General features: G+C 39.7%; 1 protein-coding gene and 2 pseudogenes across 10 annotated transcripts; 1 reads left to right on the forward strand and 2 right to left on the reverse strand.

Moving 5' to 3' along the window:
* Positions 1 to 6,871: 6,871 nt before the first annotated feature.
* On the forward strand, positions 6,872 to 141,036 carry adgrb1a (adhesion G protein-coupled receptor B1a). Of its 10 annotated transcripts, XM_051076078.1 has the most exons (33): positions 6,872 to 7,140; positions 7,276 to 7,406; positions 43,198 to 44,137; positions 71,168 to 71,326; positions 72,033 to 72,137; positions 75,238 to 75,405; positions 75,829 to 76,008; positions 76,706 to 76,870; positions 79,427 to 79,591; positions 79,739 to 79,840; positions 79,969 to 80,075; positions 80,706 to 80,900; positions 82,373 to 82,441; positions 84,201 to 84,309; positions 87,385 to 87,528; positions 93,068 to 93,143; positions 95,933 to 96,035; positions 96,163 to 96,206; positions 106,864 to 106,990; positions 115,964 to 116,067; positions 118,241 to 118,343; positions 118,441 to 118,591; positions 118,689 to 118,758; positions 119,065 to 119,131; positions 121,236 to 121,321; positions 128,654 to 128,752; positions 131,923 to 132,094; positions 132,957 to 133,052; positions 133,156 to 133,195; positions 134,488 to 135,149; positions 136,850 to 136,885; positions 137,097 to 137,255; positions 139,171 to 141,036. In XM_051076078.1, the coding sequence occupies exons 3-33, from the start codon at positions 43,378 to 43,380 to the stop codon at positions 139,363 to 139,365; spliced, it is 4,818 nt and encodes a 1,605-aa protein (XP_050932035.1). In that variant the 5' UTR covers positions 6,872 to 7,140; positions 7,276 to 7,406; positions 43,198 to 43,377; the 3' UTR covers positions 139,366 to 141,036. The 10 variants fall into 10 exon arrangements, with proteins under 10 accessions (XP_050932035.1, XP_018521222.1, XP_018521219.1 ...); XM_018665706.1 differs by lacking the exon at positions 128,654 to 128,752 and adding an exon at positions 123,307 to 123,366 and having other exon boundaries at positions 6,872 to 7,406; XM_018665703.1 differs by having other exon boundaries at positions 6,872 to 7,406.
* An 18,991-nt stretch (positions 141,037 to 160,027) lies between these two features.
* LOC108876253 (uncharacterized) lies at positions 160,028 to 167,475 on the reverse strand (annotated as a pseudogene).
* A 10,112-nt stretch (positions 167,476 to 177,587) lies between these two features.
* LOC127143292 (uncharacterized) lies at positions 177,588 to 180,125 on the reverse strand (annotated as a pseudogene).
* Positions 180,126 to 288,358: the final 108,233 nt, after the last annotated feature.

Genomic DNA, 288,358 nt, shown 5'->3' on the forward strand with positions numbered 1-288,358 from the left:
TGCTCTTAGACTCTAGCTGAACATAATTCCAACACAAAAGGCCTCAGAAACTGCACTCTCAGCCTCCTGTAAATGCAATTCATGACAAGGCTGCATGAAACTTTGATTGTGCCAAGAATTTGATTGCTTCATGGGTGCAGCAAAAAGAGGAGATGTTGGCAAGCATTTCAGGATGCACAATAGTATATTCTGCAGCTTGAAGAGAAAATTACCTAAAATATATTTGCAAACATAATCAGCCATCATAATACTAAAGAAAAAGAAAAGGTTTGGAGACATCAATGCTTCAGTCATCCAACATGAAATATTCATATGTGAACGTACCCCTGACAACACTGTTTGCTAAGTGATCCTGAGATGGATTTGTGTGTGTGTGTGTGTGTGTGTGTGTCTGTCACGCATGTGTTTGTGTGTGTGTGTCCTTACGTGCACTTGGACATGCCTGTTTGTATTTGATTGAAGTGGAGACAATGATAGTGAAGGAGGGAAGATGCATTTGTTTGTGCTCTCGCCTCTTTGAGCCTTTCAGATCTCTCTGGGTTTCACATCAGAAGGGTTTCCCAGCTGTGTGGCCGTGCCCAGTGGCAAAGCTAAAAGTGTGCATGTGCATGTGTGTGTGTGTGTGTGTGTGTGTGTTTGTAAAGGAAGGGCAGTGCCTGAATGCATATATCATTTGCAGCTTGAAGAGAGAAAGAGCATGAGACTGACGATGCAGATGCAGATTTAGATGCAGACTGAATATCATTGCTGTTTGTCCATGAGGATTCTGGGTCAGGGTGCTGCAGTGGGCACTGATTACTGCTACACTAACCCCTGACATAACCCACTTGGGCTTAAAGCCATAGCTGAATATTGACTGCATCCCCACACTGCTAAAACTCTGTTCATTGCTTCATATTGTAGGATAAGACTAATGCTCTGTAGCCTAGCCGTGCATTGAGGCTGAATGCAAACATCATCATACTAACATGCTCACAATGATAAAGCTTTCATGATCATGTTTAACTGATGTTTCCCATGTTCACCATAGTTCACAACCTTAGTTCAGCATGATAGAGTACTAGCATTTGCTAATTTGCCCTATAAACACAAAGCACAGCCATGACTGATGGGAATGTCAGATGTTTTCCAGGTATTTGTGGTGAATGAAGTCAATTTATCCTCTGGGGAACATGAATATCTGTAGCAAATTTCCTGACAATCTATCCATTTCCATGGGGTAACTATAGTTACTATAACTGCTGATTGGGTTAACAAAATTCAAGAGTGTGTGTTTAGTTTCAGGGGGCAGGGAGTGATTGTGTGGTTAATTTACCAACTCTACAGTTTTGGATGCTTTTTTTTTAGATCTAGATAACATTGTATTTGCATCTCTAAGAGACTTTACTTGCGTGCTTTACTGTCACATCTGCGTTTTGTGTTAAATTCTAATGTCTCTTTATGAAAACTGCAAATAAAAATATGACCAGAAAGCAACACTGGTAATACCTTTTTTCAGCTCTGAATAGTATCTACAGGCATCCACTGGTGAGGTAAGGCAGCCTGTAAATAACCTGAGAGGAGAAAGGGCAAAAACAATGAGATGAAAACAGGATTTTGAAGGGAGGTGAACATGTCATCTGCCTCCCCACTGCCATTAACCAAGGTCATTTAAATTCTTTCTCAGGGGACTATGACTGTCTGTTCAAAATTACAAATGACCTAACAACTGCCGAGCCAATATGGTTTCCCTATAGCCCCACCACTAATGTGGCTAAAAGTGAGGGCCACATTTAATTAAATGAGCAATTGATGTTCATTTCCCCCAGAAGATGCACCCTTATGTTGGTAAATGTGTTACATCACCTAGTTAATTTTAAATCAGCTATTCATTTCACAACCTCTAGGCTGTCACTGGTTTCAGTTCATTTTCAAATGTTATTATTTAAAAAAAATCCAACTTACTTTAAATTTAGTATAATATTACTTAGCAAAGTTGTTCTATCTGCAACCATACTTTTACAGTGCTGGCCACCACAAAACTATTTAGGGAGTGATAGGATACTGATAAATAATGATGGGACTTGACTTGGAAAACTAAGACCCTGTACACTCCTGTAGGTGTTTTCATTTTGTCTGTTTAGACATCTACTCAGGGTAGAATTATGTTAGGTTACCAAGTTACATGTGCTAATGAGAGTGCTAAAGGTGTAAGTTGTCCCATCATAAAAGCTGATATGAAATGTCAATCGGGACACACTGCCAGTCATTCCTGAGAAGGGGCCTAACCATGCAACATAAGTGAAAATACCTGTGTGGGTATGACATGGATTTGAAAGGCCTCATGTGAGGAGTAAGGTATTAAAGAAAGTCAAGTGCGGTTTATCCTTCAGTTGTTCCAACAAAACAGTCTTTTATTTTATTCAAAGATTTACAATAAATATTTACAGTAAATACATAGAAAGCAGAGGGGGTATTCTGCACTTCTATACATAATAGTGGTGTTCTGTTTAAAATCAAACCATCTCTGCTGCACTCTGCTGTTAGTTTCATAACTTTCATAACAAACTTTCAGCCACTGATTCAGTCTGTTCTCCTGTGAGCTTTTTCTTGAGCTTTCCATTGGAGTTTGAACATCTGTCATGACATGGATCACATATGAGTTTAGTTCTTGTCTGCTGTATGTTGTAAAGGTTCAGCTCAGGTTTGAACCCAAAAGCACAGCTGACAGGCAGAGCAGTAAGTTCAAAGCTGAAGTTTACCTGAGGTCAAAGGCAGGCAGATGAGCAGATGTCTAGTAGGCAAGCTGATGTCTATAACAGGCACAAACTGGCAGACGGGTGGGAAAATACTGAGAAATACAGGGATAAGGATGAGGAGAAATGGCCAGTAATAATGCTGAGCTGATGAGAGAGAGTAGGGGAACAGGTGTGCAAGTGGGTATAAGAGTCCTTGTGAGGAATGGTGGAAACAGTGGAGCTACAGCAGGACAGGTGGGAGTGGCCATGTTTGAACTGACAGGAGAGTTAGACAAGAAACAGCAGACATGGAAAAAGAACAAAGAACTGGCTGACATTGTGTGGCATGTCATCTAAAATGTCAACAAACAACATCTGTGGAAATAGTAAAGGAACAATGAAAACCAATAAGACAATGAGAATATAGACAGTGATAACAAAGCAGACTCAGTGAAGGTGAGATTGATTTGTCAAACATTCTATCAAACTTTCTTCTATTTCTAACATGGGTTAGTTTGATGGTTAGTTCAGATGAAAGCAACTGAGAAACTTGACTTTTGATAAATGGTGTGTTGGTGATGGTGTATTATTTTAGCCATATTTCAAAACCATGGCTGAAAAAAAAGGGGAAAAAATTGAAAACCTTGTACTGTGCACTGTGGAGCTATCCATGGTCCTGATCCTGTCATCATCATCAGCCATGGAGTTGTCCTGACTTTTCTCTTCTGTCCACACCAGCAGGATAGTGACCACAAGTGGAGGTTCTAGCCACTCCATGCCTAATCATTCAGTTACTGCCTAGGATATATGTATATTCCTGGTTGCTGTTTTTATACTGTAGAGTGGTGTTTGGGTTGGATGGGTCATAGTGTATTTTTATTTTCTTTTATGTTTTTTTGCTAAGTGTATCAGCAGTCTCATGTATCCAGCTGTAGCTGGGCCCTCACGTTGATTTCCATAAGGTAATGAAATGACCTGAAAAAAGAGGGAGCATGAAAGGTCACTCTAAACTCTTATGGTATGCTTTCAAAGAGTTATGTAAACTATACACAATTTAATGTGTAGGATTAAAACATACAAAGTGACCAGAATAGTTGATTACATGACAGCTGAAAGCGCAACAGTAATGACCACATAGTGCCAATAGCACTGATAAAATCATGAAAAACCATCATCTTGTGGAAGTAATTTGAAAAAATCTGTCAAAAAACTGCCTGGACTTCATCCTGGCTGTCCTCAATACAGATAAGACCTTTACAGAAAAACAAACCATCAGAAAAGAGGACAATGAAGTGAGTTACTGCTAAATAAATAAGGAGTAAATGTTTGGTTTGGGTTAAAACAGTGAAATGCAATTTAATGGCAGTAAAATGTCTGATGTATTGTAATGGTTAAAATGTGCACTCCTGCTACTGTTGGCCAATGAAATTCAAAATATCTAGCCATCCTAACAAGTCATAGATCACCTCATAAAATGGAAAGAAGGTCATATGTCATACACAACACATGTGGGAAGAATTTCTGTATTATCAGCACACACCACTGGACTTTGGTGTATGCACTGCATGAAAGTGTAGAGTTGTGTTATTTGTACGCAGACTGAGGAGTAAAAACTTTGAAGTAAGCGATGTAATGCTACAGAAATCTGGCAAGTATTGCAATTTTACATAAAGAAGAGAATATTTCCTTTTAAACCACTAAAATGTGTGGTAAGAAAATCTTCTTTTTACACATACTGGGGAATACCACTACATATGTTAAAAAAAAAAAGTGATATAAAAGTCTTTACGTCTCCAGAGCACTCATGGGGAGTCTGATAAAAATCTCTCTTCTGCAGCAAACAAGCACAGGTGAAACATATTTTGTTAATCTGTCCATTACAGCCCAACACCAGAACAATGGAACTAGCACACCAGAATGCATTGCAGACATTTTTAGTGTAATCATTTACACCTGTGTTTTTCCTGCTATGACAAGCTAAAATAAGCTCTGTTGAAATGAGTCAGGCCTGTGCTGAGATTGCCACACATTGCATACCAGTTAGACTTGATCCTGACTTGCTCTGTTTTGATTCCCTAAACCATGCTATCACTAGTCCACGTATCTACTTTTATTCAACATATATGTACACTAAAGAAACTTATGCTAATTAAGCAGCTGTTTAGGGCATGGTAATGACACCATTACTGGGGGCCTTAATGAACATCATAGACATGGAAATGTGCGTTCACTTCTTTTGTTATACCCTGAACAGATGAACAAAGTAGAACAATGGATGGATATAATATCAGAAACACAAATGAACAATATATGCATATTTACATTTGTCAGGTTAGAATTTCTTTCTTTTAGTGTTTTTAATTGTATTGCATAAATACCCCATGACAATAACAGTTTATACATGGGTGACTTAATGTTGTCAGTGGGCATTTGATTGGGCCCTAGGTTCAGGGCCTTAAAGCAATTCTCTGCAGCCAAAACTCAGAAATGATCTGACCTGGGTTAACACAGTGTCTGTGTTTGTGTTCCCTCTGCATTTTGTTTTTGTGAGGTGCCTGTTGGTTTTTACTGTTTGTGGGTGGTTTAAGGCACAATTAGTGATGTCATGTCAGTAAATCATCTGGTGGTTGAGTTCCTCTTAAAAAAAAAAGTGGTCTTCTATTAGTCAGGTTGGGAGTGGTGTGTGCTCAGGGAGTCACACTGCGAGTGGCCAGTCATCGTCTCCACTACTGAGTCTGCCCGTGAGAATGGAGGGAAACAGGTTTCTCATGGAATCTGTGTTGCCTAACTTCATTCAAAAATCTGAATTTTAATGAGGTTTTGCTCATTTTCAAAGGTTATATACCAACTCAATATATATTCACCTTTTTCATTTGTTCCCCACACTCAGTTGTCATTTCAGCAGTGGGCTTAATATATAGACGCTCCCATGTAACAGCTGTGTGCTCTTGATAGACAACTGGATGCGTTCACACACACAGAAAGTTGGAGGAATCATGGAATCAATATGAACCCAAACTTAGTTTTGCCCAGGAGCCACCTTTGCTGGTGCTCCTGAGCACTGAGGTCATAAATGTGATTTCTGTATCTAAAAACAATCAGATCTTAAGACATTTAGTCTGAGAATAAGCCTTCAAAACCAACCATGTGTAATTTCTATGTAATTTAGGGTTGTTCATAACCCCCAAATTCACTGACACAACACTGAGGACATGACTTCATGTGTCCTTGCACATACCTATTTGACTGAATCCTATTGTTGAGATGGTTTAAAGGTTTGACATGTTGAAGAATCTGACTGAAGTTCTCTCTCCTACATAAGCTGATGCATCGCTTAATTAGCTACATTCCCTGGTTGCTCTCTACAGCCTGTGTTGTACTTATTTAGTATAACATTTTTTCTTAAAACAATTTCTCTTTGTGTGACAAATGTAGGTGGTGACACGACATCCAATTGACAGTGCTTGACTCCAGAAGAGGGGGCTGATGGGTAAATTTTCTATCGAGAGGAAACCCCCCCAGCTTTGAACACAAAGGCACATTCTGACAGGAAATTGGACGAATTTGCCTTCAAAATAAAAGTATTCCCAAGGGGGAATCCTCTTATTGTATGATGGGTTATTGTTGGTCTTAGAATGTGGTACCAAAGAAAATAACGTGTATCTTTCATAAGATCCCAACTGAATTTTTAGTAGAAGAGCACATGTGGCATTTTAAATTTGAGTCCATCATAGTTAATAGTATGGCCTCGATACAGCATGTCTATTTATCTTATGCACATTGCAGTGGTTGTAAATACATACATGTAGTAGGTCTCCTTTAAAAACATACACACATATGACATTTTGTTTGCATTCTTATCTTCACTCACACTCATCTACTTTTTAAATTTGTAGAGAATAACTGATTAAAAAAAAAAAAACCAAGTATAGAACAAAAACAGAAGAGTAAATTCAATGGGAAATATATTTTTAATTTAAAAGCATTTCTCTCTACAGCGCTGCTTTAATAAAGAAGTCCTAGGCACGAGCCCCAGTCAGGGTTTTTATTTTGAAAGACTTGGCTGGAAGTCATTTTGTTATAATTTGACTCTCTTGACAGAAGCTCGAGCCCCGGGCTTCCAAATAAGGAATTCGGCTGTTGCTGCGCGCGGACACACAGACAGACAAGGACGCACCAGAGCCGCGAGCTGGAGACGACGGTTCCGGAGACTCGCGCGAGCTCTCTTTGATTTGCCGCTCCGTTAAATCCTCACATTCACCTGGAAGACTGTGTAACCTGAACGCGGGAGGGATTTTAGATTTGGAGAATAACTTTTTGAGACATATCGCAACATCTCTGGATAACACGGACAACAACCGCTCAAAAAGGATTTGCCTTCACAAATTAACAAGGAGCTGAGACCGTTTAATTTTGGAACAATGTAAGAAAATAACAGTGAATACATTCGGGATTTTCTGAAGCTAGTTTACGCACTGGAAGCACAGTTGGAACTAACGGACATTCAGAACTACTCTCTGAGTTCTCCCCTCTTCTTTATCCCGTTTATTTTGTTTAGTATAAGACGAAGTTTTGTGGACTTATCCGAGGACTTATCCCCCAGGCTTTTGGACTTGGTGAATGCCCTGTGAACGCACCGAGTCTTGACCACTGACAGTATGCATCAAAGGGACTGGTAACTCACTCAAGGTAATTTCTCTCTCTCTCCCTCCCTTGTTTTAATGAATGAGCTTCTTCTTGTTTAACCTTTACTGACACCTGCTCACCTTCAGATCTGCTGTGCTCACATGTCATACGCACAGCCTGTTTCGTGTTTCCCCTGCGTTTTGTTTTGGTCAGACGCCTGTCGATTCTGTTGCTGTTTTTGGGTGGTTTGGGGCACAATTAGAAAAAAGAGCGACCTCAAGACAGTAACTGATCTATATTTTCAGACTGTTGTATCCCCCGTTATGATAAAGTGGTTTTAGTCAGGCTGATGGTACCGTTTTCAAGTCTCACACACCCAACTGATGTGTGCTCAGGGAGTCGCACCGTTGGTGGACAGTCACCGTCTGGAGAACTGACTCAGCCCGTGAGGATGGAGCGAGGCACGTTTCTCTGGGGGATACAGTGTCGCCTAATCTCATTAATTAATCGTGTAATTAAACGACTTTTTGCTCATTCGCAAACCTTAAACACCAACTACAACTCCGAAGAGGATATTTTAAAAATGAGAAAACAAAACTCTTTAGATCGGCGTACATTTTACACACCACAGGAGAATCTGTTTCAGTAAAAACAGCTCATACACAGTAACTTTTTAAAGCGTTCCACACACACCCATTGCTGAAGCTGTCATTTCAGTATAAATGCTATATATTCTTAGCCTCCATAGGTGATGCGATTTTAGAAAATCCCAGCTGATAAGCAACTCGTAGAACTATCTTTTCAAAGCGGTGAGTAGCTTTGCCAGTAAGCAAGGCTCAGTTTAAATGCACGGTTTTTAGTAGAGTTTGGCGTTTTGGCATTTAAGAAAAAGCGGCGCACTAAAGAGCAGATATTTTTCTTAGACTTCTTGAGGTAAGGACGACAAATATAGAGTTGAATTAAATGTATCCCTCAGCCTCTTTTACTGTCCCTCCTTTGATGCGACATAGCCTCTAATTGTTAGACATTAAGCAAACTTTAAAGCTCAATATAATGATTAGTCTTTAAAGAAATTCGGAATGCTTTTTGTACCTGCTGAGATGCACGAAGAATGTGCTCATGTCATGTCTTGGTAATGCATGGTGAAAAGGCAGGGTGAAATCATGCCCAGTGACTCCTAAGAGAGAGACCAGAGGCGCGTAGCTGATTTCTTTGCAGTGGAGTAGGCAGATGAACGCTCTGAGCCTATTGCTGTGGCGCACTTTCAGCCTGGTATCACTCATTGATGGCCAACAGTCGCCACAAAATGGGTTGTCGTTCACTGTCCCCTTCTGGCGCAAGGAGCCTCCCTTAGCCTCCCTTGTGCTGCAGGAAGACTCAGTCATGTCCAGTCCGTGGTATGCTGTATATGCATACACAAAATGATGGGAAAGATGCTGTTTTTGAAAAAAACAAACAAAAAAAAAAAACAACAACTATATATATATATATATATATATATATTTTTTTTTTATTTTTTATTTTATTTATTTATTTTTTTTTTTCATAAAATTTCCACTTCTGTTTTCTTCCATGGTGTGGTTGCCCACTGCCAAATCATTTAGTCCAAGCTCAGACAATTTGAAGTTCCCAGATCATACTATTGGGGGCGCTATAAAAACACACAACCTCATCCCTTGGATAAGACATGTTAAAATTCTTAATTTATGCGCTAAAATGAACAGTGTTGATTTAAAATGTTTGGCTTTCTTGCTGGAGGATGGAACTAAAAAAGCACTGTCATATGTTAAATATTTTCATGAACAAGAATAAATCTCAACAGGTTAGAAAATAACAGTTGTAGGCTAAGAGGGGCTCTTGACATCTGAAAGTCTTACAGAAGCTTGTATGATGGTTATTATTGTCCTGATGTGTTTAAACTTGAATATAGGACAGTTCACCTACTTGTTTACCATCCGTGAAATCTGATGAGATATAATTTTGAAAGACATTACCAATATTTCTAGAGGTTAATCAATATCAATATTGTTTAAAATCCCTCGAAACAAAAATGATCACAGTGCAATAAAACTCTCTACTTGAAGTGAGATTGGTGAAATTCTTTTGGGTTTGCAGCACTCTAAAGCAATCAAACACAACATATTTATGCAGAGGTACAGCCATCGTATAAAATCCTGCTGGACTACCTCTGACCCATGTCACTGCGGCTTGTGTTGCTGGTTAAAAAAAAAAAAAAAAAGATTGTTTACATTCCCCAAAGAATGGCTGTTGTCCTGTGGTTTAACTCATTTTTGACCTCTCATTAACATGAAAATGTTCAAATCAAGGCTGCGTAGATGATTAGTCCCATATCAACGTCCCGTCCATTACACTAAACACATGAACAAAAGAAATGACCTTTCTGCCTAAGCATACCACAGATATCTACAGTGTTTGTTGAGAGTCTGAAAAACAGCACATGCATTCCTGGGCCAGTGCCGGGTTCAGGGTCTGAGAGACCCCACTCGCCCTCAGGTATGGATATTAGCAGTCAACTGTTTTCTCCACACGAAAGACAGCAGATAACAGAAATAGACTCAACAGTAGTTCCCTGACAGGCACGGCTGGCTCAGAGTCACAGGGATGAGACAAGCCAGCAACACAACACAGGCCTTTTCAGAGGCATTCATGCATGTTTTTTTTAACCTAGATGTCCTCCTTTGTTTCTGCATCTTACATCGTCCCACTGCTTTGGAAAATACCCGCGCCGTCGACTCACTCCCCTTCCTTCCATCCTCTCATCCTCTGATCACCCTCCTCCAAACAAGGCCGCAGTGTCCAAGGCTGTGCGCTATCAGAGAACCTCATATCTGAATTTGTGACATCAGAGGGAAGAAGAGGAGACAGTGAGGGGGGAAACAGAGGCAGTCATTGAAAGAGGGGAGATGAATAGATGGGTGACGAGGAGACAGTTGGCGGTACGATAGAAGATGGATTAAAGGCTAGATAGAGAGGGACTGTAGACACAGGGTTGTGTGACATAGACAGACAGTGCTATTCTGCTGCCTCTGAGCTGCACGGATCACTTTATGTGAGACACCCACCATGCTTTGGAGTAGATACACAGCAATCAGTCAGCACAGACAGGCCAGTCACACGCGCACACGCACACACACACACTTTTGAAACACAGGCACTTTAAAGGTGAACATGCCAATATCCCATGTCCTGAAAGGTCCTAATGGCTTCTCAACAGTACTGTGGGGAGAATATCTTTGCTTGGAGCAACTTGGAGGTTGACCAGATCCTGCAAAACCATTGGCTCCACTAATTAGAGACTAAACGAGGAGCTTGGGAAGGGTGCTTAATGAGGCTTGGCCAATGTGCGGAGTTAGACAGGAACTTAGGCTGACAATCATGTAAGCTTTACCACAAAGAGCCTCAGTGGCTGCATTCACACCTCAGCCCTCATGCTCAATTCTGAATCGCTGTTTAGCTGTGATTGCTTTGAATTACTGCTTATGCCAAAGACGTAGCTCATGTCTGATGCCAGTATGAACAGTTGAAGGTGATGAAGCATATTGGAAAATGTGTTACCAAATTGTTAGGTTTCTCAGCTAGCAGAGGTGATGTTAACTTTGAGTGATAAATTTAAATCAGTAATGACTTCCCCATCAAATACTCCATCCACCAATCAAGTCGGCAGTGTGTCCTCTTGTTACCTTCCTACCTACCATTTAAACTTTTGACTGTAAAGATAAATGCAAATGTAGCACAATGTATATTTCCTCAAAACAATGTTATCAACAGCTGTTAGCTCAAAAGTCAAACGTTTGCCTATTTTTCAGCTGACATGACTGAACCTGACCTGAACCCTAACATCATTTGATGATTTTTATGTATTTTTTGTCTGACCTGGGTCGGGTATCCACCCTCTAGCTGACACACCAGGTGACCTTAATCATTTTCAACAACACTGAGCTGTGCTGCACGACATGGTTTCCTAACCACATAATTAATTTTATCTCTCGACAGCTTTAAATATGTGGTAATTGTACTACACTGTTTTCCTCCTGCTATAAGTTCACTCACTGGGTCTCCACATTTTGGCCAGCACAAGTAGTTTAATAATGGGCCATTAATTGTTTAAGGGAATGGCTCCATTCTTGTATGTTTGTGCAAGATCATAGTTTTTTTCATAGTGGATTTATTGCCTTAAAAAACACACTCACAAGCATGGGGAAACTAACACAGTTGTGATTTGGAAAGAAAAAGTTGGGTACCTGCACAGTGTTACTGATGGATTGGTGGTAAAGTCCAGTCTAGAGTATTCATCGACACGGGATTCCTGTTTTGATGCTCATAAATACCTTTGTCATCCAGCCAGCGTTAAACTCAGTTTCTGCTTTGCTGCTCTCTCGACAGTTGTCTCCAGACAAAACGCACCATGCAGCATCTTGCCCTGCCTTTATAGCTTAGCAACAGGAATGATTAAGTGATCAGACAGTTCCTTCCACACTGTTGGCTCTCACAAGACTGCTGTCATTTCATTCATGACAGAGCAGCGAAGTAAACAGAAGTCAAATATATAATTTTTATCTTTTGGAATTAATGTTGTTTCACTTCCTGGCAACTGGCAGTTTTCACTCTGGCAACAGATTATCCAATCACACTGCATGACAGTCCTTGATGTCACCGGCAACATTACCAAATTTGACAACTGCAACAGCAACAGTTGTGTCCGGTGACAGAGTTTTCTAAGAAAAAATATTTCTGGGGTTTCTTGGGATGTCTTGGTGGCAAATGGTCTACGCCGCACAGTACATGGCCCAATCTTTCATGGGTCGAGTGTGACACAATGTTTCTGTCATTCTGTTGTTATCGGTCCAGTAAACACTAATGCATAGTGCTTATAAAGAGACCAAGCATACATTCAACTGGTCATGGAAAATAAATGACAAAATATGTTCATTCTAACAGTAGTTAAAAATGACTTGTATGAGCAATTTTTGACATGATGTTGTTATGGTGTTGTTCATCAGAGCCATTACAAATAACTGTTATATTTATATGGCCATTTGCTGATCTGCAGCTGCTATGGTTAATGTTTGGTTACATGGTAACTGGGATATGTGGTTCAGGTTAAAGTACTAGTTTCTTTAAACTAGTACTTGCCTATATTTTTGCGAAACAGTAATTCAAATGATAGTGTTGGCTGCTTATGTGATGAACCGAGAATTATAACCTCATATTGCTGATTATCACTTTAGTTTCTTTAACTAAAACAGCCTCCAATGTGGTTCACTCTCATCGCTCACAGCAACCTTTTTTTCCTGCAGCAGCAGCAGCTGTTTACAGTGAATAAGCTCTATAAACCCACTGTACACCACCTGCTCTCCACCAAACACAGGAGCTGGTAGAGACCAAAACCAGAGCTAAGAGTGTAAATAGTAGACTTGCATTGATCAGGCGCAAACAAACACAACATCAAATGAATGATGATGTCGCTCTTCTGGTGTTGGATGTTCACAGTAAATAGGCAATTTTTTTTAGTACAACTACTAATGTTTTTGCTTGTTCTGCTAACACTAACTGGCCAAATACATCAATTCAGTGTTGTGTCAAGGTTAGAGAAAGATTGTGCTTTTGTTTTGGTTGTTCAAAAAAAACTACTTTGTTAAGTTCAGGGAAAATTTGCCATCTTGAATAGAAGAAGAATAACTGCTTGGTTAAAGTTAGAGAAAGATCATGTTACAATTAATAAAAAGGTAAATCTTGATTGCAAATCTCAACCTCTCTGCTTAAAGAACTTCCTACACTGGCACAGAATATTAGCTTGTAAATTGTTGTTAATTGTGATGCAGAGAGTCATCCATTATGGATGTAATGTCTAGGGACACTGTGCTGGAGGTGTATCATAGTGATTTGTACTTGGTCCATCCATCCATCCATTTTCTTATCCTTAAAGGGTTGTGGGGGCTGGAGCCTATCCCAGCTGAAATGTATTTATTTAATATATTTTAAGATTTATTTGGTATATTTTAAGACAACTATTTATTTTTTGATATGCTGCTGTATGGAAATGTTGCTGAACTAAGTTTCGTTGTATTGTTTCTCAGTGGAATGACAATAAAGTACCTACCTACCTTTCTACTTACCGACCGAACAACCTGCCAACCAATCCCACCCACCCTTGACAGAACACCAGTCTATCACAGAGCCAAAATTTATGGACAAACAACCATTCACATTCTCATGAGCAGTTTAGAGTCACCAGTCGACTTGAATGTCTCTGGACTGTGGGAGGACGCTGGAACCTTCTTGCTTTGGGGCTGACAGTGCTGACCACTGCATCACCATGTCGCCCTTCCGTATTTGGTCCACTTTGTTTTTTGGATATTAATGACATTGATCTTGATACAGATGACATCATCACGCGCTGCTCAGCCTCCATAATTAGAGGCACTTACTCAGCAGTATGATTACAATTAGATTTTGAAAGTTCAGGCTGAGCTGGGTAAACTAAAGCTGTCCCTGAATCCAGACAAAAGAAAGCAAATGCTGCTCTCAGGAAAGATGAACAGGCTCCTGCAGCTTGTAACATCTCCAGGCAAATCAAGCGAGGTTACTTCCTTTGTTAATTACTTGAACATGTAATTAATAATGATCTATTTTCAATTGTATGTGGATTTTCCTAATACATTCTATTTCAGGTACAGATTCTGCTTTTAATTTCCTCACTGTTTACTTTACTGTTTTTTCGGCCTTACGCTCTTTAAACATTTAACCAATTCTAAAAATAAAATCACTCTTAGGCAGAAATACAGGTTGCTCCTTTGATAAAATGGTAATTCTTTTCATAAGCCTAGAAAGATTTTCCTTTGTAATGAGGTGGCAGGTTCAGACCAGTTATAGTCTTTTAGTCTTTAATTAAAGGCTTTATGTGCTGTATCTCTCTCTCTCTCTCTATATATATATATATATATGTGTGTGTGTGTGTGTGTGTGTGTGTACACACATATGGTGTTTGTGTGTGTTTGTTACCTGGCTTTGGAAGCCCATTCTGGTGGAACCCTTGAGTAGTAGCAGTTCCAGTATGTTAGGATCTGAGCTGCATCGTTATGAGTCAAGGTCTTCAATTAGCAGGATTCTCTTCTCTGTTTGCTATTTTTATCTTTATGTTAACAAGTGTGTGAGAGAAGCAGAGGAAACACCTTCACACCCCAGTCTGCTCCTCTGGAAGCCTCTAATGACAAAAGACCCAGCAGCCAGTAGATTAAACCATGTGAGCAGTGTGTATTTATACATACAGTACATACATTCAGTAGACTGTAAAATATGACAGAGCAAAAATCAAAGAATATGTAACACCTTCACTCACAGATTTGTCCTAGGTCAGTTTTCACAAGTGGAGCTTTACACACACTGTGTTGGCTCTACCCTTTATAGTAACATGTATATTTTTTTATTTATTCTTATGTGTCAAAATGTGTGGAACTTATATAACCTAAAACCTGACTCAGGCTAAAAATCACCATACTCTCACACTCACTACTTTTATATGATCTTTATTTGCTAATAGTTTGATTTCAAAAATATAAATGCTGTGAGTGCTGAAACATAACCATAAAAACTGTTTAATAATGCTGTAGTCACTACAAGAGGATATTATACAGCAAGACCAGATTTCTTTGGTGGAAAACAAATATGCTGTCTGTGAATGTTTTACTGATAAATTTAATATCACAGTAATTGCATCTTGCAAAACATGTAGATTAACATGTCCCCATTACATTGACAGAGAATGTAATCCAGTTCCCAACATCACATATTTGCTGTTGCAGTTCGGTTGTATATGAAGTCATTTCTGGAGACAGGGTTATATATTCACAAGCTTCTGCTTGCACTGAGGAACTGTGAGACACAGTGGGATCAGATGATACCAACAAAATCATCTCATCACACCAGTCGTGAGTTACAGTAGATGTGGCATTTCTCAGCATTTGTCATGTGGCTAATTATACAATGAAACATCTCTATACTGCTAGGGATCAAAAATGATGACAGACCTTCAGCCTTGAAAATTGTTCAGTTCATCTTATTCTTTTTATGGCCATTTGTATTTTCAAAACTCTGTTAATCTTAGTTATTTCTTCAGTTTAACACCCTTAGTGTTGAATTCAGATGTATCTAACACAGTCTTAAAGTGTCTGGTGACTTTTTTTCCTTTCTTTTTTTTTCTTTACCATGGCGAGACCCTAAACAAAGTCTGCTTTGATCAGGCAGGTGGAAATACAATTTTAGACACTTCTGTTGGCAAAGAACTACAGGTATTTTCTCATAGGAGAGGTAAATAGTGTGTTCCAAGGCAAAGGCTAACATCTCAAATGAAGCCCAACTTCTCTTCACAACCACACCAGCTCTTTCACTCATGCTGTGAGTTGAAGAAATGCCACAGAAATTAGTCACGTGCACGTAGGCATTTTCATGGCATTTCCCCCCCACGCACATACTGTACTTAGACACCTTGCCTGAGAAATCACAGATGGTTCCCTCTGCTTCCTCCACAGCTTTCTCAGTGGTGTCGTGACCCTACTTTTGGCTGAAAATATGAATTCTTATTAGCACATTATGCTGTAATTTTTTGCACTTTTTAAACTCCTGGCGCTTCATTAATTATTTCATTAAATAATCATAGCTCCATGCATAGTCTAATGATTATTTTCAGAAGCATTTTGTTTTATAAATCATCGTTGATCTGAGTTTGAGTAGCCACGTATAAGATGATAGCCATATGTGCATCACTCTGCTCATATGCAGATGCATGCTGCCTCTGTCTGAAGCCTGTTTGTTTAAATGCAGACGACTCTGCTGCTCCTCTCAGAATATCTCAATAAAACAGACACAGGTAGTTTCAGAGTGCAGGTTGAAATGATCTTTCCTTTATCCTCTGTGATGAGACCGAGGGAAATCTTTGATCTGGAGTGGCTAGATAATCATCCGTAGCTGAGCCCTGATTTCCATCTCTATTCAGCTCACCCCTGGAAGCTCCATAAGCTGCCATCAACACTGGAACTAATCAGGGTTATTACCACTCTCCCTACTGAATGGCACACTTCTCCAGATGTGGGATCAGCTTCACCTCTGCATTTGTTTTTCATGTTGATGTTGCACACTATATTGATATATATTTGTTTGTTGATGCGTGGGGCTGATACAGGGACTGTTTGTGCAGTTTTTTATCTCTTTGTTTTAACATCAGATGCTTGATAAGAGAACTTGTTATTTTAATTATAAAAAAGAGTTTACCTGCAGTAAAGCCTGTCTCATCCTGCCTTTAGGAGCTGTTTAAGAGAACAAGCTGCTTTTTTGCAGGTGTGTTTGCTTCAAAGTATGACTCAAATTGGGTTCAGGTTATGGGATGTCCAATTGAAGCTAAGTGAGTCAAGTCTTATCTGCTAGAGGATATTTTAAGTTAGGTCCTAAGTCCCAAGTCAGAGCAAAATTCAAGTCAAGTCTGTTTCAGGTTATGTCTCAGGTCTGTCAGTTTGTTTTAAGTGAGGTCTCTTGTTAGTGAAGTTACGGAGCAGTCAAGTCAAACTTCAAGTCCTCATTTTACACAAGCCCAAGACGATTCACAGCTCAAGACTCATGGTTGAGTGATAAGATTCAGAATTTACGATGCTTGAGGTACTGCTGATCTACTGTAATATCTAATGTCGGCCATGTTCATTGTCCTCCTCTCACAAAACAGATGTTTACCAGGACCTAGCTGTCACTGTCACTGTCATAAAAAGCTCAGAATTTCTCCCCAGCAGAGGTCCATATATCCAGAACACACCTGCTGGCTATTTGTCTCCCATTAGATAAACATCTTCGTAAACTTTTTGACTCCCAAAAAGAAAACATGTGGCCCTAAAGCGCTGACTTTCCAATCTGCCGTTGTCAGCTGCGTTGTACAACAGCTCTGCTGAAGTGAAGCATTTATTTGTGACCCCCTCCATGTTCCACCTCATTACATCTACAATGTTGTTCTCTACACTTAGAGGACATTGCAGCTGGATACTGAGCTCGGCATATTTTGTCTACTTGAGCACTTGTTAATTTGCTGTTATGCTCTTTCATGCAGAGCTAATGGTGGATAAAGAAAGAAAATTAAGAAAACAAGAAAGCTATTTGAGAGATCTCCATTTCTCCTCTCCTCTATCAAACACTGACCGCTCATATTTCATTTTTTCATTTACTTTTGGATATTTTTCAAATATTTATACACTATTCAAATACCTTTTCCTCTTTTTTTCTCCCACATCAACTTCCACCTCCTTTTTAAAACCTCTCCTAAAAATATTTCATCTTCCTTCCTCTCTCCTCCTCTGTTGTCCTCTCCTGTCTTCCCAAATCTATGTTTTCCTCTGTCTCTTCAACTATCTTTTATATTCTTTCCTGTTTTCCACTCAGATCTTTTCTATTCAGCCCAGCTCTCCCTCACTTTCATCATCCCTCCCCTCATCTTCTCGTGTTCTCTTCTTAAATTTCATCGTCTGTGCTCTCTTCCTCTAAGCTCCAACATTTTAACTCTACCATTCCATCCTGTCCTGCCCTTTCATCATCTTCCGATAATTCTCCTCTCCTCTCCTCTCCTCTCTTCTCCTCTCCTCTCCTCTCCTCTATGTGATGGATGGTGTGGGTCAGTGTGCAGCCTCTGACAGTGATAGCCTCTGTCACTGTTCAGAGTCTGTGCCTGTTAGCGTTATCTCTCTCCCCCTCCCCAACTTTATCGGCAGTTTTCTCAGGTCATTGACTCAAGTCTGTAGGAGAAGTGGGAGAGGAGGTTTTTTTTTCTTTCCCTTTTTTTTTTTTTTTTTTGTCACTGGCACCATCCAGAAGCAACAGGAGGCTTGATACCGATGAAGGGTACAGCCAGTGGTTATGGAGTTGGGCTCTCTTAAAAGCTGCTTGTTGCAGTACTTTTTCACAGCACTTTTTCTGAAAGGATTCATCATTTTCTCAGAATTGCTGACATGAAATCATAAACCCGAAAGTATCCAAAAGTGGCAATATGAGCTTAGTAAAATATATATTTTTAAGAAGCACATGATAAGGATTAAAATGAATGTTAAAATGTATGGTGATGCAGCAGTTGCAGGGCCGTAGCAAGTATTTCAGAAATACTTAGGTATCTTCAGTGTCATTATTATTATTATTATTATTATTATTATGTATTTTATTTTATTTTATTGCTAGACAGATTTGAACAACACACAGATCTTTTATTTTTTTTCCTTTTTCGCATGAGCAGTAAGGATAACATACCTTTGGTTGACCCAAAATCCATTATTGTGAAGGATTAAAAAGCTGTAGCTTCAGCCCTCACCTTTGGTTTGTTGAAACTTTTTTTTTATCATTTCAGTTTTCAACCTTTACTGTTTTACCTATTTTAAGAGTTGGGTACAGTGACATGAACATTAGGTGGTACTAATTCTCCAGTTGGTGCCATTAAACCATTCTAGAAGAGGAGGACACACCAAGATGACACAATTACAACAGCTCAAACCTTAAATGGTAGAAAATAATGTTGAACGTACGTCATCTCTTACAGTCTCCTCATCACGCCACACAGATCCTCAGTGGAGTGGAAGCTTCAGTACACATTCAAGTCATGATTTATTCACTGAGTCTGTTTCCATTATACTTTGTTGCATTTTGCTTTTAACAGGATACTTTTACACCTCAGACAAGTGTAAAATTGTTCATATTTTGAACAGACACATTAAACCAGGTGGATGGAATTGCACTTATTGCTCAGGTTACAAAGTAATTGCCCCAAAATGTAGTTTGCATGGATTGTATTGGCCAGTATGTTGTGTTGGGGGACATGGCATTGCATTGTGGTTAAAGTTGAGCCAGTTTCAACTTTTTTTCCCAGACAACACTGTATGTATTTCCTGCATCTGTGATAGCACCCCCAAACCTAATCTCACTGAGACAAATACAGATGATATGTTTTATAACCCAGAGGTTAATGAAATGATAACTACTTGTCTACATTTGTCTTTTTATAAACACAGTGATGTAATGCACATAAACTACAGTATGTACAATTTTAAAGTACTGTCACTGTCAGTAATGGAGCGAAAAGGTCATACTGACTTTGCCTCAGCTTCTTGCCTCTGGCTGGGGTGAGGCCAGATGTTTACCAGTCAGCAGGGTATGTGGGGTGACACTGAAAAATGATGAAATATTTTACAAAATTCTGAAAATATAATTTATATAATTGCTGACATTTTGATAAAATATGCTGTATATGATTCACTGAAGAAAAATAAATAAATAATCTAAACCCTGGCCTGTTTTCATTTCCAGCAGACATAGAGGAGCATTAGCATTTATTTGGAGCCTTGTTCATGTCTACCTGATGACTGTGAGTTCAGTATTCACTCCTCTTCTAGGTATTTTTAGTCTCCACCAACATATTATCTGGCTCTTAAAAACAGAGTAAGGCATCCAGAGGCTTGTACTACAAAGCAAGTTCAACATACCAAGTATATATTTTTGGTATCTGCTTCACTAAACCTAACAATCACAGTCTGGCTAAGTGGTGTTTATGAACTGATTAAGTTAACCCAGGATTTCCTGAGCATGTTCATGTGAAATAGGCAGAGTTGTTAATTAAAAGCAACGTTGTCAGAACCATGATTAAAGTACCTAATATGATATGAGAAGTAAGCCTGATAGCTGCATGTCGGGTCAGTTATGGTCATGATCACATAACTAGAATAGAAACACTAGAAATAATTTCCAGTTGATAAAGTCAAGCTGAGGATTTATTATAAATTAGTATGTGAATGATTGTTTCTTACTGAGTGAGTGTTTTTGCTTTTTAGTTTAATGGTGATTTATTCTTATTGTGAATATATGATGCAGATAAAAAGCTACAGTAACGTCTGACTGTTTCTGCTGCCAAAGCAGAGAGGAGAGGAAAGAGTTAATGTCTGAGGTTGATCTGACTGAAATGCTCATTTACAGTTATGGGAGATATTCAGCAGTGTGCATAAAAAGCATCTTTCTTTAATCAAAATGAAGAAATATGTATGTATATGTATGTGATCATTTAATGTGATAAACTCTCCCTCCGTTTGTTAGAAGCTCTGTTGTGGACATATGGAAAGACTGTTCATTTGCTTGTATTTTGTGTATTTACATTTGTTTTCTGAAGCTGCAATGCATTGAGCTCTCTTGGCCACTGTATATTTTGGCTTTTCTCTGAAAACAGCTTGCTGCTGCTCACATAAACCATGTCCCCTAGTACTCACTGCAGAGTTCTGATTTCCATTAACACATGTTGTAATATTGCTTGTATTGTTAGTATGACCATTGATTGGCTAATAAGTCTGTTTCAGTAACCACATTGCAGCTATGTGGACAGAAAAATCAGCATATTGTGTTCATAGGTGAAAAGTGCAAATGGGTCTGTTGACAGAATCCTCCTTTTTTTTCCTTTCCCTTCTCCCTTTTCTGAATAGCACAGTAAAGGTTTAGAAGATTATGTTGACACAGACAGTGTCAGTAAGCTGTTAACCTCAGCTAATGTCAGGTCTGTCAGCTTCCTAGGCAGCAGAGAAACAGAGGTTTAGATACTCTCACTTTCTGTCGGGCAGAAGATCAAGCTGCCAATCGAGAGTCTGTTTGATACAGAGCCATTGTTTTGCTTTGGCTCTGGGTCAAAGAGAGAGCAGTGGGCAAAATTGACATCAGGCAAATACCAAATCAAGTGTCTCTTGTCCCATCTCCCCCTATCCCTGGTGTGTAATGAAGGAGCTAAACATGTTGGAAGTGATTTTTGTTGTTGGCCTTTCAGTTCACTCTCTCCACCATCTGCCCTCTCTGGAAGCTCTGAACGCTTTAGCTCTGTCTGTGCTGGAAGAACAGACTAGATTTTTGTGTTGTTGATAAAGTTTGAATTTCTGCAGCTGGCACTGTTTTCAATTTCTGTTCAGCCCCTGTTCATGCTAACTACCCAAGTCTTCTATTTCTGCCAAAGAAATGGGAAACACAACATGCCTCACTTGCTGTGCACCCAAAGCTTTTTCTTAGTAAAGACCTCACAAGACACCAAATGTTAAAACTTTTATGTACAAACAAAACTTTTATTTCAATCAGCATGAGATCAGCAAAACAGACATTAATTTAAATGAAAATGCCACAGCCCATTACTTTAATGTAGAGATAGACAGTGGAAATAGAATGTGGATGAAAATATCTGTTTTGTTTGAATGCAGAACAGAGAGTTTGGCAGAGGCAATAGAGATGAAGCTTAGTGCAGCAACATTTTCTGTGACTACAGGAGGGGAGCAGGTAGCTGCCATAGGCACAGTGTACAGTGATGAAGCAGTCCTGTCAATGTGTGTAATCAGCCATATACACTGTGGTCAGCCACCAGGGACACACACACTCATTCTGTCTCTCAATATAACACTCACAAACCCCTTCATTTCTCACTCATGATCCAGTAATTCACTAAAGATAGTCAGCTCTGTAATGTGCGTGCTGCTTTACGTGTGTGTGTACAGGTATTAGCACACTGTCATCGACCAAAACACAAACAATAGGACCAGGACCACAGCCAGAGGCTTAGAAATACTGAGGTATACTAAGTCTCACCCACAGCTCCCCTCCCCAGCCACTAAAGTCACAGAAAACCACACAGCACAAGTAAAGTTTTTTATTTTTATTTGGCAGTTTGTTGAGTGCATGATGTCAGTGTTGTAAGTGGTAGCCTCAGATTTGTATAGTCCAAATAATGCTGATACAATTAGTCAGGTGGTTGGTTGATGGAATATTAATTGATGACACTCATAATTATAGATCAGTGGTGCTCATGATGCACAGCTAAATAAAAGTGCTTATACTGTGTCAATACTTGCCTCCCCAGAAATGGAGCAGCCACATATTGACAGCACATACATGTGTGTTGGTTAAAAATCTCTGAACTTTTCTAAAGGTGCTGCAGCTTTCATCACTGTAGCTCCAATCAGAAAATAAAATAGGCTCTGCCTAACAATAGCTCTTGGACGATCCTTCATGCTCTATGGCTGTCAGATCAAGTGGAGACAAACTCATCCATACTGAGAGTGAGGGCAAGGATCCTCACGGTGCTCCTGGTGAAAAAACAACATCCAGCAATTAGTCATGAAAAGCAAAGGGGCGTCGCTAATCTATCATGCAACTGTGGCGGGGATAGGTTGGTAAGTTATTGTTGTCATAGAAACAAAAACCGTGCACAGCGTTTTTCTGATAAAGCACTGCCAGCACTTTTCTGCCAGAGAAAAAACATTGTATTGACATAGGCCCTTAGCTGTCATCACATAAACTAAGTATGGAACATATATTAAGTGACGCTGTGACATCTGAACTTAAATTCCCACAAAATAGCCAGGGGAGTTCTGCTACAAATGCTACACGGGGACTGTAGGTGACTATAAGGTGACAAAGAAAGTTATTGGTACATTGGAAAATAAATCCCAGGATGCATCAAATCTCATACACTGATGTATACCAATGTGAAAACCCAGGGATGGATTTTTTTTCTCTTATAGATGATTGTCTCTTTGTCAGTCATAATCCATATGCTGAGTTGTAAAAGCTGTGTTTATGCCCACATACTGTATAGAAAAATGCATATATTCTTTAGCAGAGATTTGGTTGAATGAGTCAGGGAGACTTATGGGCATATGGCTGCAGTGAAGTGAAATGCTCACAGGGTATGTGTGAGTTGTTTATGTATGTGGCCGATGGCTCCATATGGAGAGTGGGATATCATAAATCCATTACTCAGGGGGGTAGGGAGGTGCTGTGTGGGCTCTGCGGCCCCTTCCCTCAGGGGATGATTGTAGAGGAACCACAGTAATAGTGGCTGGCATTGGGTAATTGTGCCCTAAAGGCACGTCATGTTTTTTTCACTTTTTTCAATGAGGAATCACAGCAACACCCTGCAGGCATTTAAAATAAGTGCAGCATAAACTGCAACTGCAGGGAGATAGATAGAGGGATTAGAGACAGAGATAACAAATACAGAAAAGAAGGAGATATTGAGAATCTTGTGTCATGTCAGATTTACAGTGAAAGTGAACTGCAAAGTGAAAAGAAGAATTCCCTTCAGCCTCCTAGCAGTGATTACAAGTAGCACATGTGGGGATTTTTGAGCTCTGTTTTCTGCTTTTGGACATTTGGACATTCACAGTGATGTACTAGTGGCAGAGTTAGTAACATGGCTACCTCTCAGTCTGGCTACCATTCTAAGGAAGAAACAGAAGCTCAGGACTCTGGGGACAGCCATGTCACTCCAGATGATTTGAATGTTACACTAGGAATCTGCCGGTAAAAGTTTTCCAGTCCGATGTTCAGAAATATACTGAACAATATTTAGCTTTAGATCCTGACTGATCCTGTTACTATAATATAATAATTGAAGTCATGCTTCTGTACCATTTATGTGTAAAATTACACACAGCCCCTCTCTCAGATCGGACTGTAGATGAAACACAGATTTCTGCTGCTGTGTGATGAATACAAGTTTTTAATGAACTACACAGAAAAGATTTGAACTTCTAGAAGTTGTTGTAGGCAGCTCGCTCATCACATAGAGCAGCAGTATTGACGTTTCTGCAGAACTCCAGGTCACCAGGTCACACTCATGTGGATGATATTGTTGGTAATCTTTCTCAATTTCTGCAGTGGATGGAAAAAGCAAACAGAAGGAGGCCGCACTTGACTTGAAATGAAGAGAGAGGTCTGTGTGTATGCGCCAAGCAAAGCCACCAAACTGGTCTGCGTCAGTGATAAGAGGTGGTCTGAGCAGGTTTTTAACTCAAATGCAATTTTGTGCCAAAATGAGCAAGAGAATTGCACTGTGCTGCCTAATCACCATAAACACAGCTTCAGCAACGCCTCTCGTCCTATATCAGCACAAACATGCCAGGAAGTTACCAAACTGAGCACAGGCAGGCACAGCCAAAGAATAGAATTGCGCCCAAAGAAAACTGCATAAAAACTGTGTTTGTCCCAGCACTGGCAGTGCAGCTGCAGGAAACAGAATCAGTAGGATACATGTATTGTCGAGTCTGGTCTTTTCATGGAATTTGTAGATCATAAAGCTTGTCCTTTAAAGATAGAAATATAGTATCAACTATTTTTTAAATGTATTTTTCTGTACAATAATAATTTGAAAGTTTTGTTTGTTTTTTGGACATTTTGTGACCTATGGAATGAAAAGGAGTAAGTGTACTACACTATGGTGTTTGTCAAAGTAATATAAATGTATAGAAATAAATTGCATATTGCAAGTTTTTGAAAAACTAGACATATGCCACACATACAGCCTTAACTAACACGACACTGAGGCAACAAATTGAGTAAGAACACAACTAAAAATGCTACGTCAACATACAGAGAGAGCTTTGTTTGCTCCACTTTTTCTCAGCTAATCACCTGACATCCTTGTCCTCCTCGTCAGCACATATGACAAAGGTAGAATGAAGAGGAAAGTGCACACACGTACACAGGCACACAAAACATCAAATCCATCGAAGTCATTTATTCTTTTGTGCGTATGCGAGCCATTCGCAATCTTGAGTCCACAGGTGCCAGCCATAAATTTCCCCCCATTGATTTGTAGTATATATGGATTTTTTTCCCCGCCCTAAAGCCCCAGACTAAAATAAGCTTTGTTTGGCAGCTCATGCACTTGTAAATCTGCCTGTGACATTTTGATAGCGGGTGACACACTGGGGGGAGAGCAAATATCATTAGAATGGGACAGGATTAAAATCTGTCACTCAAAGAGTCTATTATCGACAAAACCAGTGTAAGACGCTCAGAGCCAGCGCTGATAGGAAGCTCAGACAGAGGAAAGATGGGAGGAGGAGAAAGGGAGAGATGAAGTTTTAGGGAAAGAGAAGGAGGTGCTCGCAGGGGGAGGGGATGGGCGGGGGGCTGTCAGTTAGGACGTCCCTGGTAAACAGAGTGGTAAATATTTCAGCCGTCATGGCCGAGTGTAGGCAGCTGGTCCCCTTTGCATGGCAATGAGAGGAAAGGAGGAGAGCCTGTCTCAATGGAGCCCTTCAACCCTGGGAAACCTCCACGCACACGCACACACACAGACACACACACACAGCTGAGTGATGACCACAGGACAGTGCAGGTCTGTACTGCCTCACTGGCTTCTCTCTTTATTCCCAGAGTCAGGCTCCACCGCAGCTCCTTATCAAACCTCCTAATCGAAAAATGTATTTTCAACTTTTATTATTTTTCAAACTGAAATACACACAGCCCCATAGACAGAAGAAACTGCTTGGATGGGCATCTGACTTCCTCAGGTGGGCCTCCCCCTCCTTTTTTTTTCTTTTTTGTTCATAATTGGAATTAATGGAAATAATTGTTGATATTTCTGTGTAATTTCAGCACTGATGTTGGACAAAATTCAGGTGGTGATTTTTTTATTGCATCTGCTGTGTCATGATGGTTCACAGTTGTTTTTCATTATTTAGTTTTTTTTCCTTGCTAATGCAAAGCATGCAGTGTGTTTTAACATTTAGATACATTTTTATCCAAAAGATGGCAGAACAGTATGCTATAAAGACGGCATAGATGAGAGGTGGTCAAGGTAACTATGCTGACAGCTGAGTCTGAATACCAGAACCACCAGTGCTGCTATAGGTTAAAAGCTGGATTTGATCTTTATTTTGTTAAAGCAGGAGATGCCATCTGAATCTGATCCAAACGCTCTGATACAACAGTGTAGCAAAATCTTATGTGTACGTTATTACCTCCCTCTGATGTGGAGTGCAGAAAAGCCTGATAAAGATCTTCACTGTAACTAGTAGCTGTCAGCAGATGATGAACATACTGTAGTTGGTGCAGCTATATAAACAGGGATTTGTACAGCAGATTGCTTGTATTCCAAACTCCTACTGCTGAAGACAATGCTGTTTCAGCTAAACTGACAGCCACAAACAAAACAGGTAAATGTTCAAACAATTAATTTCCATATGTCTTCCCTCGTGTCCTTTTTTCTCCAGCTTTGTTCCTTTAGTGTTTTCCCACAGTATAGAAGTCTGGTTTGAACCTCAGCAGCTTTGCCAGGCTGCAAGTCTCACGACCATGTCATTGATGATCAATGGAGTTCTTTTCTAAAGCTCCACTACACAGACTCCTTGTTTGTTTGGGTTTTTGTGTTTGGCCCTAAAGTAATAGCCTGAATTCAGAGTACTTTTTACTGTGCTTGAGCAAACAGGTTAGTGGTGTTCCTCTCTGAACTTACACACACACACGCACACACAGATGCTTTCTATGGTGCATAGGAATAGATCCACCTCATAAAGGAAACAGCGAAGAGTGTGTGTGTGTGTGTGTTTCTTTGTGCCATTACACTGGGTTTATCATTGAGTACGAGGTTTCCCTCCACACCTGAAACTTCAGCTGTTTTAATTAAATGAGGGTTAGAGGTAGAACCTGAAAATTCATGTAAAATTGAAGAATATTTAAGAATATGATAGGCTTTATGATTACTACATTTAATTTTACTAAATTAATTTATCAGCTAAATAGGGACTTTCTTATCTATCTCTTTCAAGTCTCCCAGCTTTAAAAACAAAACAAAAACAAACCCTATAAAACTGTACATTTTTCAACACTTGTATCAGCTTGTATGTCAACCAGTAATGCTTGTCCTCCAGCTTTAATTTTCTTACTATATATATATATATATATATACACACACACACACACACACACACACACCACATAGGCCTTTTTTGCTCTGAGTAATAATAATTAAATAGCTGAACACATGTTTAGCATCCTCTTCAGTTTTGTTTGTGTGTGTGTGTGTGTGTGTGTGTTTTATTTAAAAAATGCCTGACCTGTCTTACCTAATGGACTCCATGAGAGTCATCACATTCCCAGTCTTAATGAATTCTGTGAACGACATTTTTCTGATAGAAATGACAGACAAAGCTACAACTAAAAGTGCAATGCAAAAGTTAAGGGGAGGGATTATGAAATATATTTATAAAGAGTAAGACAAATGTGTTTCTGAATGTGTGTGTGTGTGTGTGTGTTCATGGCCTCTGAACAAGTGCAGTCACCAAACCTGATTCTCAGCCTGTTTACGAGCTGATTGTGTGTGACAGGCTTCCTCCATCGTCTGTCTGTGAATTACAGTGATTCATCCCCAGCCTAAAATAGACAGGAGTGTTCGAAAAACCCAGGAACACAACCTGTGAAATCTGATTTCAGTGCCTGAAATAGTTTAAGGAGGAATTTAGCCAGAGTGTCTGCTCGCTCAACACACAGTTTTGTTCTCACGAGCTCTTTCATACTGCTATGAGCATTTTTATGCATAATGGTGTGAAGGCACAATCTCACACTCTCACAAAGACACACACTCAGTCTGCGGATTCCACTCTTCATTTTTTCTCACACTCTGTCTGACTTTTTCTTTAGCCTTTTCATACACAGACTTGGTAAATAGGCTTCAGAAGACCCATGCTAATACAAATGCCTATTGGATGAAGTTTTTACAGTCATTCAGATTATTTCAAGAAAACTTTTTTTTTTCCCACATTTTTCACAGAACACTACACACATTCATTGTGTCTCACATGATCTGGTTGGTGAATATTCTAATACATAGGACCATGTAAACATTATTTCATTCATTAATTTTCTAACCTGCATATTCCTTTTAGCAGATGATGAAAAACTGAAAACCCAAACACATAAAATTGTTTTATTTTCTTGCAAGTTTGGATTCTTATAGACTTTGACATTTCATTGGTCTGGGATCCCAGGTGTCATTTAGTGCTGAAGCCTTATTTACTTTGTCAGACTAGTCACATTAACTCTCCCTGCCTCATCTGCTCCTGTCAACTCACCCTCTAATTGTTAGTTAGTGGATTTTTTTCTCTGTTTTTTTCTCTGTTGATTTTTTTGTCTGTTGTGTTGTCAGCTTGATCTTGTTCCAACTCAACCAGACAGAACACCAGTATGAAATGATTCAACATTTTTTAAAATGCTTTCTTTGTACAATATTTAACTTATGGTTAGAGGAAGATTGTGGTTGTGGGGAGTAAGTTATTACATTTGGTTAATGTTAGGAAAAGTTCATTGTTATGGCCTGATCAGAGCCTACAGACATGTCAGCAGGGGAAGCTGAGATACAGCTTTGCACCAGTGAATACATATGTTTTGGGATGTGATGTAACATCTCATTGCTTTGAGATTATACAGTACACATCAGCACCATCTAGTAACCTACACTTTTCTAAAACAGGTAATCACAGAAAAAGCCTCTCGGTCACTCAAGACCGCGACTGAAGGTTGCATTTTAAACATCCTAATAATATGCGGTAATATATGCTTATTCAAAAGTGAAAGCTATATTTGACATCATTTGGGAGACTGAATGCAGATCAGTACTATCAGAGAAAAAGAGATGTACATTCACATGTAGCCTGTCTTTGTCTTTATTTAACAATTTTCACAGTGGAGACGCAGCTTTCTTCTGATATGAGCTTATGATTCATCATGACACAAACTCATAAATTCTCTGTGAGTTTTTCTGCATCACACAGTACATCTGTTGTCATTAACCATAGTTTAATTGTTCTTTATTTTGTCAGAGGACTTCATTATTATAAAAGAGCTTTGATGGATGCCTCAGTCAACAGTTAAGATCTTTAGAAAAACAACCTGAAAACATCATTGTGACATTTATTTATTTTTTTTCAAAACTGACCCTTCAAATGGTAAGATGTTGTTCCAGATGCTGAAATTGAAATGTAATAATTGATTTATTTTTAAATATAATGTATGATTATAAAGACAGTGATTAATTTTGTGATAAAATGTACCAGCTCACTTCAATATTGAATGCAGTTTGATAACAATGGAAATATGAAAAAACACCAACATATGGCTGATGTGTTCATGCTCATATAAGTTCTTGTTAAAGATAAGGCATAGTAAAAAAACAGGATTTTCTACATCCACTCTCTTCCACAAGCTTGTTTTTGTGGCTGACATAAAGGAGAAACCTGCTTTGCAAATGTGTGTGATCAGAAAGGGCAGTTAAGTCCTCAGTGTATGCTGATGGAGGGAATACTCCACTTTAATGCACAGATCGGCTGCTGAACTGAATTTGCTGGCAGGAGGTCCACTACAGAATCAGCAGTTCTGCAGCACTGGAGATGCTAATGGTTATTTATCGTTTTTTTTTTTTTTTTTTTGAGACCCTCCCCCAAAACTGAAATGTTGTTGCTTCCTGTATAAATCTACCTCTGGTTCAGAACATCAGTGGATCATGCAGTGCTTTATTAAACTGATCATTTTAACATTACAAACTGTGAGCTAGACAGTACAGACAATTTGTGATGCTTAACTTTAATCGTAAGCTACCACAGGCTAACTTAATTTATGGCATCTTAGATTTTGCTGCAATCCCATTTTCTGTAAAGATGGGAAATGAAGGTTGAGCTGCTATAGGTGAGAGAAAAATGATTTGCTCTGTGCAGATATGATGTTCAACCATTAGTAACATTGACTGCAACAACACTGCTCTGTCCCTCTCTCTACTGTGTTTTCAATACAGGCAAAGTCATGATATAGTTTATCTCCTTTACATTTTTTTTTTCCTCAGACAACAGAAGATGGGAAAAATAGCTATATAGAAATCTATATGATTACAATATCATCTGACTAAGTCAATAGAAATACAGGTTTATGGCAGCAGCTGTGTGATACAATGAGCCTTCACAGAGAAGTTTTCCTCTTAACTGTAGCCTACATGCTTAATATTTCTGTGCACTTGATATCTTATCTTAATTTAGCTTATCTATCTTAATCTTAGTATATCAATCAATGGACTGAATATCTGAAATCTTGTGTAACAGTTGATGTTTATTAAACCAGTACACCTCCAGTATGATATGAAATATACTGAGACATCTCAAAAGCTGCTTGGTCACTCCTTAATGCCTCCAAATCCTGTAGAGATGAAGGAGGGCTTGTGTAAAACCCTGTGGCAGAAAGGAGAACAGCATGTTAGGCTTTCTGAGGTTGGTGCGGAGTTGGAGGATGCTGCATGTGTACCATGGCAAACAAACCGCAGTGGAAAAATATGACATTTTGAACCGTACTTTGGCGATGCTTTGAGCTAAATGCAACAGCAAATTTCCTATTCTTACAACAAATAACTGCCAGGATAGTTTAATTGAACTGCCTTGGACTGCCCAGCAGACTGACTGACTGACCATCCCTGATGCCATGCCACTAGCATGGCTAAACGTGTAGGATGTGAACTGTATTCTCCCACATAAAGCCTGTCTCCTAGAAACTGTCTCTGTACAACTTAACTGCAACAATAAATACATCTTGTATGAAGCCTAATTGCTGGCTGGATTGTATTAAGAGGCAATGATGTATTTTTGATACATTTATTAACAGCAGTGGCATCCCCAGGAGGAGGGAGACTAGGGTGAATGGCAGCCTTACAGAACAAACAACTAACATATCAGAGACTGGGGTTAGCATCCAGGGTCCTGGTTTAGGCAACAAAAGCACTTTGGTGAAGATTAGAGAAAGATTTTGGTTAAATGTAAATAAACAGGTGGTGTGACATCTTCAAATTTTCAGTGTACACTAAAAAAAAAAAAAACTAAAAAAAAAACATCAATTCACATTGATTACACTCCAACCAGAAAATTTGTTAATGATCAATTAATCAACAAAATGTTTCAGCACTTCAATAAAATTCAATTTGATTAAAAGAAAATAGAGTATAACATTAAGAGGTTTCCATCATGAAATCATAATTAACACAGAAAATACCCTGAGTGTTGACGTGTTGTCGTGCTGTTGTTTTTGTTGTGTGTTGATTATTGAGGCATCTGCACAAGTCATTCTAAGACTACGAGGTCATGTGTGGATGATGTGTGGCCACGTCATCCCCTGAGGTCGTTCTCACAAATGGCTTTTATACTGAGTCATCGATGCCCTTTGCATGTATGCATGTGTGTGTGTGTGTGTGTTATGTACACCTACAGAAAAATAACATGGGTTTGAAAATTTGCATCTTTGTGTGTGTGTGTGTGTGTGTGTGTGTGTGTGTGTGTGTGCACGATGTGTATAATTGTGCATATGTTTGCATCGGGAAGTGATTAATAATATGCATTTGGCACAAACATCGACTCATCGTGTAATTCTAGTCCCATACATCATTAATGATGGTGTAATGGATAGAATCATTTTCATGCTGCTCCTTCACTCGGCAGCACTTAACCTGCAGCTGATCAGGGATCTGCTGTCTATTGATGTGGAAGCAGCCATGAAACGGACACATTACCTGTGACAATGTAGCAAGATGGCTTTTCAGCTGAATCAGAAAAGCTGAATAGAAGCAGCAAATGTTGATAAAAATGTTTTTAGCACTGAAGGGGTTTCAGCTGAAGTAGAGAATCATTATTTATTTTGTTTATTAAAGATATTATAGAATTAAAATAGTGATATTGTAGCTGACATGGTTGTAACAGGCAGCCGGAGCTGATCCTGCTGACTGAATCATCAGTTCAAAACGACAAAGGTTGAAGTGTGGTTCATGGAAATAAAATTGTTGGTATACAACTATGAATTGCATTATTTCTGTTGCTGATTATATTAACAAAGGAATGAAGTTGGATCATATCTAACTGCTGTAACTGTGTAATCATGGCATGTCAGCCTGAAAACCAGAATGACATGACATTTTATTTGGTGTAAAACTGATATTGTGTTTATTGAAGACAAAGGGACGAGGGTGATTTTGTTTTGTCTTGTCCTGACCAGTCAGTCCCTTCATGTGCTGCAGTAGTGATTGCTGCAGCAGTTAATGTAATGTTTTCTAGGGGATCAAAGAAATATGCAGGTTTAAAAGCTGACGAAGACAAAAAAAAATCAAAAAAAGATGAACATAGTACAGATTTGCAACAGTGAATAGATTTCAGATGAAACATGATGCCACCTGGATCACATCTTTTTATTAGAATAATGAGAACATATTGAATGAATGAATGAACAAATGAATGCTTCTGCAAAATCACAAAATACCACTGGACATATAGCCACATAAAATTTGGTTAAGGTTAAGGAAAGGAAAGATGATGGTCGAGGTTAAATACTGGAAAAAAAAAAACTATAAAAAAAAAAACTCTCCACTTACTTGAAACACAAGACAGGATGTTTTCGCTTTTTCGATATTTGACCAAAACCACAGTCTTTCCCCACCAACGTTTTTTTGTTGCCTAAGCCTCCCCACACAAGGGCCAAACCTTGGCCTCTACTGTCCTGCTCCTGGCACACCCACCATCATATGAATATTTTAACTGGGGAATAAAAAATGTTGCCAGTATTATTCAACATTGAGCAGACTGTGGGACTCTATTGGAGGGATGAGAGATTCACTGGTTTGATGTTTTAATGATGTTGAATGTGTCACTGCAAAAGCCACAGCCTTATAGGTGTGATGTTAGGTTCAGATCTGGTGACTGTGAAAGCCACAGCGCATGACTCACACCACATTCATACTCATCAAACCATTCAGTGAGCCCTCGTGCCCTTTAAGGAAGCATTTACATATATTATGTTTCTTCACACATTCATTCAGGCTTCTCCTTAAATTTATCAGGTGCATGTATGTATCTCCTTACAGTATGTGGTTTAATCATCCAGAAAAGTCTCCTGTGTGTCTAAAATAACTGCAGTGGGTCGTCACTATATTGGAAGATTCAGATGTACCAATAACTGGAGCATCTTTCATGAAAATGTAATTTACACTAATACATCCTTTGGTGAACTATGATGAGAACTGGCACTAAATGTAAATTGCAGACTTAATATAATGGACTGTGGGAGCAGCCTGGTTAGAAAAACAGATCTATGCTGAGCCCTATCAGCATCACATGTGGATGCGTATTTTAACATTAGAAGAAGAATGAGGAATAAAGAAAGAAACTGTCTTTATTCCAGCTGAGGCAAGCACATTTAACTCACATTTTGTAGACTTTCAAAGGTTTGTGTAAAATGTATTTTACACTTGGATGGAACAGAGCTGAAATGACATTTTAAAGCAGTCAGTTGCATATGATGTCCTCTTTCAGTCTTAATCCCCTTCCCTTTGTGCAAACACATAGCTTTTCTGATTAACTCATTTTCATCTGAATGTGATCTGGCTTGATTTGATTTGCTATCCAGAGCAATTGCCTTTCATATTAATGCGATTACGTCATAGAACAAAGCAGCCATTATTCAGAGACTTATGGTGCTAGTGGAAAAAAGGACCATCACATCGCCATCACTAACATCCCTACAGAGAGATATGGGTATTAAGAAGGAGAGACACTGCACACACACACACACACACACTGAGGCGCATGCATCATGACTCTAATCTTGCTTTGCCTTTTCTCCTGGCAGTGGGCAGAGCACCGCTGTGACTGCAGCCATGAGTGTTAGAAGTGAGAATCCAACAAAGCTGAGGATCTGTTTGTCATTATCAGCTCATTAATGTGTTTGTAAAACCACTTGTGCTGTTTGCTTTGTATGTGGCAGGACTGTAATCTGGGGTTACACATGTCATAAATTCTCATCTCAGTGAAATCCAATTAAGGTTGTATTTAACTCTGGAATAATTACTCTCTGTGCCTCCATGTCTTCTTTGTTCATTTCACTCTCAAGGACAGAGCAGTGTACAGCTACAGTTGCTCAGCTCCTAGAGAATGCACGCCCTGTACAGTAAACCTAATAATAGACATGTTCAATTACACTCATGGTGCTTTAGTGGCTCAAGTGTTACAGTGGTGTAAACAATGCTGATGTCAGTTTGTCTGCACCCCACACTGTGGGCATTGATGGATACAGACTGACAGCAGTGCAATTTTTTGCTCCACTAGCAGCCCAGCATGAGGATGACAGTGTCAGTCTGTTGGTTGCTGCCTGTCCAACACTTAAGTCTGGATCAAGATATCTTGACAACAGACTAATGAACGGGTTGCTGTGAGATTTACTGTGGACATTCAGGCTCCGCAGGTGAAGAATGACATTGGTGACCTCTTGACCATCTGTGCTGCACCTTCCTCAGGTCAACACAAAGACATTAACAGCATTTTCTTCTTTACTAAATATTTTCAGAGCCATCATATATATGGGTGAGGTGAGGGAAGGATTGTGATTTGACTTTAATTTATCTGATATCAGTATCAGCCCTATACCAATACATAGGATCAACTCAGGACATCTAATTTTGAAACCTGTTTTGTTTTCATTCATGAGTCTTGCTGGTTCATTGCCACACTTCTTGACATTTTAACTACCAATTGTCAGTTAGAGGAACAGGGTCTTCTTAACAGCAGTGTAGCACGATGCCAAAGAGCTGTTTGGACAACATGATGTCACACTCTTCTAGGTTCTGAGAAACTTTTACACATATTAACTATATACTTGCTGTTATATACTTACTGCTGTTGTTGCAGTATGACAGTTAGCCCTTTTCATTTTACTGACGGTCCAGTGTTTGAGAGCAGTGTTGTCATACGTGTCTTTTTATGCTGTCTCATCCTCTGCATCTTGTTTCAACTGGTCATCCCTGTGTTATTGCTTGTATGTTTTACAGATATGCTTTACCATCCTTTGTAGATTTTTTTTTTTGTACTAAAACAAACTTATCACTTTCTGCTGGTGCTTTTAACACTCTAACCTAATAACCTGTATTTGTCTGCTTGAATATTTTAGGTAGGTTAGGTAGGAGACACAGGTTGCATTGCAGATTTTTGGACTGTAAAATAAATTCCACCCACACAGCTCCAGAATGATATCTGTATTGAAACACACACACACAAATCCACGCGTCTGTAAAGTCCACTGGCTCTGTTTCCAGAGATATAAGACTGAGGAGAAGATGTATGGGGACAAACTTATCCTTTGACATAAAACAGAACACTTACTTTGAGTTGTGCATGTCTGCAATGTTTTTGTTTTTTTAACAGTCCACTACAATTTATTATTGCAGCCTAAGTTAGTTCTCATCAATTACACGTCCCCCACTTTTGCTGTAAGACTTCCCATTGAGCTCTGTGGGAGCTGTAATGAAATGTGTATCCAAGTAATACTGAGGAAGAGCGTGTGTTTGTATGTGTGTGTGAGAGAGAGATGCCTTCCCTCTGCTTATTAGAAAGGCTTTGACATTTACCATGGTAAACACATTCATCAGCAGAGACAGATGATTATCTGTTTAATTTTAGAGCCTTGCAAGATGTTGCAGGTTTTGTTGTTGCAGTCATCAGGGTGCAGGTGTACAGAAACAGAAGCACTTTGTCGTGAAACGAGCCCACCATATTTTCTCCTGCTTGTGTCTCCATTAACCTTCCTAACGTCCTGTTAAAAGGGTGGCACTTGGTGGAACTGAAGACGATTGTCATGCAAAAGAAATTCTTACGCAGGACGCAGAGAAGAAAGATAGAAAGAAGAAAGAAATAACTTTGACATAATTCCTAACCGCTGGACCTATATGTTTTCAGTAACAGTATTTAACACAGTGGGGAAGTGTATTATGGTGAAGAACTGTTTGAGAAATGTTGATACATTTTGACTTGTTTTTTTACATGACTCTGGGTTGGTATTAGAATCCACTCTACTGAATTCAAGTTGAATAACTGTGATGGGTAAGCTACAAACTACTCAGAGCCACCTTTCAATCCCTCAGGTGGTGAGTAGTTGATAGTAACATAGTACAGTTCTTTCTTTAATATTATATTAAAACTCTATTTACTTTTTTCTAACATTATCTCCCAAATTTCATTTTTGTTCAGTTTAAAATATCAAAACTTCCAAAACTGTTCAAAATGTAAAATTCCATAAACAATAATGATGTTGTTTTAACATGCGCTGCATGCAGCACAGTCAGTGGTTGCTGTCACCTGGTTATGTAGCTTCTGCCACATTCTTATGTTAGTAATGCTTGTAGAAGAGTTTGTAACACTGGCCATGTGATGATTGTGGAGACAAGTGAGTTAATGGAACATAAATCATTGTAAACAAAAAGATAATCTCACCCTCATATATCAGTCTAGCCTTATAGAATGGATTATTTTCATCTCCTTTCTTTTCCCATTTCTCCTCCTGTGTTTCTGATTGCTCACCTGAGTCAGGTACACGTGGACAGAATAGCCTCTATGATCAGTATCCACTGGTACAAACTGTTGTAACTGATGCCCCTGCCAAATTATTTTGCATGTGAAAGAATTTGATGATACTGAGGAACAATTTGACACAATTTGTACTTCAGAGACGAGGGAATCCGCCTGCGTCTCACAGTCCCATGGCTTTTTGGCTTGTAGTTTATACGGTAGAGTGTGGCAGCAGGTCTCCGTGTTACTTTGCTAATCAGCCTGTAATCCCCGTGCTGCTGATGTGAGAAGTGATGCTCCACACGACTCTATCATTTTCTCATCAGTGCTCTCTTTGTCTCTGTCTCTATCTCTCTCTCCCTCTACATATCTGTCTGAGGGACTGTTGCTTCTCTGTGATTGGGCCATTGTTCTGACTCGCTCACAGAGCCAGCCTGTTGGGCATGTTTACATGGATTCATGCTTCTGGGCTGCTGGCTAATGCAACACCTTTGTTCTTTTAATTGCTTGCTGTTCCAGCCGCAGGCTGAAAGGAATGAATAATTCCACAGCTACAGAATACTAAAATTTCCATCCAGTGAAGAACTTCTCACTCTGAATATGAAACATGCCCAGGCAGCTTTATATATATATATATATATATATATGTGTGGCATGTGAACATGCCATCATGTTCATGACTGCAGTTCCATATTCTGGAATGTAAATATGTGAATATCTCTTGACTCCTCTTTAAATTCTATCTGTATAATCCTAAAATCGATAAAACATAAACACAGTCATTTGTTAAAAATAAAAGACCATCACTAAGAGAATTGGTAGCTTCCATACTGATTTAGATTATTTATTATTAAGTCAGATTTGGTTGAATTTAATCAGTAACAGACTGATGAAAAAAATCACCTCAAAGAGCCAAAGAGTTAAAAAACTTCAAACTCCCTTAAAGATGCCACTTGGGAGCAGTAGAAGCAGCTGAAACATATAATTTCACATTATAACACCATATCAAGTTGTTATGCCAAACACTTTTCTCTTGGAGTCATGTCTCTAGAGACCTGATGTAATATAAACCATTACTGACTCCAGCTCAACCAAGTCCTGAGAAAAAGATCTGGCTCTTCAGCTACTAAATGTTCTACTATGTGCATCAAAAAGCAAATTGCATTTATTTACTCCGCTTCTTGTGGTCCTTATCAGCTGATACATGAGTTACTTGATATTTGAGGTATTTGTACTTTACTTACTTTATTTGAGTCTTTTCATTTTATGCTCCTTTATACTTCCTCCATTACATTTTAGGGGGAAATGGACAATCTATAAATTACAACATATTGTAAAACCAGTGATTTCCAACCTTTTTGCCTTCTGATGTCTTACAAAAACCAGTGTATAGTCAGGGTCACATGTCAAGTGTCTATGAGTTGCTAACAGTTTCACCAAATGATCCAATATCTGACAAAAAATCCAAAAGAGTCCAAAGAAGTGTTTTTTTTGTCTTTTCCTCTCTTGTTAATCATTTCATGACCTCTCAGATTTATCTGCTGTCCCTGTCTACAACTGTATATAAAGTAGTTAAAACTAGCTCCACCTCCAGCAGCTACAACAGTAACATGCTGCTTACACTAATGCTTCAGTATTAATCATCTAATGATGATTAATGATACGATTATTGATACATTATCTACATTTTACTGCTGATACTTATGTACTTTTCCTTAAACAGGAATTTCCGTGCAGGACTTTTACTTGTAATGGAGTATTTATATCTACATAGTTGTAAAGGTACTTTTACTTAAGTAAAGGATCTGAATACTTCTTCCACTACTGCTTAACCACATTTATCATTGTAATCATCATGACAATAAAGGTCCTCTAACCTTATGGAAATACTTACTTTGACCCAAACCACAAACTTTTCCTGAACCTAACCAAGTAGTTTTTGTACCTAAACCTAACCAAACTGTGACCATTCCACAACCTTAACCACATGTTTCTTATTGTTATCCTGATGATGAAGGTCCATTACACTACTGCTGCTGGTAAGTTCCTATGGGATAGGGACAAATGACCTATATGATTTTTTAGGTTGGAAGACTTGTTGGATGGACACAAAACCACAGGTATTTCAGTGACACATCAATACAAATGAAATTAACTGTGAGATTATATATTGGCTCTGTGACATTATTAAAAGGAGCAATCCACTGACAGTCCTTTTTGACAGGTGTGAGAAAATAACCCCAATGATCATCGGGGTAATATTGAGTTTGTCGTGTTGACTACAAATGACTATGAACTTGACCCATTCTAGGGACTAAAAGTGAGGAAACCTCAGCCAGTGCTGCAACAAAATTGAAGTTTTATATTTCTTCAGTCTAACACTAAATCAATAAAGTACTTTAATTATCAGCCTATACAGGGAAATAAAGCTGAGGCTGCACATAGACCCCCATTCATTGAAATACCAAATTTTTCCATAATCAAAAAAACAAACAAAAAAAAAAAAAAACAAAATACATACATACAAATTCTACATACAAGTCTTTTATATGTGTATTTCCCTTTATATATGCTATCCTCGTGCCAAGATCAATAACTGAATTCAAACAGTGAATTCAATGCTCCATTTAGGAAAGCTTAGAAATTTAAATCCTGTAGCCCTTGACTCCTGATAGCCTTTCAAACACCATAATACAGCATGTTACAGCAGAGATTCAGAGACTTGCATTGATTAATTGACAGGGAACACTGAGTTTAATTTTCAGGTCAGATTTTACACTGCCGCTGTGCAGCTGTGGCTCAAATCTCCTCTGTCACAGCCATATCCTGTTCTCCTCTGCTGCAAAGTAGATGAAAGTGTGTTAATAGCTGCTCCCTATCTGTTAGCTTCTCAAACACAAAGATCGATAGAGGACTGTGGGTGTGTGTTTCAAGGTTGGAGGTAGGGAGGTGGGGGCCAGTGCTTCGTGTTAATAATGAGGGGAGGCTTGACATGAACAGGAAGCTCTAACAGAGCGCTGCATGTTGGGTGATCAGACTCCCTCGCGGCAGGTTAGGAGGAGGAGGATGGTGTGGGGTGTGGGCTGAGATAGATGAGGCGGGGCTGTCAATAAAGAGCGGCTCTTTATCCTCTGTTAAAGCTCTATTCATTTCATTACTGTCAGGCTTGTCTGGTGAAAGAGGCCGAGGTAGTTTTCCCTGGACGCTTTCTTGTACGAGGTGAAGTTAGAGAGCTGCCAGGCCAAGGCAGGATGAGGCAGAATGTGGTAGGCTGAGACAGGATGAGGTAGAATGAGACGTGGTCCAGGCTGAGATAAAATGAGACTGAATGAATCACTGTTCAAGAAGAAGAGCCGTTTTTTGGTAAATGTTATCAGATACAAGGACTTTAGTGTTTTGAGAACTGACACCCCTGCATTAAACCAGGAAGTATTCCATTGTTCTAAAGCAATGCCTTTATTTATTTATTTATTTCCAGAAATGCACAGATTAAGGTAATTATGACACAACTGATGTTTTCTACTTTATCTGTGGCCTTTAGAATTTATGAATGCTCATGTGATGTCATTTTCATCATTTGTCATGTCTATGAGGATCCATGTGGAACATCTGTATAAAATGATCATTACATTTAACTATATTATTATTAATTATTAACTATTACTACTTCTGCTTTTACAAATAATAATAATTATTATTATTGTTATTATCATATTATGGTTGCTGATTCATATAAAATCATAGTGTATTATAATATAATATAATATAATATTATGTTATATGTGTGTTTAAAGACTTGAATCTTTTGAATTTTGATCAAGTCACTGTCCATCATTCTCATTAAAATAATTTACAAGATATTGTAATGTTAGGACTGGAATCTCTTTCATAAAAACAACTCACAAGTACTGCATACATGCAGATCATAAACAGTGTCATGTTTCACAAGTGACTTGTCATTGCTTAAAGATGCAAGTCTAATCATCGTCACTGTTGTTCAGTGTGTTGTCTTCAGTCGTTTAATTCTCTTGGACTGTCAGGACTAAAGCATTCTTTACACTTTAGCTTTCAGTAATATTCAGTGTGTCTCCAGCTGTAAAAGAAGAAAACTGTCATGTTATTGACATAAAATAATTCATGATTTGTTAGGTACACATTCCAATATGAAGAAATAACTAATAGAATAAAGACCAAAAGCCATATAACAACCATTCAGTTTCCCCAAGTACAAAACATAACAATTATTTATTTCCTTGTCTGATCTGCGATATGTAATGTTCTTTAGCTGTCTGATGTGCCTCTTTCATGTACTTGTTATCATTGAAGTCCAGAGGAACAGCTTGATTAAAGTTTTCTGTGGAGATGATACAGTATACCTTCCTTTGAGGGCCTGCTTTTGAAGGGTTTTCTGTTTGGATTGTGTTTTATTGGTTCTGAGGACTTATCTCTATTGATTTCTGGCAATTTGTCTTTTAGACCCTTTTCACCCCCATGGCTCCGCGCAGACACACACACAGACACACACAAACATAATTCTTCCACACTCTCTTTTTGTCAGGCTTACAGATCATTGTGATTGATCAGAACAACACTTCACTATACCGGTGTCTTTAGCTACACTACACACTGTGGCCGTCAGGTTCTCTCCATCTGAAATCTATATTGTTGTTCTGGACATGGATCCAGTGGTGCCAGTTGTTTCTTCCACATTTTCCTTGTTGTCATTTGAATTTGTGACCAGGTGGAACTAATTTTGAGATTTTTTTCAGTCTGGAGGACCGGCTCAAAGATTGTCTGTCAGATTTAAGTCCCCTGCTATATATGAACATATATATTCTGAATATTAAAAACAGTAGTAATTAACTAACCCTAACTCTTATTAAGTAATTCATTCAGCCATTAAAGACAATACTGACATGTTACAGATTTTATAAGTGGATTTGGCAAATATATTAACAAAGTGTTTTGAGTTATGTCTCGATGTATGGAAATCCAAGATCAACCTCTGCTTGGGTTCCACTTGGGATGCACTGGTCTAACTTTTTCTCACCTGATACAGTTTCTGTATCTTAACTTTTTAAATGTTCCTGCATGTACTAAGCCAATACCAGTCATTAGTAGTACTGGTTTCGTCACTATGACAACTTTGTCATTCATCATTAATTTGACTTTAAACAATTCACTTTGAAACAAAAATCAGTCTGCCTACATTTGTTCTGTAATCCACCAGCATGTTTCCCTGCTGTTATTGTCACTGTTGCTTCCTTCCTACAAATAACAAAATATTTCATTTTAGAGGCATTTTTCTTCTCAATCTAACCCAGAAAATGCTCCGTTTACTGAAAGGCAGCACCAATGGTCAATAACTGATTTACTTAATGAGGTGTGTATCGGTACCAGTACCAATCAGATGTACTGAATCAATGCATCTGTTGCCCTAACAACCGACATGTCCACCAGCTCACTGATGACTTTGTCTGTCTGTTGAGCAGGTTGCATAAATGACTGTTTACCAGGGCTTATTGGCCAAAAACAGCAACCTGTCACAGCTAGGGAAAAGATGATGAGAGTTCTGAGACTTAACCAAAAGAGTTACGTTTGTAAATGATTGCAAAACTTAAAATGACCTGTAGAACAGAGGGAATTAGCAGAATTGGTGTTAAATCTCTTTGGGTGCATCATTGTAAGCAAGGTTGTTTTTTGTTTATTTATTTATTTATTTTTATTTTGATGATAAATATACAAAATATTGACCAGTCCAACTTGAAATGATTAGTTATCTTAGTCATTTGTATCACTTTCCCAAAGCTTCTATCAGTTTAGCTTGTTTCTATAGTGTACTGAAAGTTATTAGACAACCTGCTTCATATTCTTCAGTGCTGCACACTGAGCACCTTTTGTTTTTCACTCATTAACTGTAACAATGGACAACGGCAATCTCCCTAAAAATCATTTCAAATCAGTCATTACCCTCAGATGAAACGATACGAATCACTAAAAGAGTAAAACAGGGAGGAACCCTGTGTATTTGAATGGTTTTGTTTGCCATCCTAAAAATTTATTTTCACGTCACTGCTTTTCAATGAAGAAAAATCGACTATAACACCTTAAGAATCAAAGCCACCAAATGAGGCAGATGTGTAACAGAAGTGATTGGCCCAAAAAGTAAAACATACTGCTATTATCTTTTGAATGTCCATTTTAAGGCTAAACATCAGCTAATTGTTTAGGCTGTAAAAGCAAAGAGGGCTACAGATCCTGGCATCACTGTCTGTGGCTCATCCCTGATAAAGTGGAGTAATGAATGACTGCAGGTGTTGCCTTTTTTGTAATTAATAGTCTTATAATTGGACAAATTAATGAACTGGCAGATGAAATATGCGAGCAGACATGTGAGGAAAGCAGTTGTCTCTCAGGAAGAGACCAATCTGAACTTGTGTAATGAAGAAAAACTTGACTAAATCACTGGCTCCTTCCCTCCATCTGCTTCTATTTGACTCGCTGTTTTTCTCCAGGGCCTGAGTCACTGCAGTTGCTCTCAGTTTACAGCACAAACAATAACTGATTTCTCATTGTGGAGATAAATAGAATCAGTGTAATCCCATTTCATTGTCTGATCAGATACAAAGTATAATTCATATCTTGTCTCTTCCATTTCACAGGTTGTCATGAATCTTGGGGTCGACTGATGCAGCCATGGGCCAATCGCTGGATCTTTAAGAGCAACTTTTGCGTCCCTCCTCCTTCACCACATCCTTTTCCTCATCCCCTCCCCCTCCTTTTCTTGGGCCTTTGTCTCACATAGCTTTAAGTTGAGTCCTCCGGAAACTAGCCATCAATCTATGATACTGTCTCCTTCCATTGACCTGCAAACCATGGCAAGCATTGTTTCTGGCCAGACAAGGTGGCCTTTCCCAGTGCTACTCTTGTATTTTTCTCCTCTGTTTCTGATGGAGGGTTGGTGTCATGCAGCCCCCTCAGGCCCAGAGTCTGACTCCTGTTCCACCCTAGTCCAGAGCCGCTTCTTTGGCTTCTTCTTATCGTCCTCAGTGTTCCCCACCATGCCGTGCTCCTGGACCTTGCAGAACCCGGATCCTCGACGCTACACCATCTTCATCAAGGTGACCAAACCTACAGAGGACTGCATGCCATCACAGTTACGCACCTTCCAGTATGACTCCTTCTTGGAAACCACACGCACCTACCTGGGCATGGAGAGCTTTGATGAGGTGGTGAGGCTGTGTGATACCTCTGCCCCAGTGGCCTTCCTGGAGGCTGGAAAGCAGTTCCTCCAAATGAGGAAGGGACCTCCTCGGGTGGGCTCAGCCATCACGGATGGCGATGGGGATTTCAAAACTGAGTACCTGGTGGTGGGGAAGCGCAACCCCAGCATGGCGGCCTGTCAGATGCTGTGTCAGTGGCTAGAGGACTGCCTTGCCTCCAGCACATCTAACAGGCCCTGTGGTATCATGCAGACTCCATGTTTGTGTTGGGAGCCACCACCACAGCTCAGTGAAGGGCACAGCTGTTATCACAATGGAGTTTACCTGGAGAACTGTTTACCCAGCGTGAAAGAGAGTGGAAAAGATGCTGAGATAAATGGTGAGTTGAAAAGCTTTTACAGTTATTTAACTCAAAGTTGACTGATTAAATTATTATTACTTTATATAATATATAATATAACATAATAACTTTTCAACAGTAGAAATATAAGACATGGTTGCTCCAAACGTAGATTGAACTCGTCCATGTTTTGACAGACAACAAGAAAAGCTAATGATAATAAAAACAGCGTCACACTGAACCAGTCATGTGGCTGAAATAGAGTTACAACCAGGCCAGGTTAGGTTGATGTACACAATACAGAGTGTAGGAGTAGCAGCCAGCAGCAGCACACGTGCAAATGTTTAGGCTACTGCAGCCATACACACCAGTGCAACAGAAAATGTTAACAAAAACTTGGGCAACAGCTTTACTGTAGAAGACACCCCAACAGACACAGCAAAAGGGTCAAAAGAGATTGTTGAAAAGAGGGGTCAGAGGAAATTGGTAGCATGGAGCTATTTTGGCTACAAGAAGCAGAATAGCGTACACTGTAAATTGTGTTGAAAGCATGTTCCCAAAGAGACAGATGATACCACTATCATCATCATTTTTACCATCTGAAGTAGTATGATACTTCAAGTGTTGGTGGTCCCCATAACCCAACCCAACCAGTGCGATACCTGCGCAGCAACAACAGAGCATAGTGTCCACTTTCTCTAGCTCCATGCCTTGCGAAAAAAAAAAAACAACAAAAAACAAAAAAACCTTATGATATCTTTACATTTCACTTAGGGTTAAAAAGGAACCTTTAAGTTTGAAGAAATGGTGATTTGATGTATATTGTGATATATTGATATCAACTGATATGAAAAAAAAATATTGTTTTCCATATCACTCAGCCCTGCTTTTAAAACATTATTTGTTAAGGGAAGTTACATCAGCATTCATATGTCAAGTGCAAAGTTAAACAATTATGTTTGCTTCTCTGTAAAGCATAGAGAAAGACAAGTTTCGCTTTCAATGTGTAAAATAGATTTAGTTTTGTCTGACCTCAAGCTCACCCTTGGAGTTAAGTATGCTCTCAGGAAAATGAAACAGAGATGGCATCTTCAGTAGCAATCAAGCTGGTGAAAATGTGTATGATTTGTGAAAAGTGAGGATAATTCTGTGACATTGGTGAAAAGGGAAGTGGAGTACTTTGGCTGAAGTAGAGGGTAAAAAGAGGGACAGAAAGAAAAGAAATGGAAGGTTTAGGGTTTCATCGGATGAAAGCGAGCTCTGTGACCTTGCGAGGTTGGCACCATATTCCGGCCCTCTGCGGTCCAGGGAGGGACACTTGATCAGCTTCCGGGAAGCCTGTGGGAACAGAGGAGAATCAAGTGCTGATATTGGATAGCTTTGGGGATGCTCAGAGCAGGGGGGTGGGGGTGCTGATGTAAAGAGAGACAAAAGAATAAGGTAGAGGGAGCGAGGCGAAAATAAGATGGGATAAGGGCCTGTGGCTTGAAGTCTAATTGTCTGCTGCTTGATCCCAGTTCTCCTTCCCTTCCCTCGGCAGACAGGATGTGGCCTGACATCTCTATCCTGGCTCCGTCAGGACTATGGCCAGAGGGATGGAACATTTCTCAGCTCCCTTTCTCCCCCTAACCTTTCCACCATCTATCTCTCCCTCGTTCCTCTGCTTCTCTCAGTCGCTTCCCCTAATCAGCCTGTGGTCTTATTCTCTCTGTCGTCCTCCTCCTCCTCTTCTGAGCCACCATTGCTGCCTCCCCATCTTTCCCTCCCCAGGCTGATAGTGGGCTGATACTGAGCCAGTCGTGGGAAGCCAACCAAGCAGAGATGTTGCGGTGGGTATCTCCTGCCTTATCCTCCTCCAGTCTCCAATGCAGCTAATATCCCCTCGCTGCCCCAGCCTCCTCTCCTCTAGTTATCGCACTTATGTAACTCAACAGCAGGGTGTGGGCCGTTTCTGCCTCAAGGTGTGAAAAATAAAAAAGAAATATACCATCCATCCACAGAGATAGAAAGAGAAGGATGCATTATAGCTTTTCTTCTCCCTCAGTGTGCTTCAACTCACCACGGCATAGCATCTCCTAGATGATAATCCCAGGTACAGAGTGAGCGAGTGGAACCCTGTGATGAGCTCAAATGGAAGAGGCAAGCAGCCTGTGAATATTTGGCTGGATGGATATGGGTGACTAGATGGATTGAATTTGTGGATGAAGATAAAGAGAGGCTGAGGAGATGTAATGGATTCTGTGTGGAAATAGGTTGGGGAGCTGGATGGTTATGGCCTACTGTGCAGTGAAGAGGGGAATAGACAGGTGATAGTTGTGAGTGATGAATGAAGGAAAGACAATAGATACAGAGACAAGACAGATAGATTGGCAGAGGAGAATAAAGGAGAGGGAAGAGGCTGACAAAAACTCAGTGGGGTGGGGTGGGGGGGGGTCTGATATGGACTGGCTTGATGAAGATAGATAGTTGTTGCTTGGGTCAGGCAATACACAGCTGGACCTGTTGGTCTCAGCACCTTCAGTAACTGAGGAGTTCATAGATTACAGTCTGTCTCCCAGCCTTCTTCACCCGCTCTCTTGCAGAGGGACTGAAGGTCCCGTCCAGCAGCAGATGGAGGGTAAGACATACTGTCAGCGCTCCAGCATGTCCAGCTGAAGGCGGCCAGAGGAGTTTAGCACCTTGTGGTGGTGTGGGGGAGCTGCCTCGTACTCTACCTCTACCCGGGGCCCTGTGTACCCAAAGTATAAAACTTAACTACTTAACTAAAATACAACTTAGAAAAGAGATCCCTGTGAGAAAGTTTTACTCTATTTAATGGGAACTTTTTATGAATGTGACAGCTTTTATCTGGTGCCCCCTAGAGGTATCTTGATAATCACAGTGAATTTCATTTCGCTTCATTCAGCCAGACATCATGTTCATTTTAGCCAGTTTCTCAGCCAAGTGTCTCTAGTTATAGGTCCATAGTGAATGATCTGAACATTACAATTTACCTCCAGTGCTAATGTCCAGTGCCGCTGCAGAAAATAGTGTGCTAATTATGTAGCAAGGCAGAAGGTTGAGGATGTAGAAGCCTGGGTGATGGAGCAGCATCAAGTACATCTGACTTCCATTGAGAAAAGTTTGTATCCTTTCACAGACCTAAAATTAACCTTCGCTTAACCAACCAACCAGATATTACTGAAAATAATAACTGGCATTTAAATGGAAAAATGTTGTGGTGAAAACCCAGGGTCTTGCAGTACTGATACTTTTCTCTGGGGGCTGGGTTGGGTTTTTGCCAGAAGCTGCAGTAGTTTTCGGCAGGAGCAATTCATTTAAGTTTACTCACTATGAAGCCCTGTCATAGACTGTCGATCTGTCCAGGGTGTACCCCACCCAGTGTTAGCTGGGACTGGTTCCCCTGTGACCCTTAAGGATAAGTGGTATAGATAATGGATGGATAGATGGATTATTCACAATGATAAAACAAAAATGGCAGCTTTCTCATCATTTCTCCTTCTTATTGATGTTTGTTGGCAATTTTGAGGCTGATTTTATTCATGGATGGTGCCAGGTAGCTAGCTAGGAAGATGGTGTCTCAACTATTAATCCCGCCTATAAAGCTCTGATTGGTTGACTATTGGTTGACAGTTTCTTCGAGTTGGAAAGATGTTAGAATCACAAAGGTTACAAATTTCACAGAGTGACTGTTGATATTGTCAGCTCTCTCAGTTCCTGGTAGGCTTGGTAATGATTAATTGATCTGTTAATCACAGTACTTCTGGATCTGCTTTATCAATAGATTCCACCACCCATGTGTATACAGGGTGCATAGATAAATAAGCTGATATATTGATCTGGGTCAATATTATCCTTTTTATAATAATACAAAATCAGACATTGGCCAGTCAGTCTCTGGCATGACAGATGTCTGCTTTACTATGTCAGTAGTATCCATAGGAAGCTCTTAACCTATATTCATTCTGATGTAACCTTTTGATCATATTTAAAGGACAAAAGGATGCATCACACATTTTTAAAGTATTTTTATCAATATCACTGGTTTCAATTAAGATTCTCAGTGTTCCTGAATAGCAGGGATTTTCATAAAAACAAATATCCCTGAAATATTAGCAAATATTAGCTGCTTGAGGTTTTTAAATTAATCATGCCTTAATACAGTAATTACAGCTAATGAGCAAGAGTCTGTGTTTAACATGTCTACAGCTGACAGTGTGAACACAGCTCCTATGCTGTGTGAGAAATCTTTAACCTTTAAGTTGAGAGGACTGGTGATTCCTGGGCTATTTTTGGAATGTTCTGACATTCAAATGGCCACAGTCAAATATTGGCTGTTGCCAGCTTCAGGTCAGAAATACTATCCACGTAAATTCATTTTTGATAGACCTACAATGTGTGCTTGTGCATGTGTGTGAATGTGCGGTAATTTGTGTCACGACATGTGGCACAGAGCAGGAGAGGATTCATTTGTCACCCCTCAGTGGACAGCAGGGGAGGCAGTGAGTGATTAAAGGGTGGATCAGAGTGATGTGAGGAGATGAGAAGGCTCATGACTCAATCTGAACAAAATAGACACAATTGTGATAGCTTTGAGAAAGCACAAGAAATTACCAGCAAAGTAAACTAAAGGCGAAGGAGGACAGATAAACTTACCCGCAATACCGTAGAAATCTTCTGGGTCATGACCTTGGTTCCACATCATGCACTCTCGCTTTCAGCTTTGCAGTCATTTTCAAGTGTGAAATACTTAATAAAGTAGAAAAGCTTGGAAAATAACCAAACAAGGACACAGTGTCGCAGACTGAAAGCACTCTGCACCAAAACACAGAGAGGAGCCTCAGTCTGTAGCAGCATCGCCTCAGAGCAAAAAACTGCCCTGGGTATAAAATTGATTTTGCTGGTATGTGGTCTTTCTATGTGGAATGTGTATGTTCTTTACACATTGGTGCGCAACATACAGATTAGATGAATTGAAAACCACAAATTAGCCATAGATGCGAGTGTGCACATCTAACACTTTAGTGGCAGAATCTTTCAAAGTTTGCATTCATTGACCAGCAACATCATCAAATACCAACAAGGCCATTTCAAAAGCTTGTATATAAAGTTACTCAAGAGATGTTACACAGTAAATAATATCATATAATAATACTGATGTATTTTGTAACAGCTATTATTATTATTTCACTTACTTCTATTTGAGGGATAATCATGTTCTGCATTTTGGAACAACAGTTCTTTGGTTAGATTTGAGTGTAGGGGTTTAACAGGAAGTATAATATTAGATATGGACTACAACTTGAGCCCAACTCATTAGTCTATATTTGTTTACGTTTTGGCAAACTGAAAATTTCATCTGTTAGAAATATGCTGAATTAGCTGTCAGCAGGTTGCAGTGCAAACAGCAATGACTTAAAAAAAGATACTGAAGAAAACTTAAAAACATGGTGATCCTCAGGCAAGATCTGCATCTTTTTCCTATGATTTATTACTATTAAGAGGATTTATGAATGTTTTTCTGTGCATCATGTATGCATGTATATAGTCTGAGTTTTGATGCAGATTGTGGTACACATCTCACATGTCTCCTTCTGCCTTCAACTCTCACAGTTCTGAAACCTCTGCTCTTAGTGAACCAACCATGCGATGCATCCTGTAGGATCCAGCCTTTAATGTATTTGTCAAAGCACACTGCCCCAGGGTGGACCCAGCCTCTGGCCCAGTGCAGGCTAGGACAGGATACAGGTGGAGAGTGGATATAGAAAATGGAGGGTTGGTAGGGAGCTGATCATGTCTCTCATAAAGACATGTTTGTCATAGTTATTGGAGCTTGAAGAAACAAACATGATCCCATCAGATCTTGACAAGAACTGCCAACTCACCACATCACACTGTATACATATTTCTTTTTCTATAATGGTGCTGGACCCTGGGGAATATGTAGTACTGAATATGCCCCCCCCCCCCGGGGCTTTCTTCTCCAGTTTTCTCAGATCTGTGAATGAAAGTGTCAGACTCATAGGAGTAATGCAGCTGTCAGCAACTAATGTATATATTGTTTGTTTGTATTTTTCACTACTGACACCATCAGTGAACTTCAGTGACTACTGTCCCAACATGCGTGTGTGACCACTACATCACAGATTTAATGAAATGATCAAAGCTGAACTCATTCGCTACTGTATTATGTTCACCCAGCGGGCTTGCATTAAGTCCTACTTCATGAGGGGCACAATGCTTTTCATTTTCATTTTTTCATTAATATAACTGGGTCATACAAAATATTACACCTCTCACTATAACACAGAACAGTCAACAGCACCACAGCCTTAAAGACACAGTGAAATAATAATGTGTTGATGCACAATGACATCTCCCTCGCTCTTCTTATAGTTATGTTAGATAGGTTGTTATGTGTATTAAACTGACAGAATTCGAAACTTTTTACTTTTTCCTTTTTAGCTTTAACTGTACTTCTTCCACTGGTTGTCTGGGAATGCCAGAAAGTTGTTGGGATACATCATTTCACTACACTTTATAATCGGTGCTGTCTCATGTATTGATTGAGATGGAAAGGTAAAGAAATAGTAAAGGAGCAGATGGATCCATGGTCCAAAAAAGTGACAGCATGTGGAGAGAAGAAATACTCATAAACCCTCCTGACTTGCAGTTTTTTCTTGCTGCTGGCAGCGGGCTGCAGCTGAGGAAGATGAATGTGAGTGTGGTGTCTCTCCCTGCCTGCGTCTGCGCTGCTGGACTACATTGTTGCTAAACTAAGGGATTTCCATCCCGCCTCCATAAGAAGCGCTGAGGAATCCTAAAGCAAGGCTAATGCATTAGCTCCTCTTCACACTTGTGTGTGGACGTGCAAACTTGTGTGCACACAGGCATGCACTGTATACAACACTCGTGCACACGTGGTGAAATGTCACACCAGAAAATGGCACATGCACTGGTGCAACCACGCACTGGTCCCTCGTGACTGAGTGTGGGTGGCTGACTGAGGGAGAAAATAAAGCAGATTTTGTGTGTGTATGTGTGCGTGTGTGTGAGGATGTGTAGAGACCGAGGTGTGGTAGTCACCACAGGGGGCGCCGTGTGGGCAGGAATAAACTGAAGAGAGACAGCAGTGAGATGCTCCGTGCTGGTGTAGAGGTCGCTCCGCCTGCAGGGAGCCTCACAGCCTGTTTGGGAAGTTTCCATGGAGCTCTTTCTTTTAGGGAGAGGCAGGGAAAACAATTAGTACACACGTGTGGACTTATTTGTGGTCACGACATGTTCACCTCATTCATAATCAGTGTAATTATAGATAATTGTGGCTGTGCTATTACAAGCAACATAGTTATTTCTTCCCAAGTCAAATCAACTCAACTGAAAGGTCTCTTTGATAAATTTAAAAAAATGTCAAATAAATAATGGGACAAAGGGGAGGGGTCCAGCACTGCACCACTACTGTGCTTTCTGTTAAATCAACTGCTTGATATACATACAGTCCCTTCAGAAAGTATTTACAGACCCCCTCACTGATTGGTACAAGCTTAGCTTATAGTTGTTTTTTTGTTTAGTGACATCTTGCAGTCATGTGACACAGCATGACCAAAGAAGGACATCAAATAATGTTTTTATAATGTATAGGGAAGAGGTAAGAGTGGATGGATGGATTGTACCACTGAAGACTGCTGTATATTTTCTGTTTCAAACCCATCAACATCAGTGTTGTTTCTTTAAATCATTGACGATCATTCTGTAACCTTAAACACATGTTGATTATTGGAACCAATGACGACAAAGGTCCTCTAATCTTAACAAAGTACTTATGTCAATGCAAACCATAATCTTTTCAAACCTAACCAAACCTTTACCATAGCATTTTCACATCATAAAAGCGTTATTTATTTTTTCAGCAGTGACTTATACAGTTGTTTATGTTGGTGGACCTGCTGGAAACATCATAATTCAGAAATTTAGAAATTACAGAAACCCTCATTTGACCTGGTCTCATTTTTTTTATGTAACATTGATTTAACCCACAATGGAACTCTGGTGTTTCCAGCACTTCTTGTGCATAGTAGCACAATAGCTACAATTCCAGATTACAGATACAGTGGAAATCATATGTAATCTTGCAAGTCTTTTTCTGTCATACTCAGTGTTTTCACAAAATATTTGAACATCTATGCGGTGACCTGTCATGAAATCACATTAATGGTGACTTGACAATGAACCCTACTGACTTTGGTGATCTTATGACGTTTTCTATGGCCACCATCATGTTTACATTTGTGGTTTTGAGTGAAATGTCTCAACTGTAATTGATTCATGTCCCCATCAGGATGAATTCAAATAACTTAACTGATCCTTTTCATCTATTGCCATCATTAGGTCAAAATCTGAATTCATCAGTTTGGTTTACGGCCAAATAGCTAGTTAGTAAATGCTAGCATGCTAAACTAAGACAGTGAACGTAGTAAGATAAGATAGACAACTCTTGTGTTACAGCAGCAGAGACAGCAATAGCAATAGGTAACAACAGTAAATACTAAGAAAAATGTCAAAACATACACAGGAAAATAATTTAAGTTGCAATAAAGGGCAGGATTGTGGATGAGAGAAGCTGCTGACTGCAGAATAAATATATGAGCATGTTAGCATTGTAATCCTGTGCATGTTAGTATGCTGACCTTAGCATTTAGCTCAAAGCACTACTGTGCTTAAGTGTAGCCTCCATAGACTGTAGTGTGGTAGCCTCACAGAACCAGCATGGCTGTAGACTCTAACATATAAAGTACCAATGATATGGCAATTTGAAGGCATTTTTTCATTGCCAACAGTAACTTGTTCTGAAAATGCTCACATATGGTCAGCCCAGCTAAGACATGTAGTGACTAAACCTGTATATAAAGGCAATGAAAACCAAGCAAAACTAGCCTGGGGTTAAGGTTACAAGATTAGCTCAGAAGCTGACACTCACAGCCACTACAGAAATGAACAACTTTGCATTTTAACAAAGTTCAAGGCTGTGACCTCACTACTCATGAAGTCTGTGGCCTTTATCAGCTCCACCTGTTCTCTGTCAAAGGACTCACTTGAACTTGAAGTCAGTATGAAGCGAGTTGAGGAATTGTCTCTCTCCTTCCCAGAGGCTGCCCATAAATGGAAGGCCTATCTCAGGTTCCTCCTCATGCAGCCAGAGGGTTTATTAAACATTCATGCTTTAATTAAGCAATTTTACCGCTGCTACTTACCAGGTGATGATAAAAGCACTGCTCCAGGATGAGCATGACAAGCAGACAAATGTATATATGTGTGTGTGTGTGTGCGTGTAAAAGTGTCCTACACGAGAAGCCATTAATTTCCTGCCATAAAGAAAAGTGTGAGGATTAGAGAAAAGACAAGTTGAACTTTTTTTACCTTCCTCATCAGTCATGTGTGACTGCAGGAGAATGGTCGGTGGATGATGGTAAGATGTGATAGGGATCCTTTTGTTTTCTGACAGGCAGCTTGTCACTGTTCACCCGTTCACTGCTGCTCTTTCCCTCTTTTCTTTCTCTTCGTTTTACACTTCATCACACCATTAGTTACTTTTTGGAAGAATCCAGTAGAGTCTTGGAGATCTGAAACCCTATCCCCCACCCCCAGCCCCCATTTACTGAGAGACTGTGTTGTATCTTTGAAGGGTGAAATTGTGTGAGTGAGAGAGAAAATAGAGAATTAGAGTGTGTGTTCATGTTGCCAGTCTCCTTGGCTGCGAGGACATTTAATGCTAGTCCGACTGTCTCACTGTCGTTTCTCAGATTTGATGACTTGGACAATGAAGATGAATTACCCCAGATCACACTGCAATGTACGAGTTTAGTGCTGCTGTGTGCCAGAGCTGGATGAAACCCTCTGTATGTGTGTGTGCGTGTTGTTGCATCTGCGTGCCTCTGTGTCCTTGTTAAGAGCAGGAGGTAGCTCTGCGGGACGGCTGTAAAGGCTGCTCTCCTTGGCGGTATCACCTGGAATGACACCCAGAGGTGACACACTGTCAGAACACACACCCACACAAGACACAGGACACACACACGCACACACACTAATACACACCCACAATAAGCTGAGCGGATCTTGGCCAAAGCCTGCCAGGTCCAAGAAAAGAACTCATTAGTGCAGACATGTTCCGTGTGCTCTTCGAACACACACACAAACACACACACACACACAATCAGAAAATGTGCAGACCCACGCCAACACACCCCCTCCAGACCTTTTTCCTGAAGTTTGTACACAAATAGATCACTATTTAAAGCTAAAGAACAGCTTAAATCACACTGTTAGATACTGTTAGATTAAGCTGTTAAGTATGCTGCTTTTGGAGTTATATAGATAAATGGCCAATCATAGATGGTGAGGCATCTCACTGAGATATTTTTTACACAGCTGCAATGGAGTTAGATTAGATTTTCTTCCACCTAAAACGTCAGCAGTTGTCAGTTTGAGGTGTCAGTTTGTGTAAACTGAAGATTCTTTTGAGGATCACCTCTTAAGGTGTTCAGATTTATCAGACTGATTTTAGATGAGACCATGCGTGTTTCATTATGATCTGTTGGTGTAATTACCACAATTTAATTTTCATAATGAGGAGTTAGCTATATTCATGCATGATAAAACATAAAACAAAAGGTTTGTACACTGAAAAAGAACCATTTAAATGTAGGTTGAGATATCATGAGAAAAAGATTCAGATGGTTAATAGACCAACTGAGCAAGAATTCATGGTTTTGATTTGACGTTAATGTAGAAATTTTACATTTGCAAACTTACTGAACACATCTGCCCACCAATGTTTCCTTCCAGGATTTAACATATCTAGCATTTGTTTTCTTCCTATAATGTTTCCCATATGTTGATTTACTCACAGCTGCTACAACATCAACATCGACCAGAACATATTAATTTCCTTTTTTTTTTTTACTAGTTCGACTGGGTGAAATCTTATTTCATTGGAGAGCTGCATCCAGAGCTTTGATCTGTCTCTTTCACCATCTTTTGTACACCCCCCCCCCCCCCCCCCCCCTCTCTCTCACACACACACACACACACACACACACACACACAGACACACTCACAAAAACAATGGACCCTTCTGTCAAAGGGCTCATCCGGAGAATGCACAAGGTAGCAGAGCACAGTGCCTACATCCTGAACAGTCCAAACAGTGTGATTAGTTATCCAATTATCCAATTAGTTTATTTCAAGTATTTCCAGGCTTCAAACAATGCCAGTGTGGCAGGTGAAGCAGAGGAATACTAATTTCAGCACCAGTTTAAGTTGATTGATATTTTCTGTCAGTCAGGACTGCATTTGTCAGTGACGTTTCCAGAATTACATTACATCATTTACTCATCACTCTTCAGTGAACAGCCTCCTGGATTGAGGGCTAGTTAGGCCTAATGTCTAGTTATCATGGCATTCCCATGTTTTTCCCATGAGTCTGCTCACTCTGATGTAGGCAAATAAATAATAAAAAATAAAGTTGTTCTTACACATTTTGTAAGAAAGTAAAAATGTTAAACAAGAAGGGTTTAAATAAATGTCACTCTTTTTATATGAAAGTCCAGCCCCCACAGTGTCTGCTTTGTAAAATTCGGGCCCTTGGACAAATGACCCCTGACTGGCCACAATCAAACCTGGACTGGTACACGTCTGAATCACTTGGCCACTGGTCACCCTGTAATTCTTATTTTTACATTAAACCCAGCCCTGCTTCTGTAATACTAATCAAACTTAATTACAAATAACAGGAAAACATAATCATTATTAAAAATGTTATGCTGCCTGTATCTCAACTCTCTGTGTAATGCATTGGGTTTATAATCAACTTCTAGGAGCTGCTCCTCATTTCTTCTCAGTTTAGATTGATTTATTTACTCTCATTTATTTCTCATCAAAGCATCACAACATGATTAGAGTGTGCCTTTTCACAGTTTCTCATTTACGTGCTTGATAGACTTCTTATCTTTTCATTACTTTCATATTCACCAAAGATTGTATTGCCCAATCTAATCTCAAACAAAAATTACAATTAATTATTTTTGGGCATTCCGAAAAACACATTCTATTATTGCAGCTCAGCTGCCCAGAGGCTCGACTGTAAGTAAATCTTTTCAGTCTGCTTCAGCTATGTCAAATTCTCACGCCCCTCTAGAGTTTAGTACTTCTCCTCTCTCTGTGTAGCGTGGTAGAAAGATAACTGATGAATTATCTTTATCTGCGGTGTTGTATTTTTTTTATTTTTTGTTGTTGTGTTTATGCTTCTGTTGTCAGTTCAGGGGATAAATTAGGTTTTAATGTTTTGGCATTTGATTGTTCAAGGTTAAAAATTATCCTTGGATGCAGCTCTGACATCAGCCACCATCCTGTCACATTTCATTCATCCATTCATCCATTCATTCATTCAGACCTTGTCACTCCCACCTGCCCCACTGTAACTTTGGCTCCTCTCGCCTTTCCAGTCACCTTATTCCTCCCGCTCACCAGTTCCTCAGTCCCTCATTAGCTCCTTAGTATACCGCTCTACCCACACTTGCACTCTGCCAGATTGTCTTTTTAGATTTTCCTGTCCTGGCTGGCCTGTTTTTGACCCCCGTCATGTTTTTTGGACTTAGCCTAGCCTTTTTGCCTGGTGTTCCTGCCTGCCTGTTACCGACCACTGCTAGCCTACTGACTTCACCCCTCGACTAAGCCTTTACCTGCTCTTGCCTGGGCTACCTTTAAATAAAGGTGAATGTTTTTAAACTTTTACATGGTGTCTCTGAGTCTTGCAGTTGAGTCCGTGTTTTTCTAAACCATGATACATCCATCATCTGTGCTCAGTTCAGTTCAGTGTTGGACTTGACAAATGCTCTTGTGGCTGAATGGTGCCAAATGGTTGGTGGCAAATGTAGTGTCAATGGAGTGACATAGTCAACAGTAAGGTTTAGGTTTTCTTTCAACCCTGCATATTTTCATGTATACTGCACAACAGATGATTGACTATTTTTCACTAAGACATCAATGTGAAAATTCCTTACAATCTGAAAAACACAGCACTTAGAGAGCCATTACCGGTCTGGTTCTTCCTATTTTCAGTCCGCAAAAACATTTTAATCATTCTGGAAACATTTTCAGATTTCTCCTAAATCCACCAAAATCAGTTTTACAATGTTGCTGCAGAGCCATACTTAATTTGGTGTGTATTCGTTTAACTTTTATGTACCATACTTAATTTATACAGTGTAGGTTTGCTGATGATCATTTACAGCAACACTGTGTTAACAGTTACACAGAGCAATGAAGTAACAGGAACAGGCAGAGTCATTAATAGAACAGAACAAGACTGTCCTCACATAAAAAAACAACCCCATAGGTCGTTTGTGCAAGCAGCTTGTTATAGCCCATAAGTCTTTAGAGCAAATGCACATGGATGTGTGAAGAGAGTTTACAGAGGTCCCATAATACATCCACACAAATGTCCCACAACGACATGTTTATGTTCAAATGGCAAAATCCTCTAATGGCCACAGAAATTATAAAGGAAGCAAAGGACGAAGTCCAGTAATGCCATTATATAGAAACAAAGCTAGAATTGAATGTTGTTTCTTTTAACCATGACCGTTCCATAAGCTTGACCGCATGTTTATCACTGTAACCATAAGGATGAAGTTGTTTCCTGCTGCTGTAGGGGCACTAATTCAGGTAGAAAGGTCTTCAGGGAAATATATGAAATGTCCAGTCTCCTCACAGTGGCTGAGGGGCGTGTCAGTGTCTGTATTTTATAGAGAGCAGCTAAGGCAGGCTAGGCAGCAGGAGAATGAGACTAAATAAAAAAGGAGTTAGTAGTAGTGTGACATGTTAATATAAAAATAGAAGGTGATACCTTACAGCCAAAAAAAATGTTGAGAAATCTCCTTGTCCTGGTGTCGGATTTTTTTGATCAAAGGAAAACATGGGACACGTTATTTACAGAGCAGATAAATATGCTGTAGCAGAAAAAAACAAAAAACAAAAAAAACATTTCATTTCAGTTGCACTACTCTTAGCATTTCTGTTATGGCAGTAATTAGACTCAGACATAAAGGTTTGCAAGGGTGAGGACAGATATTAAACTGGCTCGCAGAACCAGGGGCAAAAATTAACTGGATCCCTCTTGACGACTGTGTGTTTTTGTATGTGGCAGGCACAATTTAATCATTAAATGTAGCCATTTAAGCTCAGTATAAACTGGAAAAAGGCTTTGACAAGATGAAGCCTCAATATAGGGTTTTAATACAAATGTCGCCTTAAGGCTCCCTGCATCTATGTTTGATCAACATCAAACACATCTGCCACTTATCAAATTACCAAAACCTAATTTTTGCACAGATAATGACAGGTATCAATACTCATGTGGCTCTGGGGCCTCACAGTGATAAGATACTGTGCTGATCAATGTGAGTACATACAATCCCATAACTTGCTGGTTAAAAAATGTGTATGATGGGCAACCCGTTAGCTGAATGGTTAGGGCGCAGACCACATGGGCCTTAGTGCTCTGATCAGCCTCCTCCTGGTCCAGCTGGATCTTTGCTGTATGTCACTCCCCTACTCTCTCTTTCCATTTCCTGTTTTTCCTCTCGATGTCCTATCAAATAAAGGCAAAAAAAACACAAAAATAACTTAGGTTATAAGGTTTATCATGCAGTTACAGTTTTTTTTTACCCATTTTTTCAAAATTGACCATCTTAAAGTCTTTTGGATTTGATTTCTAAATGTAACTTTAAGACCTTTGTCAAAAAAAGCAGGACAATACACAATACACACGTCTTGTTGACTTGTACTGCCTGATGCCAAAATCTGAAGTGGGTCTCTGGCATAAAAGTGGCAGAGAGGATTCTGTGCTTGCTTTTCATTTCCTATTTTGTAGCAATATACTTCAGCAACTGAAAAAGATAATGGTTTATTCGAAGAATGAAAACTGAAATCAAATATACACACTCAAAAGTCTAGCTTATATGTTTTCAGGCTTCTCAACTATTGTTTTGTATTTTCTTTTTTTGACTCTCCACTTTTCATGCAGAAATTCTATTGTTGCTGATCTACTTCATTTTGTTTCCATCAAACAGAAGTTAAACTCTGAAGCTCTTTTTGTCAGATTGCACCCTGCTAAAGTGTAGAAATTAATTTCCATCTTTTTATTCTACCAGCTGAAATTCAGTGGCTCCCTTTATCCCACTAAAGCATAAAGTACCAGAAGCCAGCATAGCAGTTAATATGTTTTTAAAAAATCTTTAATAATAGGAAAAGACCTGACTGCTCCTGCTGCTGTTAGCAGACTAATAGTAAGATGCACTGCAACACACAGAATACTGTTGAGCTCACAGTTTCCATCTGTTACTGCACACAGAGAAACAAGGATTCAATCAGGTGCTTCTGCATAGAACCATAATGACTCCAGACACCGCTGATTTAAAACAGGTCTATCAGCATTAAGAACCCAGTGCTGCTGTAGTATAATCTGGCAGGAGACATGTTAGAGGTATTAAATTCCTCACAAATTAAAGAGAATGTTGCACATTCAGAGGATACAGATCTTTTGTATTGCATGTTTTTTTGTTTTTTTTTTTTCAGTTTCTGAGGTGTGAAGTCCAGCCAAATTTTTCACACACCAACCTCCAATTATAAATAAAAAGATTCATATAAACATAGATGAAATGTTTCCAGCTTCCTGTTTGTGCCACTTTGGTGTAGAGTAGGCTGTTATTTTGCTATTTTTATTGCACACTGGCAGAAATTTTAGAAATGGCTTCAAGCCCATTCATTGTGAATGCAGATGGAAAAACAGCTTTTAGAATCTGACAGCAGGAATTTTAGTCACATGAGCATTAGGCAGGTCAAAACACTGTCATCACCTGCAGATGCTTGGTGAGGACCCCTTGGCGTCACTTTTTAATGCACTTGGAACCCCTATTGTCATTTCCCAATGTGCAGGTTTGTCTGGTAGGAGAGCTATCTCCTAAAAGTGATGTTTTAGTACAACTGCAGTACAAACTGTAACAGCAAATGCCTTTAATATTAAGTACAATCACATTTTTTAATGAACATTGTGAGGAAATGTTGATAATGTATGTACTTGGTAATTCACAACACATTTGTTTTCCACCAAAATATCAGACCATGCAATATATAATATCCATCTGTAGTGACTTCAGCATTATTATATTAAACCTTTTAATGCTTGTGTTAGGCACTCGCTGCATTTTGTGAAGGTTGGGAGAAGATCGTGGTAGTAAGAGTAAGACCATGATGCTGTTGTTGGGTTAAGGTATGGCTAACAGCTGGTGTTCTACTTCCTCCCAAAGGTATTGGATGGGGTTGAGGTCAGGGCTCTGTGCAGGCAGGGGTCAAGGAGGTTACTAAAACAACATTTATGTGCACAGTATTTTGATATGATGTGAAAATAATTACAAATTCAATTCAATAGGTTTTTCTCCATGATGACTCCAAACTTGATTTAGAAGAGAAGGAATCTATATTCATGAATTTGGATTGGTTTGTGCTCTGTTGTTTCTACATGTATGTGAGTCTGCTGCAGTGAAACTACAATGGTAGATTGCTTTCATTAAGGAAAGTCCTTTACCCCATGGTAAAGGAGATAAGATAGGAGGTAACGTAGCTCCTTTCCTAAGTGCTTAGAGAATTGGACCAGCTCTTATCATGGCTGCCTCTTAGATCCTTCCAGGTCATTTCACCCACTCAGGAACCTTCCTAAGCAGAAAAGACTGTTCAACCACAGCCCATTTCTTTATGGAGCTGGCTTTGTACATTGAGGTATGTCATGTTGAAACAGGAAAGGACCTTCAACAATTCTCTTATGTATCAATGAGCACTGCAAGGACCAGTGTGAACAGGTGGCATTCATCAAATTTAAACCAGAAATTTACATGATGTTAGGTTAAGAGAGTTTGCTGAATATGACATGGAACACTTGTGTGAGCAAACCAATGGAAGACAAAGAGGTCTTAAAAGGGCCTGCCCCAAACTGCTGTGTGGACATCATTGGCCATATGGATACTAGCATGTGTGACGGCCCCTCTGCTTGGTTCACTTTGCTGCTGCTGTGGACCAAGTGGGGTACTGATTAGTGGCATGGGGTACACCTGGGCCTGGTGTGTCTCATGTATATGAGCCAGTACAGCAGTCAGTCCTGACCTCCTTGCACCTTAGTCCTCTGCTTTGTGGTTTTTCCTTCTTCTTGTTTTTGTTTTCCATCCAACACCCACACAGCACATTTTTCCCTCAGCCACTCCCTACACTACTGACTCTACAGATCTCTCCCTTCTACACTATTTTGTTGTTATAAATAAATTGTTTTGTTACTTAGTATATCCAAGTGGTCTCCCGTTGTTGTTGCAGTCTAAAAGCCGGGCTTTAACACGTGTAAATAACATATGTAACTATATAAAACTACTGTCGTCAAGAGGGAAGTTCATAGATGTGCCCACCTGAGTGGAGGTGGGAGAACTTCCATCTCCACACATCTACAGCTGTATGTACATCATCCACAGTGACCTGTGAGGCTCTGCCTTCATGGCCCACCAGGATGAACCCCCAGCAGCCCCCCCTGCCACCTCCTCATCCTTCTCTCTCTCTCTGTTTCTCTCACTGTGTATCTCTGTCTCTGAGTCACAATGCAGTCACCATCCCACACTGTGTGGGGAGACAAGGGCTTCTGATGTATGAGAGTGTTATAAAGCGTGGGAAGAGTAAACCGCATTGCTCAGAGATCCGTGTGAGCGCGCGCTTGCATCTGTTTGTATGTGTGCCAGTGGATCCGAGGCTTACAGGTTAGTGATCCCTTGATGCCCCTGAATATATTTCATATACGTAGCACGCAGTATGGGTTTTAAATGAAGCAGTTAAATGCACTCCCAAAGTAACTTAGAGAAACACTGAGAAGAAAAACAATGACGCATTCATCAGCTGTAGAGTGAATGAAGAAGAGAGAGAGCTAAGGACACACCAGAGCACAGCGGGGGCGATTTTCAGTCTTAATAGCCATGTGGGGGAAGGTTGAGGGGGTGGGGAATCCACTCAAGTCCATGGAGGAAATAGACACGGAGGCTCTAGCAGTTCCCATAGGAACACTTTAGCCTGATGCCCAGCACATCGGGGGTACTGGGGGGGGGAGACAACCTGTAAACAGCATCCAGCTGAAGTCAAGGTACTTCTCAGCAACTCCCAGAAGCTCTTTAACTGCTGTGGAAATCAACAGATGCACAAAAAACAAGTCTGAATTTGCAGCCTGCCTGGGGAGGCTTTCAAAATAACTGCACTGAGTTGTTTGACGATAAAACAAGCACGTGGAGTTGTTCGGACTCACATGCGATTGCTCTCTGAGCACGCAGGCTTTATCAACAGTTGTCTCTGCCAAAGATGGATGTGTGTCAAGAAGGACAAAAAGCAGGAGAAAGCCTTATTTCTGTGAGCTGTCAGTCAGGCTGGAGAAAAAGTAAGAAAAGCATCTGATTCCTGTGGTGAAAGACCTTTTGAGCCTTTTCTTATCGTTCCCTCTGAAATGGGGCATCCATCTTCGGAATTGAAATGTCTGGTTGGCTGACCTGCACCTGAAACCAAAGAGCTGCCCACATGATATGTATTTATAGACAATGGGTTTGGGCAGAGAGTTTCAGAGACGGCGTTGCTGCGGAAGGCATGGGGTATAATGCTTTGTGCTCTGTGGCTGATGGGTTGAAGAGATGGCAAAGCATTACGCTGATTCAAGGATTAATAGTTAGATTGATCTGCGTGTGTGCTTTTTAAAAATATTTTCACTACATGAATTTCACTGATACATGAGTTTTATATAGCTCCCTTTCTGACACACAGATGTCACTATGCTGGCCGTTTGACATTTTCGCCTCATATTTGAAAAGACATCTGAGTCACGTTTCTGTTTAAAAAAAAAAACTCTCAACTGCAATCTCACTGGACTGGACATTTCCACAACACTCACTCACTCAACACTTACTGCACTGAATGCTTTCATGTTATTGGAATGATCACAGCAACATGCACTTGTTTTACACAGAGACATATATTTGTGCTTATTGTTTCTAAGATCACTGCAACACTATACATTTGTCATTTAGGTATCATATGCACAAAGAAATAAAACCAGTTTTCATTTAAAAATCTCTGTAAATCAGAACATTTTGAATTTTGAGGACATCAACTGAAACCACTATGTTCAACTGTTTAGAGTGTAAATATGCATCAGCTCCCTTTTCTGGACAGGAGACAGTAACAGCATGCTCCCTAGTTCCAACATGCAGTTTAGTGTTCATGGCCATTTAATGTACTTTGAAGTAAACTCACGTTTCCAATCTTGTTTTGGAGGGAACACACATTGGGCCATTCGAGGGTGTGCAATGTGCCCCATCCACAGGGAGTCATATACCCTCTTCATCATCCTTAGTACCAATGTGCAACAATTAGAAAAATATCAGCCTTTACCACAAGAAAAATGTCCCACGCAGTGACCACTCTGCAGCACTGGACTCCCTCCCTGTTCCTTAATTACAAGCCCTGGTAATTAAAACTCTCATTATCAGGGCTGTACTAAAGTCATTTTTATTGAGCACAGAGAATATCTAGAATTACAAGCACCTGGCTAACTAGGACATAATATTACACATTTATTTGTAAAGCTTCTTAAAATAGCTTAAGGCACCAGCAGCCCTTTTACACAGATCTTTGCAAATTTTGTTATTGTGGAGGTGAATGCACCCAGAGCCCTGAGGACTGCTGGACAGCATATAGATTTTTTTTCTTAAAATAATATAAACGAATAGAGGACTGAAATATACAGTTTGAAATAGGCAGCAGAGCTCTATATCCTGTCTTCAGCTGTAACAATTCATTAAGCAACTGACACACAATTAATCATTATAATTATAATTTTATTTTATTTTCAACTTCGGCTCTAGGAAACTGTGATGGGTGTTTATTTTGTTTTCCAATGTTACAAGAAGCAAATGATTGACAAAGAAAATCGTTAGTCAATATTCCTTCTTGATTCCAGGTAGTCACTGTGTTTTGATATCATTTAAATATGTCTGACCAGAGAGATGATTCCAGTGTGGTGGGAAGACACTTACAATAAAAAGCTGCCTCATCTGGCCTGAAGTAACAGTTAACCCGCCTAAAAGAATTTCAGCTTTCACTGGAGAGATTTAGTGTCCCATGATGTTCTGTTTCACAAGCTTTCCTTCCTGACAAGAATAAAAGAGTAGAGGAAACACTGCAGTTTTCTTGAGCATTTTCATTTATTGTTAGACAGGAGAAGGAGAGGAAATGTAACAAGGGCTCTGGACTGGATTTGAGTCAAGGCACAGCATTTTGTTCAGGTAAAAATTAGGTTTTGCACAGGTCATATTTTCATAACTCTGGCCATCCTTCCTCCTGGGAATAAAAACCTTGTGCTCAAGTCCATCAACAAGTTAATTTCACAGAGTAAGAGAAGTCAAGCAGGGCAAGACACACTGCAAATATAATAATTCAGACCATCAGACATGGGACTGACAACCAGAGACAAGGTAGGCATGTTGGACAGTTTTGAGAGACCAACTAACATGAAGTTGGTTTTGGTCTTTTACAAGATTTGTTGAGTGAAAGAAAATACAGAATAAAGCCACCAGGATAGCACTTGTCATTTGCTATTCTTTTATATACATTTTATTGGCTTGGAAATATCTTGGCATCTTCAATAATAATAATAATAATAATAAAAAATCTATATTGGTAGTGGTTTAAGAAAGAGCAGCATGAAATAAACTTCTCTAGTGAACCGAGGGTGAAACAGAAGATCAGGTGTATCAGAGGACACATCCAGAGACAGAATGGTGGTGTGTTAGGTTGGTGACTGCTTGCTTAATGTCACAAATGACCTGGCAGGGAAGCTGATTGGGTGCTGGGTGCTCTGTGGCGGGTTCACCCACAGGTTAAGCTTCCCACTCTACAGGAAGAGATTGATCGATGGGACGCAGTTGTGTCGAGGAGCTTCTTTTTTTTATTTTTTTATTTATTTATGTATTTATTTTATTGTTATCCAGGAAACAGGTTAGAGCCTGCAGGGAACACATTAGACCTGTTGGAGACAGCTAACATGCAGTAAAAAGACTACAGATATTTTACTGATGTACATTAATTGGTATAATTCACATCAAATTTATTTGCATCATAATATGTAAATTCACAAAGCATTTCTCACTGTAGCCAGACAATGTGCAATTGTCTCTTTCATAAGGAATCTGCAAGCATTTTCACTGATGTGAAATACTAACATAATGTTCACTTTGGCACAAGCCTACATTTTTTTCTCTCTTTTCATTCCCCCTCTCTTCTTATCTGACCTAACATTTTTTCCCTCTTTCTGTTCCTGTCTCCCTTCATCTCCCTCTGTCCTCCCCCCCGCTCGCTCCTTTCACCGCCTGTTATCTCCCCCATGCAGTTGACTGCTTCTGTCCTCTGGGTGTCAGCACTTGCCTTATCCTTCATTCAGCCACACCGCTTTGTGTGAACCAGTCGCCCCATTTCTGCCTGCATTTCATGTTTTCATGATGATTTTCTTCTTCCCTCGTCTCTTGTCTTTCTCAACATTTTCCTCGCCCTGTCTCCTCCCTCTCCAGCTGCCTGCTTGTTGCCACAATAGTTGTCAACTTCAACATCGTATTTCACCTTTCTTTTCTTTCCATTACACACACACACACACACACACACACACACACACAGACATCAGTCAATAATTCTGCAGTAACCCTATCTATGAGAGCACGTGTTTGTGGCTGTGAGTGTGTGTGTGTGTGTGTGTGTGTGTGTGATCAGGGTGGGGGTGGAGGGGTATTGATGATTTCAAAGCTCCATAAACTGGAGCTGTAATAGGAGCTGCCCATCCACTCATCCCAGCGCTCCAAATAGGAGGCAAAGGTGACTTTCAGGAAGTTCATTATAGACACACACACACACATCTACACACACTCACTCAAACACACCAAAATTGCATGATACTCATGCATGCACCGAGTGAACTGCAAACACACAGAGTAATTGAAGGGGACTGTGTGTGTGTGTGTTTTGGAAAAAAAAGCTGAAGGTCAATGTGAAGCAGGGATTTTTGGAAGGTAAAGGAGGGAGGATGAGTTTAAGGATTACTGAGGTGACTTGGACTCTGCAGCCGCTCCTGCTTACCATGGGTGTTCTGACAAAAGACCCCCTCTGAATTATTGAGAACATAATGAAATGTCCTTGCAGAGGGAGAAAGACAACACTGTGTTACACTCCTCCCATTCTTCTCCTCCCTGACTCTGATTATTGGACAGGAAATAAAAAAAAAAAAACTTCCTAGTCTTGTCATTTCTTCCCTTTTTCCCCCTGTAGAGGAATGAATCTTATCTGTAAATGCACCCTCCCCCCTTTTTTTCTCTCGCTTTGCCAAAGCCTTCATTTGACAGAAGGAGCTTCTGTCCTTTGCTCCAAACTGCAGTTAATCTTCCTCTGTATTTATAAAGCATATTTGTTCACAATAAACCCTGAATGATTCAGGATAGTGGCTGAAGGTTATTCTGCAGCATCAGGTTCAGTCTAGTCCCCAAAACAGAGGATCTGCTGAAAAAGATGCATTTGGTTCACACTGGAATAACTGCTCCGTAATATGCTCCAACCGAAAAGAAAATACAAGGCTAATCACTCAACTCAACTCAGCTTTATTTATAAAGCACAACAGAGTTGACCAAAGTGCTGTACACAAACATAAAACAAAGCAAATAAAAACAATAAAAGCCAATAAGATAAAACAAAAGACAAAACAATGAAAGCCAACATCTCAAACTGTGTTAAAAGCCAAAGAGAAAAAATGTGTTTTAAGAGAGGATTCAGAAACAGGAAATGAGTCGCCCTGCCTGACGTGCAAAGGCAACTCATTCCACAGCTTCAGGGCAGCGACTGAAAAAGCACGGTCACCTCTCGATTTCCTCTTTGTCTTTGGGATGACTAACAGTGACTGATCAGTCGAGGGTGAGGGAGCGTACAGCTGGAGCAGGTCGGACAGATACTGTGGGGCCAGGCCATGGAGACATTTAAAAACAAAGAGAAGAATTTTAAAATCAATCCAAAAACAAACTGGGAGCGAGATCAAACAGTGGTCAGCAGGGTTAAAAAAATGTCAAAACCCAAGACACAGAGAAGAATTTCACTGTTCTGAAATAGGACTATATAAAGTCAATGTATTCTATTCAGGTCTGTGTAAGAATTGTACATAAAGTCAGAGGTGTGGAACAATTTGAGTTCAACACAATGATAAACTAATATGTCATCCAAAATAACAAAAACTTCAAGAGTCATTATATAACACAAAGAACAAGCCTTTCTTGTAGTGAACACATCCAATGAAAAGAACGACAGTACCTCTAAATACTCTCTGACATCCCCACCCTGTCTGTGGTACGTATCTTCAAGCTCAGTGGTTTCAACAGAAGATGTAAATCTTTAAAAGCACTTCTCAGACATGCAAACCTTCAGTATGTGTGTTCATGGTAAAGAAACAGTGTAGCTCATTTACAAGTTTTTAATAGTTTTGGACAAATTATTGTTGGTTTTGTTCTTTCAATTAGATTTTATTAAGAAAATGTAGGATATTACCAGACAACTAAATCTACACACATCCACTACACAACGAGGCAGCAGGCAGGTCATATAGGTTGAGTCTGTGCATTCCTCTGAACCTCTTTTCTCTTCATTAAGTCTCTTTTTCCTTTAAAAACGATGCCTTGCTTGAGGAGTTGGAAATAAAGGAAATAAAGTTTGCACGTCACTGAATGACGGCGACAACTTGTTGTCATGGTAATGCCATTATGCCTCCGCTGACTGGACTGGCATGAAAGAACACAAAGGCAGCCCTCTGTCTGCTACGTGTGTCACCCACTTTACACAACGGTGTATGTGTTTATAATGCATCCTCCAGTCTGCACTGCTCAACAATATGAATATATCTCAACATATGAGGGTGTTCAACAAAACAATCAATTAACAGTCAACAATGAACTAGCTATTCCTACAGCCCTAACCCATACAGAACTGACGTAGGAGGTCATTAAAACTGACTGTCCTGCCAGACACTGCTTAGTACATGTTATACCAATCTGACTGTTGGACTATAAGATATCAAAGTTAAGGTTACTTTTACTCTTTCCTGTAAGCCAAAATTAGAGAATAGAGGAATTGTTGCAGAAAAATATAGACATATCACTGAAACAGACTAAATAAAAACCCAGTGAAAGCACACTAACAAACACTAACCTGAACTGAGATAAACTAATCAAACTCCTGACAAAAATATCTCCTACTTTGCATACTTAAAACTGAGTACACAGTTGGTTAAAAGCAGTTTCCAAGTTTAACTCATGAAAGACTTGGTTGAAAGATTTTGGATGGACTGAGCCACTGACCAGCAGACTTAGCAAACTGCATAAGAGACCAGTATAATCATCCTTATGCCACTCTCTGTGGCAGGTGAAAAAAAATGTTTTTATTAATAATATGCCTGTTTTTGTATTTTATTTTACAATATGATCAGGTTCAGTGTGGCTAATGATCAGGACCACAGCTTTTTGTATTTACTGTAGCAAGCAATAGTGACCAGACAAGGTACAATAAGGGATTGTGCAGTGAGAACAGAATGTATGGTGTGTCTGTGTGTGTGTGTGTGTGTGTGTGTGTGTGTGCTTGTTTTTATCCATTTTATTTATTGTTTCTGTTTTATTTATTTTAGGAATATTCCATTTTAGAATGATGCATTGATTTGTTGTACATGTGACAATGACAATAAAGATATTCTATTCTATTCAAACCTTGAGATTGGAAATTCTAACAAATAACCATACCTGATTGATCACATGCACATTGGAATTACCATATTACTGCTATATGCACGATATACTGTCCAATGAGTTGCAGTTTGTTTGTGTTGTTTTGTTGGTGATTGGTTGTCCACTGGATAACATGGTCAGTTTCTGCAAGTACTGGACAGGTTATGCACTGATTGAGTGTGTTCACAGCAACATGAGCAAATCCAATTTCACACTCATAAGTTAACACTTGTCTGCTGACAACAAACAGATATTGACTGTGATCACTGGTGCCTGCTAATTTCATTTCTGAAGGGAAAGGAAATCGTTTACAGATTTTGACTTTTTTCACTGGAATCTGTCTCTTTCAATCCATAACCTTTGACTCATCATGCTGACATGGTGAGATTGCACTCAGCTGTAAATAAATTGTTTGTGTGTGTGTGTGTGTGTGTGTGTGCGCGTGCGTGTCTGACTTTTGACTAACTCAAGTGCTCTCCACAGTGCCCTCCCTCCTCTCGGCCCTCACCCCAAAGGAAATAGATTTGCGAGTAATTAAAAATGTGTGTGTCTGGATGTTGGCCAACTTCATGTTCTATTCATGCAAATTAATACATATTTGTCGTCGCCTGTGGGGGCTGAAAGGCATCTGTCTGTTCCATTAAACATTCATGAGCGTGCAGGACACACAGAGAAAGAGCCATTCGGCAGCTCTTTACCCGCTCCTCCTCATATCAGCACACATCTTAATGGAGTGCATTAAATCAGAATGGCCAAACAGGGAATTTTACAATGACAGTGACATTCATCACATCTGTTTTTAGGGAAGAATCTCCTCTCAGATCCTCTCTCTCTGTTAGATACTACCAGCCTGTTGTTCACTGCAGGAGTTGAGTTGCTGGTTATTTTTTGGTTTACTCTCTTTACATCTGCAAATAGTGACTTTGTGTGTTTGTGCCTTTTTTGACAGAGCAGAGCCGTCATGTGTGTGTGGGTGTTTACCATGAAGAAAGCTTTCTAACTGGTAGTTTAATGTCAGGACATATACACATAGATGGCAGCTATCTGCTCTGCATGGTGGTCACTACGCTACAGCAATGTGTATCTCTTCCTCCTCTGCTCGAGCTTTCTCCCTGCACTACTGATGTCAGTGTATAGAAATGTAGCAGAGGACACCCACAGGTGCTGTACTCACATCAAAAATAATAAGATTGCACATGGTTTTCATTAGGAGTGACACATAAAGCTAGATCTGTTTCATCTATTGATGTCACAAATTACTGTCTAGTCTGCTTCATTTTTGTTTTCAACAGTCATATATACTCGGCACACATACAGGTACATTTAGCTGCAGACAAAATATAGAAAATAACTTTTTCCTTTAACTTTTAACTATTTTATTAAAATAGTAAATCTAAATTAAATCAGTTAATTACAGAGCCCCAGAGGAGACATGGAGGACAAAAAAAAAAGAGAGATGTACTTTTGTATTTTGTACTTTCTCCCTTTCTCTTCTTTCTCTCAAAAAAGATTGTGAGATCTTGAGATCTCGTGAAAGTTTCTCAGCATCTCGAGAAAGTACATCTTTTTTTTTTTTTTTTTCAACCTTCATTTTTTTCCCCATGTCCCCTCCTGGGCTAGGGTTAGCTGACTTAGCTACATCATTATTAGTCTTAATAATATAAATGGTAATAATAATGTTGTTGTTCCAGCTCTTCATCATGTTAACACATATTGTGTGCCTTTGTTGTTTTATCTGGTTCCTGGTGCATGTGCACTCTGCTTGGGGCAACATGACACATGTGATGGAACAATTTTGCTCAGTTACAACCTGAAGTGTTACTGTATTCAACTGTAAAGTGGAAAGATGATTTTAGTTCATGCTATAGAAATGTGTTTTCACAGAGCTGTCCTGAAGGAAAAAAACAAACAAACAAACAAAAAAAAAAACATGTCAAACTTTGGAACATAAAGCTAGTTTTTCTTAGTTGCTGAAAAACAAAGTTAAAATGAGCTAATGTGAGTCTTTGACCTGACTTTGATAAACCTCTGTGATCTCAGGTGGCCTGACCCGGTGAGACATGTTTTATCCACAACCCGGCACTCTGATCAAAGGTCGACAAGAATGCAGTGCTTTATAAATGACCACTACTGTGTGTGTCTGTAGGTGGTTGGAGTGTGTGGGGCCAGTGGGCACAGTGTAGCAGCGAGTGCGGAGGAGGGATTCAGACTCGGACTAGGACCTGCCAGTCACCACCAGAGGAGTCGTACCTGTGTGAAGGTGTGGTGGAGGAGGGCCGGCCGTGCAACTCGCAGCCCTGCACTGGTGAGATGATCATTCTGTGTGTGTGTGTGTGTGTGTGTGTGTGTGTGTGTTTGTCATTTTTGTATACATCTGTTTGTGTCAGTGAGTGGCCTTATACTAATCTTTACTTTCTCGCATCTCATTCATCTGCTTGTGTAACTGTCATCTATAAGTCAGTGTTTTGACTTAAGGAGTGCATGTTGGAACGGGGACTTTGATCGATGAAAAATAACAATGACATGGTCGGCCGTTTTCAAGACCATGCATGCACAGTATGTCAAAATCATTACACCCACAAATGGCTAAAGGGACACAGCAAATCAACATCTGAACAACAAGAAGTTCTGGCACTGTCAATGAAATATTTGACAGGATAAAGCTTTATTAAGAAGTACTTTTCTGCCTGACAAACAGCTCAAACAGCAGGTTTTCATTATGTATGTACATGTTTATGTTTTGTTTTAGGTTTTTTATTTCTCTGTTCTTTTCTCAGCTAGTCATGCCACCAGATAAAAAAAAACCCCTCATATAAACATTATCATTAGCACAACATTTACAACACATTAACACTGACAGCACAACAGAAGTCCCAAGTTTGGCTGATGCTGTTTTGGGTGACCAATCACGTCACGGTTGTGTCCCAAATATAAGCCATTAATGAAGGAGCTCTGGTTGCTAACCCCACCCCCCATCCCTCCTGGCCTTGCCTCACCTCCCCCCCCTTTAGGCAAAGGTCGCCATCTCTCTCGCAGCCAATCGCTTCGCTCGGTGGACAGCCGCAAGCGTGATGACGTAGACAAGCCCCGCAGCGGACAGCAGAGCCCTCAGACAGGTAAGACAACAGGACGCAGAGGGATCCCATGCATCAGTCACAGTAGCAGCTTGGGTGACCACCAGACACATACAAGACAACAACCACAAACTAGAGAGTTGCACTCACTTTTAACATACACATCTATCAAAATCTCCCAAAGTAGTGCCTTGTCTGCAATGGACTAATTCCAACATGGACCCTGACTGATCATAGTGAAACTGAGGTCATAACAGGACACTGTGCCCTGTCTGTAAAACACTATATCAAATGGAGTCCTCCCTCTCTGTTAAACTGATACTCCACCCAAAATCAGGAGTAGCAAACACTCAACCCTCTGTAGGCTGAAAGAGGTAGTTCAACAAATCGAGACAGTGTTTATTTACTACTTTATTTTTCCAAGAGTTAGATACCAGTCTCAGGTCTGTGTGGTAAGTATGGAGCAAGAGTCAAGATGTGTTTAGCCTCGCTAGCAGGGAGATCCACAGCTGACCTGGCTATGTCCAAAGTTCAGAACTACACCTGATGCTAAAGCTCACTGATGAACACATTATATCTAAAACAATAAACCCAGGATGTATGATAACTGGTGAACTTAAGCCATGCTGGTAGGTGCATTTAAAGAAAAGGCAAACTTTATGCTATGTTAGCTAGGCTAATCACCACCTGGCTCCAACTCCATACTAAATGCACAAACAGAAGATTGATAATGATCTGCTCACCTCACTCCTGGAAAGAAAGTAAATAAGTGTATTCCCAAAAATGTTGAACTATTACCTCATAAGGTGGCTGTGAAACAATTGTGATCAGTCTCTTGACAGAGATATATGGGCATAGACTTGATATTATTTGTGTGAACAGATTGACATCTGTGTATAAAGATGTATATATATACGTATATATATATATGAAAATCTGCAAATACACCTGTGACACCGCCTCTCTACCTAACTCTCCTCCTCTGTCTGAGCTACACAGTCAGTTTGCTTCTGTCATCTGATCATATAACACACTGATGCAGCTGTGAGGAAAAGCACGTGTGGTTTACTTGAGTATTATTATTACCATTATTGCTGACTCTACACTTTATAAATTGAGATTTTTTTTTTTCTTTAAGTGACTTACACTTTGGTTGCTGTAAAATAGTTCATAATGTCCACCTTTCTTTTTGGTTATCATCCTGACTAACCATATCATCAGATTAGCCTAACGGCAGAACACAGAAACACATATGATGTTTAGGTTTGCCACCTGTCGTGATCATCCCATGTTGAAAAATAATCACTGAAATACTGAGATGCATTTTCTCCTGTATTTTCCCTCCTCCCCGATTTCCCATCTACAATGTCAGAAAAACTCACTCTTAGCTTTCATGATAAAGGATTGATCTCTGTTTATACTCTCAAGTGTCTCATGTCTTTAGGAGATAAAAACCTTAACAGAATTAAAACTCAGTCGGAGGACAAACTTGGTATGGATCTGACTAAAGAGTCCTGGACAAAAGCACAGAAAATGGTTCATTCTTAATCATCATGTGCTAGAATTCAAAGTTTTGCATAGGGTTCATTTAAGCAAAGCCAGGCTTGTAGTCATTTATTCCAGGACAGTTGCTGGTTGTGACAGGCTCCTCCTCTCTCCAGCCAATCTAACACATGTATTCTGAGGCTTGACAACTTCTGGGCAGTGGTTTGTAAAACCATCAGTGAAATTCTTGGGATGGCATTCAGACCTTGCCAGCTTGTAGCTACATTTGGTAGAGCAGATGAAACTCTGGGTTTTTCAGATGAGTTGATTATCTCACAGGATGGCTGATGCATTCTGTATATTCTCAACCATCTAGTGTGTTATAGTTGTGTGTTTCAAAGATCGTAACCAGGGTGCTGTTACTTGTTGTATCTTGCAACAATTAATGCAGTGTAACTGAAACAATGCAACCTAACTAAATATGGTGCAGTGCTACACAGACACTACATTAGTAAGCTGTGATGTGCTTTGTGAGTTTTAGCTATCTGACAGAATGAATGAAAAATATAAAGGATGGGTTTTCTAGCCCTCAGTGGCAAGATAACTGCCAACTGAAGAATACTTTAGGGACCTGAAAGAACATACAAACATAAAAACATGCTTTGTCTGTTTGTGGAGGTGTTTTAAGTTTACAGTTTACACATTTACACTCACTGTCACTCTGCTCACAAAAATAACAAGTCAGTGCCCATATAGAAAAGAGGCTGTGGTCAACTTGGATTCTTGTCAGTATTTTGCTATGTACAATGTTGGACAGAGGAGAAGCAGATTGTGTTGCAGGAGTAGTTTCTATGCACATTTTGATATCTGTCCACCACAAAAACATATAACTGATCTGAATTTAAGATGACAAAAGCCATTGCCTCTTTTCAGTCCTACAGGGGATGAAGGTTTGATACAACAAGATAGACTTTGGGTTAAGTATTAATTTAATTTGCTAATCTATTCCTCACATCCTGTTTAGTTTTCTTCCTTCTTCTTCTTTGCTCCCTTACTGGTTAACTGACTTGGCAGTCATGACTGCTGAAACGATGACTGACATATCCTAAGCCAGTGGCATTGTCTTCCCCTGGAAGTCAATGCAGAGGATATGACGTCAGAGCCCCACAGATGTAGAACAGAAGCTGGGGTCCATTTCAGAGGCCGCCTCCTTTGAATGACACAGTGTGTGATGTTGGACGGACCATTAGAGAGCTGGACATGTGTCTCCTTTCCAAAAGAAATGGTCCACAGAGGATTTAGGCCTTTTTGCAAGTTCCTGCCATTGTCTCTTCAAGTGACCAGAGTGCAATGGTTTGGAATACTGGGAGCCACCAATGACCATGAGTTATATCTGCAAAGGAAGGCTTCATTAATCAATCACATTTGGAGGAACCTTTGGAATGGGACAGCATCATCTACCTGTTCAGAAAACATTAGGCCTCAAAAGAAGGCAACCCCTTAAATGTGGCACAGCTAAAATCTACCCTTTATCACTCCACTACCCTTCCTCTTTTGGCTGCATCCTGCATGATAATTAGTTATGGCCCTCTCCTTTCCTTTTCCTCCTTTTTCTCCCTCTGTCCACCTATCCTTTCCCCCACCCCTTCCTCCTCAGTAGACTCAGCTTCAGGTGAGGAGTGGTCAGCATGGAGTGTGTGTTCTGCCACGTGTGGGGAGGGCTGGCAGAGTCGCACTCGTTTCTGCGTGTCCTCCTCCTACAGCACCCAGTGTAGTGGGCCACTGCGAGAGCAGAGACCTTGCAACAACTCTGCTGTTTGTCCAGGTAAGCCCCCTGATTTCCCCTCTAATGCCACCATCCTGCGCTCGCCCAGCCCTCTCCTGGACCCTGCCTCACCCATACAAGACCCACCTGACTCCCTTCCTCAGGCACTTGGCAAACCTGTGGCCCCTGGGATGATTTCTACCCTCACCTTACAGGAAGGGATTTGCCTGCAGTTTAGAATGATTCCCACTATCATAACAGAGGTTTTATGGTGTTCTAAGGCTGTCCTATATCCAGACAGGAAGGGAGACTCCGCAAACTAAAAAACAATATTACCACAAGACAATGGATCAGCATAGATGATGCTAGTAAAATCAGTCAGCAAAATAACTGATAATTGTCAACTGTGTCAGTGAAGTTCTCTGCTGTTGTTTTGGTGTGTTAAGGTGGCCTGTGTTTGTCTGTCTATAAATCATACCCTAGCTGCTCTGATTGCAGTGCACGGTGCTTGGGATGAGTGGTCACCGTGGAGTTTGTGTTCATCGACATGTGGCCGAGGTTACAGGTCCCGAACACGAACCTGCACTCCTCCTCAGTTTGGGGGAGATCCCTGTGAGGGCCCAGAGAAACAGACCAAATTCTGCAACATAGCTGTCTGTCCAGGTGAGGAACACAGTAACAATCCAACAATCAAGCTCATTTCATGCAGCAATAAGTCTACTTTGGGGAGGTGAGAGAGGAGGGAAGTGTATCTGAGTCTCACTCAGAATCTCACAAGCTCTGTTTTAATATTCTTTAGGCCAAAAGTATACTTACAGCGTCTGTGTGGCCACCAGGGTGTGCATGATGTCAATTTCATTACCAACCCCCCCCTCCATGTCCAGAAATGGTCCACACTGAGTTTTCTTGGGCAGCCCAAAATTTATCACTATGGGGGCTGAACGTGAAGGACCATACATGCTCACAAATCACATCTATTTCATCTGGAATGCTTTTGAGAGGATTCATTACATCTTGTGGATATTTAGAACCACGATAAACACTCGTTTGAAGCATACTGAACCTTTAAATCTTAACAGTATGTTAGCATTAAAAAAACACAGTAGTGTTTAATATATCATCATGTGTATTTGGTAAGGACATAGTTACTTTGTCACCCAGTATTACACAAACACAAGGCATACAAGAAGATGTGATATGTACAAGTGAAAATATTCAGCAGTAAACACTATCTGGAATCATATTCATTTTTAACATCTATGAATTTGTATATAACTCAAAATACACCAAATAATTAACATCTTTCTTACTGTACTGGGCTGTTTTTCTCTTTGTTGATGGGGACCTTGGTTGTGTTCAGTGGATGGAGTGTGGAATGAGTGGTCCAGCTGGAGCTCCTGCTCTGCCTCCTGCTCCAACGGGACCATGCAGAGAACCAGAGAGTGTAACGGCCCTTCGTATGGAGGCTCAGAGTGCAGAGGAGAGTGGCTGGAGACTGTCGACTGCTTCCTTGGGGAGTGCCCGGGTATGAGAGAGAAAGGGCCACAGTTACATCAAAAATATTTAATATGATCCAAATTCTTTTATTTATTTATTCTGGTATTACTTACTAAGTAGATGATACAGGAATACAACAAACAGATTAAAAAAATCAAAAAAGAATGACAGCATGAAAAAAAGTTACAGTATGTACAGTATTGCAAAGCTTTTTCCCCACTCAGATATAAGGTGGTCCTCAGATTAATACAACCAAACCCCACCACATTCATTCAGGTAACATTTAAAACATTCAAATCAGTATATGCTGTGACCACCCTTTGCCTTTAAAACTGTTTTCCTTGGTGTACCTGCACACAGTTTTTCAAGGTACTTGGCAGGCAGTGTGGGGGCTCTGTTAGGGCCAGACCATCTGTTGTTGTACTCTTTGCTCTTCTTGTCATTGAAGGTAGTTCTTTACGACTCTGGCTGCATGTTAAGTGACATGAATGTGGGACATGTCAGCTATCTCCCTAATGGTACTGTGTGATGGATTAAAATCTGATCATCTATTCAGTTCAATTCAGTTTTATTTCTATAGCGCCATATCATAACAAAAGTCATCTCAAGGCACTTTTCATATAGAGCAGGTCTAGACCGTACTCTTTAAAATAGGTATTTACAGAGAGAGACCCAACAGATCCACCATGAGCAGCACTAGACGACCTTCCTCTGCTGGCTATGAGACCTTTGAGGTATGATGGAGCCTGACCATTAAGGGCTTTGTAAGTGAGGAGGAGGATTTTGAATTCTATTCTGGATTTGACTGGGAGCCAATGTAGAGAGGCTAACACAGGAGAAATATGGTCTCTTTTCCTAGTTCCTGTCAGTAATCGTGCTGCAGCATTTTGGATCAGCTGCAGAGTCTTTAGAGACTTGTTGGGGCAGCCTGATAATAGTGAATTACAATAGTCCAGCCCAGAAGTAACAAATGCATGGACTAGTTTTTCTGCATCCTTTTGGGACAGAAAATGTCTCATCTAAAGTGCTTAAAATTTTTACACAGTGCTATGTATGACATTAATCAAAGCCCTTGTGGGTGATGTTCATGGTGCCGATTGTTGGTGTGTATTAATGAACTTCACTAGCCAACTGTGATATTTCTATTTAATACTCAGGCCTATTGCCAGCAGACCTGTTTTTTAAACAGGTAGCCATTATCCTTCGTAGTGGCAAAGTGTTCAATAGCCATGTCCATGTGGTAACTGTGGTTTTGAAGATCCCATTAACATTTTGGTTGCTGTATAGATCCTTTTACTGTGAGTAACATTTTTTTTTGTGTGTGTGTGTGCGTGGGGCTTAGGTGGATGCCCTACACATGTTAGCTAACACTAGCGAGCAAGTTTTATCGGCTTGTTTTTCAGTAATGGCTTAAGATAGCTAATGCTCCACAGGAACTGGTTATTTGTTTACAAGTGAAGTCACTTAGTAATAGCCTAGTACTTTTAAGTGATCAGTGTTTGCCTCCACTTTTAACTCTGTTTTGCCTCCAGCTAATGTAATGATGATGTAATTGTGATGTAGGCTCTAAAAGGGTCTATCTACTTGTTAAGTCACGAAGAAACTGTTTCCAGGTCCAACTTCACTGAGGCTCTCTTGTTTTCAAGGTGCTGCAATGCTGGTGTTTTTTTTAATAGATCTGTCCAAAAAAAAAAAGTATTCAGTTGTCACTCTACTGCTTTCCTTGTGACAAGAAATAAAAGAGGAAATGGTTGCAGCTGATAAGTCACAATTTTTAAATGAATGAAGAAAAACAAAGGTTGACGCCAGCTGGTGCTGACATTAGCTGGGTTAGTCAGCTAACGTTAACACCAGTTAGCACCTGTTAGTAAAAGCAGGTACCCCTCATATAATCTATGGGCTTTATGGGGTGTTTCTTGCTATAAGCCCACATCTTCGTGTTTCAGTTGTCAGTCATTTTCTGTACTGCCCAGCTAAGGCAAATAAAGCTAGCCATCTTCGCCCAGCTTCGGTGTTAGGTGTTTTGCTGACATCATGCGACTGTGGTGTAGTTCATTTATAGCCTAACATTAGCTTTTTACTTCTGCCGAGTGTATTTAGGCTTCTAAGATCATAACAGTGGTGTTTCTTAGTGATGATTATCTTCCTGAGCAAAACGTGTAAGCATCACAGACGTTTTTAAGTCACTCAACTTATTTTCTGGAATAATTCAAAAGGCAATGAAAAAATCCCATCTCTGCACCACTCTGGAAAAGGAACCAGGATAGACATTGCAGGTCACCAAAATTCCTTATTTACACCAAACCACAGATACAGTATTACATTACTAGTAGATTGTTTTTTCTACTCTCCAGACTGCCACCAGTTTCCATTAATTTTAGAATGCTATAAATTATCAGTGCACTGCATTAAGCGGATTTCAGGTAGTTGCTATTATTTTAACGCTCTAGGGAAATGAAACCATACAAAACCTGCATCAGTTTATGTTGGACCTAGCCTAAAAAGACAGATGTTTTGTGTTTCATTGTGCCTGATCAAGACTTATCTAATATTGTTATTGTCATTGTTGCTTTCATTATGTCAGTGGATGGCAAGTGGCAGCCGTGGTCTTTGTGGTCGGGCTGTTCTAAAACCTGTGGAGGGGGGAGCCAGCAGAGAAACAGGATTTGTTATGGGCCCTTTTTTGGGGGGCAGCCTTGCCCTGGGGAACGAGAGGAGGTCCGACGCTGCAATGAAAAGAGATGCCCAGGTCAGTGCGTGGAGACAGATTGTTTTTTCAGCAAAACTGCATCAGGGACAGAAAACTGTGCTACGTAGAAATGATTCTGTCCCCTACTTTAACAAATATTTACATGCTACAAGTTTATGAAACTCATTTATGGTTTTCTGTGAATAGAACCTCATGAAATATGCAGCGAGGACAACTTTTCCAATGTCGTATGGAAGATGACTCCAGCTGGTGAAACAGCAGCAGTACGCTGTCCTCCCAATGCCATGGGTGAGCTCATACCATTTATACATATACATTTTGCCATGTATAAGATTAAAATGTCCACTGGTCATTTACAAGTTAGATTAGAAACACACTTTGCTATAGAACCCTTATTTCATGTGTCCCCCATACAGGGCTTATCCTGCGCCGCTGTACCCTGGATGAAGAGGGCATCGCCTACTGGGAGAATCCCACCTATATGAAATGCATTTCCAATGACTATCGCAGCATACAAACTTTGGTGAGAATCATTTCTGTTAAACTCCTGGTATGACCCCAAACTCCTTAAAAATGACATTTCCATACAACAAATACATTTTGCAGGAATCGCTGGCTTATGTTTAGAAGCAACATATTTTTTGAATGAATGAAGCATTACTTCTATTAACAGCAGCAGAGTCACCAGGAGGTGGGTGGAGTGGGATGGTGGGCATTCAAAGCATCATCTGTGGTTAACCAGGTGCTGTGAGTGCCTCAGCATACAGTACAATACAATATCCACAAGTGGATATTGTGACGTAGGAGAAGATTATATGGGAAAAATCATATATGTCTGTAAATATTTCACTGATATGTTCACTATCAACTACCACTATTTTTTCATTTACCAAATACATAATTAGGAACATATCTTAAATATGTTAATAGAGACTGTAATCTCAATTTTCATTCACATTTTTGGATGGAGTTTAGTTAGAAGATAGGGTTGCAATGCAAAATAATTGATTGTGTATACTCAAATTTCAACCAATTTTAATATTAGTCTTAATGATACTGTGTTCAACCCTGCTCACTCTGTTGCCATAAACAGAGATGTTGTGTTGACCTGTGAAAACTAAGAGAGGCCATCTTTCTGCCGCTTCTCTGTTAGACTCGGGAACATTTGTCCAAAGCACAACGTGGCCTTGTGGGAGATGGTGTTTCGGAGGTAATGACCAAGCTGAGAGTGACGTCCAGTGATGGGACCAGTTACAGCGGTGATCTGCTGGCCATTGTGGATGTGCTGAAGAATATGACTGAGATCTTCAGGAGGGCATACTACAGTCCCAGCAGTGCAGATATGAGGGTGAATTGATATATGGATTTACTAATAGTGTACTGTTGCTTTTAACTCTGTTTAAAGGGGTTTTCTGGCCTAAAAATATTATAGTTAAAGGTTCTGTATGGAGAATTCTGAAAACCCTTGTTGTTACACCTGTTGTTGTTCTTGCACTCCATGAGCAGGTGGGCATGAGCATCCATAAAGTTCTTACCAACCCTGTCATTCTCTTTACCAGCCCTCACTGTGTGCTTACTGGGGGTGCACAAGTCACAGTCCAATGTTACCAAGAAATCAAGCAAAGGTTAGCCAGGTAGCTGTAACTTAACTACACTGCAGGGATCTAGGGTTGGTTTGTTAGCCAATAAAGTAATTGCCAGATAGCAAGCTTGTCAATTTACCAGCCAGATCAGCCTCAGGAGTTTGGATGAACTATATTATCCACTCAGCACAATAATAATAATTTGCTGCTGATTTGTCCACATTAGCAGGCGAGCTAATGTTAGAGAGCATTAGCCAGCTAAAACCACAGCATCACAATACATTTTTACTTTGCAGTAATGTTGCTCACCTGTCCAATGGGAGAGCCAGCTTGGGGTCAGTTTTTATTCCCAAAGCTGAACGAAGGTCCCTCTATGCTGATGTTGATCCTAGTTTTCAGTCTACAGTTTGTTACAGGCAACATAGATAGTTGGGGAATGGCAAATTCTTTTATGGTATGTAACAATCTTTTCACACATTGACAATAAAAAAAGCAGTTATTACATTTAAATTGTTTCAAATTCTTTCATACAGTACTTTAAAGGTAAAGATGCATTGATATTATTTTCTAGCAAGAATTGGTAAAATTAAGGGCAAAGCACAAACTACTGAAATTTCAAGTATTACATATATATAATGGACAAAAAACATATTCTATATTTTTCTTATTGTTAAATGTAACCCTAAGAGGGCTTTGGAGCAATGTCATGATTTTCGCACATGAATCCTACACTTCCCATAATACATGTTCACTGTTGATAATAATTAACCATTGCATTAATAATGCTGAATAAACTTGCAGAGAGATGCTATTACTGTGGCCGGGACAAGCCTCCCTGCCCTTCCCTGTTAGCTTCCTCACCACTGTCATTATATTGTGCATTTAAAAAAACGCTGATATTTTGGCCTGACTTTCAGCCATTCGGGACCTTTCCATATTTATAAGACTCTTATAGAGCTTTTATTTTACTTAACATAACAAATTGTCAACCTGTCTGCCCTGCTCTGTGTGTGTGTGTGTGTACGCGGAGGAGCTAAGACACACACACACGTGCGCAGACCAGGACAAGTGACAACATAATGCAGTAAAGACTCAAACTGAGCTTAAATGAAACAGGAATTCATAAAAGAAGAAAAAGACCACCTCCAGCCTCATCATGTAAATACATACAGCCTGACTTCAGAATGTAAAGCTGTGAATAAGACATCATGCGAAACATTTTCTCTTTGTTTTCCAGAACTTTGTGCAGTCACTCAGCAATCTGTTAATGGAAGAAAACAGGGAGAGATGGGAGGAAGCACAACTGGTTAGTATCACGCTGTTTTTCTTAAATGGAACTCACACCGCCACCTCAACTGTAATTACATCTTTTGTTAAACTTAGTATACAATAATGATAACAACTCTGTAGCTGTAGAATAGATTGACAAAAACACAGGTGGACAAACAGCCCACCTGTATCTTTTCAGGCTGACAGAGGTAGACAGAGAAGAGTGCTGCTGGAAAACAGAAATAACTACAGCTAATGAGCAACCAAGTCAACGCAACACACACCCACTCATCCATCTGCTGCACTCATCCACTCATGCAGTTCTATCTTTGCCTCCAACCAGCCGTCCAGCCCTCAGGAGTGTCATCGTACAGGCATCAGAATAATGTTAGATAACTCAGCCTGGTCTCATCAGAATGAACACAGTGTCTTAAAATGCAGATATCATACACAAAAAGTAAGATGTTTACTCCCCAAACATGAAAGTATCAGCTACAATTAACAGTTACTATTGTTACCTTAAACAGTGGCATCTCAGCTCATGCCAAGAGCTCTTTATTGCCAGGATTTTTTTTTCTTAATTACCCATGATACCCATGATTTACATCACTGTTCACCATTCCCAGTGTGGCTGTAATATCGTATTTCATTGAATATGTAAGTCAGCTTTCCAAACAGCCAGATGTGTCCCTTTATTTCTTGATGGTAAAATCAATACTAGCTTGCAGTGACTTGAAAGTTGGGTTAGGCAATTTATCACAATGGACACCGTGTCTGCTTGTAATGTTAAGTTTGAAAAAGAAAAGTATTTTATCAAACTGCCAAACTTCCAGTCTCTAGAACTATCAGAGCCAAAGATGGATTACCAACCAGGTACTAGGACACTGGGGCCCCAGCACCATTGGTGGGTGGGGGCAATGACTCCAGCTTCACCATGAAGAATTACAGCAGTCTGTGGTAATCTAATCACTTCAGATTTGCACATATAAACTGAAATGATAAAGGTCTATAGGGAACACTTCAGTTATTACTCAAATTTGAGGTCCCATCTTGTAGATGAGCCCTAATTTAACACAGTTAGTTTTATTTATTTATTTATTGTTTTAGTTTCAGGTCAGTGTGTGTAGTGCTTGTACAGGGCATTTTACTAAATAAACCTGTGCCTGATGCCCACAGTGCAGAGAGACTAGAAGAAAGGGGGCCCTGAGCCTCCCTAATGGGTAACCCAGCCCTGATTAGAACAATGTGTAATCTCAAAGCTTAGAATGGTATCAAATAGAGAATAATGTTGTCACAGTTATAACTTCATTATTATTATGGTGGCAGTAATAATAAAGGAAACTAAAAAGCAGACATGATGCTTCACCTTGATTATTTACCTATCATTTATATTTTCTGGACTGAACTGCTGGTAAAATTATAGACTGAACTTTACAAACTTTACTGAGTATTTTGTCTGCTTAACTGAACTTAGACTTTAATGTGTTTTACTTGCTCAATTTAACTGTAGCTCATGAATTTGGGGACTTCTCACTTTCTCACAATCCTGTCATGATGGGAAGGATTACAGGCTTCACATTATTCATTTCCTCAGCTTCCATTATGAGTTGTTCATGCTTATATTTCTGAGTCCGTCGCCATTTAAAACAACTGCCAGTTTATTGCATACAGTTTTGCAAAAAAATTGAAAAACACACAGGTTTTTTTTGTGTGTGTGTGTGTGTGTGTGTGTGTGTTTCAAGTGTGCTTCTACAGCTGTTCAGAATATATATATATATGTGTCTCTGTTTTCTCAGCTGGGGCCAAACATCAAAGAGCTGTTCCGTCTGGTGGAGGACTTTGTGGATGTCATCGGCCTGAGAATGAAAGACTTTCAAGACATGTATGAAGTCACTGATAACCTAGGTCAGTCTTATCTCCATCCAGGAGATCTCCACAGCTATCTCTGCTTATCAAAAAGCAATTCTATTATCACAGCTTTTTCTGAAGACTGATCTTCATAAGATGCAATAGCAATACAGAAAAGGGAGAATAACCTGATGGTTAAACAGATATTTCATGTATCTTCAGTCTCAAGTTGCAATAAGCAATGTTAAGTGTCCATTTCAAGTCTGATTCATATTATTAGCAGATTTTAGGTTTTCACAGTTATATCAATAGTGATGTGTCAGCCAAGTTAGAAAGTTAAAAGTGACAAGCAATAGTTTGATCCCACATTATATGTCATATCAAGTAAAACTGGAGTTGGCTTGGAGTCAGTGGAAGCTGTGGTTTAGCATAAATCTGGATCCTGGACCTGGATTAGCTCATATTGGGACCTCTTTTTCCCTTTTTTTTTTCTTTTTTTTTTGGAGATTAGAATTTTTTTAACCATTTTCTTTTAAATTAATTGTTGATATTACTGTGTCGCAGCACAGCATAATCTCTCTTACTGTTGAATTCTGTTTCTGTTCTCCAGTATTTACATCAGGAGAACAACCCATGGTAAATATTAGCACTCTCCATGGCAGCAGGTCTTTAGATGTGTCTCGTGGGATTCTAAACTCACCTTCACAACCACCTGATGCCTCTCTCCATTGCCCAGCAACTGTAAACACTCTATTTTTCTCAAACAGGGGAAAAATAATGTAGTGTAGTCATCACAGAGGCTCTGCTGCTGTCTGTGACCTCCAGATAAAAATGAATCAGAGTTTGAGTTGAGTCAAGGGAAGTATGTAGGAACTGAGGCCAGATGAGAGGTCCTGTTTATAGCGGTGCCACCTCGCTGTCTGGAGCCAAATAGCCGCCCACACCAGCAGTGTACCTCCCCTGAGGTGGCTGACCTCTTCTCTCCTCCCACACCTCAAACATAAGTAAAGCCATGCACAGGAATGTTCCTTCTTCTGATAGCATATAGTTATCAGATCAGAGTTTCTTCCTCCAAACTCATCAAAGTAGTTATGTTATAGAGGATGTGGGAATTCAGCAGGCTTGTTTTTTCTGTTATTCTTATATTTGAATGTATTATTCATTCAGTTTCCAAGGAGAGAGATCTTTTCAAATGTCCTTAAAAGTCCCATGTTGTAGAAATTGAGATTTGCATACCTTTTTTGATTATAAAGCACATTTAGATGTTATTTAAATACTGAGAAAGTATGAAAATGCTCAACCCACAGAGAAATGCACACTGCCTGTAATCAGAAACTGTGCCTCCTAACAGGCCGTCAGGACTTCAGTAACTTTGTAGTGTCACAACAATACAGTCATCGCCTTCAGCTATGCTGTGCATAGCTACGAATGTCCCACCCCTGCTAGGAGTATAGGGTTTTAACTTTATTAACAACACAACACTGAGCGGTCATTCCATCAGAGGCCAATTTATCATTGCAGAGCCCTCCCAAGGATAGCAACATTTGAGTCCAGTGGCTGACGTTTATTTTTATATGAAATACCAGAGCATTTTAGTCCAAACCTGACCTTCTGTTCAACTTTGAGCCACCGCTAAGGATTAACGTTTTCCTCAGTGGTACACACAAAGAAAGAAAGAAAGATCATTCCAAGCTGGATTACCCACTAGGTAAACTGGACAACTGTCCCAGGGCCCCAGAACGTCCACAAAGTTCCAGGCTTACTAGCTGGGTTGTGCAAATTGAAATTTTGTCTGGGAGTATGCACTCTTAAAACAATATCAACAAACATGATAAAGGCTGCAAGGTTGGTCCTGCTTTATTCCCTGACTTTGAGGCCTTGTGTTAAAGAGGGTCCTTATGTCAAAATCTACCCTTTACACCTTTATTATTTCAGTTTTGGGATTTTGCATATAAAGTGTTTAGTCCCTCTACCACATGGTTTATCTTGGGTTAGATAGTCTTTCTGTATAGGAAAATGGAACAAACTGTATAGATAGTGGAAGGAATGGGAGGTTAATAGGGGCCCAGCAGCTAATCTTTGCAGTCTGGCCTCCTAGCAGGCTAATTCAACCATGCAGGCATTATAACACACATTTTCCTGCTGCTTTTATTTCTAATTTCTTTTGTAGCTGTTCTGCAGTACTTGGAGAAACTGTTTTCCACATAATGTATAAAGGAAGTTAAGTCAAGTATAGTTAGATCGGTAACATTACTGATACATAAAATTGAATAAACTCCATTACCTTCCTTTGATCTCAAAACAGCCTCAGTTCTAAGTGGCATGGAAAATGCTGGAAACATTCCTTTGAGATTCTTGTCCATGTTGACAAGATTGCATTACATGATTTATCCTTTTCTACCACATCCCAAAGGTGTTCTACTGGATTCAGACCTGGAGACTGAGGAGGTCACTGAAGTTCACTGAACTCACTGTCATGTTCATGAAACCAGTTTGAGACTTTAGCTTTGTGACATGGAGCATTATCCTGCTGGAAGTATCCATTAGAAGATGGTAACCTGTGGCCATAAAGGGATGAACATGGTCAGCAACAACACTCAGACTGTGACATTCAAACCATGACTGATTGGTATTAAGGGCCCAAAGTATGCCAAGAAAATATTTTACACACCATTACACCAGCAGCAGCAGCCTGGACTGTTGACACAAGACAGGTTGGTTCCATTGATTCATGCTGTTAATGCCAAATTCAGACCCTACCATCTGCTTCCTCGGCAGAAATCGTTTTCAACTGTCCAGTTTTGGTGAGCCTGTGCCCACTGCAGCCTCCGATTTCTCAGAAAAACTCAAACAAGCCCGTCTACCAACAATCATAGCATTCAGTCAAGGTCACAGATCACCAAAGAGCACCCTCTCAATCTGATCACATCCTTTCAGATATTTGATGTGAACATTAACTGAAGCTCCTGACCTGTATTTGCACAACTTTATGCATTGCACTGCTGCCACATGATTGTCTGATTGCATAAATCCATGACTGGGCAGATGTACAGGTGCTCCTTATAAAACGCTCAGTGAGAGGTAATATTATGTGTAATCACTTAATGAGCTTCATTTATTTTTCTATTACAGTTTTGAGCATCCACAAGCGTCCAGTGGTGGGTCACGCAGACATCAGCTTCCCTATGAAGGGCTGGAGGGGCATGGTGGACTGGGCCCGCAGCTCTGAGGATAGAGTCACCATCCCCAAAAACATCCTGTCTACTGGCAAGCCAGGTGAGACCTGTAACACGCCTTACAAGCACACCTCATATCTGCATCCCAGCCCCAACCCACTGAGACATAACATATACAGTATAAGTGTTGTAGCAAGGAAGTGCATGTAGACTTATACTATTTGGTAAGTAACTGTAACCATGAAAATGTGACGACTGGATATTTTGTACATCAGACTATCTTGGTTGGTTTATAAGTGTATCTTTTGGCAGCTACATATGTCCAGCAGGTTTGTCCGCCTTCTCTCTCTCTCTCTCCCTCTCTCTCTCTCTCTCTCTCTGTGTGTGTGTGTGTGTGTGTATCTATATATATGCCATTAATCTGCAAAGCAAGGCACCCCACTTAGACAAACACAGGCAGAGATAGTTGTTTTTAATGTTGCAAATAAAACATTTTGAAGAATAACAAAATCACTTCATGTCACCTGCTGTTCAGCAGCTGAGCAACAAAAAGACATTTTGTCTTTGATAACAGCAGAATAAGTTTCATAAAAAATTAATACACAGCCCATCTGCCTTAACAATTTAATGGCCCTGAATTGCAAACATCAGTATTTACATTCGTATGTGTTGTTTACAGACAAAGGGAATTATACAACTCTGTGGTCTTAAAGCGGTGATGAAGCAATGATACAAGCACCATAATGTGTATGTAAAGATTTAAATGCGTCTGGTGTGTGTTTGCTGCCCCTACATTTCACCTTATTGCTAAATGAATATCTTTGGTTTGGTCATTACCTTTGTCTCGTGTGACAGGCATTTGTCTTTATTTTCAAGTAAAATGGTAAATGGGCTGCACTTACATCGACCACTCAACACATCACCCATTTACACACACGCACTTTCAGAGAGCACTTGTTCTATACATACACAGTGTTCTAACTCATACACACAACAGTGTTAAATTGGGGACAATTTGGGGTTCAGTATCTTGCCCAAAGATACTTCAGCATGCAAACTGACGGAGCCGGGGATCAAACCACCGGGGATCAGACTTGGGTGGCTGCAGCTGGACTGAGCTGCAGCCACCCAAGTCAATGATTGATTAATTAATCAATAAAATGTCTGAGACTTAATTCATTAATATTGAACACTGGTGTCAGTTCATTTTCACTGCTTTGAGCACTGCGATCAAATTTCATTGATATTTATTCGTATTGGAGTGATGGTAAAACATCTCAGAGACAATATTAAAACCTATGCAAATAAACCCAAACTTTGACTTGGCTACATACCACTAGAGTTGACTAAATAGATACTGTGATCTGGCTGAGTCACTTTAGGAAAGCTGATAATATTGGGCAGTGACACAGCAGTGTGATTGAGTGAAGGCTGGAGTGTGAGGAGACTGGTGGGCAGATATACTGTCTTCAGCTTTAATGTCAGAGAGAGACTTCATGTACCACATCATTCTAACACTTAGTACTCAAGTAAGCCTATATTTGACCATACTTTGGTTGCCATCCATCAGTATCACAGTAAAAAATTGAAATGGTAAATAAATAGTAGACATTGTTATTAAGTGCAGTCCAGAGGTTTTGAGAATCATCCACTATCAGTATTCATTTTAATGGCTTGGGAGGCAAAAATGTGTTTGCGTTATTCAAGTTGTGAACATTAACAGCAGCAGGGCTTCACTCCTGTCTGCAGGCAGGTGCTAGATACACAGTTTTCAGTAGCAGTGGGGTTATTTGTCAGCCGGGATGTTTTCCACCATTAAAGACAGCCCTGTACTGCTAGCATGCTAATGAGGCCGTCACTCCTAATCAGGAGTCAACAGGAGCCAATCAGGAGCAATTAGAAACAATTTCCTCCCCAGCTGGGAGATGTGTCTCCACGGTGGTTATGTCACACCAGCAGCCAGCCCTCTTTATGCAGACAGCCTGGACCTGCTTACATGGATTAAAACAGCTCTCTAATGTCTTGTTTACATTGATTGATTGGTCCCCTCTCACAATCTGGAAATGTTATGAATGTGAGCCTTTTTTTCTAAAAATGAAAAATACAAATGCCAGTCTCTGTCAAAAAAAAAAAACATTTTCTGAACATGAAAAGAAATAGTGTTGGGGGCTACCGACAGAATTCAATTTGCCCCCAGTTTGCAGTGTGCAAACCAACAACAATCACCTACAATTAAAGTGCAGCATTGCAGCTTTGTTAATATGATAATGATCAAAACCTATACGCCAACTGTAACCATATTTTAACCATACGTTTGTTAACTCCTAATCTACATATCAAACAAACTTAAGATGATTGCTCATCCTGTGACATTTTAGATTTTAGAATTCAAAGCTGACCAGTGCTTTCCTTTATTTTCCATTAGATATGAAGCTCTATAATTTTCTTGATCATTGTGTGGCCACACAGTGAGCCTGCAAATAGATTTTCACATATGAATATAAATGGGAAGCAGTGGATGGCTTGACTAATAGAAAATATGTATTCACATTTCTAAAATATAGTAACATGGTTTGCAAAATGGTTACCTGGGATGTGAAGAAATTCCAGATTTGAAGATTTTAGACTTGCAGAAGGTTTTTTTGTTTTTTGTTTCTTTTTTTAAGCGGGACTGTGTAACTGAAGCTGATTTTGCTGAGGTTTAATTTCCTTTTATTTCCCCAAATTCTTCGAAGACTTTTGCTTTAAAGACAGGCATTGAGCTATGTTACACAGTGTAGCAGTGTAAAGTTGTGCTCGCTCAATAATTTACTCAATTATCAGTTTTTGAAGTCAGTGTTTATTCATCCATGTACCCTCTGTACTACTGACAATATTACTGGCAGAGTAGCCCAGAGAAGTGTGTGTTGAGTTTGTCTGTGTGTGTGTTTCTGTGTTAGATCTGACTGACTGATCTCAGAACACTTCAATTCTTATTTTCCTCTATAATCTTTCCATTTTATCATTGTTTTCTTTTTCTTTTACATTCAGAAAATTCATTTTTTTACTTGAGTTTGAAACATTTAAAACTTTTTAATTCAGGCTGCCCCAGGCCAACTCTAAATGTCACTGCATTCCAGTGGCATCTTTCTAGTGAATGTATAAAATATAATGTAAAATGTAACTAAGATTAGCCACCGTACAGTAAACCACTGGTCATGCCAACCGCCAAGCCAATTGATTGAGGGTGCCTTCCATTGCTTGTGAATCTTGGTTTATGCAAATGTTGTGTTATATCATGTTCAAATTCATAACAAAGAATACCCCGTAAAATGAAATCATTATGATTTTGCATGCATATGTAATGATACAAGCCAAATGAATTTTACCTTCACCTCATATTCTGTTGTTGTTTAAAGCCTCAATTAAAAGGCAGTGTGAGAAAAATGTAGCAAAGGTTGTGTTTGATCTAAATAATATCTGACAAAGCAGCAAAAACAGAAGTTAAATTTTTATGATGTTTACTTCGTTCTTAATGTGTGTTCCTGTTAATGGAATAACATTAAGTAAGCACAAGTACACATTCACTGTTCACTGTTGACTGAGCCATAATCTATGTTCATGCTTTGTCTTATCAGTTCATAACTGAGGCAATGTGAGTAAACAAGCTTCTGCATGACTACAAGAATATTCACCCTCCAACATATACAAACAAATATTCAGCACATACATTATACTAACAAATGCATATTCAGTTACTTGGCTATGAACTTTTTCAGTTCTCGCACACAGACACATAACTTATTGAATCACTGGTTAAAGTCCCTCCAGGCTACCTCTTGTTGGGTAAATCTGGCTGAGCATATTGGATGGGCCAGCCAAAGAGTGGATGAACAGGATACATAATACTTCATCCCTCTCTCTCTCTCTCTCACACACACACACACGCACATGTCTTCCTTGGTTCCCCCCTGATGCCCACGGGAGCTCAGCTGTTGCCTGGGAGCTACAGCCTCTGTCTGCTGCCTGGCACACTGCTGCAAACTCTCAGGCGGCCATGTAGTGAGCTGGAGCAGAAGAGCTGGATGTCTTCAGATGGCCCAGCAGATGGAGTTGTGTTTTTTTTTTTTCTTTCTTTCTTTTTTTTTTTTCCTTTTTTTTCGCCTTTGACACTTCAGCCAGAAAGAGAAGGCTTCTCCTCGCCCCAGGCCTGTTTGTGCCTTAATGTGGTCCAGCAGTCAAGTTTTGACAAATTTCTTCCTATGCTGGCACCACTCTGTTGTCAGGCAGAATGAACTCACCTGCAGAGAACTGCAGCATGGTGTATAGATGCATATAGATGCATCTTTTCTGATTATGTCTTATCACCACTCCAATTAGCCAGGTACTTCTCTTCTGTCTAAAAGCTTGTATGGTGATCAGCCCTGTGTTAAAACAGCCATGTGGAACACATTCATGGACTCATCTCTTTTGTTAAGCCATGATGTCTAAATAAATGTCCAACTAGTTTTGAGTTTAATTAACCAACAGTGTTGTCACTGCATAGTTTGTCCACCACAGAGCACTGGCAAGTTGCTTTTTCTACTGTAAAATGTCTGAAACAGATCCATTGTGGTCACAATTACACAGATTGTTTATTGACACTTTCTCTCAGCCAGTGTATGGTAACCAAATTCTTTTAACTCAGAAAACAGTTGAATGGTGTCACCATTTCACACAACAGTGATTTTTAACATATGAACCAGTAATCTTTTAACCTGTAATTTAGTTTCTTGTGTAAATTTTGATGTTTTATTCCTTTTAACTGTTTTTAATTCATTTTGATTACTTTTGTAGCACTTTGAGATTTTCTTGCTAAAATATAAAGTGCAGTATAAATAAAATGTATTATTATCATTATTATTAAAGACACTGACTGTCTGATACAGCTGCACAATTGTAGTTGTAGTTGTTGTCGTTGAAAATGTAAAATATATCTTTTATGACACTGGATGCTTTTAAAGAAGTGGAACCATAGTTTGACATGCACCTCTGTCTAGATGCTTAGACACTTTTCAGCCAAGTCAGTGTTTCTTTACTCCTCCAAATTTTGTCAACTTTGCTAATTTGTGAGTGAGGACAGTGTCAGGCTCTGTTACCTCTATCTGATACTGTGGAAATTAGCAGTGTCATATCAGATAAAGAAGATGCTGTGTTTATGTGCTGATGGTAAATGTGTGTGTGTATGTGTGTGTGTGTGTGTGTGTATAGTGTGTTCAAAAACAAGTTAGGTTTGCTTTTAACTTTTTTTCTGTTACTGTCAGTGCGTGAATGAAGCTGTGAGTGTGCAGTTGTGCATGTGTTTATCTGTGTATGTGTGAGTATATTCATGTGTGCATGTGTGTTTGCGTGTGAGAGAGAGAGACAGAGACTATAAAGCAGTGTAAGAGACAGTCTTTATAGCTGACTAGTCATGTAGGCCAGCTTCAGTGTAAAGAGCTCTGGAGCTCTGGGGGCGGGAGGAGTGGAGGTAGCATGGCTGACCTGCATTCTCCTCTATGGCAGGCCACTGTACTAACAGAGACTGAAGCATTCAGTCTCTATGAACACTCCAGTCTTATTTGACTTTGACCTCCATGCTCAGTGTGTGTGTGTGTGTACCTGTTTCTTCCCCACTGCAGATTCAGACGACACCTCGACGTTTGTAACCGGCATCGTTCTATACAGAAACCTGGGCAGTATTCTGACTCTGCAGAGGTAAGGCTGCTGACTTCTTTGCAACTGCAACTGAAAGATTAGAGGCTTTGATGATTGTTATACCAGTTTCCCTCTGGTCATGAAACTCCATCAATATCAGAGTAGTGTACTCCAGACAGGGAAGCCAGGGGATTTTAATAATTGAGCTAATATGAATGTAACCAAATGTATTTTACAGTTTGATCCAGGGGACCTGAATGGTATGGGTATGGGTGTGGTACAAGGGATACTTTAGAGGAATGATACAGAGTGGATAGTAGCAGTGGTGGTTCTTTTACCTGACCAGACAACACTTGCAATAACTCTAAAGAGCAAAAACCACATTCATTTTTACTAGCCAAATCCACCCCCACAATCTTTGTTGCCCTTTCATCCCTTTGTTTGCATCCCTGTGAGAATATATTCAATATGTCCTAATGGTTTTACGGATGGTAATGTTGATCAGTCAACCACTTGTCCAGCCTGAAATATTTCGACAGATTATGATGAAATTCATTTGGGTTAGCAGCATGCATCTCACTCCTTATTGCATATGCACTAGGAGGAGGCATAAACAAGGCACACACTGGATTTACAAGAGCTATTAGTAAGGTTGCAGTGGCAGAGATACATGTGCAAAGCCACAGTGCAAATTTTCACAGCACCACTTTCTAAGTATATCCCAGAGTTTAATATATGCGAAGAGATTTGTTCCTATGCTGCATCTCATTATTTAAGAACAAGTAGGGACTGAAAGGCTTGAAAGGCTGAAAGGTAGAGAGACAGACAGACTGATGGATGAATAGACTCTCCACACTAAACAACAAAACAACCCGTTAAAGCGGTTTCTCATCCAACACGTTTATAGGCAGGACAACTCTGTCTGTCAGTGCAGTGTCAGTACATTCATTTGTGTAAGTGTTTTTTTCAGTCTGCGTGAAAGAAGCACCATTCTCCCTACAAGTCAGTGGACCGTCAGAAAGACTTTGAAGCTGCTATTTTGAGGTCAGATAGTTTTATAATGTTGCTTTAACTGAAGGGCAGTGTTATCAAAGCAGGATGGATGAGAATTCTTAAAGTATGAAATTACTTTAGCTAATCCAGTGAGAACAGTTTTGGTGATCTTCTTAATGGAAAAAACAAACACACATCCATTTGTTTTAAAAGTGAAACACAGATCACATACCAATCGACAGCAACCATTATACAGTATTGTAATGTTTACAGTGCCCTTTACTAAACCAGCTACACGCTGATGTTGCTGAAATGGTTGAACCCTGTGGATCTACTACAAGATTGTGTTGGGTTTTATGGATCGTCACAGTACAGTCAGGGCATTTTACATGAGTAGTGGAATGAATGTTTCCAGCTAAATGAAAACAAGGATTAGATGCAGAAACAGCAGCACACTAGCAGTGGGTGGCTCCATGTATGTCTTTTATCTCCATGAGTAAAGGGATTTCTTGGAGGAACTTGCTGTTACTGCTTGCATGATGATTAACATACATTTTAACATTTCAACACAGCAGTGTATGTGTTCTGTGTAATTATATATGCGAATGCAAATGTGTGTGTGTGAATGCATGAAAGCTTCTGTGAGAAACAGCCTCTTATCTATGGCTGTGGTTATGGCCGTAAGGAGCTCTCCATTATGAAAATGTTGTAAAGGCACATAATGAACTGGTAACATGGAAAAGGGGAAATGAAGCAGACCCTGACTCTCTAAAGTTCTCCCACGTTTGTTTGGAGTCTCTGGATTACTGCCGCTCTCTTTCTCAGCTCCTCTTCACTCCTCTTGCATCCTTGTCTCATCTCCTTTTCTGCATTTGGTTCTCCTCTCAAGGAAAATGAGATGAGTTTGAGGCAAGAGACTAGATGACATGAAAGTTTAAGTTGACTGATTGTGTTTTGGAATGGTGAGAGTGCGATTGTGCATAGAGAATACAGTGATGATATGAGGAACTGGAAAACTGAACATGGGCTGTTGAACATGTTTGGCTGACTGGAAGCGTTCAATGTCAGTACTTCCAGCAGCAATTCACTTTTTCCTGATTGTCTCATTCCACATGATTGATAGTACCTATGAAAAGCAGAAATTGCAATGCATACTAAGTAGGCAAGAGGAATGTAAAATAAAATGCCCCAAAAATGGTTTAAGATAAGCTATTGAAAAACAATATGGATAGCTTCAGATGCTAGAAATCCCTTAGAATCTTTATGGTTTACTTAGCAGGTAGGATTATACTGTGTGCTTGCTCTGATTCTGGTAATCAGACAGCTGAGTCAGTAACCTGTTACATTTTTTGCTGTTGACTGAACAATCATGGTTCGTGTGGTTTTGAGCAGACAGGACACACCCTGTCACTCTCTCAGTAGCTTTAATGAAATGCTTTAGCATTTTGTGGCAACTGTGTGACCTTTTCTAAACGAGTAACAATGTTGAAAATGTCAATGTGTCCTTTAAAATTGTACTTTTGGGACATGTTGCCTTTTATAGAATCTGCTATGGATGCCAGTGTTTTTACCCAAGGTATTCCTCAATCTAACATTCAGAATTTTTTGCCATGTTGATCTGATAAAAGTAGTGAATGTGCCTTGCCATAACTGTCACAACATCTAACACACCCACATGTAATGTATTCTTACTCATCCCATCCTGTTTTCCAACTGTGCCACAGATGCACCAGGTGTGGCTGGCCATGAAAATGCCAAAGTGTGTTTGGCACACCCCTGGTGCATCTGGCAGGGCACAGTTTCATGAAAATGGGGCTCATGTTACAGCGCTGAGGTTTTCCCTTTTTTATCTGTAGGAACAGCACAGTCCTCAACTCCAAGATTTTGTCAGTGGCTATCAAGCCCACCCCTGCTTCTCTCTCTGCTCCGGTTGTGGTTGAATTCTCTCACTTGTACAACGTGAGTGACAAATGAACCTTTATATTGAAGTAATTACAGACATCAAGCTATTGTGATATGCTGCTCTATTACTGGTACTGTACTCTTCTATGGTGATCATATGATGTCTCTGTTCTCCATCCATTAGGGTACCACCAACCAGACGTGTATATCCTGGGACGAGAGTGACAGGTAAGATCCACTATATTGTTGATTAGTTGACATGTGACCATGCACACACTTGCTAATATGCACTACCAGTTGTCTAATGGGAAATGTACAATCCAGCATTTTTGGACCTTCCCTCATATTAAGAACTCAGTGTCAGGATATTGCAGCCTCTGCTCCTCTTTATGGAAGTGTAATACACTGGAATAGCCCTTTAATGGTGTCAGTAGCTAATACGTAGCTACATTACTACCCATCCATCTATCTGTCCAATGCTTTGGTCAAAACCAAGATACTGTGAGAAACTAATGGACAGATTTTTATGAAAAGGGAAACATCCTGCTCTGAGTATGAGCCTTGATAAATTTGGTAGCCATATGATTATTCTTTTAATGCCACTACTCAACCAAAGATTACACAGAGAGTATCACAGAATTATGACATTTTTTTATTTATTATTATGAATTATGTTCAAGTCAACCCATATATTTATGTGATCGCATGAACATTGCAACCTTTAAGGGCCACTAACCAGGCTTCAGACATGTTTTAAAAATTTTCATGGCAAAAAACTTAGCAGTGTACAGCTTTTTTATGTCTCCTACCTGGAAATAGAATTTACAACCACATTACATCTGTTTTAACCTCTTTGCATTTGCATCAAATGGCATCAGGCTGGTGGCTGGTTTCAATGTCTCACCAGGGAAGAGGCAGTTGCTCTAACTCACCTATATATTCCAATCTACATCAAACTCCACATATATGATAAGAGGCCCAGCCTGGAGACATCTACATTCCAGTTTTCTGTCATACCGCCACCTAGTGGCAACTATTGTGATTTGTTATGTTTTAACAGGGAGATGCACACACGTGTGTGTGTGTGGGGGGGGCATGATGAGAAAGTGAACAAGGGGCTAAATGATATGTAAGCGCAGTGTCCAATGGTTGCAAAGATGCACGGCTACTTTGTGGGCTGTTTGCAGCTTTAATTTAAATCTTGTAATCCCATATGAACCCTTGCATAGCTTGAGATCCTCAGGCAGAGGTCTTCTGACTGTTCCAGAGAAAATGTTGAAAACTGAAGGGGATAGAGCCTTTGCATTTAGGGCCCCAAAGCTCTGGAACAACCTGCCCAAGGAAATAAGGCTGTCTGAGTCAGTGTCATCTTTTATGTCACTACATCATTCTAGCAAGCTTAGCTGACACTGAGTGGTCCAGATCCTATTGGTAATTATTCCAGGATCGATGACATAAACACTGGAAATCCCACATGTACAGTAGTCTATAACACATTAGGGAGTTCCCTGTACCCTTAGTTTTCATTTTAGAGACATCATGTTCCCTCTGAAAGTTCCATGGCAGGCTGCAGTGTTTTTAATCTTGACAAAGTCAGTGCGCTGCTCCCCAGTGAAAGGGTGCTGAGTGTGTTGGACAGCTCGGCAGCTCTTGTCTGAGACAACGCTAACCCCACGCTATCACTGCGACGACACTGATGCAGCATGTGGAAAATTAAAAGTGTCGTTCACAGCTTTCCTCCTTCTCCCGGCCCACGCACACACATCAACATGTACGATAGGGAGCAGTTCGGAGTTTTCAGAGAGAGAGGGAGAGAGAGAAAGAATGAGCAGTGAGCATGGAGGCTAAAGAAAGAGTGAAAGATACATGTTCAATTTTACTGCTTCTGTGGCCACATTCAAAGCACTTCTCATTTGCTCCTTGGTCTTAAGTGCCCTATTTGTTTAAGACGAGAAATAGTGTTAGAGCGTGAACAGTGAGTGAGGGAAAGAGAGAGGCAAAGAGAGGCAAACATTTTGCAGTCTTATTGCATTGTGGTTTCGGACATTTGCATTTAGATGGGTGCATACACTTGTGTTCCACAGACGAAGAGCAGAACATTCACTGTCTCAGTCGAGGGATTAAAAGAAGTTTGGCTGGGCACATATACACCTGTAGCAAGACAACAAGTGAAACACAGACAGAAATGATTTGGGAATGATTATGAATATAACTTAAAATGACAGTTGAGACAATGTCCATAGTGATATTTAATTACTGACAGTGTTCTGTAAAATTTTAAACCACTAGAAACTAAACTGGAGCCTTCATTTACTTCAACTGCAGAGAACCAGACTTTATATCAAGGTTTATATCAAAGACAAACTGAATTGCTGTATTACACATTTCTATTGACATAGTTTGTCAAATTTTAGTGAGGCACCTTGTTCTCTCTCTCTCTCTCTCTCTCTCTCTCTCTCCCTCTCTTTCTTGTAGAAAATAATGATGATAAATATAATAACAATAATAATAATAATGATGATAAATTCAAAGTCATTGCTAGTGATCTCCCTCATACAATTGCAGGCTTGTTCCCAAAACTCTCTGAGTTCTGATATTTCCAACAGTTTTCTGTATCTTTAAGGCCTAATTAATATACTCTATATAGTGTCAGGTTATTGAGGACTTTAAACTGAATGAGTCTTACATGTCTTGACAGCTTTCTTTTTTAGCTTTTTGGCATACCTTATTCCATTCTAACTCTTTAGATAAAAGGTTTAATCTCTCCCTCTAGTACTCCTTGCTGCTGTTGGAAGTTTAGTAGCCTCACTAAATATTTTTCAGTAGTATTGAGAGGCTTCATGGCCCAGTGCAGATCTGCTGCACTTTTAAATTTGTTGTTGTAACCTCACATCTTTCTCAATTCTTACCTGACGTGTTGATAAGGTCAGGGTAATGTGCATTTTACAGCATCAATTTATCTAATTTCTGTAATTACAAGAATAATCACTAAATAATCTGAGGTGGTTTTACTGTTTCCATCCATTAAACTTAACACTAGTGACTCAAAAGGTATAATCCCTTCTATTGCTGGCAGGCTTTTGTCATGAAACAGTGGCCTGTATTTGTTTGTGCCATGTTATGCTTTTATCTGATATCTCAGCTCAGTGAATAGTGTCTAAAGCAGCTTTAATCAAAATGTTACAAGGATATTTGATGAAGGTTTTATATGTTTTTGACAGTGGTCATCTCTCAGACATCACCAACATCTGCAAACATGAGAGACAACACAGTAGGAGAGACCATGACAGAAACATGGCAAGGACAAAGAATCTAATCTTGGTGTTTAGGTGTGGGGGTGGGGTTGGAGGAAGACATGTTCCATGCAAAATTAAAATCCATCTTGGACAGCAGCTATGATTAATGAGTTAATATTTGGGAAAGAAATTGGTATCTGGGGAGGCGTCCCTGTCATGTTGATAAGAGCCGTGAAGCAGCCTAGGCCTTCACTTGCCCTACGCTTCAATCTCCTGAAATCAATAACAAGACCATCAGCAACTTCTCTCTGCCTGTCTCACTCTCACTCACAGTGACATTATTACTTAGTTTTGTTTACAGTATGTCTTACCTGATGTACTAGAAATACTTGAGGTAGATGCGATTTGGCATCAGTATGCTTTGACAATTCCAGCACTCTAATAGGAATACAAAGTGTTTGGTAGATTGTCCTGTTGGGTGATTTTCCCATTAGGCTTCATGGTAATTCATTATAATGAGTTTTCATGATAATTCTTGGGAAATGTTATGCCTTTATTAGAGACTTGACAGGAAATGAAGGGAGAGACAGATGGGGAACAACATGCAAATGTAGGTACCCTGCCACACTAAAGATTTAAATTTGTTGCTATGGTAATGTTACCATAACTCTTATCCACCTTTATCCATAATTTTCCAACTATTTTACCAAAATGCTTCCACTCATTACCTCTCAGATGGTTGAGTGGTGTAATTATCCGTTTAGCACGGCTTGCTAGTTTTTCACTATTTTCTTTCACACAAGGTGCACAACAGCTCAGTTTACTGATAATAGAGCATAATAATTTCACTAACACTCCACACAGTCTGTTGCACTGTGAATTTTTAAGATGATTACAAACCCAGTATTTAATTGTTCCCCATTTTGCACAATACTTTAAGCTCTGAATATAAAGTGACAGCCTTACTGCAAAAGAATTCCAGAATGTACTTGGCATCGTGATCTACAATAATTTCACTTTTTGTTTTTATGTTAATGAATATTCAGGCACATGATAAAATCACAACCAACATCTTATCATGAAAATATGTCTTCTTACTCACTTTTTGTTGTTGGAGTATTATCTTTCAGCATAACATCTGCTCAGATTATACTGTATACTCAGACACTCCCTTACTCTCTTACAGTATAGTGTAGATAACAGTAGGTGGGTAAGCAAGGCTATCAAAAAGTGTCCTGTGGATGTCTTTGGGTATCTTTGTCTGTAATTGTCTTGTAAGTTGTAATGCTCACTACACTAATCATATTTTTAGTGGGATCCAATCACAGAACATACAGAGTCAAGTCAACAAAAGTACTTATTAACAGCAGGTGTAAACGCAAAGCTAGAACAGAGAGCCTTTTTGCTGTGTTTATGCTTGTCATCATTTCAGAACTTTTACCAATCAGACAGTCTCCAAAAAACCTGCCCAATCCCATCAACATTCTTGTCATCCCTATTAGTGTTGACATCTTTACACAAGCCCATTAGCTGTTTGTTACATTGAGTTCTTTGTTGCATTCTACTATCACAAATCTACTCTTCTAACCAAACCAAGCTAGTGATGCAGACATGGTTGTGTACCAAAGGGAGGAAAAGGTCACTCTCATCACTTTATGTAATGGTTGAAGATAAGTCCTGAATGTTTTTGACCAAATGATTCAAGTCTGTGCAATATTAACATGTTTTTCCTGTTCCCACCATCCTCTGTGGGTGCTATGTGCAGAGAGCGGCCCTGCAGTGTCGCATAAATTCTGTCAGTGGTCAAAACAGACCAGTTACTGGAAAAACTTTGATTTGAGTGGTTTTATGTTAATAACAGAAAACAAACAGGACTTCCATGACTTCAAACATTCACTACAGGGTGATTTCCGAAGAGAGAGGTATTTTTGTCCCTATGTATCAAAAGAGATGGATTGCAGGGAACAGACTGTACACAGTCCAGTTTGTTTATATTCAGAGCATGCTAATCCATTCTAATTAATATGCCAGTCAATTCACTAGCTGTTTGAGGATGAATACCCTGAATATGAGGGGTGGGGAAATGGTCCACAACACTGTTGACATCATCATCATCATGCTGACCCCTGAGCTCCTTCTTCATCTTGGAAAAAAGTAGTAGTCAAAAGTTATGAACATCAAGCTTTCTGAATAATGACTTAAAGAGTTGATTAGCTCTTTAAATAATTTGGTGCACAAACCTGGATTAATTTGCCACTTTGGTACAGTGCCATCATCAGTTAAATAGATGTTATGGCATGCATAATGAATGACAAATGCCTGCAAACACAGGGCAACATTAGCACTCATTTGGAGTTGTGTTGGTATTTAGCTGCTAAATGCTCCACTGTGTTCACCAGCTAGTTGCTGAAATGAAAAAATTGATTTTTTAGCAGCCTTAAAAATGTATGCTTCAAAGTCATTTTACTTTTAATTAAGTGATACAAATATTGTAGACTGTAACACTGAGTCAGTGTATTGACTGGGGATTTTAATTTTATGTTCATATCTTATGTTGAAATATCCATCCATCCATTATCTTGTCCTTTCAGGGTTGTGAGGATTTTGAAATAGGAAAATTTATATTTAAAAGGATACTCCCACATTGTGGTATCATACTTCTATAAAGTTGGGGGATTTGCAAGACACATGAAAGAAAGAAAAGAACAGTTAAAAATGAAGCAGCGGAGGCTGACATAAGGTGGGTTTTCATCCACCTTTTTTGTGCAAAAAAAAAATGCTGGAATGCCCAAAATTTGAGAGAAAAAAAACAAACTTTTATGTTTGGTTTTGGTGGAAATTGATGGAAACAGGCTTTAGTGGATTAGTTTAGTGAACATGAAGCTTAAGACCTAAACATTCACTGAAGATTCAGCTTCAATGAAGAGACAGAGAATACCCACAGACGAAAGCATCATATCTGTGTGGAATGATAATGAGATATCATGATAATGTTTATTTATTATATATTATGTTTATCCCCATATTTTTTCACCATTTGAGGTGCTCTGGTGCTCTTTTAATTGCATCATCTTCTGGCACCCTCTTCTTCTGCAATGGTTTAATAGCAACCAAATAGAGAATTAGTGCCACCAGCTGTTTATCTTGATGAACTCCTAATGCTTAACAATTCATGCTACATTTGAAAGGCAACTCACTTACATACTGATTTGAAGTCCCTGGTATATGGGACAAGTTTTAAAAATGTTCCCATAATGTAACTTGACATGTCCCCATTTTAAATGCAGGGTTTCTGTTATAAATTTGTTGTCTCCGAGTCCAAGTTAAGATCATTTTGATGACATCATGCACAGACTGCCTCATGCTCCCCATCACAGATACATGTAAAACCGAGTGAGAGAGTGAACCCTTAAATTAAATGTAAAATTTGATCCACTGTTAGGATGCCAATGAAAGGCTCCATACTAACACTGAAATGTAAATGTGTGCAATGTGTGAAAAGTCTAATTTATTCTTAAAACATCATTTCTCAAATAATCGTTTTTGGAGCACCTGTATTGGCTGAACTGTCCAAAATCTTTGATTTTTCTTGTATCATAGATAATCCCTATTAGCATACATGATGTGTAATGATGTGTAACATGACCAGTGAACATCATGCAATAATCTTCCTCATCAAAGCTCTCTGCATAGTCTGTGAGTCCATGATTATATATTTCCTCTTTGCTAGCAGACTGCTTTTCATCCACGTGGCCTGTTCTTGGCAAAGGACATTCTTCCATGCAGGGCTGCTGCACCAGCACCTAAATTATCCAATTAGACTGTGGGGCAAGACTGTCTGCAGGCTACTGTGTGGCTCACAGAGAGGCCTAATCACGTCAGCCATACAGAGAAACTGCACTGAGTCCTAATATATTGGATTTCTGTTAAAGGTGATGTGCTAACGTCAACACTGAGTCACCTCCCGGGCTAATGCACGCACACACACACACACACACACACACACACACTGTGTATGAACCTATAAGACCTGTGAGTGTGTGAGGATGTGACTGTTAAATATTCTGAGTAATCTGCAGCCTCCATCATCTTTATGTTGTTAAGGTTTTGCAGTTCTTAGGATTTTGTACAGACTGGTGACAAATTAATAGAAAAATCTGAATAAATAGAAACATAATCATATAACATAATCAAATCAATAATCAAATAACATAATCCAGCCTTCCACACAGGTCTTTCTGGCTTGTTGAGTGTGATAATGATGTGAATCATAGTCCATGGCGTTCACAGTCACATCTCAACCCTAAAGAACGCTCAAATGAAGGGATGTGTTTATCCAGTCCTGTAGAGTTACATACACTTGAAGTTGTTCTGAAGGATCTCTGTCTGTTTACTGGACTTCCTTGGGTCCTCAGCCAAATATGTGCAAAGTTTGAGGTCAATCAGAAGAGTGGTTGTCAAGAAAAACAGATATGTCCATATATAGTTAGATTTTGAACCAGCTATGGAACAGAGGTTATCCTGCATGTTCACTGCAGGTGGTTGCATTGTGTCTCAGTTGTGCCATGGCACTGTCACATTTTGGTCTTGGTTGTCCATGGAAAGCCTTTCAGAAATGCAAAGTTTTCAAGCAGCCAGGCTTTTGTATTATAATATATTGAATCTTTATTTCCAGAATAATAAATATTATCAGAAGGTGTTCTGCTAATAGATAGATAGATAGATAGATAGATAGATAGATAGATAGATAGATAGATAGATAGACTTTATTAATCTCAATTTGGGAAAGTCTTGTGTTACAGCCACTTAGAAAAATAAACACAACAACAAAATAAAAGTCTAATAAATTATCAATATGAAAGCCTAATGTAAAGTTAACCATATAGCTTTCAACTTGCTGCCATTTATAGTTTATGTTTCTTTGATTAATTAAGTTTTACCATTCCAAAGTTACCCTTACCCTCCTATAGTGGGTGCATTCATTAGTCTATAATCATCTCTGAGAGTGTCTTCTGTTAAGAAACACCTCTTAAGCTTTAGAAATCATTATGATCATCTTAGCTGTACAATGCTTTTAGGAAACAGGGACCTCAAGTGTAAAGATAGAGGAGCAAATAAAAAAGCCTCAATTAAGACGCTCTGATCATGCCTCTGGTAGACATTGGCACACTGACTGGAATGGCACAGCGTCTCTGGCAGTCGCAGTGGAGCTGGAACATTAAGCAGCTGTGTCTGGTGGACTTTGGGGGTCAAATTGGACTTGATGATGTATAATATGAGGTCTGTGGGAGCTGAAAAAAAAAACGAAAGAGGAAAATGTTCCTTCAGGTCATGCTTTGACAATCAACATGTAGTGGCACCACACCTCCCATATCAATACGGCATTACACCTGTCAAAATGTCACTTGTAATTCCGTAAACCACATCTTTAGTTGTCAGCAGTCTATTCACTGTCCCATTAGGACAAAATTAGAAAATGCTGATCACACACCAGCAAGTCCTGTAGATGTATTAACATCATGTTGATTATATGATATAATCAATGCAGAACACTCCCAGAATCTTTTTCAGTATTTGACCTGACATACTAACATGAAGCTAGTTACTTTCTATGAAATAGAATTCTATGGTTCAGACTCATACAACTACAAGATTTACATAAATAATTGGCTCATTGCTTGTCCTGTATTTGATTAGTCTGTGTGAGGCCTGAATTCAGTCTATAGATTATTCTGAGCTTCTTTCAGACAAGCTGCATGATGACTGACATTTCAAATGCTTGCTATTGTCAGTGCCTGACAAATTCATTTGGATTCCATGGCTGGAGTACAAGTTTGAGTCAAAACCCGCATGCTCCTCAATCAAGTCCATGTAAATTCAAGTCAATCAAGTCAATGTAAATTTATGTGAGGAGAATTGGAGTCTGCTGCCTGTTGTTAATTGATAACACTTGGCTGCTTTTTAATCAATTTGACTTATTTGCTTAATTTCTCTGTGCACTGAAGCAGACTAATGTATGGCCAGTCTGTGTCAGCAGCAGAGTCAAATGGAGTTTTGCTGTCTAATTGGCAGAGGTGTCAAGTTACCAAACCCTACAGTGACACTATGTCAGACTGCTTTGATTCACCAGCTAAACACTTTTAAACTGCTGACTTTCTGTGTACAGAGTGGAGCATTACTGATGACTGACTGCACGTCACTGGAATTTAGTCAGTGTCAAAGACATGTTGGTATCTTACTGTCTTGTATGTATTGCTTTTATTTTTTATCTGGCCTTCGACAAGATTTTGGCATTTCTTGCTCGATTGGTTATTTGATCATTTGTCCTATACAATCTACTAATAGTGTAAAGTAAACACTATGTAGGAACTGTGATAGCTTATTATAGAATTAATTGATCCACTTTATTATTTTATTTAAGAAATAATATGAGTGTCACTTTAAAATCAAATCATTTGTAACTTCAAAACTCTGTTACCCATTTCTAAAATATATTTTTAAAAATATTGCATGCCCACCTATACGTTACATGTGGGAACAAGATCTTGTTCCAATTCAACGACTCTCTTAATGCGTGGGAACAAGATCATTGAGTCATGGCCACAATAAAATTATTATCGGTCAGTTGTTTATTGACTCACTGCGAGGGCTATCATCAGTAAGCAAACATGGACAATTTTAACTTGATTTCACCTTAGTTTAACCTTGGAATAAATTACAGTGACATACTTTAGTCACTTGCCGTTAGTCATGGAGTAATTATCAGCAAGAGATTAGGATAGGATCTGATTCCCATACGTTATTAAGTCGTGGTCACATAATATATTATAGATACACAGTTTTTTCTTTCAAATGTCACTAGAGGAGCTCGGTACACTTCCACCAGGAAAAGAAAAAAAAATGAAATGACAAAAAAAAAAATCAAGTCGTAACTATGAGACACTAGTCAAAATATTATTTTTTGTTTGTAATTTAAGTAAGTCAGAAATTTAACTGTGAACACATTGAATTGAGATTAACAAAGTCATATTATACTATCATATAATTTTGACTGTAAAAGCCAGAATCCAACAGTACCACACCATATCATGTAGTGTAGCAGCAGCCCTTCACTTTTTTCTTTCTCTTTTTTTTTTTTTCTAAATAGGAGTATTTTAAAACACACCCATAATAATTATGGGTGTAGTTATTTATAGATGGGGTGTGGTAGGCTAATTATGTTTTGTATCTTACCATATTGCCAACTTATGAATATAGTACTACTATATAATAATAATAATAATAATAATAATAATAACAAAATATACGAATAGTAATGATAATAATAATACATGGGCTGTTTGGGGATGTTGTTGTAATGTGTCCAGGCAGACATCTGCAGCACGCCGCCACACAGTCTCCTCATCACCCTTTCACTTCGCTCTCTGCGCCTTCGCCTGCAACCGGCGGAGATGTAAAGTGGATTAAATAGCCGCTGTAACGCGGTGGGATTTGAACCGCTTTCTTATTTCTTTTGCCGGGACTGTCTCTATTCACCGCATCGCTTGTGTGTGTGTGTGTGTGTGTGTTTGTGTGCGTGTGTGTGCGTGTGCGTGTCTGTGTGTGTCTGTGTGCGCGCGTGTGTATGTGTGTGTTTTTCTCCCGTTCAGCTCCTCTCTGCTGGGATCCTGGTCTGCCAGGGGCTGCAAAACCGTGCTAGTCGACTCATTCAGAACCAAATGCGTGTGTGACAGACTGTCCACCTTCGCCATTTTAGCACGGCTAAATCCCGAAATGGTAAGTGCGACAACCTCCCTTGACTTCGTTGGCGTTTAAGGTATCGGAGACGGTGTGTTTTTGTGGGGTTTTGTGTGAATCCATCTGCTTTTTTTTTTTTTTTTCAAAAAAGGGCGTCATTGTCATTACATATCAACAGATCCTCCCTCTCTCCCTCCCTCCCCCTCTCCTTCTCTCTGTCTCGACATGCCAAAGTCATGCTGCAAAAGGTTATTATAAGCTTTATAGATCTTTTTTTTGGGGGGTGGGGGTCAGTTAGCACCTAGAAGAAGATACGCTGTTCATGCGTTCTCAGAGGAAATCCACACAGGAAGGGCAGCGCTGTGCATTAAGCTGACAGACGTAAAATACAGATATCCATACATGACATGGTGAGTGGGCTTTAAGATGATGTTATAGCTGATGATCACCTGCATGTACCCCCACACCTTCACTCTTCTCATTTCATGTGAGCACCAACTACTGATGTTCATATTAGCATTTTTAACATATTATACTGTCACCGGTGTCTCCATGGTTACCAGGCCCCATAGAGATCATGCTGCATGGCAATTCAATAGCACGTACGAAAAAGAAAGACACATTTTAATTAGACTTGGAGCTGCAGTGGGCTGTAGAACACACTTCCTTTGCATCATGGCTGCAACTGGACACAGCAAGCTAGCAATCAGTGTGATAATGGAATGGAATAATGGAATATTTCATTTTATTTATTTATTTATTTTTAAATCACAACAGACTCCCAGTGACTCAAACATGCCCTAGTTTCCTTAGGGAAAGGGCAGTGTCTTTGTGGGGAATCTTCATTGAGTGCGATTAGTTATTATTAGACTGGAAATTGCCTCGGAAGCAATTTGTTCTCTAGTTGCCCTGGTAACAGCATGGGCACTGAGGTTCTCTTAAAGACATAGGAGGCAGTGTGCTGTTCATCCTGCTGCCTGCATGGCCTAGAAGGAAGGCTAGGCCAGGGGAAGCTGTGGATTACACTGATAAAACACTTTGGCTTTACCACCTTGAGTCAAGCACATATGATACTGTGTCTGATTCTGCTGTTCAAGATAGTTGTGGTTGTAAATTCAAACAGAACCAGGTAAGTGAAGGTACTGCATGGTTTGATGGCTTCAGCAATGGCAGTCTTCATGCTGAGAGGCTGCAGTGGTGTGTTCCATTTGTGCTCTGTGCTCTCAGTGCTGAAGTATTAGCTCGTCAGCTTAGATGGCTGATAAGAATTGTTCCATGACAGTTTTAAGGATTAGTTCAGCATTTTTGGAAATAGTCTTATGCATTAAGTAGCTGGAGTAAGGACATGGCTAGTTTATGTCTATCATCACCTCTAAACTTCACTGATTAGCTTTGTTTAATATGTGCACAAACAGAAAAGTAAACATGCTGGTCTGAGGTTTTGGCTAGAGTTAAGTGCTGGAACTATTCTTGTAGCACAGTTTACTCATCAGCTTTAGTAATCAAATGTTTTCATATAGGTTTCTGTACATGCCTGATGAAAATGGGACCATACCTAGCTTCACTGTGTTAGGCTGCTGTTTTCCAAGAAGTAGTCCCATAATGCAACATGTCCTGAAACCACAAGTAACACATTTACGTCTCTGTATCAGCCTTAGGTCTTAAGCTTCAGTTTGGTTCTGTCTGAGCTGCAGAGGTGTTGGCTGGAGTTTCAGTTTGTTAATCAATTCACCATCTTAACCATTTGTCAGGGGAGAACATTCCATGTGTCCCGCTTCTCCAAAGTGTTCTACTGATCTCTGTGTGTTCTAACATGATATATTGAATGTGTTTGGGTTTTAGACTGCTAATCAGAGAATACGAGGGATGTGATGGCTTCACTTTGGACGCCATGAAATTGAGTTGGACACCTTTGACTCCTCTTACATTTTATAGACCAAATAACCATTGGGTTAATTGAGAAAGTACGTCTATTACATATTGTAAATAATTGCTTGTTGCTGTTTTTGAAACTTTGAGTTAGACACAAATTTATTAAGGGGATCCAATTTAATTTTGCTATAGGCAGACAGCGTCAATGCTCGGGTCATCCCATTTGACGCTGTGCTTAAGGATGCAACTAAAGATTATTTTCATTATTTATTAAACTTCCATTCACTTTTTCATTTGATTGTTTAATTAATAAAAATGTCAGTGGACAGTGAAAAATGTCATTTCCTAACGTCCAGGGTGATGTCCTCAGATTTCTTGCTTTGTCCCACCAACAGTTCAGAACAATATCCAATATCTGATCACAAAGACAAAGAGCAGCAAATTCTGACATTTGAAAGGCGGGGAACACTGAATGTTTGGCATTTTATTATAATAATTTATAAATTGTATTTTGATCAGATAATTAATTAATGGATTAAATGTTTCAGCTTTATCTTTATCGTTGTCTTTAGTCAGGGGTGATAAAGGGCCCTTTAAGGGTTAGTCTGGCTCTGTGTTTGTCTTTCTGGAACTAGAAAAGACTCCAGACATTGAAAGGACAGCTATTATTTGTGCAAAATTTGGCACAGATTAGTAGTTGTCTCTCAACTTTTCACTAGGGCCACCTGTTGGTCAAAGTTGTCACTTACCTTGAGAAATATCCCAACATCTACCAGATGGATTGACTAATGGTTATCAGAGGATGAAGCCTACTAACATTGTTGATCTGATGATATTTATGGTTTTGAGTGAAATGTTTTGACACCTTGCCATAAAATTTAGCACAAATATTTCTGATCCTCTGCGGAGGAATTGTAATAACTTTGGTGATGTCTTAACCACCAGTTATTTAGTTAGCCAAGGTTAGCATGCTAAGATGGTAAACTAAGATGATGAACATGGGAAAAACATTGTTGTTGCTTGCTTGCATTATCATTGTGAGCAGGTTGCCACGCTAACATTAGCATAAACCTTAAAGCATTGTTGTGCCTACAATAAGTAGAGCCTCACAGAGCGGCTAGCATGGTTGTTGATTAAGCTTATTCAGGTACAAGTGCATCTTTGAAATATGAACATCAGCTCATCATAGGTGAACCAGTAATGGGGCTCCCTCAGTTTGCTGTCCTCCTTGCAGCCTGCCTCCACCTGTGCAGACGGCAGCAGACTGGAGGCTCCTCGCACCCTGAGGGAAGCAAAAGTGTGATAGCTTCTTCTGCCAGAAATGGAGGAAAAGGCAATTCCCCCCTCCTCATGCTGCCATCCCTTCCCCCACATTCTATTATTTTGTGAGACAGCCATGGCCACCATGCTAATTACGCCTACTGCAACAAACAGTAGCTTTTAAATGGCCCAGCCGCTCTGTCTGCAGCTAGCTTCCTACAGCCTCAGCATGACAAACACCCCAACCTCTTTTTTCCTCTCCATCTTCCCCCTTTGCTCCTCTCCTCCTCCTATCTCTCCATTCTCTATTCCTCAGTCATTTCATCACACCATTTTTCATGGTCTGAGGCTGCATTATGTTTTAGCTCCCCCTCTTTCCCTGTGCTTACTACATCATTTACTCTCTTGCTGCCACCTCTCGTGCCCATTTTGCTCAGTCCAACTTCGCTGCAGGCTTTTAGAAGGAAAAAACAGAGAAAAATGCACTACAGTCAGAAACACTGCCCACCCCAAAGGAAAACAAAATTAAAAATAAAAATAATGTGTGTGTTGAACAAAAAGAGAATGAATGAACATGCTTTTGCTTTTATCATTTGCAGTGGTGTGAGTCTGTGCAAACCTTCCTTAGTTACAATGTGCTGTCAGGAGCCTAGATGCTGTGACAAGCCTTTTTGGCCAATTAGCTCACTTTGTTAGAGAAACAAATAAGAAAGGACTGCTGGGTTTCAGGTCACCAGAGTGTCAGATTCTCAGCATGCACTATACATTTGTGTTTCATCTTTGAAGGGGCTTCAAAAATATCTATGGCATATAGATATACTGTAGCTGTCCTGTTTAGCTGGACTGAAATGTACAAAAATGTTCAATGGAATTAAAAATGTGTGTACATGAAAAATTACAACACTGCTGTTTCAAATGCAAAGCCTGATGCTGTATAGAAGATAAGTGATGTCAATGAGGTATGTCACCTGAATGCTAGTTTCATTACACATAACGTTTCATTTCATTATCCCTCTCTTAAAAAGATTGATCAGTACACATACTGGGCCACGTTCAGAGTTGCAAATATAACCAACAAAACATTTTGTACTTAATTGCTGTCTTGTCTGCTCACTCTTCATTTTTGTGGCTGTACAGGGGGATAATCGCCTGCCAGCACCTTTTAAGCTCACTAATACATCTCCTTTGTCCAAAGTTGTGGTGTTCTCAGGGGTCAAGTACAGGTCTCTCAGCCAAGAGCAGTGACAGACATTTTATTGCACTCAGCTGGAGGTGTTAGTAGATATATGTAGGACCTTTTTACAGAACCAGGCTAGCTGTTTCCTCCTGTTTCCAGTCTGCATGCTGAGCTAGGCTAACCACAGCCAGACTTCATGGGAGTCATGAGAGTGACCCAGAAGTATAAAGTATAATATGCCCTTTAATTGGGAAAGTTTGTTATGAATGCTGATATGTGAAATTTATGTAATAACTGCTCCACATGCGTGTTTATCTCAGCTCCTAATGTGGGTCATTCTAGGACAGTTACATTTGTTAACTTGTTGAAAAAATATGTTATTATGTTATTTGCACTTACAATCTTTATTAACATGTTTTGTTTTATTTGCTGATTATTTTCTCTGATTAACTGTTTTGTCTGCAAAAAAAAGTGATGTGAAATGCCCATAACAATTCTTCAGTGATGTCTGCAAATTATATTCAGCATACATGATATGTAACAGTGAAAAGCAGCAAAGTTCACATCTGAGAAAGATTTCTGCATGATAAATACCAATCAATTAGCCAATGTAGTTGTTAGTTTACCAATAAACTGTTTGACCCAGATTATAATTTTCTATTTTTATTAACATTTATGATTCTTACTTTATTTGACTGATTAGATTTACAAGACATCCCACTGAGGGCGCTTCAATGACTTTTCTTTGATAGTATTTGGATCAGTAGCTTTATCATCCAATTTATCCATTCTCTTGTATAGCTGATAGCAGTGCAACTTGCAGTCATATTTGTTTACTGTTAATATTGGCAACAGCTTCATGTGATAGATTTCTGGAGGAGATGACATCCCGTGCTGCTCCTCAGCAGTGGTGGTAGCTAGAACGTCTCTGTCTCTACTGATGTGGAATAATGCAGTCTGGTCACTTTATTTTGGATGGTACTGCTCTCATTTGGACACTGCGTGAGACTTCCAGTTGAGCTTTGTCATTGGCTGAGGAGGAAGTAAAAGTTTGTCTGTCTCAGCAGACGCCTTGCCATTCCACTGCACTCCTAATATTTTCTCTCCCCCCTTTGCTTTTAGAGAAGGAACTTGCTGCAGTGCAGATTAATCAGGGGGATTTAATTAACTTGGCCCCAGCACACACATCAAACCTGGAGACAAGACAGGCTGTAAACTCAGCCAATTATCTCCCATTGAGGGTGGGGGGTGGGGTGGGGGGGGTGAGGTGAGGTGAGGTTTCTTTAAACTGGCCCCCCATGTAACCTAAACTTTCTTTATCTGGTCATGACACACACTAGCATTAGCATTAGGAATAGATTGTTGTGTGCAGAGACACTGGGCTTTGATTATTACCTCTGCAAATAACGTGGTTATCTTTTGCTTTCTTTTGGAGAATACTGTCATTGTTACTGGCTGTAGGGATAGAAATGTTGGTGTGCTGCTTTGGTCCAGACTGAAATATGTCAATAAGTATCAGATGGATTGCCATGAAATTTTCCTTCATTGTTGTCAGATAATACATGCACCTGCCTTCGGTGGTCCCGTGACTTTTCTCCTTGCACCATTATGATTTTGACATTTGTGATTTAGAGTGACATTTTTGGGCATGTCGGATCAAAAAAGTGACAAAGCAGCAACAGAGTTATAAATAACTCACAGAAACATTGCATGCAATAGCCTGCGATTACAATCCACCTTCTCTTCCCCTCTCGCTGTCACTCTCTCTCTCACTCTCTCAAACATACACACACACACACACTCACCAGAGGGTGCAGGTCCAGGTACTTTACCAAATTATAAAGTAACCTACATCCATCACACATCTCTCTGCACCCAGGCTATAGAGCTACACCTACACATAGCCTACTATTTTGTCAAAGCTTACCTTTATGAGGTGAAGGATGCTGCATTTGTGTGTGTGTGTGTGTGTGAGAGAGAGAGAGAGAGAGAGAGAGAGAGAGAGAGAGAACTCACCACTTGTTGGCTGACCAGTGTGCTTAAAAAAAAAGAAGCTGCCATTTTAATCTGGAAGTACCTTGATAAAAATCAAATCAAAAACAGTAAGCTAGGCTGAAATTGAAAGCTCATTAACCTGTTATGTCATCTGGAGCTGGTTGTCCCCCAGCTTCAAGACTCACTCCAGCACAGCTGGGCCATAGCATCGGACGCCTTGTCACTGAAGATAGTTCTTTATGAATGTGGCTGCATGTTTGCGGTCATTGTCATGCTGCGTAATGCATTTGGGACTGATTGTATTGTGTGATTGCACAGTACTATCTATGCAGTTGAATGATTTTCCATATACTAGGTAATGTAGAATAAGGATCAAGTTTTTTGACATGTTATATTATATTTGACCACATTACTGGAGGCTTCTGTGGCAGGGGCTCTATTGTGCCAAGCAGAATGAAGAGCTTGTATCTTCTGATGCAGTGAAAGAATGCTTTGTATCAAGGGGCTCGAAGGTTAGTGATGTGAGAGGCTCTGTGAGTACTTTGTACTTTTCCTTGTATATTTTTGTATACTACATTACTTTCTGTGATTAACTGTTTATTAATTAGATCTGAGGAAGTTTTCGTTTTTGTTTGCAAAGGTTAAAGATAAAGGAACTTGATTTTTTAAAATGTGCATCTAGAGAGAAAATAAGCTGAAGAAAAATCTTTTTTAATTATCATGCCTATATTTAATGAGTATTGACAAACTGAAATACAACAAGCAGCACAGGGATAAACACACAGCCTTACACAACATCCACGCACACTGCTGCAGCTGCTGATGCCACGGTGCTGCGTTGCCATGGCAACCAATACAATGTCTGCTGTAGCAAGGGGATGGTGTTTAGCTGTCAGTTGTCAGGATACGAAAGCAAGTCAGTCCTGTGTGCATGTTCATTTTGTAAAGCTGACTTGGCACACATCACTAGGGGGGTGTGTGTGTGTGTGTGTGTGTGTATGTGTATGTATGCGTGTGTGTGTGTGTTACTATTGATTTGAGGTTTTGTGGTTTATTCATGAATCACCTTGAAGTCACCTTGCTCTGTAACTGGGGCCTAAAAAGCAGCTAGCCTGTCAATGTCAACGTCCCAGTGCTAGTCCAGATACCTGCATGTACACTGCGTGTACACTGCGTGCCTGTGCTTTTATATATCTATCTTTTCTCTCTCTCACTCTCTACACCACACACACACACACACACACACACACATATATATATATATATATATATATATATATATATATATATATATATATATATATATATATGTAAATTTGCCTCTCTCATGGACATGCATGAATGGGTAAAAACACTATACACTATACGTCAACACTAAATGAGGAAAAGATTCTTTTAGACCTGAGGAGAAAAACTGCACTCAATGTTGGATGGTTTCAGCAAACAGTTTAAAACACAAACCACAAAGAATTATTTTACCTGTTTATAAAGAGTATGTGACCATGTCCCCCCTGTACAACAGCTCTATCTGAATCACCAGGTTCTCTATAGTTTACCTTTTAAATGTTCCACATGTGTTCCATAAAAATACCAGCAAGGTTGCCTTCTGTTTTTACATCTCTAAACTGTGGCACACACTGCCTCTGGATATCAGAATGGCAAAACCTACATTTTTTATCTGGCTTTTAATTTGGTGAAATGTTATACCCTTAGCCTTTGAGTTTTAATCATCGGTTTTCATATTCATTTATTTTCTAGTCCTGGTGGGTTTTTCTGTTTGTTTTGAAAGAGCACTATTCATACTGTTTATGATGGGTTGCTGCTATTTTTTATTAACCTCCAGTAGTTCTCCAGTAAACTGAACTTGAAGAAGTATCAGTACACCATGACATCCCTCCTGGGTTTGGTTTGCAACAGATCACACCTCTGAGCAAATCCAACCTCACATCCTCAGTGATGCTGGCTGAGGTCAGATGTGCAACACATTTGAAACAGAGCAGCTAGGACAGTGAAACAGAGCATCAAAGTGCAATTAAAAACTGCAAGTTAAGAATGTTGCACATGAGTAAAAGAAACATTCATTTTGTGTATTTAAGTCTGTTCAGAGTGTGTACTGCTGTAGGAATGAAGCTGTGATTGGGTCTATTAGTCCGGGTTTTATCAGATATGTAGGTACAGACTGCATGTTGATACAGTCTGTATCCTCATAATGAAGACCACAATAAGAGGAGCTCACTGACATAATTCTGTCTGACCAGTCTGATAAAAAAATAAACCAGTGTTTTGCAGTTTGATGAGACATTTGAGCTGCAGTGTGAACCTTTGCCCACTGAAAAGCAGCAGAGAGACTGAAGTGATGTTAAAGAAAATGTAGTCCACTGCATTTGAACCATGAATGACCCAGTTAGGAGGTGAGCTCTTAGAAGATCAAGCCAACTGGGAGTTTTTCCACTTTTGCATTCATCTGCTGACAGCTCCTGTCAAAGTCTGTACACACTACAGATCTACAAGACCCTGCCAAAGTTTCTCATCAGCTTTGTTGGTAGTGATGGTTTTCAAGTTTTTCTCATACAGAATTTTTGTGTGTAATTAATTAGAGAGCAGACACGATCTGCTAATTTGATCAACCAATGAATCTTGATTGTGTCATAACGTTTGAAGATGTAACCACCAACATTCTTCCTCTGTATTCTCTTCCTTTTTTTCAGAACATGGATAAGACACAGCTCCCGTCTGTGACACTGATTGTGGGTTGTGGAGTGTCTTCACTGACATTATTGCTACTTATCATCATCTATGTGTCCGTCTGGAGGTGAGATAATACGGCTTGTACCGGAAACATTAGCACTGGGCTATGTGTAATGCCAGGGGGAACATTTAACAGCATTAACAAACAGAAAGTTTTAATGGACAAGAGAAAATTAGTCTTTTAGCATGTTCTTGATAAGAAGTTTCAATAGAAAACATATCTGCTGCTGTTTGAGCAGTAAAACTCTTGAGAACATACTTGAATCAGTAGAATCCTCTTTGTTCTCTAATCAGAAACAACAGTTAATGATTTAGTTTACTTCTCCTCCAACTGAACAAAAAAACATTAATAAACTTCATGAAAACTGTGAACGAGTCATTCATATGAATTTTTCATATAAAAACATTCCATCTGAAGGCAAAGTTCTCTTAATGTTGGAGTCCAGCTGGGCTGCTGAGACTGCATGCAGCAGTCGGTCAATATGTCCAGAATCACACCTTAGACGAGGTTCTGACATTCAAGCCTTCTCCATTTTAAACTAGCTTTTGTCGAGAGAAGGCAGCTCACTGCACTTCAGCGTCAGCACTGATCTCCTCATTCAATTGGATTTCAATTCTCAAAGTCCAGATTCCACTCACTTCAATTCAATTTGATTCAATTCAGTTTGATTCTTGAGGATACAGTTAACATCAGATGAGTACCAATGTTGCTTAAAGCATTTCTCAGAATGTAAATTTCTCCTACATTCAACAAGTGACTGTTGTTTCCTTGAATTTGCAAATACAAACTAACACATTGACACACCTAGATTTTATAGGTCTACATGTGCAAAAACCAACAACATTATGTATGTTTTTTTAAATGCTATCCGATACTGCTATGCATGGACTGTCAGTAGCAGATGCTCCAACTAAGTAGGCCTGCAGACATCCACTTTAATTACCACTGTGAGCACAGACAGGGCAGAAACTGAAAGTCTGCTCACTAATTCATCTGCACTGTTTGTGTTGACATCAGCCTGATATCTGCAGACAGCTGTTAGCTAATGTTAGCTACCCGCCAGCGACAGACTGAGTAAAGTACCATCCACAAACTGTACAGTCGACTTCCATGGCCTCACACCTCAAGATAAGATCTCTTCAACATAAACAGAGCTCACATCAGTTTTCTATCCCTTTCATACATACAGTCTCTATATAGGCAGAGTCATCTAACCATCCCAAGGACAGCCCTGTAAACTGCAGCAGGTCTGCATAGACTTTATAAGACTGGCTGAGTGTGCATAATGTAACTAGCCATCAGCTATGCTACTTTTGAACTTACAATAACTCCTTTGTGCATGTTGTAATGACTTGATTTCCCCAAAGTAGACATTTTAAACATCACGCAGTCCTAACCACTTACAACATGTAACTGATACATACATAGAATACTAAATGCAAATATACATATTTACTGAGCAAATGCACAAATTGAAAGGGTATTTTCAGGACTCTGGTGCGTTAGTCTAGGAGAGGAGAAAAGTGTAAAGTCCCACCAATTAAGCAAAGTACTTCAGTACTTCAGGGAAAAAAACCCTAAACCACCTTATCCTTTATGTTTAAAATCAGTGTATTGTCTTCAGTGATTTCTAAGGACCTTTCATATTCAAATCTGAAATGACATGATTAAAAAGTATTGTGTGCTGGTTTAAGCTTAGGACTGGTGTCCTGACTGTTGATGGCTAAGTTTGTCTCGGGTCATTGTGCTCTTGATTAGGACATGTCTGGGTTCACCCTCAGACTGGTGTAGTTTTGAAGCTCTGTCAGTATTAATGTGTATTAGAGGTGGTTTACCAAATTTCTGTTGTCCAAATTAATGCTTTCAAGGTAATTAAAATCAAAAATTCCATGTTAATATTGTAATAGATTTTAAAGATTTTTGAAGATTCACAAATATATTGCCCAGGCCTAATGTTCATTTGATCAGCTGAGGGAAAGGTCTTAAATTGTGTTTATTGAGGTGGTAAAAAGTATTAAATCTGATGTTGTGCAGATACACATAACAGCAGTTCAGTCTGATTATCAGTCTACTCATGTCCAAGGTGAATGATGCCTGGTAAAATGCATGGTTTACAATAATCAAATCATTGTTGGAATATGGACGAGAAGCTTATAACTGAAACCCCGGTCTTGGTTATAGATCGGTTAGAAGAGTCGTAGTGAGAGCTTCTTTCATCTCTTTCATTCTCCTGCAGGTACATTCGATCCGAGCGCTCAGTTATCCTCATCAACTTCTGCCTCTCCATCATATCCTCCAATGCCCTCATTCTCATTGGACAGACACAGACACGGAATAAAGTAAGAATCATGATCACAGTGATGCACTTTTCCAGATTACATATTCATTAAAACTGTTCCCTTACATGTTTGTCTCTGTCTTCTCCTTTCTTTTCAGGTCTTATGCACCCTGATCGCTGCATTCCTTCATTTCTTCTTCCTGTCCTCATTCTGCTGGGTTCTGACAGAGGCATGGCAGTCATACATGGCAGTGACGGGCCGCCTCAGGAATCGCATCATACGCAAGCGTTTCCTATGTCTCGGCTGGGGTGGGCCTTCTGTCTGCTGCTTATTATGTTGTTCATATTGTTTATTATTTATGGTTTATTTATCCTGCGTTAATGTCCATTTTTATTTTCCTCCCAGGTCTCCCTGCACTTGTAGTGGCAATCTCAGTTGGATTCACCAAGGCAAAGGGATACGGAACACCAAGCTAGTAAGCATGTTATAGATGTACCATTGTATTCTCCCCCTCCTGCTCTTTAAGTATTAATTCAGGGATATTACACATGGTTGGGGTTTTATATTTGCAGCATAATTAACCTCTCTCTGTCTTGTCTATCCTTTACCATCCTCATTCTTGCCATGCTCACATTCTTCTACCTTTCATCTCATTCTGGTCCTCCTCTTTACAACCCTGTTCCTCTTGTTATGACCCCCCCCCCTCCGCCTCTTCCCTCCATCATCTTCATTTCCTCTAATCATACCTATCTACATCTGTTTTCCTGCTCCTCTCTTGTAGCTGCTGGCTGTCTCTGGAAGGAGGTCTTCTTTATGCATTTGTTGGACCTGCTGCAGCTGTTGTCTTGGTATTTCCTTTTTCATCTTTAGTCTATTTGTCATGGTTTGCTTTTAAATGATAAATGGACTGCATTTATGTAGAGCTTTTCTAATTTTATCGACCACTTAAAATGTTTTACAGTACAAGCCACATTCACCCATTCACACACATATTCAAGCAGGGTTTTTATTTACATGCAGATATCACACACACACACACACACACAATTTGGGGACACTTTGACATGCAGACTGGAAGAGTCAGTGATCAAACCCACTCGTCACAGCCACCACTACACCTCGACTAATCTAACTCTAAATTAAATCAAATTAGAGCAATAGCAATAGCTCATTTAACAGTTTTCATACAATCACTGTAATAAAACACATCCAGGCTATGTATATTTATAAAGGGATTTATAACATTAATAATGTTAACAAGGGCAGTAATAATGTTAGTAATCATGTTAAACTGTTTACTGTAAAATATTTAATGCAAGAAGTATTACTCACAGCATTCACAGTTTTAAAAATAAGCACATGAAACCAAGTCCACAGTCATTGTAAAAACCACTTTAAAAAAAGATCTGGCCCTGGCAGCTGCCTGGTCAGTGTGACAGTAAATAGCTCCTGTGGTCATAGTTTTCTCTGTTTGCTGTTTTTTATTCTTTGTCCTTTCCTTGCTCCCTCCTTTTTTTTTGCCTCCTTTCCTCCCCTGCCACCATCTTTCTTGTTAACGTTCCCCCTTTCCCTTGCTGACTCTTCCTTTAGCTTATTCACCTCACCCTACTTCTTTCTCTTCTTCCCTTTCTCCTCTTTTCCCTCTCATTTCAATCTTCTTTTAATTTGCCACCTCTTTCTTTTCTTGTACTCCTCCCTTTCCTCATCATCCTTTTCCTTATTTACCTCCTATTTTCCTTGCCTATCCCCACTTTTTCATGCTTATTTTCCCCCATTTACTCTTTACCTTCCCTGTGCTCCCTTCTTTCCTCATTTACAACCTACTGCTGAATGTTTGTGTAAAACAGGACACCTCAAGCGTAATTCTACTCCACTTAGATCACTGTTCAAAACCAGCATCCAAGCTAAAGTGGCTCTGGTATAAGTTTAATAATGCACTACCAGGTTGTATCGACCGACAATCTGTCTTACAATAAATTCATATATTGTTGTTTGCTAATGTACTTTTTAAATTCATGAATACAAAACAGGAAAAAAATACTGACTTACCAGAGTCCCCAAACTTTTGCACCTGACATAATTACTGTTTAATTTTCTTTTGTATTTGTTAAGTTCTTGAAATAAGACAAAGCAGTACATTAATATCTGAGGCTCATTTTTGAATGTCTGCTCGCTCCAGGATTTGTATTTACTTTTTAGTTAAAAAAAATTAACAAATTATGTCATTTGCCCAAACAACTGTATAATCATTATCATTACCTGAGCTCACCTCATGTTCAGTCTACATGTCAAGTACAGTAAATCAGCAAAGCAAAAAATTCTGGCAGAACACACACTGTAGTGACACCGTTTCCTTGTTTCACTAATCAAATCCATTAGCTCCAGCTGCAGTGATTCATTTCCAGTCCTTCTTCCCCACCTACAAGAAAACAGCTTTGTTTGGGTGTTCCCTTTACACAAGTTGCTTCTCTAATAAAGAGTTACTGCTCCAATTGGCAGCCATACTGGAGGCCCAGCTCACTCTGGGAAAGCATCAGAGTGTATAAGTGATGTTCATAGAAATCAACCCTTAAAGCACTAAAATTGTAGGAATTAAAGTCTACTACTACTGATTTCAGACAGCTCATATTTTATATATGATTTCCTTTTTCAGCACATTGTCCACATTGAAAAATTAATTTATACGTTAGCAATCCATCCTTTCAGCCTCATCATGTGAGTGTCTGAGTTTTTGTCACTAACATTTAAGATGGTACTTTTTTAGTATTTACAGTGCAGAGCCCACAGTAAGTACAGCTAGTGTGTGTGTGTGATGACATGCTGTTTTCATCATCTTGTCATGATGAACATTATCATCGTCATCCATCATCATCATCAGCCTAGTGCTACATGTTCTGAAGTAATGAAACTGTCTTTGCTCTGCTTTAATCCTGTGCCTCTTCTCTTTGGCAGGTTAACATGGTTATTGGGATTCTCGTTTTTAACAAACTGGTGTCCAAAGACGGCATTACTGATATGAAACTAAAGGAGAGGGCGGGGTATGCCTTATACCACACATCCATTTTACACAGTGACCTATAACCAGCCTGATGGCTCAGCTAGGGGGAGGGATCAGTGCATTTGTTGGCTGTTTACCCGAAATTAGACCATTATGACTTTGACTGACTGGTTGGAGATAACACTTCACCAGGAGGATGAGGAGAGGATAAAAAAGAAATTTGACTATCTCAATCAAAAATAAGATAAGAGACCAAAAGGCAATATGTCTTCTCATATAGCCAAGACTATGATTAATGCCTCTGAATAAGAGATAAATGGAGGTCATAGAGAATATGAAGGAAAAAAGACATGGGGAAGGGTGTCTGGTTATTGGTCCTGCACAGACTGAGCAAGATGATGATTCATCTCATTGCTTTCTTTTAAGTTTCAAATGTGTTGCATTTTTCTACAGCTGCTCTTTGTTTACAGGTGTTGCTATCGATGTAAAGCTCTGTAAATCCATCCATGTCTTTTTTCTCCTGTTTGGTTGTTTCTAGTAAAGGGAAGCAGGGTAAGACCTCATAAGAAATAAATTCAAGGAAGATCATTGTATTTTCTGTTGGTTATGATAACACTGTATTCAACAAAGTGGTGAAAACATTCTGATGGGGCAAGAGATCTGAGCACTTACAAAATACTGTTATTATAACCAATAGAACCAGTGATCAGAGCTATAGAGGTAAAACCCAAGGAGTTATAAACAACAGTTTTCCTGTAAAACATTTTTTGCTGCTATCTTGCAAGTCATTCAGTTAAGTTTTTGGGATAAGAGATAGGGTTAACTTGACAAACTAGTTTGGTGTGATACAATACTATGCAATGGCAGTGTGTGGTGAGCGCCCTCCATGGACTCAAAGTAAGGTGGAAGTTGGACATTGTCCACATTTAGCCCCAGTTGGTACAGATGCAGAACATTCAGCAACCTCTCCCTTATGTTGGGTAGCAATGATAGGATCTCCCAAGGCAAATTAGACCCAAGTGAAGGGCGAAACTAGACTCCTGTGACTGGAAAGAGTCATGTCAACCAAAATTAGAAAACAAAAGCTAGAGCTGGTAGGGGACTGCAGACCTGGAGACTATGCCTATAGTCATGCGCACGGAGGGGCCAATTTAATGATGAGAAGCCACCACCATGTAGGTTCAGCACCTGCAAGGATAGGTATAGCATTCCAGTCCATTGCCAGTTTGGCAACAGATGAAAGTAGGAGCCATGGTGTACAGTATATTAAATGCAAAATACCCACATAATTGCAAATTTGAATAACAAATGGTGAGCACAGCACATTATTTGCAGTAGGTCATGTTGGAGTTATTTCCTGACCAACAACCTCTGGGCTTAGTGGCTGCACACAGCATCTTTAAAGCTCTGACCTACCTGTGGGCTTACCAAGTTTGACAGTTGTTGTAACTCTAGTATAAGCAAAAACCAGTTAGCCCTTGGTATGTGACTAACTTGCTTGCTAACACTAAACTTTAAAATAAGTTCCTGCCATTTTACGCTATTCTAGACATTTCCCAGAAACTATATCAGCCACCTCATCTGACTGTGGGTTTGGCAGAAAACAGGCTTATTTTCTAAAATGATGCACTGCTCCTTTAAACTTTGTACAAAAACCTGCTATGTAAAATTGGACTAGTTTTTGTATTTACCTTTTTGTTTTTGTCAGTGTGAATAGGTAAAGAACACATTACATTTCAGGCATAAAAATTGTCACTAGCTACCAGTGATTTGAGTCTAAGAATGACTGACATTGGGCTGTTGTCAGTATCAGTTTTCAGAAATGGTGAACGCAGCACCCTGCTCCCCTTTATGATGCAGGCTGTTTTGTCTCCATTGGCATTGTTGGTGCATTCAGATGTTATTTTCTTTCTCTCTCTGAAAAATGTTTGTTTTCTTCAATGATTTCTCTGTTCAACTGTACTTGTTTTTGCTGTCTGAAATGTCATGTTTGAGTTTGCACAGAATCCCCTCTCTCTCACTCAGGGCTCTCCAATCAGGAATACATCAGTCTCAGAAGCCCCCTCCCATGTCATCAGTGATTGGGTAAAAAATACCTGCCCATCCCACCCTCTTTTTAATGTATGGCTACCAGCCCTGCCCATCACCAAACCTGCTGAATCCTCTAGCAAGCACCTCTGATTGGCTTACTATTATTTCCTGCCTATTTACCTCACTATTTAACAACTGACCTTGCAATTTATGCTACCTCCTGTTAGCTGGATAGACATAACACTACCTCAGGTTCTGATGATTTCTGGTATGCTTTTAGAAAAAAAAGTGATTATTTTCAACAATAACAAATGCTAGTTGCAGCACAGCAGTATTCTTATTTTCTGTTCAGTTGAATGTGGGAATGTTTGTGAGGATAGTATGATAGTTAGCATTGCATCTGCATTTGTATTCTGTGACTGATCAGTAGTAGTAGAAACACAGATTGTCTGATTGTAAGGACTGGAAAGACTGTTGCTGGAATTTATTAGCTTTATTAGTCTTTCAACTTCATGTGAATGACAAAAAGGAAGTTGTGCAAACAGTTCAGCATTTTCACTCCAGTCATTTTGTTTAGTTATTTGGCTCAGAAAAAAAGTAGTATTTGAAGTGATCTGAGTTTAAGATTCATGGTGAACAGTCAGAGAAAGATCAAGGAGGACATTCACATCCAACATAGACTAGATATGAACAGAAAGGGTGTTACCATCTGGCTCATATATACTTACTTGCTATTACAGGGCCACTTAACATCAAAAAATGAGTAAATTGACCTTAAGTTGAGTGTATTTCGTCACACATTTCGATTCAACATTTGCACTGGTGTGAGCATTTACATCTGTGTCAGAAACAGGCCCTGTGTGCAACCCCCAGTCACCTGCTTGACTTTTGACCTTCCACAAGTGTTGAAATTAGACTTCGGTTGTCCCCTTTTGAACTGTAAATGTATGCAGCCAATTTTTGGGACAGTGAAGCCACAACCAGCTTACCTCTCTGCTGAAGTGCAGGTAATGGAAGACATGTTCACTTATGTCCTTCTCATTACTCACAGCTACTATGTTATGTTATTGAAACAGAATGACCACCATATCAGTGAGCACAATCCTGGACAATGTACAAAAGAAAAGTAATTGAGAATAGGGTGGTTGGGTGTTGTTGGACAGGCCTAAGGATTGATATACTGCCAGATGCTTAAGCATCAGTTAGGCCAGAATGTCCTTTCATCAAACCACATCCTGTCCCAGGAGGATACCAAAGTATTTACAGAATACACAGGATATGTAAACCCTTGAGTGCATGAGTGAGTCTATCCCTCCTGGGTTTCCTCTCCGTTGGGCTTGTTTGGAACACCTCCACAAGGAGGTGTCCAGGGGGCATCCCAATTAAATGTCCAACCACCTCAAGTTGCATTTTTCAGTATGTCAAAGCAGCAGTTCTAGTCCGATTGTCTCTAAGTTCCTTAGACTTTCTGTGATGGTGAGCCTCCTGCATGAAACAGCATATTTGGGGAAATATCTCCTGTTTGGGGGTTGCCTCACAGTAAGAAGGCTCCGGAGCTTTTCGGCAAGTTTGCATGTTCTCCCTGTGGGTTCTCTCCAGGTACTCTGGCTTCCTCCCACAGTCCAAAGTTAGGTTAATTGGTCACTTTAAATTGCCCGTACATGTTAATGTGAGTGCGAATGGTTGTTTGTCTGTGATGGACTGGCGATCTGTCCAGGGTGTACCCTTCTCACCCAGTGTCAGCTGGGATTGGCTCCAGCCCTTCCATGACCCATAAGGATAATCAGTACAGATAATGGATGAAAAATGGATGGATGGATGGATGGATGGATGGATGGATGGATCTCCTGGATCTCCTTGGGTCCCCCAAGGCAAACTAAAACTAAATTCAAAAGCATTTTTGATTCGGCTTTAATTGGAGAGTATCACACATGGAATAAGGAAATTGGTACAAGACCTGTGGGGGGATATGACAGATAAGTGCCTGATGGCTGGGCCTGCTACCATGGGGTCTGGTCAGGATCAGCCAGAAACTGGGCCACCACCATATTGACTTCCTCCTGCAATAAGCATTGCACTCCCATAATGTTTGATTTGAGTCTTTTACGCTGTTAGTGGGTAATGTTGCCTGAAGCAGCTTAGCATCAAATAAAGATGGGGAGCTGGCTACAGAAGTCTGTCTAGCTCCACACTGCCAGGTGTTTTTTTTTTTTCCCTCTGGAGAGGAGAGTAGTAGTAGTACCCCCCAAGACCTCATGTGTGAAATCAGTGGAATTCACCTTTAAATCATAGCTACCATGTATTTATTTTAAACTATAAGTTTAAAAGATAAATGGTCAGTGCCGTTGTGATAAACAATAAAGTTGTTTATTAAAATTAGATTTAGGTTTGTGTTTTCAAATAGTGGCTCTGCCTTTTTTGATCACATAGTTCTCAAAACAAGCTAAATTCATCCATCCACTATCTATACCGCTTATCCATTAAGGGTTGCGGAGGAGCTGGAGCCTATCTCAGCTGTCATTGGGCAAGAGGCGGGGTACACCCTGTACAGATTGCCGAGCGCAGAGCCAACACATATAGACAAACAACCATTCACACTCACACCTACAATTTAGAGTCACCAATTAACGTGCATGTCTTTGGACTGTAGGAAGAAGCTGACCCACTCAGGCACAGGGAGAACATGCATGCCCAAGCTAAATTCATTTGTAATTTAATAAACTTTGTACATCAAATCATCCAGCTTCCTCCCACAGTCCAAAGACATGCATGTTAGGTTAATTGGTGACTCTAAATTGCCCGTAGGCGTGAATGTGAGTGTGAATGGTTGTTTGTTGATATATGTCAGCCCTGTGATGGACTGGACAGGATGTACTCCGCCTGTCGCCCAATGACAGCTGGGATAGGCTCCAGTGTAGAGGTATAAATAATGACTGAATGAATACATGTACATCAAATCATATAGATCTACTACTTACAGTTATATTGGGTCTTTTCCTCAATGTAGTGCACACAACTGGTACTCACAGTCTCTCTCAAGCATTTTCATTGTCATGTCATGGTATCTTAAGAGTGCAAGTTTAAATTGCAGATGCATTATGTTAAGGCTGCTCAGGCTTGTTGGTTGTTAATTTTCTGAACCTGATGTTACTGGTTTAAAATTACAGTTTATTGTTTCTGCTGGCCTTGTGGTGGAGAGGCTGCTTTTGTAGTTCTGTCTGTCCCTTTTGGTGACGTTGCAACCTCCCCCCGCTCCCCACTCCCCACTCACCTCTCTACCCTATGTTTCTCAGGGTTCAGATGCAAAACGTGTTTAATGAAGCTAATTAATTAATGCAACATCCAATTAAGCACGCAGCAGCATCTGCATCGGGCAGGTCAGCTCGCACCTCTGAGACAGGGCTCACTGCTGGGTCTCTGCCTCGTTACTAAGTCTCCTGTCCCCCCAAAATTAAAGGCAAATGCACAGAGAAAATTAGAACAGTCAGGAGACGCCTAATTCCAGCAGTGGAGTTTGTTTTCTCCTCAACAAACTCTTAAATGGTTTCAGTCATCAAGCCTGTTTATTCACAGACTGCAACAGGTTATTCAGACAGCTTTTAGATGAGAACGCTTGTAACTTAAACAAGTGCTTCTATTCCATGTGATGCAAGGTTTAGAGTATCTTGTAAAATGTAAAGAAGGTTTATGTTAGACTCAAGGACAAGGACCAATCGATGTGATCGTCCATATTAGATATTTATTTTATTTAGCTTTATGTATCTCACCCCACCCAACTGACCAACCACCCACCTTTTGCCTCTCAATTTTTAAGTCTGGGGAAATGGCATTGTATTTCAAAAGTGTTATTGCTTTTTAATGACATTGCCTACGGTGTACATTTAGCTGCTGTATTGCCCTTTTACTTGAAATTGAATTTCTTCCATTATGTGATTTTTAATCCAGGCGTCCAGAGGCTACAAAAATCGATTTCCTTAGCTCTTCACCTTTAATTGTTGTTTAGCAGTAGCCCATATGGTAACAGATTAGTTTGTTATTACCTGTCAATATCTCTAGCCTTGTACTCAGTCTTTGTCGAGCAACAGTTGAGAGATGTACAGCGTTATAAATGGAACCCTGATGGTTTGGGAAGTTTTGGGAGCTTTAGGTGTTGGACAGAAAACAGTGATCATACCTGGAAATCATCTGTTGCTTTTTTATTATATGTATATGAATATGAATCAAGATGGACACACTGTGGCAAAAGTATCTGGGAATTAAAGTGAAATCACTAACTAAAAAGAGTTATGATGTTGGAAAGTCTAAGTACTTTGTAGTCTCAATTGGAAACAAAACATCATAGTACCCCAATTCATTCAGAGTTCAAAGGGTCTTTGTAAGATAATGAAGACAAGGTGAGGATAATCTTCAGCTTCTACTCAGTTAAACAGTACTTCCACTCAATATTAAGATCAGTGATTAATCTAAAAATGCCTCTTACGTTTTGCAGCTCTGCTCTCACCTAAAGTTGTGGTCATTGGTTATATTAGTTATGATATTGTACAGGACAAAAAGTAAAACCTAGTTTTTTATGCACATTGACTTTTTACCTTTGACCTTTTTTTCAGGTAGATATTTTCTAGCACAGTTGCTCATGTCTCATACTGACAATTGTATAAAATATCCAGTTCTACAACAACAACGACCCCATGGTCCATGTAGTACCCCTGGGCTCTGTTGTGGGAATGCAGTTTACTTGCAATGTATTGAATGTATTGACTTATTGACTGCAATAACTGATAGAGCCTGTTGCTGGTACGTGTGTGTGTGTAGATTCATGGGAGTGGAGCTCTGAAATGTGTCTGTGTGTGTGTAAATCTTTGCATTAGAGCTTTGCACTGCTTATATTTAGCGGTTAATTAGCAGCAGATGTAGAGAGAAATGTAAATCCTCGTGAAATGGATGAAATTAGGCATTTGGGTGAAACCTTTTTGTATCACAAGCAGATAAATGGTTGAGTGGATGAAATATTCAGAGGAGTCCCAGTTCCTTTAGGCTATCAAACCAGTTGTTTGTGAAGAGAATCAGACATCATGTGTGATATGAAATATCCACCAATGGCTCTGTTTTGGCCCTATCGCTCCCATCCCCACTATCACACTCAGGCAAGCCCTAAAACACACACCAAACTCTGTGCTGGACTGCAGCCCTGAGAGAGAGATTGTGCGAGAACACTGTGACTCACTGTTTGTGTGACTGTGTGTGTGTGTGCTTGTGTGCACACTTGCATCTCTGCGAGTCTGTGTATAGGTGCATTTGTATCTGTTTGTGTATGTTACAGCGTGTTAATTTGACTTTGCAGTCAGATGACAGTGCCACTGTACAATATGACGCTCAAATGTGCCAAGTGCGGAGTTATCTCTTCGGCTGACGTTTCCACCACAGCTACCAGTAACGCCATGTTAGTCCCGCTAATTATTTTTCCTTAACTCCTCTTACCTCTGTTCTCTCCTCTACTGTACGCCTCCCCTCTTCTCCCTCTCTTGATTGGTTTTCTTTCCTTTTATCCCTCTATCATTTTTTCTTTCCCCTGGTGCCCTGGCAGGGTTTCACTCAATATGAGAGACTCCTGAAGCTTATGTCCTGCTCCTGAAAACAACTGTGTTAACTGTCTATATGTATATAATTCTGCATATGTGATTGGTTAATGTGTGTGTGCGCGTGTGCATGTGTGTGTGTGTGTGTGTTTGTGTGTTTATGTTTATCCTTGAAGAGTTCATCAGAGTCACAAATCTGATTAGAACAGATGTTGAGACGGCCATGGCTGTATATGCAGAGAGGATGTCGAGCCCTTTTATCATCTCAGTTTGTTTTGTGTACCTTGCTGTGATCTATGAATACCTAGATGGATTATTTCCATTATTTTCAACCTGGGCCTTCTTTCTAAATTATAAAAGTAGCTACACAACAATTATAATACACAACAACTGTAAATGTTCAAATAATAATGTCTCTTGCAGTCGCACTGTGGTTCCGTCACTTCTGTAGTCACTAACTTACCACTTGAGTCTAGATTTGTTTCATTCCTGCATATGATCTCCTAGTATAGTCTATTTCATATTATTTTCACCACTGCTTATTATTTATTTTCTGTAAACAGAATCTGTTCCTAAATAAATATGTAGGTCTCAATATAATGGTCAGACCTTTTAAATATGTGTTTATTCTGGTCGCAGTTTTATGATCATATCATCCTCTTTTATAAATCCAATCTTTAATTAATATTATGTTGATTTTTTTCTATCTAGCTTGGCCCACGTCAGTGGATTATCCATTACATGCTAGACTCTTGTTTTGTGCTTGTATTGACGGGTTTCACATGTTTGTAATGTCAGGTGAAGATAGTGCTAGCAGGCTGACAGAGATTCCAGTTTCACCAGAACAACATGAACATGATTAGTTTTTAAAGCATATCTAACACCAGGTAGGTGTTACTGGATGATCACTTTGGGGTTTAACTCAGTGTTCCCTGCTCACATCGGATTGTATGAGAGAACAGCACCCCATGCAAATGGAGAAGTTGTAGATCTACAGTCAAATAATTTTAATAATAAGTTATGAATATCAAAGACAAGGTCCAGACTGAAAATAACTGGATTTGCCCTTTTAAATGCAGCACTGATATGTTATGCTGATTCAGTCATCATCTTTAACTGTGACCAGTATCATAGCAAACTGTTGAGGCACTGAGTTCGTCCACCAGAGTGTTACTATGGGCAGGGTGGAAAAGCCTATGAAAAAGGATTCACATGATAGGATACATCAAATTTTAGATCAAGTAAAATAATAGCTAGCATCAGCAAACCAATATACTGTATACATTTGCCAAACTGAATTTAATACCAGAGGTGGAACGTAACTAAGTAGTTTTAATTAGGTAGTGTAAAATGTTTTAAAACTTTTTTTTTTTTTTTTTTGTTTTTTTCAGTTATGTTCCTTTACTTGTCTACATTTTAGAGGGAAGTATTTAAGTTTTTAAATATGCTTCACACTATTACATTTATTTGATATTTCAAATTTTACTTTTACATTAGAAAATGCACCTTCGAACAAGACAGTCTGACAGATAAGGCAATATTTAATTGCAGTGGAATTTTCTTTGAAACATTAAAATCTCAGTGGATAGCTTCAGGCTTCAAGGCTTTTTTAATAAACATTTTAATAAAATGCACATTATCCTGATAAAAAAGTAATTATTTATGTTAGAAATGATTTTTAATTAATGTATTTTCCCATAAAATCTCTATTAGTGCATGATTTGAGTAATTGTGATTGTGTCATTGCTTGATTAGTAATGCCTGGCAGGGAATGTGTGCTCTGCTGTCTCATACATTAGTCATGATTACTATTTGGATGTTGCTGTAAATGGTTTAAGTCAGAAATTCATGTGGTTCTGTGACATGAATGCAACATAAACACCACTTGTCCTTTCACTGTACTTGTCCCTTTTGAAAAGTACACCACCTGTTAGACAAGCTACAATTATTAGATTTGTTCCAAAGGTTTATGAATCAATAGAACCATTGATGATCAAACTGTAGACATCATTTCAGAAAGAACTAGGACTTTATTTGAAACATATTGAAGATATGTAGAGACATACAGACATTTCTCTCTAATTCCTTTTGTTTTATTCAAGCTCAGGATACAGCACATATTCAGTCAATTTAAAGACAGAATCAGCAACAGACTCTTAGTTTCACTTTTGAAGAGAAATACTTTTCTCAGTTTTGTTGTAAGTTGCTTGTTTGTTTGTATTCTGTTTTGTTCTGTATTAACAAAATGTAACACTTGTTGTATGCAGTTTCTCTTGAGTAAAGGTGTTAGGTACTGTTTCCACCTCTGGAATATTCTGTAGCTGAAAATACATGTTAGCACCTGTTGAATAGGTTTATTAGGAGAATCGGACACTGAGTGAGCGAAGTAATTGTTCTTTTTTATTGCTGTTGTGCATATTAGAACAAATCATCGAATCATAAACTGACAAAAAACGAGTAAAGTGGGACCAACAACATGGGCAGGGGGGAATGACACTTCTCTAGATTCTCTCTCTCTCTCTCTCTCTGTCCTCCTCTGCTCTGCCTCCTCTGTTTGTCTTTGCATTCTGTTTCAGCCTCATCACACTTGTTTTTCCCCACTGCTCACCCTCGCTCCTCCTCTCTTTCCTGTGGCACTAGATCCTCTATGGTTTGACTGAACCATCTTAAACATACATGCATGTAATATATGTGAATTATGAACATATATATTTGCAGATAATGGATGTATGTTTTTGTTTGTGATATTAACATAATTATCTGTTGTGATGTTATGTATTTATGCATGGTTAGAGTTGAAGGCTGCTAACATTATGCTAACAGTGTGGGCAGTTATCAAGGGCACGTAGGACATTGGATTAAGATTATGTTAAGCATTACATTCTCTACCTTTTTTGATCTCTTGGAGTTGATTTGTATAGAAGACTGTTTTAGATTGTCAACAAATCCAATAAACGTAGTCTTTCCCTCTGTGTCATGTTGACAGGGGTTTCCTAGTGCTGTCCTTAATTGCCATTCCCCTCCCATCCCGCAGGGCATCACTGTGGAGCTCCTGTGTGGTTTTGCCCCTCCTGGCCCTAACTTGGATGTCGGCTGTTCTCGCCATCACTGATCGGCGCTCTGCGCTCTTCCAGATCCTCTTTGCTGTTTTTGATTCATTGGAAGGCTTTGTCATTGTCATGGTGCACTGCATCCTGCGCAGAGAGGTACTTTACAGGACCACTGATCTTCTATATTTACTTCTTCCAGGTTTCGTTTGATGCTATAAACGCTGTACAACCTCACCTTACCTCTTGCACCACGTACACATGCTAAAATGTGAGCTTTCAACTTGCAGATGACCATGACACTCCTTGAGCACATTCAGGCTCCCAGTGGGATAAACTACTTTTAGTTTAATGATCCCCAAGACCTTTGTTTTTGCATGTAGTGCTGCCATCAGACTACATTTTTACCCACACTACTCGTAAGGCTCCTTGATATAATGTAAATTTCTAGAGCTCACAGTGTCATGTCTTAAAATGTCTTTTTTGTTGAAGGCTTTTAATGTGAAACATCTTTGCAGAAGTGTTTAATTCCATTCAAACTCTCAACAAAAAAACAGCAAAGAAAAACAGAGGGAAATTAGAGGATAGAGGATTCTTAATGATTTTGGTGACACCACAGAGTCCTCATCTAGCATCATCATCAGCTTAAATTTCCCACTAACCGATCATAGTGGTCTGTGGCCTGTGCTGAAGTCATGAGGTCTCAGAATTTATTGAGTGGGATACTGGGGTGCAGATGGCCATGTCATTCCTCAATGGGCCTAACCTTTTTAAGCTTATTGACCCCCATGACCTGTTTATGACCACTTGTAGGACAGACTTTTTAGCCCAATTATTAGTCAGTCTCTAAGACTAACAAAATCAGTTGTTTGTTGGATCCAATACTCCTTTGTTTTGTGGTATAATGAACAATCCAACCTCCAGGAACTGCTACAAGAACTGTACATGTTTAGCATTGTTTATCATTTATATGCCCAGCCTGCATTAAAATCATGATCTGTACTCTTATGGTTTGTTGCAGGTTCAGGAGGCAGTGAAGTGTCGTGTTGTGGACCGCCAGGAGGACGCTAATGGAGATTCAGGAGGATCTTTCCAGAATGGCCATGCACAGCTCATGGTAAGAATATGCATATGTTTGGTGTAATTTCCCCTTCTAGGATTCAGTATTATTAAATACTGTGCGCACAGTTGATACAGTGTTTATTGTTTTCTGTCCACAGACTGACTTTGAGAAAGATGTTGATATGGCTTGCAGATCAGGTAAGCTTGAGTGAGGGTTGAGTGAGTTGAATTCTGTGTTTGTGTGTGCATTTGATTTGACTTTGGGGACTGCTGTTCAAAAAGCCACAGATGTCTCTTTGTGCCTCCTCTCTGTATTTTGACTGCTTCAAATTCCTCACTGTTGTCGCAACAGATGTGAAGCATGTTCCCCCTCAGTTCTGCACTTGTGTCTTACAATCAACATCACAGCAGTCTCCTTTTGCCAAGGAGGTGTTTTGACAAGAGATACAGCACATTACTGCTGCATAACACAGTTTAGCCCAGGCTGATGGGAGTGGGATGATCATGTGCTGAGCAGTTATATGCAGATAAATAGGGCTGTCAGAGTCTCTCCTACACTGCAGCTGTATAATTAAGTCCCTCCCGACAGTGCCGCATCAGATACTGGCTCTGATATCTGCTGGGAGTGAAAATCTGATTATCTCTTGAGACAGGATATCAAGAAAAGCATCTGGAGCAGAAAAGCTATTGAGACACAGATAGGCCCGATTGAAAAAAAGACAGAAAAGAGCAGAGAGAGATGATTGTTTTGTTGATGTTCTTTTTTCTTTTTTGAATACGTCAAGTGCGACAAGAGAGTACTGAGAGAGATTTGAAGATATTTAGTGTTGTGGACTGAGTGTTGTTTGATATTGTTTACAGGCCTAGACATGGTGTGGGATATGCATGCTGCTGTAAGTCAGCAGTTGTTATGGTGAAATGTGGTTGGGTCACAAGGTCAAGGCAGACACGATGGCAGCCATGTACTGTCAGTTCAGATACATTTACAAAAAAAAAAAAAAAAAGAAAGACTTCCAGGAACATGTTTCTTCATTTATCAGAGCTCTCAGCATGATTTGACCATATAGGACTTTGTGCCAGATTTGTACCTGTCAAAACTGGAAGCTGCCCCGATGCCCCAGACCCGAGGGTCAACCAAAATCCCTAGGTGTGTGTCAGTTTGGGTTAATCATACACACCACTAAATCACATCGCCAGCTGTAATGAAGGGGATTTTTGCTGGATTCTATATTAGTACCCTAATGTGAGGCTTTGTTTTGTTGAGAAGCCCTGTATCAAAATCTACTTTTACATTGTGCATATTACTAAATACATCTGTGTTTAATTTGTTTACTTGAACACAACAGGATATACAGTGTAACATAGAGTGAGAAAGGGAGAGCTGGGGTCAATAGGGACCTATGGCTACTTGCCCTAGGGCCCCCAAGTATGTACAACCACAGTCCAACTGTTCAGCTCAGATGGGTTTTCTCTACCTCTGTTGCCACCAGGCACTATGAAGCGCTCATCTCTCCAGGGGGAGGAGAAGGCCTCCTCTGGGACCCTGACCCTTCAGAAGGGGTCTAACTTTAACACCATGCCGGCCAGCATGGCTAAGGTTCACCTGCAGAATGTGGCAGACTACAGCAGTCACACTCTGACGCTGCGCAGGGAGAAAGGCACCACTAAGGGAATCAGCACAGAGCTACCAGGCGCCAAATCCATCTACATCTGTGACGGCGAGCTCTTCAAGCAGCTGGACGGAGAGCTGCCACGAGGGAACGGCGAGGGCAGCAGCTCTGAGGCTGCTGGCAAAGGCCCGGGATATGTCATTCTACCAACCAACAACACAGGCACCTTGAAGCCAGCCAAGGGGAAAGAAGAGCAGACAGCCAAGTATAACATCAGCATCGAGCAGCTGCCTCAGACCAGGCTCATCCACCTGGCTAACACTGCCAGTGGAGAGCCAGTGCCTGGCTTTGGGCTGAAGACCCTTCCTGCTGACCAGGTCAGTGTGTCATGCTCTGACAGAGACTCACCTGCACACAACCTGCAGAACATGCCCAGAGACTCCCAGGTGGCCAACAGCATGTGTGATGGGGGAGACTCCGGAAACTCTGGCGTGATTTCCAAGAGTGAGACCGTCTCTACACTGTCCATGAGCTCACTGGAGGTAAGACCACTAAGCTAATTAGCATATTATTGTCATGGTAATACATTGTCAGCCTCATACATCATATTTAAGATAAGACATGCATGTTAAGTTTTGTTTTGTACTGCTACTACTTACCATAAATTCTCAAATACTGTTGAGTTATTTACCTAATCTGTTTTAAGAACCATGCCTTTATTTGGACACAGGGTTTTCATTTGTAATTTCCCATGGTTTCTAAGGGTACATGTATTTTAGCATCTTTTAATTTTCCTGACATCTGGTCTGTTCCTGTTTTAGTTTTCTATCAGTGCTTTTTGCTGTTCTGTAAATTCAACACTTCAACCATATTTACTTTTCTAGATGAATTCAGGATAATATGAATTTACATGGCACCAATTCCAATACAACAACAGTCATGCCATACTGACCATTCTGCTGCTTATAGTTTCACTTCTTAACTCCTTTAATTTCCAGTTAGCAGTTTTTCTAGAGCTGTTAAGCTTCTTTCAGCAACAGGAATAATCCCTTTCTTTCCTGAAGGGCTTAAAAGTGAAGCATCAGTATGAAATGGTGAGTTTCACTGACAAAACTTTTTGGACGATCAAAAAAAAAAAAAGTGATTGGTACAAATTAGTAAAGATATTTCTGTTAAGCAGCAACAGCAAAGTGGTGAGTGTGTCATGACCCTGTTGTTGGACTGATGGAATAGTGCTGTGGGAAAGGACATTATGCTGAAGGAGATAATGTCTGTATGATAATGAGATAATTCCATCCCCTCAGTGTGTTTTTAACTGTCATTTGTTTGAGAATTTATGGTTGTATCATTGTGGTAAACATAAGTTTCTTCTCATTATATCCTCGTTATTGTCACTTTCTCAATACAGGGACATTAATCTGTTTTTTCATTATCTATTAGTTTGCATGGACTGCAGCCATTCATATAGTAAACAATAGTAACAAGTGGTGTTCTATAAATATGTGGCATGTATTGTGCCACCGGCTACGTTTGACCAAAAGAGCACTAGTGCATTCTCCTTAAATGAAAAAATTATTAACAGATGATCAACTAGGGAGCCATACATTGATAAACTGAATATTAATTTATAGGAAAAAAGATCATTAGTTTGGTCTCCACTGGGCAACATTGTCCTACATTTCTTGTATGCTGAGGTCATCCCATCTCTGATTCTAAAAATGAGGCAATGAGCCCCCTTATTTCATTCATAACAAACACTGCATCACAAGAAGCATACAAGCATTTTCTGGCTCCGTGTGAAGACAGCATCTTTAGAAAGGTTAGTTTTCACTTAGCTTTTAGCCCAGACAGCAGTGGCAAGTTGAGATGACACAGGGATCAGCACACAGCAGCCTGGACATCTGCCTGCTGGTGTCTTTTCACTTCGGGGCAAAACGCACTTCCATAATGCCGTGTGAGGTGGCAGCTGCCACAGCTACCGAGCAGCCTGAAGGTCAGGTTTTCCTTCAGCACGCTGTGATGGAGGACTTAAAGGTCATTCGGTCACAATCTGTTAACTGCAAACTTGTGCCAACAGGGTCAGAATGACCAGCAGCAACCCTTGTTTCCTCCCTCACTCCTCTCCTCTTAGACCCAGAAACACCCTTTCTTGACTGGCTGATGTGGAGATACACAATGAAACAGAAATAAGGCACACAATATCAAGACACATCTTTAATCTCTCTGTCTCATCTCCCCCCAGAGACGAAAATCACGCTATGCAGAGCTTGACTTTGAGGTAATTTTAGTCTCTTTGATTCCTACAGCTTTTTAGACTTAGACCAAAAAGCTGATATATCTCCAAGCTATTCAGTCCACTAGATGTTTGGATACATTTATTACTGACTGTAGTATTGAGATTAGCGACATTACATGTAAAGGCGGTAAAGTACGACTGATGGTAGCCTGTGCTGTTTACCTTGTACGTAACGTGCAATGTTCCTGTGTAGAAAATAATGCACACCCGGAAACGCCACCAGGACATGTTTCAGGACCTGAACAGGAAGATTCACAGTGCAGACAAGGATAGAGAATCTCCACCTGTTGATGCCAAAGCTGCCAAAAGATGGAGTGTGTCCTCAGCCAGCAGTGACAAGACCAACATGAGTGTAAAGAGTTTAACTTTATTCTGTTCTGCCCCCCCACCCCCATATATTCAGTGTTCTTCTCCTTTTCACGTAGCCTATCTTTAGCACAAAGTTTCTTGTTTAATCAGTGCAGCCATTTTGAAGATTGCATCTGCTTACAGTTTAAGTGCCAAAAGAAATTAGCTAGGGGGGAATCTATCAGCATAACTGCGGGTGGGCATACAAACTACAACTACAAACCAAACCAAATACACAGTGTCAATCTCAATGTTTAGCTAGCAGCATAGGCTCAGATAGCTAACAAGCTAATGCTCTCCTATCCATCCTGAAGGCAATATTGCTTGAGTTTGGTTATTTTCAAAAGTTATCTATTGAGAAATGTCTCACCTTCTGTGTCTGACTGTGCCACTTCTGCATATGCATAACAATTGTATCAACCCAGTGAAAAGTGGAAAAAAGACAGAGCTAATGCACTAGCATGGCAAGCTAACAGTAAGTAATGGATGAAATAAAGCATATACAGTAGCTTTGGGATACTGGTAGGGTAACAGTACAGGCTAACAGTCTAGCTTCATGCTAAAGTGCTACTTTCAGTTTAGTTATCACAATGGAATTGTGAAGAGAAAGCCACAGAAAATTTGAAAGTTTTATTTTAATGCCATCCTCAAGTCTAATAATTAAATTAAAATAATTAAAATATACTGTAGCATCATGTTATGGCCACAAGTTTAAATGGTTTAAAGTTATGTTTAATAATGGATGGATGTACATAAATATTACAGTACCCAATAACCTCAATGACCTTCACAACAGACATGAAGCCAGCCAAGCAAATAAGACAATTAAAAAGCCTGTTAGTATATTATTGATCAGTTTTATGCCCGTCCCAGCCTCTAAAAGCTCCGGCTGCCAGTCAGCTAACAGTGTCTGTGCAGGATGGACAGGACTATCTTTTCACACTTTGCTAGCAATGTAGTATCAAGGTTTAATTAATTAACTAATATTGTTTAGGCTGTTTCTTCCTTGGCAAGGGTATTAGCAAAGCTTAGCAAAATAATAACTAATTCAGTTTATCTTTTCCCGCTAAACAATGGGAAACTAGATTGGGACTGGATTTGTTGGGAAGTAGTCTCCAAGAATACAGAACCACATGTTGGCTTTGTAGCTGCAGTCATTCCATGGTGGCAATTGATTTCCATTTCCTTCTGCTACAGAAGCCCATAAGCTCTGTTTGTTTCACAGCTTTGAATTCAGGTCTTCCCTGGCTTAAGGCCAACTTTATTTCCAACATATCAGGGCCCAGTCAGATATTTGTGACGGTCCTGTGGAGTTACACAGCATTAGCTTTAAAAAAACTGTGATGTAATAATCATATAAGTGGAAGAGGCAGAGAGATCAACTTCTCCTCTGTGGGTGCAAGATGTGTTTTGAGGATGTGCCTCAGCCACAATCGTATTTTTATCCCAATCTTTATTCGTATAGGCAGTTAGCTTGTTATATGCTATACTTTAGATTGACTGAACGGCTCTAAAGGCTTTAAAGGAATAGTTTGAGTTTGATTTTATAAAATAGGTTTATTCACTTTCTTGCCAAGAGTTAAATGACAACTCTCATATCTGTGTGTTAAGGTCAGAGTTGAACCTGGGAGGCAGTTGGTTTAGCATAGCATAAAGGCTAGTTAGTCACTGTGGCCAAATGTGTTGTTCACTAGGAAGAAATTACAGCTTACAACTTCTGGTGAAACAGCAACTGTTCTCATTTAACTCTCACCAAGAAACTCGATATGTGTTTCTTTTTTTTCTTGTTTTAAATTGAACTATTCCTTTAAGAAATTATAGACAGCGTGATGTAAACTAGGTCTACAGACATAACTGAAATACATCACAGATTTTATCTCAGACAAACAAGCCTTTCCCCTCTATCTTCTGCCCCTCAGGACAAGCAGCAGACGCCAAGTAAGAGGGCGTGGGAGGGCATCAGGAAGACCCACTCTCCCCCCTCCTGGGTGAGGAAGGACCTGGAGACAGTGGCAGCCTCTCCACTGGAGCTGCAGACAGTGGAGTGGGAGAAGACCAGTGCCACCATTCCTCTGGTGGGCCAGGAGATCATGGACCTGCAGACAGAGGTGTGACCTGGACTCTGGCCTCATACCTACAACTCTCTTTTTTTCCCAATGCTCTCAGACAAACAAGCAGACACACCACACACACTGCCCTGCTCTGTTCTTCTACTCAAAGGCTGGATAAATCCCACTGTGAGAACGTGAGGGGGATGGAGGGCAAAGAGGAGAGAGAAGCGTCACAATATCAGAAAATCAGTTTCACCACGTAAAGAGGGAACGGGAACACGGTGTCTTTCTCTGTTGTTTCATTTGATGTTTCGACTGTGTTTTTGTCAGCAAAATATTAGTCATCTTCTTGTATATGGTCTCAGATACCATGCCAGCTCACATGGGAGACAGATTGCCAAAGTAGCTGATTCAGCTACTATATGCGCATCATGTAATAAACAGCATAGCAAAGGTAATCATGCAATGTTTACCCCTGTATTAAATGGTTACGATGTAATAATCATGATGACGTCTCTTTTTTTCCTTTGTTGAACGTATTGTTGCTTCTGCTCTCTCTTTCTCCTGATGAACGCTGATGTTGTACGTGGCCCAAGATGCCTCTGGATTTCTTTCTTTCTCAACATCAGTCTCAAAAGGGAAAATGAATAAGGGTTTGAGGAGGCAGACTGCCAAATATACATACATGTGCCCCTCAATGCCGTTGTCTCCCCACCTACAACTCATGCCAATCCTTTTTGCTCTAACACTTTACCCCCACCCCCACCCCCCACTCAATCCTGGCAGGGCAAGGTTGGCCCGGCAGCGACAAGCGAAGGGGAGGATGAAAAAAAAAAAAAAAAAAAAACATGAAGACGTCACCTTGAGCCAAAATGGCAAGTTGCCATGGCAGAGAGGTGGCCACTGGGCTTTGCACTCAAATTGGCCCTCAACCTCAGTGCCGCCCACAGAGGGACAGCATGGACATCAGTGCGTCCTGAAGGAGCCACATTCAACAAACATGCTGTTTGGATCAGTTACTTAATGTATAATGAGACTTGGTACAGTAAATGCAAAATATGACAGTGTTTCAAAGATGCTAAGGAAAAGGTTCTTGTCTGTGTATATATATATGTGCGTGTGTGTGTGTGCGCGCGCGCATGTGTGTGTGTGTGTGTTGAGTAATGGAAGATGAATAAATGACTAGATCTATAAATATATATGATTAAAGGTGATGCTATATACAAGGCAGAGTTTGTGTGAGGGATGGTGATTGCACACAGAGAAAGCACAAGGCTCATTTGGAGTCCTGATGTACAGCATTGTAATTATTTCAACAGAGTTCTACAGAATGGATTTTAGCCTATAAATATCTTTCTTACTGTGCTTGGGGATAGTTGTTATCATTATTATAAATATGAACATAATTATTCTGATACTGATCCTCTCATTCCCTCGCCCATACCTTCAGGTTACTGGACTATACAAGTGTTCTGTATCGCAATGTAACAGTGTGTGTTTTGATATCACCACCAGTCACTCCCTCAGATCTGTATTTGTTGCAACCCTGATCCCCGACCCCTGACCTCCAACCTCAGACCCCCTGCTGTGCGACCCACCTGCCACAAACACCCCTCCCACCTCCCCTCACTCCCCTTTTTATTTTACTGGGGTCGACTCTTTGTTAATGTACAGTTTTCAGAGCACAAAATGAATGTGTCTTATTTCTAATAAAAACATATCTATATAATGAAACAGCACCAGTTCTCTTGTTTTCTCACATTTTATAACACGACATGTTATTACAGCTATAATACATGCAGCCTGATGTTAGACAGTTGTATTTGTTTCCTAACATTGAAATGACAATATGTCACCATCACAATTACAGGATAAGGAAGTAGTTGCTTGTTTTATTTTTGTGACAAGCTGTTGAAATGTCTGTGCTGAAATTTAGTAGCATAAAAACTAAGGAGTCAAAGCCAGCAAACTCACTCAGTAATTTCATTTGCAAAGCAGTATGTACCTGGAGTTTTCTCAGCTTCCACCAGCCACTGTGAGCTACTGGTCGCACCAGACTAAGTAAGGCTGTATCAGTATCATACCATTTAATATGACTTTTAGGATGATTGCATTGTATTGTAGTATTTCTTTCTTCAAAAGTTACATCATCTCACTTTAACCATTTTTTTACATTTTGAGAACGAGGCTTACTTGCAGACTGTCATGTCTGTGCACTCAGTCTGGCTCTAGAGCCAGTATGTGGTTAACTTAACATAAAGACTTTAAGCAGTAAGCCTGACTCAGTCCAAAGTTAAAATGTACACCAGCACCTAACAAAGCTCATTAATTAATACTTTTGATTAGTTTATTTATTTATTTATTTTATACTAAGGAAAATGTGAAATGTACTAATTCTGGGTTTATAGAAACTTGTGTGCTAGCACAGTGATGTCCTGGAGTCCTGTTGTCATGGAGGTTGCCAGACAACTAGCAGAAACTCAGGAAGCCACAGCAGCCCCCTGGTCACCATTGAATAATTCTAGCACATAACTCCAGCATGGAGAAGCAGGCTAGCTCTTTCTGCCAGTCAGCTAATCTCCATTAAATATGTAGATGTGAGACTGATATCAACACACTCATCTTTACACTATACACTTTCAGAATAAAATAGAACCAACATTCACTGGTGTGTTACATAGCCTATTCATCATAAAATCACAGGTTGTACTGAGACATTTGGACCAGTGTTTCCTTTTATCATCCTGTACTTTCAGTACAGAATATCAGACTGAGAGAGTTTACTCCAGGAAAATATCTCTACATACTCTACTAAAATTTCAGGATTAGAAAACCATGATACAGGCAGTTTGCAATGGATCAAAAGCTGTTCAGCTGCATTGTTCAGTTACAAGAAGTAACTTTACATTAGTACTTGTGTTACTGTTGTGGTTCTATTGCTTACAAATAACATAGTCATGCAGAATTCTCAATCTTCTTTAACATTACTGATTCATTTTTCTTTAGGCGATCAAATAATGAGACAAAATTCCACGTAAGTAGACTCACACCATCTGAGCACATTAAAATAGGCAAAGAGCTGAGGGTAAGGTTGAAACTACAATGACTGTCAGCTGTCACTTTTCATGTCACTAGTACAGTTTGTAACTACATCATCCTTTCTCACAGCAGAGTTTAAAACTGATCTACTAGCCACAGAGTGTTGAAGATAAGATAATACAAACAAACAGTTTGTATTCAGTTCAATTTTCAAATTCAATATTAAGTGCTTTTTACTTGTGACATTTTGTGTATGTGCTTTCCAAATGAAATCTGTCCAGTCATTACTCAGTAGAAAGCTTTTATTTGGCCTCCTATTTCATAGGGCCAGTGTAATTACATAAAGATTCAAGCTGCCATAAATTGTCACACAAATAAATGCCAGATTTCAGTAATACATCACAGCGTCATTTTCACAAGCAACACTATACAAACATATTTTATTGTACTTTGTTGTTCATTGCCAACATTTAAAAAAAAATCTTTCTATAATACCTGTGCGTGGAAATTACAGTATTGTTGAGGTTATGAAAAGATCATGGTAGCATTTGATTAAAAAAAAAGCAAACATCAATCATTAAACAGAATCATCCAATATGAGAAGAATTCCTGGAGATACTGAGCTGGAAGTACGTCCTAAGCAGATAGTGCAAGTGACAAATGAAGCTTAGCAAAAGTTCAGTCAGGAAGACTTTGTCTCTGCACATGCTGTCACAAGCAGTTTTCCCGCTATGTCTAAGTCCAACCTGCTAATTCCTGTTTTCATCCAATCACAACGTGACCACCTCAAACACGGGTGCCTGGCCATCTTGTATCTGAATGGAAATGGCCTGCACATATATAAAGCTTTTCTAGTAATGTCGACCACTCAAAGTGCTTCACACTACAGGTCTCATTCACCCATTCATACATACATTCATACAGTGCTTGTTCTATATAGAACACTCCAACACATGCAAACCCATTCTGGCACTGGGACATCGGCAGTGGATCCTTTGGGTCCAATGAGTTGGGAGGTGGGGCCACATTGTCCTGCTGGGGAAGGACACTGGTAAATGGAAGGGGATTTGTACTTATATAGCTCTTTTCTAGTCCTATTGACCACTGAAAACGCTTTTCACTATACGTCACATTCACCCATTCGCACACATTCATACAGCACTCGCTGTACACAAAGTACTCTAACACATTCACACCCATTCACACACCGATGACACACATCAGGGGCAACATGGGGTTCAGTATCTTGCCCAAGGATACTTTGGCACGGACTGGGGATCGAACCGCTGACCTTCTGATCAGTGGGCGACCCGCTCTGAGCCACAGCCTCCCTGTCGTTGGAGCAGTACAATAGGGGGGTGTGCTTGGCCTACAGAAATATTTAGGTGGATGGCAACTGTCAAAGTAACATCCAGATGAATGCCAGGACCCAAGGTTTCCCAGCAGAACATTGTATTGTAATGAAATGATCAATGCCATTCACCTGTGTGGTTTTAATGTTGTGGCTGTTTACTGTATATGAATAGAAAAAAGAAAGAAAAAAGCAGCAGCAACCACTTTGGACATTGATCAGCATTCCTCTCACTGCAAAGGAACATCTTGTAAGCTGGAGAAAAAATGATCACCAGTAGTTCAGGAGAAAAAATGATGAACAATACAGTGACAAGTGAGCCAGAGTAGTGCTGCATCAAAGTTCTGAGGATATCGGGTTAACAGGGTGTATATAACTCCAGGTACTACATGGTTACAACATCTTTCCTTACTTTACCCAAATTACGCCCAAATTATGTTCTAAACCTACAGGTGTGCAGATCCTATTGGTCAGTCAAATCTGTCACATGGATCTTGTCCTTTCCTCCACTTAGCTCATCCTTAACTGAAACCAAATCAAAGATAATGTCTTAGTCTGCATCCTTATCTATAAGACCTTGGTTACTCCAACAGGAGAATTGTCTTCAGATGTCCACTATCAGTCATAGTTTGGTCTAAACAGTGGGCCATTGTAAAACACTGTGGAGGTGCTTACGACCTGAACTATTGGAATATATGTATGAGGCACACTACAGGTAAGAAGATTCCCTCACACCCACAAACAGAGGTGGGTAGATTGTGATTGATGGGTTGATGACCCCTGCTGTATAAAATGAGTCTGTAATGGACACACTAACAAACAGCTCAAGTGTGTACCATGATACACAATTATGTATTGTTAATATTATACATTAAAACCTCTTTGGATTTCTTCTGAAAAGATTTTTTTTTCTCCCATGCATCAGACATGAAAGTAGAGGTGGATGACTAACCATATCTCAGCTTTTTTATTTGACACAATTCATCATCATCTCACCCTCTATTCATGTCTGACTCTCTGACCTTTGGAGATTTTGCAGCACTTTGTTAGGAACAGTAACGCCTGTCATGACGGCTGTGTCAAACACACCCCCATATTCTCTTACCACTCATGAACTCCTGACTAATGGTGTAATAACTGTTTGAACTGCAATGACTTCAGTTGATTTTCCTCACTCCAGAGGCTCATTTTGGGCCACACTGCCTTCAGTAGTGCAGTGATGTGGCATGAGGGAAGATTGGCCTGTAACATCATTAGTATCCATCCAGACACATTAACCTCACGTCATTAATTAGACCATTAACAGGCATTAGCCTCACTTGTGCCACATCCTACGAAGACCTGACAATGGCCATTAATGGACTGGCACTCTGATGACATTTCCTGACACTTGTGTCTGATCTTTTCGTTTCTGTGGCTGCAGGCGGTGGAGGAAGAAGAACAGGATGCTGATGACCAGCAGCTGCTGGCGTAGTTTAAACCATACAAAGTAAGGCTTGTTCAGTTTTTAGAGAAATGTATAAACAACTATATACACAGGATTCTAAAAAAAAACTAAACTATTATAAGGTCTTATCAGTGAGTAGGAATTAGTAATGCCCAGTGGGCACTCCTCTCAACATACAATGTTAAATTAAAATATAAACAGTAACGCAAAAACAAACAAAAAAACTTGATTATGTTTTGACACAGACATAGACCCCTGAATTCTATACATGGGTTCTTTAAGAAAGCTTTTACTCACACTGTGACTTACCTTACACCAGGTATTTCTTGATGCCTCCCTGCTCTCAGGATTTGGTGATGAGAGGTGATGATGAGGCAAAATAACCATCTATTTTATTTCAGAGTAGAAATTCTCCATCTTTGACATCTTGGTTAGCTCTACAAAGACCACAAAGAACTGTGTGTCATCCATACCTGTGTACAGCCAGTCATGCTGTGTGTCAATACAAGACCCTGATAAGATCTGTCAGGTGTTGAAAAACCTGACTGTTTCTGAGAGGTGTTAACTCATGGTCATGGCTGCTGTTTGTCGTACTCTTTAGTATTCATTGACATAAATACAGTATATAATATCTGAAACACCTCTCTGTATGATGCCATACAGTTCAACAGCACCAAAAACTACATGACCATACAGTTGAATCAACACTTCTCTAAAACAATGAGTAAAAACTGAAGCTAGTAACCTTCATTAAAGTAGAATTTATAACTGCTGAATTAGACTGCATTAGTTTTAGCTATCAGCTGAGTATAGGTGTTCGCATATAGGCCATGTTGTCTTAGTGATCATCATCTTGACTGATACAGCTGTATACTTACCTCACAGAGTAAAAAAGGGTGTAAAAGTCTGTGCTCTGTTTCTCTGGTTTGTTTTGTTTTGTTTTCACACCATTCTGAGTAAACTCTAGAGACTGTTGTGTCTGGTACCAACAATTATGCCACAGACAAAGTCATTGAGATCATTATGATGTCTGGCATGAACCTTCATTGAAGCTCCGTACCTGTAATAACTGTATGCATTGCACTGCTGCCACAATTAGTTGATTGGATAACGGACAGGCAGGTGTAAAGGTGTTCCTTATAAAATGTTTGTGAGTGCATATTCTAATGTATAAACTAATGGTATGTACAACAGCTATGAGGAGGCCACAAAAAGACATTTATTCTTTCAAAAGATTCTGACTGACCAGTTCATGTACATTCCAAAACTGTGAAGTGGTTGTGGTGCCTGGGGAAACTGTGCTGCTATATTAACTATAATATGAAACAGAAATGATTGGAGGTGCAGATCAAAGAATTCTGACATTACACACAGTGACACATGACCTGTTTACATAACTCAGATGTTTTAAAACCTTGAAAAGCCTTAAATTAATTGCAAAAAGTCGAGCTTCTTCCAGTGTATATGTGACTACACTGACTGTGACTGGATGAAAGACTGAGTCTGCTGCTGCTCTTGTGTTACTTTCACCACACAGCTGGTGTAGCAACTCTGTCACCACACAAGAACATTAGTATTTGACTATTCTGCAAGACTCACGATTATAATTTTTTGGTCCAAAGCCATTCTTTTACAACATCTGTACATGGGAACCATTGTCTGGTTAACTTTAGAGAAAGATCATGGTTAACCTTAATCAAGAGGGGAACCTTAAAAGCACATTGTGACAGGATGTAACCTCCAGGCTCCTGCACTACACGCCCATCCACCACCCTATTTTCCTCGCCCTTACTTTCCTCCTCACTATAAAAGGCTGACAGTACACAAGTTGTTATGTGTGTAAATAACAGCCACTTTTGGGCTTATGAAGAAAGTTATATTAATCAGAACTAAAGCATGTCAGCTTTGTTATACAGGTCTGGACAGCTACCTGCAAAATGTTGCTGGTTTCATTGTGCATCCCCTAATTTGACGGCCCTGGCTGCTTATTCTTTCCAGGCTGCTAGGCTGTCTAATTTCTGTTGTAGGTGCTGTGCCCACATTCACTCTGCTGATATGGGTCCTTTCTCAAATCACCCTCTACACCTTCGACACATTAAGTGCCATCCTAAACCAATTAGCAGGGAGAGGAAGTGGGTTGTAAAACCCTCCAACAGTGAGTCTGCATTGAGATACTGACCTGGTGCAACGCCATGTTGTGTTCATCATGATTCATTCAAATATATGTTACTATACAAACATTTACATTTACTTTTTGAACTAAGATGGACATTTAATTAATAATAATTAAAATGATAGACTGCAATGGCTGATTGTAAACTGTTGTATATCTACAGGGACTCTTGCAAAAACTCCAAATATTAGAGTTAAAAACGAGAACATGTTTACAAAAAAAGAAATGCCACCAAAGAAGCTAATCGTCATAATTCTTTTTCATGTTACTCTACTCTACTACACATGAAGTTTTGTTGGATAGAATGAACTCATTGTCATTCTGGAGATTTGATTTGCTCCACTGGCAAACCTTTTGAGTAAAAAGGCAATACTTATGTGGTCTCCTCAATATCAGACTGCTTTTCACATTCTGAAAACCCTGCTCTGCTGCTCTCCTGTGCTTGCAGCCCCATATCGAGATGCCTTTTAAAATTCCAGTGGATGGACTGCTGCAACAAGGGAAGAGGTGACAACAACCCAGTGTGTTTCTTCTCAAGTAAGTTCAATTGTCACCAATTGAATTATTCTGTTGTGGAAAAGGTAATACTGACATTGATCTGGTCCTTACAGTTTACATGTATGCTGTGTACTGGGAGTAAATGGTCAATGCACTGACAATATCCAAGAAGCAAAACCTTCAAGCAGCTTGTGACAAAACAGCTGCTGGTATTTCTGTTTGGGGTTCTGTTACCAAATTGTATCTGTTTATCACTTTCTGGGCCTAACATTATAAAAAATAATTTCCTTCAGAGTGAGAACAAAATTAAAAATTAAAGAACTACATACGTATACTTGTTTAGTTTGGCTTTGTAGATTTGCTTCTTGTGCACAGTCAAAAATGTGCAGCTGAGGAAGCCACCGCTGTAGTTTTCCCTCAGTTCTCGAGGCAGTCAGTTCCTCACAAAGCACCAAGTACTCAAAAAGAGTTGAAAAGGTAACCTGTTGAGACATTTCTAGAGTTCACAGTGGCCTAGAATTTTAGACTGATCATTTTTCCAAACATCTGAAGCCACTGTTCAGCCATTTAGTAGTGTTCTGATGGAGCCAGTTATCCCATAGCCTGTGCTGTTATTTATTCAACAGACACATTTCCGTCACTATTAATTTGCCACATCTAAAAACAGTCCTGCTGTAGCTGGACAGGGACACACACATGAAACAATGGCTGGAGGCAGCATATTGCATGTTGAAGGAAGATTTAAATGAGCATAAGCCCCCTGGCTTTATGTCCTAGGTCATCTGTTAATTTTTCATGGGTGCCTCACTAATTCATGAGGACATCTGTTTTTGCAGCTTACATTTTATGAGTCCCATGCTCGGCAGTTATGAGCGACTCCTGCTGCAAACTGATTAGACAGGAGTTCTGATGGAAAACTTAGTACCAACACAACATAATCGCAGACACATGCTGGCATATGTTTGTCTGTTATTATAAATTGCTAAATTAAAAGTTTAAGGCTAGTGCTCCCTTAAGGCCATAGCATTCAATGGCCTATTAAAATGCACAATGAGAAACATATTGATGATTGTACTTTTAGGGGTTTACCAGTAGTGGGACTAAAATGGTAGAATTTATCAGTACAGTCGTGCTACAGGAAAGGTCACAGGGTCATAAAAAGCACAGGGTTGATGCCTAGCATCCACTCATTGGATCATAAATCCATACATATGTCCTTGATTCATAATTGGGTAATAACCTTTTAACATTTTTAATCTGACTCTCTGCATGACTAGTTTAGAGGAATAATATTTACTGTCAATGTACCGTAATTTCCAGACTATAAGCCGCTACTTTTTTCACAGTAGCGGCTTATAGTTGAACCTTGCAGCTTAAACAATGATGCGGCTAATTTATAGATTTTTACGGGCTAACGAGCTTCATGCTGCCAAAACATTTAGCCTCGTCACATCAGACCAATGAAATTACCGAACAGGTGTCGTGTCCAAGAAATTATGTTAACTCACTGTCGTGTTGTCCTGTCTTCATGTTGTTTTGTGACTTCCTGTTTTATTTTGAAATCTTACTCTCCTCTGGTTTCAGGTCACTTGCCTCTTCCCCTCATGTGTTTCCCGCCTGTCTGATTGCTTGCCCCGCCCTGATTGTCTCCACCTGTTCCCCCTTACCTTGTGTCTATTTAGAGTCTGTGTCTCCCTTTGTCCTGTGCTAGTTCGTCCTGTTCATTCAGAGAGCCAAGCCAGCCTGCACCTCGTGTTCCTGTTACGCCAAGTTTTTGATCCCTTGTCTTGCCTTGTTTGTTTCATAGTTTTTGCCTCTTTGTGAGTGATCTTTTGTTTGTACTTTACCTAGTGAATTTACCTCCTTGTGAGTGATTTTCTGTTGTTACTTTGTCTATTAAAGATTTGTTTATTTCGTACTTTGAGTCTGAGTTGTGCATTTGGGTTCACGTCCTAGTTCAGTTGTGACAACAGGTCACAGTGGACCAATGAAACTGTTTGAATTAGATCAAACGCACTCACACTAAATTCTTCAGATCAGTCATTTTGCGCTTAATGCACACACCCTCATCATGGAAAACACACGAAGAAATGCATATGATGCAGCTTTTAAATTAAAGGCAATCGATCTGGCTGTCGAAAAGGGAAATGGAGCTACTGCACGTAAACTTGGCATCAATGAATCGATGATGAGACGTTGGAGACAGCAGCGTGAATGTGTAAATATCTCATGTTACAACGTAGACACCTGCAGCTTATAGACAAGTGCGGCCTATATATGTACTTTTTTTTTTTTTTTTTCTTTTTAAATTTAGTGGGTGTGGCTTATATTCAGGTGCGCTCAATAGTCCGGAAATTACGGTAGTTTAAATCTTTAACCTGATTTTTTTTTAGTCTACTTCTTTTTTTACTTCTACAGTTATGTTTAGCCACAATAGCAACAGAGCTCTTTGATGATCTCTCAATGCATCACTTACTGAAACTGAATATCTCAACTATTGGATGAACTGCCATGAAATTTTTGATAAATACATAGTTTGCTGGGGATGAACTCTAATGAAGGTGATCCCCTGGTTTCCTCTGGCACCACCATGAGGTTAACATTTGTGTTTTTTAGCAAAAGATCTCAAAAGTTCTTTGATGGATTGTTATGAAATCTTTGTTTTAATTAGCAAACTGAACTAAGATGGTGAACAGGGTCAACACTGTACCCACTTTACATTAGCTTGTTAGCACAGCACGGCACACAGCACTTGGCTGCATGAAGTTGCCTTGCAGCAAAAACTGAGCCTGGTTCAACTTTTTTGCTGGGGACCCCCACATTGGCACCCTTGTTGCGACAAAGGACTGGCTCCATTCAAATGAATGAGAGGGCTGCATTTTTTCATGCAGGGCTAAGTCTGCCACAGCAGTGTTTTAACCCCCTGTCTGATTGGTCAGCTCCCACAGGCACCATCTAAACTCTGCACTTTTACAGTAAATATCACCATAAGAACTGCTCCTGGACAAAAATTAAACTGCACATCTGAGCCACTGTCAGATCCAAAATTGGACAGAAATGAGCAACAACAGGTAGATACTGCTATTTATATCTTTTTGTCACAGACTGGCAGGTTAGTATTAGTATTAGTGACAGTCTGCACTGTATGAAATGCAATCACTTCAAGTATACACTGCAGATATGTGGGAAGAAAAGAAAGACAAGTAACATGACTTAGAAATGTAATCAAAGTACTTGTATACTACCATGTGTTATCCTGGTTGTAGTTACATCAGACCTGTGTCACTTACCATCGTAAAGCAGCAATAGACTTTACTGTCTAACATCTCAACATAACTGAAGAAAAAAAAATTGCTTATGTACATAAAAGAACTGTTCAGCATCAGCAGCTAATTGCCATAATTATGCTTTAATTATTACTATGGTAATTATTGCTATATTTATCCTTTATCCTCCATTATTTGTATGGTGGCTTTTGATAACACTAGGTAATGACGTATATTTTATACTATGATCTGCCAATACTGTATTAAAGTTTAACTGTCAATAGAGAAATGTCTTGTTGGTCTTTATTTACTACTTTTAGTTAAGATTTCTGGCAAAACTCTTTTCACATTTTCCTAAACAGAATGTTTGAAGAACCACCATTGTCATCATGATCTGTTTAAATCAATTACATTACACCCAATAACCCAGGACCCCACTAAACCTTACAGAACATAAAAATGACAAAACTTTTGAACAATAAAGCACCGTATTCACAGCAAATGAAATGTAAAGATGACTTGGGTACATATCACACACTAAGTAGCCAAAACCTTTTATGTGCTCAGTCTAGTCATGTCCTCCACGAGGGTGAAGGGTTTCTTGTGTACTCAAGCTGTGTCGGCTGGTGCTGGAGCTCTTAGGGCAGAAAGTCAGAGTGGTCATCCTGACATGTCTTCTCCAATAACCTGAGACTTTCCTAATGCTGCTGGCTGCTGTGTTGCAGGCTGTCACTTCACTGAGATACAACACCTACCCAGCGATAACTTCCTGTGATGTGTCACGCTCACCATAATTATGCAGTTAAATCTAGATTTCAATGCATAATATGCTGGCAATTTCTAGGTGATACAAGTTTTTGTTTTTTTGGTTTAGTTTTGTCACATTTTTAGTTTTTAGTTAAACATCTTTGAAAACACATACTGCACTTTTAGTCGTGCAGATATTATAAAATATAAGACAAACTCCAGCAGATATTATCCAATTTTTACACTGCAGAGATTAAAAAAAAAACAAAAACAAACCCTTTGCACACGCACACACACACACACACACACGCGCGCACACATGCGCACATGCACGCTGACACCCTTATCCATGTTCAGGGTGATCGTGTGGCTGGGTTATTATAGCGGGAGGAGATAAGGCGGTCAGACAGGGGGGATGCTGGCCTGTGCTATAATAGCCACAAGCTTATCTCTACAACAACACTTACAATGACAGAGAACAGCTGGAGCCAGTAGCAGACCTGCTGCCTTTGTCTACCTTTTATTTCCTCAACACCAGCCATTTTAATCCCCAAACACACCATATATCTGTGGACTGAGATTCTTCCTAATAATACTGAGCAGTGTTGCTGGTGAGAAGTGTGTGTTGATGTGTTTGTTGTGGTTCTCCTTACTGTTTACTAGTGTTATTAAAGGGGAGACTTAATAATGCAATGTAGAGACACTGGCTGTGTTCACTCCACATGAGAAGACTAATTACTGTAAATCTAATCTGCAGGAGATGCCTATATCCAATTACATAGATATAAAGGCTCAATGTGTTTGTGTTGTGCTTTTAGCCTGATTGTGAATGAATTGACATATACACTATCATCTCTCGCTCTGTTTCTCCCTATATATCTGTGTGTGCATTTCTCCCCAGGCAGAATGCTGTGTGGGCCTACATGTGTGTTCATCAAACAGAATCAATGACATACAGCTGAAAATAGCTGCTTCTGTCTTTGCCGCTAGTATCCTGCTGACAGTCCTCTAGATTTAAACAAAGGAAATAATGAAAAAGGGAAAATCAACAAATATTTGTTATAGAGGGATGATGGGAGACAGAGAGTGTAGCCCCAGGTCAAGCTGTTGTAAAGACATCAGAACAGAAACTATAGTCTATCTAACTATATTACAACACAGCATCTGAACCTTGTATGTATCTGTAACTTGATCCAGTGTGTGCATCTATCACACGACACTAAAGAGTTTGAAGATTCTTTTTCATCAAGTATTTTCATCCACAAATAGTGTTTCATCCTCAAGTTTCAGCCCCTTCTGCACTGCTACTGCAACTGCAGCGCATTTCTGCCACAGTGTGTTACAGTGTAATGTCTGTAAGTGATGCTCAGCTTCCATGCAACTTTTTAAAATATGAATGGAAGGAGAAAGAGATGTTGTTGTTGCTCAAAGTATATTTGCCTCTGTAAAACAATGACCAACAGGCCAATAAATAAAAACCTCAAGCTATTAAAATACATGGAAAAAGTAAATCCTGTTTATTTTGCTGACACTGTTGTTGTGATTGCGTGTGCGACTTTGACCAACTGTGTTGCCTGTAATACACTGTGCTAACCCTGTCTCCATAAAAATTATATCTCTGTACAACTAAGCTTCAACAGCAAATACAGTTTATAGGAAATGTAATCATCACTGGATTATCTGCAGAGGCAACGTATTTCTGAATAAATTATGTCCTACATTTATTAATGGCGGAGGAGTCATGTTGGATGGGTTGTTGTACAAAGTGTATGTCTGTGATTAAGTTTAGACAACACAACAAGAGCTTTGGGTAAGGTTAGGGAAAGATAGTTGTTTTAATTAAATGTAAATTAACAGGTTGTGTCTGGAGTTTTGCAGACCACACATACATCTGTCATAAAAACCTGTTTGCACCTTGAACAGCTTCAGGAGAGAGAGAGAGGGAGGGAGGTTTTAGCTACTGCCACCTTTTCCCCTGTTTCTACATTCATATTTAGGGATACCTTAATGCACAACAAAAATGATGAGAAAAGCTGCTGAACTGAAAGATCTGACAAAAGGTTCCCTGTAGAGCACAAATCACTGAATCCATGCACAATAATTTACACTTAGAAAACATCACGAGTTTTCATAAATCAAAAGAATTCATCAAATGATCATTTACCATTTCAAACTGTAAACAGCCACGATCACTGTCTTTCATTTCAATGAAATGTGATGAACTTGAAGTATAAGCTCATAATAATAATTATAAGCTATTATAATCCAACTTAATGTACTGTATGATATTCTATGTTTTATTGTAGTTCCACTCGATTACATTTATCAATTACATTTATTTTACATTAATCCTCACAAGAGAAAGTAGAAATGTAAATCCATAATGAGAAAAAAAATGAAAAGACTCCCTGGTTGTTCTCACAAACTAGGCAGAGGCTACAGAGCGAGTATTTCTGAGAAAGCCTGTTAAACCTCCATTCTTCCCTCCTGCCTCCTGGCCTCTCTGATCATCTAGACTGTGCCTTGATGCAGCCGAATTCACAACATAGTTGTTCTCATTTACATATCTGTCTGTTTCTGTTGTCAGACTACTGAATGAGGAAGAAAAAGCATAGTGACTTAATTGTGACTTAAATGTCAAAGTCATTCTGAAGCTGCTGCTCCGTGGTGGCACACAGCTGTTAAACCTCTGTTCCGTTCCGCCCATCTCTGTGGTCAGCTACACTGTGCATTAAATGATAATATAGTTAATCTCTTTAACATTTTTTTTCTGTTCTGTTCTGTCAGACATCGAAGTAGATAAATAATACATAGAAACAGTTTTAGTCTCAGCATACCACGTAACCAGAAATAATTGCAAGCTGGTTGCTGATGCAGTCTATGGGTTATTTTATGACTGCAACATTGCTGTGGTAAATTTAAAAACGGATTTACCGTATGACAGCAACTGTGTGTTATATTTAGAATGAGTAACAAAGAAGTTGTCCTCTTGACTTGAGTATGTTATGTTTAATATAATTCTATGATTATTATACAATAATATGATTTCTGGTACTGTGTTAACCAGTGTTTAAGTAGTGTTTAATAGAGGCGTGTCTAATGGAGCTTTGACTAAGTGCTGTTTGAAAAAAAGATTATAATTATTCTTCCAGTACAGTCCATGTATAATATGAAATACAGTGAGACAAATCACAAACTGCTTTGGGTCTTCTCTGCATCAACAAAAAGTAGTGATGGAGGTATAAGCTGCCATTTATAGTATATAAAGAATAATGTCAAATGAATGTAGTGTATGTAGAGCCATTCATTTCTTTCCTCACTAAAGTTATGTGATTTGTATTTGAAAAGCTAAATTATTCAGAAACAGCGGTACAATGTTTAGGATATGATTATTAATATTAATAAAGAGCAGTGTAAGTAAAGTAGGCATTGAATTTGTAACCTGGGTACCACCTCTTAAGCTACCATTTTTTCACTACACACCAGTGACAGTAAAGTCAACAGTAAGAAGAGAACAATGTGTGTTTTGGGGATTTTCCCTCAGTGTTGAAGTGTTTATGACATTAGCCACCATCAACAGCCGTTAAACCTGCCACTGATCCAACAAACAAACCCTGATTTACAGCCTGTCAATCTAGCACTCTGACTGAGAAATGTTCCCAGCATGGGCTGGACGTAAACCTTTCCACATTGATTTGTGTCTGCCCACAGTCAATGATTAATGTTCCTGTCAGGAATCAAGTGACACAAACAAACACTCACCCACAGCTTTTCTTTAAATGTTAAAGATGGTTGCATTCAGGGAGCAAAATTGAACTTTTTTTCAACGAGAAACAAAGAAAATTGTATGCTAATAAGAGAGCAGAATGTGCTTTCATTCACACCTGAAACCTTTTTTTGAGTTAGGACTCCTTGTCTCTCTGAGCGGTGTGGCCCAAGAGTCTCACAATGCTGCAGCTGAAAGCAGAAGTTGTACAGTGCAGGCCTACTCCACTGCCGGTTCTCTTGGATAACTTCTAATGAGTATTATTGCTTGCATAATTGGAAAACTCATTAAAAATAAATCAACAGTAGTGCTTAGCTCTTCAGTCATAATAATTCAGCCATCAGCTGCGTGTTCATTTGAGACATGATGGCTGCAGAGAAAATTTACCCTACAAAAAAAAGCATGTTACAGTCATGAAAAATGAGTATTCCTCTTTTGTAGGGCATGTCCAGGAAATTACATTAAACTGGTGGCATTCAGACCACACTGTACTATCAGTCCTAAGAAGCACTTGTAGCACCACAATTGTTTTTCTTAACCTCCACAAATGGGTTTGCAATTGATTCCACAAAAGATTAATTAGAATTCATATAAACTCGCTTTTCAGTCATTACTTTCACAGAGGCAAAAAGATTGGCTCTCAAGTGGCCCATGTTAAAAACAAGAGGTAAATGCTTTCACTAATTACCTGTCCACTGCTCCAATATCACACATTTGCAGCCCATACTTATGTGGGTCTTCACTGGAGGGTTTAAAGGAGGGTCAGCCTTGGAGGATGAGCTGTGCCAGAAAAGCTTTCATAGTAATAATGCTGATTAGAAATCACAGAAATGATATGATTCACTGGGTTTCCATGCTGGCTGAGTGAAGATGACTCTTGTTTCCCATAATTAGATCCAAATGACCCCAGGCTATTCCCAGTGCTCAGTGCTTTTCTCAGTCTGAGGTCTCAAACTCATGAATGCAAGTGCTCCCATACTGTCCAGCTTTCATAGTTCATCTATCGAATACTATGGCTCGAGGAGCAGGAGTTAAATCAATGTACAATTTTAAGAACATAGATACATGAAGAAATTAATTTTTATCATCATTTTATCATCTTACATTTACTGATTAAAATACCCAACTTATTGATTAACTTATAGGAATACTTGGGAAATACAAGTAGTGCGTATTCTTCCTTACCCTCCTTAATCTTACACCTCAGCTGTTAAAACTTCTATCTGTGCCTTGCTTGGAGCTGGAGTTGGGATGTGGTTAGCCTACGACCTGAAGCTGGGAGACAGCTAGCCTGGCACCTGGGTAATACTGTCGTCCCTTAACTGTGGAGGGACTTGAAGTTGGCAGTTCACAGACACTTCTGTACACAGTACAACAATTCTGTTGTGAATTTAAGGTCTGGAAAATCTGTTAGGCAAAGAGACTGATTCAACTCAATGGTTGGTCATTTTAATTACACAATACATAAGAAAACGAATATGCTAGTTGAATTCCACAGTTACCTTGCTCTTTTTCTTGTGTTTACCTCTCCTCTTTTCCATCAATCCATCTATCCATTATTTATACTGCAGTGCTTATCCTTTGAGGGTTATGGTGGTGCTAGAGCCAGTCCCAGCTTACAGTGGACAAGAGATGGGGGATAGGTTGCCAGTCTATTGCAGGGCTGACACCTACAGGCGGTTTGTCTTTAGACTGTGGGAGGAAGCCTGAATACCCTGAGAAAATCCACGTGAGCATAAAGAGAACATGCAGAACCCCACACAGGCAAGCCCTCCACACAGAAAAGGTTTGAACCTGGAACCTTCATGCTGCAATGTGACAGTGTTAACAACTGCACTACAGTGTTGCCCCCTCTCTTCTCATGTTCCAATGTAAGTAAAAGTCTCTCATGGGGCTCTGAAAGATTGTTTTTGCCCACAAAATATAATTTTCAGCACTGATATGAATTAATCACTGAGAGACATCCCATCTTTATCACTTGCTTATATTTACCTAAAATAAGAAATATGTCATGTATGTATGTAGATTCTGAGAACACAGAGATCTTAGTGAGTAATACAGCCTAAACTGAGCCATAATACATTAAAGTTCCACACATTAGATATATAATGTGTTTATAATGTCTATTTATATATTTACACATGCAGTGTTCCATAAATCTTAATTGTAGGTAAACAGCTGTAGAAGTAACACATTCTAGTGTCTTGGACAACATTAGTCTTAATGGAGACACTAAAGATATATGTGTGTGTGTGTGTGTCTATAGGCTTGTTTTACTATTTTGGTCAGGTCTGAAAACCAGGAGCCCACTATACATACATTTACATACACACTTGTCTGACAACTTCATAGGGCTCAAAATGCTGTACCCCACGTTTGAGGGTTAAGACTGGTTAGGCGTTACGGAATGCAATATGGATTATGGGCCTATTTTGTAGCTGTTCCCACTTAAAATGATAGAAAATCCTCGAAGGTCAACTTGTAATTTTTTATTAGCACATTTCCAGAACATTCTGATAAAGTGCCCACTGATATAAAGGATGTTACCCTGTAATATTCCCAGAGTTATTTTTAAGCTTTGGTGAATGTTATTTGGGAAGCATTTAGGATGTTCTTGGAACATTTAAGGGCACAGTCTGTAGATAAAGACTGAGCAAAAAGTAGGGACAGTGGCATCCATGAGTTTCTCCTTAATCACTGCTGATAACTATACATAGGTAAGAAAAGAGGAATCCATCACACCAAAGAAAACTGAAATAGGGTCTTAGGCAGAACAGCACACACTGGGCATTCTGACAATCATAAATAATAATTAAAGCTGCGAGCAGCGTTGAACGGGCCCTCGCACCCGGCGCCCGTCGGGGGAGTGGCGACCGCGGAACCCCGGCAACCGCGGGGTCAACACAGGTTGCAGGACATGTTGTGATCTTTTGAAAAAAGGTGTGATCGATCAAATGACAGGGCGAGACAATGAGTGGTCGCTCAAGGCATTTTAATTTGTTAAAAGAAGAATTACACATGGTAGCAGAAGTATGTGCATTGCAAAGTGTGTCAGTCTATTCTAGCACTAGACATAAAAGTATATAACTGACGTAAATGGAGGCAGTAGAAATACAAGCAAATGATGTGTTCTGCTTGTAATGTCATCAGGTCACAACTACGATGTCGTCTGTCAAGTAAGCAGCTGAAACAGCTACCCAGCAGTGTTGCGTTGTTTTATATTCACAGTTTGACTCGTGGAGTTCCTGGTGAGCTGCACAGTTCGTGACAGGATCTGTAGAAAGATACACAAGAATTAGAGTTATAAGTGTGTTTTGGTGAAAAGAGATGTTGTCATCCTGTGTATTCCCATGGATCCTTTATTGCCAAGCTGCGCCTGAACCCAGCAGCATTAGCAGTGTGAAATAGAAAGATGTAAGAGAGGCTATAGCTTACCAACAACAATCACAAAAGATAAGTCATATGGCAAAAGACAACATGTCAGTTGTTATAGCTGATCGTGTTAGATAGTGTTGGTGTGCCGGCATACCTTGCAATTTGGGAAAGTTTTTGACATCATTGGAAGATGCGTACACGGTGCTTAGAGCAGCCCCCTGTTACTGCAATAGGAGCATCATAGAGTACCTAGTGAGTGAGGAAGGCAACAGGCAATGTGCAGCCAGGTACAAGTGTAATGTGTTAACATAGGAGACACAGGCGAGATGTTATCAGTTGTTGAGAGGTTAGTGTTAGGAATCGCTCTTAGTCTGACCCCTCCCCTTCAAGGAGGTGTCTCTGTGCCAATTGACACTAAGTACAACACAGCCTTCAGGTTCACAAGGTCACGCAAACCCCTCCACCACGTTAAAGTGGCGATTCTGGGAGGGGGACATGCAGATTATGCAATGCTGGAAATTCATGTGCAGCATAGTGCAAAACAGGTTGTTCACACAAGTGTGTCAAGGCATTAGTTCTATTACTGTGTGAGGGATAGGAACTCATAGGTGCCATGCAGGTGAAGAGAAGTCAAGGCTTGTTTTATCAGTAGGTGAAGGTGTTAGTGTTGTTAATGATAGCTGACTTATCTAGACAAAGCAAGCGGTAGCACATTGACAGCAAGTAATGTAGTTCAGTGATGGTTAGTGTCAGTGTATGGTAAGCGGGGACAGGCAAGGCAAGCAAACAAGCAGCAGGCGTGGCAAGGGCAAAGTGTCAGTAGTAAAATATTTCATAGGCAGTGTAGCTTATACCTGGAAACATATATGTTCAGTACACATCTACCAGAAGGTTAGTAATTATATATTATTATTACATTACTTATTATATATACACTTTTTACAGTATGTACACCGGAGCGTGAGGAAGATTTCAATATAAAGGCGCAGTGTGTCTTACACGAGCAGCTTAGCGTACCTGAAAGACATAGAGAGGGTGAGCGCATGTAATGGAAAAAGCAAATATCACACAGCTAGTCTAGAGCGTACCTGTAGTCCTGTGGGAAAATGCAGTTAGTTGGTAATGAGGTTGATATTGGGCTTTGTAGTTGCGCACGTTATTCCAGGGGGTTTGTGGTGCCAGCGGTGGCATGAGCTGTAAGTAGCTGAGCACTTCTTGCGGTTTGTTTCAACCTGCCTTGTGCCTCAGTCAGTGGTACAGTGTGATTAAAACCCTTGTGTTATTGGTGTAGTGATACACCAGGCAGCGGTGGGCGCAGCATGTGATGCAGCTGGAGTGATTGTCTGTGGAACCTCAAGCGTTATGACGTGCCAGCGACAGAACACTGCACGAGCTGTAAGTACCTGAGCACTAGTTGCGGTTTGTTGCAACTCGCTTTGTGCCTCAGAGCAAATGTTTGAGCGTGACCAAAACACTGGCGGTATCGCAACCATTGAGTGTGTCCAGGCAGGTACAGTGTGGCTCCAGAGGGACATTATGTCGCAGTGTTGTACACGGGCTTTGCTATTGTTTGTTGTGTGCGAAAGTACAGAAGATGCTGTGGTGGTCACTGAAGTATGTAGCGCGAACGACAGTGACCACTTGGTGAACTGAGCTCCTGACATATACATGATCGATGAGTGCCTAAATCCGTGGTTGGCACAGTTATGTGCTGAAGGAAGCCGCGGCCAGCCAAAAAGGAAGGAATTGAGGATGTTTTAAGGATGTCCTCGTTGAAGTCTCCCATGATGGCGATAGTCGGTGCCAGGTTTTCAAGAAAAGGCAGAAGCCTGCCGAGGTTTTCTTTGAACAAAGACATGGGATAAATGACAGCCAGCACAATGTCGTGGTACGGATTGTGGCAAAGCAAGCACTCCATGTTGATGTCAGGAAGCTCTATGCTATGAAAAGCAGAAGGGTCAGAGTAGTATATGGCAACGCCGCCATGTTGCTGGGAACGAATGTCCAGCAGTGTGGGGTTGCTGCTATCATACGCCTGACTCCAGGCAAGATGGCGCAAAGTGTATCCCTGAAGCTGTACAGAGTCAAGTGTTGAAGCTGCAGGCAGCCACGTCTCTGTGACAACAATGCAATCAGGGCGCAGCGGGTGCGTACAAGTCTTGTGAATGCGCACGCAAGCCTTGTGCATTCAAGCAGAAGACAGTGAAAGCGTCTGAAGGGCAGGCAATAGAGGAGTAATCCTCAAGAGAGAAGCGAGGCACGGTGGTTAGCGCCTCTTTGATGCTGTCCTTGCAATAAATGGCTTTCTCTGCAAAGTCTGTAATCACCAAGCCGGACAAGCTGCGGACACGGCTCAAGGCTACGTAGGCTTGCCCAGGCGCCAAGATCTTAGAGAGGGACACTACAGCCTTGTCGACGGTCAGCCCCTGAACCTTGTGGACAGCGCATGCCCAAGCCAGTTTCAAGGGGAACTGCTTGCGCAGGCCACCGCGAGCTGTGACTGTTTCCTCTTTGGGGTCAATGCCTGTAGAGGTGACAGCGGGAGGGTAAGGATGGTGCTTGCATCGCTGTGCCCCAATCTGGGGATCATCAAAAAGGACATAGATCGTTTTCGGGAAGGCAGAAGAGGATGGTGCGTAGGCGATGTCAGTGACGGTGCCACAAACTCTGTTGACTAAGCCGTCCGAGATGTCCACATTTTTACACAGCATGACGCGTGCACCTTGCCCTAAAAGGAGCTCTTCCTCCAAGGTGGTGTTGTGCGTGCTGGAGTGGTGGCCACGCATCAATTGTAAGCTGCCAGTTGTCTTACAGGCCATGAAGTCCTGTGCTGGCACGCGACTGAAATCAGGACAGGTGGCAGTGAGGCGAAGGGTGTTGTGAATACACACCTGCTTGTTTGTCGCAAAGATATGGAGCGCAGAGCTCTCCTCTCCTGTTACGCACGATTTCAGAGTCTGGAGGTCATCAAGCAGCAAGGGGGCGCCTTTAGGGTGCTGCCTGAGGCGATTCAAGAGAGGCAAAGGCCGTGTCCCTCTGGCGCATACTGTCGGTCAGCTCCACCATCTGAAAAGTGCCTGACCACAGATCAGCGCCCACATTCTGAACGTACAGGGGTTTCCCCCTTACTGGGGGCAGCTGGAAGAAGTCACCCACTGCAATGACAGTGATGTTTCCAAAGAGGCAGTGTCGCCAGACTGTTTAATTTGGCGGAGGCGTCCGTGGATGTATGCCAGTAAATTGTGGTTGACCATGGAGATTTCATCAATGATCAGTATTTTAAAACTGGCATATTTGACACGCAAAGTGTTGAGCTTGTCTTCACCCAACGGCATGTAAGGAAGGCGGACGTCCTTGCTGATGTTAATGCAGTGTGAATGGTGGCAGCGCGCAAGTTATAGGCGGCGATGCCTGTAGGAGCCGTGATCATGGCGGTGATGTCGTCAGGGTGGAGAGCCACTGGTGCCAGTAAGCGCTCGGCTTCGTACTGGAGAGCCCTGATGAGGTGGCTCTTCCCAGTCCCTGCACCCCCAGTGACAAAAAGATGAATGGGTGGTGGCTTTTCTCCGCGAAGCACCTGCACACACCACTGCCTGACATGAAAGAAAACGCCCCTCTGCGTCGGGTTGAGGGCGCCAAGCCGTCAGCCCTGCTCAGAGCGGCCCTTTTTTTTTTCTCCAAGTTACCCCCCTGTGCCCGGGTTACGGCAAGGTCGGGGATGCTGGCGAGGGGCTCATCGTCTGCTTGCTGCGCGGTACTGGCAAGCTCGGCGCACTTCAAGCGGTCCAGCTGCTGCTCAGGACACATTTCGCACCATGCATCCTCAAGAACACCTGTGCTGTCGATTGAGCTGTGGATACTATCTAAGGTATCAGCATCTTTCTCAAAGACAGAGCGGTTTTGGTCAACGACGGACTTGACTGAACGCAGCAGTCCGCCCACTGACATAACAGAGCCAGAAGAATAGAAGTGCTCATAGGTGGCGTAAGCAGCGGGCCTGAGGTCCATGTTGCAGCGATAGGGCAGGAAAAGCTGCAAGACGCTGAGGTAGTAGAGTTCGGGCTGCTGGCTTACAGAGAAGCGCGCATATCTGATGACGGCGGGCTGCGTGCGTTTTGCAACGTAGCCATTGTTGTTGTCAAGCCTGACTTTATTCCATGTGGTTTCATTGGCAGACAACGCGATATTGCGATACAAAGGTGGCCATACACATGTCATTAAATGGAGCCTGTTGTGGACGGCTCTTGTATCGATCGGCAAGACTAGTCATCCACATGTCGTCTGTGCTGAGCTCCTTTGAGGCGGCCTTCTGCCTAAGCATGCTCAAGGGCAGGCTCATTTTGACGACATTATCCCCAGTGGGGACAAAGACAACTTTACGGGAGCACTCCTTCAAGTGACTGTTAGTCAGTCTGTAGACAGCCTCTTGAGCACAAACATCCCTGTTGTGCAAGTAGACGCTGCCCAGATTCCTCATGGTGTCTAGTGTTAGACTCTTTGCTGGCCTCGCGTTGGGCATTCTGCAGGAGGAGCCCCATCTCTTTCTCCGCCTTTGAAATGTAGGAAATGATATATACCACACAAGCATAGGCGTCAACCACATACTGGATGTCGATGTTTGCGTTCCAGCATTTCAAGAGTGGCGCGCTGTATTGGTTGATCCATACCTCGTCAGCGCAACGCTTTAAGACAACTTGTGTTTTGCGAGGCTCTCTCAAAGAGGCTCAGGTTGATGTTCAAGCTAGAGAATAAGTGGCCCACATCAGAGAAAGCGGCGTCTGGGTTCGAAAGAGCGGCTTTGATTGCGCTCATGATCTTACCTGCTGCCTCTTTTGTCATGTGTACAGGTGTACAAGAACAAGCAGGTAACGACATCATCAGATGCCTCGCGGCAGATGAAAGTGCGAGCTGAAGGTGGCCGTGGAAAGTTGAACCGACAGACTGTTCTGTTTTTTTTGCATGTCTTCGAGTGGCACTGGGAATGCTGTTGCACAGAGGTAACAGCTTCAAGTAAAGCCGGGTCATGTGCCGGCAACTCACAAGTGACGTATTGGTCGATAAATGCCGTGACCTCGTCGTCTGTGTTTTTGTCAATGACTGGGGCATTCTCGACCCAAAAGAGGCAGTGGACATGCGGGGAGCCACGCTGCTGGAATTCCACACGGTAGTAGAAATCGCAGATCTTGCCGATGGGCTGAGCAGGAGAGGAGGACCTCCTTCAAGAACACGTGCCAGCGAAAGTCGAACATGCGAGCAGCAGTGACTGGATTGCGGCAGAGAAGCTCGCATCTCTGTGCCCAGTCCAAGTCTTCTGCAGTTTGTGCGCGGCCTTCCTGTTTCAAGATTGTCTGGAGAAGATTTGACCAGCGCATGTCTGCAGAGGAGAAAGAGCAGAACCAGGTAGGGATACCAAGTTGGCGGATGCAGGCCATCAGGTCACGTTGCGCCACTTGCCAGAAAGCTGGCGTGCCACGGATTGGCTTAAGAAAGCGATATCCCTCGTCGAATTCAAGCAGTTTTTTAAAGGACTTCTCAGCACTGAGTCTGTCACTGCCAAGAGACTGTGCAGCAGCATGTTTGTGGCCTTTACGCAGGGCTATGGACATGCTCGATAGCACCTGCTCAACCTCACACATATAGTGCGCAAAGAAGATGTATTCCACATTCCCTGAAAACCTGCCGTCTGCATGCATAATCCTGTTGTTAAAGTACCGTGACAGGGTGAGACGCTGCGGTCTGCTGTCGTGGTACGTAGGGCCACCTTGTGGAAACAGAACAGGAAAGCACTTTGCCTCATTACTGTGATCTGAGAGGAGTCTCACTGGAGAGTTCCCTTCAGCAGGAGCGAGGCTTAAGACATGATCGAAGTACTGGTCAAGAGCCTCTTGCCCAATATCGACTGGCATGAGACAGGTATCTTGGAACATGCAGTGAGTCTGCCGATCGTGCAGGAGCTCTTCCTGAGCAAGGTCAGCAGCTGGTGGACTACAAGAGTCACCGACCTGCGCAGGCTGTTCGCTGACAGAATCGGGGCAGAACTCATTCACCCACGAGTCATTAAATGCCACATCCTTGTAGTGTTTGTTGCTTGCTTTGAGCTAAAGCAAGGCTTGCCTGATGTTACCCGTGTCAACATACTGATATTCATAGTGACCTTCATACGTCAGCTTGCGCTTTAATTTCACAGGCAACAGGGAACCCTTGTTGTCTGTACGTGGCAGCAAGCTGGTGGTCTGTACAATGTTAGCCGGAACACAAGTCACTGCTATCACTGTATCCTGCTTCTCAAAATTCATGTTCCATGTTTTGCACAGTGCTTTGGCCACATCACAAGATACAGGCCTAAATGTGGGTGACATTGGACGTGGTTCACTGTTAACAATCTTATAACATGGGGCATTACTATCAAGGAAATCAGCAGATGGCTGTGTTTGCAATGCGTTGGTGGTGTGTGAATTACAATGAGCACTCTGTCTTCTCAAAGGATATGGTTTTGAGGAGTTGTGAGAGTTGCTGGCTATACATAAACCATAACAAGCTTGGCAGTCTGGCTGGTCAACACAAATCACAGGTTCGTAGTGATTGTTGCTGCAGTTTTCCAAGTAGATAGCCTGTGTGGACAGAGGCTTACCTTTGCTACTATACTTAAGCCTCTGCTTGTCACAATACGTAAACACATGTACTCCCAAACAGTCAATGCCTGAATTTCAAGCTCTGTAGCCCAAGAGCCAAGAAGATGCATTTTACACTTGTTAATGTACTCTGAGACAGAACAAAAGCCGCTTCTCAAAAAGCTAACATAGTCTTTTGCGTTGTTTTTCATGTGTTTAACAACGGTCAGCCTTATTTTCCTGTGGTTCTTTTGTGTGCCACTCAGAATTTGGGACACTGCCCCGAAAGAAGCAGTTACCATCAGTTGCAATAGGGTGGTTTGTGCATGGCTTTCCCAACACACCACTAACTGAATGCATTGGCATGTGTGTAGTCTCTAACTCAACATTTAACTGGTTGCATAAAGCCTGTGCAGCCTGTCTATCAAGAGGGGCAAAGTGCAATTCCTTGCTTGGCAGATCACATATGTACTCCACATCACAATTTGCAGCACCAACATGACACTTTTTGTGTGCACCATGTGCTTCTGAGTTTTTGCGCTTATTAACTCGTTTAGTGTTGACAGCAGCACTTTCACATAAAGCGCCCTCGACAGGTGAGCATGTGGTTTTGACATCTGTCGCACACACAGAGCTATACATCTTGTCAATTGCATTTCCGTGAGTAGCTTTTACACCAGCTATCTCAAAAGCTTGTGGCTGTTTGCCCAGTGATGCTGCCAGTGTGCAAATATACCTATGTAAGTCTGTGAGACTATTAAAAATTACAAGCACACTGTAGCCGTCAGCGTCCACCATGCCAGTCTTATTGCGAGCGTGCAAATCACATACGGCATAGTTACCATCCTGATGAACAATTGCACAAGTGGCACTGCCCAAAGTAAGTAAACATGTGTCGTAGTTCTTAAACATGTAGTCCAAGCCATGAGCTAGAGAGACATGGACACCAGCCCTGATAAGGTCACCATCAGCTTCATCAACAAAACCACACACGTGCTGTCCATAGTCAAACATAACCAGCTGCTCATCAATTACAATCTGTTGTGGAAGATCAGGAACACACAGCATTGCGTTGCTATTGCCAGAGATCATTTTGTTGTTACGCAATACTTGATATAATTCGTCGCCTACAATTACTGCTTGGTCTAAATTAGCAGCTTCCCATGAACACATAGGGTGAATGGAATGTTTACCTATGCTCACCAGAGCCACTGCCATACACTGGAAACCTGGAGCAACAAACCGGGAATCTCCCTGATGAAACGATCCTTGCACGCTCCTCACAATTGGCACAACATTTTCTGCAATATCTCTGTCATTTACAGAGGGGATTGTGGAAGAGCTCTCATTGCCATCATCATTACCTGCAGCCTTCACTGACAAGCTGGTAATCTGGTAAGTTTTGGCCTCTAGAGATGTTGATAAACTTCTGATGTGCAACATCAGGTCATCAAGACAGGTGTTAAACACAGCTACTGAGGTTCCAACATTGGAAGCTAAACCAGCTGCGTCACGTGTGCCACTATCAACAACCACATAGTACTGTTTATGCTTAATAATAGCAGATACTGCATGTTGCAGTTTCATAAGACAAACTCCGTCCTGTAACAAGTATTCCTGTAGTTTTTCATACAAGACAGTTTCCCCTTCATGTGCAAAATCCCTTTCTACAGAGAGGCCTACTGCTACAGTCCAGCTGTTGCCAAACAACTGGTAACGTTGTACCGAGTGTCCATTTGCTCGCTTGCCACTGTCTTCCTCATTTGTTCTACACAGATTCATGAACAACTTGCTTCCCTCAACACGTACGCGACTAACATCTGTATCTTGCCAGTTACACACAGGAAAGACTATGCTGGATTGCTGCCACAACTGAGCACAACATGGAAATATTCTCATCAAATGGCAATGTTGCAGCTCGGATGTCTGTCCCCGCCACAACAGGGCGTGGTTCTTTGTCAGCACAAATACAATCATTTGAATTAGCAACCGTCTTACTTTTAGCAGGTCTGGCAGGATGCCGCATACGGAAACCCTTCTTCCTTGGCATCTAGAACAAAAACAAAATTCATATGAAAGACATATATGATAAAGGGACTTAACTTATCATAGCTGAATGGTTTGTGAGCCAAAAAGAGAGGAGAATAGTTGCAGTGTAAAAAGGAATAAGAACAGAGTGAAATACCACTTCCTGCAGGATACAGATGGCTGTTAAAATGTAAACCTAAAGCTGGCAGCTTTGGAGGTTTGCAAAACACAAGCCACATGTAAACCAAGTTAAACAACACTTCTATCTATCTCAATGCACTCTTTAGATTGGAGAACAGCTACAGTACATTTACCATTACAATTGTAAGTGGGTCAAACACAGATTAAGAAAAGTAATGTTGTGGCTTGTCCTAATGTAGATGATCACTACTACTAACTTTGTGACTATGTCTCTTGTTGCTGACTGACTGCAGACCATATACAAACAAACCCAGGACAGCACTACACCTATTGACAATTGTGAAATGTGACGATTGACATATTCTGAGTACAAACGCTACAAAAACTTGATATGTCTTGACTTGTCTTTGACTGCAAAACCATGTATTATTTTACAACAATCACCTGCAATCTTAGCTAACTAATGAACACTTACTACATATGCCCACATGATGGCGCAGTTGACTCGGCTGCAACTACATGAACTAACCCTGTCTCATATATTCCTTAGAAAAGCTTGCATCTCAAACATGGAAACGTTGACTCATGACATGATATAACATATAAAGAAAATCATGGGTCAAGCCATGTATTTCAGTGGCTGCAATCATTACATAGCTGTGATATTTTACAAAATATCTGTTGGGGCAGTGGTGATACTTTTTTGTTGCATGACTGTAGTTAGCATGCTAATGCTACCAAATCACTATTTGTTGTGAAAACTGCCAGGAAAACTAAAGCAGCATGGTGGTTACAATAGCAGTCTGTATGCACAACACAAAAACCACACAAAAACATAGCATACCGAGCAATTGGACACAGGAACCCATTATCTTTGTTGCCCAGCAAATTTTCTCTAGATAAAACAAAGCGCCAACTTACCGTGTTTACAGTGTGCGCGATGAGCCAATAAATCAACAGTCAACTTCAGCGCTAGATTCCAGTTGAAGTTCTTGGGTGTCCGACTGCTTTCTTTGCTGATATTTGCAGATTTTCTGGTCACTTTCAGTGAAAGTCAGTCTTTAGGCTGGGCGAACAGTGCAGTAATTTACTCCGCGGTTTGTTCAACGAACAGCTGGAGTACGTGCTGCTGAAACTCCCAATTTGTTTACTGTCTGTGAGCAGGACACACCCCTGTCATAATAATTATCACATTCTATTGGCCGGGCCTACTACAAATGATGTCATTGGCTAACACCTGGTGAACCCCTCCCGAAAAGCATGTTGTCTTATTTTATTTTTCACCACCAGAGGTCTCCCTCATATCACCCTAACAGCTATGTTTATTTCCCATCAAGTACCATGGCATTCTGAATTTGCTATCCTAGGCACACAATGTACACCAAAACCCAATGATAAGGGCCGTCACATTATATATCTGCAGCTACTTCTGTTACCAACGCAGTGTGAATACTGTGGAAAATCTAGAAAAATTAGGGTGAATGTACATGTCAATGCACAGTTAAAGGGGAACACCACCAAATTTTATTTATGTTATGGCTAGGCTGGGTACATAATCCAGACTGACACATGTGCTGTGTGTAAATAAAAAGCAGGACAATGTGAGAAAGTGCTGATTATTTGTATAGCATGCATTTAGCTGTTAAGTTGTATTGTTTATATTGAGTTGATGTCATGTACTGTTCACAATGAGTTTGACACAAGATTAAGTGATGTGGCCCTTAACCCATATTTTAATACCACAGTGCTGTTATGCTGCTGTGGATGGGGAAAATGACAATATTCAACTTAGGGAAACCACATAAAGGCTGTGTGCCAAGTTTCAGTGTGTGACACTGTCACATTTCCAAGAACCTACATCGATTACAAATGCCATACTAACCACACAGATATTGCAGTGCTTACTATTGTCCTTTAATACACTTTTACCAATTGCTAGACTTTTTCTACTTAAGTAATGTCTTGAAATTATTCTATGTAAATCTAGACCTTCTATTACAATGACATATTTAACCCTTTGGAGAACTTAAGCTACATTTACTAAATTTTATTTTAACAGCACATAAGGTCAGTATACTGATTTTACTGGAGTTACTGTCACTTGCTTCATTTAATACTATAACCAACATTTATGTCAATTGCAGGCTTCACTCTTTTCTTATTCCCCAAACCTCTTAATAATTCACTGATGTAACATTATCAACTTGAATCAGTACAAATATAACCATTCTCTTGCTCTTGACTGTATTTACATCAAATACATTAAGTTGTTTGTGTTACACCAACATTTTCAAACTGTGCCTTTTCTGCACAATGGCCTACTGCCTTAACAACGTGCAAATGACTGCTTTTGAATACCACAATCCCCACCCATGCACACATACCATGTATTTATATTTAAATTCCAGCACAACTTACATGGCACTTTGTACAACGATTGACAATCACTTCTACACAGGTGACAATAATCCTTCCATTGTTCCCTGCATGTTGTAATTTACATGGTCATTAGCTTGAAATACTACCTGCTCTCTCACAAATACACAGCTCAAAAAATACTCCCACCACCTCGATCTCTTACAGTGTTTGCCCCTCTGTTTATTTTAACCCTCTTTACTAGACGCACCTTTGCATATTATGACTTTTACCACAACCCACTGACTACTAATGCACAGTTTTGACAAACTGCATGTACTTTTTATGCTTACATAACTTCTACTCTCTCCTAATGGCTCTTTGTCTTGCTTGACATTTTCTTCAAAGACCATATTTAACCCCTAAAATAACTTCAGCTATACTTCTTAATGTGATGATAACTTTTACAGGCAACACACTGTTCATGCTACAGCTTGCATCAGTTATCTAATTTCACACTGTAACCACTTATGTCAGTTACTAGCTTCACTCTTTGATTATTTCCAAGAATTCAAAATAATTCACTCCTATATGTCAGGCCGAGACTAAAAGGCAGGACTCAGACGCAGAGATGACGTAAATAAAACAGACTTTATTTACAACTAAGGTTCTCTCACAGAGTGACAAAGAAACAGAGGCTATAAAATTATCCTAGGGCAGATAAAACAAAAACAAAAAGTCTCTCTCAAGAGGAGGAAAAAACAAATGAACGGAGGCTAATAAAGTTAGAACAAATCAAAATCACTCACAGAGGAGGCAAACAGAAGGCTATGAAAAGATTTAACAAAAAACGCTCCAACAGGAGGAAAACCAGAAAAGCTCTAAATAAAACTCTTTCCTAAAAAACGGAGGACCTAAGATAGCTACGAACATAAACGAGTAAAACAAAAATCGCTCCAAAAGGAGGAAAACAAACAACTAGGAAAGTACTCTAAGGCTAAGGCGAGATACTAAGATATCAAAATTTACAAACCAAAAAAAATCACTCTTACAGAGGAACAATGGCTTACTGGAGGCAACACTGTGGCTGTGGATACAAGGCTGGAGGTGAGTCGGGTGAACGGACGAAGACACTCTGGCAAAAGACAAAGGAGACACAGACTATTTAAACACGCAGAGGTAATGGGAAACAGGTGGAGACAATGAGTAATCAGGACACACAGGTGACACATGAGGAAGGGCAAGTGCCCTGAAACGAGAGGAGAGTGAATCCTTCAAAATAAAACAGGAAATGACAAGACCAAAATCCCAAGACAAGACAAACCTCACCGCTGTGTGACACTATACATATCATTACATATCATTATCACCTTGAATCATTACATATAAAGCCAATCAATTACTCTCAACTGTATTTTACGAGTGCGAAGTACACTCTCCAGTTAATTGTGTTATACCTGTCTTTGCAAGCTGTGCATTGGCCTACTGCCTTGTCAAGGTGCACATGACTATCTTTGGATGACTACATCCACAATCATGCGCACATACCATCCATTCATATTTTAATTTCAGCACAACTTGGCTGCCACTTTGGACAACAACAGAGAATCGCTGCTTTCCTTCTACACAGGTGACAGACATCTTCCTATTGTTCCTTACCTGCTAATTACCTATTAATTCACTTGCTACACTGCTCTACCTATTATTTCACAAATGCACGTCTCATAACAAAGTGACATCTCCTCTATCTCTTACCATATTTGTATTTCTTATTTTCCCCCCTCATTTACTACATGCACTTTTGCATATTTTAATATTTTCTATAAACTAGTAACGCAAAGCTCAATCACCTACTGCATCCTTCATCTCCATTGTTACACTGCTGTTACTAGCTATTTTGCCTGCCCTTTTCCATCACACTGTACAGAAACTCTTCTGTGTGTCAAAAGACCACTGTTTGTGAAAACATTGACCCAATACTGAGACTACGTATTCACCTAACTGAATAGTAACTGCACATATTGTAATATATCCATATTTGACACATTTCCCTGCTACAATTCCTGACTTAGCTAAGTCATTCACTAGTGTCTTGCAGCGTTTATGGGGTCTTTAGACAGGTCGCTCACTGGTTTTCTTTCCAGGGTCATTGAAATCTTTGGCTTCCTACCTCTGCCAGGCTTGTTCTGCACAGTGTGGCTCTCCTTGAATTTCTCGGTGACGCTTCTCATATGAGTTCTTGACGCTTGGAAATGCTGTGATAACTTTGAATATCCTTCTCCTGCTTCCTGAGCATCGACAATTCTTTTTTTCAAGTCTACAGTGATTTCTTTAGTTTTTGGCATGATGCTTTCTCAAGTAACAGCTCAAATTTTAACTGAAGTTTTTATACTGCGTGTAAAGCAACAAAAAATTTAAAATAAAAGCTTTTATGCTAATTATTTTCTGTGATAATATTTTTCAGAGCTCATCATCTGTGACAGCTCTTGCCTCTCCTGACTGTAACCTCCCTGTGTTAGCTTCTCACATACTCAATCAACTCCTCTTCCCCTCCCCCCTCAAACACACACACACACACAGAGACCCCCTTCCAAAAACCCATCAAAGAGTAATACAATGGCTCCATCTATAGGATAAAGCAGTAAATCACGCCCAAGATTTCAGACTTTTATGAAAGATTGGCGATGTTCAACTTTGACAGGCCAGAACAGGCACACGCTTCGACCAAAACTCACAATTTTCAGAGCCAGTCTTCCTTAGGTCCTTAAGTCTGTCCTGACAACATTTGAAGTGAATTTGGTCACCCTTCTAGAAACTGGACATCACACTATAAAATATGTCATTTCCTGCTATAAATAGGTGGTGCTACAACAATTGTATGAATATTGACATATGGATGTGTGCAGATACGTACCATTAACAATCCTGTAAAGTTTGATGCAGTTTGGACAAAGTATGGTCAAAATACAGCAAATTTATGGCAACTTCCTGTTTCATGGCGAGTGATCAAACTTTGAGGGGCCATAGTGTCCATGCCCTTCAACAAAAACTCAAAAGCTTCGCAATCAAACATCGTCTATGTCTTAATAACATTTTATCAAATTTTGAAGTCAATCGGATAATGCGTTTAGGACAAGATAGATTTCCCGTGACCCCTGGAAATGGCAAAAAAGACACAATTTTTTCACCTTCTGGTCAAAAAAAAAATACTTTCTGTTGGGTTTAGAATATGGCTCCAAGAGACTTTTTGGTGCGTCATGGGATGTTACATATGTGTGCACATTTTCAGATTTTTAGGTGCAACGGGCTTGAGGGGCTGTTCAGTTAAAAAATCTAGGTGGCGCTACCGAGGCCATTTTGCCACGCCCATGCTCAAGACCCCTAAATTATTAAATTTTTCGCCATGCCTGACGTGTCTGCAAATTTTCATGAGTTTTGGTGCATGTTAAGGCCCTCAAAAAGGCAATTAAAGAGGCACTGGAAGAAGAAAAAAAATAATGATGATAATACTGAAACCGAACGAAAACAAGAGGGTCCTTGCAACTCGTTGCATGGCCCCGTTGGGCCCATGCAACTCGTTGCTCGGGCCCTAATAATAAGAAGAAGAAGAAAGAAAAAAAGAATTCTGTAGACATTTGAGATTGGATGTCTGTCATTTTTCTGGCCTCTTAATGAGAGCTAAACCAAGTTATGCAACATGTTTCCAGGCAGTATCCTGCATGGTTTATTAGAGGAAAAGTATGTCAGACTTTGATTTTACAACAACCCTCTTGAAACAGTTAAACATTCCGAAGACATGATTACCTGAATTTCCTGAAGGGAACCTCCCCAAAGGATCAATAAAGTTCTTATCTATCTATCTATCTATCTATCTATCTCTGATATTAGTGTGCTTCAAACAAATATAATGTATTGATTGTGAGTTCCCTCCCCTAACCTGCAATCAAACCCATGGTGTGAGTGTTGGGAGATCAATGACAACCATGGCAGAACCCTCCCTCTGGGACTCTGTAGAGGTCAGTACTGATATGGGTGGTTGGTAGAGGAGATAATCTCTCAGTTTTCCCCCACAGGGTGTTTATGTGTGTGCATGTGTGTAGCAGTAACTGGCTGATGGGATTCAGTCAGTGTAGCTGAACAGCCACTGAGAAGCTTCTCTGTTGTTATTCCCCATGGCTGTGACACTGCAACTTGTGGCTGGGTGAAGGAGATGAAATGACGAGCATCCGTTAGATCCAGTGTCTGCTATACTGCATATCTGCAGTGTTGCCTGTGTTAGGACTCTCCTTGCAAACTGTCCTGACCAAAGCTTATGAAAGTGGAGCGTTTTTATTTAACAAATTCTAATTGTGAGGCCATTCTGGTTGTTTAGCTGTTTGATGTTAAACTCGATTCAGAAGCATTAAAGGGTTGATATTTATTGACTGAGTATGAGCTGTGGCTGTGTCTGTAGCTAGTACGCTAAAGGCTGTGTTCGACAACTTGAAAATGGAAAACCGTTTAAACATACATTTTATTGTCATTTCTCTCTATCCATGTCCCTGCACTCATCACAGCCATGCTTGTTTTCTTTCATCATGCTTTCTGGAGGACAGGTCAGCCTCTCCCTCTCTCTCTGAAATAAGCTAGACACCATTTACAGACACAGCTCAATCAAAATGAGCCCTGCGCAGGATCAGTTCACAACAGGAAGCAAAAGTCTTGCTACCTTGAATGAAATTAAAGAGGAATTAATTTTAGCCCAGTCTGGGTTTCAGTCACAAATTTGGGATGCAAATCCCATTGGGCTATTGGGACATGAATCCAATCCCCACCTGCTACTTGGGTTTTGGGTTAGTAAGGCCAGATTTGATACTCATGATTCTCATTCTTTCACACTCTTGTTGTAAAGGTGTGGTACAATGTATTGAAATGTATAAAGATAATTGCTGAATCACAGTTCATTGTAACCTTTGATATCAGACTGTTCAGCCGTGGGGATTGTGGTGTCTCAGTGTGTGTGATTTTTTTATTCATCAAGAGTGAGCTTTGACTTTCACCCTGAAATTGAACTATTGATGCAAAACATGGGTGTGTCAGTCACTCACTACTTGCTTCCAACACTTTTGTCTAGAGCTATGTATCTCAACAGAGAACAAAAAAATAAGAATCTGTATTTCAGAAATGAATAAATGCTCAAATGAATAAAATCAGCACCTTTGCTGAATGGTCAGGATCCATCAAGGTCAGGATCCAATAAAAATAATATTGTAATTTCCACTTTTTCCACTTTTTTCACACACTTTGAACCCTGTGGCTTAAACAATGATGCGGCTAATTTCAATGAGAAAGACTAAATGATGAGACCGATATAAGGGAAACATGAAAGGTAATTTTATTGAGAACAAGCAAGCTTTGGCGATTAGACCCCTGCAGGAAGAGGATCGCCTCAGACAGCTGGCAAGCCCGGCCGTGGCTTCCCGCAGGCTGAGAACTTCCCATGGAGCCTAGACCTGGTGGTGTTGGTGGAGGATAGAACCTGAAGTTGGGGAGGTCTTTGGGGAGGGAACTTCAATCGAGAGGTAGAAGGAGATGGATGGTGTCCGCAGATGGGGTGGTGCAGGGGTGGAGGTGGGTCGCTGTTTCATTGCTGAAAGACAGCTGAATGACAGCAGGGAGAGAGAACATTTTAAACTTTGACAGCTAACCAATGATTGCTCGAGAGGCGAGCGTGTTTGCTTGTGATTGGCTGAGAGCAGGGGAGTGCGCTGATCAGTGAGGGAATGGAGCGACAGGTTTTAAAGAGACAATATGGGAAATAGTTTTTCTGACTGAACTTCCGCTAAGCTTCATTTCAATCAGAAAGACTAAATGATGATACCAATATAAGGGAAACATGAAAGGCAATTTTATTGAGAACAAGCAAGCTTTGGCGATTAGACCCCAGCAGGAAGAGGATCGCCTCGGACAGCTGGCGAGCCCGGCCGTGGCTTCCTGCAGACCGAGAACTCCCCCTCCCCAAAAGAGAAGTAAAAGAAGGGTACCGTACCTGTTGGCCACTCGAGATCTGCGGAAGAGGGAAGCAGACAGATATTAACAGTGAGCGCAGGTCACAGGAGCCTGCACGCAAGGTGCTGGAAGTATGGCCGGGGAAAACCACCAAACAATGAATAGGGTGAAGCGGGGGATGCTTGCAGGGGGAGAGGAGTGCTGTGGGGCCTCAATGCGGGGAATTTGATGCGGGGTGAGGCCTTCAGATTGAAGAAGGTAGGAGGCTTTGATGAGAGGAAAACAGGAGTGATAGAAAATATTCAGCAAAGGTCTTATAGGCGGGGAATGCAGGAATGCGGGATGGATGCGGGTGAGGCCTTAATGCGGGAAATGCGGAATGGATGCAGGAGAGTCCTTAATGCGGGGAATGCGGGATGGATGCGGGAGAGGCCTTAATGCAAGGAATACAGGCAATGCGGGAATAATCCGGGAGAGGCCTTACGGCGGGGACTGCGGGAAATGCGGGATTGATGCGAGAGAGGAAAGGATAGTGCCACCAACACCAGTAAATGCAATAATTACATACCATTAGGCTACCAGGGACTGCTGGGCAGCCAAAACTTAAGTGGAGTCTGGACCAATGTAAGAGGAGAATGTGGAGGAGGACTAGCGTCCCATTTGTTGGAGGCAAGCAGTGGATATCCCTTGTGTTGCAGCCGAGGTGGCCACACCTATTCTAAAGAAGTGACCTGAATACAGCTGAAGAGACAGATTACATTTAAGAAGAACCTTTTTGAAGTGATAATTAAACCATGCTTTTGACATGGGGTGATAGCCAGGTGTTAGGAACAGAGGGGAAGGAGAATTTGAGGAAGGGCGAAGGCGGACATAATTTGCCATATCCTTGAAAGGACAAAAAGGGGATTTTATACGGGCAATTATTATGGAGCAGGAGCCCTTAACCTTAGAATGTTTGATGAATAAACTGTAATGGCTAGGATAAAATATGGGATCAGAAAAAGAAATGTCTCTTATAGGGTTGTAGGAATTTGGGGGAGAGGTGAACTCACAAATTCTTAAAAAGCCGTAGAATACTAGTAGGAAAACACAGATTAAAAGTGTATTGATGTATGGGGAAAACAGACCTTCTCTAAGCACAGATACTAAGTTATGAAGGACTTGAATTGTGATGGGATGTCTATTATTGGGAGTAGAAGGGAAGCATTTAGAAATTCCTTTTAATAGTAGTTTTATTGCTGGGTTAGAAAACAGGCTAGGGAAGGAGGGATCAGAGCACTTAACATTGAATTGAATGCCAGAAATCAAGCCGCGAATATATTGCAGCTTGAAATGGTGCATGTCAGTACAATAAGCAATGAATGCACACACAGTATTGATGTGGATTGGCATTACAGGTATGTTGTGTGAGCTACAGAACATTGCGAAAGTAACCCAAGCAAAATCATACAGTTTCAGCGTTGAATCTGCTAAACCTCTCCTCATATAAAACCTGGCTGACTCTAAATAACTGTTGAGGGGATCCCTACTCAAAATAGGACTAGTTCTTGAAGCGGAGGGACAGGTGTAGGATTGGAACTGGCATCCAGGCAGTGACTGCGGAAGATCTGAAATTTAAAACGGGACAGAGAGTCAGCAATGATGTTGACCGGGCACGTGACGGGCTGTTATGTGTGACTGATAGCGATGCGATGCATCTCATGAAAGGCATGATCGTGGCTGATGACGAACGCCCCTTATTTATAACGTTGACCGTGGCCTCGTTATCACACAGGACTGAGATTCTTTTGCGCTGCCAGAGATGCCCCCAAATATGACAGGCAACTGCGATGGGGTAAATCTCAAACAGCGCGGAGGACTGCTCGTGCTCAGGGAACGCCATGGGCCAGCTGCTGGCAAACCAGTGCCCTTGAAAAAAAAACCCAAAACCCACGGATGGAGCTGCATCCGTGAAGAATTGCATTGAGTCGGATGATATCATTGTAGAAGAAGGAGATACCATTCCATTGATCTAACTGGGCTGCCCAGAATTTTAGGTCTTAGCAGCAACCTTAATCTAGTGAGACGAGGTCGTGCAAATTAGGAGGAAGCCAGGGCGAGAAGCCTGGAAATAAAGGAACGGCCCTGAGGAATTACGCGCATTGGCAAAGTTGAGGTTGCCGAGGAGAGACAGTTACTGCTGTTTGGAAATGATTACGGCCGCTGAAAAAGACTGAGTAATTTGGCGGATTCTCTGTAATTTGTCTTCGGGAAGTGAAGCTTTCATGTTGCAGATGTCCAGAGAAATGCCTAGGAACTCTAGTTTTTTTTTTTGCAGGGCCTAATATTTTCTCATACGAGAGTGGCACACCGAAAGGGCTGAACGTTTTTTGTCAGTTTTAATAGAGAGGAACCGGAACTATTGTTTGGAGGGTCGATTAACAGAAAGTCATCGAGGAGATGGAGTACTGCTGGGAGTCTCACATTGTTTAGGAGAATCCAGCAAAGCGCTTCTGACACTGAATTGAAAATGCATGGACTGCTTCTGCACCCGAACGTTAATCTAATGGTGAAGTAAAACTTGGAATCCCATTTAACGTCGAAACAATGCCACTGGGACAGATGGATGGGGATGATTTTAAAGGCATCTGTGATGTCTGCCTTGGATAACCATGCTCCTTGACTTGCTAGTTTGATCAATGTTATGGCATTATCGACAGTTGCGTAATGCAGGGAAAATGGCACCGGAGGAATGAGACTATTAATGCTACTCACAGGGCCGGTGTGGGGAGCTGACAGATCAAAGATTAACCTTTTCTTTCCTGAATATTTCCTAGTGGCTATGGCTACCGGACTGGAATGAAACACTGGAAAGGGAGGGGAGTCGAACGGACCGATAATGTAACCTTTATTTAATTCTTTGTTCAGTAGCTGAGACACAGTAGCGGGATCTTTGATGGCTGATTGAAGATTTTTTGCTACAGAGGTGGAGAGTGGGGAAGATAGGATGCCGACTCAAAAGCCCTGAGAGAGGCCGGTGAGCAGGTAATCCATAAAGATGGAGTCTGGGTGCGAAGACAGTTCTGCCGCCAGTGCTGAGATATTTATGTGAGTAGATGGGTGTATGCTTGAACAGTTTTTGAGTTTGGCCAAGTCTCCTGCCGGAGGCGGGCTGACCGGGCTGGGATCACTCGGCGTGGGCATGTTGATCGAGGATGGGTCTCCTGGCACGCGCTGCAGACGTGGAGAAACATGCAGCTGGGGTAAGTACAGACATTTTCGTTAAAGTTATTGCAGATCGGTGTGTTATTGAAGAGCTCCACCTTTCGCGAGCGGACATGGGGGGTTTGCTCTGCAGTGAAATAGGGTTTGGAAGCTGCGGTGGGAGGAATGGCCGCTGAGGACAGAAGGGGACTGTGTGACCCGAGTTACTGCAGGTGAAGCAGGAAACTGCCTGAGAGCCCCCGATGAGCATGACGAGGATCTCGATATCCAGGACGGCAGAGTTAAGGCGGGTGTTGGACTGGGTGATGTACAAGGCTGCTTTACTAGAAAAGGCTTTAAGGTACTGATAAAATATGTTTTTCCCATATTTGAGGTTGAGGTCCCCGATTAGAGCTAGATAGGTGTCTAATTCTTGTCTCCTGTCCGGATAGACTCTCTGAAAATCCTGAAGGCCACGAGAAACTCCCCGATGGATAAATCCCTTGCTAGGCGAGGGTCAGCAGATTTGATGACGGTAGATAGGTTTCCAGTATTGCAGATTTTTTATTACACTCTGGAGATGGGAGAATTAGGCTTACTAAATTGATGTCTTTTTTGATTTTTGACCTTAATCGTGGAGAGATGTTTGCTCCTGAAGGAATGTAAGGCCTACCCAGAGACGTAGCTGAAGTAGCAGAAGCCAAGTAGTACGTGGGGACCTCCAGTGCACTCCCTGGAGTTAGAGGAGGAAAGGTGAGCTGTAGGAAAGCTGGGACGGCTCCAGATGACAAAACGGATGCATTTTCCAGGGACTGAAGACGAGCCTCTATGCCTGGATCTTGCCAGGGATTGCATGGTGGCAAGCAGGGTGTCGGATGATTCAGTGGCAGGAGCGGCTGGAGCGGCAGGAGCAACATGGGGCACCAGGAGCAGCGGGTGGACTAATGGCAGCGATGCGCGCAGGAATGGTGGCTGGCACCGGAGTATCGAGGGGTTGACTGCAGGAAGTAGAAGGTCTGGACGGACTGTCGGGACTGTCTCCGTTTGGGAAGTGGAGCCACTGATTTTTTGGTGCATTTGTGGCTGTGCTGTTGCCTGGAAGTATCCTTGGCAGGTGGAGAAACCTCAGGGAAACCGCTGACTTGGACGAGGCTTGCCAGTTCACGAAGTTGAGCGCCAAGGTGAGCCCTGGCACCAGAGGGATGCCTTGCGCTCTCAGCTGGGAATCTAGAGCCTTATATTCCCTCAGGGCCGGGAACCTGCAGATGCTAGGCGGACACTTTTGCGCTGAGGTTCATCGGAGTCGAAGTCATACATGATCGAGTGGCTGAAAAGGATGCAGCCAAGTGCTACGATGAGCCAGGATTTTTTGACAAGGAAGGGTAACTCTTGTCTGTCTTTCATTGCTGAAAGACAGCTGAATGACAGCAGGGAGAGAGAACATTTTAAACTTTGACAATTAACCAATGATTGCTCGAGAGGCGAGCATGTTTGGTTGTGATTGGCTGAGAGCAGGGGAGTGCGCTGATCAGTGAGGGAATGAAGCGACAGGTTTTAAAGAGACAATAGGGGAAATAGTTTTTCTGACTGAACTTCTGCTAAGCTTCATTTCTAGATTTTTACGGGCCAACGAGCTTCATGCTGCCAAAACATTTAGCCTCGTCACATCAGACCAATGAAATTACCGAACAGGTCACAGTGGACCAATGAAACTGTTTGAATTAGATCAAACGCACTCATACTAAATTCTTCAGATCAGTCATTTTGCGCCTAATGCACACACCCTCATCACGGAAAACACACGAAGAAATGCATATGATGCAGCTTTTAAATTAAAGGCAATCGATCTGGCTGTCGAAAAGGAAAATAGAGCTGCTGCATGTAAGCTTGGCATCCATGAATCGATGGTGAGACGTTGGAGACGGCAGTACGTAGACACCTGCAGCTTATAGACAAGTGCGGCCTACATATATATATACTTTTTTTTTTTCTTTTTAAATTTAGTGGGTGAGGCTTATATTCAGGTGCGCTCAATAGTCCGGAAATTACGGTATTTTCCAGTAAGATGATTGGTTAGAGTATGCAGGGATATACTAATATGGCATCCTTCCAAGGATTCTCTGGTCCCTCTTGGGCTAGGAGGTCCCCATCCTGAGAGTCAAGGGCTTTGAGAGAAGGGTCAACAGAAAAATCTTTATGACCCATATGAGGGAGGTGCAGCTCAAAAGTCTCTCAGGCTGGTATTTAGGCACAGGAGGTTGTTGATCCAGTATGAGGTGCAAGCATCAGGCGCGGAGAAGCAAGCCAGTAGGATGGTTGCAATGTGTCAGAAGACTGCCTGGACAAGATGGGAGCAAGTGGTGGAGGTCAAAGTCTCAAGGGCCAAGCTTTGAAAAGTAGAGTCCCATCAAATAAAATTCTTCCAGATTCCCAGAGTTAGCTGGCTAACCTTGATACAATACAAAATATCATTTTTTTTCACAGAAATTACGATGAAATTGTAGATAAATGGGACAAATCATTGTACATAGTAAATATCAAATGTCATCTGCATGAACTCTAGTGAGCACATTCAAACCCTGTTTTGGCAACTTTGTACACAGAGTATCTCACTGTATCACAGACAGGCGAGTATATTCATTATCCAAAGAAGATAAACCCTTTTGATGAGCTTTTAGTGCCTCTGCCAAGAAAAAATGTAAATATTTAGGCAACATTGCTATTATGTCATTCATTTTATTCAACACTTTTACACAGTCAACACTACAGACTCTAGTATCTACTATTAGGGATTCAGACGTATAGGGTTTTTTTTTTATTTTTTATTTTTTTTGGTGTGTGTGTGTGTGTGTGTGTATACACCAGAGAATACTTATTTCATCCTGTGTTTTTAGTATTTGTTTTCACTTATGGGAAAGAGAGTGGTCCCTCAGTAAGTCTCCCTGTAGATAAAGGTGAAATTGAAGAGATCGAATAAATCTCCCAGTGGAAAGCCTGAAAAAATGTTTACATTTGACTGTGGCAGAGGTCTCATTCTCTCTCCCTTTCACACATATGCACACGCAGTCAGCACAAGGTTGAGATGCTAATGGTGCTCCATGAGCCATTGACCTCTCAGTGCCATTCAGAGAGCAACCACTCACCATGAGCTGCTGAATAATACATTGACAGTATGTGGAGTACAAAGTGGAGCATCTCTGCATGGGAGAGCGACTACAATGAATCACACATGTGTGGCAGTTTGTTGCATCTTTAAAAGTCAAACTCCTCAGCCTGTCTGTTTGCATTGCTCAACTCTCATCCACAAAATCACCCCTGACTGAAAATGCAAATAGCTGCAAAATAAAGTGTTTACTTATGACTCTGAGTAGGAATAGAAACAGTTTGGATCAGGAACTGTAGAACAGGTCTGTGCTGAGACTTGGAGGTGAAACCAAGGATTGACCAATATACGATTTATATTAGATTCATCTTATCTTTTTGTGTGCTCACATTTGGTGGGCAGAGTGTCATCTGTAAACAGTAGAGCTTCTTCATACATTTCTAAATAAACTGAAAAAAAAAGAATGAAGGAGAATCGTTCACCTGTTTAAAAGAGAGTGTGTGTGTGTGTGTGTGAGTAATCTGTCTTTCTTTGACTGCCCTACATTATGAGCCAGTAGTGACCTGATCCAATATTTACAACAGCCATTATTGCTGCGAGTAGGGAATTATGTACATTTTCTTTCAGTTCATTAGAATAGTGTGAGAAAGTGTGAAGGAGGTCTACAAACTTGTTATCCAAAAGGCACCCTCATAGACTGCCTTAGCACTGGGCAACAATGAAGATTTACTGTCTAAATACCAGTTAAAATACTCACCTTACAAAATAAAAGTACTGATCTGCTCTGATCTTGTCACTCCCTATAAGGAAACATCAAACTTGACACAGGTAGAAGTGGTAAGTGACAATTATAACTTACATAATAGCAGCAGGATTGGCTGAAGTATACCAATATAATGAAGAAGAAGAAGAATTTAATGGGTATATGTGGCAGTGAGAAGAACATGCCTCAATAATTTCTGCAAATTGACAAAAATGCCATTTATTGATGTTCAACTGACAAAGATCTTATGACTCTTGTCCTTGGGAAGTAAAGGACATGGACAAGTGACATCATTACAGTGTGACAAAGGTTGCAGAGGCAGGAGGTCAAGATGGGATCAATGGATCAACAAAACATCCGACTTTTCTCATTTCCGTGCAAGATTCAACATTGGTCTCTTTTAACCATGTTTGTTTGCTAACCATAACCAACTGGTTATTATGAAGGAAAGAAAGAAATTAAGAAAGAAAATAAATTAACAACATCAAGGTCAACATACCAACTGATTTCTGGAGCTTTCGGGGGATGGAGTTTGCTAACTTTTCATGCCAATAGCTTTTAGCTATTATGTGAACCTCGTAAGAGGTTAGGTGGACATGTGGTCATATACCACTGTCCATTTGCCCTGGTGTTTACCGACATCCATGGCAGTGGGCAGCAAGCCCACTGGTGATGACTAATCAATAGCTTGCTTTGACTAATCAACCTAATAATTTTCCAATCAGCAAAGCCCACTGTATATACCTTTTTTATCTAGATCCTGGTTACTCAATCTTACTTCAAGCTCTGGCTTCTCTAGTCTTTTTCACCTCCTGTAATATTCATATTATCATTTCATCATCATTATCATTTGGGCAGTAGATTTTCTTGTCAGAAATGACACATGTGGTGTGTTCTCTGAACTTGGGTCAGACCCATTCAAATTTTAGTTTTCTTTTTTTTCACTTTAAAATTTGGATTTTTTTTTCATCACAAATAATAAAATGACAATATATAATTAAAGTAGTGCCAGCCAGTGACTGAGTTTCCATGATTTTCCACAAAATCCACTCAAGATATTCTTGGGCTGATGTTCTGCGTTGTGTTCTCTAGCATTTTGTGAATGATGAGTAAAAGTGCACTTAACTGTGTAAGTGACTTATTTAGCCATCCAGCAGGGACAGGATTTAATTGCAGGGGCATGTTTCATCATGCAGTAGCACGGGCTTACCACGCCTCCATGACATCCAGATTTAAACATCACATCCTCAGGGATCTCTGTAGGAAAAAAAGGCATTTGCAAGTCTTCCACACCTCACCAACTAACAACACATACATATGAGATATATTATAAAGTCACATTAAAAGTTTGCACTCCCATTTGGACTGGTCCTGAATCATCTCTTTTGAGCAATTACAATATCTTACAGTCAGTATTTACAATCTAAGATCACAAAGAAATCAGAGAAGCATTGGATTGAATGGTAGAACAGTAAATAGAATTATAGTTATTGAAATAAAGTGAATGGCTCATAATGTTCCTGAAAATGTCCTCCTACTACCCACTTAAAATAGAGTGATCTCATTTAGAAGTATCTGACACGCTGTTTTGACAGTTTATGTCAAATTATGCTCTCAAATTGCCATGTAGCATTTAAATAGCTGTTCAATTAATCATTGAACCGACTGACTGTCATTAAACTACCCCCTAAATTCAGAGTCTGCTGTTGCTTTTTTGGATCCACACTGTATTTGTCATTAAAAAATCCTCATAGCAGAACACAGCTGAAACATTATTTTGCCATCAGATAAGTTTTATCATGATGTTACTGTAATGACAGATTCTTTACATAATGCCATAAATCATACAGCAAAGTGGTGTAAATTTTGGGCGGTAGATGGACATAGACATATTATGATGCTTTCATGACACCCCATCTAAGACCAACTTTTTAAAAACCAATATTAATAGATTTTTGTCACCATTTGGTGCAGCAGAACAAGCTAACACAACACTAGCATGATATTGCTGTATAAAGTTTCTGTGGCAATGGTGATAGCAGACAAGGAGCACATCAGCATTCAATTCATTAATAGCCCTAGAGACAAAGAGACATATGCTATCTCTTCATCATCTCTTTGCTATTCTAAGGTATTGACATGGAGACAAGAGGCTGGACTTTGTGTCTACTGAGATGCATAATGAGTCGATATCTTTTTTTGTATGTTCTATTGTTTGTTAGTTTCCTTGATGAATAAGCTTGAATACATAAATACAGTTAGTGCTATCTGTAAAAGCATGTATTAATTATAAAGTCCTGCCTCTAATTTACAAAGCATTACATAGCCGTGCACTTCAAGATATCAATGATTTATACCATACCAACACACATGCTCCACTCACAAGGAGGAGACATTCTGGATTGAGAAGAACCAACCAGTGGAAATTACATACTGGGACAAGACTCAACCAACACAGACTTAGGCTCTGTTCATACCAGGCGTTGTTTCTTGGGTGACTTCATTTATGACCTTAGAGACAGCAGAAAACAGTCACCACAAAGCCTCAGTAGCTGTCCTGGAGCATTAGATTGCATCACAAGATCTTCCTCAGCAGATGGAGTTTGCCCAGTTGTCAAAAATAATAAAAATAATAAAAATAGCTGTCATTGCCAGTGTTGTCTTAAATTATTTAGTAATTGTGCAGTTCATTTAAAAATTATTTAAATGTGGTTAATGTTATCTGCTGAGGCAGAGCATGTGATATAAGTTCTTGAATATTGACCTTATGGATTTATAATGTCTGTGATACCATAATGCTCCATACATAGACAGCATTGCTTTCATAGGACATACAACATGCTTTTTTTTTACTTACCAATAATCATGGCTAAAACAATTAGTCAGTCATTCTAATATTAGCCATTGTGAGGATTTGCTACACATGTGACAGCAAACTGAATGTCTGTGAGTTCACCAGAAAATTAAGAATTGAATTTTCACTCTAGAGAAATTCTGAGAATTATAAATTGGGAATTATCTAGCCATGTGACTTTTCCAGCCTTAAAGGTTCAATATGTAACATTCAGAAAACTCGTTAGGAATTATATAAAAAGTAATATTGTTATAAGCTGATGTTGACCCTAGTCGTTACTTGACAGTCACATTCCCATTTGAAGGGGCTTCATTAGATGAAACTTTATTTTGTTTTCTGTGCTTGTGTGGAGTTTGTGTTGGAGTCTGTGTTGTGCTGGCAAAACTAGCAAATTCCATTTCTGAGCAAATGTTAGGTAGTGTTGTTGGTGAGGAGCATTAATGGTCAGTTAAAGCTGGACACACTTTACAGCCAAGAGAGGAGAGGTTCTACTACACAGAATATGAACAAAGTTCCTTTCAGCTATATTTTTATGTATAGCAGTAAACATTGTTGGAATGAATCTGCTTTATGATTTTAAAGGGAGAAGCCTCAGTTGAAGGGGATGTCAGCTGTTGCGTCTATGCTTTCTTTGGAAGAAGAATGAATGTTGGAGGAGAATGAACCTCTTACAGGCCCTCATGCACATGCACAGTCCTACAGCACTTATACAGCAATTTCTTGTTCAACATCAAACTTCATTCATTTGCTCGGCAGCATCACCAATGTAAACTCTTGTTTGTCTTATATGTCTATCACTTCTTTACTTTTAGTGAAGTTAGCATGCTAATACTGAATCTCTGTAGCGTCCAGTCTACCCTCAGTCCAACATAACCTCTTGTCTTGCTAATACAACAATGACTGAAGCTCTTGGTAAGTAAACAGCTGTTAATGCTAATGTTGGCTATGTAGTGATAGCAAAAACTTACATATAGGACCTTTAATGCATCATGGCCAGGGGGCTGCTGTCATGCCTTGTGCACCAATGTGTAATTACTGTGCGAAGTTTTGTTGCCAGATTGCCAATTCTAGTGGTCAGCTACTGTACTGCAGCTCCTGCCAGTACATTCAGTGGAGCAGCTTAATGTGAGCTACATGAGCTTATCAGCTATAAATCATTTATGTAAAATGTGCCTTTATTTACTTCAGTGGCAGAGAAAACTGGGCCTCTCATTCATCAATGTTCATAAATCATGCGCACGATCATTTCTAATCTAAGCGTGAGATTCATCAATTTGTACCTGAGAATGTGTGTAAATTAATACATACCTCTGACCACGTGTACACACAGCACCTTGTGGTCAAACTAGTAATAAAAACCATCCACCAACTGGAGTAAGCATAGTCATACTGGGCCAAATTATAAACTATGAGCAAGAAAGATATTACATTAACAGTTTATAAATGTATTCCTTTTATACAGACTTAAGCTACTAACAGTTTTGTCAAATTAATAAACATGAAACCACTGAAGCTTACTTAAATAACAAAGTCAGTTAGAAAGACGTAGTACAACTCTCGGCTTATTAGTAGATTTTGTATGTTTATTTGTTTTTTCCAAACTATTTCTTTCTAAATTCATTTCTGTTCTGTATTCAGAGGAGAGTTTTGCACACCTCTAACCTGCTACCAAGCAATTTATTTTCTGTTATTTGTAAAGCTGTTGCTGAGGGTTCCAGAAAGTGCTTGTTTTGCTTCCACACATCATAGATCAAAATCTCAATTTCTGCATCCAAAAGGGTTTTCTGTCCTTTGTCTTCTTTGACCTCTCCATTTTGGTTGAAAGAAATGAGTGACATTACTTGCAGCTTTAAAGAGAAAGTATGTGACAAATGGTCATTTAGGGTGGTTCTTCATGAGCATTAATGTGTACTAGCTTAGTGCTTTAGAACATGTTGAATTTATCAAGGCAGAATCTTCACAGTGTGTGAAGCTTGTTTTAATTTGCTGTTGCGGCTGGTTCCTGTTAATGCAAACTTGATACACAAAAGTGTGAGAGAGAGAGCGTGTGCATGCATGCATGTATGTGTGTGTGTGTGTGTGTGTGTTTGTGGGTGTGTGTGAACCCTGAGTCCTCTCACTACCATATAACTAAGCATAAATAAAGAGCTGCAGGCACAGTGTGTGTGCCACTTGCTATTTGTGAGGTGCAGATCAAATTTACAAAGGATTATTTGCTGGAGACTGCAGTAAAAATCTCTGATACCATCTGACTTTTTGCCCAAAGTCAATTTGTCTCAGGCATCAGAGAAAAGCTCAGAGGGATGCAATTAGAAGTTTTATCAATGCTGTCACAGCATGTAATGGTACAGGCTGAAATGAGATCCACTGGGCTGACTCCATCAGTGGAGAGCGTCAGTTCAGAGATTTTATTGGCTTCAGTTTGTTGCCCTGTTTACTGTAATGCTACACAACACATCACCAATATTTACTGCAACCTTGACTTTGGACTTTACCAGTGCCTCCAAGCACTGAATGTATTTATTTATTTACCTTGTACTGTATTATGTGAGGAGAGACGTCACAGGTGAAACAAGACAAGACAGACCATAATACATTGGGTGACACGGCAGTATTAAAATGACAAAGCAAATTAAATTGAATGTGTTGGGCCCCAAGACACTGAGTTTGAAACAATTAATAGATGGTTGCTGCTGGAAGTACTGCAAGAATTTTATTTTCCAAACTGCACCTTCCATACTCCCAGAAGCTTTACACTTTTGATGTTAATGTGAAATTGATTGACTTATACTAATGGGACATTTGGTAAAGTTTTTAATTGACTTACATTATTATTACATTATGTTAGTACAGAAATACTATTATGCTTAAAGTAGCAATTCGTTTTTTATGGTACTTAAATCTGCTAATTGTGGGGGAAGCATGTTGAACCTTTGTGTGTGATGTGGGGCTGCAGTTTGTCAGAGATGGTGTTTGCTAGCATGGAGCATTTAATCATGTTACACAGGTGCTAAGATAATGTAGCCTACACAAGAAAAACCCAGTGAATGTCCTATTTCTTCATAATTGTAGGTATATGGACTATTATGTCGGGCTAGTTTTTTATTGTTGTTCTGACAGAAAATACAATCTGTATTCGCTCTTAAGTGACTCCCCTTAGGAAGTCACTGAGAGCATGTATGCTGTAAGCCCTGTGAATATCTTATTTCTTAACAGTTGCTGCATAAATCATTGGAAAATCCAGTTTACACTCGTTAAATGGGGCGTCATCGTCAAGTTTGGGATGGAAAACGGGGATATTAATTTTGATATCAATATTCTGTATTAATATCCACACAGTAAATTTTAATCAGTCTGATATCTAATTGAATTCAATTTTATTTATATAGCGCAGAATCACAACAAAAGTCATCTCAAGGGAATTTTTATATAGAGCAGGTCTAGACCATACTCTTTAAAATAGGTATTTACAGAGAGAGACCTAACAAATCCCACCATGAGCAGCACTAGGCGACAGCGGCAAGGAGAAACTTCCTTTTAATAGGCAGAAACCTCAAGAAGGACCAGACTCCAGGTGGGTGGCCATCTGCCTCGACCGGTTGGGTTGAGAAAGAGAGGGGTAACATGTAACATGGGATATCAATCCATACTGAGTGGAGAGAGAGAGAGAGAGAGAGAGAGAGAGCGAGAAAGGAGCTCAGTGCATCATGGGAGATCTCCAGGCAGTCTAGGCCTATAGCAGCATAACTAAGGGATGGTTAAAGCCTGAGCCAACCCTAACTATAAGCTTTATCAAAGAGGAAAGTTTTAAGCCTACTCTTAAAGGTACAGAGGGTGTCTGCCTCCCGAACCCAAACTGGGAGAAGGTTCCACAGTAGAGGAGCCTGATAACTGAAGGCTCTGCCTCCCATTCTACTCTTAGAAAATCTGGGAACCAAAAGTAAGCCAGCATTCTGGGAGCGCAGTGTCCTAGTGGGATTGTAGTGGACTATGAGATCTTTAAGGTAAGATGGAGCCTGACCATTAAGGGCTTTGTATGTGAGGAGGAGGATTTTAACCCCTTGATGCCTGAATGTATTTACAATTGTATAAAAAAATTAATTATTTGTGTTTTTGCTTTCAAGCTGATGCTATCTTGGCTGCAGTCTGAATGCAAACGGTATGATGCAAATTCACAACAATCAGCGTTAAGGGGTTAAATTACATTCTGGATTTGACTGGGAGCCAATGTAGAGAGGCTTGCACAGGAAAAATATGGTCTCTTTTCCTAGTTCCTGTCAGTAATCCTGCTGCAGCATTTTGAATCAGTTGCAGAGTCTTTAGAGACTTGTTGGGGCAGTCTGATAATAATGAATTACAGTAGTCCAACCAGGAAGTAACAAATGCATGGACTAGTTTTTCTGCATCCTTTTGAGACAGAAAATGTCTCATTTTGGTGATATAGTGTGACAGTGTATCATCTGCATAACAATGGAAATTTATGGAGTGTTTCCTGATAATATTGCCCAAGGGAAGCATATACAAAGTGAAGAGAACTGGACCAAGCACTGACCCTTGTGGAACTCCATGTCTAACTTTTGTGTACATGGAGGAGTAGTTGTTAACATGTACAAACTGAAGCCTATCAGATAGATAGGACTTAAACCAGTTTAGTGCAGTTCCTTTAATACCAATAAAATGCTCCAGTCTCTGTAAAAGGATGTGATGGTCAATCGTATCAAAAGCAGCACTGAGATCTAACAAGACAAGTACAGAAACAAGTCCGTTGTCTGGTGCAATTAGGAGATTGTAACTTTTACAAGTGCTGTCTCTGTGCTGTGATACAGCCTAAATCCTGACTGAAAATCCTCAAATAAACTATTGTCCTGTAGAAAGTCGCACAACTGTTTTGCAACTTCTATCTCCAGGATCTTAGAAAGAAAGGGGAGGTTAGATATAGGTCTGTAATTGGTTAATACATCTGGATCTAGAGTGGGCTTTTTTTAGAAGAGGTTTGATTACAGCTTCTTTAAATGACTGCGGCACATAACCTGTCACCAAGGACCAATTTAACATATCTAATACAGGACTGCAAATTAAGGACAGAGCTTCCTGAAACAGCCTAGTCGGGATGGGGTCTAAGAGACACGTTGAAGATTGAAGATTATTCATTTAAGTAAGGAGGTACTTATATTTTTCCTTTTGATACATATTCATTTATAGGTTCATAATTTCTATTTAATATGTCAATTTATAAACTCATTAATTGACTTATTTACTTAGTTGTCTATTTTATTTATATCATATATATATATATATATATATATATATATATATATATATATATGTATATATATATATATATATATATATATGTATATTTATTTATTTTATTTAATTATGACCCATGTAATATTTCTTCCATCAGTGTAGTCCATCAGATTCCAACTTTACTGTGGAGAATGGACACCTATTAGTATTAACATTATATAATTATTATCATTGATGTTATTATTATTATTAGTAGTAGTAGTAGTAGCAGTGGTAGAAGTAGCAGCAGCAGCAGCAGCAGTAGTAGTATCACAGTGAGCACTGTATTCTACGTATACTAGCTATTGGTAAAAATACACCTAAATGTGCTAAACTCCAGCATGATTTGACCATGGACCATTTTGGTGTGTCAAATGCTATTGGAGCAGCTTAATAAGTCAAACAACTCTGCAGCAGGTGTTTAAAAGTTATTAACTTCATGAAACAATTTGTTTGCTATTTTGAATAAAACTGGGTTAACCCTGTTTCAACACAGTCTGCAGTGGTCTGTCAGCAGAATACCTAAAAGGTTCAGCTGTGTTGTGGGATAATGAGACTCATTTGTTACACAGTTGTTTTCATATGAGGAACATTTGTTGTGTTTGAATTCCCCTTGTCTGAACGTGCAGTACGGCATCACTCAGGCTCATCGACCCTCCCTTTGAAAGGTTCACATCATAAACCGGTCCATCTGCTCAGATCAGCTAAAGGTTGTGACCTTCAAATTGGTATTTCACTGACTTTCATGCTTCTCTCCTCCAATATAATCACTCTGCTTTTCACACAACCACAGCAGATCAGAAAGCTATCCAACCAGTATCCCAACTGCAAACACACTTTATTTCCTGGACAGTGTTATTTATGAAATAGCTTTAGTGAAGAGACTGTAATTGCAGTGTGATAAGGAGCCAAACTGTGGATGTTATGGCTATTTTCTTCTTCAGCACTAAACTGCCATGCAAAACAAAATCTGACAGATATAATCTCGTTTTTATGAAACTACTTACCTGCTTCCCCCTCTGTACTCCCATGTCGGGTATGATCCCCAGGGCTGTCAGTGTTGTGACAGGTTGTAAAGTGAAGTAATGAGGTTGTCTGCCTCCTGGTCAGCGTATGAGGCTACACCAACTGTGGGCCTCAGAGGAAAGATAAAGTCACAGTCACAGCTGCACACAGACAGAGAGATCAATGAGTTACACTGTATCAATATCCAAGCCATAATTTCCCCTGAGGACAGCTTCTCCATGCTCGCTTCACAGCAATAATAACATTAAGGACCAGTCACAATGCTAAGCAGAGCTCTTAGATTTCACCATAAGGTGTCGTTGACAAGGGACAAGATGCTTTCTAACTATCTGAAGAGAGCTTATAATGCTGATATTGATGGGAAATCCAGTGATGATGAGGATGGTACAGTAACATAACTGAATCAAAACTACTCCCTCCTCTAGAAAGATCGGAAAATCCAGGCTGAATCACTAAACACCAGGAAAGTGTATCTCTCAAGGTGTGTCCAGACTGAAAGTGAAGCAAATTTAAGAAGCAGCATGGTTGTGAATACAAGTCAACACAAATACACGCATGGATGTGAATTTGTACTTGCAAAATAAATTTAAGTGAAGATGTAGAGTGGTGGCACACTCCTGAATTCCAAGCTAGAGCTCAGCAACCTCAAGCGCATCAACATTTTGGTTAAATATTTTGTATTGGTGGTGTTTTTAGTGATGTTTTTGCTAGTTTCTGGTTGAATTTTACATTGCAGTTTTCTCTAATACTAGACAAGCAAGTGGGTTGTAGTAGAGGAGGAGTGACATGAAGCTGTTGGCCAAAACAAGCACAACACGAGACGTCCAGCCATCTGCTTTCCTTTCAGTCAGTTTTTGATTCACACTTAAAAACAGGGACATTTCTGGGGGCAGCTGCAGCCAGGTACAGGCCACGAAAATGGGGAGTAAATAGGTCCGTTGGGAAGGTTGTCTTGATGTTTGCAGTGCTATTCATGCAGTGCATATTAAAAAGACAACTGTGCACTTGATGCCATGAGAGGACCATTATGCACAGAGTCTTTAGTTACTTAGAAATAGAACCAATAGGAACTTTTTGTTTACAACATACCTGACCTGACACCACATTAAACTAAACCCACCAGGTCTTACTGGTCTTGTTGCAAAAATACTTCACACTGATTTTGAAATATATCTTGACCCCAAACATCTCCTCACTCTTCTCTCTTTGTTCCAGTCCATCACAGGGTTTTTGGCACTTTTGGCTAAGATATAAATCTCTTAGGCCCAGACTTACTATGGGTCAGGTTCGGCAGGCAACAGCAGAATAAAGGTAGTTTGGCCATGATATGGAAAGTAAGCTTAATGACTAGATTGCAGCCAAATTGTAAGGTTTTTAGATGAATATGGACCAAAGATTATTAATATTACATATTTTATTATTGATATTGCATGAGTCCTTGTTTTCCCAAATCTTTACAACAGAGATGATGAATGCAGCCGGTGTTACAATAGCTTTTGTTGTCAACAATTTTCATTAGAAATTGTCAGCTGATGACTGACAATCATCTACAATATGCAGGTATGAGGCTTGAAATTCTGTGTCTTCATTTGCAAGTTTCACTTTTCTCAGTAAGGAACCTTGTAGCTATTGTTAATAATAACACTAACCCTTCAACATTATTAACAACAGCTACAATATTGACACTTCAATTATACACGGGCTGTGTCTATATATAAGCACAGAATGGCTCACGCAGTGCACGACAACTAGCTGTTGAACTAAACTGTCATCATAAACAGAACATTATTTATTTACATTTAATTATCAGGACCCAGATATTCACAGATTACAGCTCTCTCTTTCTCTCTCTTTCCCTTCTGTCTGTGGTCTGCTGCATTGGATGGAAAATTGAATTAGGGAAAATTCTATTTATAACCACAAAAAAACAAGCAGGCTAAGAAACTGAACTAAGTGACATGTTCTGTCTGTGTATTGATCTCCGCTCCGTCAGTAGGCTACTTTACAGCGCAGCACCTACAACAAACAATGCTGTCCATGGTTCTTAAACAACAGCTGGGTGACAGTCAAATGTGTAGTAACATCACTGTGTAACCTGAGTGATTGATGTCACTCTCACTCAGAGGAGGTGCCAGATCTAATCATATAGTTGCTGGTAACAATTAGGGAGGTCTCTGATCCTATTCTGGTAGGAACACTAATTAAGTGTATGTGCATGTGAATGTACTGTATAGTGTGTATGAATATTTATGTTCAGTTTGTACATGTTTCAGGTTGGGGGACTGCCAAGTCTAGAGAAGAATGTGGTCAACATCATCACACTAAGAATGTCCATGAAACAATTCAGTTGTCACTCAAGAACTGTGCTGAAACCAACTAATAACACAGATTTAGCATTTTGCAGTGGGAACTGTTGTGTGTGTGTGTGTGTGTGTTTGACTAATTTTTTTTTGAGGACAATATTAAATGGAAAATGGCTCTTTTTTAAAACTTTACTACAAACATAGATAAATAAAAAACTTCATTTAGTTCATTTGCTGACATTTCAGAATAAACTCAATTTGGGTGAAGGTATATGGATTGTGCACCATTCACTGTGAAAACTTACTGGTGATCTCATTACCAAATTCAGTGTCTGAAGTCTGCAAAGAAACAGATAAGCCAGAGTAGTTTTGGAAAGAAGTGTTGTAGACAGTTAAAGTTAAAATGGAGCTTTCTGGCCACAATCACCAAAGGTGTATTTAAAGAAAAAAGGAAGCAGCATTTGATGCCACCTGCTGAGTCTAACTCAGCCCCGATGCTGGAGCTCGCTCTCTTTATCAGTTTGTTCAGTCTGTTTCTGTCCCTAGAGCGAGCCCCCTCCCCCCAGCACACCACACCAAAGAAGAGTGCACTGGCCACCACAGACTGGTAAAAAGTGCACAGAAGAGGTCTGCTGATGTTGAAGGATTTTAACCTTCTCAGAAAGTGCAGCCTACTTTGACCCTTCTTGTACACCACCTCCATATGACTGGACCAGTCCAGCTTGTCAGCCATCTGCACTCCCAGGTATCTGGCTCTGTAGCTGGAAACAGCCTTCAACTCCATGCCTCCAATGGTGACAGGAGCCGGCGTGGATCTCTTCTTTAGTAATATCATGATCAATCACCATCTCCTTTGTTTTGGAGATATTCAGCTGTAGGTGATTGAGGTGACACCAGTCCACAAAGTCAGTGATCATGCCCCTATACTCACGTCCTCCTCTGATATACCTGACAACCACTGAGTCATCAGAAAATTTCTGAAGAAAGCAGGTGTCTGAGTTGTACTGGAAGTCTGATGTGTAAACCGTGAAGAGGAAAGGGGACAGGACAGTTCCTTGAGGGGCCCCTGTGCTGCTCAAGAGCTTGCTGGAGACGTGGTTCTTCAGGCGGACATACTGTGGTCTGCAGGTCAAATAGCCCATGGTCCAGGCACCCAGTGCTGACTCCACCTGCATCATCCTCATCTTCTCACCAAGCAGCTCCGGCTTGATAGTGTTGAAAGTGCTCGAGAAGTAAAAAACATAATCCTCACAGTCACGTCGGAGGAGTCCAAATGACCATGTGTCCTCTGCAGCATGTAGATGAGGGCATCATCCACTCCGACGCTTAAGAGTAGAAATATTATACTTTGGTGTTGTCTGGCTGCCAGTGGCACAGAAAACATGAACAGAGGGAAGAATATGTTCCACTAAATATCAGAAAATTATGGTTGCTGGCTTCTACAGCAGGACAATGATATAAGGCCAAAGTCCACTATAAATCCACTACTTCAAAAAACATCATGAAGCTTTTGGAATGGCTCCACAGACCCTGAACATCATTGAAAAAAAGTGCATATCTGCTAAAGGGAGGTTAATAAATACACATCTCAAACAAGGACTCACTCAGTTAGAGGAAATAATAATTGTTGAGTTTTACCACAAGGTCTTAAGAATCAGAGAATTTATCAAGCTGGAAATAGTAATGTCAATTAAGACTTAAGTAAATGAAGTTCTGAGACACTGTAAGTAGAAGGGTGCCCAAACTTTTGCACATGCCATGATTATTTTTTCCTCTTCTAATTTTTGAATTTCTGAAATAAAAATGAACAGCACATTAACATTTATAGTAAGACAATTTCTAGTGTCTGCAAAATATAATATTTATGTAAAATTTACTTCTTTTCACTTCAAAAATCAACAAAATAAGTAAACTGAATTTGAACCAATCAGGACCATGACCTTTTACTTCTTTTGATTATGGGCAATAATCACAACTGGAAGCTAAAAGACAAAACTGAGACATGGCACAAATGGAAAAAAAAGGCTGGGCTACATAATGTCAGTTTCAGTTGGTTTCTCCTGGGGGAGCCAAAGGTCATTAAAATAAAGTTTAAATAGAAAATATGGTAAATAACAGTAGGAACTGTATTTCCTTGTGAGTTCTGAGATCAGTGAGAGTCAGACATGGTGCAGAAACTTGTACACAGACAGGGTTATATATCTAATGTCTGCACAGTTGGTGTATGTGTTATTTGTGGTGACTAAAAATGGACTGTGGAAACTTGCTTTGCACCGCTGGAACTGAAACAACTGCTGGAAATTCAACACATATTCAAAAGAAATTGTCCAATCCACAATATGATTTTAAAACAAAATGCATTCTACCTATGATTCAATATTGAATAAAGAGTTTAAAAGAAATATTTTTAAAACAAACACTAAATAGGAAATTCCTTCAAAAATGTGTTACTGCAATATCAACAGGTAAGTAAGTAAACATGGGCATGGCAACTTTTGACCATCTCCACCACCACCACCAAGGTGTTAGTTTTTCTCTGAAAGCCTGCCACTGAATGTTTTTTTTTTTTTTTTTTTAACCTTAGCTTAAGGTCAGTGTCATGGATCTGAATTTGATATTTTCATTAGCACTATTAAGTACTAATAAAGGGTAACACCAAGAGCAGTTTGGGGTGAATACACCTTGGAAGTGACCGTACTTCCTAAGACTTCATATTGTCTATATCACCCAAAATGAATAGTTTTGTGCCACCAATACTTTTTACATTATTTTACATACTTTGCACATAACAAATGCAGTATTCAGATTTACTTTCAGTGTGGGAATGTTTTCCGGGAGTGTTTGTGAAGTAGGTTTGAAATACAGAAATACACTGAGTTTGATTCTGTAGATTCTATGCCTTTCATTTTCAATGAAATGAATAATGGCAATTAAATTTAGTATTTCAAAATGTTTTCTATATTCAGTGTCTTCATGTAATTTTGAAATATTTAGATGTAATAGATGTGGAAAGTTTTTGTTTTGTTTTCTATTTCTTAAATGAGGGCCGAATGAGACCATGGTAGACTAAACGCTCATTCAAAAAAGACTAAACATGTTAAGGCTCAAAGTAACAACAATCATACTGAATCTGTCACATTGGAGGTTGTGGGACCAATGCTCTGGTATAGCTAACCACAATTTAATCCATTAATCCAGCTCATATTTCAGTCTAAATCAGTATGAAGTATAAATAACATAGGCGTACATTTACACAATCCCAATGCATTAACAGATTGAACACCAATATTAATACTGTATACTAATGGTTAATTTGAGTTTGTGGCCCATTGGAACTGTCCTCTTAAATTATTGTAAACATCACAGTTTTTTATACACTGAAACATTACACTGACAGAGTTCAGCACATTATAATGTTCTGCTGGGAAACCTTGGGTCTTTCATCCATTTGGAAGTTACTTGAACACATACCACCACACATACACATAGACCAAGCACACCCACCATTACAACAGCACTCCCAAGCAGGTCTGACCTCCAACCTTCCATTCCTGTCAAAGGTTCTGGAAAAGGCTGTCTTAGCGCAGCTTCAGGCCCACTTCAAAAAACACAATCTGTTTGAAAATTTTCAATCTGGTTTCCAGCCCTCCCACAGTACAGAAACAGCTCCTGGTGGCTGCTGACCAGGGCTCTCCATCACTCCTCATCCCTCTGGATCTCACAGCTGCTGTCAAATGTGACCCCCACCTGTCATTTGATACACATCTACCACCTCTGTAAAACTGCATTCCTTCATCTTAGGAACATAGCCAAACTCCACCCCTCCCTCTCCCTACGTGATGCTGAAAAGCTGGTTCACACCTTTGTCTCCTCCAGGCTGGACTACTGTAACGCACTCCTCATCAGGATCCCTGGCAGGACCCTCCAAAAGCTCCAACACATTCAAAACAGTGCTGCCAGGATCCTGATGAGGGTGCAGAAATATGAGCACATCACACCAATCCTCCGGACACTCCATTGGCTCCCCATCCACCTCCATATTGAATACAAACTCTGTCTACTTACCCACCAGTGCATCCATGGAAATACTCCACAATACCTCAAAGAACTCCTCACACCACAATCTACAACAAGACACCTCTGTTCCACAAATACTCACCGTCTCTGCCCCCCCAGGACCAAATTTCACACCATGGGGGATCGAGCTTTGACAGCAGCCGATCCACAGCTCTTGGGCCCCACTCTACAACCCACAGGACCCAAAGACACCCCCAGAGGTCCTGAGTCCATGCCACAATGGTCAGAACTGTTTTGGCAGCATGAAAGGGAGCTACACAATATTAGGCAGGTGGTTTTAATGTTGTAGCTGATCAGTGTATTTAAATACAGTGTAGCACCAGTAATACAATCATGTGAGACATAATGTTTTTATTGTTTGTGGCATGATGAGAGTTGAATCACATAGAGTTGTAGTATAATGTGATTTGTGTTACAGTTTACGTATAAACCTAATAAAAGATTTCATTATTACCTAAGTAGTGTGACTGCTTCAGCACAACACACACTGTTGTTTAAGTACAATGAGGTTGACAGTGTGGCCCCTAAAGTCTTCCAGGCATCGTTACTACTCCCAGTAATAATGTGTTACATTGTTGTGTGCTCATTTAGGTTACAGTTATAGATAGTCAAATATGTAACACCTAGTTGAGGCAGCAATCTAATTGTTTTTCCTCCAGTCAAAGAAAACTGCAAATTATGCAGTAGTTTTGCGTTTTGGGCTAGGTCCCTTATTGTCTGCAGGAAAAGCACATATGCAAATAATAAAGTTAATGATTTCCAATTAGCTGCTTCAGTTTCAGTGTCCTGGTACTATGAATGCTGGGTCACTGTCACACTGTCATGGCTGGAACACGGACTGTGAGCCAAACATTGTTGTCCAAGTAGCTGGATCAAGAGGATTTTACTTGCTTTAGTTTATTAGTTTATTACATTTATTTGTCAAAGGACCATGTACAAAAAAAACCCATTAATGTTAATTTCCATCTGCAGTCCCTGGACAGGTAGACAGAAACAATAATATAACTAATGCAATTAATGCAAATACAACTTCAAAACCTATGAATACTAAATACTAAATTCAATCATAGATCCATATAAATTTCAATCATTACATCGAGGTCTTTAAGTTCTATGTTACAGTAGATTCTACAAACAGCTGCTTTGATTTTATTTACTTTTTTCTTTTTTTTAATTTTCTGTTAAGTAACAATGGTTGGTGCTTCATGATGACTACAACAGATCAAAAACTTGGCCTGGAATTTCTACCTGTTGTCACTGTCTTCAATTTTGTAATCATTTTTCTGTAAAAGCTAGGCACTCTCTTTTGCTCTTCAGTAGAACACAACTCAGGTCTTAAAATTCATACTGAATTATCTGGAGTAAAATAAAGCTGGAAATAGGCCTGTGATTTTCCTTGAGGGAATGGCACCATGCACAGTTTCCATGGTGCTGATGTCATTTTAATCACTGCTGCCTGCCTCACATACTGTAGCTGCCTATTAAAAGCACCAAGCAGCTCTGAAATGTCTTTCTCTGGGATGGTCCAGACAGCAGCAGCACCAAAGCAGTTTGCCTTTACTGTTTCTGTGTGTATGGCTGCATGTGGGTGGGTAAGGTGAGGGACTGTTGTAGGTATCCACTCAAGAAGAAGGAGGATAAAGGACCTTCACAGTGATTTTGACTGTTTTGACCCATTTACAACAACTGGCTCACTCCTAATTTTTCCTACCTTGCACCCATTGGTTTCCATTCATTCTAGTGTAGTATTTAAACAAACCTGATAGCAGTAAAGTAAGCAGCAGTAACGATTTGTAGCAAACAAAACATGCAAAAAAAAAATAAAAGTCAGTTGTATAAATTACTACAAGGTTAAAACAACAGATTCCATTCACGCCTGGCATTATCATGTGGTCTGTGTTTTGATATTTTGAATGCATAAGGAAAAATGCATGTTAATGCAAGGTGTAAATGGATGGAAAACACACTGAAAAAGGAATGTGGTCAGATCTGCAAGACCTCCTCTGAGGTGGTTCGACCACTGGGATGATTTGTTGCATGGAGTGTGAATCAATAGAGGTGAGAGTCAGCATCACCAAGTTTGAGCTCAGTTCTCTGCTAAGTAAAGAAGTTCAAATATCTTGGGGTCTTGGGGTTCATGAGTGAGTGTAAGCTGAAACATGAAATCAGCAGATATATTGGTGTCATGTCAGTAGAAATGTGGATGTTTTACTGGACTGTGCTAGTAAAAAGGGAGCTGGGTGTGTGTGTACTCCAACCCTGAGCTTCAGGTGACACTGAAACAATGCACAGAGAATAAAAATAGTTTAGTTCAGAGTTACAGGTGATGACCTCTTCTTGGTCAAAGGAAAGATAAACAGAGCTAGTACAGCAGCATTGCTTGTCACACCAGGTTTGTTGACAAGTCCACCAGGTTTTAATGCAAAGGCCAATGATCAGATATCATTATTCAAATCCAGAACACATGTTAATACCAAATTGGGTCCTAAATTCATGGCTTTATAATGCTGTTTGTTGTGCTGATGTTACAGGATTGTGCTCTCTCTCTCTCTCTCTCTCTCTCATGTACTGTTGCTTAAATCTTCATTATCATAGAAAGATTTTTTACGTGTGAATGTGCACAGTAAAGGATGATGTTTCAGCATACAATTCCCTGCAGAAGGTTAAATTGGTTAGGTTGATTGGAGGTCAATGATCCTCCACCTGATTACAGGCCTTACAGTATGTGAGTGCAGTCAGCTGTTAATGGGATTTTTATGTCTTCATTCAGGAGTGAGCTGTGTTTCTCCAAAGTCAGTTGGTTATTTTTCATCTATTACACCAGAGGGACAGATGTTCTGCCATACTATATGATAACCTTGTCTTTTCTGCCATTAAAGCAGTTTGGAGGAAATTGGTTGTAGTTTGTTTTTAAAACTGTATGTCATGTCAGTGTCAAAGCAAAGTTTAATATCTGAGGTAAAGTATCAGTAGTGGTCAGAGGTGGCAGGTTGTTTTATTGAAGTCTGTTTTACAGGTTACTATACTATATTGAAGGAATATGTTCTCAGGCATAGTCCACTGAGAGAGGGGGAGTTATAAAAGAAAGAAAGAAAGAAATATTATTATATTTGCAGTAATTGTGACTGTTCAAATGTGAATGAACTGTATACCTATCTTCTGGAAAATTTGATACAATTACATGTACAGTAGTTTCTCTCTTAGTCTGTGTGTGTGTGTGTGTGTGTGTGCATTTGTGTGAAGGACATCAGTATTTTTCTGGTACTAATGCATTTATAATGACAGTTTTCTGGAGATAATGACAATATGCTGCAGGTTTGACAGGAAACGCTGCTCTCTAAAAGCATGAATCACTAATATTGTGTGTGTGTGTGTACGTGTGTAAGTGAGTGAGTAGGGAATAGATGTTTAGTTACAGTTGCGTCTGACAACAACCCTGTACACACTGCAGAGATCAAAGCTGATGGCATATGCTATAGGCTTTTGCTTTGCAAGTTGGCCATTGTATCTTTTGTTTTCAGCAACAAAAAAAAATTGATAGAAAGTTTTGTTGGCAATTTTTTCATGACAACACACCTAAAATAATAAAAAAAATAATTAAAGATTATATTTGAAAACAAAAAACATAATGAAATCTATTATATTTTCATCATTGATGAAAATTTGGTTGCTAGTATACATCATTTCCACCTTGAGCAAGTGAGCTATCAAATAACAGAATGATGTCAGACTGACAAAGCACATGGCTGGATCAGCAAGTTAGAGGCTATAACTCAACACTCGTCCCTCTGTGCCCTTTTGGCTCCACGGAGGATAAGGCAGAGTGGGAGATTGCCCTTTGGAAGCTCTGTCTGAGGCATATTGTCAGAGGGACGCCCACCTTTTCTATCAATTTACAGACCTTTTGTGCGCAGGCAGCTCTGCTCTCATTACCACAGCCCTGGGTTCACACGTAATCTTTTAGATTCAATTAGCTCAGATGTGCGGCAAAATATCGAAGGGCATTTTGCTTGAGCAAAGCCTCAAGGAAACTAGAAAAGGTCATGCCTCTGACTTCCTCTCCAAGAGGTACAGGGAGGTAGATGGCAGTCAGGGAGTGTCACGTTCAGTGGTCTAAAATGGCATTTCAGTGACCAAACTTCGTTTCCATTCTGAAAATATACTGCCTGGAGCAAACAACCCTTTCAATTTAATACTGAGATATTGAGTGTTTTCAATATCTCTAGTATATTGTTTCAAAGTTTAGCACTTCATTAACATTCAAACTCCAGCCATCCCCTATTGCCATCCATGGAAAAGGATGTCAGTGCAGTAAAAACACAAACCAGGAGGTACCACTCTGTGAAAAACCTCTTAGCATACTACTACAATAGATGGAACACACCCAGCTGTGCCATTAGAACTGATGCCATTTTTTCTCTTCCTGAAGAAAGTGTTCCCTTCTGACAAGCCATTTAACATAGAAATGTTGTATTATGCATGCAAATCAGGTAGCCCTCTTATTCTGTGTGCAGGGCCTTATTGAGGATGACCTTGGTGGACGACAGGTGTTGGAGGGGGAATAATAAGTCTCCTGTCACCTGCAGGTGACATAAAATTCCCAATTAAACTTTAAGATGTCTGGATTCTTGTGAACTAAACAAAACATGCATGGCATTGGTGATAAGGTTGACTTTGCCTGTTTTTTTTACTGTAAGTCACTGAGGGTAATCAAATTCAGTATGTTACAGTTTAGATCTGGATGACTGAAAGAAAGACTTTGAGAACTCAATTGAATTGATGTCTGTTCAAGCAAGCTTTAGTAATGTTATGCTTCACAGTATATTACTAGCTTGTAAATTCTGCAGCTTTGAGATATTGAGCATCAGTGGATATTCTAGCTAATTATCAGCTAAAGGAGCAATTAGCAATATTTTACAGTTTAACAATAACTTTCAAAGTTTTGATCAGTACTGCTCATATAACCTTTGTCCCATTATCTGCTGAGGATATTGATACAAAGGTGCTATTTTGTGGTGGCTGAACCTTATGATGGGTTTATCATAAGTTTTCAATTGAAAACAGCTGACTGTTGCATATGGAAATAAGGTTGATGGGAGCCACAGACTGACACAAAACAGTAAAAACTGTTGGCTATAAAACCAGAGCTGAACAATGCTAAAAAGCTTCACAGATGGTAATGGCTTTGTCATGAACGACCCATAGCTTTCACATCACATGTTCATTGATTAATTTTGGTTAGTGTACATTATTTTAATCAAAGTATGATTTCTGGAACTAGTTATGTGTTCAAAGCATTTTGTAACAGGGCAGTTTAACAAAATGCTATGAATCTTTTAGCGACTGTTGCAGTTTCTGCTCATGAGCCAACCGTTTTATGATCTCTAAATAATAATAAAAAAAAAAAAATAATAATTTCTTGATTGTGGGGATGCTACGATATGGTTATGTGGATAACACTGAATAATTAAGATATATGTCAAGATAGCATACTGACAAACTTTTTTTTTTTTTCTGTAGGAAAAATAATGAGTGAATTCTTGAGGAAAAAAAGCCCATTTTGTCAGTATTACAAAATGTATTTTTCCAGTGACCATAAGAAAAATTTAACTGAAGAATTTGCTCTAACCATGTCCTCTCTTGCCTTTTCTCCATGTCTATATGTTTGAACAAAGAATTTAATAATATTTCCTAACAGCTACTTCAAGCACAGCCCCTTTTCCTGATTAATTACCACAAATTAAAAGGTTTTGAGAAACATCTACATGAGTCAAGGAGAGTCAGATGAAGCCAAATGAACTGCCAAAGAACAGCGATGAAGAGAGAAAACCTTTCACCTCCTGTTTAAAAGCAGCAGGCTGTAACCAGGATCCACACAGCACTTATTCCTCCTCAGTGGCTTTGAGAAATGTTGCTGCACAGAGAAACATTTCCCCTGATAAGACAAAACAAGACATTCATTTCATTTCACTGGTCTTGACTTCAAAGTTAAACTCCTCAGAATATTAGTTTCATAGTATATTATTGAATAGCCATGGCAAGATAACCAAGGCACAAACTGTGAGGCCTGTTGGACAGGTCAGATTATCCAATGTTCAGCCTGAGTAAGATGTCTCAGCAACTTCTAGCCAGAATAACATTGTTCCAAAAAGATTTTTCTCAATGAACTCGGTGACCTTTTGACATATCCTCTGGAACTACCAACAGGTCATATGTAGAGATTGTGGAGACTGTCCTCACTGAGAAAACTGACAGCACTGGTCATTTGTTTAAAAGCCTAAAATAACCTTAAGCATGTTTATGTTTTTTACTGACTAAGTCTCCTTGCAGCCCTGTCCTTAGAGCTCTTGCTTGATAGAAGCAAATACAAAGGTAGTGTTCAAGTGACAGTGACTGGGACCTTGTTTGGGACACTTGTTCACTATTGATAGTGAACACTTGTTTGCCAGAAGTGGCAGACTAGTAAGATAATTTTCTAACGTCACACTTCTCGTCAAAATATTCACCACCTCCCTTGGTCTGATTATTGCCTAATATAATTTTTTCTTACTACTGATATGCTGATGATACCCAGCTCTATCTCTCCTTTTGATCCAACTGCCTTAGGATGGTGATTGTGATTGATAGATTGGTTTAACTTGCCTTCAGACCATCTGAAACTCAGTTATGTCGTTTTGCATTATAAAACAGTAGAAAGATCAGGTTCTATCTGTCTTTTTAAAGGCACTGGTCATCTCGTCTTGGCTACTCTAATGACTCTGTCGCAGGTGCGCTAACGCTCTTTTTCTCCATCTCTTGAACTTATACATTGTGTAACTTTATGCACCTGCAAGCCTTTTGGCACTTGTGTCAAGTAGAACATAGAACTGACCATTGAATCACTTGATTCCCTGAAAGGTTCTCCTTGATCTACTGTGGCTTGGACTGTACCTCATTCGTATGCTGCTTTGGACAAAAGCATTTTCCATAAATGTAAATGTAAATGTAATGTATTTTAAAAGGCACTGGCAAAAGGAATTGATCTACCTATAGGCATGCAAATTCAGACATGTTTTGTTATTGTTGGATGAGGCAAATTGCAACTTATATATTTTGCTAAAAAGTTTTTTCAGGCTTTGGAAAGCCAGAGTTACACTTAATTTCCATTGTCTTTTTTTCTGTTATTTTGTTTTTTTTCTTATTAAAATTGTATAGTATGTTAACAGTGAGTATTCTTTCCAGGACTTATTTCGCAATGATTATACTGGACTCACTAAATGTTCATAACCCAGCTAGAGATCTGCTGCCAATTTAGTGTTTTACTGAAACCAAGTGTCAAACTGTAAAACACACACAACATATAGAAAAATACAGCTTGGTTAAATTACAAAGGAAGTACTCATATTGAGTCACCATGCTTTCAGTTAGCAGTGAAACACAAGGGTTTATAATGTTAGAACCAATGTTGTAGTGGGGATTTTTTGAGAGGGGGGATGTCATCAAAAAGAATACCACACACACGCACGTACACACAAAAGGCTTAAACATTTGCCAGGATGGGAAACCAATTACAAAAATCAACACCACCAACAATTATAATATGTGCGAACGTTGCTGGTGCTTTCTGTCTCCTGAGAAGAAACTGATGTTGTTCCAACAACATTGTAATTGACATCTTTACAAAAGTAAAACTCTACTTTCTCCTGGTGACTTATGATTTTAACGTGGGGTTCATAAATGAGAACAAGCTGTGTGGCCTAATATCACTTTTCTTCTCTTGTTTTTTTCACAAGTCTTGTGTCTCAGGATGATGACGATCATACGAACGTAAATGTTTTGTGTTTTATATGTATTTTTATATGTAGGCTATTACAAAGAGTTATTTAGGGCCCGAGCACTAGCATGCAAAGGCCCTATTGTAATCGTAGGAATTATTATTATTCCCATGACACTAAAATTGCATTTTTGAGGGCATAAACATGCTCAAAAACTCATGAAACTTTGCACACACATCAAAACTAGTGAAAATTGACGTCTGATAGGGGTCTCATTCATTGGCACTATAAAATGGCTCCATAGCACCCCCCTGGACATACAAAACCCCCTTGCCATTGGGCTTAGTTTGTTTGAGGTGAACGAAATTCAGAGGCATGATGTAACGTGCCTAGATCCACCAAAAAGTCTTGTGACATCGTGGCCTCAAACCGGCAGGAAGTCAGCCATTTTGATTTTGATCTGATTGACCTCAAATGTGGTCAGACAAGCATTAAAATCATAATGGTGCTGAATTGTGAAGACTGTGAGTCTTCATGGGATGCCCTTGCTGTGTCACCATGGTGAATTTCGATGGTTTGCCATTAAACAGGAAGTTGTTGTAACTCCCACATGCACTGTGTCCAGTCTGCCCCAAACTTGATATGTTTGCTGTGTCATGGCCTGAACACTTCTACATGCCAATATTCAGGTATAGTCATAGCGTCACCTGATGGGTGTGAGGGCCCATTCAATGCTGCTTGCAGCTTTAATTGTGTGATATACTTGTTTTTCAATTGCTAATAACACCGGCTTAACAGTAAAATTGCTCTTCTTTTTTTTCTGCTGCCCATTATTATTATTATTATTATTATTAGTAATAATAATATATCTTTTTTTAAGTCACACAGAAAAAAGTGGGCGGATGGCGCTCCCCCATGTCTCCTTCCCACTACGAGGGAGCTTCAGTTCATGGAAAAAGGGCAGCTGGAAAAAATGGTTTAAGTTACGATGTTTATTTTTGTGTTGCAACATGCATTTAAGGGTTCATGTTAGAACATGTTATGACATGTTAGTACAAGAACATACAGGTGCACTGAGATTAACCCTGCATATGATTTTTAGCTATGTACTTTTTCTACAAACTTTTTAAAGCCCTCTCGTACACCTCTGGTTAGAGCACTGCAACACTGCTTTATAAAATTGAATTTTTAAGAGAACTCAGTTATTATTCAATATAGTGGTATATATAGTAAGTATGGAAGCAGGCAAGGTGTTTTTCAAAGTGTTCCAAAATTGAGATAACAAATATAAATACTCAATCTTTATACTGTATCTAACATTGTCTATTGCTTTCTGACCTGGACTTCTCTTGTTTATTTATTATTTTTTCTTTTTTTGTTTCTTTGTTTCTTTTACTAGGAAGTTTCTAAAATATATTTTATTCATCTGATACTAGTGCTTCTAGTGTAAGGCTATCATTCAAACCAGTAAGTTGACTGTGCATAACCTTTGACTTGTTCTGCAATTCACATAGAAAATGGGTCTGACATCCTATGGATGGACATATCATCATTGCTTCATTTGCCAGATTTTGAAAGATTTTTCATCAGCTGTATGAGATGAGCAACTCATATGACAGTGGATGCCTATGTTTCTGTACCTTATTAGTTTATGTGGAATGAGTTGAAGTAGCACTCTAATCCACCTATCTGGGAAGGCTCTTTTGTGCCATTTATGTATATTAATTATTCTTTGCTCCCACTGACTTCTTTATCACCCAGTGATTATCAGATTGACTCATCTAAAATGAATCTTAAGAAAGAGTGGCACATTCAAGAGTTGTAATGGGATTTCCATGGTGAGATGTTCTGCAATCTTAAATGTGGGTGAACTAATTAAACTAATTGTATTCATGTGCATAAAAGAATTCATTCTTCCAAATGTCCTAAAGGGCAGTGCAAAAAATATAGTGCAGTGAGATTGCATGAGCAGAAATATAATGAGCACACTGTTGTACAGGCTACATCACTGACCCACTGAGCACTAAGTCTGTGTAATTATAACAGCTTTAGTGTTGACTCATTGTATGGTGTTTTTCCTACATAAACGGTGTAAAACATGTTTTATTATGTTATATTATTCATCCCCCTAGAAAATTATGAGGAGTAACAGCAGAAGAGAGTCAGACAGGGCAAAGTGATAGTGTTGAGAAAGCCAACAGTGATATTGTGGTGTCTAGACACACACCGTTCATCTGAGAAGACTTTGTGGTCAAAATACTGTACATACTAATAATACTGTGCATAAAAGACATGCAGTGAGGGCTTGTATTACTCTTTTTGAATTTCACTGAGAGATAAAGGGTTTGAATAAGTGCCCCTCTATCCCATCTCACAAAAGTGTCAAAAATTAACATTTGTTAGACATGCAAGGCACTGCCATCCTTCAATGTTTTGAGCTGATTATGAAATTGATGGCAGTACATGAACTCTCTTCAAGACCTTTTGCGGTTGAAGGATGAACCTGAGGGTCAAAATTATTTGCAATTTGAGCAAGAACCATATACCCAGCAGCTGTGAGACAGCACTGCAATATAATCTACTTGTGCGTTTATCCACATCGCAAGTATGTCTACTAAGAGTGCTTGTTTTTTCCACTGACAGGCTAAGATCATCAGTATTAGTGTTTGACAACATTATGGATAGGATTCATACAGACCTTTTTGTTAAAGAGTAAGCTTTTGTTTAACTTGAAACATTGTGATATATCACTTCCAGACTCCAAAACAGGAAGTTTACCTCACAGAACGTAGAAGTTGCTTGTTTGTTTTATTGCATGATGGTGGCAGTTTTCCAGTTCTTTACTTGAGCATAAGTGAAAGTGAGTGAGTCCCATGCAGGATCCGATCCTAAATTGTAAGTCCATTGTCATGTCTATCACTGGTGTTTTATCCTTGTTTAAGCATGTTTGAATTTAATCCAGTTAATATTATTCAGTAATTTTTTAAAATGAAAATTAGTTCAACACACGTTTCTGATATAGAACCCCATTACAAAATGTTAAAATCAAAGCATTATTTATTGTGTAACTACACAACCATCATTGATAGTTAGGCCTCTGTAAGTTTTGGTGATCTTGAGTTTACAATTATAAACAATATATGAAATCATTTTTATTATCAATCAAACTAGTTGTTTAGCTCCTGTTCATTTATTATCAGTACTGAAAATCATCTTGTACATCTTTGCACCTCAGTTGGAAGTTTACTTTCAAGACTATTTTACAAGTGTAGTTCACAAATTCAGTTTAGCAGGACCCTATCAGATTGAAGCAGAAAAACTGCATTACCTGCAAGATCAGCTGACCCACTGACTGACTCTTGTTACCTGAAGAATCGCTGCATCTAGGAGAGCATTAGCCACTGAGGGAGCCACCTGTATGCTGGCACAAGATCCGCCACACCAGGTCCAACTGAAAGGGGTCCAACTACAAAGCAACACTGCTAAAGTAGGAATAATGTCCCTTATTCTGCAGTTCTCTAGTAATTCTGAATCCCACACTTCATTCAACTATTGTCAAACTAAGTAAACGGTTCATTTAATTCTTACAAACATCAGTTTTAGTCATCTCTTTGCTTCTGATCTCATAGTTCTGTTTTGGAGCAACAGGGTAGCTCTTAGCAGCATTTTATGGCACTATTCAGCATTACAGCAGAACCACATTATTACACAGTGACTGTCACTAGCCATTTGTTTTGTAATGACTGCATGTGGTGGAAAGGACTTTAGAGCCAGTGTGAGCAACATACTGACTGTTGCCCCTACACCAAATCACCTGACACTTGTTACTTGTTAGGGCTTGGAAGGAGCACAGATGTGAAAGTAGAGACCGTTTTGCAAAGGGATCACTCCAGCCATGTTGCTCCAATGCATGAGTACTCAGTAGTTATTACTACATTATTGCATGAGTACTCGGTACTCTTGGGCTGAACCACATCCATCTTTTGATCTCAACTATTCCACCTATAAAGTTTTTTGACTGTATCTTGCACAGTTACAACACTATTGTGGTGACAAAATCTGTACACAGTAATATAAACAGCTGCAAGTGTACTCATGTACTCATGTACTCATTATGATGGCATGATTGCCATGATTGAGTTTAAAAAAAACAAAACAAGTCATATATCACAGCATCTGCTCTTTGTGTTGATTCAAAGCTGTCTAATCCATATTTCAGTCCCACAACATGTAAGGACACAGTACAGCTCTCCACGACCTAAACATGATGCCCCATTACTGAAACTAGTACTGAAGCAAGTACTAATGGAACTTAGGTCAACAGAAGGTTAGATTAGAAGGTACAGACTTTAATGGGCCAAAGTTTAGTTGCCTGGCCATTCTAGGCTTGTAAGGTATTGTTTATTGTGTAAAAGGTGGGTAAAGAAAACTTTATTACTTCTCAGCACCCAATAATATGAAATTTAATTACATAACACATAATAATTTAAGCTTAACTTTTTAAGCCCTTAAAATGACCATCCTGTAGTATCATGCATGCACATCACATTTGAAGCCAGGAGAAATAATGACATCTAGATGCAGGGAGCAGCTCACAGGGACACACACATCCCCACTGGCAATCACAATTCCTTTTAATGGAACACATTCAAAGAAAACACAATACAAATTGTGGAACTGTTGACTCCAGAACTGGAGCCACCAAACTAAAATGAGAAATGTGTTGAGTAGGAGGTGCAACTTTGAAATAGATACAAGAGCATATGATTACTGTTGTTATTCCTTGAAAATGTCATACTGAGTGTAGAGGAAGCTTGCAAGGGAAGAAAGCTGATGGTGAAATAGCTCTTAAAGGTTAAATTATATTCAGCATGGGGCATAGCTACCTTTTTACAAAGGTTAAACATGTGTATTAAGAACGAACATGATACCCACTATGAAGGTACCCTGATGGTAAAATGGCCACAAACACATTAAACAACTTTTTAAGTCTGATACTTGGATTCATTCAAAATAATACATTGTGCAATTTTCTCCTCTTGGATATATTAGAACTGGAGTAAGGGTAAAGTGTACAGTGGGATCCTCATTGTAAACTAATTATTTTAACATCATTCAGAGTGAAGAAAACTATTATGAACCATTTCACTAATCATAAATTGTCTGTTGCAGCAGAGATCCATATTGGTTCATGTTGTGTCAGCTGTTTGATTTAATTACATCAAGCAAAGAGCTTCACTGAACTGTTTGGAAGATTGCAACAACAAAAATAGTCTGCTAACATTGCAGAGCAGAAGACCATGTATCTTGGTTTAGGTCCTTTGATGGTGTACAAACCTGCCATAATTTCTTTGTGTTACCATTGACTGTGGAATATAACCATATTACTAGTTCATGTCAAGATGGCTGCAGACACAGGGATTCCTGAGACACGAAATGTAACCAGTGTCTTGTCCACTAGAAAATGCCATTTTTTCTGAAGCTTTCCAGTGTTAGTCTCTCTTTAGTGCCATCCAGATTACAAAAATACACTGAGGCTATATCCAAACTAAGACATTTTCATTTTAAAACTGTGTAACAATCTCTGTGTTTTAGCTCAGTGTTTGCATTAGAAATGATCTCTGTCCACATTAACACACCTGAAAACACATCTCTCGTGACTGGGCTTGCATGTCCCAGCATACACAGGAAGCTGGTAGACTACTCTGCAGTTGGTTGCTAAGTTGCAGAAAATACTATGAATTAATTTTAACTATTATGCTGTTAATTATACATCATAAAATTATAAAATGGGTCACATGAGCATGACAAATCAGTGAAGGAATATGTCATGACTATTAAGATCCAATCAAGTGAACATGCTGTGTGTGCATCATCATTTCCAAGTCTCTGTTTCTTCCTGTTTAGACTAAATAGAAACCCGGAGTTTTCAAACTTAAACGGGCCCAGCAGCATTCCCACATGCAATAATTTTAGCTTGAAAACTCGAGCATAAATGTAGCATTAGTAATGCATTTTAAAACTAAAACACTGTAGTGACAAGCAACATTTTACTATTGAACTCAGACAAATCTGGTTATTGTACTTGGTACACCTCAGAAATATATTTTCTAATGATGTAGTTATGCTAGATGGCATTGACCTGGCCTCCAGCTCCACTGTAAAGAATCTGGGAGTCATCTTTGATCAGGATATGTCCTTTAGCTCACACATAAAACAAACTTCTAGGACTGCCTTCTTTCACCTGCGTAATATCACCAAAAAGAGACATTTTCTGTCTGAAAAGGATGCAGAAAAACTAGTCCATGCATTTGTTACTTCCAGGCTGGACTACCGTAATTCACTATTATCAGGCTCTAAAGACTCTGCAGCTGATCCAAAAAATAAAAAATAAATAAAATAAATAAATAAATAATAAATATTCCGTCTCTCTCTCCTCTTCTGTCTCTTTCTGCAGGTATTTCTGCCTCTGGAGCTGTAGAGTCTGATCTGTGATGACAAGTCTCCTGCTGCTCCTACAACTCCACTCAACACCTGCTGCTAGAATTCAAAAATAATTAGTACTGCTTCTACTATTATTCTTACTTTTGCAATTACTACTTTAATTATCACTACTATCATTACTACTATTGTATTATTGGTAACACATTTCTTTTTTACATATGCTATGTTCTTCTGTCACTGTTACATGTTACATCCCTCTGTGGCATGTATGGGCAACTGTGCCTCTTGCAAACCAGTACCATGGAATACCATGGTACTTCCCATGATACAAGCAGCGTACTATGACACTGGTCATGCTAAAATTTGTACATCTTTGTACTGGCCATGACACTGCCTGTGTCTCTACCTGACCTGCTTCCAGTTTCCTTCTGTATTAAATCGTTTCCAAGGCTTTCAAGTCAATTTATTATAAAGATTTTGATAAAATTAATAAAAAAAAATACCACAGTTTACCATAGTTTATGTAAATCAAAATGAAGCTGCCATTAAAAGTAATTACAAAAATTACTGATGAAAAGACTGATGTGTTGCACCTAAATCCAACAAGCTCAGTTTTAGAGAGCTGAAAGAGAGAGACAGCTTATATCAGGAAACCAAGTCCAATGTTTCACAATGTTCGACCCATATTTGTGGCAAAGAAAGGTAGGTAATGCTGGCCATAATTTCTATCATCTCCTCTCTTGTTCCTCTTTGATGGTGAGGAGTAAAAAGAGCAGCTTTTAAGTTAGCAACAGGGGTCTGAGAAAAATCTATGGCAGGTCAGCTTGTCAGAGGTAACCTATTGGGATTTCTCATGTGCTGCAAAGAGTAAACCCCACCACCACCCACACCCCAAGAGGAGAAAAGATGATCATTGAGAAACTCACAGGGCTTTCATGATGAACAGCATCAGACACACATTGTCACAATGATCAAAATTGTTGCAGTTCCACTCCATGTAGGCCACATGAAGGAAAGGAGGTAAGAGCAAACACAAACCAGCATATCCAAGTCAGGAGGGGAAGGAAATAATACATAGCATGAGTTTTCAGAGGTTTCTCTGTAATTATATTTATATAATGCTGTTATGTGTTGTGTGCAGATTTTATTTCTGCAGGGAGAGGGGGACATGTCTTTTTATTGTTTGCTACATTGATTCAGGTGTGTCTGCGTACTTTATCAGGCAGTTCAGAGCTCTTGCAGCATTTTACAGAAACTTGATTTGTGGACCGTAATTATCTCATTTGCATTCATTTATGGCCTATAAAAACAGGCAGATTGAATCCATTGCAATTTGTTTCACTCTGCTCATCCTGTGCAGGATGGGCAGCAAACCTTCACCCAATCAGAATTTAAATTAGTGTCTTCAACGGAATGCTATCAAAATTTTGGAGGCATAAAAAGGATATTATTTGCTAGGGGATTTGTCTAGGACAATCAAAAAGTAATTTACTGTGTATATACTGACCATATATATTTTTTTGTTTCATTTTCTTGAATTGCATAAAATTCTCCTATCTATAATTTTAATACTTAAGGATGAATTTGAAGTGGCATATTCCTATCTTTGTATAATTACTTGTAGAGATGAGGCTTTAATTTATATCTGTTTTCATGCAAGTGACTGTCCAATAATTCACTTTTTGAATACCTTTATTTTTCCATAATAAGTGCCAGTATTATACTAATGCTATTTTAATAGCTACTGGGGCTCACAGCCAGAGATTACAGACAGCCACTCCTCCGGGTCTCATCTTATCATAGTGAAAAAGAACATGCTCCTGTTTAAGATAACATGGAAGGTGGTAACTAACATCTACTGTATAGCCTTTAACTGTGCAGAATATGTCGGAATGTTTTATTTATAATTTATGGGAGTGAGTCACTCCTGCATGTCCAGTGTGACCTTTTGTTGCACAGGTTTGGAGTTGCCAGGAGATATTTTCTACTATGAATACAAAGAGAGGATGAAAGAAAAATAAATAATTAGAAGTTCTTCCCATATTTGTGCTGTTGTAGGTGTTAGGCACAGATTTATTTCAGGCAGTGTTGAGGTGATAATTTTCTGTCATCTGTCACTGATCGCCATGACTGACACTCAACCTTTGGGAGTCTTAACAGTGTTAATTTAGTCAATGAGACTATGATGACCTGTGCTTGATGCACGAAGCTCTGAATACCACTCCAAGTCTTGTTAGGCTTTGTTATTAGGTAGTGTGCATAAAGTGAACTGCTTGGTGGCATTTTTCGGACATGGAATCACTAGTAAAGTCAGAAATTATATTGTGAGTGGGCACAGAGGTGGGCCTCCATCCATGATAGGTATAATAATTTTTGTAAACATTATGACACTGCAACTTAGCATTATGTCCAGTACATAACCTCAAGCCAGCTGCTAGAGAAAAGTATCCTCTGACAGGTTGTATTAGCATCCACATCTGTCTGCTTACTGTTTTACAGGGAAGCACAGCCCACTGTGCACATTTGTGACAGACAACTGAATATGAACTTTTTCTCTCCCTTGTCGTATTGTCATGTGTCAAAATTAAAACCCTTGTTTCAAGGGTCCAGTACTTAGGAATTACATTGTAATGTGATATTCCTGTAACAAGGTGTCAGAACACCCACACCGATTGTCTTCTCTCTTTTCCAAACACCATCAGTGTTTTGACAAGTATCAATGCAGGTTGATGGAGCCCCCATGCAATTTTATCTTTTCACTCATCAGATTGGCACACTGTAACTTATGTACCTATACCTTTGCAGCAGTTTATAATAAGAATGTATCAAATGATAATATGAACACAATGTGACAATGTGTAAAGGGTTTCTCATCAGAGCTGCCCCCTGAAAGTCAGTGATTCCATGCATCGGTTGGGAAGACGATGATTTGACTCACAAAATGTGATTCAGCGACTCATTACACTTTTTTAGGTGCCTCACAGTACACAGACAGAGCAATGCAGTGTGGCAGGCTGTAAACTTCACAACTTTACAGCCACATCTTGTCTTATATATTGGACCACAAAACTAAGTGTGATGGAAGCAGAGACGGTGATAGAAATGAATAGAAGAGTGACACTGGACAGTGCAGAGCAGAGCAGTGCGACTCCTTTCTGTTGGCTGCTCCCATATTCTCAGCTCCAGTGTTGGGTATGTTCTTCCTCCTGACAGCTGCATGCCTCTCACTGGAAGATGCACAGTTTAAATGGACGCTACTGGTGTTATGGTGAGTTAACACCAGCTGACAACGCTGTCAGCAGTTTCCACTATATACATTTTGTGGCGATGGCCTGCAATGTCATGAAGTCACAATTACAAGACTCTGCAGAGGGATTTTAATTTGAAACAGAGGTTACAGGAAATGGAGACAGTGGTGACACTTGGTTGAAGGGAGAAACAGAGACAGAGAGAAGAGAAAAAGAAAGACAGAGAGATATCACTAGCTAGCACCACAAATAAAACCCTCAAATGCTGAGTCTAATGGCTTTTGGTTACGTTTTGCTATGAGCTTAGAGCCATTCGCCACACTGTAAACCCCAATCCATCCATGACACAAAATTTTATTAAGTCTACACAAATGTTCAGGAATGTCAAAATGTTTTAAAACACTCATCCCTTGTGAGTTTGACATCATTTTTTTTTACTGAGTCAGCAATTGTTAATTTTAATTTAAGTTGCAGAGTTAGGCTGAACACAAAAATGTTTTTCTGTCTGAACATAAAACACATAATCCAGTAAAAATGAGTCAAAAGAATGTTAAATTGAAAGCTTGAAAGTACAACTTTGATTTCCTTGTTTGATTAACCTAAAATTGACTTTGAGTGACAATGTTTAATTAATATGTTTAGTCAATATGACCTAAAAATTAAATGTCAAAACAGCATATATTGTAAAGCTCAGTGAACAACAAACAAGTGTATTGGTTCTCTGGACGTAGAAAGACTTGACTGTCATTCCTATTCCTATATCAGTGTAACAAAAAATACTTAAGTGGCCATAAACATTAGCATTTGGTTTCTTTAAAGTGTCATTTTAAATATTACCTTTAGAACAGGAAATACAGCTGAATACATTCACTGGTCAGCATTTGTCATTTCAATCTTTGATAATCGTGCGTACACACATATATAGATAGATAGGTATGCACCCAGTTATTGTGTGTGTTTATTTGCAATGGAGAACAGGATCCCTTAATCTGGTAGTTACCACTCATGATTTGCGATTAATATTAAGATTAATATCATGATATTCAGTTATGAAAATACTTCTGTCCAAAAGAACAGTGGTGCCCCTCCTGCAACAAGTCTTGTGCATATTTGCTTTGGTAGTTCTGAACTTTGAAAACTGTCATCAGTGATCATTATTACATTCATTAATGGCATTCATCAAGTTCTGTCAGATGATAGGGTTGATTATTTCCTGTTATTAATAACTATATTTCAAACGATAAACATTACATTATACCGATTAAATTTTGATATGTAGAGTGAAATATTTTGCACATAAGAAAAAGCCAAAGGGCGACCAAACTCATTACAAATAACCTTACAGGGACATGTAAAGTACATCCACAGCTGATTTCATGGACACCTGGCCAATAGTAATGTCCTATTTTCTGGATTAAAGCAAACTGTCAAACCTACAGATTGATTGACAGATATCATTGTCCTGAACCCCTTAGCCTGCTGTCAGTGTTCAAATTGTTATTTTCATCACAATTCATTATACACCCTCATGTACCTGTCTCACCCCATTTTGGACTTTTCCAGTTTTCCAATTTGATAGTAGTGATATTAATTGATTTAGAATTATCCACAGCTTACTCCTGTCTACCATCTCTTCTTCAGTCACTCACCTCTTGTCAGAGCCTCAGCTGAAGAACAACCTGTTCTCTAATTGTCTAATAATTTCAGTTCCCTGTAATGAAAATGACTATTCAGGACAATGGTGGGAAATTACATTTGGGCAATGGATGACTGGCTCTCTAGCCCAGCCCTTCCTCCCCTGACACCCTTTACACCCTCCCACTACTGCCCACCCTCCACAAAGCCTCTGATGGAACATCTGTAAAGATGGATTTAGCTTCAGTGATAATTTTCTTAATTAAACCACACAATATTTAATTAAGAAGCAGTGAAGTTTAATTACAGAGATTTTTCTTTTCTTCCTCCGTCATTTCTCTTCCGTCTCTCTCTCCTAGTTTTTCTAGGAGTTGGGCCTGCAGGTTTTCTGTCTGTTTTGGTTTAAAGACTTACCTTACAAATATCATTGTGCTGAACATATTTATGAGTTGGTACAGAGGGCTGCCATTTTTAATAACTCAGCAAATGGTTTTACATTGTGACATGGATCTTCCATGCCACATGAAAATCAAATCAAGAAAATGGAAAACAAACCAATGGATGTATGACAGGGAGCAGCACAGACCTGGCAAAAAATTAGTTTTCATGAGGAGGTGCAGAGAATCCGTGTATCATTCGTTCATTTGTTTTTCAAAATAAAAAAAACAAAACTAAAAAAACAAAATAATGACTCGATTTTTCAATATTTGTTTCCAGAACCAAAATGAAAAAAGTGATAACGACTCGTTTTTCCAATTTCCAATGTTGTGCACAAATGGAAAATGGAAAAAACTGATAACAGGCATTTTATCCAATTTTAAAATTTTTGATTTGACGCAAGGCGTGTGACCCAGAAGTGAACTTTGACCTTACACACAGGAAGAGATGAGCAAGACGAGCTGCAAAAAAATTAACACCTTTGTGCTGTTTAGGGGACATGATTTATATTTCCAATTCTGCATCTGAAACGTCTTTTTCGCCTGAGCTGGTGCTGATTACAGAATCTTCTGACTGATATTTCTGAGCATCTCAGGACACCTAACTGCTGAAGCACGCTGGAAATCTCAGCATATGTTTTTTCGTCCTCAAAAAATTTGAATTTGAATTTTCTTTCTTCTTCTTCGTCCTCTTCTCTTTCTTCTTCTTCTTCTCCCTTTTATGCCTTCATCCTGTGAGTACACTGAAAAAAATTTGGAATGTTATGTACTTGGGAAAACCTAGGAAAATTTTTGCACTTAGAAATTGTAAGTAAATTCTACAAGGGCAATCATCAAGTAAACTTTACTTGCGGATATAAATTTCTTTTACCAGCAAAACTCGGGTAATTTACTGATGATTATTAATATGGTCATTGAATTTTACTCTCTCCTTCTTTGTAAGTTTTATTTAGACTCTGACTGCTTCAAACTGAAAAATCTCACCTAAAATCAATGCCTTTTCAAGGTAATTTTAAAATACGTTTTCTAACTTTTATTTATGGACTATATTTAAGTAACATTTACACAACATTTTACATTAATTTTCTGCAGTTTAAATTGCCTAAATTTGTTCTTAATGGTTTTGTTTACCGAAACAATGACTTTAAAAAAATGAGGCAACTGTTTAATTTAACAACACCTTTATTTTTCTGAAGTGAAAAAAAAAAAAATCAATAAAACATTTTCCAACAAGTTTGCATGGCAAAACAACAGCAAGGTATAGTTCACCCTAAGATTAAATTTTTGTTATTATTTACTAACCCCTTTGTTAACATCCGTGTCCTTCTGTGATTTTGAGAGGCGCTTTTTCTGCAGTGAACCGTATCTTAGCTTCAAACGTCCAAAAATACATCAATAATCAATAAAATGTCTCCATACTGCTCGTTTTGTATAAAATTAAGATAATAAAAACTATGGACCTTCAAAATGATTTAGCCGCTCCTGCCTCCATTAAACCTGACCACCATCATTGTCTTCTTGTGTTTTGGCGGACAATGAAGCGCATGCGAGGATTCAAAACGTGCAACACTATTAATAAAACTTACTTAATATTTCTAGGTTCATGTGCAATGACTATGAAACCTTTGAATATTATGTGAAAATACATAATAAAACTTACTCTTCCCACACAGTTTGTTTATTACATGAATGACATATATAGTTTTACTTGAATAATTCCAGTTCTCACTGATACTTACAATTACAAAATAAAAATTGTGACAGTTAACTTCTTAACTTAATCATTTTTTTCAGTGCAGAGCAAGAGCACTTCTGGATATTTGGTCTGTACTAAGCTAAATGCAGACTTTGAATTGGAACAGTACTTGGACTATGACTGATAATGAATAGATAAGAACGTAGATTGAGAAAGGTCTATTACAACAATTTCCTGTAGGCCAGCCAGCTGAAAGGACGTTACTATTGACTGTACATTCAGTTATACTTGTGACTGATTGTACAGTAGCGCAGTTCTTAGATTCACATTGCAGACAAACAGACACTTGAAGGTGTTAACAGCTAAGCTAATTAGTACTCTTCTGTGAGTTTTAAAAATTGCTAAGGAATTCTTTCTTAATCCCATGTGAATATGTGATGCTACAGCATGACTGAGATGTCAATATTAGTTTGAAGGTGTCAACAACTAAGCTAATTAGTGTTAGTTAGCAAGCATTACCTGCAATAAACAGCTGAGTTAATGGAGGAGAAGTTAAATATGGCTACAAGGTACATAGTTAGCATAGGTTGCTAGTCTTCAGGCCTGAATGTGAGACTACATGATGGATGATGAGCAACATTAGGATTCAGTTGGAATTGTGTATCTGCCCGCCCAATGAATTTAAAGGCGATGAGTACTGGACATCTGCAAAGTTGTATGAGATGCAAAACGTAGTCAAAATTAAAGTAACAGAGATTAAGATACCCTGGCTTTTAGTCCTTACTGTGAGTTAAGCTCCAAAAATAATGACTCCTACACTTTCTATAATGCAACTCAACAGCATCCTTCATTATATCCATTGGTCTGGTGCCAACATTTCAAACTCACACCTGCCATACAGAGGTTGTTTGTTTTAAATTGGAGCTTCCAAATCTGACTGATTTAAGAGTTTAGAAAATTACTTTCAGAGCCACAGAAAATGTATGAGATAATGAGAAGTTGAGAAGTGAATAATACACTGTCCTTGTATAAAACTGGTGTTCAACATTCACTCTTCTTTAGCTCTGGCCTCATCTTTACCAGCTCCCAGAGTAATTATCTGGCTCTTTAGCTGCTCAACGCTCAGCTACATTCACTAGCTAGTTACTGTGTCTGTCTGCTGATGTGCTGGGTTAGACAACAGCTGCATGCAGAAACAGGACTGAGGCTCAGTAAGGGCTGAGGGGAACTGAATTACTAGGTGATAATGTTCTGTTAAGTTTGTCAGTACAGAAGATTCTGCACATTACACATAATACACAGTTTTGAATATTTATCAAAGTTGATATGTACATTTTTCAATCGCTACAGAGCCACAGGGGCGGCTGTGGCTCAGGAGGTAGAGCAGTCCGCCCACCAATCAGAAGGTCGGTGGTTCCTCCAGCCCGCATGTATCCGCATTTGCCGAAGTATCCTTGGCCTCCGATGTGTGTGCATCGGTGTGTGTGTCTGTGTGTCTGTCTCTAGAAAGCACATTGTATAGAACGTGTGCTGTATGAATGGGCTGAATGTGATCTGTAGTGTGAAGTGGTTGTGGTTGAAAAGACTAGAAAAGCGCTATATAAGTACAGTCCATTTACCATTTAACTGTAACAATGGGTCTGAACTTTGGCTGCATTCTTTCAAAATCCAGCACTGTGGCCCCTTCCTGCAAGCTTGTCCAGGGTGTGAGCATGTTTATTTGTACTTTGATGCTGAGCTTGCAAGTAAACAGCTCTTAGTGTCAACACTGGCTATGTAGTGATAGCAGAAACTTACATATAGCACCTTTAATGCAGATTTACAAAAATGCCAGAGATCAGACCAATATTTTGGACTATTGCTTATAGTTGAAGAAAAAATCACTATAACATAATATCCTATATTATGCAGTTCCTTCAAAATCAGAAAACTATTTAGGTGATACCATAGTGATTCCAGCAATGGATTGGTGCAATGGTGCAATGGTGACCGTCTGTACCTACCTCTCCATCTTAAAACACTCAAACCAACTCTGCGTTGGTACATGAAACCAACACAGGTTCAGGAGGTCTTCATGTAGCAGATGTGTCGCTCACAGCTCCCACACATACAGCCTCTTGCGCAGAGAGAAGTAGGTGTTCTAGCAGCACACGGAGATATGAAGTTAATTAAACTGCCAATCCCAGAGAGGACCATGACAGCCAGAGAAGACCTGTGCCTGGATAAGAACAGAGGAGTGGTGGGGTGGTGATAGGGGTGAAACAATCTGCAGTGTGTGATTAACTGTATTCAGAAACTAAATGTTGTGCGTGCATGCACACACACACACACACACACACACACACACACTCTCTCTCTCTTTATATTTTATGTTATATCTTATGTTGTTCAGGATTCTATGGGAATATGTGAACATGGACAGTGTATTTATGTATCAGCATCAGTTAAACTGGCTTCAGAAGTGAGTGAAAAAGCCTTTCACCATGTATGTGAATAAGAATGAAATGTGGAATAGTCGTCAATCAGCCTGGCACCACGGGCATTGTGGGAAGAGACAGAAGCTCTATTTCTGCTATCCTGACTGAAGCCTATTAAACCTGCACTTTGCTTTACTTTCATTACCCTTTTCATTTGCACTCAATAGTCTGCCTTTTTATCAGCTGTGAACAACCACATCATTCAGACTGATAAGAAATAGAATATTGCTTTCCTCTTTGACCTATGACCCCATGGGAGCTGGGGAGTCAGTCAGGAGGTAAAACAATGCTGATAAAAGAAAATGGTGAGTGAAATCTGATAGATTCTGATAGACTGATATTATGAGCTTTTCACTGCACATATTGACAAATGAAACTGGTCATGTGTGGACAAAAAACATGATAGAGCAGTGCTGGTATTAGCTGGGGAAATGTTCTCCAGTGGCTCATTCAATAACAATGTTTTTCCAAAGACGCCCTCTCAGTGAGGCACACTGAACGAGTTGAGGAGAAAAATAGGCGAGAGCACCAGGCAACAGGGAATATCCATTGTCCCACCCAAATGTGATCTCCTTTTTTGAAATGAAATCAGTTTGATCGCTCTATTTCTCAACATAAATGAATGATTTCTTGCTGTGGTGGAAGTACCGAGGTTTCTGCAGCTTCAGTCTGTCACTGCTCTGAGTTTTCTATCACTAACATGGTAAAAACATGGCTGCTCTGAATTTCTCTGTCTTTTATCTTTTAAAAGAGACACGAACAAAGTTCCCCTAGGGTCCATGAATCTGAGACTAGAGATAGGAAACTACTTATTCTGTCTTTGGAGAATATATCCGAAGACAGAATATATCCCTTCTCTCTCAGGACAAATATTAACTGGTACTCTTCTGTTAGTTTTAAAAATTGCTAAAGAATTCTTTAGGTAGTAATTGCTTTCTTAACCCTCACATTGTCCTCTGGGTCAAAGTAACCTGGTGGCCAACAATGTGTCTTTGTGTGTGTGTGTGTGTGTGTATAGTAGGATTTGTTGTTGTGCATGACAGTCATGATTCTGAAGCAGTTATCTTTTGTTTTTGAATAATAGTAAGAAGAAAAAAGTATATGGAATACGAAGGGCAACGGGAGAGTTAATCCCATGTGAATATGTGATGCTACAGCACGACATATGTATGTATATATATATATATATAGCACGATAATCGTCACTGTCCTGCCCCAATGCTTTTTGTGATCTTTGACTTCTCCTCTAATACCACCAGCAGGTCAAACTTTTCACTTAGTAAATATCTCAACACCTATTCACTTGATTAAACAATGAAAACAAATATACTTGGGGCAGGGATTCTGGGCTACCAAGTTTCTGCTTGTCTTCACCCCAGTCAGTAATATTAATTTCCCGGTTCAGTTTCATTTATTCATTTTTGCACATGTAAGGGGCCCATTAGCATGCTGGGCCTCTGGTGACACCATGATAGTAGATCTGACCCTACGTAATTCAGCTCCCAGTTCATCTACTGCAGAACCAATAGGGTTTATATCATGAATATTTAGCTTCAATAAAATATTTTCCAAAACTCATAGTCTTGTTTTCATGTAATTGTTGTGTTTGGTTTAATTTATACATTTGTAAGGAACTAGTAAGGAATATAATATTGATTTTCATCGGTGAAATTCTGTACTGGAGTTGAGTTCATTTAACTGTTTTAAACTGTAGGTCCTGCCCTGTTAGTATTTTCTAAAAGCCTACAGAAGATAACCTGGAGCACATCTCTATGTCCATACACTGTCAATGCTTGCAATTATTTTTTAAAACTCCATATTAAAGTGTGTTTCCCTGACCTGCACGTATGAATAGCAAAGCATACAGGCTCTGCAAGTGTAACTATACCACAGGGCAAAAAAAGCAACTTAGTCCCTGTAGCAATATGCTAATCATCTCCCACTGCTGTAACCTTCTCTCCTTCATCCCCCACCGCTGTCTGACTCTCCGTCTGTCTCTTTCCTGATCTCTCTCTCCCTCTCTTTCTCTAAGTCTTAACAAGGAGCGAAGCACACAGCTACTTCCACCTAAAGATGCTACATATTCAGTGCCCTCCTCTCACGTCCTTCTTAAAACATAATGGGATTTAAGGCCAGAGGGGGGACTGGCTGTTTGTACAAAGGTAAGCAGTTTGTTTGAGGGTTATGTACATGCAGCCTCTGTGGTCTGAGGGAGACTAGATGCTATACCACTCCCTGTGGCAGCACACCTAATGCTGACATTGTGCAATACAAAAACTGAACATAGGGTACTAAATAATTCTATGTTACGATGTTGAGAAAAGAAGTGAAATGTATGTTTGTTTTCTTTCTTCTTTCGTCTTTCTTTCTGAAAAGACTGAAACCAACAGTGAATTTAGATGATAGATCATTTCCCAGCCTTTTTCTCACAAACACCAGATTCCTCACCAACAAAATGGATGAACTGAGGCTACAGATAGCAACCAACAATGCTGTGAGGGACAGTTGCATCCTGTTGATCACAGAGACCTGGCTTCATTCGTTCATCCCAGACTCTGCCATTGACCAAGCAGCTTTCACCACGCAGCGTCATGACAGGACAAGGGAATCCAGTAAGAGCAGAGGGGTGGGGGGCTCTGTGTGTACATCAGTAACAAGTGGTGCACTAACACAGTGACTGTAGACAGTCACTGATCCGCAGACTTGGAGTATGTGACTGTTAAATGCAGGCCCATTTATCTCCCGAGAGAGTTCATCGTGGTCATGATAACTGCTGTTTACATTCCACTGGAGGCCAATGCTAGCTCAGCTATTGGACATTTACATGGCAGAATTAGCAGCCAGCAGAGCACATATCCTGACTCTGTGCACATCATAGCAGGGGATATCAATCATACGGACTTAAAGACAGTTTAAGTTTAAGTCCTCCCCAAATTCCACCAGCATGTAAAGTGTGCTACTAGAGGAGCTAACACACATCAAGCTGGGTTACAGGCTAGACCACTACCACACCTGGGCCAGTCTAACCACATGTCCCTGCTTTTAATCCCTGTGTATGCCCGCTTCGAGGTGGAGCCGCCAGAGGCAGCCACACCACACCCTACAGTCCACAGCAGCTTCACCTTTATTGTAGAGGAGCATGCTGCGGGCTGTCAACCCGAGGAAGGCTGCTGGACCCAATGGCATCTCAGGACGCGTGCTGAGGGACTGCACAGACCAGCTGCCTGGACTTTTTAGTCCACTGTCCCACCCTGCCCAAGAAACTGACTACGGGCCAGTTGCGCTCACTCCAGTGGTGATGAAGTGCTTTGAAAAACTGGTCAGGGGTCATACCACATCACTCCTCCCCCAAAGATTTGACCCCCACCAGTTTGCTTACAGAGTGAATAGATCTACAGAAGACACCGTAGCCACAGTCCTCCATGCTGCACTGTCCCACCTGGAGCAGCAGGGTACTATGTGGGGCTGGTGGACAAACTGAGGGACCTGGGTCTTCAGCTTCCTGTCTGGTCGCAGCCAGACAGTTAGAGTGGGCCATCATAGATCTACAGCCCTCAGCCTTAGAAGAACAGTTTTTAGAACAGAATGGATGGTGTGTGTGTGTTTGTGCTTGTTTTTATCTATTTTATTTATTGTTTCTATTTTATTAGGAATGATGCATCGATGGATTGGCACTTTTAATTTCATTGTACATGTGACAATGACAATAAAGATATTCTGATTCTGATACATCAGATCAGTAAAGTAATATTGTCATGTCACTCTATCATCACTGTATAATGATCTACTGAAACATCTTACTGAGGAGATATAAACATGGTTTGTGATGTAAGCACAACCAAGTGACATATGGACTGTGGCTGCCATCCAGCTGAGTCTCTCACGCCTCACTGACTTTTGTCAATAATACAAACACAACACCCCCACGTGGATTCTGCCAATGATTTCATATGCCTTGTGCAAGCATGGAAATTAAATTTTTATTTTAAACATGAAGTACAGCAGTTTTAAGATGCCTATCAGGGCCAAAATGCTGCTTACTGAAATGAACAATGGGAATCATATTTAACTTCTTTCCTACCTTTTTATGGACACAGTCTTGTACCTTTGACAGAGAACTAGATATTTTCTAACATAGTTGCTCATTATTTTTTTTAATGCTGATGATTCAAGTATGTACAAGCTCCATCTGTCACCAACACTGCCTTTGCAGATATGTTTATGATGGTTACTTACCTCAGATGCTTGAAACACCTCCTCCCACTTTGCAACTCTAAATCATGTAGCCATCTTGAACAAACAGTCCTGTTCAACCCTGCAACAATAAATTATTCTGGCAATGTTGTGAATGTCAACTCTGATTTCACAGGTCATAGCAGGAGCTGAGGTTCATGGGTAGTAGAGCAAGAAATTCATTATTCAGTATGTTCAACTAACACAGACACACACGCACACAAAGGAAACAAACTTCACACATACCATGTATAACTGATTAATAATATCTAATCAATATATAACAACTCTGGCTTTTGCAGCACTATTTCAAATAAACTCATTTGTTTGGTAGTGGATACTTTTTTGAATGATAGACAGGGACTCCATGCTACTTAAAAGCACAATATATGGACTCATATTCATTTGTACTTACTGTGTTACCAGTTAGATGTGGTTAGATTGTGGTTGTAAGTTACACTGCACTGTTCAAGTCATGGGTGTAGTTGAGGTTTTCCATTCCTGGAGCAATACTTTATTGAGCAAAGGGAAATCTATGTTTTAACATGTTCAGTGTCCTCTCTGGGTATCTTGCTCCACAGCAAACTTTTTTAATGACGTGATAACTCAATCAGCAGTTTGACAGTGTTGGTTGTCTACATCACAGTGTTATGCTAGTAGCAGCTAATGTAGCTTCAAGCAGCTTAGCAGCAGTGATAAACAGAGACACACACTGTTTCCACACCATTTAACTTTCACTCTTTCATTCAATCCTTTCCTTAATATCAAGACTGATCTGGGTTCTTCACTTAAGGAACAAGTTATGCACAATACATATATTAATGAATAGACATGTCATCATGTAACATACTTATCATATAAATAATTCACTTATCTCCTACAACTTTTTAAAGATTTTATTTTCTGCTTAATTGACACTGGTGGTGAGGAGAGACTGGAAGGAAAATGTAGAATCCAGGCCGCTGCAGTCTCAAAAGCACAGATTCAGACAGTCTGGGTTTCCTGCATCACATTCCCAAGGAATCAATCCTTTCAGAATGCAGGGTGTGGTAAATGAAACCTGAAACCTCAAGCGGGCTTGTCAGTACAGAGACCAGGAGACTAGGTTCGCATTAGCATAACTACTTATTTACTTAAATTTAAAGAGACTCTGCAAAAAGTAAATGAGTCACAGTGGGAAATTCTGCTTCTAGTATTAGTGGTTCTTCCCACTTTGTTACCTTAAGGCACATTAGAAATAGAAAGGTTTTCATTTTTGATATAACTGACAGTTATTTAATTTGGGAGTGGCCCTTCTGACACATGATTGACTTTCAGGAGCATCTTTTTCCCTGGTGGACGGGCCTTACTGTAATGGATACTAAGGAACAAACTTAGAAGGTCCAAGATTTATATAAGGCTAAAAAGGTGTTATTTTCTGCAAATAAAAAACTGCCTCTGCTCTTCAAAAGTCCATTAACCTGCGTATTGACATTTCAGGTTTTGTGGTTGTGTGTGTGACATAGTCGTATCCTGTCTCTGTACGAGCAGAGTGGATATAAAAACACATTGTTAGGTGCAGCTTTATCATTGCCTGGGGATTCTTCGGGTAAACAGTCCCTCCAAGTGTTTGCAGGGATACCTCCGACCACCTCCTCCCAATTGGAACCAATCTTCCTCTTTCAATGAGCCTTGTGTCCATCTCTTCGCCTACAATCCTCTAAATCTCTGCAGTGTCACGGCTGCTTGGATACAGCCAGCTGGAGAGGCCAAGGCTTTGGCAAAGACTCAGACCAGGGAAGTTTGGGTCAAAAACAAACTACAACTACACAGCATGATTATCTGTGTCAAAGTCTCAATCCTGCTTGCTGTGTGTGTGGGTGTGTGCATTTGTGCATGCATGTGTATTTGTATGTTTAAGCGTATGTGTTATATTTTTTATGTGTGTGCATATTTGTGTGGGGCTGCAGTAGGATGCTGGGCTGTTTCAGTGTTGTGTATCCATATGACAGTATGCTCATGCAGCTCCAGAAGCACATGAGTGCCACCAGTAGTCAGTGAACTGCTACTACAGAGAGAATTTGTTGTGTTCATCCCACAGACAACCACACACAGCTGTGTCCTGTGCTCTGACAGCTCCATAGAGACTATGTGTTGATAGTAATCACATGACCCCCAGGGTTCAAATCTAGTGTTAGGTTTATTTAACTGTGGGGTTTAACCAACAATTTGATAGTGTTCCATAATTTAGAGAAGAGAGATGACAGGATATGAGGGGGAAGAGATGGGGAAGGCTGTGCAACAAAGGAGTTTGTTGTGACTCAAACTGGGGACACTGCGGTTCAAACAATATACTAGTGCTGAATCATAGCAATGTATAGTATTGATTAATTCAATTCAAGTCAATTCTATTTATATAGTGCCAAATTACAACTGAAGTTATCTCAAAGCACTTTCTGAACTGAACTTTCAAGCAGGTCTAGACTATGTTCTTTATATTATATTTACAGAGAGAGAGACCCAGCAATTCCCACCATGAGCACTAGGTGACAGTGGCAAGAAAAACGTCCTTTTACGAGGCAGAAACCTCAAGCACAACCAGACTCATGGTGGGTGGCCATCTGCCTCGACTGATTAAGTCAACAATAGATATACACTGACCAGCCACAACATTAAAACCACTGACAGATAAAGTGAATAACATTGATCATTTCATTACAATATATTGTTCAAGTCAGATCTACGGAGGCCCAACCCTGCAACCCCCAGGACCCAAAGGAAAAGGCTTGGTCTACAACAATGTTTAGGTGGGTGGTACATGTCAAAGTAACATCCAGATGAATGAGAGGCCCAAAGTTTCCCAGCAGAACATTGTATTGTAATGAAATAATAAGTGTTTTTCATTTCACCTGCCAGTGGTTTTAATATTGTGGCTGATCAGTGTATAGTTTATAGTAGAAAAAAAAACAACAACTTTAAATTCAAGTTACTATCTTTTCTTGAGGTTTGGTGCATGTATACAGTATATACAGTCAAGCCAAAAGCGAAATTATTCATACTACTGGCAAATTTTGACTTAAAATTACTTTTATTCAACCAGCAAGTTTTTTCTCGATTGGAAATGACACAGACGTCTCCCAGAAGATAATAAGATGATGTACAAGAGGCGCCATTGTGGAAAAAAAAATATTTCTCAGCTTTTATTTACATTTGAACAAAAAGTGGCATGTCCAAAATTATTCATACCCTTCTCAATAATCAATAGAAAAGCCTATTATTGGCTATTACAGCAATCAAACACTTCCTATAATTGCTGAACAGCTTTTTCTGAGATTTTTCACAGTGTGGAACGTCTTGTATTTTTTAATAATACTTTGCACTGTAGCCACTGGAACTTGAAACATTTAGATATGGCCTTGTAGCCCTTTCCTGACTTGTGAGCAGCCACAATGTGCAGCCACGGGTCCTCAGTGAGCTCCTTTGTCTTAGCCACAACTGTCCACAAACCAACTGCAGAGAGCTGCTGTTTTTCACTTGTTGAGTTCAATTCAATTTTATTTATATAGCGCCATATCACAACAACAGTCATCTCAAGGCACTTTTCATATAGAGCAGGTCTAGACCGTACTCTTTAAAATAGGTATTTACAGAGAGAGACCCAACAAATCCCACCAAGAGCAGCACTAGGAGACAGTGGAGAGGAAAAACTTCCTTTTAAGAGGCAGAAACCTCGAGCAGAACCAGACTCAGGGTGGGCGGCCATCTGCCTCGACCGGTTGGGTTAAGAAGGAGAGAGGGGGGGGAGAATAGCGAAAGAAGAACATAGCATAACACAGGTTCCATATCAGATGTAAGATGAGGCCAGTAATACAGCAGTAGTAGTGATAGTAGTGATAATTAAAGTATTAACTGCTAACACAGCAATACAACTAATAGCAGTGTAAGTAATTTCTAATTCTAGCAGCAGGTGTTGAGTGGAGTTGTAGGAGCAGCAGGAGACTTGTCATCACAGATCAGTCTCTACAGCTCCAGAGGCAGAAATACCTGCAGAAAGAGACAGAAGAGGAGAGAGAGACAGAAGAGCACAATACTACAGGAAAGGGAAGATATTGAGTTAGTAACATGTTTATGGGATCCATATTGAGTGGAGAGAGAGAGAGAGAGAGAGAGAAGCTCAGTGCATCATGGGAGATCTCCAGGCAGTCTAGGCCTATAGCAGCATAACTAAGGGATGGTTCAAGCCTGAGCCAACCCTAACTATAAGCTTTATCAAAGAGGAATGTTTTAAGCCTACTCTTAAAGGTACAGAGGGTGTCTGCCTCCTGGACCCAAACTGGGAGAAGGTTCCACAGTAGAGGTTGATTAAAACAGCTGTTCCCAATGAATCAGGGTAATTAGAATGCTTTAGAACAGCTTGGACTATTTGGAATGGTACAGAACTTTCCCATAGACTGTGACAGTTTGCAAAGGGTATGAATAATTTTGGACATGACACTTTTTGTTCAAATGTAAATAAAAGCTGAGAAATATATATATATATATATATATATATATATATATATATATATATATATATATATATATTTTTTTTTTTTATTTTTTTTTTCCTTAAAAAAACTTACTGGTTGAATAAAAGTAACTTTAAGTCAAAATTTGTCAGGGGTATGAATAATTTCAGGCTTGACTGTATATTTAGTATATATATTGTATAGATATATACAGCTATCGCTATCTCTCTTTCTCTCTCCATATATACATAGATAGACCAATAGATAGAGGCATTTATGTATCTATACAGTATACTGTATTCACCATTCAGCCAATAAAACAAGTCATAGGTTTTAATGTTTTAATGTTGCGGCTAATTGGTGTACATGGCTCTGGGTTAATCTAATATACCACTAAACTCATCTTTTTTCCAAAGGAGCATTGTGAACTGACAAGCTTTTTGGGGAAAAGAGCTTTTAACACAGATGGGGCTAAGAAAGGTTTATTGTGAAAAGCCTGGCTTGTGTGAAACTGAACCAGTAATAAACTAACTTGGAGCTAATGTGATCAGTTTAAGAGAAGCCTGGTCTTGTCATTCTTTGTTCAGTTCTAAATGTGCGCTTTACTTTGTAATGTAAGTATTAAAAACAATTACAAAACCATTAAAGTTTGTTTTTGGTTTTTTTTTAGAAATACTGTAGTAGTTTGAGGTATGACAATGATAAAGCTAACATGCTGATACTAAGCAGGTGGAATGTTTACTACTTTCAACATTTCAGTTAAACATGTTAGCATGCTAACATTCTCTAATTAGTAGTAAACACAGTTGAGCTGAGGCTGATGGGAATGTCATTAGTTATGCAGGTATTGGACAAATTAAAATTTTGAACTGATGGCACTGAAGGAACCAAAGTTATGATTATGATTCATCCTCTTGGGACTAATTATATCTGTAGCAAATTTCATGGCAAACCATGAATATGGATATGAAAATTTCAACAACAAAAAAGTCGCACTAGAGAGATTAAGGCATCATCAAAGTCAATAGAGATCCTCCTCTGAGTACCATGAATGTCTGTGCCAATCCACTGAGCAGATGTGTGTTGTGTAGAAGTGAAAAATATATTAAGTGTAGTTCTATGTTGCATAGATGCACCAGGCAGTGTCAGGGTAATCTGTCTCTGCTCTCCTTCATGATGACACTACTCGGCTGTCTGTGATTGTGACACACCTGTCTGTCTGCTTAAAGCTCTGACTGACAGATCCCAGCTCCCTGAAACACACACTGCTTTGATCACATGTATTAGAGCTGAAGATTCAACTCTCGACAGCTTGTTTGTTTCTCTAAGCTGAGGATGAAACTCAAAGGAATAAAAAAGCATTTATCAAAGAACATGAACACAGAGGCAGAGTGAAAGGAGGAAGAGGGAGTAGAGATGCTCAAAGTTAAACCTTTACTCTCCCACAGAGGCAGGAAATGGTTGTATTTTGCTACAGTGTATCTTTTAAAATACACAAGCAAAGCATTGATATGATTAAAATTAACTTGGAATTCTTAGCAGGACAAATATACTGAGTACAGCTGAGTATAGCTCATGTTGCCATTATAACATGCAGGCTTTTACTACATTAAAATAACTACAGTGCCAATTTGTGTTGGAAAAGCCTCCTTTTCTTGGTGTGTGCCACAAAGCAATACAGGTAATCCACATCTACTCCAAGAAAGAGTCTCGTAATACAGAAAGCAGTGAGAGGCAGCATTCTGATCTGCATCTTCTCAGAGAAAAAAATGTTTGGTTAATACAGGGGTCCACTATTTTGTTCTGTGTTTTTCTTATTGTAAACAAATACCACAAAAAGACCAAAACCACCAATGTTTTAGTCAGCCTCTCATTACCTTCTGACTCTCCCATTCTGTGGCACTCAGCTTCAAGCCCACTGCTTCCTACTGACAACATAAATCTTTAAATAGACAGAAACAGCTGTAATTTCCTAGAACAGCCAACCAGAGTAGTTTAAAAAAAGAAAAAGAAAAAAAAAAACATTACTTAAAAAATAATAATAATAATGCATTTGCTGGTGACTGTTTTCAACAGCAGATTAATACATGTGTGGTGCTTCAGTCAATATTTCGGGCAGCAGGATGGCATTTTTGGGACTGAGTCAAAATTAACTACAGAATGAGTTCTTACAATTAAAACTAAAAGAGGACCAACTAGTTCAAGATACTGTGAACCAAAAGGTATAAAGGAGCATGCACCAACATTACTCATAGTCTAACCATATTCACTGCAAATGTCCAACAGAGGTGAAAAACTAAATGACCTGTTGACCCTCTACTGATCATACCCTGACATGATTGCTGTGATCACCTTCCTTTTTGTTCTGTCTATGTTGTATAGTGGCTGGCAGGCTATGGAGTGAATCAGTACCACCACTCACTGCTTGTGAGTGTGTTATTGGTGTCTTTGCCTTTTCATCAGAAACTTAGTTCACACCTTATTGCTTGGAGAGACACATGGCAGTATCTCTGCATGAGCACTGCCAGTCTCACCTGACCATTATAGAACGAGCACTATTTAGCAACCAAAACAAATCTTAGGGTATGCTCAGACACACATTTTTATGTTCAAAAACATGTTTGAGCAAACCCTTCTTTGGTCAGAAATAGGGGTAAATTAGGTATGGACTGTGAGATTGGTTGTTTTCACTATTACACTATTCTATTTATTATTAGTTTGGTTGTTGGACAGCTGAAAGCAATGCCGCTCCAAACTCACCAAAGAACTACCCAGTTCTGGTCAAGCATTCCAACAATGCTTATCAGCGTACTTTGGCAGAGATTGTTGTACAACAGGAGTAAAATATTTATTGTACACCAAACATAATTTGCAGAAAAGTGAGATCTTGTGCCACTCTAATAGCCACTATAGTTAAATTGTTATGAGATATGGATTCTGGGTCAATATTAGGACAATATTGTAAGCAGAATATAAGCAGAATATATATATATATGTATATATATATATATATATATATATATATATATATATATATATATGTATGTATATATATATATACTTATTACACTTATATATATATACTTGCTATTAAAGCTAGATGGCAATGGCCATTACTTAATTAGATATGCACTTATCAATCACTCTATTAGGAACACCTAAGAAAGTCTATGGTATTTCAGAAAACTACTGTGGTAAGCAGACAAGCTTCTCAGAACTCAAAACACATCAAACCTTGAGGCAGATGGACTACAACAGCAGAATGTCTGTGTTGTGTCAGTCTAGAACATAAATGTAAGGGTGCAGTAGGCACAGTATAATTCCCTTGAGGCACAGACAGACACAAGTCACTTTCTTCCTTCTAGTTTATTTGTGCTTGTGAGCTTGTGAGCAGGACCAAATAAGCAGACCAATCCTGCAAAGGTGAAATTTCTTCTTGGAGGTGCACTACATGGGACCAAGCCTTTGCGGTCTCATTTGTTGGTATGTGAGTTCTGTTGGCTGGGATAAACTCATATAACGTGTAGACTAATGGTAAAGAGATCTTCTTACTGGTGTAAAACCCTCTGACTTTTAGGTTATTTACTCTGAGAAGTTACAACTGTGGTTCTTGAAGTCATAGTAGAGAGCCTGAGCTTGACTTTGTTTTTGTTTGCTTCCAAAGCTTCAGCTACTTCACTTAAAATAAAGGTTGTATTGCTTTGGGAATCCAACAAAGCATATACGAGAACTTCTTGTGCTGGCTGAGTTGACAGGAATTATTGCTGCTGTTTGCATGTTAGCTTCATCAAGTATTACTCTATTTGAAGTAGCAACCATGGTTGTTTCTTTCTGTTGTGTTGCTTGATATCTTTGCTCATGCTTTTCTTGACTTGTACTTGGCTTTTCTTGATTTGGATTTTGCTTGGTTTGTTGTGGTCTCCTCATGCAGACAGGTAGGATGCCGCTTGTGGAACATGTCGCAGACATTCTTACTGTTGCAGCTCTTTAAGTGGTGACCAGACATGAGACATCCAAAGCATAATCTCTCAGTTTTAACAATTTTTGTTCTGTCTGGAACTGCATTCTCCATTAACATCCATTCTGCATTTGTGGAAAGTATACCCTTCTTAGTTATGTCTTTGCTCTGAAGCTGTGTTGACTTTGGTCTCACCTTATTTCAGTGACTGCAATAATGTGACAGGAAAATTCAGGAAATTTTTGATTCCCTTGTCAGAAATTTGACAAATTGGCTAAAGGAGCAGGTTCTCCTCTTGTACTTCAATAACCTTTCAGTTCCATTTTGCTGTCAGCCAGTCCACTAACTTTGAAAGGATTTTCCTGTTTTCATTACAGTCATTCAAAATTTCCAGTGCTTTAATGTGGACCATGGCTGCCTCACAAATATGCACAAACTCTCTGAGCTCATAGCTGTCCTTAGATCCTATCTTGGGCCATGCTTGGAGCTTGTCTCTGTATGCTTTCTGAGTTGTAAATGGATTCCCATATCTATCCTCCAAAATCTCCCATGCAGCAACATAAGCAGATTCAATTCTGAGTAGGAAATAGCATTCAAGTGCTTTCTTAGCTTGTCCACTTACATATCTATGGAGGTAATATACCTTCTCCTTGTCTTGAAAGTGATCAGTCAGTGTTTCAAAGGAGAGTTTCCAGTCATTGTATTTCAATGGATACTGAAGGTTCAGGCGCCGGAATTCCGCTAGCACTTAAAGCACCAGCCAGCACCTTAAAGAGCTCTGCTATACTTTCGGCTGAGGAGGTGGTCACAGCTTGCGATATGGGAGACATATAGGACATTGGACTCATAGGAGAAGGCATTTCATTATCTGCTACTGTCTTACTTCTTGTATGTCTTTTGGTTCTTCTTCTGCGGCCCTCACTCGATTGTACACCTGCATGCCCGCTCATACTGCATTGAGATCTTTTACTGTATCCAAATGCTTTAGCTTTCTCCATTTTTGCTCTTTTGTAAAGCTGCATGTTCTTCTTCCAGTTGAGCTTCAATTTTAGCTTTCTCTTCCTCTTTGTATTCTTAATTTCACCTCTTCTGCTTCTCATTCTACATGATGCTTTGTCACTCCTGGCTCTTCATCTGCTATCCTCTTTTTGACGTATGCTTCTAGGCACTGTATTTCCAATTCTTCTCTTTCTTTTTTTAGCACTTCTAGAACAGCCTGACTTACCTGCCTGACAGCACCATTACGGCTGATTGCTGACTTTGTCTGGTTTGCTGCATTTTTCTTGGTTGGGCCTCAGCGGCATCCATTTTACCTTCTTCAGGTTGATCTTGGGAATTTTTACAATCCCTAACCTAACTTGTCAACTCACTTGGTTCTGGCATATTCAAATCACTTCTTTGAGTTAAGAGGAATGTAGTTGAATTTTAGTTGAATCAAATGTAAACATCACTACATGTACATACTTGAAAATTTAGAAAATTGTATTCAGTTAGTTGAATTGAAAATGTGGAGAAACAGCTTAATTTAGCCTTGAATATTACCTTCAAAATGTACTCAATATAATATAAAACTTTTTGAAACAATAAGAAACTTCAATATCGAGTGACAAATAGCACTTACTTATTATTTCCAAAACCACACTTTAACTGCACATATTTACCCTGTCACCTTAGGCACTTCAAATGTGTCTGTGAATGGCAAGCTTTGATTAGACTACATGAGCAAATAAGTCAAAACATGTGCCACTACATATAACACAGTAAGCATTATTCATGGTAAAATTGCTTAGCAAACTTTTACAAAACCTCCTTCTTCTTAGATTGCTCTTGACTTAATAGTGTTCAAGCACTTTATGACTTTGTCTGAAAGATGTTGCTCCTTAACACTGTGTGCTTCTTTCTTCTTCGTGTGATGTGTTGTGCCTTTTTACGGCTCCACTGCAGTCCTCTGTCACTTCAGGATTGTACATCACGGCAGCCTGCTAGTCTTGAAGTTGCCACACCGACTTACGTTGATGAAAAGTCACTGTAATTCCTTCAAGGCACAGACACACGCAAGTTGTTTTCTTGCTACTGGTTTATTTGCAAATTTCTCTCTAAATCCACCATGAAAACTAAATACATAGTGTTGATGGGACAATACATGAGACCGTACTCGGAAGCACGATCCGTTCTACACATGCACCAAAATCAGAAGGTGTCACGTTAAATGTTAATATGAGACTTGAGCTAATTCACTCGACCAAACAGCAGAAGTAAAACCAAACTTTTGCATAATATATGCTTACATGTTATCTTTGAACCAGGGTGATGGTTTTGGGTGTAAATAATTGCTAGGGACAAAAGTCTTCAGTGCAGTATTGATCAAGAACAGTGTACTCGGACACCGCAAACAGCTGCTGCAGTGTAAACGGTGTATATGTCCACATCAGAGTACATCTACTAAAGTGGTTGGTTTAGTCACTGACAGAAACACTGCTTTTTATCTCAACCAGACTCCATTAACAAAAACAGTAATTTAACTGATGACAACACACTAATGCTGCTTCCTCAATCTGTTAGTTTGTTAAGTTACTTTGTGGTACTTTTACTCATGTAAATGATCTGAACACTTCTTCCACCACTGAAAGTCACACAATAACACTGACAAACTACCAGATAGAGGCAGTGGTTCTGTGTTCTGCCTGGTAAAATTACTGTTTTTCTCAATGGAGTCTGGTAGCGATTGCCGGTTACACTGTTCTTGATCAATAATGCACCGATTGCAAAAATAAATTCTATATTGCATTCTCTGGCTTGTATAATGATGGAATATGGTGCAATTAGTCTGTCAGTAAAGGTATATCGTCTCAGCACTGTGTTGGTGTATGGTTATGTTACCGATTGGCACAGCTAGCTATGGTTAGCTTCTGCTCATCTTGTGAAATTGGTAATGTATTAGCAAAGTGTTAGTTATGCAGTTCTGTTATTTTTCAGTATTGGCAACAGTATAGTAACTTACATATTTATAAATACAATGGACACTGTTTTGAAACCATTTACATTTTCTTAACAGTGGCCCAAAATAATATCTTTTGGGTTCCTGGTCAAAACTGAAAACCATTTCAGAACCAAAACAAAAGACAAAACAATTGTTTGAGGAAATTGTGACAACAATCTCAGCAGAGACCCCTTCCTCATCACTGGATTGTTCATCCTCATCTGGATTATATTCTGTGTCATCAACCATTTCTGACACTTCCACCTCTAAAGCTCTAAGTCTTCACTGTTAACCTCCTGGCTTCTCTCCTCCTCATCAGTGTCATGTTCAAAGATGTAATCCAGAGCCTCACGTACAGTATATCTCTTAGCCATTGTGCTGCCACAGAATGAACTGTGAGCAAGGCCTCAAAAAAGCTTTATAAACCAGAGCTGCGGATAAAGTTGGATGTATCATTGAAACAATGTTGCAGCCTATTGCAAATAGGTGTGGTTCCCATTGGGTAAAAATTCTACTGGGGATAGGTTCCCATGGGGGTTGCCATGGAGGTCAAAAACGGGCATAAGGTGTGTGTGTTTATGTGTGTGTCTCTGCTCAAAGACACCTGTATGTGGGGGAGTGGGAAAGCAGTGTGGGAATGTGCTTGAACTCTATTTTATTGTATTGTAGTATTCCTTATTCATTTGTAATGACAGGTCATTTTTGACAAGGAACACCAAGTGTATACACAGGCTCAATAAAACACAGAAAAATGTATAAAAATTCTCAGAATGTATCTTGTGTGTTCAGATGCTACAAAGTCATGGAACCTCATGACAATCAGATGACATTAACTGCATTTTTTGTTATAAGTCAGGGTTAAGTAAGACCACCAGAGAAGATAATAAAGCCTATGTACAATTAATGTAGAATGCGTTAGGTCTCTAGACCTACATTTTCCCTTTAAACACTAACTCGTATTAAACCATTAGCACACCACCTTCAGGTCACACTGTGTTAAAATGTGACAAAACTCATGTCCAATCCAACATCTTCTCTCTTTCTGATATAAACCAGAGAAATGTTGTACTCAAGCACACACTTTTCTTCATCCTTTAGTGGTATATGTATGATCTTAACAGTTTGCCTACTATTTACACCTACTTACTGTAACCCTGTTCCTCTCTTAAGAGATCTTTGTTCATCAGCCCTCATCTTATCACTAGCCCAATGTGTAACAGTTGCCTCTGGCTGCAGTTCAAAGTGTCCTCAACTTCAATTCAGACAAAGCAAGCTCAGTATATTTCAGTGTTTTGATGGCTCTCCAGGGTCAGGGCACTTGTCTGCTCCTTTGTCTCTTCATCTTCAACCAGCGGTGGGTGGTATGACTCATGCTAAAACACTGTCATCGGTGCTAGCTTTTTCTGTCCCTCTCAAAAAAAGAAAAAGCTATTTACACAGGCTCTTACCTTTGGCATTCAAAGGTTTCAGCATCCTCTATTCAAATGCAAATAGAGGATTTGTTTGGAGAATATTTCAACAACAGTATCACACTACAATTACATTCAGGCTCATTAACCATGTGGCTTTATTCATCATGGGACACAGAGTTCACAGTCTCTCACATGAGCTTGTTTTGCATAATAGATCTCTGTTCATCACTTATAATTTTTTTGTATTTCATATTATAAATGTTATTAGATTAGTTATTTTAGCCTGAGATAAGTTCAGTTATTAAGCATCACAGAGATTTTCCTAGAAATATACACTTATGAAATATACTAGGTTAGATCCCCCTTTGACATAGATTAAAGAAGGTGCTAGAAACAGTCCTCAGAGATTTTGGTCCATATTGACATGATAGCATCACACAGTTGCTGCAGATTTGTTGGCTGCACATCCATGATGCAAATCTCCTGGTCCTCCTCACCCCAGAAGTGCTCTATTGGATTGAGATCTGGTGCTAAATTGCTACTAAGGGGCCCAAAGTGTGCCAAGAAAATAAGCCCCACACCATTACATCACCACCAGCAGCCTGAAGCATAGATACAAGGCAGGATGGAGCCATGCTTTCATGTATATATGACAAATTCTGACCCTACCATCTGAGTGTTGCAGCAAAAATTCATCAGACCAGGCAATGTTTTTCCAATATTCAACTGTCCAATTTTGGTGAGCCTGTGTGAGCAATAGCCTCAATTTCCTGTTCTTAGCTGACAGGAGTGGCACCTGAAGTGGTCTTCTGCTGTTGTAGTACATCTGCTTCAAGGTTCAATGTGTTGTGTGTTCAGAGATGCTCATCTGCAGACCTTGTTTGTAACAAGTGGTTATTTGAGTTACTGATGCCTTCCTATCATCTTAAAGCAGTCTGACCATTTTCCATTTTTGCCCAAAGAACTGCTGCTCACTGGATATTTTCTCTTTTTCTGACCATTTTTTTTTAAATAGTAGAGATGGTAAAATTCCAGTAGATCAGCAATTTCTGAAATACTCCACCCGTCTGAACGTGGCATAGTTGTTAGTGGCAAAGTCTCATGAATCACCTTTGTCGTCTTGACAATGTCTACATACCTAAATGCACTGGGCTGCTGCCATGTGACTGGCTGATTAGATATATGCGTTAATGAGCAGTTGAAGAGGTGTACCTAATAAAGGAACTGGTGAGTGTATTTAACTAATAAATTCCATTCTCTTCCCCAAGATATGAGTATATATGAGTTCAAAGTGTGGTGTGCCCTTAAACAAGGGGAAGAGTAATGGGAGAAGGACTGAGAGGACAACACAGGTCCCGCCTTCACTCGTCTGTATTAAGTCACACTTAAACAACACTAAACAATGTAAACAAAAAATACTTGTGTCTAGGACCACAGTTACCACTGGTGTTTTACTTTTTCTAAATGATTCAACTTATTGTTTTAACTAAGTAATCATATGACATCTTAATTAAAATACACAGTACATTTTTAACCCACCCTTTGTAACCCAGTGCTGAGTTAGCCAGGAACTCCCTCAACGTGTAAATACAAAATGTGTCTTTCTTTCACATAAAACCACTTTTATACATGGGAAACTATTACTGGTTACAGGTTTACAGTGAGGTGTTTTCCAGGACTTCCCAGTATATGCTACCGAGCACAAAGCTGAGTCATGTAATGTTACATACTACAGATCTCTGAACCTCTAAATGAAAAGCATCCATACCAGCTATAAGTAGAACACAAGACAAACTGATATAATGACTTCAACTAAATGAAGGTACAACAGTGCTTTATGATCTTGGTCAAATAGAAGCAGCACATTTTATGCACTGTCCAGTTTTTGATAAACAGTAATGAAAATAAAAGGTCTCCAATACTTGACAAATTTATTATCAGCATTGGAAAATGGTAGTCAGTAGCAACAGGGAGAGAGGAAGGTTTGGAGAAATGGCAGAAGGCAAGAGGGGGTGTGCAACTGTAGGTGCACTAGAGTCAATAGGGAATGGAGGACTGGAGAGGAGAAAATGAGGCGAGAGAGATGAAAAGAGAGGGATGGAAAGAGAGGCAGAGAGGACAGGGGAAAGGAAAATCAATAAAGTCATCAAACATGAATTGCGCTCTGAAATGACTTCTTAAGTCCCATCAGGAAAGCAAGTGGGAGGTGAAATGCAGTGGGGAACCTGGATGCCGACTTCTATGTGTCCTTCAACAGCACTGACTCCATCACTGAGCTAACCTCTGTACAGCAAAGCAGAGCACACTGCAGGGACACCTGTGCTCTTACAGGAAGATGTTCATCCCTGTGCACTTAATGATTTCTCTTTTGTTATGTGCCTGTCACTTATTTGGGGAACACAAACATTAACTGACATTGAAGAACACTGATTTGCCACACACTTTCTCCAGCATGCTTCACACTATTTGTATTTAAAGGGACTCTACTCTACATTTGTATTTAACAGAATAATCCTGAGATGGATAAAAAGCATGTTGTTAAGTTGCATTATTCATTTATTATGCATTAGTCGATATTTTACTGTCACAAATTAAGGACAGTTCATATCATATGTCTATATACACAAAATCAATACACCACATGTTGTTACTATTTCACAAACAGCCATGAGAGTGGGTAAAGCTGGTTACTGGGTTGTAAAAACACTGAGCCAATCACAGCTTTTTTTAGATGGCAATGTCATCTTACTGTGTGAAAAATATAAACAAACATGGATGCTTAATTATGTTATAATACTAATGCTGTGTTTTGATTGTCATGATACAAAGTTAATTACTAATAGCAATTGCACTGATATGACACAAATTTACAGTCAGAGACATGCATAGGCTTTACCAGATTTTCTCACAGGTCTGAGAGGCTGTTGTGTTGTAGTTTACATGTTTGAACAAGTCTAAATGTATTGCTCTTTTTGCAGTTTCCTTAATCCTCTGCTTTCTGTCACTCCTTGTTCACTCTTTCATTTCCTTTCCTTCCTCTCCATCAGATCTCAGCCTCTCCATAACTCTTCTCTCGGGTTAGTGTATTGCTTTGAGTGTCCAGAGGGCTGCGTGTTTGCTCGAGGGCCAAAGTCATCATTTCTGTTGGAACTGGGTCCATGCCTTTGGGGTTGAGGGGCTGGTGGCAGTGATGGGCTAGTATACGTTTCTTCACACAAGTGTTGAATACTGACAGGAATGGGCCATTCAAGGGTTCACACTCCAAATGAGGTCACAGCGACTCAGACGTTCAGCTGGCATTCAGACAGCCCCACTCTCATTCTTATTCAGCCCTCAGCTTTCAGTACAGGCTGCTATTGTTGACCAGCCTAATAGCTTTCTCACAGAGCCTAGGATACGTCTTTGATGAGTCAATAAAAACACTTTGCATTGCCAAACAACCAAAGCAAAATCTCATCAGGGAAGTAGTGTTTTGCATTGTATGTCTTCTGCATTATGCTGCATACTCACCTTTTTCTCTGCATTAACTCTAGTGGCCTCTGACATACCAAAGTCTGGATTCCATACTGTGAATAACATAAGCTTCGGACTGTTAATGAAATCTCTATGAGATGGCTCCCTTTAGTTTTTAATTTTCATTATCTCCATCATACAAATGTTTGGGGAAAGAACAATATATTAATTATTGCTAATTTACTGATTTGCTTTTCTCAGCTTCAGGGCTGTAACACTGTGGGACGAGATCATAACAATAATAAATATGCAGTCAGTGTTGTGGAATGGTCTCAGTTTGGTCTAGGCATAACATGTACTTTGTTAGGTTTAGGAAGAGATTGTGTGAAATTTGATTGTAGAGTGGTCAAGGATTGGGGGTTCAAAGGGGAACTGAACTGCAGTCTCTTGTGTAAAAACCTTGTTTTTTTACCCATCCATCCATCCATCACCTCCAACCTTCTTCTAGTACAGACTTTATTGCTCTTTATACTATGTTATCTATTGTGTCTCCATCATAATTACTACAGCTGCTAGATGTCACTTTACAACAAATGTAACTACGGGTCATAATAAGCTGCAGACCACCTAGGGGCTTAATTTTTACAGGATGTGATGGCCATAGGCCACAAGCCATAAGCCTCTAAAGTGTTTTGTCCCTCTGTTGCTGTTGTAGGTTATCACCAAAATCACAAATGGTCCTTTAAGGACACAAATACCAGATGTTATGGAAGCTGGGTAGTTGTCCAGATATCTTTCTGTGGACCAAAATCTTGAACCCACTGACTGATGTAATCCTCAGGATCTGTTGCCAGGACATGATATTCCCTTGGCAGGTATTTCCTATACCATAATTAATACTATCTTTGTTGCTTTCCTGTGTAAATCAGAAAAAATACCAGAGGCAAATAGAGGTAGGTTTCATTCATAAAGCAGAGGTACGTAAAGGTCATGTCTAGTCAAAATGTGTGTCTGAGAATGTGGGAGAGGTGTCTGCTGTATTCACTGTCTGTATCTCTCAAGAAAGAGCTTTACTGTCCCACAAAACATTATTCTTCCTTGCAGATTTGGGTGCATTAAATGAACTGCAGAGTAAGGAGGAGGATTTATGTCTTTTGCTCTTACAATCAGTATGTATATATGTGTACCGTATGTATGTGTGTGTGTGTGTGTGTGTGTGTGTATGCATAGTTATATGTAATTCTGTGCTTCTATCCTCTACCTCTTTTGGTCAAGAAAACAAGCACTGTTTCATGTACAGCTAAAGGAAAGTAAACTAAGACACTTGTGCAACTTGATGGGAAAGTTGGGTTGGGGATCCTGGGTGACAGAGAGCCATATAAATATGATTAGGTTCAATGTGACTGAGGCAAATATTGAATGAGGGGTGGGTCCACAGAGAGTAGTCCATCACACATGAATTAGGAGGGGAGGCAAGCACAGAGCATGGTGGCAGATTGACAGCAGTGTGAGGTTGACAGAGTTCAGGAGGCAGAAAGCCTGATTAACTGGGAGGTTGGTCTGGAATAGGACAATGATGTCAGCTAATGAAAATGTTTTAAGGATGTAAAAATGATATGTGAGCTGGAAAATCAGCTACATGAGTCTCCTAGTTTGTCTAAGTTCTCAGATAAGTTTGTCAAGATGCAAACAATGGGTTATGTGGTCAAAAATGGCTCACTGGCAAAATACATTTCCAGTTTAAATAGAGCTAGATCATCAAATACACTGTAATATAATGGCCAATAGAGTAAGCTCAGAGGAGCTAAATAGATTTAGCCCAAACCCAGCAGAGCAAGCATATTTTCTACTGCTCTCACCAGAAGCAAGTGAGGCTTTTTACAGCTGTCTTTATCTTGGATTTTACGCTCCCAGAATGACCAGCTCAGCATAGGACAGAGATGGGAGACAGGGACAAAAGGAGAAGTGGGGAGAAAAATAAAATTGCAAAGGCTGACTGAGGAATGCACAGTACAATGTGTTTGACTGGCTGAACTATACAGAATGTGAAGATAAGTGTAGGTGAAGAAACAGGTTAGTTTATGTTCTGGTATTTAGATTTTCCTGTTATGTTTCACTGTATTCTTAAAGGTCTTGGGGTATTTTCTCGATTTTTACATAATTTCTTACATTCACCTCTTAAACATACTTAAATATCCACATAATACCAAAGTGTTTTATATCATAACTTTGTCCTAGAGCCTTGTGAACAAGGATAATTTGGCCCAAATGATGAAAAGTTAAAGCATGTTGTTTAAGTATACCTTTACTCATGTGGATTCATTTTTCTGGTGCTTGAAATTTTTTAACTTTCACAGCTGTGTCTGCTCTCACTAAAGGTAGGTGACAGACAAAGACACACACACATACATATATATATATATATATATATATATATATATATATATATATATATATATATATATAAAATCACAGCCATGAACAATGAACTCTCTTTTATAGTCACTTAGATGATGATGATGATTTTTTGTCATCTCAAAATCAGAATCAACCAGCCCCAGAATTTAATATTTGCCACAGAGCATGATTGTGGCTTGCCAACGATGCTGCGTATGTTCACTGTTCAACTCTATTTGGTTCATGCTAGAGAGGCTGTCTGAATCCGATCCAAACCTTCTGACATAACCAATCACGGACACTATAAAGAAAAAAATATGGGAAACCATCTGGAGAGAATTAAAATATATATTGCAGGTGACAGGTGGGGTGTGATATGACAAAAAAAGTGTATGGTACATACTGAATATACCTCATCCACCTGTCAGTGGGGGTTGCTGCAGCACCCTCAGCCCACACCTTCCTCCAAGTGTGTTTGAGATTTACATCTCAGTGTGGGATTTTGTCAGGACCACCTGTGCCTTATGTGTATGGTTCATCAATCAACAGTGGTCAGTAAAATATCTCCTCAGTTCTCACAATTTATTTTCATACACTGCAGTGAAGCAATTGTTAATCTGTGTAATTTTCTTCTTTTTTACTTGAAATTTAATTTTAGAGGGTTTGGACTTGGCATTGGATGTTAATCATGAGCTGCAGTATGACACTGAGCTCATGGGTCCACAGGTGTTTCTATATAGGGCAACAGGACCTTAAAAAATATTGTCATAGATTAATTGAAAAAAAGACCAATGGAAATAAGAACCAGTAGCCAGTGAGTTCAACTGTATGTATTTCTATATATATATATATATATATATATATATATATATATATATATATATATATATATATATATATATATATATATGGGTGACGGAGAGCAGACACTGTATGTATTTCTTTTTAAAAAATCAACTCTCCTGAGAAATGCCCTTATTGACCTACTTACAGCCAACAAGTCAATAAGCCAGATATTTTTCTCAGGAGTTGGTAGAGACTGAAATAAAACTAAAGTGAATGGCCAACTTACAAACCTGAAACCTAAAATTTACAACTAACAGTAATACTAGAGGCAATACTAATAATTTCTAATTATAACAGCAGGTGTTGAGTGGAGTTGTAGGAGCAGCAGGAGACTTGTCATCACAGATCAGACTCTACAGCTCCAGAGGCAGAAATACCTGCAGAAAGAGACAGAAGAGGAGAGAGAGACGGAAGAGCACAATACTACAGGAAAGAGGAGATACTGAGTTAGTAACATGTAACATGGGATATGAATCAATACTGATGTAGAGAGAGAGAGAAGCTCAGTGCATCATGGGAGATCTCCCGGCAGTCTAGGCCTATAGCAGCATAACTAAGGGATGGTTAAAGCCTGAGCCAACCCTAACTATAAGCTTTATCAAAGAGGAAAGTTTTAAGCCTACTCTTAAAGGTACAGAGGGTGTCTGCCTCCCGAACCCAAACTGGGAGAAGGTTCCACAGTAGAGGAGCCTGATAACTGAAAGCTCTGCCTCCCATTCGACTCTTGGAAACTCTGGGAACCACCAGTAAACCAGCATTCTGGGAGCGCAGAGTCCTGGTGGGACTGTAGTGGACTATGAGATCTTTAAGGTAAAATGGAGCCTGACCATTAAGGGCTTTGTAGATGAGGAGGATTTTGAATTCTATTCTGGATTTGACTGAGAGCCAATGTAGAGAGGCTAACACAGGATGAATAGTTGGTGGGATAGTCCTTCTTCTCACTGTGTTTCAACATTTAAATGTTATACTGGTGAGAGAGCGACAGAATATTTAAAGGGCAAAATTTGAATGCCAAACACAATGTCATAGATGACACTTGAGATGAAACCTGGAGGAATTAAGGGGTTTTGGCTCTGAATTTTGGCATTTAAAAAAATCACACTGATTGGCCTGATAGAGGTACTGTAGAGTAAAGGTCAGACTTTTTACATAACAGACCTAATCTTTTCAGGTTTTGTTGTTATTATTCAGTTTCAGTGGTAAGTATTAAATGGCTTGGGTGAAATGTTCTGAAGCCCTTTGTTCCAGTCAAAGATCTTGACATTTGTAAGGTGTATCCCTGTGAAAAGTTCCACTCAAAGCAAATCAGTACTTTTGCAATCTACATTTGCTGTCTCTGGATTCACTTACTCATTGGCCATTTCCTACATAATAATTATGCCCTAGTCTAATCTACACTGAGAGATTTTAGACACTAGACACAAAATTATACTTAAAAAATATTTTAAAAAAAATATATACTTTTGAAATATATATACTTGAAAAATTGGATACTTAATTAAAATGGTGTTACAATAAGTATGACATACTAAGCCTGCTGTAGTGACAGCATGCCAAGAAAAAAACAATTTCTGCAATGAAGATGCATCACAATTAGACATGGGACAGCACCAACATTTACATTTACATATTTATTTTTGAGCCAAGCCAGCAGCACAGCTTTATGCATGGCAATGTCTTTCAGGCCATCTATGTTTCTTTCCCTCCACTGATCATTTAATTCAACACTGTGGTTCCGGCTAAAATGTGTTAATATAATACTATAGTATAACATTAGCGTACATACATGGCTGTTGTATGTTGGTCAGCACAACGTACTTTATGTTTGGAATACAATAATAAACAGTCAACAAGATTTTAACATGCATGTTGATTTCTTGTGTTAGCATGTGATTATTAGCATTAACTTCGAAGCACCGGTTAGCCTAAATACAGCTGAGGCTGACAAATTAGACCTATAGCTTAGACTGAGAAAAGTACAGCAACAAGTAGAGCAGCAGTAGTATGGGTATTCTCTCATGTCTCCTATACAGTGAAAAACCTTTTTGGAATGAACAAACTAATTGGAGGAAATGATCAGATTTAACAATGTGGCTTGTCCTATGGTGCCATGATATAGCAGTGTTGCCTGATTACTGATGAGATCTATGAAAAGCTGTATATTTCATACAACACAATTTACACTTTTCTGGTATGAACATCAATCACAGCTTAAAGGTGCTACTAGCATGACTACAGTCTTCATCTTTTTGCCCTCTCATAGAGAGAAAATATATATTGAGGCTGCAATTTTATACAGTATACAGTTTGTTCATTTTTGATTACTTCACTCCCACTACTTTTAAGTGTTAAGTGTGTATATGGCTAGAGAGCCAGGACTACAGACAGCCTTTCTATCCGCATGGAGTGCTCTGCACCTACTTCAGATATCAGTGTGAAGTTGATTATTTGCCGACAAGGCATCACTGGTTAGTGTAATTAAAGCAAAGAGAGAGAGAGAGATTTGTCTCTAAACACATGATTTATGTTAGGAAACCGTTCCTGAAAACACGTGTAAAGTCTGAAACTCTGTATTACAGCATTGTGGAGTTAGACCGTTTCACAGTTTTCCATCTGTTTCATTCTCAGGATTTTATGGGCGGGTCTGAGACGGTGGCTCGATGACACACTGGAGCCACCACTCAGCATAACCCCACCCCTAAGACTGTAACCATTATGAATAGCAGCACTGCATTAGCATCAGTGCTTCTCCCACTCTACTGTTATTACAGGTTTAGCCAGCTAGCCATGCCATCATCCTGCAACTGCATCTTCCCTGGGTGCTACTGTTTACAGAACAGCTCGGTCGTTGGCTTTAAATTTTCAAAGGCATTAAGAGGAGGTGGATTAATGTAGTGAGGAGCCACAGTGATGGAGAGCTGGGGAACACCACCAACACCTGTCTCTGCACTGACCGTTTCACTCCAGTTAGTTTTACAGACTTTCATCAGAAACAACAGGAATTCACAGATAATTCACTGACACTTCTGAATGAGGTCTTCACCTTCCTGTCCCACTGACACTGCTCACTGTGTGTGTGTGTGTGTGTTTATGCTCTTGAAGATGAGGGGTCAGACTGGTTAGAGTGAAACTGTCACACCTGTTGCCACAATAACACACTTGTTATCACAAAGTTAGTTTATTAGTGTGACGTCATTATACTTTGTTTTCCTATATTAATGAACATCAGTAATATGACTGTATAAACAGTATGACTTGTCTCTTGAGTTCTTGAAAGACAGACAGGCCATTTGATAAACAAAACTATAATTTCTACACATTCCAAATCAATATGAAATTGTCCTCAGGCTCTGAACTTGATTCTGGCTCTGGTGGCTCAAACATGAATGTCTGTACAACTCTAAGGCTGCTGGTATCCATTTTTCAGGCTGTGGTGCTAACAGGATGCTAACAGTGTGCTAACTACCACTGTACTGCAGCGTTGGAGTGAGCGTGGTTTCAGCACCTTCAGCAGACATGCTCCTAGCATCTCAGAGCAGAGGGAGCTCTTTATTTTTTAATAATTTTGAAACCTAATTTTATATATTTGCATTACTGCTTTACACTGACTTTAATTAAATACGTCACATAAATAGTTATTAATCATGAGATTGTAAATCAAGATATAACTGTGCCTGCAACCTGGTCCACACCACTTCATCTGTTTGTCTACCTTGCTGAACTGCTGCAGTTTGCATGCAGCTTTTTAACAATATAACTATAAAATGTCACAACTGCCTCAGGCTCTCCTTCACCTGACGCTGAAGCTGTGGGCGCACATCAGGCTCTCCCTCACCTTAACATGAAGAGCCAGTGTTCATCAGCATTCTCCAGCACCTGGCACACACCAGGCCTTCTGCTGAAGAGTGCTGGCCGCTCTCTGGTACATAATCCTGAGGGCTGGCAGCAGTAGTAATCCTGGTGGTGTGTGAAGTTTTGAGTTTACAACTGTTACATTTAAACCATTACAAATGTTCAACTGTCACAACCGCATTGGTCTTTGCTTCACTGTGTATGTACAGGATGGCCCTGGAGAGCAGCAGCTCTGAAGCTGCAGGGTGCTTGTAGCTGATGCTGAAATATGGTAGTAAGCATTGCCATGACAACACCGGAAGTCAGCATGTGAGATTGTCATGTTTGATTTCTGATTGTTCTTTTTTTATGATTGTGTACATTTAAAGTGAAAGCTTAATAAGTTGTGAGCGGGTTCAGAGAGAGGGAGAGACAAGAGAGAACAATAACGCTTTTCAACTTATTTCTACTGCATACATGATAAAAAAATTATGCTGGTTAACTTTGTTGAGAGCTTGTGCACCTTTGTGTTTGAGAGGGATGTCATGTAATTATTGAAATGCTTTTATTTGTTCTAGTGCTCTATGATTCTGAGAGGAATAAACATGATTGTGAACATCAGTATTTTTTGACCAGAGTAGGATCTTTTCAGTAAAAATATGTTTTTAAACAAAAATGCTTAGAGCAAAGCTTTATAGTAAATAATATATGTTAATGTTGGAGACAGTACTTGTTCTTACCCCCATTATTTTGAGATCACAAGTTAAGTATGTCATCAGGGGATAACAAAGTTGTCTCCTTGTAACAATGGGTTAATGACCTCTAATACTCATCCGGTTATTCAGATATGGAGATAATTGAAAAGATTGCATCTGTGGCCATTCTCAGCTTCCATAAAGCAATTATTGATTTCTTATACACAAAGATCATTTTAGTTAAGAAATACAGTACCTCATCTCAAGCACATGAGTGAGATCACAGTTTGAGATAAGGTGTGATAGCACACTAATCAATGCATATCAAAACACAAGCTGAGTGAAAAAATTCAAAAACGGTATGATAGCAACAGGAAAGACTGTATCAGAGCAGAATGTTCACATTTTTTTTTTTTTTATCATTTGAGCCATTCTGTCACACTTGATCAGCAGCTTACAGTTGATATTGCAAATCCCCAGTACTGTCAGTCTCCTGTGTTTGATTCATTAGCCCACAAAGGAGGAGGATAGACAGACACAGAGGAATGTGTTGCCAGCTAGTACAGCCTGAAAACACTACTCTGATGGGAACACTGTGGGGGAAAACCAAAGAAAAAGACTGGAGCAAAAAGATCGAGGAATGTGTGGAACAAAAAGAGATGAGTCTGGGGAGAGAATCCCAAAAGCCTGAGATCTGCTGCCTCATTGGCAGCTTAATGGTGTGTGTCATAAAGGGTGTTACCCCCCCCCACCCCATCCCCCAAACCTTCATGTCTACACACCCCCACTCCACCTGCTCCATCCTCATCTGTCTTCACACAATTCTCTCCTTCACTGCTGCCTCGCCCTTTATCCTGAGCCTGGCGGATAATATTTGCAGTCCCACAACAGAAGATCATATCTCCTTCTGCTCAGCACCTGCAAGCATTAGCTAAGATTTACACTTTTTAGGGAAAAAGCTGAAAATTTCACTGCTCAAGTCACCAACTCATTAGATGTCTAAAAATAATGAGGCATACAGACAAATTAACACACACGAAAACAATAATATAAGATAGCAATTTAAAGCAGAGTGAAGGGTATAAAGGCAGAGAAAATTAAATTGCAGTGTGTGTGCAGTCAGAAGAAAAAATGATTGAAAGATTAACAAATAGGTAAACTGACCTTCATTTTATCTTCAAACATAATCCCTCTTTCATCTCAGCTCTGCTTGTGGTGATGGACACAGCTGTAATAAATTAGTCACACCTGCAGAGTGCTGCCATCTGGGGGCAGGAGCATGGGTCACCAGAGTCTGTGCTCAGCCAAATATTCTTCATGAGGTAAGAGAGGCATTACTCTGTAACACCACTTTACAACTGTGAGTAGACTGGGTGTTTCTGTTGTCCCAACAACTCCAGCAGAATGAGACATATTCACCCTAGCTGATGCCTCCATGTCAAGTTTCAGGAGGCGAATTCTCCCACCTGAACTCTCATTCATATCACATCAATAAGTTATAAGTATTGACAAATACCCAATAATATCCCAAAACACTTATATACACTAATAGACTTCCATCCCTAATAGAGTTTTACGTATTTTCCAACCTTGAAAGCATTTAGAATTTTTGTCTGTTGCAGGGTCTAATGACCTTTAAAGCTGCAGTTATTTTGGGTGTCCAGGGTTCAGAATTTTACCCCAGTTGAGTCAATTTTAAATCAAATTGTGTTGGAGAAATCACCTGTTTAAGTTGTAAGTATCTTAAAAATTAACACACTATGTGTATTTGTTCATTCTGTTTAACACAATGTGCATGGTCTGTGTAACAGACTTACCAAAGACTTCACAAGGAACACTACATATAAGGTGAAATATTCATTAAAGGGGTCACTAGTTTAACTTTTAAATACAGGTCTTGATTCTTTGACACAAAAACAAAGGTGCATGCTTGTGTGCATAAAAAATAGAGTAAACAGAAGCTAAGAAAAAACCTGATAACATAACTCAATTCAGCAACAACACAGTGTATGTTCCAAAATGCAGGGACATGCTGGCTGAGGCTTGTGGGTATGGTAATATCTAGAGCCATCCACCATAGTGGATGTAAGGGTACAAACTGTCCCACAAAAGAGATACAGTTTGGTTGGTTTGCAGTCAGTCACAAAGGATTAGTCAATGGTCCAAATCTATTAGCTATTTTGTAAGAAATTCTCTTGCTGCATTTTTCATAAATACAGTAAGATGACAACTAGGTAGAGGAAATGCAGTGCTTTGGGAGTAATCAATAAATGACTGCCTGTGTTGAGGAACTACATGAAGGAGAAAGGTACCATGGGTGGCAAACACAAAACAGGACCCCCATAGTGACAGGAAGTTTGCCTGTAAATTCAAATCAATCAGCAGATTATTACTGATCCAGAAAATGTTGCCAAAGAGCTCAGATTTAATAATGGACAAAACATAAATCACAACCTCCAACATAAAATCGGTATATACTAGAGTACTAGATAACATTTAAATACATAATCTAACAAAATGTCAGCAACTATGTGTGAATAAATTCAAATTAGATTTAAGACATAAGATAGAATTGCTGTAGTGGGAAACAATTTCTTATAATGGCATGTAGCCTTGCTATGGAATTGTTTTTCAGTCAAACTTTTACATTTCAATTTCAAATTTTAGCATGGGATTTGATTGATAGTTCAGCATTGGATTTCACCTGTTGATGGCAGCACCACAACACAACATTATCAGACCCCTTCTTATTTTGTTTACATTTTTCACTGTGTGATACAGAGTGACAGTGGGAGGGACTGTTTTGTCTCAGTACTAAATAGAAGACCTTTCCCATGTGGTTATATTCTGTCACTCACTGCAATGAGAGATGATTGTGCTGAGCAGAGGGTTTAATTCAATTCAGTTTTATTTATATAACGCCAAATCACAACAAAACTTATCTCAAGGCACTTTCCATATAGAGCAGGTCTAGACCGTACTCTTTAGATTATTATAATTACAGAGAGAGACCCAACAATTGCCACCGTGAGCACTAGGTGACAGTGGCAAGGAAAACCCTTTGATGCAGATCTATATATGTGCATCAAGCCTCACTGCAGTTTCACTTTTTCTGGCATGACCACTGTCCAGGGTTTGGATTGGTCCTGGCTGTTCCTTAATGTTTGCAACTGTGAAAGGACCAATCCAGAACAACTCTCTTGGTTGCAAAGTCTTGGATGCCAGTACCAAGCTCGCTCCACTCCAGTCAGTTCTGCCTTATTCACGAGAGCTTCTGTGGTTGTCTCCGGTCAGTTCAGTTCATTACCCATTCTTACAGTAGGTTTTCTTGTTTTGTGTTACTTTCAGCAAACATCTATAAAAAAGTTTGTGAAGTTTAAAATTACATATGATGTGGTCTCTGGATTTGGATCCTGTTAATATCAGTTTAGAAGTGTTGAGAAATATTACTGAAATGTGAAACGCTGTACAAAGCATTTTGTGGCTCCAGAGGGAGCTGAGCATCCTCATGTAATGTCACTTGAGTCAGCATCATTTGGAGCTGAGGACTACAAGTTTAAAAAAGAAAAAAATCTGGAGGTGTGGAGCTTACCAGATGTCTGTAACCTGGTCCTCATATCTGCTTCAGCAACTAGTATAACACACCAGAACCTCCTTGAGTTGCATTATGGGTAATGTCGGTTTTAATGACAAGAGAGTGTGTGGAGTAAAGAAATAACACTATTTATGCTGCACCAATCTTGATCCTAAACATGAGAAGTCCCATAATATTATATGAATACAATGCCAAATCATTATTAATTAAGTGAGCCAAAGTCAAATTGGCGATTTTCTGATCATTAGGCAAAGCAAGGCGAGGCAAGAGAAGTGCATTCATACACACTGACTATGCAAGTGACTGACATAACACAGTAAAAACAGACATTAAAACACATGAACACCACTCTAAAAGAAACAAAGCTGATGACTGCTGAAGCTGCAGTCAAAGGAGAAGAGAACACAAATGTGTTAACATGGACTTAAGGTTAGTCAAAGTAGTCAATCCTCTGGGAGTTTGCTTTTAACCTAATTATAACCTGGGGGTGTATTGTAACCAAATAACACTGTTCAGCTTCACAACAAATAATTTGTGAAAAACCTCTGTGCTCCATCTGATGTCTCAGTCAATAAGGCAGAAAGACTAGCTTTTGACCCACTTGACCCATCCAGTCAGATTCAATCTGCATTTCACAACATAAAGCAGGCCTGAATCACCTTCATCGGCTGTTTCATTTCCACTGGATGGAACCTGTCTTCAGTGGCCTAAAGCACTGCCACAGCTGGCCACGCTGAAAACAATGACAAACAACCAAGTAAGACGGGAAAATGAAACACTGTTTTAAAAGATATTGATCATTAATGATTAATCAATCCAGATATGCAATGCCAAATGCTTGTTTAGAGTAAGATCTGCTTATGGATTTTCCACCAGCTTGACTGTTGTTCTGGTTGATAAGGCTGCCACAATGCTACCACTCTGTCATTCTGGACATGCTTCATTCTATGCCATTACAATGTTATGCCACAATAAGAGCTCAATCAATACTTCCATTCAAATGTAGCTGTATATGTATTTACAGAGAGAACCTTGAGGTCACTTCAAGACAATAGGACTTGCATCAGGTGGTGTGGGAGAAAAATGGACTTGTACATGTTCAATAGAACTGCAGTCTCCATTGGCATACCATAATGAGCTGCTGTGCAGTTTCATAGGTGTTAATGGATTGAGGCCACTATCAGATAATAGTAATTTGCATGAATATGCAGCACAGACAAAACATGAGCGGTGAAATTGTCAATCATCTCATGTAAATGTTTCTAATTTTAACATCCTCTAGCAAACTCACTTGTTCACGGCTGAGCTGATGACTAATGGCTGTGCTCTGAGCACTATGCTCTGAGCACTATATATCACAGAGCTCTAGTGATGGTATATTGACCAGACCAATCATCCCACATCTGTAGCATAGGATATCCACTCACAACAAAAGCACACAAGGAAAAAAAAATGTGGGATTTATATGCAAAGATATGCATCTTTCAGGGATTTACAAAACAATAAAATATTCAATCACATTTTATTAGCAGCAGAGTCATCAGAGATGCTGTATGTAGAGTATGAGAGGTTGAGAGGATAACAGATACAGAGAGTGAGTGAGAGACACAATATAACAGCACTCAATCCATATATCTGTTGATGGTCACTGAGTATTTTTACAACCCCTGCCTTAAATATATTTTGAAAGTGTTTCAAAAGTTTGTATCAGCTACTCTCAAAAAATACAGATAATCAATCAAAATGTTCATATCCTATACATTTTTCCCTCATGGCACAATCAAGCAAGAGAGATGAATACACCGTTATTACAGTAAAACATTATTCTGTATGGAAGTGCAATCTGCAATCAAAACACTCATGTGATACACTCATATTGATTTTAGGCTTAATGATTAATATGTGTGTGTGTGTGTGTGTTATGATAATGAATGCTGTAGAATGCAGACACAGTCCAGTATGGATCCTCCTCACAGGGGTGTGTGTTTTCGAGATAATGGCTGTCTTTGTCTGGTGGATAATGACAGGCTCTAAGTGCAGTCATTTCTCCCTTTTACAGCCTATAGTCATCTGACCTCACTGTTTCTGAGCCAGTTTGGAGCCATTATACACTCTTCGTTTGCATCTACAGGGTTCCTGATATGCCAATTGTTTCACCAGAACAAATTATTATTTGTTTTCATGAAGCAAGCTGTTGTCAAGACAAAACTGATATCAGCAAATGTAAACTACGACCATCTTTTCATAATGGCAAAGTCAAGCAACATTTATGACAGCATTCAGATCAAGTTCAACTTTTGTGAGCACACTAAATTTCCTGTTTGTTCATTTGCAAACCAACTCAACAGTGCTATCTTTTGATGATATGAAGAAAGAAACTTGCTTGCAAGGTAAACTTTTGTGGCTGGCTAATGGTAGCATGCCCCTGGCTACCTAACATATTACTGGTTAGTTCACCAGCTACAGTAGTTAATTTGCTATTGAGGAAACATAAATGAATTTCCACTTCACTGTGTGACCAGATACTAATGAAAAAAGAGGAGACAATAATACAAATGTAGGCAAGATATACCGTATATACAACAACTGACTTGTCCATGATTACCTTACAAGAAATCTTTGTCACTTTCTTTTGCATCCACTTCACTGTGTCACCAACAGTGCTGAAAGCATAAAGGGTGAGTGTTGTTTTCTTTGCAGATGAAGACAGCAGATGAAATTCATAATGGCAACAACAGAATGGATACATATTAAGTGATGGTGGTTTAGGTATGAGATCATTTTGGTGACTGTTATCAACCACGCGGTGGTGCAGTGGTTAGCACTGTCGTCTCACAGCAAGAAGGTTCCGGGTTATTTTCTGTGTGGAGTTTGCATGTTCTCCCTGTTCCTGTGCGGGTTCTCTCTGGGTACTCTGCTGTCTTTCCTTATAAATCGCACTAATGCACAAACATTAAGGTCATTAAATTGTACCATACAGTGAACCTGTTTGGAAGCATCTGTATTTGAGAGGTTATTCCATTTCCTTTAATTTGTCAGCTGTTTGTTGCCTTACCTCCAAGTTACACTGGCAAAATTTTTGTCCCCCTCTGAATAGGCCTTCTTCGTCCTCCGTCAGTTTAATAAATTGAGCAGTCTCTGAAATAAAATGAAATGGTAAGAGTAAGTTTTGCCTCTCACCATCAAACAAAAACAGCAAGTAGCAAAATAACCCAGTTAAGATTAGCTGTGTAATCAGTCCCAGCGTTTACACAGTTTTGAAAGTGATGTTTAAAGCCAAGCAGGTTTCACAACCTTTCTGTATTTGTTCTGTTATTTGTCCATTTATATACATGACATGAAGTATTATTAACAAAATTGCCACAGCCTTGGAGTGATATAAGTCAACATCTGAACCTCATTTGAAGTTTGAGAGGCCTTTTAGGCTGTAACATAATAATAATAATAATAATAATAACAACAACAACAATAAACTCAAAAACCGCTACAGTGCTTTGCAAGACAAAATTATTAACAAACAATAGAAAGCAAAACAGTTTAAAAAAAGATACGTTACAGCAATTTAGGAGGAAGTAAAGGAGCAAATGTGTTACAAATGAGGATCTAGTTAGATAAAAATAACATTCTAAAATGGTTAGAATAATCGTTAAAAATAAAAATTAGAACCAAGAGAATGACTTTGTACATTATTAGTTTTTAAGAACTGACATAAAAGTTGAAAGAGAAACTCAAACCACATATAAAATGTGTCTTTAGAGCGATTTAAGAGTAGATAAGGAGCTCACAAGTCTGATCTCCTCAGGGAGGTTGTTCCAAAGGGGGGTCATAACAGAAAACATCTGGTCACTCTTGGTCCTCAGCCATGATTATGGAATTGGAGGACCTCAAGTTACGACTGAGGACCAAGAGCCCAGATGCTTTGAGGAATGAGCATTAACTGTCAGATTAAATAGTGTGAGATAGTAATAACCTTAATCTTTTTAACTGCAGGAAGTTCTAGGTCATCCATCATTTCAGCTCAAGGATGCAATCATTGTGCTCACATTATGCCTGAAGACTAAGAACAGACCCCACAGGTCATCTTCACAAATCAGGATCATGACTCACCAATGGCTACACTAAGAAATCTCTGTAGTGGATAAGAATAAAAGCACTTTAAACCTGATCCAAAGATGCCAACGCAGACATTCCAATAAAGTAGAATGATGAATGCAGGACTTAGAGCTACTGGACTAAAACTGAAGATTTCCCAGCGTCTATGGCAATCAACAGATCATTCATCACTTTAAGGAGAGCAGTCTATGTACTGTGGTTTCCCCTAATTCCAACTACAATGTCTCAAAGAGTCCATTCCTGTTTAAAAACACAGTCAATTGGTCAGCAACATTTTTGTTTTAAAACCTTGGAGAGAAAGGGCAATTTGGAAATTGGTCTGAAGTTACCTAGGGTGCTAGGATTCAGAGGCTTTTTTCTGTTTAAAATAAACAGGGACTGAACCTGTCAATAGTGAGGTGTTCATTATGAGGAGAATATATGGGTTAACAGATCCAAATACTTATTTCAGATATCTTAAAGGCAGGATGTCGCGAGCACATGATGAGTCAGTTGATCAGTGATCAAAGATAGATATACATACATGAAATAATAACGTAAACATTTACGGCTTCAAAATCCTTGTTACCATTTTGGAAAGCTGTTTATCCTTTTTAAATAACCCTGAATTTTAATAAACACAAATATATGAATTCAAACAATATCTATATAATGTACTTACAGAAAAATCTGTTCCAAGGCTTGACGGAAATGCTGCACACTGATCAATTGAACCATATGGAGAACAAAAAAGGAAACTTAAGGAAAACAAAACTTAAGGAGATACCATACCACAAATCACCAGTAGGTGGGAACAACAGGCCAGGTGACAGCACAGTTGTTTTTTATTTTATTTTTTTATTGTTAATTTACGAAGCTTGTTATTTTTGGATCTACATGCTCTTAGGCGTTAATTTACTGTATTAAATAGAAATAAATAATAATAATAATAATACATAAAAATAGTAGTAATTATAATAAACTATCTAATAACACTAGAGATGACAGTACTCCGCTGCACTGGAAAAATTAGGTTTTGAGATCTGATGAATGTCTGTCAATAATTAATCAAACTAAAAACTTTCCCCAGACACTGGTTTGTTATTTACTTATTAAGTGGACATGACCATCGACTGAAAAAAATCAAGGTGATTTAAGGCCATCACTGGATTACCCAGTTATTTGTTGCTCTGTAGAATTACTCCATACAAGTATGAAAATTTGTTTTGTTAGCTAGATAAAATATCACATGCTGATGATATCTGATGCCAGATAGAATCAATTTAACAAGTCAATATTTGACTTTGTCCTGTCTTCTTTCATTTGTCCCACCTGTCCCTGTGTATTTGAAACAAAACTCTAAACATTGTAAAAAAAAAAAAGAAAAAAAAAATGCTTGGCTGAGGTGGAAAAGTTGATTTATCAAAAAAGCAAAATACAATAATGTGCAATGGAGACAGACTAAGTGAATAAATCATGATGTGGATTGGGATTGGGATTAAACATAGCAGTAGATGAAAACATCAGATCTGTCTGGAGCAATTAGACTATATCCATCCTTATATTACTGCATGAAACAAATGTCATATTTCCATCATGTTTTCTACATTTGGATGTCCGTGGAAGTTACCATAGGTAGTCACTTGCCCGACAAAGGGTTAATTATAACAATTTCATTTTGTGTTTTTTCAAAACACTATTTTTGTTGCATCCAGATCTATGTTTGCAAAAAACAATTCCCAGCACAATTACAGAGGAATACAGCTTTAAGTAATTCAACCTTTCATTTCTTAAGTAATGCCCACCCATATTATTCATGGAAAAATAATGCTTAACACATTGATTTCCATACAATATTTCTTGTCATGTAACATTCATTGACGTGTTTTGTTGACATTGTCAACTCCAGAATATGTGAGTGGTCTATTTAAGCAATATTAACCGAGAGGGTGTGCTTTAACCTCGGCAAGCGCCTCGGTCCTGACCGCATCACTGTCGTGCTCAAATGACGTTAAGGCACACCCTCTCGGTTAATATTGCGATTATACAACTATTACCAACAAAGTAAAATGTATAATCAAAATCTGTTCATGTTGAGGAGCAATTTGGTCTTGGAGTGTTTTTCCCATTTCCATGGAAATACATGGGGTCTGACTATTAACTGGAACACAATCAGTCACGTCAGTGGACTCCTATGTGTAATGGAACCCAGTTTATCACTACAGCAAATAATCAGACCCTTAGTAACGACCTAGCAACAGAAATGATTTTCTACTCCCATATGAGTGAACTCTGAGCTGACGTTAATGCTTTATCAAGGTCTCGGACTTTACCAAGCTAAACCAACAGCCTACTGCACAAATAAATGCTTACTTTTATCAACCACGTTATAACAAAGACACTGCATTTATTTACTCACACAGATGTAGCTTCTGCAACCGCAAACTTTTACATGAATTTTAAGTTATAGCGCCGTGTCAGACACAGCTGATGGAGAAAGCCGAGGTGCTTTGCTCAGATGATGTTAAAGGACACCCTCGAGTGTAATCTTGCGATCACACAATTATTACCAACAAAGTAAAATGTATATGGCGGAATAATATTTTTAGTGATGAGTAAGGTGTGCTGTCATGCTGATTTGAGCACATTCTAAATGTCTTGTGGACCAATCAGATTGCTCGGTCGGAACTACTTGTTTTATAATTTCAGTTTGAGCTCTACTAAGGTGTGGATCTCATTTAAAAGCAAACAATTCCCGACAGAGAAGGCCAACACTCCCAGGTGAGGTGGGATTCTGAGAAGAGTGTTTAAGTAGATGAGACAAATCTGTCAGGGAAAGCTGGTCAAACTCAGCACCACAGGGACTGCACATTTCTCACACAGTATTACAGCTTTACTTCACTTTGTGTTAGGATACTTCCAATTAAATATACTTGGACCATGAAACATATAGTCTAAACAACTACTTTCTACTCCTCTCTTCAGGTTTCATATACAAATAATTTTTACTTCAATTATCCAACTCTGTTACAGCTCCACATCAACTGGAGACATTGTATGTAATGTATATTAATTAAATTAAATGTGTTGACATGCTCAGATAACCTTTGAATGTCAGTATCTGACATTTTACAGATTCACTAACAAACTGGAAAGCTTTCCCACAACAACATAGCAACAATTTTCTTAACTTTGTTTTTCTTAATTTTATTAACTGGCTTACAGTATTAAACTGTTCCATTTCCCGTACTTGTTTCTTCCCGGTGTTTAATTTTTTTTTTTTTTTTTTTTTTTTTTCATCAACAGGTTAACTTTTTAAAATCGACTACATAAATTAGGGCTGGCTTGTCTTTTGAGGTTAGTTTGTTGGTAAAACAAAACACACATGTTTCAGAGGTAAATAGTAATAGGATTTGACCAGACTTTCACCAGAAGACAGATGGGAACTAGCTTTGGTTTTTCCATCCACTGATTTAAATATATTTATATGTACTACACTTTATAATTCATGGCAAGCCCTCCAATTATTGTGTTCCATGAATCAGGGAGGGTTTTTTGAAGATACCAAAAGGAATAGAGGCATTTCTAGCTCCTCCAGGGGGGATCTCAAGGCACTGCCAGTCCAGGTAAGACATATTACCCCTCCAGCATGCTCTGGGTCTCCCTCAGGGTCTCCTACTAGTTGGCCACATCTCCTACCAACAGAGTGAGGGGAGTGAGGAAAAATAGAAATAACATCTAACCTCTAATAAATGCCTGTTTAAAGAACAAAAAAAAGACACATTAAATATCAAAGTTGTTGCCCATGCTAATGTCCTCTATCAATCCATTTTTTTTTCTCCAGCAAGTATTCTGTAAACAAAACTTACAATTTACAGTGACAAATGCTCTGCATGTGGATCACAGGTGAAAACCATACAATCATTACCATCAAACAAAATTTGGTCTTTAGATTGCTCATTGTTTTGTCCAGCATTAGTCCAAAATCCAAAGACTCAGTTTTTTCCTCTGCCCATTAAGAGTCAACAGGTCCAGTCTGATCTATCACAGGAGATTTGACTCATGCATTTGTTTTTTGAGGGCCCGCATCTGAAGGGAATCCAACTCCATCACTTTGTGAAGAAATCAGCATGTGTATCACAAGTGAAAACTTGAAGGAGTAACTGTACAAACTCTTCACATATTCATCAATGAGAGGTTTATTATTTATTATTATTTTTCATTATTTGCCTATTTGCCATTTAAAATGAAAAAAAGACACACCGCAGCTTATAGCCAGCTAAGCTATTGTAGCTTGGCGAGCCAGCGAGAAATTAATTACTGTTTGGCTGATTGATTAACTAGTTTTCTTTGCTATTTTTGGAACATTTGATCCTGCATTGTCAGCACTGACTATATCAATTTAGCAGAGCATGCAAATACCAGTTCTTACTCCGTCATGACTGAAGAAGTTGCTAAGCCTATACATCAGCAAGATATTTTCAGTATAAGCACAGATAGATTTGTTGAATTAAAATATACATGTTAACAAAAATGTACATATATTTTCAATTGTGCAATGACTAATAAATACTGTTGCAACTTACCAAGTACTCCTTAATAAGGCCAATAGGCTCTTCAACTAGGCACATAATGATTTTAGTATGCATTCCTGTTGTACTTTGACACTGGGATTCTGTGGGAAAATAGATTTAGAACAGGTCCGTCTAAATGCACAAAAGGTTCCAGATTTGGGTTCATTTTCAACATGCATTAGATAGAAAGCAAGGGAGCAACAGATATAGGGTAATGAGATAGCATTAAAAATACTTTGTTAATGAAGGACCTTACAGGAAAGAAGCAAAGTTGTGAAAGACAGTAATATAATAATAATAATAATAATAATAATAATAATAATAATAAATCTTAAATCCCTGTGAGTCAGAGCCCAAATTATACAAACTTATAAAAAAACTCATACCTTGTCCATGCCTGCCATGATCAGGCTGATAGTGTCCTGCTGTGCCCCCCTTCTTTTTGAACACCCTCATCAGCTGGCCGGAGTAATGATCCAGTTGGGCCATAAAGGTTGAGAGCAGGTGGACTGTAGTGATGCAGGTGAACTCAGCATTTACCTGAAACATATTGAAACACAAATTAATCTGCTGTGAATCTCACATTTAACTAAAAATGACCTCACATTACCACATAATCAGCTTGCTTTTGACTGAATGTCTTTAGGTGTTGTCAAGCCACATGCATGGAATATTTTCACTTTAATTTTTACTTATGTCAGTTTCAAGTTAGCTGATTTTATCCATTCACCTTATTCACAAGATTTAGACCTACACTTACACACAAATTTAAGACACATGGACAATTATTAAAGATAAAATACACAAGCTGAATAATACATTACCTGACTCTCTGAAAACAAACCTGGCCATCTGTTTTTGAACTCTGCTATGAAGGGCATATCTTCGATTACTTCCTGTCTTCTGTATGCAAAGGTTCTTTCCATTTTACTCTTGATGAGCTGTGATTGTTCTTCTTCTTTACCTCTAATGTAATTGCTTGCCTTTCCTCCTTGAGGGTTTCCTTAGTTTCACCCGCCAGGTAATCAGCACAGAAGTTGACCTCTGCTTTCCTTGGTTTCTTCACCTGGTTATGACTTTGATTCATGGCACCTCACTTTTCTTTTACAGCACTGATGCTCAACTCTGGGCAGCCAATGTTCCTTAGTCTAGTACTTAAGACTTATTTTCCATCCATAGAAGCCAGTGACTGATCCTTGCTCCTTTAAACAGGGATACTTTGTTATCAGAGCCTGAGCCACATCATCAAACTCTGCACTTGAGGGGTAAACTTTGTACTTGACAATTTCTGTTGCTAAACCATCTAGTATATCTGACTTGAATTTGGTACTTGGACTGAGAAGAGTGCCACTGTTATAGAAGGCTTGGTTGGCCCTTTCCAACTGAAACTGTACCTCTTAACCGAACTGAGGTATCTGAAAGTTTGAAGGCCATGGCTGTGATCTAAGGGAAGAACCTGAAGATGTAGATTCAGTGGAGGAAAGTATGTCTGTGTCGGTGGACAATGAGCTGTCATCTAACCCCTGCAGAGCAGTATCTTTAGTGGTTGTGTCTGACTCATTTGTTAAGTAAATAACTGTGCTCCTGTCTGATTTCTGAAGTCACTATCAAGTTTACAAACTCATTGTCAAATGAGTATATGTCTCTATACTACAGCCTGAAACTCCAGACAAGCTAAAGTGTTGTCTGATCTCTTCTTTAAGGTCCTCTATTGAATTGGGTATCCCAGTGGGCAGAGTTAACTTTGATGCATTGTCTACTCCAAGTATAACTCTCAGAGTTGCAGCCATTCATTCTGAAAAACAAAAACAAGACATTTTCTTTAACAATCATTCATAATTACCACCAGCGTAGTGACTATTTCTTTTAAATGTTATTTGCAGTGTTATTTCAGAAATGTATTACATTCTACAATTCATAAAATCTACATTTTAATATGTCAAGAAGATTGGAATCTTTGATTTCTTCCTCTTTTATCTCATTCTTTTATGCCTTTCATTTTCTGCCTCTCTTTTTGTTTCTTTGTATCCTCTGCCTATTTTTACACCGCTTTTCACTTTTTCCTTTCTGCCTCATTTTTCACAGCTCCTTTTTTAAAACCAAATTTGTATAATAGCCCTATGAAATGTTTCTACATTGCCACACCTTCATAAGGTTCAAGTTTTTAATTTACACACTGAAAAAAATGACCTGTCACATGTACAAATCTTTTTTAAAGTCACCATAGGGATCCAACTCTGTGTTAGTGTTCTCTGTACCATGAGCTCAGTTTTTTAATGATGAGACTTAAATTGTTTTTTATAATGCACAGCTGAATTATTTCTGAGAATTCTGGCAGACTCCCACATGATCCATGCACAACTATCATACCTTTTTTGTATTTTATGCCATTAACTGTGACACTTTGGGCAAGGTTTACACTAGTGATGCCAGGGTACTTCTGGGTAATTGTGTTCACAACATCCCCATTAAGGACATCAATGGGGACTTTTGAGACTTGGACAACATCCAAGGAAGACTTTTCATTGTCAGGACATTAACTGATGCTTTGTTGCTAGTTACATTCTTGAAGTGATTTATATGCCTAACCACCTGCTTAAAAAAAAGCTGTGTTTGGCCTCGAATCGCATAGTCCATAATGATACAAGGGGACCAAAACATTTAATCATTTCTGGATAGTGTGCCAGAAAATGATGTTTGACCAGGAAAGAGTTCTTGATGACATTGTTGATGCTCTGAGATTTTGCATTCCGAGTATGCAATTGATTCTAGACTATGAACAGGGGCAACAACCAATTCTGCAATATCCTTTAATACCAAAATCACCTACCGGGCAGGTTCATCATTGGGAACAAGGTTTCCATTAAAGGAAGTAATCAAAGAAGACACTGGTTTTCGTGGCCATTGCCACCTATTGTATGTTTCCTTTGTAAAGTTTTTGGTAACAAATGAGGATGGTTAGTTTTATCCCCCTCTTTATATGGAAAAGAATGGATGAGATTATTAAGGAGTTCAAGAGTGAAGAAGAACTTTTTAGATATAAGTACTTCAGTACACCATGCTAGTTCTACAGGAACTATGCCCTATATCTGGAGGGTAACCACTTATCACATTAAAGTGAGAGAGGCTATCTGTTAAAATGCAAGTTTTTCTTACACCAAAGCAGCTTACCCCTTTTTCTTGAGTTGTTCTGACATCCATCCTTCCTGCCTCTGCTCTCAAATACTCCTGATTTCACTTCTTGCTCCTGAATGTCACAAAGCTGCACTGTACAAAATCAACGGAAATATTTTCCTGAGAAACTCTCGACAAATCCAGCTGTACTGTGCCCTTGATAAATGACCCAAGTTGTGGAATAAACAGCCCTTGCTGCTCTAAAGTCACTATATCAAGCAACAGAGGCTCAAATATTTTCTTTTCTATTTTATTTTCTAGCCATAAGCTTTGACATGATCACTTTTGCACAACAGTGCTAAGTAGATTGAGGACAAGGCCGAGCTGCAACCAGGAGGCAAGTTACCTAAAATCCAATAAACTGTACTGTGTTTTTTGCGTGATGTTCCCAATGGGTTGCAAATTTCAAAGTCATCGATGTACAAACATAGGCAAATCCTTAAATCCTCACATGAGAAGCAAGGATTGTCTTTGTGATATTTGACATCCTGAAAACAGGCATATATAAGATAAGATGAGATAAGATTTGCAGAACAGGCTATATAATTATCAACAAGCTTATCAACAATACCTTTATGTTCAAGTAATTGCTGTAGAGACTTCAGTATGGGAATATACTGAAAGGTTTTGTTGGACCTTGCCTATAGTACACACTCAACAGGTTCCACGACCTTAAAATTTTCCTTGTAGAACTGTTTATGTTTGAAGGCTGATGCTAGAGGACCTCCCTTAGCTATAACTTTTATCAAAGGATTATTAGTGGAAATGGCAAGGGTGAGTTCATTAATTATGGACTAATTTACCTGAAGTTTATGCTTTTTTAGAATGTCAAAAGCTGTACTCTGTAATACAGGCACTGCAGCAGAGGTAAAAATGAAATGTAACTCCTCAAGTAACTAATCAATGGCTGAGCTTGGTGGTACATGTGACAAAATCTCTAGTTTCAAAATGACACATGCCAATTTTTGAGTTATTGTGTCTTGCAGGTTCTCATCTGGTGCATCAGCTTCAATCAAATTATGACAATTTAAGTCGGAAGTAATTTCTCCAAGATCAGTTGAATGTTCTTCAGATAGCTGATGCTCACTATTTACATCACCACTTTTCACTACTTCAGCTTTAACTTAAAGTCTTTTACGGTGCAATTTAGATGCTTTCTACTTTTATGGGATTTGAAAGTAGCATATATATTAGTTTGAAATGAACAGTTCTGATATATATAAGTTATTGTTTCATAACGTCTCAAATGGTTGTTGATATGACAAAATGATTCTCTACTAGATGATATTTCACTTCCAGGACACAAAAGGCATGTAAATATTACTAGTTCTGCACTTCTTTTATGTAAAACATCAACATGACATCTACTCAAATGAGTTTTAAGGGCATTCCATGTTTTGAATGAGCATGGGCATTCATACTATGTGCATGGATATGAGTGTCTCTGACCATTATGGCCATGCCTCAACCTATAGTGTTTTAGTAATTGGTACCTCATAGACACACTTTCAGAGCACTGTTTGCATCTCCAAATTCAGAGCCTAAAAAAGGGAAAGAGAGATGGCAGTATCAATGATCAGCAATTACATAAACTCTAAAAATGCATTATTTCTAAACAGTAGGTATTGTTACACAATGTCCATATCTAGAGTCCCTTATAAATCTGTATCATTAAGTAATCATCATCATCATTAAGTAACAGAATTTTTACAACTACATTTGAGCCTCTGGCTTTGCATCCATCAGGTGAGACACTTGCTGACAAATCTGAATTCAATATGAATTCAAAGGGGGCTGAAGCCCACAAGGGCTCCTCCGGCTGTCTTGTTTTATGCAAGTAAATAAATGCATTTTTAGGTCACAATTCTATGAATATCATTTGATCATTTTTAAAATCACATTTTCTGTAAGTTACTCGAACAAAAAAAAAATTTAAAAATTCAAATTCAGGACATGCTGCCTGCTTTGTGAGTGCTTCTTCAGGAGACTCGACAGAGAGCCCGGGAACCGGAAACAAGTGCCTGGTGTCTGATTATGTAATAGTATTTTATTATGCTATCATTATGACTATCGCTGGGAAAAGCGCAGTGTGTCTCGTGCGTAATTATATTATTTCAAGACTTGGTTTTTAATACTGCAGCCTGATGTATTTTGTTCATGTTCAAGGTCGCACTTACCTGTGGCTATGCATGATATATCAGGCTAATGTTAGCTATAAAAATCAAATCCCCAATACATGACAAACATGTTAAAACACAAACTTAACTAAACTCACACAGAAGGCTCAACATGTCGTTACTGCAGCTTTCAACACAAACGTGAGTGGAAAAATATCATGAAACAGTTTGCAAATTAAGCTAACAATAAACCTGTTTTTAAATCAAAATCAAACTACACGACCGACTGCAGAAAGACTGATAAATACTTATGATCATTTGTCAGAAATGTACCATTTCATTCCATATTAATAAATAAAACAATATACTTACCAAATCTTTGACAGAGTGTGATTTTCATGAGAGCACAGAGCATGTGGAAAATGGCATCCATCCTCCCTGGGCTCGCAAGTACTGCACATGTGCAGGACTGCTGCTGCCAGTGTTTAATTTCTTAGAGTGTAGTTGTTGATCAGTTAGTGTTATTATGGTGCTTTAGCTATAGAGTGGATACCACTAATTTTAACAGTAGTCTAAAATATATATAGTATAACAGGGGGGATGGATGAAAATAGATTCAGGCATCTTTCTGCACAGCATTGATACTGTCTAACTAGTGTTGAGCAATATAGGAGCAGGGGAGCAATCTGTATCAAAAATCAAGGCCTCCTGGATGCAAATGCCACTGGATTTTACATTTATGTACTTTGAGCTGATATTGGTCCTAATATCCTCAAATTAGATTGATATTGTTTTGGAGCCAGCACCCAATAAGGAGTCAATAACAGAGTCTGACAGGTAGCATTCCAGTCTAATGGGGGTTTATACAGGGACCCAAAACAGCACTCACAGCTTGTCAATTTGCAGCAGATGGATTGGCTCTGTTGGACCATGAATAGAGCCCCATATAGGCAAGCTTGACACCTGCTTGGCTGCTGCCCAGTGATGCAGCAATGTGATGACCAATGAGGCAGGTCGACACTGACTGGGTAGGTTGTGGCCCGTGATGAGGACTTTTAGTGTTAGTTGCATATAGCTAATTTGAGAAGATGTTTTCTGGTTCCACCTCGTTTGAATGTGACTGAACCATAAAGATAAGAGATGACATGTCATTAATCAAACACTGAGAAGTTCAATTTCTAACTCAACAGAAAACCAAGAAATTTTGACCAGCCTGAAGCAATAAAAGCAATGAGTAAAAGAAAATACAGGCATGCCTTGGCAAATGCACAATAGTCTAAAAACTGTTCTCTCTGTAAACAGGGCTCTGCCATAAATACCTCTTTGAAGGGACTGGAGTGATTGCACTTCAGCTTCATATTTCACTTCAATTTGACACAGACTCCACTGAACTGCTTGACCTATTTCTATAACCCTGAGGTTCAACACAGTGGAAGGAATGGACAGGGATGGAGAGGTTAACAATGTTGCTGCTGTAGTCAAACTAGGCCAAACTGACGAGGGCAAGGGAGCTGAAGGAAATAAAAAAGAAAGATACATATTAAGTGAATTATCTCTGAGCTGAGAGCAACAACATCTGTGATCCAGTCAACCCCCTCCTCATCTAGACTCCAATCTCCAATTAATCCGATACACATTTATACCATAGTCTTTGAAGTCCAATCCTTGTCTGTTCTCATTGACATGAGCTGATAATGGGGGCATAGTTGGAGTTGATTTATGGCAGTGCAGGGCAGATTGCTGTGACAGTATGCCAGAGGTTGTGCCCTGTAATATAGAGGGATGTAATGAGGAGTCTGTTTGCAGTATGTAGGGGGTCTAGCCCTGGTTCTGGCTCATAGGTATTGAAATTATATGCAAAATGGGTACTCACTAAGCCTCAGGGCACCAAGACACAATGTGTGGTCAGACGAAAATGAATTTAACAGGATCTAATGTGACTGCATCACTTGCACCACTGTCTCTCATGTTTGTGTCTCTATTTTAGTCTCTCCCTTTCTTGGTCTGTCTTCATGTTTTATTGCCCTTACTCAGACTGAGACATTAAAAGAGGCAGGTTTTGAATGTATCATCCAAAAGGCACATACCCTCGCTTGATCTGAATCCATCTGTGTGGTATGGTTTATAGCTATTAACACAACATAGACACAATTTAGAAAATTTGTTACCAACTATTATAGTCCTCTGAAAACAGGTGCCAGGTACTAATACAGATGGCCATTGGTATTCTAGTAGTGATACTGTAGCTTCATGAGGCTGTAGTGTGCTGTTAAGCAGCATGTGGGATACCTAATTATACCTCTTGCATATGGGCAATCAAGAACACACTCACCTTGAGCTGCTGTTTTACTGCTGAATAGAAAACTGACCTCACCAGGTATGATTCGGTATACACAGTCAAAAATACACGTCCAGGGAGTTGTGTGGTACTGAAAACTGCTTTTTTCACACATGTAGTCACAGGCACATGATGGGCCCTCATTAGATTAGAAATCTAACCCACCTTAAAGGCACAAAGTAGTTTCTGAGATTCAGGTACCCTATTTGTGCCAGGGTTCTAAACTAAAAGAAGGTTGCACCAGAAAGAGTGCAGTACTAGTTAGAATATAGGTTTAGCTTTAAAGACATTATCTTCAATCCTATCTTGTCTCCTACAAAATATTTTTTGTGTCGCCTATTACATTTTAAGACACAGTTACTCTCTAGATTATTTTCACTGGCAATTTTCTAGTCCAGATAGTGCGATTGTCGTGAACTCTGCAAATTTGTGCAACTGAGTTAACAGAGAGACAGAAAACTCCATAATAGAGGAAGCTGTGAGATTAGATTGTTTTATGTTTACTTTTCTTAAACTCTGCTTTAGTGGAATAGAAATTGCTCCACAAAAGTCACCTGGTTTAGTAGACGTGATCAGCCTATCTTCCAGACTGTTAAGCAGTTAAGCCAGCTATATTGATGGGCCTCTGTGTTGGCGAGCGCTAGCATATTTCTGGTTGCTTGCCAGCAACACTAGTTCATGAAAAAGCTCCATAGTGTCTAATAACATCACTCAGCTTCAATTGCCATCTCTTCTGCAGGAGCACAGGGACCATTTCTGCTGTGCCACATTCCACTGTTTCTCATTTTTTCTCATTTGTAAGTAAAACAATAGTAAACAGTAATCAGGTTGTCAAGAGGTTGTCCCTTCATTGTCGCAACTGCCAAGGGCAGCTATTGAAAGAAACAAGAAGAAATACACACACAGCAAATGTTTTGAACAGATCCTGGTTCAGGATAGGTTATCATCTGAATGTTTTAAGAGCTTTCTATATATGTTTTTCATATTATATGTGTTCAAGGAAAGGGTTAGGCTAACCTAACCCTAAAGTATTATATTTGCATTTTGCAAAAACAGAAATTAATTTGTGCAGAAATACAATGCTAACAAAAAATATTTGTTCATATAAAGTATTTCTATATTAATATATATATGGATTGTTTAGACAGTGCCAGTTGCAGAAAAGGAGAATATCCAGATCCAATCCATATCCAAACAGTCTAACTCAAAGACATAGCCTACTGTATGATTTACACAAATTTTTAACTTTAATTACTGTCAGGCAGTGTGCTGTATAGCTCCCACAATTATGCTTTCCCACAGCTGTGCTGTGAACTTCCTGAGGGGAATGTCCCCAAAGGATCAATAAAGTTATTATCTATCTATCTATCTTGTATTTCAGCAGAACAAAAATCCATTCTGGGTATGGCTTCACATGAGGATTTTAAGTATATGTGAGATGACATCAAGCCGAAACTGATGATGCTTTAATCATATGTTGAATCATGAGAGGGTGTGATAGGCCAGAGTGACCCTATTTAACCTAACCCTGTTTAATTACTGACAACAGAAAACCTCTTTCTCCATCGTATTTCCTCCTCCCCTGCAAACAACAGACCATCTGTCTATACAGTCAGTAATACATTCGTAATATCCAACCAAATGGACCTGTCATTCAGTGTCAAAACACAAAACATGCAAGTATTAATACACCAGAATAAATATTAAAATCATTGGAGGGTGTGTGTGTGTGTGTGTGTGTGAGTGAGAGAGAGAGAGCGATGCTGTATGTCAGGTGAGTAGGAAGTGTGTTGACAGAGGTGTGGAGGTTGAAGCTGAGTTTTTTTTTTGTTGTTGTTTGCCTGTGAATGGTGGCAGGTGTTTGAGAAGTAAAAGGCCCTTTTAATGAGTAGAGCAGCCAAGCGATGGCAGAGTTAGGATGGGTTGGAGGGGATGGGGGTGGGGGACAAAGTAAAGGTCACCTTCTTTGAATCTTGTTGGGCCTGCCACAGAGAACTGTAACCAGCAAGAGGAAGAGACAGGGCTCTGAGGTCTGAAATTGCATGACTGTTGGGTACAGAACAAATGAGTTAAACATCAGTACTGTGTCCATCAGCTGCACATTTGTGTCATGCATGAGGCCACATGCATGAAGACCTGAAATGGGTCTTAAGCCTCTGTCCCTTTGCCCTCATGCTTGATAAGTATTCTCTTGGTTGGTGTTAATTATCATAATGTGTTTTTGACCTAATATAAAACTGATCTCCATCAACCTGCTTGCAGGAGTATGTCGATGTGTAACACATTATTTCCTGTTGCCATTAGGTGAACCTATGACAATGAATATTGGCATGTCGATGTATTCAGGCCAAGACTCACATGAAACATGGGGTTTGGGGCAGATTGAGTCACAACAACTTCCTGTTTAATGGCAAACATTAAAATTTGCCACCCAGGGACATTAGAGGACGACTCACAATCATCACAATAAAACATCATCATGGTGTTCATGCTTTTTTGACCACATTTTAGGTGGATCTGATCAACCTGCTGGGAGTAAATGTCTTAAGGGTGCAATTATTGTTAAACATGAAGTTTGGAGCAGATTGGACAATATATATATATTTGAGTTGTTGACAACAGCCTCCTCTTTCATTGCAAAAAACCCTGCCACAGACCTGCCATTCATGGAAATCTAAAAACCTTTGCAATTTAGCACTGCAAAGGTCTTTTGATGTCACCTAACAAATTTGAAGTCAATCTGATCAATTCTTTAGGAGTAGTTTGTTAAAGTAAGACACCTGTAAATGAAAAAAACTGGACAACTTGCACACTAAATTCAACTTGATCAGCTTCCTGTTGGGTGTTGTGTATGCCTCCAAGAGGCTTTTTTTGTATGCCTTGGGATGTTACATATGCCTAGTGAATTTAGTATATATAAGTGAAATGTACCATGATGCTACTTCATTGAAAATTTGTGGGGGGCAGCGTCAAGTCATTTTTCTACACGAACCATATCAGATATCGAGTTACACCACTTATGGCATAAGTTTCGTGAGTGTCTGAGCAAAACCACTACCTAAAAAACCTAAATATAAAATAAGGGGGTGCTAATATGCCATGCCCGTGCCCAATTATTACATCAAATGACAATATTAAGTGCATACTATGGAGCCCGACGTCCACTCTAGCGTATTTCAGAATATAGTGAATGTCACCATGTCCCCCCTCAAAAATGTGTTTCTGCAGCAGTAAAATAATCCCTATAAAAACAACAGGTTCCTTGCACACTTGGTCAGATCCCCCTGCTCCCATTTCAGCAAAAGACTCTGCTGCCACTCCCTACAACCCACAATCAGTTGTTAATAATTTATGCCTTGATCTAATCCCTTGTGTCAGCCTTTTGTAGTTCCATAGAAAATCTCCATATACAAGCTTCAACACTGAACAAATATTTTTATATAGCATAACCACACCTTAAACATACAGTGAATTAGCCTAAACCTACTCATTTCATAACCGGACTGTAACAGATGTTGAATTAATAATCAGTTGATCAGTGTTATCAGTGAACACTGGAAACATTTTTGCAGTTACTGTATGTGGGGTTGGCAGCTGTGTTGTCATTCTTTTATGAGACATTCACTCCAAACCAAAAATTAAAGCACTGTAATGTAAATCACTACCAGCCTTTGAAAAAAAAACAAAACAAGCTGTTGGCATGGGTTGGGTTGCTTCAAACAATCTCAAGTCTTGTAGCTCAGATGGAGGTGTTAAGGTTTATGGGTTGTGGGTTTTATATGAAAAATGAGGCAGGACGGTGAATGCAGGGGGGCAGGCAGGCAGGCAGGCAGGTGAAGGGGTAATAGCAGAGACTGCAGAGGACATGCAGGTAAGCAGCAGTGACAGGGGAATGGCAGAGACTGCTGGTGGTGTGCAGGTGAGTGGAGGGAGGAGAGGTAGCAGGAGAGGCACAGGTGAACTATGGAGCACAGAGAAAAACACTAGAGCACAGGAGAAACAGTACAGAATGGCTCAGTTCAACAGGAGCTGAGCAGCAGAGAGTATGATACCACCAGAGAGGTGGAACAACCTGGCAATGAGAGGATGAAGAGCTGGGGTTCTTATACTGAAAGTGATGAGTAATGGGAAGCAGGTGAACAGGTGAGCCAGGTGACCAAGAAGCCATGCCATGCCTCCACATACACACACACATACAAACAAAGACAGACAAGCAGGAGGAGACACAGGGGAGGACAGGTGCAAGAATCAAGGAAACACTAGGGAGAAACTAGGTTGCAGGGCAACCGTGACAGGAAGTCTCAATTGCATATAGATATGAGGAGTGAAACTGTTTGCTTGCTTATTTGTTAGTCCTGTGATGATAATATCCTGACCGGGGGGGTGACTGCTTTTCAGGCAGTGCATTCTGGGAAAGGCTACAGCTGCCTCGAACCTGTATAGAATACAAAAAGACTCCAGTCTCAGGCTATTGCTCAGATAGTGTACTTGGACTGTACTCTTTTGTACTTCAGGGCTCTGTGCTGTATGATCATGTGGTACACTGTATTCTGTGACGGAGTAAATGAGTCAGTGCTGCTAGAGAGAATCCTGCCATTGGCATCACGCTGTCATTGTTACATAAGCTTCAGTTTGACTGAGAGGGCTGTAGACACAAACAGGTACAGATCTATGCTGCCAGGTATTTCTGCAATCAGCACATCATCAGCTAGGTTCTACCATCATACTCTGTAAGGGGAGATCACATGTGAGTTATGTTTGGCTCATATCAGGATTGTGAGTCACAATTTCCCAGCATGTCACGCTCCAGGGAGAGCAGCACTTTCAAACGGGAGACGTTGGTTAAAACCCCCCAGAAGGCATCTATCTATCTATCTATCTATCTATCTATCTATCTATCTATCCATCTGTTATCTATACCATTTATCCTTAAGGGTAGTTGGCGGGGGGGGCTCTCCCAACTAACATTGGGTGAGAAGTGGGGTACACCAGTTCATCTCAGGGCCAACATTTATAGACAAACAACCATTCACACTCACATTCACACCTACAGGCAATTTAAAGTCACCAATTAAACCTGTATGTCTTTGGACTGTGGGAGGAAGGGAGTGATAAGTGGACATCCACCAGGGACCACACTAGGGTATAAGAAAAGTCACTGAAAATTATGACCCGAACCCTGGTCTCAAGCTTTCCCATCATTCAGTGATAAGGAGCAGATAAAGAAGAACTTTTCCTCCCAAACCAGACCATCCTATAAACATCTCAAAGAAGATATGAGGAACTTGAAGGTCAAGTAGCAAGTTCAGAAGATCAACTCTAATGGACATAAACCTGTATAGGCTGCAGGAGTAAGTACTCAGAATATCCAGAATGCAAATGAATTAGTTCACATTCACATATACAGACAATTTTAGAGTCACCAGTTGACCTAACTTGCATGTCTTTAGACACAGGCACAGGGAGGACATGCAGACTCCACACAGAAAAGCCTTGTGCATACAAAGGTGTAAAGTGTTCTTTGGGCAAGACAACAAGACAGGAATAAAATTTGAAGAAGTCTTTTATTATTTCTAACCATAAAAGTTAAATGAGTCCAGGAACAGTCACTCTAAAAGACTGAAGGAAAGATGGCTGAAGGTGTGTGGCCTGGTGAGTGACCGGGCCTCACGGCCACCAGGCTGGATCCGACTAGTTGGCTGGTGTGCTGACTGAGTGTGCTACACTCCGCTGCTGGCACCTCGTACTGTGCACTGACACCTGCTGCACTCAGCTCCGTGTGGCGGCGAGGCACTGCTGCGACTCAGCTCTTGCTGCCTTCCAGTCCGACCTGCCGTCACAAGGATACCCCAGCCCGCGCCACACTAACCTTCTGCCACTGCCACAGAGGAGAACAAAGGGAGACTGAAGGAGAGTGTGGGTGGGGGTACTTAAGCTGGCTGAAAGTCACATCCAGCACACCTGTTTCAGATCAGCCCATCACCATGAAATCACTCCACAAACACACCCTGCAAAGCCACACCCACACCTGCACCACAAAATCCACCACTAGTGTCACACAAGATCCTATATTGATACAAGTCTACCCTGCTACAAATGGAACATTCTTGCTGTGAGGCAACAGTGCTAACCACTGCACCACCGTACCACCCGGCATCCATCTAAAAATATGAAAGTGTTGATAACAGATGTTGAGCAGGATCATAGGAGCAGCAGGAGGCATGACATCACAGATCAGACACTACAGTTCTGGAGGCAGAAATAACAGCAGAAAGCCACAGGAGGAGAGAGACAAAACACAGTTCCAGTGTTTACCTAATTAGTTCAAATATAAAACATTTTTCTTGCAGTTATTCTTTTTCTGCAGACTAAAGTGCAAAGTAAGGATACCTTATTGGCTGTAATATAAGGCCGTATCTTCCCCTGAAATTTAGGGTTTACTGCAGAAATGAAACATGGAGAAATCTCAGCAGAGAGTTACAGCTGATGAGCTCTGAAAAAATATTGTCAGAAAAAATACTGACGCAAGAGGAATAAGACTGCGTTACAGTCAGTCAGCTGATCAGTGGTCACAATGAAAGCGAGTTGTCTACAGCTCCTGCATTGTCAGAGGCTGTGGGAAGATGAGAAAACTGCAGTTCAAATCTATTCACTTTAAGTCTTGTTTTACCATTGTTATTACGTATGGTGCACGGTGCAGTCACTCACAGAAGTGTAAAGGATTACGTCAGGACACAGCGCTCACTTCATCAGTCACATCACAATACAATTTTCCAGGGTCACAGCGCATATCATCATGTTTTCTGAATCGCGATGCATTGTGCCACGGTGCATCGATACACCCCTAATTACAGATTTAAAGATATTCCCTTTGAACCCAGCAATATGATGTAGACTGCTATGCTTAAAATACATCACTGGTATACATTGGTAATGTGCCTCAAGGACATTAATGAAGTTCAGACTATGAGGGCAGCCAGCCCATCTGTGACAGAGCACACTCAGACATCTGGTGACTTCTCTGAAAGTTTCAAATTAAAGCAGAAAATCATCTAACCTGATTGGCTAGGATGTGAAGCAGAGTAGAGTGGATTAGAATATCAACACAGACAAATTTATGTGCATTCATAAACATCAACACACACACACACACACACACATATACACACACAGTCACACACATTTGGAAATAAGTACCCCAACGCAAACACACACATGTAAATGAGGAAACCAAAGTAACCAGACGTAACACAAACATACACACCCACATACTCACAAACACATGCTAATTAATAGAAAACAAACAGTTACTTAGGCAGTCTGTAGGGACTGGATTATACTGTGTCTCTCCTTGCTGAACAAATTGCTCTCTAAATTCAATCAAACACACCAAGCTCTTCTGTGAGTCTACGCGAGGCTGTAATCAGTGTGGCAGAGACTGAAGATGAAGAAAGGACAAAGCAAAAAATAAACAAATAAATAACAAAACAAACAAAAAAGAAAAAAAAAGTCAGTGCCCTCAAACTATTCAAAGAACTGTCTGGCACAGAGAGTTAGCAGTGTTCAGGACCAATGTCTTGATTAAATTGCAATTGATATCTGCCCACAGAGAGCTTCAGGCTTCAACCTTCCACAAAAAGCAGCAAGTGGGATGGGATCAGCCCTGTGAAAACTGCAGTCATCAGTTACAAAAATCCAAAATACTTATCTCAGTAATTCAACCTTTTTATCTAGTTTATCATTTGCAGTGAGGATGTATTGAGAAAATAATTTGGCTGGGTTTACTGGCACTACAGCCCCCAAAACACTTTGTAATTCACCCAAAAGTGGCTCATGCTGCCATAACAATGACAAATGCTGTCACCAAGCAATAGTACTGGGGCACTCAATGTTCAGTGAGCTAAAAAACACTAACAACTTTAAGCACTGCAAATTGCATAGAATATACTGTGTGTATTCTGTGCCAAATTTTGGAGAAATTGGTGATTGAATGTATTTTGTGTCAAAGCAATACAAAAGTATACACAGTTTAGCTCACATAGTCTACTGATACGGTGAATGTGCCAAGTGTGCAACAATGGACATGGTATTGAGACAAGTGGTAAAACAACTGTAAAAATAAATAGTCTGTAATGTGCTTTATATTAAAGGTACACTTTTTGACCACCAGTGGTGCCATGGACCAGTGTTTTGATTAATGGGCTGCCATTTTCTTCATCATCCAAAGAGTTTTGATGCATGCATATGTTGCCTGTGCTGGTGCTGCGACCTGCCCTTTCTAAGGTGCTCCTCTCCAGCCTTCTCCCTGGAATATTCGTGCCTCTCAGTCCCCCTCTCCAGACTCCTACTTATTCACCATTCCCCCACGTTTAGATTTCCCCTGTGGAGGACTCCAGTCATTCATGCAACTTTGGCTTCAGTAAAGACTACTAACTCCCTCTCTGCCTCTGTGTGAATCTGTTTGGTGTCCTATTCAGTAATTGTACTATCACCACTGTGATTTTCAATGATCTGATATCAAAATGAATGAAACTGCAGTCTGACAAATATTCTCAGGTCAGTGATAAACTCAACCAACTCCAGATGATGTAAGATGTGCCTGGAAGCTTCAGAAACAACAAACAAGTGGACTTTGTTTTGCATGTGATCTATATCATCCAACTTTTTAAGCTAAGGCCAGTACTAAGCACAATGTAGCTTCACTTGCTAGCACTGATACAAGCTCTCTGATCCCTGTCTGTCGCCAAGACTCTCATCACTGGGTGCAGGACACTTGGACACCTGTAAATTACTAAGACTACAGTGGGCAGAATACTGTGTTGTTTTTAATTAATATGAACATGGCTCCAAAAAGGATTGAGCTTTGGCATTTCTAGAAAATAATGAAGCATGCATGAGTCTGTTTTTGTGCTGGATTTCATGTCACATTAGTGAAATATATTGTGTAAAATCATGTTTACTCCTATGCATGTCCGATGCATCCTGAGTTTCTTTTTCCACCACCAGTATGTTTTCAGCTGTTCTATCATTAACTGAGTAATTGGAGGAACAAGAAAAAAGAGACAAATAGTTAATTATGTCTGCACAATTAAGCAGGAGATCCCACAGCTTTTTTCCCTGTCCCTTATGATATTCAGTCATGAGCTAAAATCATTTCTGCCACTCACATATTGATTTAATTCTCTTATTCACTGTGTTAATTAACAAGTCATGACAGCTGAAGTCAGACGTTTCCAGGATACGTATGCCCCCTTGAGTATTACTACAATAGCGCATTACAGTACACTGGCATATTAAGCCACCCAATATCCAAAGTAAATAATGGAAACAATCATTTTACATGCAAAGTAGGCAGCTCAGCAGGGACCCAATGAAAGAAATACATTCTGACTGAATACATTCAATCAGCATGACTGCTATTCTGACCAGTATAAAGTAACATCTTAACATGTAAAAACATAATCTACTATGGCACTGGAGGAGCTTTGTCAAATCTAAGAATATAACCCTGATAATGTCATCTAAGCTAGGAGAATCTAAACATGGCAAAGACATGCTAGTATGCTGCATGAAAGCTTGACTCATACAGGGGACTAAAAGTCAAGATAATGCAGTATTTACCATTCAAGTCCCCCAACTCTATGGATATACATGTTTTAGTACCCACCTGAAGAAATGTCATACTGTATATGTCCTGCATTTAATAGCCATGGTAGCATTTACTACAAGACTTTAAGATTTAAGATTCAAGATCAAGATTTAATATTAATGAGTCTATGACTGCATTAATTGTCAACATATGCAAATAATTTAAGGCTAAGAGTTAAATAAACTAAATGAAAAACAAATTAAAAGTGGGGGAAAACATAAATCATAACTGCTTAAGAGTTTTTTGTGGCTAATCAAAATACTGTGATGAGGCTTCTCTGGGAGAATTTGGACCTGAGACCTCAGTATTTGTAAAACCCTGGTAATGGCCCTGCTTGTAAAATCAATAAATGAACAGCTGTGAATAGCTATTTTTCATGAATGGGTGGACAGCAGGTAAGCCTACTGCTGTTCTTAAGATTGTTTTTGTTACTGTATGTAACTGGTTTGTATTATAATTGTGCTATACAAGAGGTTTTACAATCATCATCATTGAAATGTGCATTTAAATGAGAGCAGTTTGTTTTTGAATTCATCAATTTATTAGCTGATTATAAGTATTCCTGTTTTCCAGCGGCACAGTCCAGTTTCCATACTAATCATTATGATCTCCTAAATGTATCTACATTTATAAAGCTGCTAAAGAACTTTTTGTCTTCATTGTTATTTCCTGATCCTTCTTCGTCTCTGTACACTTTACCTTTCTTTTCCAACCCTTCATTCCCCTTGCCATTTTTTGTAATCACCTAATGCTGTTCAGGTACCAGAGCATGAATCAGCACTTTCTATTTGCTTAAATTAACTGTAGACACTTTGGTGAAGACCATCCCTTCCTTTGACAGGTGTTTTGATGGCTCTCTCAGCTGCTGCTGACATAATACCTTACACCAAACTGCATGATGGGAAAATGGCCCTGTCATGTTATATGGGGAAGGAGACATAAGACATAGAGGGGGGTGGGAACTGCATCCAGAAAGTATTCAGACCTGCTCACTTTTTCATATTTTGGTAATAAGGTAATAAGAGGTAATAAGAGGTAATAAGAGCTGGCTTGCCCCAGTCCTCCTTGCTCTGGTTGTGCGTCATGGTTACTGCAGCAGCTGTAACTCCTGTTGCTGAAAGGAAGCACCCCACAAATGTTTGGATTTCCCCTAGGCCTCAAGTCTTCAACTTGCTGGATGAGTAAATAGACTGCTTGCATTTGTTGAATTTTACCAGATCCTGAGGAGACAGACACTGCACATCAGCTGATCTCCGGACCGCCTGCAGAAGGACAAAGGATTTCGTTGGAGGAAACGGACCACCTCTTTCTTCCGCTGCCCCAAAGAAATTAGCCAGCGTTATTGCTCAGGAAATGATTAATAGTTCAAAGTAAGAGGCTTGTGTCTGGGCAGAGAATTAGCTATTTAAGGTGCTGTTTATATTAGTGTTTGAAGTCTTTGATATAAACTGAATTAGGACCACCATGCCCTGTGCTGCTGTTCTCTGTTTGCTGACTGTTGTTCTGTTTATCTCGTGTGCTTAAGCATCAACTGCCAGCACGTTCACACCTAAGGTATTGCTGTTTCTTTGTAGCTTACTATTGTTTCATTGTTTATCTTGTATGATTGAACATTAGCTGCTAGCTGTTCTTTTGTTTTATTCTGGTTGCTTAGAACATAGCTACTAGCATTTGTACACTGTATTATCACATAGCCTTACTACTGTGTTCTAACCTTGACTCCTTTTCTACCATCGACTTAGCCCAGCTCACATCAATTATCTCAGCATCTAAACCTTCAACCTGTCTCTTAGACCCCATCCCAACTAGGCTGCTTAAGGAAGCTCTGCCCTTAATTTGCAGTCCTGTATTAGATATGTTAAATCTGTCCTTGTTAACAGGTTATGTTCCGCAGTCGTATAAAACAGCTGTAATCAAACCTCTTCTAAAAAAGCCCACTCTAGATCCAGATGTATTAACCAACTACAGACCTATATCTAACCTCCCCTTTCTTTCTAAGATCCTGGAGAAAGCAGTTGCAAAACAGTTGTGCGACTTTCTACAGGACAATAGTTTATTTGAGGTTTTTCAGTCAGGATTTAGGTTGTATCACAGCACAGAGACGGCACTTGTAAAAGTTACGAACGACCTTCTGATAGCATCAGACAACGGACTTGTTTCTGTACTTGTCTTGTTAGATCTCAGTGCTGCTTTTGATACAATTGACCATCACATCCTTTTACAGAGACTGGAGCACTTTATTGGCATTAAAGGAACGGCACTAAACTGGTTTAAGTCCTATCTATCTGATAGGCTTCAGTTTGTACATGTTAACAACTACTCCTCCATGTACACAAAAGTTAGACTTGGAGTTCCACAAGGGTCAGTGCTTGGACCAATCCTCTTCACTCTGTATATGCTTCCCTTGGGCAATATTATCAGGAAACACTCCATAAATTTCCATTGTTATGCAGATGATACACAGCTTTATCTGTCAATGGAACCTAATGAAACCAATCATCTAGCCAAACTCCAAGCTTGTCTTAGGGACATTAAAATCTGGATGACAAGCAACTTCTTACTACTAAACTCAGATAAAACTGAAATCATTATAATTGGTCCTGAACACATCAGAAACAAACTTTCTAATGATGTAGCTCCACTAGACGGCATTGCCCTGGCTCCCAGCTCCACTGTAAAGAATCTGGGAGTCACCTTTGATCAGGATTTGTCCTTTAACTTACACATAAAACAAACTTCTAGGACTGCCTTTTTTCATCTGCGTAACATCTCCAAAATTAGACATTTTCTGTCCCAAAAAGATGCAGAAAAACTAGTCCATGCATTTGTTACTTCTAGGCTGGACTACTGTAATTCATTATTATCAGCCCCAACAAGTCTCTAAAGACTCTGCAGCTGATTCAAAATGCTGCAGCACGACTACTGACAGGAACTAGGAAAAGAGATCACATTTCTCCTGTGTTAGCCTCTCTACATTGGCTCCCAGTCAAATCTAGAGTAGAATTCAAAATCCTCCTCCTCACATACAAAGCCCTTAATGGTCAGGCTCCATCTTACCTTAAAGATCTCATAGTCCCCTACAATCCCACCAGGACTCTGCGCTCCCAAAATGCTGGTTTACTGGTGGTTCCCAGAGTTTCCAAGAGTAGAATGGGAGGCAGAGCCTTCAGTTATCAGGCTCCTCTACTGTGGAACCTTCTCCCAGTTTCGGTCCGGGAGGCAGACACCCTCTGTACCTTTAAGAGTAGGCTTAAAACTTTCCTCTTTGATAAAGCTTATAGTTAGGGTTGGCTCAGGCTTGAACCATCCCTTAGTTATGCTGCTATAGGCCTAGACTGCCGGGAGATCTCCCATGATGCACTGAGCTCCTCTCTCTCTCTCTCTCTCTCTCTCTCTCTCTCTCTCTCTCTCCACCTCTCTCCACTCAATATGGATTCATATCCCATGTTACATGTTACTAACTCAGTATCTCCCCTTTCCTGTAGTATTGTGCTCTTCCGTCTCTCTCTCCTCTTCTGTCTCTTTCTGCAGGTATTTCTTCCTCTGGAGCTGTAGAGTCTGATCTGTGATGACAAGTCTCCTGCTGCTCCTACAACTCCACTCAACACCTGCTGCTAGAATTAGAAATTACTTATACTGCTATTAGTTGTATTGCTGTGTTAGCAGTTAATACTTTAATTATCACTACTATCACTACTACTGTTGTATTACTGGCCTCATCTTACATCTGATATGGAACCTGTGTTATGCTATGTTCTTCTTTCGCTATTCCCTACCCCCTCTCCCTCCTCTCCCCCTCTCTCTCCTTCTTAACCCCACCGGTCGAGGCAGATGGCCGCCCACCCTGAGTCCGGTTCTGCTCGAGGTTTCTGCCTCTTAAAAGGAAGTTTTTCCTTGCCACTGTCGCCTAGTGCTTGCTCTTGGTGGGATTTGTTGGGTCTCTCTCTGTAAATACCTATTTTAAAGAGTATGGTCTAGACCTGCTCTATATGAAAAGTGCCTTGAGATGACTGTTGTTGTGATATGGCGCTATATAAATAAAATTGAATTGAAAAAAGCCGGTGAACTATTTCTTAACCAGTTAAAGGACCAGTATCAGGCCCAATGAGTGCCAACTCTCCTGCCTTGTTATTGTGTGGTAATAGCTCACTGGGCCCCTCTGTGGCAAACAGAACCCTTCTGATCAGGCTCTGCACCTCTCTTTCTCTCTGTCTCTGGTTCCTTTGTCTCTCACTTCCTTATTTGAATCCCGTGCCATCTTGGACCATGTGAGACTCCACCTACTTCACCACAAACGTGTCATATGTCTGCCAATTACCTCAGTTATGTAGCATAGTTGTTTAGTATAGCTTAGTGTAGCTTAGTTAGTTTAGTTGTTTAGTTGAATACCATGTATTCAGTGCAATATAGTGAAGTTGTGACAATTTGCTGTTGATTCAAGTGCTCCTTTTCAATATTCAATTACAACACAGCGTGCCACTGGCCCTGTGTGACATAGAGAACTTGTACCTGGTTGTCACTGCCAAGCATTTCAGCTTAAATAAGATTAGAGCCTGCTTTCTCCTTAACTTCCACAGGCAAACCAGCATTGCCTTTCAGAGCAAAGCAGCTCTAGAACAGGAGGTAAAAGTCCCTCCGAGCACAAGATGCTAGTCCCTGCCAAGAAGTACAGACAGCTAATAAGAAAGCCATGTGCTACTTAGGACACCTGCACCCAGCAGAGTTAGATCTCTGTTCTTACAAGGAGGAATTGTTAAAACTTAGATCTGAACGTCCTGCCCCTTCACAGTCTTTGGGAAAGAAGTCAGCTCCTCAGCCTCCATTGAGATGCATATACAACAGCCACCTGACTCCCAATCTTCCCGACACAGACATTGAGGAGACATGTAGTCTATCCACATTTTTCTTCTCATCCACTCTCATTCACCTGTGCTCATCCCTCTGAAGGGGGGTCTAGAGCATTTCGGGACTGTTCATTCTCTTCTCTGCACAACAAGGAGGGTGATGACAGGTGTTCAGTCCCTGTCCTTCAACCAGTAAGAACCATAGCGCACAACGTTCATGTCCACAGTAGCTTAGTCTCACCTTCATCTGAGAGGACCTCACAGGGCCCCCACCTTGAAGTGCTTGAGCTCCCGACAAAAGTGATCATAACATTTTTGACTACTTCACTGAATTAGACCACAACCTACCAACCTGACTATGCAGTGACCATGCAGTGAGCCACACAACAGAGTTAATGTCAACCAACTAACCCCGCAAGGAGAACAAAAGGAACAAGTCACTGACATGTCACTGAAACCACACAACCAGTACACCTGCAGCGTATGTACTGGTTTAATTCAACATATTATTTGTGCTTCATTGTTATGTCTGTTTATAGTCAGGTTACTTGATATTAGCATGTCCACATGTGTAGTTACATCTCATTGTCTTACATGCAACTTGCTAATCTGTCCTTTTGTCTGACACTTTCTAACCTGGCCTTAGACAAAGGAATGCTTCTTTGTCAACCTCCCCACATGATATATGGTTGGTCCTAGAGGCCATCTTTGCTTCCTCCATTTTTGTTACAGTTCCTTTGTTTCATGTCATGTGGCTTAAGACAAAAGAAGAATTTTAGAAGAATCTTAAAGCGGGCATCTTGCCATTGTTTCCCACACACACACACACACATACATATTCACACACGAACACGTACATACATTTAACATAAACAAAATCCTATTATTTTATATGAATTAGTTAATATTAATGTTTTAAATATTCATATTTTTACTTATTTTTGATAGCAAATAACACCTACTTGTGCACAACACTGTTAAGCCACTGGTTTAAGTGGCATCAGCAGTATTGCACTGACTTCACATGAGAACTAGTGTTTGCTAATAATAAAGCTTTGACCATAGATGAAACTGTGTGTTCCTCCCTGTTCAGCCAGATCATGTATCTATTTAATTACTCTTCACCTTAACTGTGTGCAGAAGAATTCAATTAACAAATACTAAGGCTATATCTGATGCACACACACACACACACACACACACAGAGTAAATTAGAGAGACTAGGCAGAGGAGAATCGGGGTTGAGCTGACCTTAATAAGATGGTGGTTAAATACATTAGTGTTAGTGTAATGTTAGCTATAGAAACAGAATGGATACAACAATCCCCTTCAAAGCAACTCTTAATTGTAGGTTCTGCATTGGTCTGTGCAGTTAAATTATTGACAAAGCAATTTGTAAATCCTTTAAATCAGCTCTAATTGATATTTTTATATTAAATATGAATCAAATGACAATGTGAAAATGTGACATCAACCACAGCAGTGAACCTAAAAGGAATTATCACCTGAATCTGCAGCTCCTCTTAGCTTTACAAAGATTTTTGGTGAGTTTCACCTCATTGTTTAGCTGTCCAACCTCAACTGTATTGGCTCACTCTCACCACTCCCATAGTGGTGTTTATGACTGCACTAAGCTCTTGTTGCACACACACATGAAAAATTATATTTTTTGATTGAAGCTGACACTAGTGGGAATCCTGTGCTGATTATTTGGCAATTTTAAAGGCAACTGTTTTTTGAGTGTTTCTCCAAATTTATATTGTTTTTGCTGGGAAGAGAAACTTCTTAAAGAATAATCATCATCGTAATCATCACCATGGCACCACAATATAATTATGCACATATGCCTAGAATCAAAGAAAATGTCACACTACTGCCCTGTAATTTAAAATGTCATTTACAAATCTGTCCTCCTACAAACACCTACTGACAAAATTCTACAAAAATGAAATCAACATATCCTGATGTACACTATAGGGCTGAGATAATTAATTGCTAATGTTCTCTGATTCTCAACAGTGAATAAATTCATTATCATTACAGAGTGTCAGAGACTCCTGAAAGTCATTGCTCAGAGCTTAAAAATTTAAAAATTTTGCACCTGTGTGCATTGTTTTTTTTCCTATGTATGCTCTATATTATATAGATTGTATAACCTCAGATTTCATACATACAGTAGATACACTGTAGCCTGAGCCATGTGAGCATTGGTGCAGCCCTCTGAGGCTCCGGAGGCTGACCACTCAACTGTTGCTAAGACTGCATTAAGCTGTCAGACTTCCCTCTCTATCAGTCAGTCTCTGCAAAGTAGTGGGTAATTGTAATGTATTTTTAATTTAGATAAAATCTTACATCAGGATTATGACATACACAGGATTAATATGGAATCAATAAAACTGCATCATATCCATTAGGGGACCATACCATATATATATACACACAGGGACTAACCGGATCTCATTTTTAATAAAAAGGATCATGTCAGCCAATACACTGAGCTAATACTAGTGCCTTCACACGGAACCATGGCGTTAGTATCACTTGTCTCATAATTTATGTTTGTTCTTCAGCTCTGCTTCATGCTAAAATGACCACAATATTTCAAAGTCAAAGCAATAACAACTACTAGTATGATGCTCTTTAGCCCTTGAGAGTGCTGCTGTGCTCATTTAACCTGTAATTTGTTGTTTAACGTATTCATGCTTTCACTAATTCTTTAACTGAGAAACTATGCTAGACAACTCTCAAATTGGTGCAAATGCGAGCATGCAGTAAGGAATTGGGTAATATTTATACACCGTGCATCCAGGAAGTATTCACATCCCTACACTTTTTTTCCATACTGCTTTTCTCATAAGGCTGCAACATAAGAATTTTTCTCCATAAACAAAGCCAATACAGGATTTCTGCAAAGTTATTAAAAAGGAAAAACTGAAACATCACATGGTCAGGTATTCAGACCTTTTGCACTGACACTTGAAATTTAGCTCAGGTGCCCCCCATTTCTCTGTTCAGCTTTGAGAGGTTTCTACACCTCAACTGACTGGACATGATTTGGAAAGGCACACACCTGTCCATGAGGTCCCACAGCTGACAATGCCTATCAAAAGAGCAAAGAGCAAAAACCAAACCATGAGGAAGAAGAAACTGTGTGCAGTGCTCAGACAACACTAAGGAGAGCCATGATGGAGAGAGAGAAGGGGTGTTCAGCAATGGTCCCTGCCCAGAATTGAACCACAGAAGTTGCAGGTATGTACCATGTGCTGTAAACATTTGGCTACCAGAGGGCACTCTGCATTGTGGGATT

Source organism: Lates calcarifer, linkage group LG15 (assembly GCF_001640805.2).
Source record: "Lates calcarifer isolate ASB-BC8 linkage group LG15, TLL_Latcal_v3, whole genome shotgun sequence".
Taxonomy (NCBI): Eukaryota; Metazoa; Chordata; class Actinopteri; family Centropomidae; genus Lates; species Lates calcarifer.

Excerpts from the sequence above, each read along its gene's own strand:
- adgrb1a (XM_018665703.1), top strand. The coding sequence starts at position 43,378 with ATGATACTGTCTCCTTCCATTGACCTGCAAACCATGGCAAGCATTGTT. Across the intron at positions 75,406-75,828 it reads CAACTCTGCTGTTTGTCCAG|CTGCTCTGATTGCAGTGCAC; the intron begins GTAAGCCCCCTG and ends ATCATACCCTAG. Across the intron at positions 137,256-139,170 it reads GTGACAAGACCAACATGAGT|GACAAGCAGCAGACGCCAAG; the intron begins GTAAAGAGTTTA and ends TCTGCCCCTCAG.